This window comes from Stegostoma tigrinum, chromosome 1 (genome assembly GCF_030684315.1).
Source record: "Stegostoma tigrinum isolate sSteTig4 chromosome 1, sSteTig4.hap1, whole genome shotgun sequence".
Taxonomy (NCBI): Eukaryota; Metazoa; Chordata; class Chondrichthyes; order Orectolobiformes; family Stegostomatidae; genus Stegostoma; species Stegostoma tigrinum.
In genome coordinates, this window is record NC_081354.1 from 39,959,934 (window position 1) to 40,248,291 (window position 288,358).

The 288,358-nt window shown below is 41.2% G+C and overlaps 3 protein-coding genes across 17 annotated transcripts in view; 1 reads left to right on the top strand and 2 right to left on the bottom strand.

Moving 5' to 3' along the window:
• gria2b (glutamate receptor, ionotropic, AMPA 2b) overlaps nt 1-26,837 on the bottom strand; it is a 141,647-nt gene extending 114,810 nt beyond the window's left edge. For 2 of the 7 annotated variants that reach the window (XM_048543878.2, XM_048543910.2), the window contains exons 1-2: nt 25,983-26,344; nt 25,509-25,649 (exon numbers count right to left, since the gene is read on the bottom strand). In XM_048543878.2, the coding sequence (XP_048399835.1) occupies nt 25,509-25,649; nt 25,983-26,076 (235 nt within the window). In that variant the 5' untranslated portion in view covers nt 26,077-26,344. Of the gene's footprint in view, nt 1-24,543; nt 24,883-25,508; nt 25,650-25,982; nt 26,347-26,750 lie in introns of those variants that run through there. The other 5 variants (XM_059644847.1, XR_007248841.2, XM_048543869.2 and 2 more) reach the window with 5 other exon arrangements.
• Nucleotides 26,838-48,763: 21,926 nt separating this feature from the next.
• glrbb (glycine receptor, beta b) lies at nt 48,764-225,227 on the bottom strand. 9 transcript variants are annotated; one of them, XM_059644883.1, is made up of 10 exons: nt 224,680-224,824; nt 224,114-224,177; nt 223,543-223,640; nt 182,124-182,230; nt 143,993-144,222; nt 143,804-143,886; nt 139,833-139,973; nt 134,953-135,105; nt 104,947-105,263; nt 48,764-49,626 (listed from the first exon to the last, which is right to left on the bottom strand). In XM_059644883.1, exons 3-10 carry the CDS (start codon nt 223,574-223,576, stop codon nt 49,330-49,332), a joined length of 1,362 nt encoding a protein of 453 aa, XP_059500866.1. In that variant the 5' UTR covers nt 223,577-223,640; nt 224,114-224,177; nt 224,680-224,824; the 3' UTR covers nt 48,764-49,329. The 9 variants fall into 9 exon arrangements, with proteins under 9 accessions (XP_059500866.1, XP_059500843.1, XP_059500847.1 ...); XM_059644860.1 differs by lacking the exon at nt 224,680-224,824 and adding an exon at nt 224,926-225,227 and having other exon boundaries at nt 48,765-49,626; XM_059644864.1 differs by lacking the exon at nt 224,680-224,824 and adding an exon at nt 224,926-225,227 and having other exon boundaries at nt 48,765-49,626; nt 224,114-224,264.
• Nucleotides 225,228-248,248: 23,021 nt separating this feature from the next.
• Nucleotides 248,249-288,358, top strand: part of pdgfc (platelet derived growth factor c) — a 386,544-nt gene continuing 346,434 nt past the window's right edge. Inside the window, exon 1 of the mRNA XM_048534929.2 lies at nt 248,249-248,999. Coding sequence (XP_048390886.1) covers nt 248,891-248,999 — 109 coding nt within the window. The 5' untranslated portion in view covers nt 248,249-248,890. The remainder of the gene's footprint in view (nt 249,000-288,358) is intronic.

Here is a 288,358-nt window from a genome sequence, read left to right on the forward strand (position 1 = left end):
CTAACAATTAACTTCCTGTCTTCAGAGTCGCAGTACTCCTATTTTCTTCAATTAGCTTTGCCTTATCTTTTGTTTTGATGTTCACCTAGGGCACATCAGTGTTTTGGGTTATAATACAGTTTACTGGTACGGTTTTCAGACAGAAAAACTTTACTTTTGTAATCTGTGGAATTACAGTCAGAAACCTAATCACTTCAATATAATTTATTCCTTAAACTCTTCATCTGCCACCACATCAGATTACTTCAGAAAACGTTTAGACACATATAGTTATATGTTAGAACAGATTTTGGAAAATTAATAGAAAGCATTTTGTTCTTTCTTCAAAGACAGAAAAATGCTTATGATGTTAACACTTGTTTGTAGGTTTTATTCTGCATCAATAAAAATTTCATGTAATTTTCCTCAGAGAAAACATTTCATCAACCAGATTACATGAATTTGGCCAAAATGTAATAGTTTTACTTCCAGTTTCCAAAATTAACAATGCATTTAATCTCTCTATACAAAATAATAATTGAGCAATTTAGAAAAGTTGACAGAGTATTTGAAGGTGATGATAATGGAGGCTTTGACCACAATCTGCAATACTCCTTCATTAAAATAGTGATGCCAGAGGAAGGAAAAATTGCCCCGTTCAAAAAAGAGGAGCACAATATATTGCAAGTTAGTCAGCCTAACATCAGTGGTGGTGAAACCAATAAAGTACAGAGAATTGTTACTTAGAAAACATTGGCAATACATGAATTGAACCTGGATGAAAAAGTTGTGCTCTATTTTCATAACATGCTGCAAGTACTCTTTGATGGAGAGGTCAAGTACTCCTTGGGCAACATTGCTTGGATTGGGAATTTGGGGGAGAGTTCGGAATGGGGGAGCGGGGTGGGGGGTGGGGGACGGAAAGAGAGAGAGAGAGAGAGAGAGAGAGGGAGAGAGAGGGAGAGAGAGAGAGAGAGAGAGAGGTGTGGAGGGGGGAGGACAAGGAAGGTGTTTATTCCAGAGAGGATTGTGTGTTAAAGATGATTAAGTCCCTTGGAATTGTTAAACCTATGAAAGACCTGATAATACCTGGCAACATTTTTTTAAAATGTGTTTTAAAAGACTTTTTATGATTAAGAATGCTTTTTTGAATAGAATGTAGTCTGAACAACTTTAGGTAAATAGTATGCAGCATTTTGTGAAGGCAGTGCTGGCGATAACTGTGCAGGGATTTGAGGTATCTATGTTTCAGATGCATGCAGGAGGATGGGCATCACAAATGCTCTTTAGACCATGATTAGTCCAAAGTTTGAGGTCTTGGACTGCAAACACACTATTCTTCAGGCATCTGAAGGCTGTGCAGGCACATTGAAGTCAACAACATCTGGTCACAACAAAAGGAAGTTCCTGAGATATGGGACGTGACTCACATTGTCCAGGGCTCACCTTGGATTTTGGCATTTGGAGAACAGTGCTGTGTGGCAGAACTGGACTGACAGAGCATTCATGGATAATTACTATGAGGCCCACTTCTCTCATACACATTTTTGAATACATTGATGATGGTTTGTAGCTCAGCTGCTGATATGCACACACTCTGACATTGTCTGCATACTGCAATATGATGAAAGATGTCTAGGCGATCATGGATCTACTGCTTGTTCTCAATGCTGCTTTGGTGTTTTCTGTTCAAGAGGCCATGCATATCCAGCCTAATGTCAGCTATCATGGTTTGTACAATGGAGTTGGCACTGTGGGCACTCTGTGCCTCTGGCACACTGGTCATCGCCAAGTTGGCTGTGAGCTGCCCACCTGAGTAGTTCTAAATAGGAGACAAATGCTGTTGTTAGGGCTAAAGGGATCAAAGTGTACATGGCGAAAGTGAGAACAGGGTACTGAATTAGGTGATCAGCCATGATCATACTGAATGGTGAAGCAGGCTTGAAGGGCCAAATGGCCCACTCCTGTTCTATTTTCTACGTCAGTGTGGTTATTGCTTGTGAGAGTTAGCGTCTCATGCTGAATGAGAAGAATATGGAGAATTGCTCCAGTATGAAAGTTGAACTGCTGGCTTTGAAGTGGGCTATTTCCCAAAGGTTCAATGGCAATTTACTCCATGATAGCAACCCACTCAGCTGTTTTCAAACATCTGCCAAGCTGAGAGCAACACAGACCAGATGAGCCACTGACTCAAGTAGTTTCTGTTCCAGATCCAGTACAGGTCACGCAAAATTAGTGCAAATGCTGATGCCCCTCGACAGAAGACTAACCACAAGAATAAAACACCACTGCCTGTTTGGAGAGGTCTGTAGTAGATGCTATGTCCATACCTATGTCAAATGCAACATTCTGAACTTGAATTTCCATGACGTTCAGGATATGATTCAATATAGTGTCACTGGTGCAGTTATGAGTGAGTCCAGACCCAGAGAGGTAACCCCAGGCATGATTTCATCGTTGGTACATATCTCTTAAAAGAAGGCATAGTCAGCTTCAGCTGATTGGCACATACATCAGGAAAGAGCAAGACTACTGGAAGGCCCAACATCCACCAATGGCGCCAACTGAAAAGGGAGTCCAAACAGAACAGAAACTGTGGAGGTGCTGGGAGAGGATCAGACAGAAAGATAGAATTCTTTGTCGGCTGGCTCATGTCAAAGCGACAGTCTTGAAATGACCGTCTTTCCCAGCAGCCTCAATTTTCATTTTTTGATTGCAGTTCATGATCATGCAAGATCCCAGGTGATAGAGAAGACAAATGCACTGACCAGAGAATGGTGGTCCTGGTCCAGGATGCAATTGAGAGAGATATACTTTGACCAAAGCAGAGAAGCAACCTCACGCCAGGGTGGGATCATCAAGGGACTTCTAAAAGTCCTTGCAATGGATTTTTTCCATCCTTGACCAGTAAATGGACTGAGCACATTCTTGTTCTCGTGGATGTTTTCAGCAACTTCACTCAGGCCATTCCCACCTGTGACTAAAAGGCCTCAGCAGTAGTGAGCACATTAGAACGTGAAAAGTTTATTTATGAGGGTGTTCCATGTTAGACTCACAGTGATCAGAACTACAACAGCAAGATCCTACAGGAGATTTGCAAGGTGTCATCGTGGTATTCAACGTTTTTAAGAAAAAGATTATGTTTTGAATTTAAGTGCAACCCATAATCTGCCCTCAAGATAATCTGGAATAAACAGTTTATTTTAGTCCTATACAAACCTGAAACCAAGTAGATATAATTATTCATTTTGTCCTGTGTTCACTAAATCTTGCTGTAACACATGTGACTGCAAATTATCTGCCATATTATCTTTCTAGAAATGTGGGTGCTGGATTGAGATTGCTAATCATATAGAGTCCATCAAATGGCTGAGAGCTGAGTGTGATATTTGGAAATGATATCTTCAATTGGGAGAATGCTGTCTTGCTGTGATATGTAGAATCAAAATAAGATTTCACTTTATGATAGGACAATAGGAGTATATGATAGACAGACCAATTGCATACTAATTGGAGTTTAATTCAGGCAAATGCAAGGTGATGCATTTTGGTAGATCAAATTAACATGTGAATTATCCTGTAAATAGTAGAACTCTTAGGAACACTAACATCCAGACAGATCTGAGCATGCAGGTCCACAGTTCCGCCAAAGTGGCAACCGAGATGGCCAAAGTGATTAAGATGACATATGGCATGCTTGCTTTCATCAGCTGGGGCATGGAGTACAACAGTTGGCAAACCACACTGCAACTATATAAAACCCTTGTTAGGCTGCATTTGGAGTATTGTGTGCAGTTTTGATTGCCAATTGCTGGAAGGATGTGGAAGCTTTGGAGAGAGTGCAGAGAAGGCTCACCAGAATGTTACCTGGTCTCGAGGGCATTGGCTATGAGGAAAGATTAAAAAGACCAGATTGTTTTCACTGGGAAGACAGCAACTGAGAGGTGACCTGAAAGAGGTCGACAAAATTATGAGAGGCATAGATAGGGTGGATAGTCAGAGGCTTTTTCCCACAGTTGAAGTTTCAATTACAATGGGACACAGGTTCACAGTGAGAAGGCAAAAGTTTAAGGGAGATGTGCAAGGAAAGTTTTTCACGCAGAGAGTCATGGGAGCTTGAAATGCACTGCCAGAAGAGGTGATGAAAGTGGGCACCATTGGTGACATTTAAGAAAAATCTGGATAGTTACATGAATAGGGAGGGAATAGAGGGATATGGGCTGAATAAGGGCAGAAGGTTTGTTTTTTAGCTTTGTCAGGGCATGATTATCAGCACAGGCTTGGAGGGCCAAAGGGCCTATTCCTGTGCTGTACGTGTCTTTTGCCCTTTTTGTTCTAATACTCTGGCTACAGTTGAGGCCTTTTGGTCAGAGGTGGGAATGGCCTGAGTGAACTTCATGAAGACGTCCTTGAGAACAAGAACAGTTCGGTCCAGTTCCTCCTGGGGTCAACAACTGAAAAACCCATTGCAAGGACTTTTTGGGTTTATGAGTATCCAAAAATCATTGCCCCTTGCTCTGACTTTCAGTTCAATATTATTTTGCATTGTAATTATCTCCATTTCAATTTCAGTGCTTTTTAAATCAAACATGCAATGGAATTTGATAGGCAACCCACCAGTGTCTACATAAAGGAATGGATTTGAGACATCTCATCTAATTCTTGAAATTACTTTTGAAGTCCTCTAATTTGCTCAGGTGTTTAATAAAGTTTCTGATGGAACCATTTTTCTCTGTCCTCAATTTTTTCTAGGTTTTATTTTCTCCAGACTCAGGAAGTGCTGCAGCACTTATATTTTCATTGGGAACTCCAAGTTTCAATTGGAATGTATTTATAACACTGACTATATGTGCTAAGTCTCTGTCCTTACAACCAGTTCACAGTTCAGCTTGTTCAGTTTTGACATTTGTCCGTAACGAACCCAACACTGATCAACTGTGCATTGTTTGACAGCTCATTACATACTTCATTCCTTAACTTAAGAAAAATGACGATTGTCAAACATCAGATTTAAAATCTTTGTATGATCTTTCCTTGTCTTAACTATCTCATATCACTATAGATGATCAGTTCACCATAGGCAGCACTGAATTCATCAAATCTGGATTTAATCGAGCACTGCTGAAGGGCTCCTGCTTGAACCAAGTTTACAATCTTAACAGTAACTTGCATTTCTTGAGAAAAGTCCATAATTTAACTCACTAATGCATGCTGATGGAGTATACAGTGATAATTGACAAAAGAGGACAAATTAGAATAACTTTTGCAAAATCCTATAAAACTCGCATTCAATCCAAGTATGGCTGGTGCACCATCAGTTGTAATGGAAACTCGTTTCTTGATTGGAATGATTTTTTTCAAACACATAGGGCGGCACAGTGGCTCAGTGGTTAGCACTGCAGCCTCACAGCACCAGGGACACGGGTTCGATTCCCACCTCGGGTGACTGTCTGTGTGGAGTTTACATGTTCTCCCTGTGTCTGCGTGGGTTTCCTTCGGGTGCTCTGGTTTCCTCCCACAGTCCAAAGATGTGCAGGCTAGGTGGATTGGCCATGCTAAATTGCCCGTAGTGTTCAGGGGTGCATGCATCATAGGGGGATGGGTCTGGGTGGGATGCTTCAAGGGGCAGTGTGGTCTTGTTAGGCAGAAGGGCCAGTTTCCACACTGTAGGGAATCTAATCTAAAAAATACCTTTTGAAATTTATTGTAGATCGTATCACCCCATTCTCCTCTCTTTCAGGAAAGAGGAAGGCAGACCCTTCTTAGTTGTTATATTCTGAAAGCACAAGCTTAAAATATCAGTGGGCTGTATTGATCATGTCAACTGATTAACTGAACTGCAGTGAGATGTATTTAGATTAGATTCCCTACAGTGTGGAAACAGGCCCTTTGGCCCAACAAGTCCACACTGCCCCTAGAAGCATGCCACGCAGGCCCATCACCCAATAACCCACACACCCCTGAACACTACAGGCAATTTAGAATGGCTGATCCACCTAGCCTGCACATCTTTGGACTGTGGAAGGAAACCAGAGCACCCAGAGGAAACCCACGCAGACACGGGGAGAATGTGCAAACTCCACACAGACAGTTACCTGAGGCTGGAATCGAACCCGAGTCCCTGGTGCTGTGAGGCTGCAGTGCTAACCACTGAGCCACTGTGCCGCCCTTTATAGTCCTTCAACTCTTACTATAGTTACTGAAAGATGTCTTTGGACAAGGATTCCACTCATGGTCCCTATCCCTGTATAATGAGCAAGGAACAGAGGGATACAAACCATGTCAGGCTGATGGGATTAGTTTTGAATGGCATCATGGTCACATAGACAGGTGGGCCCAACAGCCTGTTCATATGATGTGATGTTTCATGTGTATCTTACTACTGAGAAAGAGCCAAGTAACTTGATCTGGATTGTCATTATTATTTCTTCATGGTTGTTAAATTTTTCGAATGAAGAGTCGCTACTTCTTTAATTATTTTTCAATCTGTGAATGATTTATTGGTCTTGTCAGAAGAAGGCAAAAGCAAAATGATACTTCAGACTCAACTTTGGTTGCTGGTTTAGCAAAAGAAATGGCAGTTGATCTTTCAAATGGCCTTCAGCTCATCATATTTCCTTGTCTGAAACATACTGTTCAAAAGAAAACTACCTTTGAATTTACTGTCCATCGCAAGGAGCAGATAAATAATGACTAGTTATCTGGGTCAATATGAACGGTCAAAAAGATAACTTCACCACTTGATTTCTTTTATATTATTTGACTGGTTGTAGGCAATTGTTGGTTCAGTCAGAATTTAATGCCCGTCCATAATTACCTTTGCGAAGGTAAGTGCTTTTTGAGCTATTACAATCCATGTGGTGTAGATAGGTTCATAATGCTATGAGAATGAAAGTTCCAGGATCTAACCACTGAAGCTGAAGGAAAAAAAATAATGAACAGAAAACTCACAGGCAGCGTACTTATGTTTTCTTATGTAAGCTGATGGTATGGTTCACAACCATTGACACAGAAAATTACCTACACTCAGTTATTGCTAATATTGATTAAAAAGCAGAATTAATCAAGACTTGACATGGGCTCCTTTCTGTTCCTCAAATAGTGCCACAAGACCTTTTGTGCCTATACCTCAGGAGAAGAATAAGGTCTCAGTTTGACACTTCAAGTCAAAATGTCATCCTCATAATATAGAACTTATTTTGTTTTATGCAGAAGATCAGGCTATAATTTGCGTCCAAGTCAGATAGGGATTAGAGGTAAGATTACCTCAGAGGTGAGCATGTTAGCAACTATCAGGAAAAGGACAAAGTCTCACCAGAGAGGAATGTATAGGTTGAATACTAATATTTTTGACAAATCGTGCAAATTCCAGACAACCTTTCCTCTCTTACTTTTCCTACTAACTTTTTCCTCTTTTCTGCGTAGTCCCTGTGCGATTGTGTCAATGCTACAGGTAATGCAATATCATACAGCATGCATTTACTCTTTTTTATAATGTCATTAATAGAATTGCTGAGCTATCACCTTATTGCAAGCCATCATTAAAATGTTCCAATATATAACATCAGACTATCAATAAACATTCCATTTTCAGTTGCAAGGAAAGCAAAGGCGATTTCCATTTTTAAAAAAATATGAGAAACATGTCCTATAAATATACAGTTGATCCTTTGATCTCAGCATCACACTACAGGGTCACATATGTCATTTGTCAATGCTAATATACTTTCCACATTGCCATATGCTCTAATTTGGTTAAGTAGCCCTATATGTGGTACCTTATCAAACGCCTTTTGCAAATACAATTTTATTACATCAATTGGTTCCCCTTTACCTATCCTGTTTGCTACCTCCTCAAAAAATTAAAATAAAATTGTCAAGCATGATATTCTCTCATGAAACCATGCTAATGCTGCTTGATTATATGTTCCTACATGTTCTGTTATTTCACCTTTTACAATAAACTCAACAATAAACAATAAATTATAATAACATTTCTCTAAAATATGCTAAGCTGGCCTTGACTTAACTGTGTCTTGTCTCTTCTCTTTTTGAATAAAGATGTTTCATTGGTAGTTTTCCAATCCTCTCAGACTTCTACAGAATCTGAAAATTCCTGAAAGATTTCCACCACTGCATCCACTTCTCCATAGCCACTTGCTTTAATATTCGAGGATGCCACCAACAGAGCTTGTTGGCCTTTAACCCCAATAGTTTCCCTAGTACATTTCTTCAGTTTGGTTACTGTATTTATTTCCCCTTCCCCTTTTGCCCCTTAATTATTTAGAATTTTTACAATGCACTTAGCATTTTCTACTATGAAGGCTGATGCGAAGTATTCATTCAACTTCTCAGCCATTGGTAAATTAATAAGGTGCCTACATAAATGATTAGGAAGTGTAGATGGCAACAAGATTAGTAGTCTGGGAGGATGAGGTTAATGACAGTCATTGAATGAATACAGTGCATACAATACTGAACACTGTTATCCGTCGGGGTTCAACAGCAGAATTAATGTGAGTTTTGATCCTCAAAGTGTAAGGTTGCAGAGCGATGACAATGGCACTTTCCCCAACAATGCACATACATTCACTAACCTTCTTTCTGCACTTCTGATCATCCTTCGTCATCTGGGGTACAATATGAACCCATGCTGCAATCTGTGTCCAGATTGGCTGTGTCCAATGGTGTGGATTCCTGTGGTATTTTAAGAGGAAAAGCGACTGTCGTACTCTCCACCAACCTGTCCTCCAACACGTTCAAGTCTCTATTTTTTTCTCAACAACCTGTTTAGGGATATTATTTCTCACCTGTGGAGCAGGCCATATTTGAACACACTACCACTGTGCCAAACTAGATTGTCTTTCTTCATTACTGAAGCTCAAAAACCACAGTTTGAGGAGTAGTTCCTGGCTTGCAGCATCTGAAACAGTTTACAGTTATACTTTAAATATGGCTCCTGAGCCACTTACATTGGAAACTTTATTACAAACCTGTCCAAAAGCTAGATTATATAATTAATGAGCAATGGTTTGGGCACCATGAAACTCAACTCACAAACACATTTTAACTGCAAACACTAAAATTCCACCTAATGCGTTATTTCCAGTTTTAACAAACTTTTTCAGGAAAAAATAAGCCCATAAAAAATAATTTTACATCTTGGATAGACATCGATGTCACTGGCAAAATTGTCAATAATAATTCCTCATCTTCAGTCCCAGCTGATGAAATTGCTTCCATGTAGGATGTACCTTCTAATGAAATAAGTTGCATAATTTTTGGCTACACACACACACACACTCGCACACACAGGAATAGGGTATTCATACACATACAACAGATGAAAGGTGCAAATAGATTAGCTTTCACTGTTGTTGCAAGGCTACAGCACAATCCATGGTAAATTTCAATTATTTACTTCCACACAATATGAACTATCATTAGACATAGAATTGACAGATTCAGTATTATGATTGTATGATGTAGTGCACAATGCATTATTAGGATGCTGAAGCTTTAGTGCCAATTTGCAACAAATGGGTCAAACCAAGAAGGGCTACTTTATAACTCATTTGCAGGATAAGGTTTTTAATGGAACGGCCAGCACTTACTCTCAATCCCTAACCACCCCTGTGAAGGTAGTGGTTCTGAGACAGCTTCTTCATCTCTGCAATTCGTGTGGTGTAGGTACTGCCATTGCTCTTTTAGGGAGGGAATTCCTGTATGTTAAACCAGTAAAAATTAAGGAAATATTCATATATTCCCAAGTTAGAATGTTGTGCAACCTAATTAGTGAAAGGTAATCTTCTCTGTAAAGTTTTTTAGATCGCGTTTCAGGCCAATTCAATAGCGATCACTGAAGCAGAAAACAAGAAAACATTGTATTTCTTAATTTTAAAAGATGTCTAAGCATCTCTCTGGAAGTAAAGCACAACAGGCTGAACGTATATATAGGTATTTTTGGTTTCTATGTTTCAAACCATTTTGATAAGCCTCAACTTCCTGAATTCCAGAGTGTTTCACTAGTGTTGATACTCTGTAGTTTCCTTGGAATCAGAGAACCTTTTCAACAGATTCTTTTCCGTACCTTCTTGTAATCCTCACCTTTACAAAGACAGAGAATAATGTCACCCAAGATCTAGCTTGTTATTAAAGACCTTAATGATATTAATGGTATTGAAAAAGACTGAGCTAGAATATCAGGACTTCCAACATCCCTGATCAGGAAATCTTTGGCAGCTGATTTGTTAAGTGAAACCAAACATATGGGCTCAGCCTTTGGTTGAAGTTGGACACGCAGAAACTTAGAACAAAAGCTTGGTTTCTTTGGTTGCTTTACAAAGAGAATGTAAAGTCTTCATTGCACTTCAGGGCAGACAGAGAAATGACTTCAGCATAAGTCATAATTCCCATTTTACCCAAAGGTACCTGGGAACTTGCTATTCAAAGATCAATAAAGGAACCATTTGTTGACCACATGAAACTAGTGAACTTTAATAGGTATCAGGAAAGTTCTTTTTGCCAGTTACCCCTAAATTTGTATTATAAATTATGGAATTACTGTGTGTATATTAGCTTCAATAAGTGTCCATTACTTTGCTTACATTCTCTGAATTAGCTGAGATATGAATTTATTAATATTCCCCACAATAGTGACAAATCTGCAAAAAAATTTAAAATGTCTTGAATATTGAGATAAAATGCAATTCAGTTTCATGTCCACAATGCTGTTAATTATTTACTCCTCATAAGAAGTGTGTTAAAGGAAGGTTATATAAGACTTATTTTGAAAGGAGTTTAGTTGTTCATATTAGAAAATTCTAGGTGTTACTACTCCTGGAACATTAAAATCAGGTTCATTACGAATGCAGAAATAGGTTAGGAAGAGAAGTTACAATGTCAGTGTTGTTTGTTTCACTTCTATGTGAATAGAATCAAATGACTACCTGTTCACACATCACATATTGAAACCAAGCCCAAATTTAAGATGTGCAGAAAAGGAGGTTTGTAAAACTATCATTAATTTAGGATCTTTTCACTAATAATGGTATATCTCATACTTCCCTTGATTAGTTAAATCCAGTTTACCTGTTCAGAAAGCTTGTGCATTTATGTAATTTAAAGTTTATATTTTAAGAAGTGATGATAAATTTCTCTCCACAAAGAGGTTGATAAATATGACAGTCCTGTATTCACTTGGGTGCTCCAATATCAGACATGACTGTAAACAGCAATAAATCAAACATGTCACATCAAAGCAAAACATTTTTAAATGTATTTTTATTAATTACTGAATAATGTGAATTAATTTGTTAATAAAAGGTTAATTGACTGTAGCATTATCTTTTAGTTGTTCTTTGGTTTCTTGTACTCTAAAACTCTCTTTTTCAACACCTCCCCACAAGTAATACCTAAGAAAAATAACCATTTGTCAAGTAATAAAGTACTGAAAATGTTTGACAATAGTTTTTTTATTGGTTCACTGACTGGATTTTGCAGCTAATGTCCAGTTGATGTTATAAACGAAGGAGTGTAAAACAGCAGGTTATATTTCTATGAAGTCTTCCTCCTGCTCATTTATTGTAACTTCAGCAGAAAATCCATAAAAATTCTAGAAAACTGGTACCCCATTTACTCCATTGGACCAGAATTTGCCAAACCAATAATGTTGAGTTTAATGCCACTTCTCGTAACTAGTATGTAAGTCATCTAGCAATTAGAGATGAAGAGGAGATGCCATGTATTTCCTCAATTGCCACATACTTCTAAATCATCTATACCACTTTACCATTAACCTCTTAAAAGCAGCAATTCTCCTACAATTTCCAAGTTGGACTGCTTCTAACACCCTTAGTGATCAAAATTTGTGTTCTTACAATATCAATTTACCCCTCCAGCTCAAAAAGGGAACAAATGAATCTAGCTAATTGCTAATTTATCCTATTTGTCCTCTTAATCTAATCATTTTCCCAATTTTATTTTTCTTTATGTGCTTGATTTGACTTTAATTCATCACATTTCTATCTGACTGTCCTTATTACGCAATCTTTAAATTTATCTGATTTAATAAATCTGACTTATTAAGGAAATACACAGTCCATCCTGACATTCTTCAAGGTGTCAGATGGTACATTACTTCACTGTTTGATTAAAGAAGGGTAGAACTTCATGCAGCACCTTTCATGTCCAACATTCCAAAATGCTTTACAGTCATTAAGTACCTTTGAAGTACAGTTGTTACATTATTAGCCCCTACTTTAGACAATTTGAGGCAGAAGGATTTCAGCTGAAATGCTGGGGTGAAGGCATAACTACAAAGTTGGGTACATAGCTCAAGGAAATCTGGATCTTATTTCTGGGTTTTCAGAGGCTCTTCTCAAAAGCAAGAGAGACAATTCTGCATATCTCTCCATGAGTAGATTGCAGAAAAATATGTATTACCTCAACTGTGTTGCTGCCTAGCAAAGTTGATCCCACCCAACGATTATTCTACAAAATGCTTTTTATTTTCAAAAATAACAATATGTTTTATTCATGAAAAATTTCATAGTCATGAGAGCAGTTCGGTTCCGTGCAGTCTTTGCATGTGGAATTTGACTTTCCCAATGGTTCCAACAATCAAACCCAAGGTATTTCCTACTTTTGCAAGATACTATTCTATAGAAATTGAATTTTCACTTTGGATCATCAGAAGAATGGTTTCTAAATCCCGAACCTGCCTGGAGGAGAAGCTGTCACTGCCCAGTGAGTTTTAGTGTTAACTCTGTAATCGGCATGTAGATATGTTTCCTTTCCTATTATACATGACTAGAGGCCTAGACAAAGGACTCCCAGCTTGAAAGGGGCAGGTGGCTACAATAAATGGTAAATAACTGAGTGGGCTATTTAATATTGAAATATCCTCTCACCAACTTTTTAAAAAGTTTCAATAGAAATCAATAAAAGTGCCTAGGTCACCATGATCATTGGAGGTTGTACAGGGAATGCGTGGCAGCATCCTTCAACAAAATGAAATATGGCTTCACTCTCAGGTAGACTGACAGGAAGGGCAAAAAATTTCCAAAGAACTGCGGCTGCTGGAAATCAGAAATGAAAACACAAATCACTGGAAAACCTCAGCAGTTTTAGTGGCATCTGTGTAGAGGAAGCAGAGTTAACATTTTGGGCCAGTGACTGTTCTTCAGAATTGAGTTTAGCTTGGAAAGTATGCTGAAAATGGGGTGGGGATAAGGGGTTACAGGAAAAGATAGGTGGAGATAGAGCACAGAGGGAAAGAAGAACAGTTGGGTAGACAAAGGAATGGGAAGAGGTTAGCCTGTGGAATCAATAGCTGCTAATGGGGAATATCAGTAACTGACAGTGGGTTGTTCATGGTAGCAGGCCAAGTGATGACAAGGTCTGTTGTATGGACGTTGGGTAAGGACATGGGAGAAGGTGTTCAGGCCCTAAAAGTATTGAGCTTGATATTGGGTCCTAAAGGCTGCAGGGTCCCCTTTAGTTTCTGTCTCTGACAGATCTGTTTGGAGTACTGCACCCCTGGCCTGTTGGGTTTCCACCTCCATGTAGTTAAAATGTAGTGCTCCCAATCATGTTGGGAAACTGGCAGATGACTGGAAAATCCCAGTTGGTCAGGTGTCAGTGAGACTAATTGATGTGCGGCAGCAGTCAGCCTAGCTGGGCTTCAATCTCACTGACACTAAACTGGTTAATACTGGAAACAATCTTGGGGCTATGGCATGCCAGCCACTGCCTGTTTTTTCTGTGCCCTGTCTTCCTCCCTTCCCAACCTCACCAGAGCATAAACATTTTGCCCATTGATGTCTACTGTGACTTTCTTAAAACATACAAGTCATAAAAATTCCTTTGACAACACCTTCCTTCTTTAACAGGACTTCCCTGTTTTCATTCAGGGCCAATCAGAAAGTTTTACTAAGCAAATACCAGGGTGTTTCAATGTTATATTTCATTACAAGAAGATAATTAGAATTTTTGGTCATAATTACTCTATTGATTTAACTAGTAATGGTGAATTTTCTCTCTTTCTTAATCAGGAAAATCAACCCTAGATATTTATATCATGACTGAACCACTTTCAACATTCTCTCACCAAGACATCATTGTCTACCGGTTTCTGTGTCTGTGTCTCTGATGAATTCAATCCTACTTCACTACCAAGAGTAAAATCCTATTCATGGTAAGATGCTGATTAAGAATATACACAAGCTGCATTTGATATGATCCAATCAAATAAAGTTTGCCAGCTATTTCTAAAGCAGAAAATATTTGACAGCTAGACCACATTCTACAGGCTAATCTTTGGTTCTGATTTATTTACAGATTATGGTTCCTTAAAGCAAAAAAATTTAACACAATAACTTTATGTAAGAACTGTTCCCAGAGGAATTACATCTGTTTTAATGTTAATTTCTTATATTCAACTGAAAACCATTCAAAAAATGTGGTTTTCCTGAGTTCTCAGAAATATTATAAGTTAATTAGTTTGGCATACAGTGATTGTTGTGATGGCAAGTCCAGCCAGAAATGAGCTAAAAACAACTGCAATTACATGAATGGCTGTATTTTAAAAAAGGTTCATCAGTTGAGGACAGAATTTTGACAAGGGCTTTTGAAGGGTCTTGCCCTCAGCTGGATAACAGTAAGCAGCTAATTTACTGACACAGCCAGAGAGATCTCTTACAGTGCTGCACTTTCTCAAAATGGCACTAAATTAGATGCACAAATCTGGAATCAGTGCTCCAAACTTTAACTTAATGATTCCAGCAACAGTGCACAATTAACTATTCCAAGTTAACACAGTGGCCACAGAACTCACTAAAACTGCAATCAACGACCACAGTTCTCATGAGGATCCTTCTACTCATTTCCTGCTACTTTGGTGAAAGGTGAAACAGTACTATTAGGTCAGAGTAAAAGGCATTTACATTATATTTAATCCAGGGGCTTCCCCAAATGGGGGTGATTCCAAGTGTAGATCATAAGCTGAAATATTGGGGTCACAAGCTTCTGGGGCAGTAATGACCATCATTGAGGTCTGACTGGTTTATAAGAGCCGAACTCCCACTCTAATAGTCAATGCTTTCCTCATCCTGACATGTTCGCAGTTTCCACTTAGAAGTCACAAGTTTTCAAGCCTGAAAACTGGGTCTCAGTGGGAAACAGCTTGGAATGTGCGATATAATCATACTGGAAGCAGAGATCACACAATTACTGCTTATGAAATTTGTGCAACATTCCCATGACTCTCTCACCAAAATTACAGTGATCAATCTGGAAAACATCCAAGGAAATCTACCTTCTTTATTTTAAGAGAACTTGAAGGAAAACAATTCAAGAGAAAAAAGATATAAATTATAGAAGATGACTTTAATTTTTAATGCAAACTTCAGAAAAAATGTCATAGACAAAGATGCATGGTTACTGGAGAAATAGGCAATTATGAATCTGGTTGCTGTTAAGCTTTCTCCAAGGCATTCACGGTGCATGAATTTTCATTACTTCACACTTGGATATTTTCTGTTATGAAGAATGTTTTCAGATTAAAGAATATTAAAAATATGAATCTGGAAAGTGGAATACTTTCTCATTCAAGCACCAAGTATCAGAGGTCTGAGGTGCAATAGTCCATATGTCTAGACAAGGAGGCCTAGGTTCAAGACCCACTTGCTCTGGAGGTGTGAAATAACTTCACTGAAAAGATTGGTATAAATACCCAGCACCCAGTAACAAGCTCTCTGGGCCGTCAGAATACGATTAGATGCAGTATAATCCCGTTCCAAGCTGCTGCAATAATGTGTCTCAAATGCAACCTTAAAGAAACACATTGTGGTGGTGACATTTTTTTCATTTGTTACAGTAAGGGAGTGAATTTCTGGAGGAGTCGCCCCTTAATTTACAATAACTTCAGTAGAAGTGCCACAAACCTTATCAAAAGTGTAATGGTGGTTTACTGCATGGTTTTCCAGGATGTTCTACTTTTGTGGGAGATGATCAGGAGAATGTCTGAAGGAAATTTACCTTCTTTCGTCGCTGGGCTATTAATCCAGAGACCCAGGTAATGTTCTTTAGGTTCTGTAGTCTCTTTCAGTGAGATTATTGATTTATTACTATAAGAAGTTGCCAAGAGCAATCTCCAGCTGGAATTATACTAAGACCTGCAATCTAATTTGACATAGGATGTTTATAGCAACACAGTCTCCCGTGTTTTGTGATACAATGCAACGTACCTTCTCTATGGCGTTAGTTCTTGAGTAAAAAATGATGTCAGGGTGCAGAAGACATTTTAAAGAAAGGTTTTGTACATACATTTAGAGAAAGTAAATGAGGTATAGGAAATGTTTTCAGTAAATGGACAACTGCAAAGGCAATTAGACGTGATGGCTTTCTCGACTGCATCTTCCACACTGGGATCAATAATTCATAAAACGGATTTTTGTGTTACCGTTTAGGACATGTCCAAGTTTATTATTGCAAATGTCCACTATCAACAGGCGTTTTCATTTTCTTTTAGAATTATTACACTTATTATATGAGAGCAGATAACATATTTGATAATTCAAGGTAAATATTCTCTACAATAAATAATGATCAGCAAATAATGACAATCAAGTTATAACAATGATTCCAAAATAGATTACACTTTCTCACACTGATTTTTAAAAACTCATTCATGGGATGCAGGCTCATCAAACTAGGTTATCAATTATAGGTCATCTTTAATATCCTGGTGTGAGCTGCCTTCCTGAACCTTTTCAATCCATGAGATCTACACAATGAAGCTGGGTAGGGAGTTCCAGAATTTCAACTAATGACAATGAAAGAATAGTAAAGGAACACAAAGTTTCTTGCGTGCCCATGCATCTGCTATCCTTGCCTCTGCAGAGGGCAGAGGTAAAGTGTTTAGGAGATTTATTTTTCCTTTATTCATTCACTAGATGAGGGTGTCATTGCCTGTCCCTATTTGCCTAGAGGGTAGTTAAGAGTCAACTACATTGCTGTGGGTCTGGAGTCATGTATAGGCCAGACCAGGTAAGGATGACAATTCCTTCCCTAGAAGACATTAGTTAACCGGATGGGTTTTTTTTTGGATTCACGGTCATCATTAGATTCTTAATTCCAGGTATTTATTGAATTCCAACTTCACCATTTGCCATGGCAGGATTGAACCCGGATCCCCAGAACATTACCTGGGTCTCTGGATTAACAGTCCAGCAATAATACCACTAGGCCAACGCCTCCCCCATGTTGAAGAGTAAGTAATGGCAAAAAGACAAAGTTTAAAGCTTTTTATCTGAATGCACACAGCATTTGTAATTCGAGGAGTTAATGATACAAGCAGAAATAAATTCAGGTGACTGAATAGCAATTACACAGATGGGGTTGCTAAGTGACCAAGACTGGGACCTCAATGTTCAACTGTATTCAATGTTGCAGAAAAATAGGTAAAAAGGTGAGTAGCTTTGTTAATATAGAAAGGTGTTGGTGGGTCACGGATAGTGATGTAGGTGCAATAGATCTTGGTGTGGAATCAGTTTAGGTGGAAATAAGAAGAGCAAGGCAAAGAGGTCATGGGTGGGAGTCATCTACTGGATCCCACAGAGTTGCCTCATTGTGGATAAAATATATATGAAAAAATAATGGAGGCGATCAAGAAAGGCACTAAAATCGTCAGGGGTGATTTCACTCAGCTTATTGATAAATTAAATCAGTAAGGGTAGGATGGATGCTGGTGTTGTAGAATGCATCAGGAACTTTCTTTTAAGAGCAGTATGTTACAGAATCTTTCCAGGAGCAGTCTATTTTAGACCTTGTGATGTGTGATAAGGTAGGATTAATATGAAATATTGTAGTTAAGACTCCTCTCGTTGGAACTAATCACAAGTAGTAAAATTTCAAAATCAGTTTACAGGTGAGGAGCTCAGGTCTTACACTAGTATCATCAACTTAAATAAGGACAATTACAGAGATATGTATGGGATCCATCAAGGATACAAATAGGAAATTGATAAAAGACAACAAGGAAATGGCAGATAATTTGAATCAATATTTTACATTGGTTTTTATGGTGGAAGACATTAAACATCCCAAAAATAACTGATAAACAAGGTGTGCATAGGTGGAAAGAGCTTGTAATAGTACTCTCTATTTGACAAAGAGAGCTAAGGTATTTGACAAATTAGGGATTAAAGATTAAAGACAGAAAGTCACCAGACCCGATGACCTGCATCCAAGGCTTTTAAAGGAAATGTCTCCAGAGATAGTGAAGGCATTGGTTGAAATATTCCAAAATTTATTGGATTCCTGTCACTAATGTGACATCTCTGTTCAAGAAAGGAGGCAGACAGAAAGCAAGAAATGATGGGCCAGTCATCTGGCATTGAGAAATGCTAGAACCCATTACTGAGGAAGAAATAACAGGACATTTAGAAAGGCTTAGCACAATCAAATAGAGTCAACATGATTTTCTGAAAGGGAAATCATGCTTGACAAACTTGCTCGAGTTCTTGGAGGAAATAATAAACCAAGGTTATAAAGAGGGCGAGTAGATTTAGTGAGTTGAATTTCCAAAGACATTTAATAAGGTGGCACCTAACAGATTACTGCATGAGACAGGAGCTCACAGTATTGGCAGCGATGTGCTAGCATGGACTGAGGATTCAATATTTATGATAGAGGGAATCAGGTGCTGATTAAGCAGGCTGCTTTGTCCAAGATGTTGTCGACATACTTGAATGTTGTTGAAGCTGCAATTTTCCAGGCAAGTACAGGGTATTTCATCACACCCCTGACTTGAGCCAAGTGGATGCTAGATGTTAGTTTAGGGAGTCAGGAGGTGAGTTACTCGCTTTAAAATTCCTGGACTCTGACCTACACTTGTCGCTACATTTGTTATTGGCTGGTGCAGTTCAAGTTCTAAGTAATACTAAACCCCAGGGTGCTGATTGTTTAGGATACAGCTATTGTAATGATATTCTATGCCAAGGGAAGAGGTTAAATTCTCTCTTACTGGAGATGGTCACTGCCTGACACTTCTGTGGCATGCATGTTATTTCCTATGCAAAAGCCCAAGTCTGAATGTTGTCCAATATTGCTGCATGAAGGTGCCGACTGGTTCAGTAAATGAGGAGTTGTAAACAGTATTGTACAGTATGCAATCCTCAGCAAACATCCCCACTTTTGACCTTATGCTGAGGGGAGGTTACTGATAAAGCTACTTTTGATTTTTGGCCATATGATATTTCACTGATGTGCAATCCTACAGGGACATCCTAGGGCTGAGATAATTAGCCTTCAAAAACCACAACCATATTTATTTGTTCCAGGTATAACTCCAACTAATGTAGAGATTCCCCAAATCCCATTGACTTTAGTTTTGCTAGGGCTGTTTGATGGTAGTTCCAGTCATTTACTGCCTTGATGTTAAAAACAGTCTCTCTTGTCTTACTTCTTCAACTGAGTACCAACGGCATTCAGTCATGATTGACCTGAATTCTCAGTCCTATTGAATGTAAATTTAGCCAGATCAGGCTTAGATAGCACTGTTATACTGGACATGCTAGGCCACTTTTTTTAATTCATGGTGTTAATATAGACTTGACTGGGGGAGGGAAGAAGCAAAGAGAATAATGCAACAAAATCTGAGAGAGAAACACATAGACTACATAGAACATAACAGCACAGTTCAGGCCCTTCGGCCCTCGATGTTGTGCCGACCCGTCATACCAATCTCAAGCCCATCTAACCTACACTATTCCATGTATGTCCATATGCTTGTCCAATGATGACTTAAATGTACCCAAAGTTGGCGAATCTAGTACCGTTGCAGGCAAAGCGTTCCATTCCCTTACTACTCTGAGTAAAGAAACTACCTCTGACATCTGTCCTATATCTTTCACCTCTCAATTTAAAGCTATGCCCCCTCTTGCTCGCCGTCACCATCCCAGGAAAAAGGCTCTCCCTAGCCACCCTATCTAACCCTCTGATTATTTTATATGTTTCAATTAAGTCACCTCTCAACCTTCTTCTCTCTAATGAAAACAGCCTCAAGTCCCTCAGCCTTTCCTCTAAGACCTTCCCTCCATACCAGGCAACATCCTAGTAAATCTCCTCTGCACCCTTTCCAAAGCTTCCACATCCTTCTTATAATGCGGTGACCAGAACTGTACACAATACTCCAAGTGCGGCCACACCAGAGTTTTGTGCAGCTTCACCATAACCTCTTGGTTCTGGAACTCGATCGCTCCATTAATAAAAGCTAAAACACTGTATGCCTTCTTAACAGCCCTGTCAACCTGGGTGGCAATTTTCAAGGATCTGTGTACATGGACACCGAGATCTCTCCGCTCATCTACATTACTAAGAATCTTACCATTAGCCCTGTACTTTGCCTTCTGGTTACTCCTACCAAAGTGCATCACCTCACACTTGTCTGCATTAAACTCCATTTGCCACCTCTCAGCCCAGCTCTGCAGCTTATCTATGTCTCTCTGCAACCTACAGCATCTTTTGTCACTATCCACAACTCCACCGGCCTTAGTGTCGTCTGCAAATTTACTAAACCATCCTTCTATGCCCTCATCCAGGTCATTTATAAAAATGACAAACAGCAGTGGACTCAACACCAACCCTTGCGGTACACCACTAGTAACTGGTCTCCAGGATGAACATTTCCCATTAACCACCACCCTCTGTCTTCTTTCAGCAAGACAATTTCTGATGCAAACTGCTATATCTCCCACAATTCCATTCCTCTGCATTTTGTACACTAGCCTATTGTGGGGAACCTTATCGAACGCCTTGCTGAAATCCATATACACCACATCAACCGGTTTACTCTCATCTACCTGTTTGGTCACCTTTTCAAAGAACTCAATAAGGTTTGTGAGGCATGACCTTCCTTTCACAAAACCGTGCTGACTATCCCTAATCAATTTATTCTTTTCTAGATGATTATAAATCCTATCTTATATAACCTTTTCCAACACTTTACCAACAACTGAGGTAAGGCTCACTGGTCTATAATTATCAGGGTTGTCTCTACTCCCCTTCTTGAACAGGGGAACCACATTTGCTATCCTCCAGTCATCTGGCACTATTCCTGTAGACAATGATGAGTTAAAGATCAATGCCAAAGGCTATTGAACAATTGTGTCATTGGAGATGTAGGAAGTTCACCCATTGCACTGAATACTTGCTCCCAGTTCTTTTGGTGGCTTGATTTTCCTTGCATCATTCTCAAATATAATTTAAAATTGTTCATGATTGAAATTGTTCATGACTGTTCATTGTTTTTATGAATTTCCCTCACTTAATATATTAACCATCACATCCCACAAATGGTCTGTAACAAAGTTAAAACTTGACGATGACTAATAAAATGATTGGTGCACTCTGTTCTGATGAATGACCTGATATTACCAAGTTGCTGTTGGTCTATGACTTCTCTTGTACATCATTGATAAAGAGCAGCTAAGTTTGTTCTGATAGATCAACAAGTTTATTCAACAGTAGTGAAACTATTCAGGCCAGGCAAATGCCTAATTTAATCAAAATTCAATGATGAATTGGTTGATCCACTTGGGATAGTGGTGAAAATGCTATATGAGGCCTCAAAGTTCCAAGGTTCAGAGCAGTAACTAGTTTGTATCCTGAGTTCTTCATGTCGGCCAGCAGCCTCGACTGAGAGCGTGCTTGCTTGGTAACAGTTTAGAGCTCAATGAGCTCACTTGCAACAGATACTCAGCACCCAGCAGCTCCTTTTCAGTGGAACAAAGTTAAGAGATTATGCCAGACCTGCTGAACTTCTCCAGCACTTTCTGTTTTTATTTCAGTCTCCAATATCCACAGCGCGTTACTTTTATTAATAGAAATTCTGGATTTGTCCAACGCTCATTTTAATGGCAAATGCTTTCTTTTATTCGTTCATGGAATATGGATATGTAGGGTGGTCTGGCATTTATTGCCCATCTCCAGTTGTCCAGAATGTAGTTAAGAGTCAACCACATTGCTGTAAGTTTGGAGTCACATGTAGACAAGTCCAGGCAAGGCCAGCAGTTGGATTTTCATGATAACCAGCAATGGTTTCACGGTCAACGACAATGCCTAATTCCAGGTCTTTGTTGAATTCAAATTCCACCATCCATCATGTCAGAACTTGAACCCAGGTCCCCCAATCAGGCAGGCAGAGCAGACTTGATGGGCTGAATGGTCGAATAAGGCTATGCTATTTTACAGTCTTATGATCATTATCCTGATCTCTGAATTAATAGTCAAGGCTCACTAGCCATTATTTAGTCAATTTCATTTTTTTAAATAGGATGTGGGTATTACGGGCAAGGGCAGCATTTGTTGTCTATCCCTTGTTGCCTTTGAATTGAGTTACTGGCTAGGCTATTTCAAAGCGCAGTCACGTTGCTGTGGGTCTGGTACGGATGGCAGATTTACTTCCCTAAAGGACATCAAGGACAAGATGCTATTGTCAATGTCACAATTACTAGCCTTTACTTATGAACATTCAAATTCAGCAACTACGATGGTGCGATTTGAATCCAAATCCTCTCGCACTCCGCCACCATATTCCATTTCCCCCATCCCTGTTCATCAGGGCAGTGGCTGGCATTCAAACCGAGTGCTTATTTTCTCGTCTAAATGATCTATAGACGTTCACACATTTCGTTGTAATCCGTAGTACATATAACATATAATGGTGAGCACAATTAGAAGACATAATTATCATTAGTCTATTTCGCTTCAACAACTGATATGATCTAATAGAGTTGACAGAGAGGAAATCATCGAAGGAAATCTGCTGGCTCAAATCGACATTAATCAGGAAAATGTTAAATCTATTCGTATTTGGGTATGACTAGAAAATGTAACGCTGAATAGTCAGTAAATCCATCAATTTGAATAGAATAGAAAGCGAGTAGTGCCCGGGTAAGACAGTGAAGTGTACCAATTTTAAAATACTGTGCATCCCGGACCTAATCATCTACATATATTAGCAAATCTAACGTTAAGATAAAACTTCACATTGAATGCGCCAATACCGAATTTGAGCTGAGAACTATTGTCCGACCTATTGCAGGAACCGGGAGTTCCTGGCATTTAGGGTAGGGTGGAACAGAGGAAGATATAAGGACGCGGGACGTAAACGTCATTACAGTTTTGTTGGGCAGAATGGCCTTTTTCTATTCTGAGACCTTATGTCACTTGTCTCCCCCGGCGGTAAAAGAGCAGACTGCGCCCTTTCTAGCTTAAGTACTGAGCGAAAAAAAACGCTGGCCCAACCACGCATTATTGCTTAAATTCTCTGAGTTAAGGACAGATTATTTCTCCATGTAAAAGGCTAGGACTATCTATTCTGCAATCGAATCTGGTGAATGCATTTAGATTTTGCGCCGAGCTGCCAGTTAGATTCACCCACCGGGATCAGCCATTTTATGGAAGTGGATCTCTGGCAGCTCGCAGCCAGGGACGGCTCGGATGGATCTTGTGAACAGCGAAGCACAGAGGTCAGATCTCCGCCTAGCCATGAAATGTCACAATATCCTTTATCTCACGCAGTCTGACACCTGATCAGCGGCACGTCTGTGATTAATCAATATATCAGGTTCGTAAAGACAGGTTGGAAGGCAACAAAAGGTCCTCTAATATATAGCATGAATTGAATTGTCAGAGAGCGGCAGGATTAGTGAGGGTTTTTTTTATCTTAAGTTCTGTCTCCATCTCCTTTTTGAGATAACCATGACGTACATAGGACGCTGTGCTGAAGAGAGAGGAAGGCGTCGAGCTGCACGGACAAACTGGATGTGTCGCATCAATAGTCATAAGCCCCTTGAACACACATACACCATGTCATTTTAGTCGACAGCAGTGGGCACAGAGATCTGTCGAGATTTTTTATTCTAATGTGCGAAATTGGCCAACACCTCCGCAGATCTAACAAGAATTCTTCTCAGGAGGAGATACTTTCGAAAAAAAGAGGAGCGCTTGGCTGTCTTAGAATTTCATTTCCAACTGTAACCTCGCCCCCAAGTGATTTTTCTTTGCAACTGCCACCAGAGTTATTACACTCATTTCCACTTCTCCCTTCACATCTAGCCGAGTCACAATTTCAAGAAGGAAGGCGGGCATATATTGAAAACAAGCATTAGCACCACAAACCATCGATTTCAGAAACCCCATTTGTAAAACAAAAAAGCCTTGGGTCATATCATGCGTTCTGGAGCAAATTGGCTCAACTAAAAAGTGCCTTTTGGAATCCCATTGTTCAAATTCCCAGCACGACGCTGTTGCTGAGCTTTGATTTTTAACTCGATCCTAGATGTTATTTCTTACATATACGAAGTCAGTTTAGCTTCTGCAGCAGAGGCAAACATCGAATCTAGTCGGTCATTAGCAGCCGGCAGCCTTTGAAGAAATTGCACACGTACACAAAAAAAAGCTAACACCGAACAACGAACCAGCACAAAGCAAGTTCAAATGTACATTTGGGACATGACTTGAGTTGCACTGGTAAAAAAAAACAGTTGATTTTAGTACCTGGTGTGGGGTCTTCTCCCCAGTAACTCAAGAGCTGCATATAGACCTCATTTCCTAATGGGGTGTGATCATTTGATGCGGTGGATCGTAGTTGCTCCCCACCCCCACCATTTTCAGCAATCTATAACGCAGATGGGCTCTGCTTTATAGAGTTGTCTGAACCAGCGTTACACGTTCTTTCGGGAGCACACTATCAACTCTTCCCATTCCAGGGCCAAAAAAGAAACATAACTGCAAGCTGCAAACAAAAGAGATCCGCTCTGTAAGCAATGTTAGCTCGGTCACCAGCTGAATTGAGCTGAAGTCTCCGTCTCCCTTGAACAGTACTTGACACAGTGGGCTAAATGTTGGTTATACCACTGCAGTGGTGTGACGTCAGCTGGAGATCACTTACTTTATGATGGGATCTCATCTTGTGACTTAATGTAATAAATAATAGTTAAATAATAATTCAATAATAAATGGATTCAATATTGAGGGGAGGGTGATTATTAAGGTACCGAGATTGGTTTCAAGCTTGAGTTGATCGTTAAATCATCCCCGACATAAGAATCCAATGGCACTCGGCCGCTTGTTGGTTATCCCACTCATTCTCTCAGTAGCGATGTGAGTCATATATCTGATTGAGTGCTGGACATCACTGCTTATCCTGCTTCCAAACAGGGAATCAACTGCTACTAAATGTGTATGCGGGATACGTTTCAGTTCACTTCAGAGAGATACCCAGTTACTGAAATGAGTATGGCTTTTCTAATGCGACCTTTAACGCTCACTACAGTTTACTTTCCCGGACATACACGACAAAACAGCCTGACACACAGACAACAGCACCTCCAGCCAGACCCAAAGTTCAGCCAGAGCAATATTCAAACGAAAAACGAGAGGTTAGCTTTCCCTTATCATGCTCAGGGATACGAGCATTCTAATACATCTAAGTGTCCGCCTCAGTCACAAAGACTACTTACATGCATTAGTAATGGCGAAGCTGTTTGCCACCTCCAAATTATCAACATGGGGCGTCAGCCTCAATTCATGGGAATTATGCTGAAAAATTCCTAAACGAAACGCACTGTATTCCTGATCTGCGCCTCTTGGGAATAACCCTCCTGGAATAGAGAAACACCAACGGGTTTAATCCGATTTATTCACAATTCATTGAAGGAAGTTTATCCAAGTGGTAATATATTCGTTATCAAAAACAAAATTAGGTAATTTTAATGCATTCAAATTGAATCTACGGACGCTGAAATATTGAGAGATTAAAAATCTCGATCAAGCGTTTTCTACCAAAGCCAGTGATGGAAGGCATTATTACAGAGAATACTGAAGGCGAGTACGATCGATACTGCAAGTCTTTTTCACAGCAGGTTCCGGGGGGGGGGGGGGGGCAGATTTTATGGTTTCTGATAATTACAGTTATTCTGCTCAAGGAAACTCACCTATTTGTACGCTGGTGGGAGAAGAGGCACCAAAAGCCAGTCCGCAAACCCAAGAAGCTAGGAAGACCGATATATGCTGCATAATTTTTTGCATTGCCGAAAAAAAACTGCAAGCTCGGTATAGTCCTTCCCTCTTAGGATTAGTCGTGAGGCTCAGATGCCTTGCATAACGCTGTTATACGAGAGAAAGGGGAAAAAAGAAAGAGGAAAATAATAAGCAGTTCGTTGGCGAACGCTGTCTCTCCCGACTGAAAAGGCGATATAGCAGGAGCACGAAGAAGATGTGGGAAGCAGTTTTAGCACTGCGCTTTACCCAGCATCACCTCTCAATACAGCCACGCTGCCAGAGACCTGTCTTGATTCTTAATAAATCCGAACGCACGAACATAACCGATCGGTGACCGAACACATGTGCATTGCTCCCTACCAATCCATAGCACTTCATTCAGATTCATCAGGCGTCCATATTTTTCAGAATGCTTTGGCTTGCTCTGTTTATTTTAATATTGTCACAGTATTTCCAGATATTAACGCCACTATTACAATGATTCAACTTAACGTGCAAAGTGTGAGAATGGAAAAAAGAGAACCAAATATCCCTTAGTATGCCCGTGTTATTCATGCTTCTGTCGACAATTTTGACAATTTCGTTTATAACCCTCCTTTAATAACCATAACATATTTTAGTAATCTTCCGTTTTAATAAATCCACTAAGAATCTTATTAATTATGCATGATGTTGTTGCTACAGCGCTGTTTTACTCATACCTCATTCCTTACAGCCAACGTGAAACAATCGTGAGAAAACGCCAGTTACACACAAACAAAAATTGTCATCCGTTAGCGAGGACCAGCATCACAGCAACGTGGTTAATGTTTGCCTGTTGTGACTGTTCAATATTGTCATGTTTGTTGAATTGGTTACAGCATTGAGTAATTAATGTTTAAATTCATAATCGATATTTATCATTGGAACAAGCAAAGTTTGAACCAATAGAGGTAATTTCTGTTGCCGGATCATTAAGTGTTGTTGGGGTGGATTCAATCAAGTACAAAAACAGAAATTGCTGAAGAAACTCATATAGAAACTGTATAGAGAAAACAAAGTTAACACTGCCAGGCCTACTGAGTTTCCCCAGCAATTTCTGGTTTTTGTTTCAGATTACCAGCATCCAACAGTTCTTTGTTTTATTTTAGAATTCAGTTTGGTCTTGGCTATATTCTGACCATATTTTATCCAAGTTTGGCTCTTGGTCATAAGGAACCCTGCAATGTAGACATTGTAGAATATGATGTCTGGACGAAAAGAGAAAGACACCTGAACTGACCAAACATTCAATAATTTCATGATCGAAGATATCTGCTTATTTTCGGTCAATTATAAGTCTAATTTCAACTCAAATTCAAATCAGATAGAGGAGGGCGCGGCATAACGGAGGCGATTTATGGAAAGTACCACTCAGGAAAATGACTAACATCTTATATATATTTTAAGTTGCAATGTCAATGGCACCAGAGGTATTTATTTTGGAGTGAAATGGGCTAATATGTTAACCAACACAACAGAGATAACACACATTGATTCTTCCTAACGTGTGAACTCAAGCAGTGATAATTACCTGTGGGTGCCGTCAAATTATATGTGTTATTTTAAACATTTACTTATAAAATAAATATAGCAACGTGATTGAGCCCTTCCTTTTCCTTCGAGCACGATGACTACCTTAATTATGAATTGGAGTTAAATATAATCAGTATGAGATCATTGGAACATTTCTTTTTTCATAGAAGACTGCTGCCTGAACAAGGGAAAATGAGCTTGGATGGAAGTAATTGTTCATAAACAGCTTTCATCTTTCGACATAAGAGTAATAGATTTAGAATATATCCGTTTGCCTATTATTTCCGCGACTTGTAGCCAAATCATTGACTGAATGGGATAAGTCACCTGGGTAGACTAACACTAATATCGTGGCCGATATATTACTGGTTCAATACAAACACCGTACATCTTGTTTTTGCAGTTGTAACGCATCGTATGATTTTAAACGTGTCAGGGTGAAAGATAAAACCAGGAGAGGGCTCAGACAGACGCGGCACAGGCTGAACAGAGCCAGGAACAAAAACAGAAGTTGCTGGAAAAGCTCAGCAGGTCTGACAGCTTCTGTGAAGAAAAAAAAATCAGAGTTAACGTTTGGGGTCCAATGACACTTCCTCAGAACTAATCGGGCCAAGTTTTCTTTCAGACAAATAGCTGTTTCCATCTATAAATGATGTCAGTGCCCAGCGGTCCAAATAGCCGATCACGTGTGTGTTCGGTTTGCGTTTAAAATGGTCATTCGTCTTAAGTTTAAAGGGCTAATTAACACGACGCATTAGTCCCTGCTAACTATGTTTTATAGAGCTTGGTCAATGAAATAATGACAAATATAGGTGAAAAATTCAGAGGTATTAAATATAAAAATGCCTCTAATCTGTCAGTGAACATGGAAATCTATCAACAGATGTCAAGGTTAGAGATAACAAGGTGTAGAGCTGGATGAACACAGCAGGCCAAGCAGCATCCGAGGAGCAGGAAGGCTGACATATCAGGCCTAGAACCTTCTTCAGGAATGGGGGAAGGGAACGGGGTTCTGAAATAAATAGACAGAGGGGGGAAGCGGATAGAAGATGGATAGAGGAGGAAGCGGATAGAAAATAAGTGGAGAGGAGACAGACAGCCCAAGGGGGCATGATGAGGTTAGAAGGTAGGAGATGGGGGTGGGGCTTGAGGTGGGAGGAGGGGATAGGTCAGCGGATGGACAGGTTAGGGAGGCAGGGAGGAGCTGTTCTGGTTTTGGGATGCAGTAGGGGGAGGGGAGATTTTGAAGCGTGTGAAGTCCATATTGATACCATTGGGCTGCAGGGTTCCCAAGCGGAATATGAGTTGCTGTTCCTGCAACCTTTGGGTAGCATTGTTGTAGTACTGCAGGAGGCCCAGGATGGACATGTCATCTGAGATATGGGAGGGAGAGTTGAAACGGCTCGCGACTGGGAGGTGCAGTTGTTTAGTCGAGCATAGGCATTCAGCAAAGTGGTCCCCAAGCCTCCGCTTGGTTTCCCCGATGTAGAGAAGGCCACAAAGGGGACAGTGGATGCAGTATGCCACATTAGCAGATGTGCAGGTGAACATCTGCTTGATGTGGAAAGTCTTCTTGGGGCCTGGGATGGGGGTGAGGGGGGAGGTGTAGGGGCAGGTGTAGCACTTCCTGCGGTTGCAGGGAAATGTGCCGGGTGTGGTGGGGCTTGAGGGGAGTATGGAGCGGACAAGGGAGTCCCAGAGAGAGTGGTCCCTCCAAAAGCAGATAAGGGTGGGGAGGGAAAAATGTCTTTGGTAGTGGGATCAGATTGCAGATGGCGGAAGTGTCGGAGGATGATGCGTTGGATCCAAAGGTTGGCGGGGTGGTATGTGAGGATGAGGAGGATTCTGTTTTGGTTGTTATTGAGGGTAGGGGGTGTGAGGGATGAGTTGCAGGAAATGCGGGAGACACGGTCGAGGGTGCTGTTGACCACTGAGGTGGGGGGGTGGGTGGTGTGGGGAGTTGCGGTCCTTGAAAAATGAGGACATCTGAGATGTACAGGAGTGACCTACTTCATCTTGGGAGCAGATGCGGCAGAGGCGAAGGAGTTGGGAATAGGGCATGGCATTTTTGCAGGAAGTTGTGTGGGAGGAGGTGTATTCTTGGAGCTGTGGGTGTCAGTGGGCTTGAAATGAATATCTGTTTTAGGTGGTCGCCAGAGATGGAGACAGCGAGGTCCAGGAAGGAGAGAGAGGTATTAGAGGTGGTCCAGGTGAACCCAAGGTTGGGGTGGAAGGTGTTGGTGAAATGGACGAACTGTTCGAGCTCCTCGTGGGAGCATGAGGCAGGGCGCCAATACAGTCATCAATGTAACGGAGGAAGAGGTGGGGTTTAGGGCCAGTGTAGGTACGGAAGAGGGATTGTTCCACATAACCTACAAAGAGGCAGGCATAGCTGGGCCCATTCGGGTACCCATGGCCACCCTCTTTGACTGTAGGAAGTGGGAGAAATTGAAAGAGAAGTTGTTGAGGGTGAGGATGAGTTTGGCTAAGCAAGATGTCAAGGTTATTTTGGTTGTTGAGATATCGGTTCCTGATCTATCAGTATATTTTACAATAATGACTGATAACTAATTGAATAACAGATTTGCTCAACAATTTCACTCTTTATAATTTGAATGTTTGTTACTTCATTCACTCCAGAAAACTTTCCCCTGCACACTAACTTCTACATACCAGACTATCACCCCACCCCGAATAGCCCCGATGTGATTACTGTTCCTAACCTACTGATGTCCACCTACCACTCCATCCATCTGTCATTCTACCCACCGTTGACCCCATCCATCTGCCACTCTACCAATGTGACGCCCTACTCAACTACCGACTCCTCCACCTGCCCCCTGCCACCCTATTCAATTACCACCTACTTTGTCTATTACCCAAATCAGTTGCCTTATCCACCTGCTATCCCAACTGCAGTGCCATCTACCTAAAGTCTCATCTACCTACTACCTAACTAACTGCCATCATACTTACCAACTGTCCTATCACCTGCACTACTAACACGGAGCACCCTATCCATCTGCCATCATACCTACTTACCATCCTACCCACCTGCCATCTCATCCACTCATTACCTTACTCATCTGCCACGCTTCACATTTGCCACATTTATCAACTTACCTCACACCTACCCAGCATACCACCATAACTATTCCCTATTTCGTCCACTTACTCACTTCATCCATTTACATGCATTGACTCATCCATTCAACCAATCATTATCACTAACACTAGTGTAACATGATAGAATGATAGAACTGTGCATTGGATGCAGTGCTGCATATTTCTGGAGATGCTGGTCCTGAAGTCACAAAGACATGAAGACCTACAGCACAGATAAAGGCCTTTTGGTCTGTCTGGTCTGTTATGTCACTTTGGGTGGCATGGTTTGCACTGCTGCCTCACAATGCCAGGGACCCAGGTTTGGCTGCCTGTATGGAGTTTGCACATTCTCCCCATGTCTCCATGGGTTTCTTTCAGGTGCTCTGGTTCCCTCCCCCAGTCCAAAGATGTGTAGGTTGGGTGGATTGGCCATGCTAAATTGCCTGCAGTGTTCAGGGACGTGCTGATTAGGTGGGTTAAAGCAAAATGGGTCTGGATGGGATGCTGTAAGCGTTGGTGTGCATTTGTTGGGCCAAAGGGCCTGTTTCCACACTGTAGGGATTCTATGGTCCATCAAGGTCCAGGCCAGACAAAAACAACCATCAAACTATTCTAATCCCATTAACCAGCACTTGTCCCATATCCTTACATACCTCGGCAGTGCAAGTGCAATTCTAAATATTTCTTAAATGTTATGAGGGCTTCTGCCTTTCTAACCCTTACTGGCAGTGAGTTCCACAATCCCACCACCATCTGGGTGAAAAGGATCTTCCTCACATCTTCTCTAAACTACCGCCTCCACCCCCAACCCCCCACCTTCAATCTATGCACTCGGGTCATTAATCCCATCATCAGCTGTAAAAGTTCATTCCTGTCTAGCATATCTATGCCCCTAATATTTTTATTACATCTCGATCATATCCCACCTCAACATCGTCTGCTCTAAGGAAAGCAATCCCAGTTTGTCCAGTCTCTCTTCATAACAGAAACTTTCTAGCCCAGGCAACACTCTGGTAAATCTACTCTTTACCATCTCCAGTGCTATCACATCCCTCTTATAATGTGGATTCCAGAACTGCATACAATACTCTTGTTATGCTCTAACAAATATTTAATACAGTTTCAGCATAATCTCCCTGATCTTAAACTCTATGCCTTAATTAATAAAGGCCACCATGCCATATGTCTTCTTAATCACTTTGTTCATTTGTCATGATACCTTAAGGGATCAATGTACAAGCATGTCAAGGTCCCTCAGTGCTTTCCAGGGTCCTACCATTCATCATTCCCTTGCTTTGATTGTCCTACCCAAGCACATCACTTTATATTTATCTGGATTGAATTTCAGTTGCCCCTCATTTGTCCATCTAACCAACCCACCTCTGTCCTCTTGTAGTCTATGGCAATCCTCCTCACTACTTGGCAATGCACCAATTTTTTTGTGCCATCTGCAAACTTACTGATCAATCCTCCCATATTCAAGTCTAAATTATTTATAGAAACCACCAGTACCAAGACTCAATAAAAATTGTAGAGCAGTATCAGGACACAAAAAAGTTTGAGCTGAGTGGCAATTTGACAATGATTGCTGCTTTGTGGGAGATCCCAGAAAGTGTCTAGTTACTTGGCTGCTGGAAACTCTCTGGCTTTACTCTGCTTCAAGAAGTACAGCTAGTTTTCCTCAGTACTGATTCTATCCCAGTAGGTGAAGATGGTCAAGAGCATTAAGTTCCTAGGGATGATGATCATCAACAATCTGTTCTGGTCCACCCGTGTTGACGTTGGTCAAGAAAGCACAACAATGCCTCAACTTCCTCAAGAGGCTAAGGAAATTTGATATGAATGTAAAGACTCTTACCAATTTTTACAGCTGCACCGTAGAAAGCATCCTATCTGGATGCGTCATGGCTTGCTATGGAAATTGCTCTGTCCAGGACTATAGAAAATTGTGAACACTGCCCAGTCCATCACACAAGCCAACCTGCCATCCATTGACTCCTGCTACCTGAGGAAGGCAGCCAAAATAATCAAAGACCCCTCCCACCCCAATTATAATCTCTTCCAACCTCTTCCATCAGGCAGAAGATACAAGGGCTTAAACACACGTACCAACAGATTCAAGAACTGCTTCTTCCCCATTTTTGAATTATTAGACTTCAGAATAGTCCACTCAAATGTTAAATTTAATGTTGATCTCACTCTTTGTGCACCTTCACAGCAGCTGTAAATTTGTATTCTTCACTCTTCCCTATTATCCAAATGCACTTTGTATGGTATGAACTGCCTGTACTGCATCCAAAACAACACTTTTCACTGTACCTAGATACATGTGACAATAATGAAACAAAATGAAATCAAATCAAATCAGTGCTAGAGTCATTTACTTGGAAAGTTGAAGAATCTGGATCACTTCAGATCTTTGTGCATTGCGCTGCAGTGATTGGAGGTTGGGCGTTCGTATGTGGGAGATAATTAAGATCTGTCAAGGCAACACAGTGCTCTGTCAGTGCTGCCCACTTCTACCCATATACACCTCCTCATCTTTGCTTTTATATTATTAGAACTTCCTAGCCCTCAGATTGAATATTTGCATCACACAGTCACACTTCTCTTTGGAGGTAACTGTGAAAGAATGGGCAGAATTTGTACTGGATTAGCATTATCTGCCCTGCCCTTCTGTCCATTTGTAAAGATTAGATTCTGGAAATTGCCTCATTCACTCCTGCCAAAACCTGGAAAGGAGCAAAAGTGGAGAGAGAGAATCAATGTTATGAAGCTCCGCTCCATATTCCAGCTCATCTATTCAATTCAAGTTTCAGTGGCAACCTCTCATACAAAGCAATATTGGGAATCAGAATGTTTATTCAATATACTTATATCCATTCAATCTTAGTAAAATTTTCATTTATTCCCAAAGGATACTTCAATGCACCACTTTAACTCAGCCACTAAGCAACATGCTCACATACTGTGGTATTTAATAACTTTCCAGAAGGAGGGGCATGCAAATTAAAATTACTGAGAATATTGGAAACCCCAAGATTTATGTTCTGAAACAGTGATAAAATACCATAAAAACATGTCCACTACTGGTCCAGCACTTTAGCCTCTTTCAGATTCTGTTGTCTTCCACAGTTTAGATCAAACTTGACTAAGATAATAGTTAAAAACAAGTTAATAAAATGTGAGGCTGGATGAACACAGCAGGCCAAGCAGCATCTCAGGAGCACAAAAGCTGACGTTTCGGGCCTAGACCCTTCATCAGAGAGGGGGATGGGGGGAGGGAACTGGAATAAATAGGGAGAGAGGGGGAGGCGGACCGAAGATGGAGAGTAAAGAAGATAGGTGGAGAGGGTGTAGGTGGGGAGGTAGGGAGGGGATAGGTCAGTCCAGGGAAGACGGACAGGTCAAGGAGGTGGGATGAGGTTAGTAGGTAGCTGGGGGTGCGGCTTGGGGTGGGAGGAAGGGATGGGTGAGAGGAAGAACCGGTTAGGGAGGCAGAGACAGGTTGGACTGGTTTTGGGATGCAGTGGGTGGGGGGGAAGAGCTGGGCTGGTTGTGTGGTGCAGTGGGGGGAGGGGATGAACTGGGCTGGTTTAGGGATGCAGTAGGGGAAGGGGAGATTTTGAAACTGGTGAAGTCCACATTGATACCATATGGCTGCAGGGTTCCCAGGCGGAATATGAGTTGCTGTTCCTGCAACCTTCGGGTGGCATCATTGTGGCAGTGCAGGAGGCCCATGATGGACATGTCCTCTAGAGAATGGGAGGGGGAGTGGAAATGGTTTGCGACTGGGAGGTGCAGTTGTTTGTTGCGAACTGAGCGGAGGTGTTCTGCAAAGCGGTCCCCAAGCCTCCGCTTGGTTTCCCCAATGTAGAGGAAGCCGCACCGGGTACAGTGGATGCAGTATACCACATTGGCAGATGTGCAGGTGAACCACTGCTTAATGTGGAATGTCATCTTGGGGCCTGGGATGGGGGTGAGGGAGGAGGTGTGGGGACAAGTGTAGCATTTCCTGCGGTTGCAGGGGAAGGTGCCGGGTGTGGTGGGGTTGGAGGGCAGTGTGGAGCGAACAAGGGAGTCACGGAGAGAGTGATCTCTACGGAAAGCAGACAGGGGAGGGGATGGAAAAATGTCTTGGGTGGTGGGGTCGGATTGTAAATGGCGGAAGTGTCGGAGGATAATGCGTTGTATCCGGAGGTTGGTAGGGTGGTGTGTGAGAACGAGGGGGATCCTCTTGGGGCGGTTGTGGCGGGGGCGGGGTGTGAGGGATGTGTCGCGGGAAATGCGGGAGACGCGGTCAAGGGCGTTCTCGATCACCGTGGGGGGAAAGTTGCGGTCCTTAAAGAACTTGGACATCTGGGATGTGCGGGAGTGGAATGTCTTATCGTGGGAGCAGATGCGGCGGAGGCGGAGGAATTGGGAATAGGGGATGGAATTTTTGCAGGAGAGTGGGTGGGAGGAGGTGTATTCTAGGTAGCTGTGGGAGTTGGTGGGCTTGAAATGGACATCAGTTACAAGCTGGTTGCCTGAGATGGAGACTGAGAGGTCCAGGAAGGTGAGGGATGTGCTGGAGATGGCCCAGGTGAACTGAAGGTTGGGGTGGAAGGTGTTGGTGAAGTGGATGAACTGTTCGAGCTCCTCTGGGGAGCAAGAGGCGGCGCCGATACAGTCATCAATGTACCGGAGGAAGAGGTGGGGTTTGGGGCCTGTGTAGGTGCGGAAGAGGGACTGTTCCACGTAACCTACAAAGAGGCAGGCATAGCTGGGGCCCATGCAGGTGCCCATGGCCACCCCCTTAGTCTGTAGGAAGTGGGAGGAGTCAAAAGAGAAGTTGTTGAGTGTGAGGACGAGTTCAGCTAGGCGGATGAGAGTGTCGGTGGAGGGGGCCTGGTCGGGCCTGCGGGACAGGAAGAAGCGGAGGGCCTTGAGGCCATCTCCATGCGGAATGCAGGTGTATAGGGACTGGACGTCCATGGTGAATATGAGGTGTTGGGGGCCAGGGAATTGGAAGTCCTGGAGGAGGTGGAGGGCGTGGGTGGTGTCACGGACGTAGGTGGGGAGTTCCTGGACCAAAGCGGAGAAAAAGGAGTCCAGATAGGTGGAGATGAGTTCGGTGGGGCAGGAGCAGGCTGAGACGATGGGTCGACCAGGGCAGGCAGGTTTGTGGATTTTGGGAAGGAGATAGAAACGGGCCGTGCGGGGTTGGGGAACAATGAGGTTGGAGGCTGTGGGTGGGAGCTCCCCTGAGGTGATGAGGTCGTGAATGGTGTTGGAGATGATGGTTTGGTGCTCGGGTGTGGGGTCATGATCGAGGAGGCGGTAGGAGGTGGTGTCGGAGAGTTGGCGTTTGGCCTCGGCGATGTAGAGGTCAGTGCGCCATACTACCACTGCGCCACCCTTGTCTGCGGGTTTGATGGTGAGGTTGGGGTTGGAGCGGAGGGAGCGGAGGGCTGCCCGTTCTGCAGGGGAGAGGTTGGAGTGGGTGAGAGGGGTGGAGAGGTTGAGGCGGTTAATGTCTCGACGGCAGTTGGAGATGAAGAGGTCGAGGGAGGGTAGGAGGCCTGGGGGTGGTGTCCAGGAGGAGGACTTGTGTTGGAAGCGGGTGTATCGAGGAGGCGGTAGGAGGTGGTGTTACAATCCTGTTATGATAGGGGCTCTGAGGCAAAGCTAGGAGCCAACTGTCAGGTTTCGGAAGATGTTTTAAGATTTAAGGTAAGTGGAGACACAATGGTAATGTCATTCTGGCCCATTCACAGAACTTGCGCTGTTACAGTTACCCAAACCATCTTCTACTTCATCTGGAGGTTTAAGATTGAGGGACACAATGCACAAAGCTCTGGATAAGTGGGGAGAACGTATCCAACATTACCCTCATTCCGATGGCTACTTTACCATCACTATGTACTGAGGTTCTAGCTCTTCCAGTATTGTGAAGGATCTGATTGGCCTCGTTGCCACAGAATGCTCCAAGTAGTTGGACCATTCTGTATCACCTGTCCTTCATGGAGAAATATGCAAAGAAAAAGTCCTTCGACCACAAGCCCATCAGAAAGTGGTCAGCATGTAGCATCCTCAAGACCCTACAGGAAAAGCACAAGGTGGGTCCTTTTGTGTTGATCCTTGAGCAGGCTATCAAAGTCAGATGAGGTGTCAGAAGACTGGAGGTTGGCTAATGTGGTGCCAGTGTTTTAGAAAGGTGGTAAGGGAAAGCCAGAGAACTATAGACTGGTGAGCCTGACTTTGGTGATAGGCAAGTTGTTGTAGGGAATCTTGAGGGACAGAATTTAAACGTATTTGGAAAGGCAAGAACGGATTAGGGATAGTCAACATGACTTTGCGCGTGAGAAATAGTGCCTCACTAACTTGATTGAGTTTTTTGAAGAAGTAACAAAGAGGATTGGTGAGGGCAGAGCAGAGGTGTGGTTAGTAAGTTTGCAGATGATACCAAAATTGGAGGTGTGGTGGACAGTGAAGAAGGTTACCTGCAAGTACAATGGGACCTTGATCAGATGTGCCAATGTACCGAGGAGTGGCAGATGGAGTTTAACTTACATAAATGTGAAATGCTGCATTTTGGAAAGGCAAATCGAGGCTGGACTTACATACTTAATGGTAAGATTCTGGGGAGTGTTGCTGATCAAAGAAACATTGGAGTTCAGGTTCATAGTTCCTTGACAGTGGGATCTCAGGTAGACAGGATACTGAGGAAGGCATTTGGTATCAAGGTCCCATTGTACTTGCAGGTAACCTGCTTCACTGTCCACCACACCTCCAATTTTGCTGTCATCTGCAAACTTACTAACCACACCTCCTATGTTCACATCCAAACCATTTATATAAATGATGAAAAGCATTGGACCCAGCAGTGATCCTTGTGGCACACTGCTGGTCACAGGCCTGCGGCCTGAAAGGCTACCCTCCACCACCACCCTCTGACTTCTACCTTTAAGCCAGTTCTGTATCCAAATGGCTAGTTCTCCCCATATTCCATGTGATCTAACCTTCCTAAACAGACTATCACATGGAAACTTTTTGAATTACTAACTGAGTCCATATAGATCATGTCCACCACTCTGCCCTCACCAATCCTCTTTGTTACTTCTTCAAAAAACTCAATCAAGTTAGTGAGGCACTATTTCTCACACACAAAGTCATGTTGACTATCCCTAATCAGTTCTTGCCTTTCCAAATATGTGTAAATTCTGTCCCTCAAGATTCCCTACAACAACTTGCCTATCACCAAAGTCAGGCTCACCAGTCTATAGTTCTCTGGCTTTTCCTCACCACCTTTCTTAAATACTGGCACCACATTAACCAACCTCCAGTCTTCCGATACCCCTTCTGACTTTGATAGCCTGCGCAGGGATCAACCCAAAAGGTTCCACCTTCTGCTTTTCCTGTAGGGTCTTGTGGATGCTACATGCTGACCACTTCCTGATGGGCTTGCGGTTAAAGGACTTTTTCTTTGCACCTGGAGGACCGTCAACTCGGTGAAAGATGCTTTTTAGTCTGCCCGAAACCTGTTGGTCTTCTAGAACAAGGAGTTGACCTCGACTGAGCATTGCAGACTGGCACATTCCAAGGTCCAGGACTACATGCTTAGGGACTTGCTAAAGCTTAGGGCAGCTGATACCAAGGTCAGTAGCAGAAGACCATCATCTAAGGTCTTTCTGCAAAAGTTAAACTGGGGTTCATTCAGTTTCAGAACACCCGGTGCCTCGAATGAATGTAAGTATAATAAGCCATAAGACAGAGGAGTGGAAGTAAGGCCATTCAGTCCATCAAGTCCACTCCACCATTTAATTCATGGCTGATGGGCATTTCAACTCCACTTCCCCGCACTCTCCCCGTAGCCCTTGATTCCTTCTGAGATCAAGAATTTGTCGATCTCTGCCTTGAAGACATCTAACGCCCTGACCTCCACTGCACTCCATGGCAATGAATTCCACAAGCCCACCACTCTCTGGCTGAAGAAATGTCGTCTCATTTCAGTTTTAAATTTACCCCCTCTAATGTTAAGGCTGTGCCCATGGGTCCTAGCCTCCCTGCCTAACGGAAACAACTTCCCAGCGTCCACCCCTTCTAAGCCATACATTATCTTGTAAGTTTCTATTAGATCTCCCCTCAACCTTCTAAACTCTAATGAGTACAATCCCAGGATCCTTAGCCGTTCATCATACGTTAAACCTACCATTCCAGGGATCATCCGTGTGAATCTCCGCTGGACACGCCCCAGGGCTAGTATGTCCTTCCTGAGGTGTGGGGCCCAGGATTGGACACAGTATTCTAAATGGGGCCTAACTAGAGCTTTATAAAGTCTCAGAAGCACATTGCTGCTTTTATATTCCAACCCTTTTGAGATAATCGACAACATTACATTCGCTTTCTTAATCACGGACTCTATCTTATACAAGTAAGAAATACCTTTGGTTTGTTTTGCTGGATAGAGTCAAACTCCAATGTTTGCTCATTTCTCCACAAGCTACTGTACAGAGCACAACTGCTTTAGTCACTATATATACAGATATTTTTATGAATAACTTATATTTTTGAAATAAAAAAAACTAACGCCGTGCTTCTCCTGATTCTCTACACCCACTACACTATGTCACCAAGATCATCTTCAGACTGAAGGTAAAGTACAAACATCTGAGGTGAATCTTACAGAATCCTGAATGATGTAGGTTATGGGGAAAAGTCTGACAGAATCAAGTGAGAAGATGGGGGCCCATTTCTCGACATCAAGAGTAACTCGTTGCAATTTTGAACAGAGTTCCAGGCATTGAAATGGCACTGAGTTGCCAATTAGTGGGGATTATTACTTTAGTCTGATTAGCAACAAATCTCACCTCATTAATATGCAGCTTCCTAATTTACCGCATACTGCAAGGCAATTCCTGGCATGAAAGTCAGAGTGGGTACCTGGTGATTAGCTTGCCGCTTATACCTCCAAGGTATCACATTGGTCACCCAATAATAATGTCTCACGGTATGCTCCAGGACACTAGCCATCTGTACCCACAGATGCTGGCATCCAAAACCTGCATGGCACATTTCTGACCATCATGCTTTTACAGATTAAAGTTTCACCATTGTTTACACTGGCAACAAGCTTTGCAATGCTGTTGGAAGGACTCTTTCCATGCAGGGAATGTGCATTCCAAGGCTAGTTATTTACTCCTGAGTGACTGCAACCATGTTCACAGCATGCTTGTCTTGCTTTTGAGCGCAGTGGAAAAGCCAGATGTTTGTCTTGCTGGCTAACAGTCCTCATTCAAGGGAATGGACATCTTGCCATCCAGTGCATGGCAATGTTAATCTCACACCTGTATCATGCGCACGGGGAGTGGGGTCGTGCACGGTGGCTCAGTCGTTAACAGTGCTGCCTCACAGCACAGGAATCTGGGTTTGTTTCTGGCCTTGGGTGACTTTCTGTGTGGAGTTTGCACATTCTTCGTGTGTGTGTATGGGTTTTTGCCAGGTGCTCTGGTTTCCTCACACAGTCCAAAGGTGTGCAGGTTTTGTGGCTTGGCCATGCTAAAATTGCCCATAGTGTCCAGAGATGTGTAGGCTAGGTGGTTTAGTCTGGATACTGTCAGAGGTTTGGTTGCCACCCCAGGGATGTTTGTATTTAGAGGGCCCAGACATGCTAAATATGTCTTTGCCAGATATAAGTGCAACATCCCAAGCCATGGGTCTTCGATTTTATTTATTTACTGTCACATGTATTTTGTTACAAAATACAGTGAAAAGTGGTGTATAGTGTTGACACAACCAAACGTAGACTATAACTGCAGAAAAATAAAGAAATAAAATTTAATGTTACAGTCTTTCTTGTTAAGCGCTTACTCGTGCCTGGAGTGGCCAGCCATGAGACTCCATGTTGCCTGCTGAAACAAGAGTTGCCACTTTTTGTTGCCATCTTGCCTCCACAGATGCTGCTGCCACTGTGAGTCCTTGCAAAAGAGATCTTCATAAGAGGTGAATATAAAGAAGAAAAAACGCAAGGAAAGAGCAAAAAAAAGGAAAAGCAAAGGTCAGGAGCCCTGTTCTGTCACCATCTTGGGTGCTTAAAAAGGAGTGAGGGTTGTAGGGTCTGTAACCTTTGGAGTCTCTTGAGAAGAGGCTTCTGAGGGGCATGTTTCCACCACTGACTGGGTGTCCTCTGTCATTGTCCTGTTCCTTGTGAGGACATACCACTTGGTGTCAAAGTCAAGTTGGTTCACCCAACTGCCCCCTTGCTATTGTTGCTGACGGCCAATGGCAAGGACAAATAAATGCAGGTATGTGCAATCCTTGAGACCTTGAGACTGCTAGTTTACTGAAAATGGCTCTCTGTGGCAGCCACCATCTAATCCAGAAAGTCCCTGATTGCTGACACCAGCAGAGTCCATTTCCGCTTGGAGTTGAGCAGAAATCTGGTCCCTGGCAAAACTCTGAGTGCCAGCTACCTGGATATTTCCTCCTCAGCCAGCAGCAGAGTCATGACTTATCAACCTAATATCCAGATTCAAATCTAGCTAGAGTTTTCTAGGAGGTGTGTGTCTGAGCTGGTGGAGGGTTCAGGAGGCAATCTTGTCAAAGCATTCTCTAAGACCTCTGACATCTCCTCCACAGAGGTGCTGGAGGACTTTTTTTGTGGTATAACCCACCTGACCACTGAGATAATGGACATTGTGCTTGTACCTGAAGAGAGACAGTGTCACAGTTGACAGCTCTAAGTTGCATACAGTGAATGATACTGACAGTGGGGTTAATGCAAGAGTTGCATTGGAATGAGTAATGGTACTTATTCACTTTGTAGGACATAAATGCCTTGGCATCCCTGCAGGAGTGGTCCTGGTTTTCTGTGAAGGCCAGGATACTCTCCTCATGGTGTTTGAGGACCCTAACGACTGACATTCACAATCTATCCAGGCCCTTTCTGATTTACTCTGGGCTGTTTTCTCCTGGAATGAGATAAAGGGATGGATCGAGTAAGATGAAAGTAGGTGGCAGAGCTGTTTTTAGGGTGGTGCAGGTAGGGATAGGTGTTGAGGTGTCTTGTGCGACTGAGTCCACAGCACCAGAAGGCATGTGCAGTTTGTTGCGTGGAAGATTGGGAAGTGCTAGAATAGATGTGAGGAAGCAAAAAGAAAGTGGTGGCACTTACTGTGGCAGAGTGGAAAAGTTTGTTAACTTTCTTAAGCTCTATTGGGCATTCCTCTGGATGGTGTTGTCTCCATAAGCAGTTCTGGAGGAAAAGGATTTCCCTTTCTTTACACTACTCCTTCAACCAGTAGTTGTCCACAAAGAGTGGTATTAATTTTAGAGTTTGCTATGTCTGGGGTAAATTCTGAAACCACGCAAGTCAGCTTCAGGATGTAAATTCTTATCCGGTGTGCAATTGTGTTTTAAAGATAGTGTGAGTACCATGGATGTCAGTCTATTCCAGGGTAGCTGGTGAATGACAAATTGTTCTGACTATGATAGAAAAATTGGTCTATCATCAGATGGAAAACAGTACATGGGGGCATAGTAGATGATCAATGAAGTGACTTTGGATAATCACTTGAAACCCTCCATGACACTCAATGAGATTAACATTTAGCCAAAATATCAAAATATTCAGCCCTACCTAAACATAGTTATCAGCTGAACTAGTGTGAGTGCATTCAGTCTTTTTCCCAGAATTAGGGAATCAAGGACTAGAGGGCCTCAGTTTAACATAAGAGGGGAAAGGATACATGGGAACCTGAGGGGCAACTGTTTTTTACATATGGTACGCATATGGAATAAGCTGCCAGCAGAAGTGATTGAGGCAGGTACATTAACAACATTTAAAAGGCATTTGGACGAATACGTGGAAAGGCTTAGAAGGATATGGGCTAAGTGCAGGGAAACGGGGTTAGTGTGGATGGACACTTTGGTCAGCATGGAGATAGTAAGAACTGCAAAGCTAGAGCCAGAGTCAATACAGTGTGGGCCTGGTCCTGATGCAGGGTCCCAACCTGAAACGTTGACTCTTCTGCCCCTCTGATGCTGCCCGGCCCACTGTGCGCCTCCAGCTCTACACTGTGTTATCTCTGACTATGCTTCGGCAGTTCTTACTATCTCTATTATGATCACTATAGTTGTAAGAGGAGTAGATGCTCTGTGTGCCAAACATAACAAGCTGCACTCCAGGATTAAATTTACTCTGACACTGAAAAGAAGATTTCCAAGTAAGTTCAATATAAAGAAACAGGCAACTGCTGAGTGATGCAAACAATTCAAGTTCAAACCTGAGGGACAGCTGGGATAAGAAAATTAAAACCAAGTGATGACGCATCTAAGTTCTGGAAGCCAACAATATGGAAATGAAACCACCAATTTTGTACGTACAAAATATTAGATATACAAATATTTATGAACCATGTGTTACATTGAACCAAGACTTTGATTAAGAAGGATAATTATGAAAGCAGGGACTTCTCCAAGCATAATGTTATGAGGCCAGAAAAAGAGGAGCACCACCTTGTAGTATTGGCTGAGCAAACTTTGTGTGGGCATGGCTTTCTGCAACCAAATGCAAACAAGGAGCAATGGTGGCAGCTGCGCTCTGTCTTCCTACTCTGATTCCATGTGGATGCTTTGAGGACTCTTTCATGTCTCTGCTTCACTGGCACTGAATGCAGATAATTATTAACGGGGTCAATGTTTTACTGCTGAACCCTGACTGTCTGTATCAATATTTTCCCCTGCATTACCACCTCCCCTCAAACCCCAAAGTAGAAGTCAAAAGCGTGAACAGGTTCTTTATGATAATACACCCCACATACTTAGCGGTTGTCTCCTCAATGGCTGATAAAACTAAATATTACCAGTTCTGCAGCCAACTATGCTCAGGAACACATTGGCCTGGACCTTGTCTATGCAGAATTTGAAATTGCAAAGCTATTCCACCTAGTGGGAGGCTTGGACAAGCTCTAGAGATTTAGGATAAATAAGGTTTTCGCCATTATTCTGCGCATGCACCTACCACTGAGCTCCAGTACTGTTCAATTTCTTCAATTATTACAGTAGGTGGTTTCTCGAGAGCTGTGTGGAAAGCCAAAGGCTTTCCAGTTTCTTGCTTATATCAAGATTTTACTGGGTATTGTGCATAAACTGACCACAGACATCATTGATACCATGTAGAAATCATGGGCTGGTTCTCCAAGTCTAAAATACAGAAGAACTGTATACCAGACTAATACAAAATATTTACCTTAGTAATTATGTACACTATGTATTGAGGCATATTTCAGCAGGACTTCACTAGAACCTTTTTCCATCAGGTTCCAGTTCCAAGCGACCTAACATCTTCAGACATGACTGATGATATAATCTAGCTATCAGCATATTGTGATTAATTCCATGTCCTTTAATAGCCTTCTCACCTCAAGAAATAATGAAGGTGATCTAATCTCAATTTAATATTGAAAATGAATGCACTTCTAGCACTTTAACTTGAGGGGGCATGAAAAACTGTGAAAATGTAGTTAGTATAGTCTGCAGGAGGAACAGCTGAGGGTATGTTGTCATGTCACAACATCTGCTGGAATATATCCAGCCACAGTTGGCAACCTTAATTTCCTGACTCTGTAATCCGGCTTTGTCTTGCATTTGTCACCTGGAATACAGGTTACCTGTTTCAATGCTGCAACCTTTCCTGAAGTGTTGCCATCTGGCAGGGAACCAAGCCTATCAATCAATTTGAATTCTGTGCTGGAACTTGTTTAAAAACACTACTTTCTTGTAGAGTCAAAACAGTGTTAGTGTGAAGCCAGCATTGAATTTAATTCAGGGATCAAGCACCCAATATTAGGTATGTTTCTAGGTCCTAAATTTCCTGGCATTTCTCATGGAATCAGTTGCCATGGGGTGGGGGAACAGTGGGGAAGTAGATGAAAATACTGCTGGAGCACTAGCTCTTGATGTGTCAATGGGAGACTGGCTCTTTGCATTCCAGTGGATTTTAGTCACCACAAAATGTCACCAGCCAACTCGATAACTCCAGCATGGGCTCAGAACTGGCCTTTTAACTGACAACCTACTTCTGGTGTGTGGGCAGTTGAAACAATACCCATACCAAAATTACTTTGATCAAAATGAGTTGGCAGCAGTTGGGTACATGCTGGTAAACTGGCACATTGCTTTCTGGCACCAATTTTCTGACCTTCCTATCCCAAGTTCTGCCTCCAATGGAATTTGAAAACTCTGTCTTGAGGCTTCAAAAATTAACCAAAGTTAAAATTCCAGCTAACCATATTGTTGTTTTGAAATATTTTCAATAATTCTCAACGACTGAAGACTGCAAACACTCTAGCTTTACTGTAACATAATTACAATTATGAGAAAACTCCCTGGCACTCACTTAAATATAACACTGTGGTCCTGAAGTAATAAAGAGGGAGTGCTTTCTCCATACATTCTTTTCTTTATGGGCTTACACACTCAGAATCACAGATGTTAGTCAAATCCTTCTAAGACATCACATACAGAACTACAGTTCTAGTCAGGCTTTGAAGGGACTTATTTTAACATATCCCAGGATACATAGAACACCAGCACTCCTCCAGTCACCCCACAACTTAGGAATTCCATCCCAGCCGAGATCAGGGTCAGTGTGATAGATTCTTTTCAATGAGTACCCCGCTGAATTTTTGTGATTGCCTTCCTAGTTGTAATTTTATTATAAGTTATGTGCTGCTGTCACTGACAAAGCATTCTCCAGCTGTCAAATTGTTAAAGTCTGCGATCTGGAACCTTAGGAAAGAAATGCAACAAGCTTACATTCCTGGAGAAACATGCTGCCTAAAATAGTCAAAATGTGCTCCCACTCAGGAAAAACAAATGTCAAAATAAACCATGTTTTACATAATAAACTTCAACAATCATAATGTACATTAAATTGTTATGGAAAGCTGTACATTGAATGGAATAATGTTGACTATGGTAACTATTGTGTTGGAAGCTTTGCTGAATAAACGCAAAGGATGGGAGTTGGGGAGGGGAATGATTATATTTGTGCCTCAAAATGACAGCAAATCGTTGAAGTAATTGCTTTATGTGTGTTAACTTTAAGTCCAAGCTGAATTTGACGTCAACTCTAATCTAAATAATGAATCCAAATAACGAGCTGTGTGTGCTGAGGGGATCAGCTAATCAATTGGAATTTGTCCAATAACCAGCCATTTCACAGGTAGGTGGGAACATGTCAAGGACGTCAGTGTACCTTCTGGCTCTACAATGATAAAACTTCTGAAGAACATTTTCAGCAACTTCAAGTGGTTGTTTTAGGAGTTTTGCAAGCCACTGAAGATAAATGAAAGGTAAAATTGTCACAGTCTGAGAGGCCTGTTCTCTTATTAGAAAGATAACTGGTGATGGTTTAATCCGAGGTCACAACAGCTCAGGTGAGAGGTAAGGTTGAGAAGGCATGAATTTCGTAGTGATACCAGATTTCAACCTGCACTGTTTGTATCACTCTGCCCTACAAACCAGCCAAATGAGCTAATCGAACTTCCCCAATTTAGTGTAAGGAGATGGAGTTTATGTCATGTCTTTTATACTTGAATCTGCATCAGTGTTCTGCAACCTACGGCAGTAAAACTATTTTACACCTGTTTCAGACATTAATTGTGTTGTTGAGTATCAACAAGGAGGCTGAGACAGTTTCCACCTGTGGGGTTTCAACTTCTTATTGCTTGTTTGTCAGGCAGGGGTGGATTTGTTGCATTTCTTTTCAGGTAGCAGTCTTTGACAATTTAGCAACTGGAGAATGCTGGCATTGTCAGCAGCACATAACCTTTCTAATAAAGAATAATAATGAGCAATTACAGCAGTTTTATTATTTGTGGCATAAACATATTTTTCTGTGAAAGGCTTGCAACTCAGCTGGAATGCAATTCCCATCACGATCATTCTATGTCGCAGATATTGGATGGCTTTCCTTAATCTGAAAGGATTTAATTAGAAGCAGAAATGAGTCAGTTGTACCCATGGATTGAAAGTCGAGAAGGGGGTTTATATTCCAACTTCTTATTAGTTTAGCAGTTAGAATTGTCCAGGTTACCCATCCTCTGGAACTGTTACAAACTGGCTATTTGAGATTAAAATCTGCTCAACCGAGCAGAAGAGCTGTACATACAAAATATTAGATATACAAATATTTATGAACCATGTGTTACGTTGAACCAAAACTTTGATTAAGAAGGATAATTGTGAAAGCAGGGATAATTGTGAACAGCTGTAAGAAATTGTCAGAGATTTAATTTTTAATGTGCCCATGTAAAGTCCCAACTAACAGGAGTGGAACATCACTGTACTTCTAGTTTAGGAGATGGAATAAAAAGCAGCAGGAAGTTAGAAAGCTTAGTGAAAAAGTGAATCATGATCGTAACACCATCAAAAGATAGTTGGAAAAAAAAATACACTTCTTGCGAGAGATAGTAAGAACTGCTGATGCTGGAGTCAGAGATAACACAGTGTGGAGCTGGAGGAACACAGCAGGCCAGCCAGCATCAGAGGAGCAGGAAAGCTGGCATTTCAGGTCAGGATACCTTGCAAGCTGGCCCGAAACATCAGCTTCCTAGTAATGTCAGCAGATTCTAAAGAAAGGATGACTTGAACTTGTAAAGTGCTCTTCATGACGAGTGGATGGCTCAAACCTTTTACAGCTTATGAATTACCTTTCTAAATTAGTCATTGTTAGTGTAGGAACTACAGCAGCCAGTATGCAAACAGTAAACTTTCACAAACAGTATTTATGGTAATGACCAGTCAATCCATTTTCTATATTGATTGGAAGAAAACTATTGTCTAGGGGTTTCTGATACAGTGTAATGCGAACAGTGTGGTTTCAAATGCCACATTGTCAGGTTAACATGAAGTTCCCAGCTTCAAAAACTTGCCCCTTGCATTGTGAATTTAGCCCAAAAGTCAGCATCAGTTATCTCTCTCTAATGAGAAAGCATTCCTGTGGTTCTCTAGGACTATGGTAACATTATTGTACAATAAATGGTAGGACTGAACTTCCATGGAGATTGTATTATGCTGTTAATTTTTCAATGGCCTTTACAGACTTTCAGAGTCAGCTCAGCTCAGATGTAGTTAACAAATTAATGATCTAGGAGTTGATAACAATAATACATGATCTCATTTTACATATGATTGTGTGCATAAAATATCACAGGCAAATTTGATTACAGTTGCTGACTTCTCATTGCTGATTATATAAAGTTACCAGAATATATTCTCACAATTGCTTGTTTCTGATACGTGAACAAATTCACTAAAAATGGTGAATTCACTGGAAACAAGAAACGAAAACTTTGTTTTAAATGACCTTTATCTTCCCAAAAGGAAAATATGAGTTAACATAAAAGAAATTCCTAGTAAATATTGCTTAAAAGACAGAAATATTAATTTATCATAATCCAATGTTTGAATTGGATTAAAAAAAATTGTGGCGCTTTCCTAGGTAAGAGATATTTTAGAATAGTCAGCACATACAACTATAATGCTAATTCCTTTGAGGAATCGCCCAAGGAATTCAGCACAAAATACAGAATTTAGTTGGTTTTATGAACAGAAAGTATTTATTACATTGATTATATTTACGTATGGTACCTGTATTACTATATCCCATTGATCACCTGTGCCATTGTGCCAATTATACCTGTGACTGGAACTGTACACTATAAATACTTCTCTGTCAACAAATCTAAAACTAGTTCTGTTATTAAACATACTTGAAATATACGTAAATAGATTCTGGCATCATGTAAGAACTAAGAACATTAAAACTAGAATTTGAGATTAAGTTCATTCACGTGACTTCAGTTTAGGTACATCATTCACATAGCTTTGCACTTTCAGAATGGGTATCAGTGAACATCCACCCAACTGACACATGCCCATTTAAATGATCCACTATTAAAACAGAAATGAACACAGATATATAACTGATATATATTTATTTTCACACTAAAACATCTCAATAATACATATACTTGAATAAATTATTTTGGCAATTTAAACATCATATCAAAAATTGATGCAACCGTAATGTTTTATACTTTCTTGTATGAATTAAAAATGAAGATGGTATGAAATAAAGCTCACATTTTTAAAGAAAATACTGAGGTACTTAGTTTTGTTTTAACTTATAATTGTTACAAAAACAATCAAAATGTCTACTGTTTGGAATACATAGAATTTTTAATAATTGCACAATTTATACCTAATTTTTATCTTAGTAACATTAAGCGTGCATAAATAAGTACAAGAATCAGAAAGATTGCAGCACATTTTAAATGACTCATCATAATCCCATAAACATGTTATACTTAGAGCAGTAGAAAGATTGTAATGTAGTTTTAACCTTCATGATCTCCAAAGCAGCTTAGGTGTTGTACAGCTATATACAACATTGTTTGGTTATAGGGTACACATTGTAATTGCATGCTTTCATTCAAATTTGACATAAATGCATCTGGTTATGAATCAATTTTCAATCACAGAGCATTTACAATGAATAGTTATGATTGAGAGACACAGGGAGAAGGTTAAATGATATGTGAAATATTTCAGTGAAAGCTTGCAGTGGAATGATCATAGGTAAGCAGACCAATATATTACATTAAAGAAGAGAAAACAGAATGGAAACACAGCTCTTGCATAGAGGTCAATCCGCTTTGCTTCAGTTGGAATAACAGGTTTTGGAGGTGGAGGCTTCTTGTTATTTTTTAACTGAAGTTTTCCAAGACTGTTGTTGACCTCAATAGGTTTTCCATAGCAATCATAGTTAGACAATTCAAAGTCACGTGGCAAGCTCCCAACAATGCTGAAGTCATTGGATCTCAAGTCAGACTTAGAGGTACAAACTTTTTTGCACCTTGTCTCTGCAACCTAGAAAAACATAAGAGCAGAATTATTATTGTTTAGCATCATGACCACTATTTTAACCATAATCATCTGCATCACAGAATAACTACAATTTAACTCCTGTTTGTTTTAAATTACTGACAGGGAAATTGAACAGTGATGCAGTACATTTGTTAACCAACATGTGGCGCCACAAGATAGCAGACTGCAATGACCAATCTCAGTCAGAATAAGGAATAATCAAATTGATTTTTACATAAACTGCACTGGCCAATTTGACAGCTTCAACCTCTCAAAAACATTTTTGTTCAAGGACAGGGCATAACCTTAAGGCTTAGCTTTTGAAACAGATTGCAAACTATTTTCAAGAAAGTGCTTTAGCAGAAGTAATATTAACTTTAATTACTTTGCTTGCAAAGAGTAATTAATAATAAATAATGGATATTCTTTGCTTTCTTTGGAGATGAAAATATATTAAACAGTGTACTTTAAAAAGCCATTTTAATGTACTGTAGGAAGGCATTGTCCTGAACAATATGCAACTTGCAACATTTATAATAAGAAACCAATCAGAACGTGGCTGTGATTCCAATTTCAAACTTTTAATGATTTAATGCATACACTTTTCATTAATTGAGCTGCACAGGGCAATACTGCATGGTCACAGAGCACCGATGATACAAACAAAAGCACGGTTCAATGAAGTGATGCATCAGATTTTAATGACTGATGAAAGGAAAATGCCAGTGTTCTTTTCTGAATGCAACAGTTCCCGGGGCAATGCTATAAAAGTTGGCCAGGTGCAGGGAAGTAATAGGTCAGTGTTATGCAATCACCACATATGGCAAGCAGTGCTCAAAAATCTGTGCTTAAGAAAGAACATTGTATAAGACTAGTAATGTTAAGTATTAGAACAGGTGCTCTTGAGGCTGTGCAGAGAAAGATCTGTAGCAGATTCTTGAGGACTGTATTTAAAGTTGTATTTCATAAATTTTACAAAGCTGTAGAGATTTGGTATAATTTGTGGAAAAATTGGGACAATGTAACTGAACAGAGAATAGAAGGACTGGAATGAAGACAGAATCGTGTTGACTGTCAGAAAGTATGTTTTCTTCTGACAGAATTGTCTAAGAACTTAAGTGTGACAATGAGTTCATTACAAATACACAACAAAAGGCTTGAGAACTTTGGATGTATGGGTCGCCAGTGTGTGCATGTTATACAGTACAGTAAAAATGGTTTTCTCTCTTGTGTCTTATTATCTTACAGAATCTGTGGTAAATTTCACAATCTTTTTTATGCTTTACCCAAAGTTATTTTTAAAATTTGTGGAAAGCAATTTTATGTTTTATTAGTCTTTCACAAGATATGATGTTGCTGGCTTGGCCAGCATCTATTAACCATGCCTAATTGCCCTGGAGAAAGCGGTGATAAACTACCTTTGATTCCACACTCAGAAGACTGTCTGTGTGCACTTTGTACATTCTCCCCATGTCTGCGTGGGTTTTCTCTGGTTGCTCCAGTTTCCTCCTACAGTCCAAAGATGTGCATGCTAGGTGGATTGGCCACACTAAATTGTCCATTGTGTCCAAAGAATGTGCAAGCTAGCTGGACTATGCATGGGACATGCAGGGTTACAGGGATTGGGTCTGGGTGGGATGTTCTCTGGAGGGATGATGGGCTAATTGGCCTGCTTCTATACTGTAGGGATTCTATGATTCTTCAGTCACAGTTCTTGGGGAGCTGATACGTGTACGGCATTATTAGGAAAGTAGTTCCAGGAATATTGACCCAAAGAGACTGAAGGAATGGTTGTAATAGATACAAGGATTGCAACTTACACGGGGATAGCAAGCCAAGCCAAACACAACCAGCTTCACTGTCACCAGATTTGTAACAGTGAAATTGAAACATACGATGAACTTCAAAATTGCCGAACATTTTTCCTATTCAGACATTACAAATAACAGATCTTGGACACCAAGTTTATAACTTCGTAACTTTACCAGAACACAGATGCACATTAAGGCAATCTAATTATTATTTATAATCTAAGCCCAATCTTCTTTGAATATAAACCTTTATACAACAGACAGACAGATAAGTACAGTTAAGGGATAAATTAAGAAAAGAAAATAAAGGAATTGTTATTTGCCAGTTCAAAAACCATTTTAATGATGAATACCTTGGCATCATGAAATCCCTTGAAGATGGATATTACACACATGTAGGATTGTAAATTTTGTTTGAATTCCAAAATCACGGATTAATGCAAACAATTTCTGCAGATCTCTGGAGTCATTTACTTATGTCTTACAGGTCAGAGTTCTTTTCTCAATTGATAATTGGAGAATAACTAGAGAAAGCCAAATAAAAAAAAACTTTCCATTCTGGCAGCTTCCAAAGAAAAACTGTGTAATTCCTAAAAATCAAGTAGGCGGTAGTTCACTTTTTGTTTTCTCTTTCTTTTCAACATGCCCCATGTTTCACTGGATAGCACGAATTCAACATCCAGCCAACTGAGCATAATAACACCTCAGTACTAAATCAGTATTCTCAATGCAGGTTAATTACTGCTCTATCTTTCCAGGCCAGTTCCCAATCGCAAACATCAGTCTTTTATCCTCTCCCTTTCTTTAAAAAAACAAACTGGTGTTTAAAGTTCAAAGTTGAATTCTCAGCTGCAATTTACAGTTCCATAACAAAACTTTAAAAAAGTTATTCAAAAAAAAACTAATGATAGTGTCAACTGTGAGTCTTGGAGTGGAACTTAGAGGTGATGTTCCCATGCATTTGTTGCCCTTCTCCTAAGTGATTGAGGTCATAAGTTTGTAAGGTGCTTTCAAGAAAGCCTTGGCAAGTTGGTGTAGTTCATCTTGTAGATGGTACTCATTGCCACTCAAACAAGTGCATGTTGAAGGGGGTGGATGTGGTGTTAATCGAAAAGGGTAACTTGTCCTGGATGGTAGCAAATGAAGTAATCCAAGCAAATGGAGTGTATTCCATCATATTCCTGGTTTCTAATTTTTAAATGGATGACTGGTGTTGGAGTCAAGAAATAAGTTACTTTCTACAGAATTTCCATTCTCTGATGTGCATGTTTAGCCACAGTATTGATATGAAACTCCCATTCTCCAGCCAGAAAAAACATCAGTCCACTGTTTCTTTCAGATTTGTATCCCTTGGCTAATTATATATTCCAAGTTATCATCCCTTTAATACCACATTGATTCTATTTTGTAAATAAGTCTGTTATGTAGTACTTTATCAAATGAACATTAAAAATCCACAGAACACTTGCTGCTTATGCTGTGTGGAATGTAAGTAGTCCTGTTTAGAGGCTTCACCAGGTTGACACCTCATCTTCAGATATACCTGGAGGTGCTCCCGGCACTCCCTCTTGCACGCTCCATTGAACCAGGGTTGATCCTGTGACTTGATGGCAATGATTGAGTGAGGATATGCTGGGCATTGAGGTTTCAGATTGTTCTGGAGGACAAATCTGTTACTGTTGATGGCCCAGGTGCCTCACTGATGCCCAGGCTTGAACCATTAGATCTGTTTGAAGTCTTTCCCATTTTGCACAGTGACCATGCTATATAATACAATGTTGGATACTCTCAATGTGATGGTGGGAATTTGTCACCACAAAGACTGCGCAACAGTCACTCTTACTGAAACTGTCATGGACCGATGCATCTGCAGCAGATTGGTAAGGATGATGACAAGTATGCTTTTCCCTCTTGTTACTTCCCTCATCACCTGCTGCAGACCAAGTCTAGTAGCTCTGTCATTTACCCTCAACTCAATCAGTTGTGCTACTGCCAAGCCATTGTTGGTGGTAGACAATGAAAATTCCTGACCAGAGTACATTTTGCATCCTTAGCACCTTCAGTGCTTCCTTTAAGTGTTGTTCAGCATGGAGGAGTACAGATTCAGCAGCGAGTATGTCCTAATCAGTAGGTTTCTTCGTCCATGATTAATCTGAAGCAGTGAGACTTCACGGGGTCCAGAATCAATGTTGAAGACTCCCAGCACTAGTCCTTCCCGACTATATATCGCTCTGCCACCATCTCTATTCAGTCTGTCCTGCAGGCAGGACAAGACATAACCAAAATAATGATGGCTGTGTCTGCTCTCCAAATTTTGGCACTGGCCCCCTAAGATATTAGTGAGGGCAACTTTGCAGCATCAGTAAGATTCCTCTTTTCATTTCTGGTGCCTAGGTTGATGCCAGGTGATCCATCCAGTTTCACTTCTTTGTGGAGATTTCATTGTGATTGATACAACTGAGCGACTTCCTAGGCCACTTCTAGGGCTTTGCTGTAGCTCTGGAGTCACATGTAGGTAGGATGGCAAGTGTTTGTGAGCATGTGAGGGAGAGGGAGAGAGACAGACAGACAGAGAAACAGACAGGAGAGACAGACAGTGAGAGTGAGAATGTGTGTGCATGTGCACTTGCACGAGGGGGAGAGACTGTGTGTTAAGCTCTCTCTCAAACACACACACACACACACACTCTGCACCCTGCAACACCCAACCACCCACACCACCGCCTCCCCCCAACCATGCACACACATACGTGCACATATACACACATACAAATCTATGGATTGAATTTGCATTTGCAGATACATTCTATTTTGTTCAAAAAGCACATAATGTGTAGACAGTAAATGCGGCATTTTACAATGTGCTACTTTGGAAAAACTGGTGTGACTCCAAGTTGATTCACAGCCAGATTCTAAACAAGACTTCACACCTGAAAAGCATTGTCTGACCTGGGATATCACTTCTAGTACTCTGAAGGAACTGATAAAACCTTTGGTTATCTCAGGACAATGAGCTGAAAAAAATTCTGGAATTTGCATATTAATCCTTTCTAACTGATTAAAGATTGAACAGTCATGTTCAACACATTCCCATCAGTTCTATGGCCCTTTGATCTTTTGTTTATAAGTTCCGTGTCTGATGCCACTTCTCTCACTGACACCTGAAGAAACAGCAAGACTCCAAAAGCTTGTGCCTTCAAATAAATCTGCTGGACTATGTGGTGTTGTGTGATTTTTGACCTTATCCACCCCAGTCCAACACCAACAGCTCCACATTACATCTGCATAATGAAGGATCTTGAAGCCGACTATTCAACTCCCCACATCAACCATATCAATAACCTTCACTGCTATGGCCACAAAGTTCAACTATCTGACCTTCATGAACAATTCAGAGACTGATGGGTGTAAACCTTTTTTAAAAATACATACCTTTTTGGACTCATCTCCTATTTGCTTTCTGCATCTATGCGTGCTGCCTTAGTATTTCTTCTTTCACATTGTAATTGCTAACATGAACTTTTTGTTAATTCAACAAAGCCTAGTTAAATTGGCTTTTTTTTAAAGCATTAGCTTATTTGGGTCTGGGAGAAAGTTATCTGCAAGGGAGGGGATCCTTTCTAACTTAAGTGGTTTGATCTAGAACAATTCCGCATTAGAGAACCTGCTCCAGGATTGGTGTTGACTTTACACACCACTAAATCTAAATTTCTCTGAGACGAGTCAGTATTCCTAACACCTCATTTCTGTGTCCTATTGTCTTTACTTGTCCAACTTGATTATTTTAATTAGTACTATAGGCTGTTTTTCTTAATCTTCCAATTGGGACAAATGGTTTATACTTGTCATATCCTGTATTTTTCCTAACTTCAGATGCTAGCTTCAATTGTTTTTATTTTATGGGTTTATGCAGATCAGTTGCAAGACCAGTTTTGATTGAAATGAGCTGCTTTATTTTTATGATCTACAGACTGCAAACAATACATGGCCACTGGGTGGTCTTAGCTTGATTATAATGCAACTAATCGCTCACAAACATTTACGACAAATAACATACTGGAAAACAAATAAGTTGCTGCAGCTTGAATATTTACAATGGATTTTCCTACAGAAATATTGAACAAAAGTATTTATTTGAATACTACAATATCTGCCTTATAGAGTAAAAGTTTGTAAAAAGTTATTCAACACTATACGAGTGCAAAAATACTTTTCTGTTTGTTGTCATTTTTGAGTTCATTTTCATGTAAACATAACTGAAGATTGTAAACATATATTTAGACCAATGCTAAAATATTATGCAGGGGCTTACTTGATTTTGGGCACAATATCATTTAGAACTTTCTCCAAAATGTTTTCCAACTTTTGACCAGCATTTTAGTAAGTTAGATAAAGTGTAATTAAATCTTAAAACTTTTCATTTACAGCTGGTAATCTAATCCTTCTGTGTAAAATATGCATTTTCTAAGAAGCAACCTCTGCAGATTAAAGGTAAATGTCCACACGCTGCACTTTTTCCTGAATTAAACAAAAGCAAAGTGGGCACAAGCTGCTTGACACATTTTCCATGGCAAACCTTAACCAACTTATGCAGCACCATTTTCTCATGAAGTACAAATTGTTGTTCCCATTTTAATCTGGCATTCTTGCATGTATCTTGTTCAGTGCAAGATCAAAACCTCTGACAGCATCAGTGCTTTTTCAACAATACTCAAGTCCTATATTACAAAGCAAAGGTTTAAACTCATTTTATCCAAACACTGAACATGAAGATCTTCTTGCTTGACCATTCTGATGTAAAATCGAGAATGAACCAGCTTTTGAGCAGCAGCACCCAAACTTACTAAAATATACTGAACCACTGCAAAATCATCTTGTTGTTTAGACATTCCTAGAGGAATCTCATCATGGGTACTGGAAATAGAGTGCCATAAAATGCCATCTTGGATACTTGCGAATTACCCCTCAGGGTTTGTGGACTCCATTTGCAAAGGAGAAAAAGGGCTTAAACATTTTAAAGAGTCTTCAAGGGTCCAGCACTAAGGGTTGAACCCGAATCTCTAAAGGGCCTGTTTTTACTCGATATACAGGACCGTCAATGTTTTGCTGGCCATGGGTGAGGAAATACATAGCCAGGGAATCTATCCTTTAGGCAGGCCCAGCTGATGCAAGAGTCTTTGAATGGGAAAGATACAGAGTCTGCCAAAATGAAATCCCGATGAAATTGATGATAACTGCTTTGGGCTGAGTATATCCAGATCCAGTATAACTTTAAGCAGTTTTTTAAAAATCAGATCAACAATGGCAGTGCACGTAAAAGAACCTTGATACTTTCCACCACTCAGTCCTGCAGCAGCAGTGTACATCACCACAAAGTGACGATAGATTGATCTTGTCTCAACTTAGTTACCTGCTCTGGGCTTTGTTGGGAGCTGCCATTCAGAGGTCTCATGTCTCCCTCCATTGTACAGTGCAATAGATAACTGGATGTCAGAGTGTCCAAGCTGGGAGAGTTGGGATTTTGTAACAAAATACCTAAGTCAAGCTCCCTCAAGACACTTGGGAACATGTTTTAAAGTTGATGTTCTCTGCATAGATTTTCCGGTGGTTGGGAAACCCAGCAGCTCTATGAGAGAGCTTATTGTTAATAGGGCTCAGTCAAATATGCTGCATAGATGAGGCAGAGCTTTTCACTGGAAACTCCTAAGATTTGGTTTATCTACACACAGCCAGGTTTTAATTTTACAACGTGTCTTTTGGCTCTGAAAATTGCCAGGAATTGGAAAATTGAACTATGAAAAAACTTTGCCTTTCCAAGAAGCCTTCAAACTGTTTTCTCCAGATTAAAATCTTCCTTTCTCTTTCCCAATTGATGTTCTCTTTTCCTTTTCAGTAGTATGGCACATCTTTCTCCCTCCCCGAGTTGGCAAGCTCCTGCCTTCCAGACTGCTGGGGAATGTTCTCGTAGACCGCCCACTGCAGCTTCCTGAAGTTAGTACTGCCTCCCAGCTGCTGGCCAGATTGTTAGCACTACTGCTTGTCAATTTGTCTGGCTATTAGTCATGAAATGGAACAAAACCTACGAATAAGTATCAATAACTCAGGCAAGACCTCTGAGGCCCAGCTTTGACAAATTCATCAAATGATAATCTTCTCCAAAGCTTTGCCACAAAAATCACAAGTATGATGCACAATCCCTGCTGGATTTTAATACATCCGTTTATTTAAAAGTTAAAATACCATACAACTTTTCTGATCAGAAATTTTCTGTACACTTGAATTTTCTTCTGATCACAGAATTGTTACTAGTACTGAAAACCATTTGGTCCACCATGTCTGTAGTGGCACTCTGATCCTTTTAACTGAATGCTAGTTTCCTGTTTCCTCATAACCTTGCCAACTGATTTTATTTAAATCAACTTTTGATATCTTCTTGAATGCCTCAATTGAACCTGCTTCCATCACATTTCAAGGCAGTGCATACTTGCAGTTCAAAGCATTTTTTCCTCACCTTGCATTTTGCTTCTTTCATAGAACACTAACATTACCTCAACAAAACCAGAATTTGCTGGAAAAGCTCAGCAAATCTGGCAGCATCTGAGAAGAAAAATATCAGAGTTAATGTTTTGTGTCCAGGACCGCTTCCTCAGAACTTTTTGTCCTGATTTACAGCATCTTCAGTTCTTTTGTTTTTTTTACTAAAATTACACCCTCTGGTTCTCAATCTGTCAATGGGTGGGAATAATGAGTTTCTCCCCACCTACTCTTTTCAGATCCCTCATGATTTTGAAAACTTCCATCAAATGTTCTCTTCATCTCCTATGCTCCAAGAAGAACATCCTTTCCTCATAACTGACGTGTATCATCTCTGGAACCATTCTTGTAAGCCTTATGGACTCTCTCCAGTCACTCAGCCTTCCTAGAATCTGGCACCTAGAACTGTGCTCAACTCCAGCTGATATCTAACCAGTGCCCTACATAAATTCATCAACAATCCTTATTCTCAGATTCCCCCCTTAATGAAGCCTAAAACACTGCATACTCCATTAACAGTGGTTGCTACGTGCAACCTGCAACTTTTAATAACTTACACATATGCGCAGTTAGGTCTCTTTGCTACCGCACACTTTTTAGAATACTACCCTTCATTTTATACTTCTCTTATATCATCTCATTCCTTAACATTGATCTTCACGTGCCATCTATCTGCCCACTCCAGCAATTTATCAATTTCTTTAGGCATTCTACACTGTCTTCTTCACAATTTACAACTTGTCCAAGTTTGGTGTCATTCACAAATTTTGAAACTGTCCCCGACATAACAAGGTTTAGATCACCTTTTCAGGAATAGTAAGAATCCCAATACTGACCGCTGGACAGCTCTATTATGAACCTTCTTCCTGCCCCCAAAATAATAATTGATAATTCCTCACTGTTTCCTATCCCTCAGTCAATTTCATATTTATATTGCTACATTTCACATTCACATTTTATGTCATAACTTGTAACTTCCTCACAAATCTGTTGCCTACCACTGTACCAAAGGTCTTTTGGAAATCCAAGTACATCACACCAACATCCATAGCCATGTTACCCGTCTGTTTGTTCAGACGCAATGTCCACGAGCTACCATCTCTTTCAGCTCAAATTACGCACCGCGCGCTTGAAAATCCTCAGGTCCAATGTTTAATGCAGGTGCCTATTCCAGTATCAATTGGCTTAAGTCTCCCAAAATGTAAAAGATCAGGGTAAAGTCACTCTATCAAAATAAGGCTGTTGGATGCCTACGCTAGAAGAGACATATTTCAAACACAAACTTCTCCACAGTATTTCTAAAATATAATACTGAAAAGATGCCATAGTGGCCCATTAATGTTATGCCAAGCTAGGTTTGAAAAAAATGCTCATCCTGGAAGCCTCTGTTTGTGACTGCCTCTCTTACCATGCTATAAATCCTTCACTCTAAACAAGGACCTAAAGAAAACTATTACAAAATCTGAAACTTGTAGATGCTTGAAATCTGAAAATAAATTGAAAACACTGGCTATATTCACGAAGTCAAAGTACCATCTTAAGGTGAAATATGAAGTAAGCGTTTCCAGTCAATAAAGTTTCATCAGATCTTGAAATTTTAGAGATGCAACTAGTTTTAAGCCAGTACAGAGGCATGGGAAATGGAGAAGGAAGGAAGGAATGAAAGGGAACAGCAGTGTTTAAGGTACAAGGCAGAAGTGATGCAGTGATAAAAGGGAAAATGGTGCAAGCTAAATGGGAGTGATAATGAGACAATTAGAAAAACATAAAAAGTAGCAGAAGGCCTTTTAAGCCATTCAACGGCAACTCAGTATCCTGTTCCTGCTTTCTCCCCATACCCCTTGATCCTTTCAGTCCAAAGTATGATGTCCTCGAAAACATTCAATATTTGGCCTCATTGGCCTTTCATAGGCTCACAACTCTCTAGGTGAAAAAGTTTCTCCTCATCTCAGTCTAAATGACTGAGCCCATGCCATTAAATTGTGACTCTGATTCTGGACTCCCTGGTCACCAGGAACATCCTGCCTGCATTCACCCTGTGCAGCCGTGTTAGAATTTTAGATCTGTATGAGACACTACCTCGCACCCAACTCCACCACCTCCGCCAAACCATTCTTCTAAGCTTCTGCGAATATACTCCTTGGCAATCTAGTATCTCCTCATACACCAGTCGTGCCATCTCAGGAATAAATCTAGCAAACCTTTGTTGGACTCCCCCTACAGCCAGAAAATCAGATAAGACCACCAAACTTAATACTACAAATGTTACCTCACCATGGTTTTGTACAATTGCAACAACATCCCTGCCCCTGTACTCAAAGTCTCTTGCTCCAAGTCAGGATGGTGTGTGACATGACAGTGCATTTACATGTGGTGCTATTTCAGTGCATGTGCTGTGAAGGCTGCAAAGTACTGTTTAAGTCACCCGTATGCTCAAAGACTCTTGTGTTAACATGCTTATGCTTTCATCAACCCTTTTTCCTGTGAGCACAATTCTACTCTCCAAGGTTCTTTTTCTTCATTGTGTATGCTTTAGTGATGCCATTTTCCATATTTCTTCCTTTCCCTTCAATTGAAGATTGAAGATTGACCTGCAACATGGTTGGCGGGGCCTTTGACAATGTCTATCTATCCCTGCTTCGTGTGCTATTGCCCTCAACCATTTTCTTTCCTTTCACTCAGAACCATGGTAGGTTCAACTTCACGTGGCTCCACATTCTTTGTATGATCATCCTTTTGTGTCACCTCCAGCAAGATACCACCACTGAATACATGGCCTTTACCATTCATAAAGGGCCATTCCCTCTGGATACTCTGCATCAGCCCTATATACTCCTCAATCATTCCCAGTACTCCTCCCAATTGCTGTAGCCTCTCTTTCCCTTCATGCTCCACCACCTCCTCTACTTCCTTATGTTCCTATTCCTCAATTTCTTTTCTGATAACTGGTGGCAAGGTGTAGGCCTTCATAACAGCCAGATTGTGTACCATGTAGCACACTATCACAGGTTTTAGTATTCACTCTGCTGAGTACTGGAGGATTTCAACAGAGTGACTGATAAGAAGCACTTGATAATGACAATGGTGTGGTCTATAATGCTCCATGTGGCAGCATAGATTCATTTTAGAAGTGGCATGAATTCTAGAAGGGAGTTATAAACTATGACTGAAATTAATAATCCTGTCAATCAGTAGCCAGCATTTCAGCAAGTCAAACACAGATGACACAAAAGGCTGCTAGACAACGGAAGAATGATTTGTGCAAGGATAACGGGCAATCATCTGAATGATGGGTTTGCACACAAGCCGCACAGAATCACATTTGGTTTACGAAAGTGACCAAGCTCCTGCTCAGGATTTTCAATTCTGGTGTCTTGTGTAAAGCCCAGCAGCACATCACTTGAGATTCTGCAAGCGGGTGACTACCTTGCAGACTGTACTTTTAGGGAACCAAAATGACTTTCAAAGAAAAGAACTGACAGGTAGACACCTGGAGGTCCAGATTAACACAGTTTTGAAGAGGAGGGCTATACCCTACCTGGTAGACCGGTAGAGGAAACAGATAATGGCCTGGTTCAGGACAAAAGTTAAATGTCATCGTCTTTACTCCACTACCTCATACTCACTCTAACTTTGCCAATGCACTTAATCCTCATGTTCACGGACTACCAACCAGAATACTACCATAGCATTCTTATTCAATAGTTCTTACCCATCTCATCCTCCATTAAAACTGGCTAAATCCTCTACCTAAATTGGCAACCTGTAAGCAAAGACAAACTGAGTGAGAGCTAAGAACTGAAGCTATTATCTATGGAATGCATCCTAAGTATATGCATGAGATGGCTGTGCAGTCAGGTAGTCAGCAGCAGAACGCTTACGAAACTGATTAAGAGCTACAGTCAAGTATGCTAGGAATTTTGATCAAGCTAGTTTAAACTCTAACCTAAGTTGAACTGCAGCCAGGACATGTTGTGGCCTGCAGTTTCCTGTGTTGACTAAAATAGGGCAAGTGTCATGCTGGTCTTTAGACATATTGGCATCACTACTACCTTCTTTAGAGTAGGAAATATCACTATTTACCGACAGTGTAAACATTTGGGAGTTATTTACCAGTAAACTCTGTTGTCTGGGATCAAACAACATGATCAGGCTATGATCAATTCATTAACTGAGTTCCAGAGAACTTTCTGGAAAGCAGCATATTTTAAGGAATGATGGAATTTTTCTCAGAGAAGAAGAAGCCTCCCTGACCACATTTCAAAAGCATGTTACTTTCAGAGAGAGAACAAAAAATCTTGAGGTGAGACCTACAGAGGGAATAAAGCAAGCCATTTTACTCAAATTGGGGTAGTATGTGATTCAAGTCAAACTTACATAGAGTTAAAGCATGTGTTAGGGTTAAATGTGGATTAAGTGAAGTAATGTAAAGTGAAGTGTGTTGAAGTTAAGTTCGATGAAGTGAGAAGTAAATGTTGCAATGAATGTATGTCTCATATTGAGTATTGGCACTTAAAGATCTAAGTAAAGAAGTATTTGGTTAGGGTTAGGTTTGGTTCCCTGTCTTTTTTCTGTCAGACAAGGGTGAAGAATACCTGGGTAAAATGTCACTCTTTTTTGGGCAACAGCTGTGTGTGCCTACATCTAAAACAATTTAGCAGAAACAGGCAAGTCAACCTGTCTCAGAGTTTTACTGTAAATTCCGAAAGAATTGAAACAGTTTCACAGTTGGTGCTAGATTAGCGATCATAATGGGTTGAGGCTGGCAGTTTATTGATGTTGACTTTAGTGGACAAAGGGTGAAGGAAGATGCTATCCAGGAGCATTCATGTCGTTGAAGAGACATTAAAATCAAGGCCCAGAGAAGCAAGTGACAAGCTGTATGCATTAAGTGACCTTTCTGACTTTCAGTCAAGAATTGTCACTGCCTAGTTTTTTTAGCGGAGATATGAAGAATAGTCAGTTGCATTTAAATATGGCAAACTGGGTATTAATGAGATGTAATTACATGATAATAAGGTAGTCAATGCTCAACGAGATTCTGATCTTGCAGTTGAGACCTTCAGGGGAGAATGGAATTTTTTCTTGACTTTGAGAATCAGGTTTCTTTCATTTTCAACAATTTCCCACATTTCTCATCATTACTCACATCAATCAAAGCACAGGAAAATTCTACTCTACACTTCGGAAACAATTTAATTCGTCTTCAAGCACTTTAAGGTGGTTGTCCAAATTCTACATAAACACATGCCTTTCTCCCACTTTCTTTCTTAGTACCTCTCATTTTTATTTACAATAACGACTGAAAAATTTGTTTAGTTTTGCTAAGTATCAAGTATGCTGAAATACAAAACTCATGTCTTCGCCATTGCTAAAGCTACAACCAAGTATACGAGTTATTTTCTCATGCCCATACTTTCTCCTCAACAACCTGTATAAGACCATCTAAACTCAGATCAAAACTTTCATTTTGAAGTCATTAGGCTGCATACTGAAACTCAATTCTAGGATTTGAATATATACTCTTGAATTGGTAGTCTGAAATTTGCTGAAGATATGCTCCTTCGGAAGAGATATTAAACCAAGCTTCCATTTGCCACTCAGTTGGACAATTACATGCCCATAAAACTTCTATAAATACTTCAGAAGGAAAAGAGTTGCTAAAGTCAGCACCAGTCCCTTCATGTGTGAGATTGGTGAATTAACAATGGCAAATGAGGCATTAGCAGAGGCTTTGAAGAAGCATGTTGGATCCGATTAGTAGAAAATCAAATGGAAATGGGGAGGTGGATGCTTAAAACAGTCACTAAAGCTAGAAAGAAAAAAAGGATTATCATGATGAAGGTTTATAAAATATTGTCATTGTCTAGAAACCTGCATTTAAAGTAAATGCTAATAGGCTTCTGCGAAGCTTTTTATTTTAAGGGCGTCAGAACTCGTTCTCTTTTTTAAAAAAAACAGTGGATGAAAATAACAGTTCTAAGAAATCATGTGACTTAAGCTAAATAACTAGACAACTTACTTGGTCGGATAATTATTGAAGTGTTCACTAAATTTGAGTTTTTATGACCTGTAGAAAGGGATGCCAGTAACAGATTCCGTTCAGAAGAAAATGTTAATTCCAGCAGAGGAGCATTTCAATATTAGCAGTCTCCAGGACACAGCTGGAAGTAAGTTTTAAGCTATAACAGTCCAAGTAGACAGGGCTGAAAAATGCCTCAAAATTTTCATGGAGTTCTCTCAAAGCAAATGAGCCATTTCATGTCTGCGTAGTTCTGGGTTAGACAGGCAGAGTCACATTGAGTCAATGTGTAAAAAGCTACAGAAAGGAAATGTGCATGACCTTATCAGTTTTTTGAGAAATTAGAAAGAGTGAAGATAGGAATGATGATCCACTAGGGCAGATATTGCTACATGAAAGAGATGAGACTTTCTTTTTGCAGCTTATGATAAGATCCTTAATGTTCCATACAGACACATCTACATCCATATTACCAGTGAATTCCTTTATTAATTCATGGGATGAGGGCATTGCTTTGAGGTCGCATTTACTGCCCAAGCCTAATTATGTAGTGGGCAGTTGAGAAGCAACCACATTACTGAAGGTCTGGAGTCACATGTAGGCCAGACCCAGTAAGGATGGCAATTTCCTAAAGGACATTAATGAACCACATGGGTTTTTATTTAATCAACTGGGAATAGATTCATGGTTATCTCTAGATTCTTAATTCCAGACTTATTTTTTATTGAAATAAAGTTCCACCATCTGCTGTCAGGGGATTTGAACCCAGAATGTTATCTTCGTTTCTGGACTAACAGTCCAGTGATAATGCCACTTGATGATCAAGTTGCAAAATTAAAACTGTCAAGCCAAGTTTCACTCTGAGATCTGACCGATCCAATATTATCATGCTAGAAACATAACAATATTAATGGGACTGAAAAACTAGTAAGTGTCTCCAGACCTGATTACCTGGATCATCAAAAGCAACTACTGCAGAGGTAGCAGATGCATAAATGGTTGAATCATTCCAAACATTCCTATATTTTCAAAAGATCCCAGCAAGTTAGAAAACAGCATTTATTGCCTTTGTTCAAGAAAGGAGGGAGAAAAAATGTGGGAAAGTTTATGCCAGTTTGGACTTGTGTCATTTGGAAAATATGAGAGTTTATTAATCATGCAGTCTTAGGAAGTTTAAAAAAAATCATTAGATGATCAGGGAGAACATGGTTTCAAGAAACAGAAATTGTGTTTGACAGATGTCACGAGTAAGGATCGTAAGGGGGAACCAGTAGAATCACCGAATCCTTACAGTGCAGATAGAGGCTATTCGGCCCTTCGAGTCTGCACGGACCCTCCGATCAGCATACCTTCCAGACCCATCTCTGCACTCTATCCACGTAACCCCATATTTACCATGGTTAATCCACCTAGCCTACACATCTCTGGTACAATGGAGCAATTTAGCATAGCCAATTCCCAAAACCTGCTCATCTTCGAACTGTGGGAGGAAACCAGAGCACCCACAGGAAACCCAGACCAACACAGGGAAAGTACACAAACTCCACACATTCACCCGAAGTTGGAGCTGGCTAAAAAACAAGACAGTCAGAATAAATAGATCATTTTCAAGTTGTCAGATGTAGCTAGCTGAGAGCCACAGGGATCAGTGCTGAATCCACAACTATTCTCAATTCATATTGATGAGTTGAATGAAAGAATGAATTATATTCTAATTAAATTTGTTGACATTTTGAAAATATGGAGGAAAAAAGGATGCAAAGAATCTATAAATGGCTATAAACAGGCAAACAAACAAATATTCAGCATATGCAATATAATGTGGGATATGTTGTCCACTTATGTGGGAAAAGAAAAACAGAGTGTCATTTACATAGAGGGATACTGCAGAATGTTGCAGAAAGAAAGACACAAATCATAAAAGATCATGTAGGGATAGCAAGTGGCTAAGAAGGCAAATGAAACGTTGGTCTTTATTGCAAAGATTGCAGAGTATAGAAGTAGGGAAATCTTGCTATAACTGAACTGGGCATGAGTGAGAACATGCATACAGCACTGTGTACAATCCTGATTTCCTTAGGACTGACATGCTTGCTTGAAATCAAGTTTGGAGCAAGTTTACAAAAACAGAAACTGCTGGAGAAACTCAGCAGTTGTGGTAGCATTTGTGGGAACAGAGCAGAGTTATGTTTTGAACCCAGCGACTCTTGATTAGAACTATCCCAGTAGCTAGGAAAATTGAGATAATAAAATGTGAGGCTGGATGAACACAGCAGGCCAAGCAGCATCTCAGGAGCACAAAAGCTGACGTTTCGGGCCTAGACCCTTCATCAGAGAGCACCCCTCTGATGAAGGGTCTAGGCCCGAAACGTCAGCTTTTGTGCTCCTGAGATGCTGCTTGGCCTGCTGTGTTCATCCAGCCTCACATTTTATTATCTTGGATTCTCCAGCATCTGCAGTTCCTATTATCTCTAGCTAGGAAAACCTGGTGTTTTTGCTGAAGCCAAAGTATGGGAGAGGGGCAGATAGATAGGAATGGAGTCCACAGAGACAGAGTGGCAGATGAAAGTGATAGATAATTAAGGAGATAGTGGACAGCAATCAGGACAGGAGTAAAGCTGAATAAGATACAATAAGACCTAAGAGTGAGAAAATGCTTTACCCATTCACACATACTCCTACGCAGATCATCACATTGTACGGCGATAACAAAGTATAGAGCTGGATGAGAGATAATGGGAACTGCAGATGCTGGAGGATCCGAGATAACAAAGTGTGGACCTGGATGAACACAGCAGGCCAAGCAGCACCTTAGGAGCACAAAAGCTGACGTATCAGGCCTAGACCCTTCATCAGAAAAGGGGGAAGGGGAGAGGGTTCTGAAATAAATAGAGGGAGAGGGGAGGCGGACCAAAGATGGATAGAGGAGAGGATAGGGTAGGTGGAGAGAAGAGTATAGGTGGGGAGGTTAGGAGGGGATAGGTCAGTCTGGGGAAGACGGACAGGTCAAGGAGGCAGGATGAGGTTAGTAGGTAGGGAATGGAGGTGCAGCTTAAGGTGGTAGGAGGGGATAGGTGAGAGGAAGAACAGGATAGGGAGGCGGGTTCGAGCTGGGATGGTTTTCGGATGCAGTGGGGGGAGGGGAGATTTTGAAGCTTGTGAAAGCCGCATTGATACCATTGGGCTGCAGGGTTCTCAAACGGAATATGAGTTGCTGTTCCTGCAACTTTCGGGTGGCACTGTTGTGGCACTGCAGGAGGCCCAGGATCGTCATGTCGTCCCAGGAATGGGAGGGGGAGTTCAAATGGTTCGCGACTGGGAGGTGCAGTTGTTTATTGCGAACGAAGCGCAGGCACAGCAGGCCAAGCAGCATCCTAGGAGCACAAAAGCTGACTTTTCAGGCCTAGACCCTTCATCAGAAATGGGGGAGGGGGAGAGGGTTCTGAAATAAATAGGGAGAGAGGGGGATGCAGATCGAAGATGGATCCATCCTGCATTTGGACAGGCAAGGAATGATTAGGGATAGTCAGCATGGTTTTGTGCAAGAGAAATTGCATCTCAAACTTGAATGAAGTTTTTGAGGAAGTAACCAGAAAGACTGATGAAGGTGGAGCAGAAGATGGTGCTTAATTGGACTTAACTACAGCCTTTGATAAGGTACCACACGGTAGGCTGATTAGAAAAGTTAGATCACATAGTATTCAGGATGAGCTTATCAATTAGGTACACAATTGGACTGTACAATAGGAGACAGCGGGTGGAGGGTTGCTGCTCAGACTGGAGGTCTGTGACTGGTGGTGTTCCACAGGTATCGGTACTGGTTCCACTTTTGTTTGTCATTTTATATAAATATAGATGAATATATAGGAGACATGATTAGTAAGTTTATGGATGACACCATAGTTGGTGATGGCCTTGGATTATCTAAGATTATAAAGAGATCTTGATCATTTAGGTTAATGGGCTGAGGAGTGGCAGATGGAGTTCTGTTTCGATAAATGAAGTATTGCATTTTGGTAAAATAAAGAAGGGCTTGACTTATACAATTAATACCAGGGCCCTCGGTAGTGTTGTAGAACAGGGAGACTTAGGGGTTCAGGTATGTCATTCTTTGAAATTTGCATCACAGACAGGGTAGTTAAGAAGATGTTTAAGCATGCTGGCCTTCATTGCTCGGTCCTTTTGAGTATAGGAGCTGGGACGTCATGTTGAGGTTGTACAGGACACTGGTGAGGCCTCTTCTGGAATACAATGAGCAGTTTTGGTTGCCCTGTTATAGGGAGGATATTATTAAATTGGAGAGTGTTCAGAAAAGATTTACCAGGATCTTACTGGGAATGGAGAGTTTGAATCATTCAAATAGGCTGAATGGAATAGGCTGGGGCTCTTCACCGGATCATAGGAGATTGAAGGGTGACATTGTAGAGACTTTAAAAACCATGAGGTGCACAGATAAAGGTCTTTTCCGTAAGGTGGGGCATTGAAAATGAGGCATATTTTTAAGTTGAGAGGAGAAAGATGTTAAAAAGGACATGAGGGGCAACATTTTAAGTAGTGGTTAAAATTAGAGGAGGGGTGGAAGCCGGTACAGTCACAACATTTAAAAGACATTTAGATAAGTACAGAAGGAGGAAATATTTGGAGGGATATGCGCCAAATGTCGGCAGGTGGGACTAGTTTAGTTTGGTCAGCATGGACTATTTGGACCAAAGGTTCTGTTTCCATTAGCTATGACACCAACATAACTTGCTAAAGAAAATTGACAAAAGTAGATGTAGAAAGAAAATTTCCTCACATGGAGCACTCTAGAATGAGAGGTCATTACTTTGGGGGAAAAGGTAGCAGATTTAAAACAGAGATGGGGAGAAATTCCTTCTCCCAAAGGGTTATGAATCAGTGGAATTCACTATCCCAGAGTGTGATGGACGCTGGGATATTGAATACATTTGAGGAGGAGATAAGAGACATTTTTAATCAGTCATGGGTTAAAGGATTAAAGAAAATGGGCAGAAAAGTTGAGTTGAGGCCAAGGTGAAATCAGCTATGATTGTATCAAATGATGAAGCAGGAGGGATTGAATTGCTTATCCCTGTTCCTACTGTTTATGCTCTTATGTAAATGGCCTAGTTCTGCTCCTATTGCATATGAGACCACTCTGAATCAGTTATACAGTCACTGAAGTCAAATAGGTGTCATTTGAAACTCTGCCTCAGCTCTATACCTCCTCACTTCAGTCGCCTTGCAAACAAAAGCTGTGCTCCACAAGACCATTCTTAAAGGCACAAATTGATAGACGTGGATAGATTCCAAGTTTACAATTGTTTGGCAGGGGTTTGTTAGACTGGTCCAGTGATTTCATAACTTTTAAAAATAACACGTTAGATAATTCAAAAGCAAACATGTCTGATAGACAAATAATATTCACTAAATATGGATGAAAACAATGAATGAGGCCAAATGAACATGTTTGTGCCAAATTTGTTACTAAGGACTTTTAACCCTAAACTTGAAAATGAGCTGTTTAAAATATCAAAATTCTTCTTGTCACAAAGGGGTATTGAAACAGTTAAAAGAACTTGCTGACCAGGTATATCTGTGGGATTTACTTATTCAGAGTGAATATGTTTGATGTTAGAATAATGAACAGTACAGAACTGAAACTTGCACTTTGGCCCACCAAGGCTATACCTCGTTCCCCACCACCCCCCGCCGCATCCCAAAACCAGCCCAGCCTGTCTCCGCTTCCCTCACCTGTTCTTCCTCTCACCCATCCCTTCCTCCCACCTCAAGCCGCACCTCCATTTCCTACCTACCACCTCATCCCACCTCCTTGACCTGTCCATCTTCCCTGGACTGACCTATCTCCTCTCTACCTATCTTGTTTTTTCTCCATCTTTGGTCCACCTCCCCCTCTCTCCCTATTTATTCCAGTTCCCTCTCCCCATCCCCCTCTCTGAAGAAGGGTCGAGGCCCGAAACATCAGCTTTTGTGCTCCTGAGATGCTGTATGGCCTGCTGTGTTCATCCAGCTCCACACTTTGTTATCTATACCAACACTTGATGCCTTTCTAAATTAAAAACCTTTAGCCTCTATGCTGTCCTTATCCTTCTGTTCCCTGCCTATTCATATATCTGTCAAGATACCTCTTAAATATTGCTGTTATATCCGCTGCCATCACTTCCTCTGACAGTGCATTCCAGGCACTGACCATGCTCTGTGTTTTAAAAAAAAACTGCTTCTCACATCTCCTTCAAACTTACCCCTTTTTACTTAAACATACATCCCCTAGTAATTGACATTTCTACCCTGGGAAAAAGACTCTGACTATTCATTGTTCTCATAATTTTGTAAATTGCTATTAACTCACCCTTCATCCTTTGACTTTCAAGTGGAAGTTCAAACCAAGTTTATCTAAGCTCTCCTTATATTTAATACATTCCAAACCATGCAATATCCTGGTAAACTATTTCTGTACCCTCTTCAGAGCCTCCACCACCCTCTGGTAGTGTGGCAACCTGATATGTACACAATGATCCAAATGAAGCCAACTAAAGTTCTATACAACAAAGTTGCTGGAAAAGCTCTCAGCAAGTCTGGCAACATTTGTGGAGGAGAAAACAGAGTTACCGTTTCGGGTCCTGTGACCATTCCTCAGAACTGTTCTATAAAGTGCTATACAGCTGCAACATGACTTGCCAATTTTTATACTGCCTGCCCTGACCGATGCAGGCAAGCAAGCCATATACCTTCACATCCACTTTAAACTCTTATATTGCCATTTTCAATAAACTGTGGACCTGGGCACCTAGATCCCTCTATATGTTGATGCTCTTCAGGGTTCTGCATCTACTGTATATTTTTATCTTGCATTAGATCTCCCAAAATGAATAACTACAAATTTGTACAGATTACACTGCATTTACAATTCCTCTACCCAAGTCTCAAGACTATCTCTATCCTGCTGTATCCTCTGTAAATCCACCTCAATACCTGCAGTTCCCCCAACAGAGTGCGATTTCTTAAGATGGTGGCAGGATTTGAACCAACACTCTAGAACATTAACATCAGATTACTAAATCCAGTGGATCACCACTACACCATCACCTTCCCCAAGAAACTTCATAGGGTGAGTCAGGGCTTGTCTGGGACTTCAACACATCCCTTCTTGAATATTACATGTCCTGAAGTAGAAAACCACTAGACCAATGGGTCAAGTAAATTAAGTGGGTTTAGCTGGCAATCTAACATACAATGCAAATTTGCGCTTTGGTTTATCATCACTTTTTAGTACTGTACACATTCATTGCGATAACAAATTTCAGAGCCATACTACAATACTCTTTAATTTAAACTTTCACCCACAGCACTTTGTGAAGTTGGCTCTCTTGATCAGTGATCCAATACTTCTTCTTACTTAATGATATCTGGTTAATACCTTCAAAGAAGGTTGTAAGGATAATCTCAGCAACGATAAACCACATAGTTTGACTTCAGTGATGGAGCATTGGAAGCTGAGGGGTGACCATATAGAAGTTTAGAAAATGATGAGATTTGGATAGGGTAAATAGCCATGATCTCTATCCCAGGGTAGGGAAGTCCAAAACTACAACACAGAGATTTAAGGTGAGAGGGGTAAGATTTTAAAAAAGGACTAAAGGACAACTTTTTCATGCACAGGAGGGTGCAGGTATGGAAGTATGGCCAGATGAAGTGGAGGAGGCTGGAACAATTACGACATTTAGAAGACATCCAGATATAGGAAAGATTTTAGAGGGATATGGGCCAAATGCTGGCAAATAGGACTAGAATAATTTGGGATGTTTGGTCCGCATGAATGATTTGGACCAAACAGTCTGTTTCTGTGCTGTACAACTCTATGACTTTATCTTGGGATGCAGGGAACAATTTAAACTTTGAGGATTATCCATAATTTGGAAACATTGTAAACTGACAGGAAGACAGTGTAGTTAGTGGAGTGGACAAATAGGTGACAAATTAAGTACAAAGCAAAGAAATCAAAGGTGATGCATTTTGGGTGAATAAACATGGAGAGGCGATATAAAACAAGGGCTACAATTCAAAATGGGTGCAGAGGCAGTTGCATGTACATGTGCACAGATCATTGGAGTAAGCTGAATAAACTGAGAGGTAGTCAATAAAGCATATTACATCCTGGGCTTTATTAACAGGACATACAGTATTAAGCAAAGGAGGTAAAACAGTAAGTCCACAATGAATAGAAAGCAATAGGCCATTTGGCCCCTCAAACCTGCTCTGCCATTTAATAGGATCATGGCTGAACTAAAATTCCTAAGGTTAACTTTCCTGGGATTTCTCTGTGGCCTTTGATTCCACTGCTGGTCAAGAATCTATCTCATTCATAAATATACTCAAGGAATTTCTGTGCCCTTAAGAATCCTATGTTTCAATGAGATCGCCTCAAAGAAAAATAAAATTGGGTGGGTTAGTAAGTTTTCAGAAGATACAAAGATCAGTGGAGTTGAGAATAGTGTAGAAGGTTGTCAAAGGATACAGTGGGCTATAGATCAATTGCAGATATAGGCAGAAAAATGGCAGACAGAGTTTAATCTGGGCAGGTATGAGGTGCTGCGCTTTGAGAGTTCAAACATTAAGGAAAAATGTACAGTTAAGGGCAGTACACTGAACAGCACTGATGTACATAGGGATCTTGGGGTTCAAGTCTGTAGCTCCCTGACAATGGCCATGCAAGTAGATAGTGTGGTTAAAAAAAAATACAAAAACAGAAGTTGCTGGAAAAGCTCAGCAGATCTAGCAGTATATGTGAAGAAAAAAATCAGTGTTAAGGTTTTGGATCTGGTGACCCTTCCTCAGAATTGGTAAGGAAGGTGTATTATTATTGATCGGGGAATTGAGTACAACAGTCAGTATGTTATGTTGCAGCTATATAAGACTTTGGTTAAGTCACACTTAGAGTATTGTGTTCAATTCTGGTCACCACATTAGAGGAAATATGTGGACGCTTTGGAGAGGACACAGAAGAGGTTTACCAGGATTCTGTCTAGATTAAGGGGTATGAGCTAGAGAGTCTAGAAAAACTCAAGTTGTTTTCTCTGGAGCAACAGAGGCTGAGGGGAGACTTGATAGAAGTCTATAAAATTATGAGATGCGTAAAGGAGATTGATGGTCAGAATCTTTTTCTCCACAGTTGAAATGTCTAAAATTAGGGGGAGTGCGTTTAAGGTTGGAGGGTTTGAAAATGTGATGGGCAAGATTTTGTTTTACACAGATAGTGGTAGGACTGTGGAACATGCTGCTAGGGATGGTGGTTGAGAGAGATGCAATAGGAGTGTTTAAGAGGCTTTTAGATAAGCACATGAACGTGCAAGGGATGGAGGGACGTGGACCAAGGGCAGGCAGAAAGGATTGGTTTAATTTGGCAAGCTCAGCACAACATCATGGGCTGAAGGGCCTGTTCTGGCACTGTACAGCTGTTTGTTCTATGCCCTTTTAAACTCCAGTGAGTAGAGTCCCAACTTGTTCAGCCTTTGTTCGTAAGACAATCCCTCATTACTAGGAATCACTCTTTTCTCAAGGAGATAATGTTAGATCTCAGATGGGGTATTGTGTTTGGCATGGGTTCCATTCAACAGAAGGATGTGAGCACATCAAAGAGTTCAGAAGAGATGGATGAGAATCTTCAGATATGCAGATAGATTGAAGAAGGTGGAACTATTCTCTTCAGAGAGAAGTCAAAGAAGATAAAGGTTTTCAAAATCATGAGGGGGGCTGGCCTGAGTAGCTAGGGAGAAACTTTTCCCCTCAAAATCACCAAGAATGCGAGGGCAAATATTTAAAGTGACTTGCAAACAATGCAAATGTGAAGGTGAGAAAAATCTTATTCACAGAAGTGGTTTGGATCTAGAATGCACTTCTTGGAAGTGTAGTAGATGCAGTCTATTAAGGCATTGCCTTTTGAAGAATCTTATGTTTCAATGAGAGTACCTCCCATTCAGATTATTTAAATAATAACAATGTGCAAGGGCATAAGGAAAAGGCAGAAGAATGACACCAAGGCACAATGCTCTTTGGAGAGTCAGTGCTAGCACAATGGGTCAATTGGCCTCCTCTTGTGCTGTAACACTTCCATGATAATGAGGTAGAAGACTGGATAATGGTAATATCAATGGACATGTCATCCAGAGAAAGGCTAATGCTCTGAGGAACATTTGTTCAAATCCCAGCATGGCTGTCTGGAATATAAAAGAGACCATTCAGCCCATGAAAGCTATGCTAGCCATTACAAAAAGCAACCGTACTTGCTTCATTTCCCCTGCCATCTTCATTGGCAGTACAGTGGTTAGTACTATAGCCTCAAGATACCAGGGACCTAAGTTTGATTCCAGCTTCTGCATGAAGTTGGCATATTCTCCCTGTGTCTACATGGCTTTCCTCTGAGTATTCCAATTTCTTTCCACAGGCCAAAAGATGTGTGGATCAGGTGGATCAGCCATGCTAAATTGTCCACAGTGCTCAGAGATGTGTAGGCTAGGCTGGATTAACCATGACAAATGCAGGTTATGGGGATAGGGTGAGAGGGCTGGGTCTGGGCGGAATGCTTTTCTGAGGTTCAGTGAAAAATTGGGCCAACTAGCCACTATCTGCACTGTAGGGATTCTGTTATTCTGTGGTACAAAAAAAAAATAACAAAAATGAAAAAAAAAGACAATTAATATGTCAAATTCAATCATGGTTCTGTTTCCTGTTAAATGTAGTCAAGAATGCAATAAAATTATTTGAAGTTTGTAGTTGATGGAGAAGAAATCCTCTGAAAAATTATTGGTGAAACTCAGCAGGTCTGGCAACATCTGTAGGAAAGAAACAGAGTTAACGTGGAGTCCAGTGACTATTTATCACCGGACTCAAAAGATTAATTCTGCTTTCATCCCACAGGTGCTGCCAGACCTGCTGAGTTCTGTCAGCAATTTCTGCTTTCATTTCAAATAGGCTTCTGCAGTTTAAGCAGGCAGATTATCATGACCTTCATAAGGACAATTAAAGGTTGACCTTGCCAGCAACGCCTATATCCGATCCTATATAAGATCCTATGTGGAGGAAAACAAAGTGTGGAGCTGGGCTGGTCTTGTGATGCAGTGGGGGGAGGAGAAGAACTGGGCTGGTTTTGGGATGCAATGGGGGAAGGGGAGATTTTGAAGCTTGTGAAGTCCACATTGATACCATAGGGCTGCAGGGTTCCCAAGCAGAATATGAGTTGCTGTTCCTACATTAGGGAAACCAGGCGGAGGTTTGGGGACCGCTTTGCAGAACACCTCTGCTTGGTTCGCAACAAACAACTGCACCTCCCAGTTGCGAACCATTTCAACTCCCCCTCCCATTCCTCAGACGACATGTCCATCATGGGCCTCCTGCAGTGCCACAGTGATGCTACCCGAAGGTTGCATCACAAAACCAGTCCAGCTCATCCCCTCTCCCCACTGCATCCCAAAACCAGCCCAGCCTGTCTCTGCTTCCCTAACCTGTTCTTCCTCCCACCTCAAACCGCACCTCCATTTCCTACCTACCACCTCATCCCGTCTCCTTGACCTGTCCATCTTCCCTGGACTGACGTATCCCCTCCCTACCTCCTCACCTATACTCTCCTCTCTACCTATCTTGTTTTCTCTCCATCTCCGGTCTGCCTCCCCCTCTCTCCCTATTTATTCCAGTTCCCACTCCCCATCCCCCTGTCTGATGAAGGGTCTAGGCCCGAAACGTCAGCTTTTGTGCTCCTGACATCCTGCTTGGCCTGCTGTGTTATTCCAGCTCCACACTTTGTTATCTTGGATTCTCCAGCATCTGCAGTTCCCATTATTACTCCTATGTGGAGGATATCAGTTTCAGTCCTGCATCCAATACCTTGGCATATGTAGGAGCAATGGTCTATATTTATTATAACAATACCTGCTCCTCACTACTGCTGATCTGATATCAGAGAAACTCAACCGCACTTCATGCCTGCCCTCCCTTGCTTCTGGAAGGGATGTCATGGCTGCTTGGCTCCCCGTGTTATATTCTTTCGCAGCCATTCAGCACTAAGTGCTCGTGGAACTACCTCTACTCAACCTATGCCCCTCTGCCTGCAATCAAAAATCGCATCTAGGTCTTTAACTGATGGTTAAGCATGTCACTTGAAAACTGATATATTGAATGCCACATTCAGGTGGCTAGGCCAGCAGTCATAGGTGCCTCTTCTGAAATATTGGGAGTGGGACACTGCTGGTGAGCTGGCATACCACATTGCCCACTTCCAGTCTTAAGTCCTCCACAGTTAATTCTGGAAACCCTAACAACTGATGAGAAAGAAGGTTTTACAGATGATGGGAAACAAGGCAATCTTGGGAGCCAAGTTGGGGGTACACCATGCCTAATGCTGCTGATATTTTGCCAGTGGCATATGGAGTGCTAAGTAACCCACACAGCCATGTCCAGGTCATTTGCAAACTTCAAATAATCAATTAATGGCATCCATTTTTTTATACTGACCACACCTGCCAACCTATGCCTGGGGTGGGAGGGGCAGGTAGTCTTAAAATTGCACTCCATGAACAATTTTAGGTAGCAGGAACAATGAATACCACTAAAAATTATTTAAATATGTAACAAAAAAAGTCAAATATCCTGATGAATTTTCAGCTGATACTTGTCTCCCTTTGCTTGTCTCCAACAGCCATGATGGCTTGGTTTCCCCATATCTGAAGTGCTTAAGGGCATTTCCTCACTGTTACTGGCATTTTACCTGTGGTTCATGATGTCAATGCCATGTGTTGTAAGTTGTGTGGCGGGTTGTGGAAGCGGCCTTCCTCTTGTTTGGGTGCCTTGTTACCAATGGAAGACGCCAGCAGCACAACACTCCCACCTTTCTCAGTTGCATCCTGTCCTTCTAAACACTTTACTGAACCTGCCAGGCCGGCATCCCAACTTATTGCCTTCTCACCTAGCAGCACTGATGATTGGGGATGGGAGTCACAGCAATACCAGCAGAGGTCTACACTTTGCTGCATTGCTGGGACTAGACAACCACCAACCATCTAATAGGCTGGTTAACATCTCTGGGAGGCAGGGCTTCTTCCCAGATGGGGATGGAAGGCTTACCCTGAACTAGTCAACAGCCAAATCACTATAAAATCAACTCCAAGTGGTTTCAAGCTTGACCTCAATTATATCTGGGGAGTGGGGCTTCCACTTCCATGTAAAATTCAGCCTTGGGATTTGCTCTCAGCAAATCAATTCAAGCTATAGTTTTTAAGTACCATCTGAGCAATAACCACTTTCAGGACAGTGTAGTGGGTGACACTTAAGGTAAGTTTGAGCTGGAAAACCTGGTAGTGCCAATGTGAGGAGAATAGAAATACCAGCTATAAGGGAGGAACGTGAGGGAGAATTGGTATGTGCAGTTGATGGGTCTCAATACAAAAGTAACTTGTTTTAATTGCTTTCACTGAGCATTAGTTGTGGTTGATAATACTGGGTGTACTCTGGAACAATATGCCGCGCTTGGTAGTTCAGCTGGAGCAGTTTATTAGCACTCTTGAGGATTTTAGTCTACCATGGAGTATGTTGTAATCCAGGGACATATATGTTAAAGGCTTTCATGGTATTTGTTGTAAGGGTAGTTTGGGCTTTCTCTACAAAAACCCAGCTAACTGGCAGAGATGTCACAGGTGGAAAACTGCAAATATTGCTCCTGGCTTGAATAAGCAGATGCAGGCAACTGTCTTCTATGTTTTTCTTGATTTCAGTGGAACCATTAGTTGCGCTTTGCAGCAGATAGGTGGTGGGTACTTTCACTGCCTGCAGGGCAGAACACTAGAAGTTAAGTTTAATCAATCTGCCAAAAAGGCTTGAGTCAATCTGCTATCAGCCCTCAAACCAATTACATAGCTCTAAATTGCATAGAAAACTTCAATGCAAATTGAAATTTAAACTCCTAGATTTTCAGGTTAGTACCATACTCTTCTAATACTTGAATTTAATCCATTTCATCCAAAGTTTTGGTGAGCTTAGAAGAGAAGGATCCCAAGCTTTAATAAAATGTTTTAAATGAAATCCGAAAGTCTGTATTCTTGAGAACTTGCATTTTAAACAAACTGCTCTGAATTAGTGTTATTGGCTCATATCATTTTTGATTTCTTAAAAACAGGACTTTTATTAATGTCTTATGTACAGGAATCATATATGATCTGATCATGACGAGAAACTTTGATGACATGCATGCTGGGATGCAGAAGGAATCACTGGAACAGTATGGGCATACTCTGCAGGCATTTAAAAACATTCTAGCCTTGAAACAAAACAGATCATGACCTATTTATTTTCACAAATTGTGCTATAATGATAATTTTTCTGAACTTTGCTCCTTCTCCTGAACTGCAGATGTATCATCCTGCATTCTTCCAATTCTTGCTAAAACTCCACAAGCTTAATTGAAACCTTTTTAAAATATTCCACAAGTTCAGATAAATTTTCAGAGGCTTTACTCTTCAAGCATAGCTGCAAGGAGTAGGCAGAAATCAAAACGACTGACTCAAATTTTCTGAATGTTAATAAATAGTATCAGTATTTTGCATATCAGATTGTGTGCATGTATACATGCTATTTGCTGAGATGCAGTTCTCCACATTTGATGTCCATGTTTAATTTTTCCATCTGTCCTCTAATTCAGACAGACTCTGTGGCACAAGTGGAGTCTCCAAAAAAATCTTGTATTTTAGTTTATTCTCTGACAGAATAGCATGGCTGCTTCATGTCTCCTGCTCCTCTGCAAACTTCAGCCCTCTAAAGCACAGATACTGATGTTCTTGTTCAACATTTACAATCTTAGATGAAGGCCAAGTCACCTAGTATAGGTCATTACTAAGATATTTGCCAATTATATTTGAGATTCCAAGAGCTTCATGTAATGTGGAAGGAATATGAAGCTGGAACATAATAAAGGAGCTGCATTTAAGTATCAATTTCAAGATTATATGGCACAGCTGAAACTGGAAGGTTGTGGTGAGAGGTCAGACATTAGCATCTGTGTGACTTCAGTTTAGGATATGTGGCACAAGTGTTACATCTTGTGATTAGGATTGAAAAAATGTACTAAAATAGCAAACAGTTGATGCCAGAACTCTCAAAATAATTTTAATATGACATCATCACTATATTTAAAGCAGCATTCTTCAGGATATTTAGGAGTAGCTATATGTATATGGGTATAGTATTTTATATATATTGTACACAAACTAAGAATTTGACCTTTATTGAGGTGTAAAAATTGTAAGTAATTTCCATCTCGTAGAAATTCCATTGAAACAGTAACAAGTTATATTCAGCTTTGGACAGCATCATAACTTAACATTCAGCTGAGATAAGAACCAGATTACTTTCTGTTATTAAAAGCAATCATTATCAAACACTAATTTCAGTAGACAGAACACTCCCTCCTTTAAAGGCTCCCATAATGCATTCATTTGATGATATCATCAAACTATCAAAGCAAATGGTTTCTATTGGTTACAGATGTTCAACCATTAATGATAACAGATGGTTGCATATAACTTCTTTCCAAACAGTCTGCAGAATGTGGAGGACTTTTTTTTCTAAAGTCCTTTGTATGCTTTTTTCTTCAGGTTCAAATTCAACCTACTTTAGCATGTTCATAGATCAGAATATATAACTTCCTTGTCAAAATGACACAGGTAAAAGAAAAAGGGAAAAATATACCATGTCTAGATAAGATATTCATTAACAAGAGTGAATACAATAGACACTTGTACTGATACTTTCTGCATTAGAGAAAGATTGAAAGTTAAAGTAGACTCAGCAAATGTTAAAACGAGCATGAGGCCAACATGGGTAATGGTCTGAACAAAGGTTAAAACACTGATACTGTTACTAACCGGATTCATATTACCCAAAGGAAATTAACAGAAAACAGCATGGGCTTTCATAACAGGTAAGCTAAAATATTAATAAGGGATACAAGAGAAGCAAATACTCATTTCCATAATATAATTAAATGATCTGCCTTGAGAAATAGAAACACAAATTATCTAAAGGTACAAAGGATGCTATGATAATGTCATTATATACAATTGAAACATAATCTGAAATATTATGAGGCATGAAGTGCAAGAATACAGCTTCATGAAATATTAACATTAGAAGGAGATGATTCAACTAAAATTCATGCAATTTGATTATAATAATCTTCGAACTTGAAAAATTCTGGTTGTGGGGGAAACTCAGCACAATCTGTGTAATGCTTTTTGATTACCGTTGGAAGTTTTAAACATATGAATGATATGCAGCTGGTTAGACTCTGATTTTTCAAGATGAAATGTTTCTTTTGAAACATTTTTAGATACATATGAAGATTTAAAATGCAGATACTACAAAACAGTCCAATGCACTTCCACAGACATCACTGAGTCACTAAACCGATTCTTCATCTTGCTAGGTCTTTGGTGATTATGAACAGGTTAGTAAAAATAAAGGAGGTACGAATAGGCTTGTTCTTTGTTATATTTACTACCATTTATTGAAACAAGATACAATTTTCATAGCTTCATCAAAACTGGAAATTTCAGACCTTGTTGCTAAAGGACCACTCAATAATTTGTTCCTTCAAATGCAATGTCGATAATAGAAACTGGCACGTGCTACCTTATGTTAGAAAAAAATCGTTTCAGATTGAATAACAGACTTCTTGATATTCAGTACAAAATGAGTTGCAATTATTGAAATCAGTAGTTATTGACAAATATTTAATTATGAAAAACACTGCTTTTCTCACAAGGATCTAAACCTTGTTAATTGGGTAAAATGTTTTTCTATGAATTGTTTTTCCATTTGACCAAGGGTGAGCTTAAGTCCCTGCACAAAAATATTGAAATTGTTAACATAATTTATGCCAAAAAAATCATGCTTTGAACCTTAAAGGATTCTTTCAATTTCCTGTTGCGCATTCAGTACAAGAGAAAGCCGTTCAGCCCCTTGAGTTCAAACTGACTCTCTGCGGAGAAATCCAATCAGCCAGTCCAATTACTATGCTCTTTCCCATTATCCTGCATATTTATTTCCCTCAAGTATAGATTGCATTTCTTTCTGAAATCTTTCATCCTTTCTGCTTTCCCTAACATTAAAAGTCATGGTTCAGATCATTTCAGTTCACTACATTAAAAAAAGTTCTTCCCTCACATATCCCCTTCATGTCTTACCCAAACCCTAATATCTGTGCCACTTGGGCTTTCTACATCAGCTATTTGGGAACTTTTGTTTTTGTCTGACTTATCTTAACTAGTCATAGTCTTGTAAGGAGATCCGATGGACAGCTATGAACTCTGCTCTATGGACAGCAACTCTTGTTTCTCCAACTTAATCTTGGAGCTAAAATCCTTCATCCCTGAAACTATTCTGGTAAATATCCTCTGCAGTCTCTCAAGATTACATGCTTCTTAAACTGTGGTGATCAGAAGTGGATACAATACTCTATTTGTGGCCTAACTAGTGTTTCGTAAGTGGTGGGCATAACTTTGTGTTTGTGCTCATTGGGCTGATTTTTTTTTTCTTTGCGTTGCATTCATGAATTGGGAACTGATCCACAAACCCTACCCAACTAAACCTACAGGTCAGTGCTGCTTTCAAAGTCAGACAGAATGCACAGCAGTGCAGGATGAAGGTCAATGACCTCCTGCATTGCTGAAGGGTAAGTGCCACTAGCTATTCCCTATTACCTCTCACTCACTGTAACTTTGCCCCTGCACTCAAACTTCACCAGCGCTCATTGATCACCAACTTGACTACTGCATACATCAACTCCTCTCAACGACTCTCACCCACCATCATTCTCCACATCCATTCCCGCCCTCTGCCGAGACAACTGGCCAATTCACAAAGGCAGGCTGCCTAAAATTAAGCTCAAAATGAATAAAGCCTTAAAACAAAAAGCTGATGGCCCGAAGATGCATCCTGTGCACGAAATGACCTGGCAGGAGCATACAAGAGAAAGGTGTCCCTGAACTTCAACATGGACTGGAACTGAAGTGAATTCTGAGATGGTCAGAGATCAACCTTGATAATGTGGTGAGGCTGGTCGTTTGCTAACGTTGACTTCCATAAACAAGAGATGAAGAAGGGTGCTGCCCATGGAGCATTCAAAGACATGACAGCTAATGGACCTTAAAAATGGAGACTGGAAAAAGCAAGCAGTGCGCTGCATTCATCAGGTAACTAGTCTGACTTCCAAATCATGAGTTGTCCGAATCTGGTTTCTTGGAAGTGGGTGGTGGGGGCAGAATTGCAAGCCACATAAAAATTAGGATAGTTGTGCTATTACAAAGATGCAATTTCATGGAAATGAGATAGTTATTGCTTATTAGCAAGATTCAGAACTCGCCATTGAAGCTTTTACTCTCAATGTCAACACTGATTTTTTTTGAACATTTTCCTACCTTTCTTGGTATTGCTCAGGCCATTCAAAGACATGGAAAATTCTGCCCTCAGGGTGGACACTTTCCTTCTCTAGAGGTGGCAAGAAAGTTAATTAATTTGGAAAAGTGACCCTGGAGACATACTTACCCTCTTCTTTACCCACCTTAATATCCTACATTGCTGAGGTAGGTCAAGAACCAATTTGTGAAGCCATTGACAGAGATTTTTAGGCCTCTCTGAACAAAAGATTAGTCCAGGAGGACTGGAGCTTTGTAAATGTGACACCATTGTTTAAGAAAGGAGCAAAGGATAATTCAGGAAACCGCAGGCCTCTCAGCTTGACATCAATAGTGTGAAACGGATGCAGAATAGGTAAATATACACGTAGAGAAAAATAAGTTAATATAGACAGTCAATATGGTTTTGTCAAGAGCAGGTCATGTCTGATAAATTTGATTAAGTTCTTTGAGGAGGTAACACAGGCAGTAGATGAGACCAGTGCTGTGGACGTTGTATATTTGAACTTTCAGAAAGCATTTGGTACAATGACACCTGGTAGATTGGTTAGCAAATTAGAAATGTTTGGAATTAATGGGTCCTGTGCAACATGGATTAGAAGTTGGCTAAAAGACAGGAAATAGACATGTATGTACAAATGGGCATTTCTCAGATCAAAAATGAGGTGAAAGTGGTGTTCCCAAGGATCAGTATTGGGAGCCTTTCACGTTCTCACTTATATAAATGATTTTGAGGTGGATGTTGAGGGCAATATCTCTAAATTTTCAGGTGATACTAAGAATAGTGAATTGTGAGCCTGATGCTGTGTGATTTTGAGGGGCATTGACCAGCTGACCAATTGGGGTAATGTATTTTTGTAGAGGTTACAAGGAGAGAGAATACAAGTTTAATGGTACAACTTTGAGGGGAGTACAGGAATAATGAACTTCGAGTTCACGTGCATAGTTCAGTGAAGGTGGCCAGGCAAGTTTGAACTTGTTAAGAAGGCTTATAAATGGGTTCATAAATAGAGGCATAGGGTATAAAAGCAAAGAAGTGGTGCCACACTTCTACCAAATCAATCATCGGTCACCATTTGGAGAATGGTGTTCAGTTCTGGCACCTTATTTAAGGAAGAGTGTTAAAGCCTTGGGGAGAGTATAACAGAGATTTTCTAGAATGATGCTAGGAAGGAGGGACTTTAGATACAAGAAAACATTTTAAGATTGCAACAAAAACAGCTAGGAGTGAGATAAGGAGAAACATTTTTACTCAGTTGTTGGGATTTGGAATGCACTGCCTGGAAAAGTGGTGGAGGTGGATTCCATCTGAGGTTTCAAAAGAGATCTGGATACATATTTGAATTCAGAGGGCTACAGAGATAGGGCTGGATACTGGGACTGGCTGGATAGGTTGTTTGGGAGCCAGTATTGACATGATGGATCAAATGGCCTCTTTCTGAACTGTAAGCTTCTGTGTTTCTATCTGATTACATAAATAAAAAGAGGGAAATTTATATAATTTAATTACCAACACAGAGACCTGGCTGTGGGGTCAATGTAAATCAGAATTGAATATTCAAGGTTATTCTATATTTAGGAGGGATATCCTAAAAAAGGAAATGAGAGTATGGTATCACCTCTAATAAGGGGTGACAACAGTACATTAGAAAGACACCACCTTTGATCAAAGGATCAAGTTGTGGGCTGAATTTTCCCAGCCATTTGGGATTGAATTTCTTTCCCACCATCTGAATAATATCGGCAAAATGAGGATTCTGGGAAAGTCTGATCAAAAAATGAGATACCCAACATTAAGAAAAACAAGTCAGATATTTCCCCTAAGGTTTTAACTGCAGGATCTGAATCATGTTTATAAGCAGCAATTATCTATTTCCATGTATTTGCATCTCATTAATAAACCAACTCTTCTCATTTATATGTAGTTTGCAATTCTACCTCCTGTCCCAACAAAAAGTTGCAACTTAAAAATCAGTGTGTGTGGAATGCAGTTCACTGATTGCTTTTCTGCCTCTATTTGAATATTTCTTCGCCAATATATCCTTGAATGCAACATGGACAGTGTTCTTCGCCTACCTTCGTCCACCAATACTGACATCATTATGTCAGCCTTACCACATTATCAGGGCTGACCTCGGACCAACTCAGAGTCCACTCCAGGCTTTCGGAACTTCACTTCAGAGCTCAGAGACCTTCAATTTGTATGTTTTGGCCCAGTTATTTGCATACAGAAATACAGCCATCTTGCACAGAATGCGTCTTATGGCTCCTAACCAATTTGTAAATGCTCATTCCCTTTGCACTTCTTGCATTTTCTTGGAGGTTGCTAGCCATTGGGGATTGTATTTTTTTTTAAAAACAGAGAGTGTAGGAAAGTTAGTATCTGCAGAGGAAGAGGCTTAGGTGAGAGCTGTTGAGTGGAGATGCTGCACACAATGGTGAGGTTATTAATCCATGTGCATTGGTGTGGATTGCGGGCAGTGACACAGTCAGGCCGAATGTGGGGTTGCAGACAGAAGGAGGTGGCATCCTTACAGATCACTGAAGTACACTGATCTTTTGACTGCACTGCTGCATATTCCATCTGGCCCTGATGAAAGCACTGACCCAGGATAGAGCATAGAACAATACTGTGCAGAACAGGCTCTTTGACCCTCGATGTTGCGCCAACCTGTGAACTAATCTGAGCCCATCCCCCGACACTATCCCATTGTCATCTGTATGCTTATCCAAGGTCTGTTTAAATGCCACTAATGTGGCTGAGTTAACTACATTGGCAGGCAGGGCGTTCCACTGGGTAAACAACCTGCCTCTGACATCTGTCTTAAATCTAACACCCCTCAATTTGTAGCTATGCCCCCTTGTACAAGCTGAAGTCATCATCCTCGGAAAAAGACTCTGACTGTCCACCTTATCTAATCCTCTGATCATCTTGTATGTCTCTAATAAATCCCCTCTTAGCCTCCTTCTCTGCAATGAGAACAGGCCCAGTCCATCAGCCTTTCTTCATAGGGCCTGTGCTCCAGACCAGGCAACATTCTGGTAAATCTCCTCTGCACCTTTTCCAATGCTTCCACATCCTTCCTGTAATGGGGCGACCAGAACTGCACGCAATATTCCAAATGAGGCTGCACAAGCGTTTTGTACAGATGTTATCTGTGTCCAAATTAGCAGTGTTTAGTGTCTTTGCCTCTTGTGGTGGACTGCTAGATGGAAAACAGCTCTTTTAGTGACCATTCTATTCACCAGAACTTGTAAGTTCCTATCAAGAAAGCCAGGTGCCAGCTTCCATGTCAGAGATATCTTATTCTCCTATGAGAACTTTACATGGGTATTTCCTGACTTGCATCTGAAGCGATGTGCAGCTGGCCTTTATGCATACCAGATGCTGTGACAACTGCTGCATGATTGCATGAGAAAGACATCAAAGATGCTGGTCTCATGATTAGTGGGTGGGGAGTGGAAGATAGCATGACAAAAGTCACTGTGAACAATGACGGGACATGAAATTCCTCAAAAGTAACTCTTCATATAGAAATGGGAAAATCTAGCCCCAAAACCTTTCAGTATGGATGGAATTAAGAAAGAACAAGGGGAATCCAACATTAGTAGAAATTGTTCAAAGAACGTTAACTATATTACTAGTTTTGGACAGGCCATAAATCAGGAAATTAGAGAAGCATATGAAACACGTAATCATCTTTAATCGCTTGCTAATGAGTATGGTTGCCCATCTAGGAAATCCCATATCATGAGTTCTGACAATCCTTGTGCAGCTCATGAGCCTGATCCTAGAAACACCTTTCTCAACACATGTTTTGTGGAGGTCAAATTGGTGCTTTATCTTGGGATCACTGGCATTCCTTCCTCGACTTCCTCCTGCTGATGGGTGATCTCAAAGAACTGTATCCCTTTCTACAATACCTCCAAACCAATTTCTTCTGAACAAGGGTCTCCCAGACATTGACACCTATGTTGCATACCTTGAGGAAAGCCTCAACAAAAGCTTTGAAATGCTTCCTTTGTCCTCCCCTCGATTCAGCATCTTCCTCAAGCTAGGCAAAAATGATTAGCTTTGACGCTCAGAATTCAGGCATCCTAAGCATGGGTCTCGTCCAACGAAGTCGATTGAGACGATCATGCTCTTGATACTGGCTGCCTGAAGTACACTGATGTTCGTACAACTGTGCAACTTATGCAAGAAATCCATCCTGAACTGTTTTGATGGTAATTCCCAATGGCCTTGAGTGATATCAATAAATTTTCCAAGTTTTGGAGCCATAAAGAAGAGTCAGAAGGATGACTGTCTCATACCCAAGGATCTTGATATCAGCGTGGATGTCACGGTTATCAAGGAATCTTATCCTGAGGTGTCCAAAGACAGGGCTCACAGATTGGATGTGGTGTTGGATCTCTGCATGGATGTCAGAGTTACACGAGAGGCAGCTCTCCAGTAATGGGGTGGTGTTCCACATTTTGGAGGAGTTCTCCATTGACCTTAATGGAGGGATGGACTGGAACTTGCCGTGGGATGATTTGGTAAAGGGCTTAAATCTTCTTGAGGTTGACGCTAAGACACCAAGTCTTTGCTGTGCTCCCATGAAGTGGACAAGATACAAGGGGAGATTTTCAAACTTGAAGGAGCTGAACCTACATGCCATCTCCATCATCTGTTTCTGAAAATCTGGGACAAAGTAGAAATCTCTGTCAATCTTAGGGATGCAGCCATTGCCACACGGATTATACAGCAATAATGAGTGATTTCAATTTGCATATAGACTGGGTTAACAGAGTCAACACTAATGCTGTGGACACTGAATTCTTAGAGTTTGTACGATTTGAATTTTTGAAACAGTATGTTGAGAAACCAACTAGTGATCAGGCTATTTTGGATTTAGTGTTTCATATTGAGAAAGGGCTAATTAATAACTTGGCCAGAAAAGAACTTTTGGGTCATAGTGAACATAACATGATAGAATTTGATGTGAAGTTTGAATATATTATAGTTAATACTGAAACAAAGGTCTTAAATCTGAACAAAGAAAACTATGAGGGTATGAAAGGCATTAAAGGAATTGATGGCAGACAGGTGTTGCCTTGTATTTAAAGAACCATGACACTGTGTTTATCAGATATACTTTAAGGTACAAACCAAAAAGGAAATGTGAATCAACTTGGATGTTAAAGACTGCATTAGATCAAAGCAAGTAGCTTAAAAGAATACCAGACAATGTGGTAATTTAGGATCCAGCAAAAGTGGGTTAAGGAACTGATAAGGAAATTGAAAACAGAATATGAATGCAAGCTAGTAAGACACAAAGGCAAATGTTAGAAAGTTACACTGACATGTGAAAGGAAAAAAAATTAACAAGGATAAATGTAAGTCCTTCACAGGTGAGGTCAGGAGAATATATAGATGGTTACAGGGAAATCCTTCATGGTAAAAAGATGCATAAAATCTCCCAGAAATATCAGGAAACTAAGGGACTCATGTAACTAAAGAGCTCAGCAAAATTATTTCTGGTAAAGAGGTAGCACTTGAAAAGTACTTGTACAGAGTTGATGAATCTCCTGGACGAGATTAGCCTCACTTCTGTTTGTTGCAGAAAGGATAAATAGAGGTGGCGTAGTGGTAATGTTGCCAGACTGATAACAGAGAGCCACTAATATTTTTTGAATTTGAATTTGAATCCTACTCCTTTAATGTCATTAGTCTGCAGAAATCTACACGTGATGAAATCTGAATTTAATAAAACTCCATAATTGGAAGAAATGTCATAAAAATCTATCCGGGCAGTGATGTCCCTCCTTTGATCTACATGTGGCTGTAAATCCATAGAAATGTGCTTGGTTCTTAACTGCAATCTAAAATGGCTTAGCGAACCAATCAGTTCAAGAGCAAATACTATATCCAAGTAAGAATGAAAAAAATGCAGGGAAAATACTAGTAGTGGTTAAGCATTAGTTAACAATAAGAAGGCAGACAGTAGGAATAATCAAATCATTCTCAGAATGATAGGCTGCTGCTAGTGGGATATGCAGGAGTCAATGCTAGGTCCAAATCTGTTTAAAATCCAGAATGGTTACTCAGTTCTTGAAGGTGAGATGGATCCTGGTCCTCAAGAGGTAGGACAGTATCCTGGCTACAGCAATGGCTTGAGAATTGGTGGTGATGAGGCATCTTTGGCAGAGATGACATTCTGGATCTGATCAGTGGCAGTGGGGGCTGCTTTAGCGCACTTCCTCTTTGGTGTTGCAGCCTCAGAGAATGGTTTGGTGGCTGCAGAGTGCAGCAGTGTCCCATGGTCACTTAGGAAATCAAGAAACTGTATATGGAACAAAAACTGAAATTTGTCCTACCTTTGTATGATTTATTTATTTTCATATAGCACTGACTTATGGTAACATACACATTTTATTGTATTTTCATAAATATACGTAACAATACATTACAATTACTACTTTTCCTGGTGGGCTTTGGAAGCTCAGTCATTGAGAAAGCTCAAAAATTGAAAATCAGGTTTCTGCAGACTAATGGCATTAGGGGATATGGCAGTGACAAGTTGATCAGACACAATCTAGAATGGTAGGTCAGATTCAACGGGCCGCATACAAAATGGAAGCAAATGTGAACCATTCGGCCTCTTAAGCCAACTGCACCATTAATTAAGGTCGTGACTAATATGCTTTCAAATTTCACATTTCCATCTACCGCCAATAACACTTTGATTCCCCCGCTTAACAAGAATCTGTCTGTCCGTCTCAAAAACATCCAATAGCTCTTTCTTTACTACCTTCTGAGATAGAGTTCCAAAGTTGTACAGCCCTCGGAGAGAAAAAATTATCCTCATCTCCATTCTGAAAGAGTGAACCTTAATTTTATAATAGTGTCCCTCATTCTGGACTCACCCACAAGTGAGAACATTCTTGCCACCTCCACCATATCACAACCATTTAGAATCTAATAAGCTTAAATCAAGTCACCCTCACTGTTCTAGATTCCAGTGGAAACAAGCCCATCATGTTGAACCTGTCCTCATTAAACAATCCAGTCTTTGCAGGTATTTATCCAGCAAATTTTCCCTTGACAACAACCTTTAACAACATTTACATTATTCCTTCACGAAAGTCAAAACTGCGTGCAGTATGAGAGACATGGTTTCACCAATGCCCTTTATAATTGAAATACAACATCCTTGCTTACATATTCAATACATCTCATAATAAAAGGTAGCATTCCATTAGCTTCTTCATCAGGTTGTGTCTGTATACTAATATTTTTGTGACTCATGCATTAGAACACCTAAATCCCTCTACATCTCAGAATTCTGCAGTTATTCTCCATTTAAGAAACGTTTGTTTTTCATTCTTCCTACCAAAGTAAACAACTTCACTTGTTCCCAAATTTTACTCCACCTGCCAGATTTTAGCCAATTCACCCAACCTATCCATATCTTTCTGCAACTTTCTTGTATCTTCTTCAAAACATACTTTCCTTCCCGTCTGCTTTTCATCTGCAAATTTAACTACGATGCTAAGTCATTGATGTAAGCTGTAAAAGGTCAAGGACCCAGCCCAGGATCCTGCAGACGTCCACACATCAAATCTTGCCAATCAGACAAAGAACTATCTATGCATACTCTTTTGTTTTTTGCCAGCAAATCAATCTTCCACGCTTGCAGAAATTTTACCCTCTGCACAATAAGCATTTATTTTCCACAATAACCTTTGATGTGGCACCTTACAAAATACATTCTGGAAATTCAAGTTTGGTACATCCATAGAACCCCCTTTATGCATAGTGTATGTTACTCCTTCAAAAATCGACAATCAACTGGGAAAACATGATTTCCCTTTCATTAAATCATACTTCCCCTTTCCAATAACCTCGGGATTTTCTAAGCAGGAAACTTTAATCACTTATCCATTCTAACATATTCCCCATCCCAGACGTCCAGCCAGCTGGACCGTAGGGTGAAGTCAACCTAGACCCAGAGACTTGTTGGGTGTTCAGCTCCATCAATTGGTTCATTACTGCTTCCTCAATATAAGTAATTTCACCAAAGTTCCTCTCTTCCTTCCACTATGATTTACAGCCTTAGCTGGAATGTTATTTGTATCCTCTATACAGAAGAGGGATGCAAATACTCGTTCATTTCATCTGCCATTTCCTTATTATTTAGAGGACCAACACTCACTTTATTTACGCTTTTTTTCTTTTGTAAATACCATTAAAACCTCTTGTTTTCTTTTTTTACGTTTCTAGCTTGTTTCCTCTAATACTCTACATTTTTTCTCCAACCTTTTAATCTTTCCCACCATTCTTTACATTCTGACCAGTTATCTGCCATGTCACTCATCTTTGTACAATTATCTGCACAGTGGCTCAGATTTCTGTCTGCCTACGTGGAGTCTGCATATTCTCCCGGTGTCTGCGTAGTTTTCCTCCAGATGTTCTGGCTTCCACCCACAGTCCAAAGATAGGCAAATGAGGTGGACTGACCATGTTAAATTGCCCACAATGTCCAGCAATGTGCAAGTTAGATGGCTCAGCCAGGGGAAATGCAGGATTATAAGATAGGTCTGTTGGGATACTCTCCGGGGAATCAGTCTGGTCTCAGTGGGCTGAATGGCCTGCTTCCACACTGTGGGGATTCTATGATATGCTTTTTCACCCCATCCTACGTAAAGCAGAGATGTTTGATACTTTTCAATATGTGATGTAGAATCCATATTTGTACCATATTTAATCAGAAATATTGACAGTTTTTGAATGACCAGCAGTAATATTTTGAAGCAAAAGTGATAATCATTCTGCACACAGCTGGCTCTCATAAATTACAGTGATATGAATACCCAACATATAGATTTTGTTTTGACAATGTTGGCAGTGCAGTGTGTGTTATTCAGCAAATCTCCCTGCATTTCCTTGAATAGTACTGTTTGACCTCAGCTTACACAATCTTTCAAAAATGCAGCAAACCCTTAACATGAGTAAATTACAGCCTAATTTACACCATGGAACTGGGAAAGGCGATTTGGATTTTGGAGATGACAAAAGATTCAAGGACTTCAAATGGAAAGTACTCCAGTGAAGCGCAGCTGAGTTCTCAAATTTGGCATTCTCAAATTTAACTCTGAACCTCCCCACTTGGCAGCACAGAGCAGAGTGAGGATTTGAAATGCTAAAAATTTAGACCCTATCTTAAACTTGCCGCATTCCATCTGCCATAACATTTATGGTGATGTACCAGGTCCTAGACAATTGGGTAACTGAAGCCAACTTAAAATTAAGAACTTGCAAACAGCTATTAGCATTTAAATATACATTTAACATTCATACAGGGAGAGTCCTACAGACATCAGCAAATGTATAGGGACTACACGGCGTTGCTGTCACTGAAAGCCATTTCCTCCTTCCGCCCCCTCCCATCTCAAGCTGCAGAAAGATATACTGGGCCCTCTAAATTCACTACGATCTGAGGAATCCCTACAAGCAGCTGTCCCATGACTTTTGGGGATTCCCTAATATCACCCTGATTAAGCACCAAAAAAGAAAATACACCCCAACCATTGTTAGACAAAGCTCATCTTCTATCTCCCAGTGCAGCTCAAGGGAATTTCCCTCAGCCACTGTCTACCATGCCACCATTCCAATGAGTCCCTAGTAGTGGTCTTAATATGCTGACTTTAAAGTTTTCCCTCCTTGTCCCATGTTAGCTGATAATTACAAATGCTTCACTAACTGCAGGTGCTTCCCCTTGTTTTAATGCTGCTGCCACCATGCCTTAAAATCTTCTTCACCTCTCCACACTTACAAATTACCATCACATCTTCTATCTCTCTTTCATGTCCAAGTTCTTGAATCTTTTGTCATCTCCAAAATCCAAATCACCTTTCCCAGAATATGATGATTGAATCCCTTAATCAGGTGGAGACCAGAATACAAACACAACTCTTTGCAATCTCACAATAGTACCCTTTGCCATTATGACAAAGATAAACTTTGGCTGCCAAACCTGATGCATTTCTGTGCCAAGTAAATTATTTTCAATGCTCCGTGCATTTTTCATATGTACACTTTTGTGCACTCTCCACATTAATCATAGAATTGTATCGAAAGAAGCCACTTGACCCACCATGCCTGTACTAGCTCTCAAAAGGAGCTACCATTCTCTAGTCCTACTGCTGTCGCCCCCTAAATTCATCACTTTCAAACATATACCCAGGTCTCATTTGAAATCTTTTACGGAATCCACCTCCATGGCTCTCCCAGGCAGCACATTTCACATCCTAACAACTCTCTGAAGAAGTTTCTCCTCAACTCACTCCTAGCTCTCTCGCTGACAATAGTGCAATTGTGATCCCTAGTAACTGACATACCATCCAGTGGAAATAGAATATCTTTCTTTAGCCTCTCAAAATTAATCATAATTTTGCAAACCTCAATAAGGCTATCTTTTCTGCTCCAAGGAGAATAAACCCAACTTCTCTAATCTTTCCTTGTATCTAAAATCCCACATGCCCAGGCTCATTCTAATAAATTTCCTTTGCACTCTTTCTAGGGCTTTAACATTCTTCTTTAAATAAGATGCCGAGAACCTAACACAGTACTCAAAATATGGTCTGACCAATGATTAATAGAGGTATAGAATCACTGCCTTGCTTTTATACTCTATGCCTCTATTTATAAACCTTAAGGATCCTATAAACTTGCTGAACCACAGTTTCGACTTGTCTGGTCAACTTCAGAGAATCATGCATGCGAATCCAGAGGCCTCTCTGCTCCTGTACCATTGAATTTTATTATCTCTCAATCTTTCCACTACCAAAATGCATTTCTTCACACTTCTCAGCTTGGAATTTCATCTGCCAGGTGTCTATCCATTTAACCAACTTGTCAGTATCCCTCTGAAATCATTCAGCATCATCCTCACAATTAATTATTTTCACTAGTTTAGTATTATCTGTCTGGGCAGCATGCAAAACAATATTTTCACTGTATCACGGTACAAGTACCTGTAATAAATCAAATCCAAAATCTGTAAATTTAGAGATTTTTCCCTCAACACCATCTCAAAACTGTTTATATAAATCAGAAAAAGCAAGGTTCTCAATACCAATCCCTGGAGGACACCACTTTCAAATTGTCTTTAATCTGAAAAGCACCCATCTACCCATACCCTCTGTTTCCTATCTTTTTGAAAACTTCTACTCCACGCTGCTAAGAACCCATTAAGTCCAAATGCTCCTAATTTGCTAATCAACCTGATACGTGGAACCATATAAGAATACTTCTGGTCAGTCCAAATATACAACATCCACAGCACTACCCTCATCTATAATAACCAACATACAGGAACAGAATTAGACCTACGGCCCACTGAGTCTGCTCTTCTATTCGATCATAGCTGATATGTTTTTCAATCTCATTCTCCTGCTTTTTCCCAACAACCCTTGATCCCTTTACTATCGCTGTCTTAAATATGCTCAATGACTTGGCCTCCACAGTACTCTGTGGTAATGAATTCTACAGATTTATGACCCACTGACTTGCAGAAATTCCTCATCTCAATTCTTAGAGGTTGTCCCTTCATTCTGAGGCTGTGGCCTTGGGTTCTGGTTCTCCTAGTAGGGGAAACATTTTCATTACATCCATTCTATCTAGGCCTCTCAGTATGCTGCAAATTTCAAACAGATTTTCCCTCGCCCTACTAAACACTATTGAGTACAGACCCAGAGGCCTCAGGTGCTCCTCATATGACAAGCCCTTCATCCTTGGGATTATTATAAAACTCCTCTGGACACACTCCAAGCAGCACATCCTTCTTTAGATACAGGGCCCAAAATCACTCATTATTAAAAATGTGGTCTGATCCTTAGCACCCCTGTTCCAGTATTCCAGCCCTCTCAAAAAGAATGCTAACATTGCATTTACCTTCCTAACTTGCATTTCAACTGTAAGAGAATCCTGAACTGGGACGCCGAGTCGCTTTGTCTGTCAGATTTCCGAAGCCTGTCCTCATTCAGAAAATAGTTGAAGCCTCTGTTCTTCCTCCCAAAATGCATAACCTCACACTTTTCCACACTGTATTCCATCTGCCATGTCTTTGCTCACTCTTGTAGCCTGACCAAGTCCTTCAGCAGATTCCCTGCCTCCACAAGACTACCTTTCCCTCCACCGATGTGTGTCATCTGCAAACTTATTGATTCCTTTGACTAGTTTCCTAATGTTTTACACGAATAGGTGTGGCTCCAACACTGACCCACGCAAAAATCCAATGGTCACTGGCTGCTACGAAAAGACCCCTTTATTTCTACTCTTCGCCTGCTTTCAATCAAACGGTCCACGATCTATGCCAGTACCTTGTCCCTAACACCACAGGCTTTTGTCTTATTTCAAGGCCTTCTGAAAATTTAAATAGAACACAACCACTGGCACTCCTTTGTCTAACTTGTACATCACCTCAAAGAATTCTAACATATTTCTCAGGTGTGACCTCCCCTTGATGAATCCATGCTGGCTCAGCCTTTTTTTTCCCTCATCCTTGGTAATGGACCGTAAAATATTATCAACGACCAAGATCAGGCTTAGCAGCCTATAGTTTCCTGTCTTCTCCCTCCGTCCCTTCTTAAACAAAGGTGTTACATCAGCCATTTCTAATCCTATGCAATGCTCCCTGACTCCAGTGATCCCTGAAAGATCATCACTAATCTCTATAATCTGCTCAGATATCTCTTCCAGAGTCCTGGGGTGGAGCCCATCCAATCTGGGTAACTCATCTGCCATCAGACCTTTCAGCTTTCCCCGCACTTTCACCTTAGTTTTGGCCACTACACTCACCTCTACTCTCTGACAGTCCTAAAATTCTGGTATGCTGCTAGTGTGAAAACTGATGCAAAGTGATCCATCAGTTCCTCTGCCATTTCTTTGTTCCCCATTACTATTTCTCCAGCCTCATCTTGCAGCGCTCCAAAGTCCACTCTTGTTCCTCTCTTACCTCTTATGTATCTAAAAAAAACTTGCAATCTTCCTTTATATTACTTGCTGGCTCACCCTCGCATTTCATTTTATCCCTCCATATTGCTATTTTGATTATCCTTTGCTGGTTTTTAAAAAGACTTCCTAATCTTTTGGTTTCTCACTATGCTGTTGCTGATTTCCCTTGTTAGCCATGGTTGTCTTTTCCTCCCCTTAGTATATTTCTTCTTCTTTAAGATAAATTTCTGCTGTGCCTTCTGAATTACCCCTAGAAACCCCTGCCATTGCCCTTCCACTGTCTTCCCTAGCAGGTTCCACTAGCTCTGTCACCTTGTCAAAGAACTCAATCAAATTTACCGGACATGGTCTGCCCTTGACAGAGCCATGTTGACTAATTTATTTTTTTCCCCAAGTGTATAGTTACCTTATCCTGTATCATGACCTTCATCAGTTTTCTCACCATTGACTATTAAGCTGACAGGTATGTAATTTCCTGGGTTATCCTTTGCCCTTTTTCCAATCAATAGTGTTACATTTACAATCCTCTAGTCCCTGGGACTAATCCTGCATTCAAAGAGACCTGGAAAATTACTGCCAACAGCTCCACAATTTAGTCCCTTACCACCCAGCAACTTAAGATGCCTTCCATCTGAGGCTGATGGCTTCTCTATCTGGGGGTGCTGCCAACCTTTTGAGCACTTCATCAATGTTTCTTTGTGAATTCAACACACACAGACAGACCACCTTTAATTCAACCTTTTTAACATTATTTTTAATTTTGATCTTACTTGATGTTTGCCCTTGCTTTGTCCGTCTTCTAATTTTGATTACTGGTCTTTTAATTTCTTGAATTACTTTTGCTTCCCTTGAACCCGAGCGCTCTCTTTCCATCCCCTTGTCAAGCTAATTAAGACCACCCAATGACACAAACAATTATCCCTATAAGCATGTTAAACTGTGGGTAATAATCAATTATCGAGTTAATAGTTTACAATTCACATTGAACAAAGGTATCCTCGACTAAGAAAAGCATCTACGAGAAAAGTGGTACATCTGGATTAACTGGATAAGTTCATAATAATACTTGATTAAGAGTTGTTAAATGTTAAAGGCTACAATGTTGTTTAAAAGATAGTAAGGCGGAGGATTGGGTTTTAAAAAAAAATCAGTAACTGCTGATTAAATCACTGATAAAGTGATGGTAAACAGACAGTAAATTTGCAAGAAATGTAAAATCTCTCACAAGCTACGTGGTAAGTAAAAAAGGGAGAGATCACCAAAGCTAAATGCAAGACCCTTAGAGGCAAACACAGCAGAAGTTATACTGGGCAACAAAGAAATGAAAGAGATAGAGTAGAGAAGATGGACAGCCAAGGATTTAATAGGAGTCAAAAAGATCTACAGCACAGAAAATGGCTTTTTAGCCCAATATAGCCAGTCAAAAACTATCACCAAGCTATTCTATTCCTATTTTCCAATCTCCCCTTCTGTGACAACGAACAAACACAAAACTACACAAATTCCATTTACATGCACTTGGTTCACAGTCTGTTACATTCTGGTATTTTAAGTACTCCTCCAAATGCTTCTTGAATGTAGCGAGAGTGCCTGCCCTTCACCACCCTCTCAGGCAGTATGTTTCATATTTCTACCTGAAATACGTGAAAAAAATATTCTTCAGGTCTCCTCTAACTGACTCATTCCTCACTTTAAACTGATGCCCTCTTGCCTCAGATCATGTCTGCTATGGAGGAAGAGATTCTCACAATCTACTTTGTCTATGCCTCTCATAATTTTGTATGCCTCAATCAGATCCTCTATTGGCTCCCCCGCTCTAAGGAAAACAAACCCAGCCTATCCGGTCTCTCCTGAGACTGAGACTTTTCATCCAGGCCACATCTTGATGAAGCTCCTCTGTACCCTCTAAACAGTGTAGGAAGTGGACTTGCACACAGTATTCCATCTGTGGCTTAACTAATGTTTTATGAATTTGTGACTAGATTTCCTTATTCCCCAATTCTACACCCTGGCTAATGAAAGAAAGCATCCAATATACCTTCTTCACCACCATGTCTACCTGTGCTGACACCTTCATGTATTCCCTAAAGGCTTAGCATACATTGTGTATATTATTAAACCTTCTTATTAGATCCCCTAAAACACATCAACTCATACTTATTGGGATTAAATTCCATCTGCCATTGCCCTGGTCAATTTTCCAGCTGATCAATATCAGATTGTAGCCCGAGACCATCCTCCTCACGATCAAAACCACCATTAATTTAGGTATCATCTGCAAACTTACTTAACGCACCTTCTATATGTGCATCCAAGTTGTTAACGTAGCATAACAAATTGCATCAGTCCAACCATCGAATCCTGTGCTACATTGCTGGTCACAGGTTTCCAGTTATTAAAGCAATCCTCCATTATCACCCTTTGTCTCCTATTGGTAAGCCGATTTTGGATCTACTTTGCCAACTTGCCTAGGATTCCATGGGCTGTTACTTTGGGAATAGCTTTCCCTGTGGGACCTTTTTAAAGATCTTACTGAAATCTATGTAAAACACATCAACATCATTACCCTCATCAATATATTTACAAAACACAAATTAGTCAGGGTCTCCTAAGGAATCACGCTGGTTATCCCTGATCTATTCCTGAATTATTCAATGATTGATAATTCTGTCCTTCAGAATTTTTTTCCCAACATTTTCCATACAACTGATTTCAGACCAACAGGTCAAAAACTACCTGGCTTATCCCTGCTGCCCTTGTTGAACATAGGAATTGCATTAGCTACTCTTTGGGTATCTGTCACTTTACCTGCAGCCAGAAAAGTATTTAATATCTCCACTAAGGCTCTGGAAATCTTCTCCTTTCGCTCCCATAAAGGCCCATGATACATCTTGTCAGGCTCTGGGGGTTTATGCACCAATATGCCTACTATAACATCTAATACTCCTCCTTATTAATATTAGCGTGTTCTAGAACCTCACCATCCCAAGTGAAATCTCCAGCTACGTCTTTCTCCTCTGTCAGTACAGATGAGAAGTATTCATTTAAGACCTCAGCCATGTCCGATGGCTCCATGAATGGACTGTCCCTTTGGCTTGTGATAGGTGCCACTCTTTCCATGGTGATTCATATAAAAAGCCAAGGGGCTTTCTGTAATCTCATTTGCCAAATATATTTCATGGTTCCTCTTCGCTCTCCTAATTTCCTTTTAAAGCAACCTCTTAAACTCTCTATACTTTTGAAGGGCCTCCCTGTTTTCCTGTCATATGCTTCCTGCTCTTTCTTTATCAAACTTTCGGTATCCTTTAAAACCCAGGGTTCCCATGACTTGCTGACCTTGAATTCTCACTATGCTGCTTTTAAAATGCTCCCATTTTCCAAATGTAGTCTTGCCTGCAAGTAACTGCTCTCAGTCTATGTTTGCCAGATCCTGTCTACTATTGAACCTAAGATAATAAAATGGGAGGCTGGATGAACACAGCAGGCCAAGCAGCATCTCAGGAGCACAAAAGCTGACGTTTCGGGCCTAGACCCTTCATCAGAGAGGGGGATGGGGTGAGGGTTCTGGAATAAATAGGGAGAGAGGGGGAGGCAGACCGAAGATGGAGAGAAAAGAAGATAGGTGGAGAGAGTATAGGTGGGAGGAAGGGAGGGGATAGGTCAGTCCAGGGAAGACGGACAGGTCAAGGAGGTGGGATGAGGTTAGTAGGTAGATGGGGGTGCGGCTTGGGGTGGGAGGAAGGGATGGGTGAGAGGAAGAACAGGTTAGGGAGGCAGAGACAGTTTGGACTGGTTTTGGGATGCAGTGGGTGGAGGGGAAGAGCTGGGCTGGTTGTGTGGTGCAGTGGGGGGAGGGGACGAACTGGGCTGGTTTAGGGGTGAGGTGGGGGAAGGGGAGATTTTGAAACTGGTGAAGTCCACATTGATACCATTAGGCTGCAGGGTTCCCAGGCGGAATATGAGTTGCTGTTCCTGCAACCTTCAGGTCGCATCATTGTGGCACTGCAGGAGGCCCATGATGGACATGTCATCTAAAGAATGGGAGGGGGAGTGGAAATGGTTTGCGACTGGGAGGTGCAGTTGTTTGTTGCGAACTGAGCGGAGGTGTTCTGCAAAGCGGTCCCCAAGCCTCCGCTTGGTTTCCCCAATGTAGAGGATGCCACACCGGGTACAGTGGATGCAGTATACCACATTGGCAGATGTGCAGGTGAACCTCTGTTTAATGTGAAATGTCATCTTGGGGCCTGGGATAGGGGTGAGGGAGAAGGTGTGGGGGCAAGTGTAGCATTTCCTGCGGTTGCAGGGGAAGGTGCCGGGTGTGGTGGGGTTGGAGGGCAGTGTGGAGCGAACAAGGGAGTCACGGAGAGAGTGGTCTCTCCGGAAAGCAGACAGGGGTGGGGATGGAAAAATGTCTTGGGTGGTGGGGTCGGATTGTAGATGGCGGAAGTGTCGGAGGATGATACGTTGTATCTGGAGGTTGGTGGGGTGGTGTGTGAGAACGAGGGGGATCCTCTTTGGGCGGTTGTGGTGGGGGCGGGGTGTGAGGGATGTGTTGCGGGAAATACGGGAGACGCGGTCAAGGGCGTTCTCGATCACTGTGGGGGGAAGTTGCGGTCCTTGAAGAACTTGGACATCTGGGATGTGCGGGAGTGGAATGTCTTATCGTGGGAGCAGATGCGGCGGAGGCGGAGGAATTGGGAATAGGGGATGGAATTTTTGCAGGAGGGTGGGTGGGAGGAGGTGTATTCTAGGTAGCTGTGGGAGTCGGTGGGCTTGAACTGGGCATCAGTTACAAGCTGGTTGCCTGAGATGGAGACTGAGAGGTCCAGGAAGGTGAGGGATGTGCTGGAGATGGCCCAGGTCAACTGAAGGTTGGGGTGGAAGGTGTTGGTGAAGTGAATGAACTGTTTGAGCTCCTCTGGGGAGCAAGAGGCGGCGCCGATACAGTCATCAATGTACCGGAGGAGCAGGTTGGGTGTGGGGCCTGTGTAGGTGCGGAAGAGGGACTGTTCCACGTAACCTACAAAGAGGCAGGCATAGCTGGGGCCCATGCGGGTGCCCATGGCCACCGCCTTAGTCTGTAGGAAGTGGGAGGAGTCAAAAGAGAAGTTGTTGAGGGTGAGGACGAGTTCGGCTAGGCGGATGAGGGTGTCGGTGGAGGGGGACTGGTCAGGCCTGCGGGACAGGAAGAAGCGGAGGGCCTTGAGGCCATCTGCATGCGGAATGCAGGTGTATATACTCCTCCCACCCCAAGCCACACCCCCTCTACCTCCTAACCTCATCCCACCTCCTTGACCTGTCCGGCTTCCCTGGACTGACCTATCCCCTCCCTACCTCCCCACCTATACTCTCTCCACCTATCTTCTTTTCTCTCCATCTTCGGTCCGCCTCCCCCTCTCTCCCTATTTATTCCAAAACCCTCACCCCATCCCCCTCTCTGATGAAGGGTCTAGGCCCGAAACGTCAGCTTTTGTGCTCCTGAGATGCTGCTTGGCCTGCTGTGTTCATCCAGCCTCACATTTTATTATCTTGGATTCTCCAGCATCTGCAGTTCCCATTATCTCTGATATTATTGGACCTAACTGGACGGCACTGGAAGGGCTGTTGTTTCTTATGAAAGAAAAGTTCAAAAAGCCACAGTTCTTTCCTATGTCAGGATATTACCTTCACACACAGGAATTCCTAGAGACATGGTTCCCCACTTGTACTGTTATCAACATATAGAATTGGACCCCATATAAAAATACGTTAGATCAATATTGGAAAAGACACTACTCACTACAACAGACCAGACAGTATAAATTCCAAGCGGAGTAGAACAACATGACTTCATCAGAGACTCCACTGATGACGTCACCTAGCATGCTGACAAAACGTCTGACTGAGAACAAGCCAGCTTAGTGAGCAAGTCAACAATCTCACCCACAACCCTAGCTACAGATCTTTACCAACACTTATACTATCTACACTGTCCAAGTCCAGTAAGATACTTTGAACACTTCCAGTGTTTTTAAAACAGATTAGGAAATTGGTCATTGGAAAAGGAAGAATACTAACATTTACAGAAAATTATCCTGCACATCCTAAAATCAGGGCCTTGAGCCATCCAACTGATGCTCTTCCCTCCCATCAGTGTGAAAATCTCCATCCAACGGACCAAGGGATGATTGTGTGCCTGAAAACTCACCTCTGATGGCAGCTGATCTCTCATTGTTGAGGTCATTGATAAAATGTAGACATTCAAAACTACTGTTCCAGAGGCCACGGTCATGATGAAAAAGGTGTGGAAAGTGATAATGGAAGCCAGAATTGCTAACTCGTTTCATCACACTGGGTGTAAACAACTGTGCTGACAGAAAAGAGGAGCAAGATGAGTGTCAACCAAATCAAATGAGAATCTTTGTATGTGGCTGTGGGAGTGGCCCAAAACTGCCCCTTGTTCTCTCTGCTGGAGTTCAATTGTAGGGAAAGAACAATATACCCTGCACTATGGATCTGTTAGACAGGCAATCGTAGATGAAAGATCTTTAACTGACGAGCCCAAAGAAATCGATGCTTCTACAGAGTCAGACAAATACCTGCCTGCTTGCCTGTCTGCTTTCCTACCCAAAAAGCCAAAATTTCTCAAGTATGCTCTGGGGTTTTATACTGCAGTGCAAAGACATCTAAAATATGTTTAGTGACATTCATGATATGGTGGGCTATATGACAGTCATCCACAGATAGCATTGAGGTCTTACTGTGGTCTGTTTGAATTTTCAGAAGAAAATCAATAAATTGACATAGGTTATTACACAGGATCCTGTTCACAAGATTAGTAATAATATATTGAGGATTGGTTCATGTACAGAAAACAGAAATAAGTTAGTAATTTTTGGGATGACAGGCTGTAATTAATGAAATATCACAAGAATTGGTATTTGGCCCTCAGCTTTATATACAATTTACATCAATGGATTAAATGAAGGGGACAAATATATTATATCCAAGCTGGTTCGTTGTTGTTCCGCAGACGTTTCATTACCCTACTGGGTAACATCATCAGTGCAGCCTCTGATGAAGTCCCGTTGTGTTTTCCTGCCTTAAAAACCAGGTGACGAAACACAACGGCGTTTCATTGGAGACCAAAGCCAGGTGGGAAAACACAACGGCACTTCATTGGAGGCTGCACTGATCATGTTACCCAGCAGGGTAAGGAAACATCTGTGGAACAACAACGAACCAGCTTGGCTAGCCAACCAACATCAGCATCCACAACCAGAGCTACAAATCTACGCCAAAACCTTAGATAATATATCCAAGTTTGCAAACAATACAATTTGGGTTTAAAAAAAAGCAAACCATGACATGTGTTGAAATAAGTTGTAAAGGGTATTGCCCAAGTAAGACACTGGACAAGAAGGTGGCAAGTGTAACATGATGTAGGGAAGTGTTAAAGTATTCAGATTTGGAGTGCAGATGGCAAGGGTGAATATATTTTACAAGATAGGACACTGTGATATGAAATTCAAAGGGACCTGTGATCCCTTGTATACAAAGCAATTAGGAACACAAATGTCACGTTAGCAGCAGTTGCACAAAGCTGCAATATAAGCTTAAGGAAATCTTTAATAAGGTTGCTGAGTACAATATATACAGTCATCCTTCTAAGGAAAGGTGTACCTGCCTTAGAAACAGTACAACAGAAGTTCACTAATTTATCTCTGAAATGAGCAGACTGTCCAGTGAGAAAAGATTGAGTGAGATAGTGGCGATTCTTTGGAGTTTCGATGAATGAAAGATAATCTAATTAAAAAGTGCTTAAAATTTATAAAAGGTCTGTCAAGAGAGACGCCAAGAGGCTCTTTACCAGGAGTCATAGTCTTATAAGTGATGTGATATTTTTACATCTCCCCTCCAATTTGCAACATGTTGAACTGGGTGCCATGGTGGCACTACATGTCCCACTGCCTACCCAAACAATGGGTATTTTACTTACAATAGGCCAAGTGTCAGACGATCTGCTTGCCCTTTGGCCAATAATGGCCCTTCAGTGGCCACCATCACTAGAATTTTAGATGTAGCAAGAGAGATATGCATTCTGGCAGTTAGATTTTTTTAATGCCACCTGCTCAGGAACCCTATAGACAATGGAGCCCCTTCTGCCCCCATGAGGTCTGGCAATGCCTTTAGGGCAGGGCCATGTTGCCCTGTGTAAAACGCAGCTAAGATTTTCAGAATGGAGGAGGGAGAGAGGTTGCTGCCTGTTTAGGACTGTGGTTAAAATTTCTTCAAAGGATTGTGAATCTTTGCATTTTTCTATCCGACACTGGGCGTTTGCACATGTTCAAAAACAAAATAGATTGATTTTCGGGCACGAATAAACCAAGGGAAGAAATGGAACCGATGTAAATGTTCTGCTGTGATATTCCTGAATTACAGAACAGAGTGGAGGAGCCAGTACCTCACTGCTGTGCTAGTTATTTGTCATTACCTCTGCAGCCAAAATTTCAAACCTCAGTTGATGAATTGCAAATGGAAGAAATGGATAGATATATTAAAGTGCTTAATTTGCAACATATTTGATTTTAAGCCATTGGTTTACTTAATATTAATTTCAGGCCATGTTTTGGGGCAGCACGGTGGCTCAGTGGTTAGCACTGCAGCCTCACAGCACCAGGGACCCGGGTTCGATTCCAGCCTCGGGCAACTGTCTGTGTGGAATTTGCACATTCTCCTGCTGTCTGCGTGGGTTTCCTCCGGGTGGTCCGGTTTCTTCCCACAGTCCAAAGATGTGCAAGCTAGGTGGATAGGCAATGCTAAATTGCCCGTAGTGTTCAGAGGTGTGTGGGTTATAGGGGGATGGTTTGGGTGGGATGCTTCAAGGGGTGGTGTGGACTTGTTGGGCCATAGGGCCTGTTTCCACACTGTAGGGAATCTAATCTAACCTAATCTTTTGTTTACTGATTGGTCCCATTCCTTTTCAACTTTGGCTAGCCTTCCATCGTTCTGATCTAGCAGCCTCACTCACTCAGGGTATATTCTGGAATTGAAATTTGCACCTGAAGTTTGAATATTGATGTCAGCAATTGGAGTTGCTAGCATGAATTATGAAAATTATTCTTTTTCAATTTTAAAACAGAGCTCTACGAATCTGAGCAGGATCAACAAAATTCTACCTACAGTCATTCAATATAAGCCATGTCCTGAAAATTAAGTGTAATCCGTGTTTTTCATACTTATTGGTAGATTGTTTCTGAAATAATTTAACAAAATAAGAACATCATAATATTGCTTTTGTTTGTGAAACTACTGTTGTCCCTTAGGGATTACTAGAAAATTTCCAGGATCGTGTAGATTTGCGAAGCTCCCCAACACAAAAAAGATTTTAATTGTTGCTACGATAATAATGACGTAACAATCCTTTCTCATAACTTTCATAGTTCCAAACAGTGAAGTGGCAGAAGTGAAAGTGAACTATAAGTAAGTCATTCAGTTTCTTACCTGTAATGTGTTAATATGAACAGGAGTACCTGTTCCATTTACAGTATTCTTAGAGGATGGTTTGACCCAATTCCCACATACTTTTCCTTCAGCCTGCTCCTTGGCCTTCAGTTTTTTTTGCATTCGAGCCCTTTCAGCTTCAACTTTTTTTGGGCTGTTCAGCAAAACCTGCACCACAGCATATTCTACAAGGGATGCAAACCCAAACAGGAGGCAAGCAATCAACCAGATGTCCAAAGCTTTCACATAGGAGACCTTGGGCAGCTCTGCAGCAAGAGACATACACTCAGAAGACAAGTTGAGGACTGAGAAGATACCTGTGAGAAATAAACATGCATGTTAACAGTAATATTTAAAAAGTAGTTTTCAATGTAAATACTACATTCATTAAAAACTGAAAGAACTGCAGATGCTATAAATCAGGAACGAAAACAGAAGTTGCTGGAAAAGCTCGGCAAGTCTGGCAGCATCAATGAAGGAAAAAGATTACAGTTAACATTTTGGGTCTAGTGACCCTTCCTCAGGCCTTCATTAAGTTCATTACATTTCAGTAAAATACAGTAGCTGTATTCTCAGAGGACAGCTCTCTCATTAGAGAGGAGGGGTTGACTGATTGGAAGTTTAACTTGAGGATCACCACACCTCTGGCAAGGGGATGAAGTTGAGAACATAGGATCTTTGTGCTGTCCTCAGCTGGCACTGTCAGTGTCACTCTGCATTGCAAATCAGCTGCCCAGCAAACCAACACTGTCATCTTTCAGTACTCACCTTGAACCACATGCAGCAGGAATTCCTGCACATCCCCACCACCCCAAACCGCTCTACTTGGGCTAATGTGTGCTATCGCTCCCCAGCACTTTTCCAGTGCTCCTATCAAATTTACAGCCTCTAAAACAGCTCCAGTTATTCCTTAGTTCATATCATTTATCATCAGCACAGTGACAATTTGGGAAACTTTCTTCAAAGGTTTCACAGCTCAATATTTCCATGACCATTGCCAGCCCCAAAAGAATAAGCTCTGAACTCTATACAAAGATTATGTCTTTCTCATCTAGATTAACACTTGGTCTGAAAGATTTTTCAATTGATTTACAAATGTCAGATATTTAGCTTGGGCCACGAGAATAAAGTTCCGACAGGATTCATCAAAGTTTACCCTTTGTTTTACAAAGCATTCACAATAAGTGTCCTTTTATGTCTAGCTTTATTTAATGTCATTTCTGCAAATCTGCTGTCTACTTGTGTCAGGTGAATGTATTTGTCTGTGATTATTGGGATGGAGATGTAATTCCAAATAATAGCTTAGTTTCTAATTATTGTTTTTTGAACAGGTTTTATTTTAACCTGTTTTTGATATTTTAACGTACATTAAGGAAACCTGTGAAAATATCTTTTATTCTGAATAATAGCTTACAAGGGAATCAATTGACTTAATTAGTAATTACATCAATGCATTTTTATTATTGGTATGAATGTAACTGTAATATAATGGAATAGTGCTTGAATTTCAGCACATTCTTCCTGTTATGGTTTTAATTGTACCCTGAAATTCCTTTTCTTCTTTATCCCATTAAGAAAGGTTTGCACCATTTAGAATGAGGCCTCCTTATTCTTGTAGTATGTACACCTCATACTTACTAATATTGAAGTTCTTTCCCAATTGGAAATTAATTTGCAAGCTTATCAATGATTTATTGTATTTTTTCACATTCTTCCTCTCCATTAATGACACACATCAATTGGCGTCATCGGCAAAGTTTAAAATTGTACCTGATTCTGTCTAAATTATGAACCACAGTGGCCCCAAAATTGGTCTTTGTAGAATACCACTTCCCAACTCTTGTTAGTGTGAGTAACCACCTTTAATCACTATTGAGTTTCTGATTTGTAGCTAGTTTTCTCTTGTCATTCTTTTATTTGTTTCCTCACTCCATAGGTCCTGCTCTTTATCATGAGTCCATCCACTGTGTATTTTTTTGGAAATCCAGATAAAGAAAACGCAATTATGAGCTGAGGTGGTAGCACAGAAACCTCATGCTGCCAGTTGATCAAAACAAAGGTAACATGTAGCACCATATTGCTGACCAGCAGTGTGCTCTTCAGGGGGTCAGGAGTGTGAGTGGCTAACATCTTGCATACTGAGCCTCCATTTCTTAAAGGCTTTCTGTACATTTTTTTTAAAAAATGAAACACATTCATAGAATCATAGAGGTTTACAGCACAGGAAAAGACACTTCGGCTCCTTCAGCCTGTGCAGTCAGAAACAACCATTTAACTATATTAATCCTATTTTCCAACACTTCATCTTGCGCTATTTGGGCTACAAATGGTAGCGAAGCTGTATTAGAAAATTTTTCTTGGAAAGCAGAAGAACAACAAAGGAACAACAGGTCAGAATGAGGGTTATCAAGTTCTCTGATCAGGTACTAGAGGCCTACGTGCTAGAGAGATCAGGTTTTCAGAGGGGGCACGGATAATTTTATGACATATCTTACAAAACTGAGGGCAGATGACCTACAATCATGTCTGATCCTGATAACCTGGCTATAATGACTTAAAATGATGCCATACAATTGGTCAAGGTCAGAGAGTGCTCATTCAATTGCTAACAACTCACTATTCAAGGCACTGCAAGTCTATCACCCAACCAGCAGAAATCAGAACCCATTCAAATCATTCCTCCTTATTCTCACATGCTTACTAATGTTAGCTAGCTTCAAAGTCATCTCTTCTAGCTCCTCCCTCTTCAAGTTATTTAGACTTGGCAGACTCATGCAAATTCTATCCGCTGTCATGCAGATTCAGACTCCTGTCATCGTAGCTGAGGATGTTGATGTTCAAAAAGTACTGGCTGCTACAGTAGTCTGGTACTCTGTTCCATCAGACTAGCAGAATTGTTGAAGTGCCACCCAAGGACTAGTACAGAGTCAAAGAAGCAGGAAATTGCAGTCTTCTTTCAGGATGACAGCATTGTTCTTCCCCCACTATCATTACACCAGACTGCTGCTCCTCACCCGAGAGAATTGTAGTTCAAAGCCAAGCTTTCAAGGTCCAGAGATGCTCAAGAAAATCCTCCAAGGCTATGTGCATTCTCCTCCAGTGAAAGAAAGCAATCTAAACCACATAAGTTGTTACATCATATATATAAACTATATGGTGTAACACTGTGAAGCTGCATGAGGACAGATGAGGCTCCCATGAGATAGTCATAAAGGGAATTCACTACAATTAATTGCAGGCATTTGTCAGGCTGTGTTGGAAGGGTTACTGAATAATGTTGCTCTGGAATATTTTTCAGTGTCTTCTTTTTCAGGATTTTTGCAGACAAGACCGAGATGGCCTATAGCAGAGGATTAGACAGACGTGGAATTGTGCAGCATATAGGCTGTGAGCATGTGATTTATGCAGGGAACTGGAGATTGAGCAGCTGGTCATGAATAGGTCGAGCAAACATAACTACGAGTTTTAGGACCAGGTCATTTTGGCCCTTGAACCTGCTCCATTACTTGAAAGATTGTGGCTGATCTGCTTGTGGCCCTAACTCCATGTTCCTATCTGTCTCTCCCCATCTATGAACCCAACATCTATTCTCTGGTCAACCAAAAATCTGACTAGTGCAGCCTTGAATATATTCACTGACCCTAGTTTCTACAGCTCTCAGAGGTAATGGTTCCAAAGGTACACAACTCAACGAGAAAAACAATTCTTCATTATTTCCAATGAAAGTGGACAACTTCTTGTTTTTAAACTATGTTGCTAATTTAAGGTTCCCACACAAAGGGAAATACCTACTCAACAGTCATTCCAACAAGTGTGTAATTATCAGCTGATTTTGTTTGGCTAATTTGATTATATTTACAGTTGTAGAATAACAGTTAGTATTTGTAAGTTGCTAGCCCCTCATTCATTGTAATGAATCAAAAACTTTGAGGACAGCTCACTGGCACAGGATTAAATAATGTTGTTACAGCCCAAATGCCATGTTATTCTCTGTATGTTCATTTACAAGCAGCACTTTCAATGGCACTACAAATGGTAGCCCTCACGTGTGCTCTACAGCGTACAGTGGCCTCCAGAAATGTCGGTTCTGTCACTCTGGCAAAGTCAAATTTGTGCTCCTTCTGCTTCTTTCTGGTAAAAGAGGACACGAGGAATTCTCTTCAGCTTTCTTTATTCTTTCTGGTATATCCAACCCTCAATATTTAATTACCAATCCTTTTGTTTACGAAGCCATGCTTCAGTAATTCCATCTGGCTCGACAACTAGAGCCTCAATTTGGATTACAATCTCCTTATTTTAGATGTTGTGTATGTAACTGTACAAGCATTTAAGTAAATAACAGCTCCTGCATTCATTTGGTTCTTGACATTAAATTTATACTTGTATTTTATAACCGTATGTGCTCTCTGACTATTTGGTATCCTTGAACCTGCTCTTTGTGTGGCATTCAACATAGAACATTACAGCACAGTACAAGCCCTTCGGCCCTCGATGTTGTGCCGACCTGTCATACTGATCTGAAGCCCATCTAACCTATACTATTCCATGTACGTCCATATGCTTGTCCAATGATGACTTTAAGTACATTTAAGTTGACTCTCGCCTATTCCTGTGATTTTCAGGCATCTTATTTTATTTGAATCCCATCCTATTTTACTGCTGGGAAGTCACAACACCAATCCAATTTATCCTTTCACTGTGATGTTGGTCTCACCCTGGTTCAGGTGGAGCCTATTCCAGTGGTCCTACTCCACTTGTTCCAGGGAATCAAATTCTTCAGCGACCACACCTTCCTCACCTCAATATCCCTGTACTAACCTCATATAGTTCAAGTTGTAGTCCTGTGCTGAGTCTAAGGCAGCTGGTACAAACAGGATAGTTGATGACATCACAGGGAGTGACATCAGCTCTGACAAAATGTGTAGAAAAACTTGTTGCGTAATAGTGTAATGCAGAGATCTCTCTGTGTTCTGAACTTGGAAGTGCGTCGTTCAACAAATAGTTCTAGCTACCAACACATACTTCATCTCCATCTCGAAACATACTTAAACATGGCAGTAGCAGGAAAATTGTTAAAATCTCTCCTTACAACAATGGGAACAGCACCCATCCGTTGCCCAGAACAATTGTGATAAGTTAAAACAAAGGAAAGCAGCAACAGCCATGCTACAACATTAATATGAGATGTGAGAACAATTCGGCCATACAGAAAGATGAGAGGTAAAAGCAGCAGAGTTTAAATAAGGAAATGAAAAAGGTCACAATAATCAGACAGTCTCAGGTGAAGACCGACGAATGACAGAGAAGGAACTGGTGAATACTGCATGAACAGGATTCAGAAGTAAGCAAAATTGAGGTGGCCACACTCCAATGGTAGGCAAGGCTGACAGAATGTGGAGCAGATAGACTTATGGAAACTGGCAAAGGTTGGAGAACACAGTTCCTGGCAGCAAGTAAATTGTTGCAGCAGGCAAACTCTATCAGCAAGCAAAATAAGCATAAATCATGATAATTGGCCCCAAACAGGATGAGACAGAGAAAGATTTTGATAATAGACACAGACTTGACAAGCTGAAGGACCTTTCTCTACAATGTAGACATCTATGAGAAAACCAACTCTTGAAACACTACTGAAAATATGTTCTAGATCAAAATCAACTCACTTGATCAACACTCTACCATGTTAATAAGACATGAAAATAGAATCAGGAGTAAGCCGTTAGTGATCACACAGACATTGGCATAAGTGTTAACAGATCCTTGAAGGAAGCAGCCAAGGTAGATAAGGAAATTAAGAAGGTAAGTCAGCAAATCGCCTTTATTAGACAACACACTGTACATAAGAGTGAGAAGGTTATGATGAAGCTGTATATAATGTTAGTTACGCCTTGGCTGAAGTACTGTGTGCAGTTCTGGTTGCCACGCTATAGACAGGATGTGATTGTACCAGAAAGGACGCAGAAGACATTCACCAGGATGTTGCCTAAGCTGGAATGATTCAACTGCGAAGCCAAACTAAATTCATTTGGGTTTGTCTTGCTTAAATCAGAAAACGTTGAATGGGTATTTGACTGAGACGCATGGACAGGATAGATAGGAAGAAAACTTTCAACTTCATACAGCGATCAGCAACCAGGGTGATAACAAAGTGTGGAGCTGGATGAACTCAGCAAGCCAAGCAGCATCTCAGGAGCACAAAAGCTGACGTTTTGGGCCTAGACCCTTCATCAGAGAGGGGGATAGGGAGAGGGAGCTGGAATAAATAGGGAGAGGGGGGAGACAGACCGAAGATGGAGAGAAAAGAAGATAGGTAGAGAGGAGAGTATAGGTGAGGAAGTAGGGAGGGGATAGGTCAGTCCAGGGAAGATGGACAGGTCAAGGAGGCGGGATGAGGTGGTAGGTAGGAAATGGAGGTGCGGCTTGAGGTGGGAGGAAGGGATGGGTGAGAGGAAGAACAAGTTAGGGAAGCAGAGAAAGGCTGAGCTGGTTTTGGGATGCAGTGGGGGGAGGGGATGAGCTCAACAACTTCTCTTTAGATTCCTCCCACTTCCTACAGACAAAGGGGGTGGCCATGGGTACCCGCATGGGCCCAAGCTATGCCTGCCTCTTTGTCGGTTACGTGGAACAGTCCCTCTTCTGCACCTACACAGGGCCCCAAACCCCACATCTTCCTCCGTTACATTGATGACTGTATTGGCACCGCCTCTTGCTCCCCAGAGGAGCTCGAACAGTTCATCCATTTCACCAACACCTTCCACCCCAACCTTCAGTTCTCCTGGGCCATCTCTAACACATCCCTCACCTTCCTGGACCTCTCAGTCTCCATCTCAGGTAACCAGCTAGGAACTGACGTCCATTTCAAGCCCAGACTCCCACAGCTACCTAGAATACACCTCCTCCCACCCACCCTCCTGCAAAAATTCCATCCCCTATTCCCAAATCCTCCGCCTCCGCCGCATCTGCTCCCAGGATGAGGCATTCCACTCCCACACATCCCAGATGTTCACGTTCTTCAAGGACCGCAACTTTCCCCACGCAGTGGTCGAGAACGCCCTTGACCGCGTCTCCCGCACCACATCCCTCACACCCCGCCCCCGCCACAACCGCCCCCAGAGTATCCCCCTCGTTCTCACATACCACCCCACAAACCTCTGGATACAACGCATCATCCTCCGACACTTCTGCCATCTACAATCCGACCCCACCACCCAAGCCATTTTTCCATCCCCACCCTTGTCTGCCTTCCGGAGAGACCACTCTCTCAGCAACTCCCTTGTCCGCTCCACACTCCCCTCCAACCCCACCACAACCGGTACCTTCCCCTGCAATTGCAGGAAGCGCTGCACTTGCCCCCATTCCTCGTCCCTCACCCCTATCCCAGGCCCCAAGATGACCTTCCATATCAAGCAGATGTTCACCTGCACATCTGCCAATTTGGTATATTGTATCCATTGTACTCGGTGTGGCTTCCTCTACATTGGGGAAACCAAGTGGAGGCTTGGGGATCACTTTGCAGAACACCTCTGCTCGGTTCGCAACAAACAACTGCACCTCCCAGTCGCGAACCATTTTAACTCCCCCTCCCTTTCCTCAGACGACACGTCCATCATGGGCCTCCTGCAGTGCCACAATGATGCCACCCGAAGGTTGCAAGAACAGCAACTCATATTCCGCTTGGGAACCCTGCAGCCCAATGGTTTCAATGTGGACTTCACAAGCTTCAATATCTCCCCTTCCCCCACTACATCCCAAAACCAGCCCAGTTCGTTCCCCTCCCCCCAGTGCATCACAAAACCAGCCCAGCCTGTCTCCGCTTCCCTAACTTGTTCTTCCTCTCACCCATCCCTTCCTCCCACCTCAAGCCGCACCTCCATTTCCTACCTACTACCTCATCCTGCCTCCTTGACCTGTCCATCTTCCTTGGACTGACCTATCCCCTCCCTACCTCCTCACCTATACTCTTCTCTCTACCTATCTTCTTTTCTCTCCATCTTCGGTCCGCCTCCCCCTCTCCAATGAAGGGTCTAGGCCCAAAACGTCAGCTTTTGTGCTCCTGAGATGCTGCTTGGCCTGCTGTGTTCATCCAGCTCCACACTTTGTTATCACTGATACAAGCAACCAGGGTGCACAGGTTTAAGGTAAAGATCAGTTTTTGAAATGATTTGAGGGGGAAAAATTTCACGCAGTGGCTAGTGGCCACATCTGTTAAAATATTTAAGAATATCTGGCCTATGTCTGTCTTGTGTAAGCAGCCTGAGGTGACTGTGATGAACCAATTGAGCCATGGTCCAAGTCGGGTATTGAAAAGATCTTCACTGTCACTCAGTAACATTTTATTAATTTATTTAATGCCCACCCATAAATACGCTGGAGGTGGTGGCCTTCCTGAACTGCTACAATCCATTTGGTACAGGTAGACCCATAATACTGTGAAGGACTTTCAGGACTTTAACCCAACGACAATGAAGGAATGGCACTATATTTCCAAGCAGAGATGTTGCCAGGCTTGAAGGTGAACATGCAGGTGGTGGTATTCCCATATATCTGTTTCTCTAGTCATGAATTTGAATGACGATGACTGAAGATCCTTGATGAGTTCAGATCAGACCTTAGAATTCCTACAGTGTGGAAACAGGCCCTGCACCCAACAAGTCCACACCAACCCTCGGAGCATCCCACCTAGACCCATCACTTTATAACCCACCTAAGCTACACGCCCCTGAACACTATGGATAATTTAGCATGGCCAATCCACCTAGCCTGCACATTTTTTGACTGTGGGAAGAAACTGGAGCACCCAGAGGGGAAACACGCAGACATGGGGAGAACATGCAAACTCCACGGACAGTTGCCTGAGGGTGGAATCGAACCTGGGTCCCCAGCACCATGAGGCTGCAGTGCTAAGCACTGAGCCTCCCCATGCCACCCCATGTTGTATCAGTGCATCTTGTCAATGGTAAACACTGCTGCCGTGTGTTTCAGCAAAACTGGGAGCAAATGTTTCTGTCATAAAATAAGAGTCCTCTGTGTTGGAGTACACCTGTATTTTCTAGGGTTCTGCTATTTAACATATACTCCCTTGCTTTGTTAGTTGTCCCAAATGCATCACCTTATACTTTCAGGATTAAATTCCAGCCCATCTATATCACCATTTAGTCTAAGGTTTTAGTCCTTGTTATTTACCACACTACCAATTTCCATGTCATCTGCAAACTTGATCATATCTCCTACATTCATGTCTAAATTATTGATGTACAAAAAAAACCCAGCAAGGGACACAGCACCAAACCCTGTCGTACACCTCTGAACACAGGCTTTCAGTCACACAAACATACTTTGACCGTCACCCTCTACTATCAATCACTAAGCCAAACTTGGATCCATTTTGCCAAATTGCCCTGTTTCCTATGGGGTCTTAGCTTAACCAGTCAGCCATGCAAGTCCTTACTGATGTCTATGTAGACCATACACCTTCCATGAAAACTTCAAATCAAATTTGTCAGACGTGATCTCCCTGTTACAATGTTATGTTCTCTATCCTCGATTAATCGCTGTCTCTCTAAGTGCAGGTTAATTCTTTCCATCAGACTTTTTTAAATAGCCCCCTGCTACGGATATTAAATGCACGGTAGTTTCCGTGTTTATCTCCACCACCTTTCTCCAATAATGGCTTCAACATTAGTAGTCTTGTAATTGGCACACCTCCTGTGGCCAGAGAGGATTTGAAAATTAATGTCAGAGCCCCTGCAATTTCCTCCTTTCTCCCACAGCAGCCTGGGATACGCCTCATTTAGGTCTGAGATTTATTCACTTTCAAACCCGCTAACATAGCGAATACCACCTCCCGCTCAATGCTAGTTTGTTCAAGTATATCACAGACCCCACTCTGATTTCTAGACTTACATTGTCCTTCTCTAATGTGAATACAAGTAAAAGTACTCAGATAAAACTGAGAACAGAGAACATAGAACATTACAGCGCAGTATAGGCCCTTTGGCCCATGATGTTGCGCTGACCTGTGAAATCAATCTGAAGTCCATCTAACCTACACTATTCCATTATCATCCACATGTTTATCCAATGACCATTTAAATGCCCTTAAAGTTGGTGAGTCTACTACTGTTACAGGCAGGGCATTCCATGCCCTTATTACTCTGAGTAAAGAACCTACCTCTGACATCTGTCCTATATCTATTACCCCTCAATTTAAAGCTATGTCCCCTCATGCTAGCCATCACCATCTGAGGAAAAAGGCTCTCACTGTCCACCCTAACTAATCATCTGATAATCATATATGTCTCTATTAAGTCACCTGTTAACCTTCTTCTCTCTAACGAAAACAGCCTCAAGTCCCTCAGTCTTTCCTCATAAGACCTTCCACCATACCAGGCAAAATCCTGGTAAATTTCCTCTGCATCTTTTCCAAATCTTCCAAATCCTTCTTATAATGTGGCGACCAGAACTGTACGCAATACCCCAAGTGAAGCTGCACCAGAGTTTTGTACAGCTGCAACATGACCTCATGGCTCTGAAACTCAATCCCCCTACCAATAAAACCTATCACATTGCCTTCCTAACAACCCTATCAATCTGGATAGCAACTTTCAGGGGTCTATGCACACGGACACAGAGTTCTGTCTGCTCGTCAACACTACCAAGAATCTTCTCATTAGCCTAGTATTGTGTATTCCTGTTAATCCTTCCAAAGTGAATCACCTCACACTTCTCCGCATTAAACTCCATTTGCCACCTGTCAGCCCAGCTCTGCAGCTTATCAATGTCCCTCTGTAACCTACAACATCCTTCCGCTCTATCCACAACTCCACCGACTTTAGTGTCATCTGCAAATTTACTAACCCATCATTCTATGCCCTCATCCAGGTCATTTACAAAAATGACAAACAGCAGTGACCCCAAAATAGATCCTTGCAGTACACCACTAGTAACTGAACTCCAGGATGAACACTTCCCCACAAACCACCACCCTCTGTCTTCTTACAGCTCCCCAATTTCTGATCCAAACCGCTAAATCACCCTCAATCCCATGTCTCCGTATTTTCTGTAATAGTCTACCATGGGGAACCTTATCAAACGCTTTACTGAAATCCGTATACATCACATTGACCACTTTACCCTCATCCACCTGTTTGGTCACCTTCTCAAAAGAACTCAATAAGGTTTGTGAGGCACGACCTCCCCTTTACAAAACCGTGTTGACTATCCCTAATCAAATTATTCCTTTCTAGATGATTATAAATCCTACCTCTTATAATCTTTCCAACACTTCACCCACAACCGAAGTAAGGCTCACTGATCTACAATTACCAGAGTTGTCTCTACTCCCCTTCCTGATCAAGGGGACAACATTTACTACCCTCCAGTCTTCTGGAACTATTCCTGTAGGCAATGATGACAAAGATCAAAGCTAAAGGCTCTGCAATCTCATCCCTAGCTTCCCAGAGACTCCTAGGATAAATCGCATCCGGCCCAGGGGACTTATCTATTTTCACACCTTCCAGAATTCCTGACACCTCTTCCTTATGAACCAAAATACCATCTAGTCTAATAGCCTGTATCTCAGTATTCTCCTCGACAACACTGTCTTTTTCATGTGTGACTACTGACGAAAAAAAATTCATTTAGCGCCTCTCCTATCTCTTTGGACTCCACGCACAACTTCCCATTACTGTCCTTGACTGGCCCTAATCTTACCCTAGTAATTCTTTTATTCTTGACATACCTATAGAAAGCTTTAGGGTTTTCCTTGATCCTACCTGCCAAAGAATTCTCATGTCCTCTCCTGGCTCTTCTTAGTTCTCTCTTTAGGTCCTTCCTGGCTAACTTGTAACTCTCAAGTGCCCTAACTGAACCTTCACGCCTCATCTTTACATAAACCTCCTTCTTCCTCTTGACAAGAGATTCAACTTCTTTAGTAAACCACGGTTCCCTCGCTTGACCACTTCCTCCCTGCCTGACAGGTGCATACTTATCAAGGACACACAGTAGCTGTTCCTTGAACAAGCTCCACATTTCAATTGTGCTCAGCCCCTGCAGTTTCGTTCCCCATCCTATGCATCCTCAATCTTGTCTAATCGCCTCATAATTGCCTTTCCCCCAGCTATAACTCCTGCCCTGCAGTATATATACCTATCCCTTTCCATTGCTGAAGTAAACATAACCAAATTGTGGTCACTATCACTGAAGTGCTCACCTACCTCCAATTCTAACACCTGGCCTGGTTCATTACCCAGTACCAAATCCAATGTTGCCTCCCCTCTTGTTGGCCTATCTACATACTGTGTCACATTGGACAAAAACTTCATTTGTGTCTTTTCACTCCACGTACATATTGTCACACATATCCCTAATGAGTCTTACTCTTTTCTCAAACTGAAACAAAAAAACTGTTGATGCTGGGAGATCTGAAAATAAAACAGAAATTGCTGGCAAATTCAGCAGTCTGGCAGCATCTTTTGGAAGAAGACAGACTTAACATTTCGAATCTGGTGGCTTTTCATCGGAACTGCAGTTCTCCAGCAATGTTCGTGTTCCTTGTCTTTTCTCAGTTATTCTTGTTGCTAATATTTTTACAAAACAGCTTTGGCTTTTCATTAATGTTATCCGCCAGTGATATTTCATGTTCTCACTCTTCTCTTCTAATTTCTTTTTTGAAGGTACCCCTCGTACTTTCCATTTTTCCTTGAGGGCATTCATTCATTCTTTTGAGCTTTTGGTATCTGCCATAAGCTTCCTTTTATTTCTTGGCCAATCCCACATATTCCTTGATGTCCAGGGCTTTCTGTGCTTGTTAGCCCCGTCCTTGACCTTTATGGTAACCAGGTAGCTCTGTCCTCTCACTATTTATGCTTTTGAATCCATCCAATGCTTTCATGTGAATTTTTCTGCAAGTAGCTACTCTTGGTCCACATTAGCCTGGTCTATATATTTTATTTTTAAAATCAGCCTTCAGAACATTTATTTCCAGTCCAACTTTGGCTTTACATCTTACAGAACTGTGGTCAATTTCACTGAAATACTCCCCCACTGCCACACCTACCACTTGCCTAGTTTTGTTCCCTAAAATTAGGTCCAGCACTGCCCCCTCTCTTGTGAGACTTTCTATTTATGGATTTGAAAAGCTCTCTTGGATATATTTTACAAAATTTGCCTTCTCTAAGCTTTTCACACTGTCTAAGCCAGTCAATATTGGGTAAACTGAAATCCCCTACTATTATTACCCTGTTGTTTTTACACATCCCAGAATTGCCCACACATCTGTCTTTCTTTCTTCTTCTCACTGTTTTGGGGTCTGTAGTATACTTCCAACAAACTGATTGGCTGTTTTAAGCTGCAACCAAATGGCAGAGAGATTAGGAGAGGATAATATTGAGATCCATAAAATTATGAGGGGCATAATTAAGGTCGACAGGAAAAAAAGCTTTTCCCCTTGACAGATGGATCAATGACTGAGGCATAGATTTAAAGCAAGAGGCAGAAAGTTTAGAGGAGATGAGAAGAAAAACTTTTTCACCCAGAGGGTAGTGGGAATCTGGAACTCATTGCCTGTAAGGGTGCTAGAGGCAGAAACTCTCCACAGTCAAGAACTGTTTAGATGTGCACTTGTGAGGCCAAGACACAAAAGGTCTTAGCCAAGTGCTGGTAAACAGGACTTGAATAGTAAGGTGGTGGTTTTTGGCTCAGGCAGACATGATGGGCCAGAGGGCTATTTTCTATGCTGTAGATTTCTATGACTCAGTGGCCTCATTTGCAGAACCTTCTAAACTATCATCCCTCCTTACTGCAGTAACTGAATTCTTACCAATGTTGCAACACCACTTCCTCTTTTACACCCCATTGTTTCACATAAAGATCCAAAACCCCAGAATGCTGAGCGGCCAGCCCTGTCCATCATTTAAATATGTCTCCATAATAACAATGATATCACATCCCCATGTTAATCAATACTCTCAACTTATCTGTGGAATTTGCAAGATGCTATGCATTAAAATAAATGACATCCAACCTTGCTATGCTTCCTTGTGCCTTGGTTATATTTACATTGGCTTCTAAACTGACATGGTCTTTTTGCATTCATGTCTGTGCATCACTCTTGTCTCATCATCCTCAATTCCCAATTTACCTTCAGTCTATATCCCATCCTTCTGACAAATTAGTTTAAACTCCCACCAAATGCAACACCAATTCCCAAACTCCTGCAGGGATATTGCCTTCCAATCTAGTTCAGGTGCAACCTGCCGGGCTTCACAGCTACCAGTTGTTAGATGGTTTGCCAAGTTGACTGGTTTTCATGCAAACCTTTTGTCTCCCTTCTAGGTGACATCGTCAGTGCTGTGTAGCCTCCATTGAAGTGTTGTTGTTCTGTCCCACTCTGAATTTATATGGTCCAGTCTGTCATAGTGGGCAGTCTTGTTCCCAGTTTTGTACTGTAATGGTATATAGATGGGGTCTATTTCAACATGTTTGTTAATTGCATCGGTGGTTGAAAACAAATGGTGATATTTAAAATACCATGCCGCAACTGCAAGAATCACTACATAGGACAGATAGGCAGGAAACTCGCCACCAGGATACACGAATGTTAACTCATAGCAAAAAAGCACAACCACTCTCCGCGTTTTCAATACACTCCGACATAGAAGGACATTGATTTAACTGGGTTGAACTGATAGTACTATTTATCATACTAGGACAAGCAAGACAAAGTCAAGCATAAACATTCCTGGAGGCCTGATTTTCAACCACCAACAGAACAACAGCGCTCCAATGGAGGCTACACAGCACTGACGATATCACCTCGAAAGGAGATGAAATGCTTACATGAAAACCAGTCAGCTCGGTGAATTAACCAACAACTCCAACTGCAAACCAAGCTACAGATCTTAATTAGAAAATTATTCACAGCTCCCAACTTCCCCAGAAATGAATGCAATGACTCAGGAATATTCTACTCCAGCTCTTTGTTCACACGTTCATCTGTTCTATCTACTTATTCCTGTTTCTAACTATGTTGTTGGTCCCAATGTAAACCATAATCCCTGACTTTTCATTGTCACCCTTGAGAATATCCTGCAGCCATTCTGTGACAGACATGCACCTTGCCCCATGGAGGCAATGCACCATCCTGGAGTCACATCTGTCTAAGCCCATCATTATTGAATCTCCCACCAAGACTGCATTTGCTCTTTTTCTGTTCTCACTTTGTATAGCTGGGCTCTGGCTACAGTCTCCAGAGGAACAGTCACTCTCACAATGTTCTAACAAGAAAATCTGTTCTTGAGTAAGATGCCTGACTGATGGTAACTTATTCCCTCTCTGACAGCAGATCCTTAGCTGTAGGTTGACCAAGTCTAAAAACACACTATCCATGTAACTCAGCCTCAGGGAGGTACTGCTGTGTTTCCAGCTGATGTTCAAGCTCCAATTCCAGGTACTCAAGCTGATCAGTCAGGTAGTACTTCCTGCCAGTGTGGTCATCCAGACTGTCAGCTGCATCTAAGACGCCCCATATACTGTAACTCATGGAACAAACCATAAGACATAGGAGTAGCAGTTACGCCATTCAGCCGATCAAGTCTGCTCTGCCTTTCAATCATGGTTGATTAGTTTCTCAACAACTTCTGCCAAATTCTCCCGACTTCTTCCCTTAACTCTTGAGCCCCTTAACAATCAGGAATCAATCTCTGTCTTAAATGTGCGCAAAGACCTAGCCCCCACAGCCTTCTTTGGCAATGAACCCAATAAATTCACTACTCTCTGGATAAAGAAGTTTCTCCTCATCTCTGTTCTAAAGGGTCTCCCCTTTATCTAACCATCAGGTCCTATTCTATCCTGCTAATGGAAACATCTTCCCAACGTCCGTTCAATCCAGGCCTTTCAGTATTTTGTATATTTCAATTAGATACCCCCATCATCCTTCTAAACTCCATCAAGTATAGCCCCTGAGTCCTCACACATTCCTCGAGTTAAGCTTTTCAATCCTGGCATCATTCTCATGAACCTCCTGTGGACTTGCTCCAGGGCCAGTACATCCTTGCCAAGAAATGGGGCAAAAATGTTTTCTCTATTCATCAACAGGATGAGGGCTTCGCTGGCTAGGTAGCATTTACTGCCTACTCCCAATTGCCCAGAGGGCAGTTCTGAGTCAACCACATTGCATGGGTCTGCAGTCACATGTCGGCCAGACAAAGTAAGGATGGTAGTTTCCTTCCCTAAAAGGACATGAGTGAACCAGATGGGTTTTTCTGGAAATCGACAATAGATTCATGGTCACCAATAGATTCTTAATTCCAGATATTTTTATTGAATTCAAATTCCACCTTCTGCCATGGCAAGATTTGAACTTGGGTCCCCAGAATGTTATCTGGGTCTCTGAATTGACAGTCCAGCAATAATATCAGTAGGCCATCACCTCCCAAAATTGCTGACAATATTCTAAATGTGGTCTGACCAGAGGATCATAAACCCTTAGAAGTATAACCTTGTGTTTATATCCTAGTCCTCTTGAAATAAATGCTAACATAGCATGTGCCTTCCTAACTGGTGACTAAACCTGCAAGTGGATCTTAAGAGAATCCTAAACCATGATTCCCAAGTCCCTTTGCACTTTAGATTTCTAAATTTTCTCCCCATCTATAAAATAATCTATACCTCTATTTTACCTATCAAAGTGCATGACCTCACACTTTCCCACATTTATTGCATCTGCCACTTCTTTGCCCACTCTCTTAACCTGTCCAAATCCTTCTGCAGCTTCCCCACCTCCCTAATACTACCTGTCTCTCCACTTATTTTTGTATCATCTGCAGATTTAGTGAGCATGCCCTCAGTTCCTTCATCTAGATCATTAAATGTACAAAGTCAAAAGATATGATCCCTACACTAACCCTCGCGGAAATCCATTAGTTACCATCTGCCATTCCGAGAAGGACCCTTATATCGCCACTCTCTGCTTTCTGCCAGACAGCCAATCTTCTATCCATGCTAGTACCCTGCCTCTAACACCGTGGGCTTTCATCTCACACAGCAGTCTGCTTTGCAGAGCCTTGTCAAAAGCCTTCTGGAAGTCCAAGGAGATAACATCCATTGGCTCTCCTTGGTTGAACCTACTCATTAATTTTTCAAAGAATTCTAATAGATTTATCAGGCATGACCTCCCCTTGATGAAACCATGCTGATTTTGCCCTATTTTACCATGCGCTTCCAGGTATTCAGAAATCTCATCCTTCACAAAGGTCTCCAAAATCTTACCAACAACTGAGGTCAGGCTAATGATCTGTAATTTCCCATCTTATGCCGCACTCCCTCGCAAATCCCAAGGTGGGATGGTACATTAGTAATTTTTCACTCCTTGGGACTGTCCCTGGCTCCAGCAATTCCTGAAAGATCAAAACTGAGGCCTCTAATATCTCTTCAGCTATCTCTTTCAGAGCTCTGGGGTGTAGTCCATCTGGTCCAGGTGGTTTATCAACCTTCAGAACTTTCAGTTTTTCTAGCACCTTCTCCTTGGTGATGGCCACCATACTCACTTCTACCCCCAACTCTCTTGAATTTTTGGGAGGTTACTCATTTCTTCCACTGTGAAGTCTGACACAAAGTACTTTTCAATTCCTCTGCCATTTCTTTGTGCCCCATTACAATTTCTTCAGCGCCATTTTCCAGCAGTCCAATATCAACTTTTTTCTCTCTTTTACCCTTTATATATGTAAAGAAACTCTTGCAATCTTCTTTTATAGTACTGGCTAGTTTACCCTCGTGCTTAATCTTCTCTCTCCTAATTCCTTTTTTAGTTGTCCTCTGTTGGTCTTTGTAGGCTTCCCAATCCCTTGGCTTCACACTGCCCTTCGCCAGGTTATATTCTTTCTCTTTTCCTTTTATGTTATCCATGACTTGCCTCGTCAGCTATTCTTGCCTTGTCCTCCCTTTAGTATGCTTCCTTTTCCTACAGATGAATTTTTGCTGTGTCTCCCAAATTACTCCCAGAAACACCTGCCATTGCTGTTACATTGTTTTTCCTGCCAGGTTCCTCTCCCAGCCAATTCTGGCCAGCTCCTCTCTCATGCCTCTGTAGTTACCTTTATTCAACTGTAATACTGTTATATCTAATTCCAGTTGTCCCTTTCAAATTGCAAAGTAAATTTTATCATATTATGGTCACTGCCTCCTAAAGGGTTCCTTCACCTTAAGCGTCCTTCTCAAGTCTGCCTCATTACACATCACTGAATCCAGAATTGCAAGTTCCCTGGTGGGGTCCACCAGAAGCTGCTCCAAAAAGTCATCTTATATATATATATTCCAGAAACTCCTTTTCTTGTGATCCACTACCAACCTGATTTTTCCAGTCCACTTGCATATTGAAATTCCTCATCCTCACCAAAGATCCGCAGACAGCACCTTCCAAACCCACGACCATTTCCATCTAGAAGAACAAGGGCAGCAGATATCTGGGAACACCACCACCTCCAAGTCACTCACCATCCTGATCTGGAAATATATCACCGTTCCTTCACTCCCACTGGGTCAAAATCCTCAAATTCCCTCCCTAATAGCATTGTGGGTCAACCCACAGCAGGAGGACTGCAGCGGTTCAAGGCGGCAGCTCACGACCGCCTTCTCAAGGGCATCTAGGGATGGGCAAAAAATGCTGGCCAGCCAGCAACACCCACATCCCACAAATGAATTTTAAAAAATGGTCACTGTAACCTTACCTTTCTTACACACTTTTTTTTATCTCCTGGTATATCTTGTGCCCTACATCCTGACTACTGTTTGGAGGCCTGTACCTCACTGCTATTACAGTTTTTTAACCTTTGTAATTTTTCAACTCTCCCACACAATTCTACATCTCCTGACCCTACATTGGTTCTTGCTGTTGATTTAATTCCATTTCTCACTAAAAAGGCAATCCCACCCCTCTGCCCACCTGCCGGCCTTTACAATAGGATGTATATTCTTGGATATTAAGTTTTCCCACAAGACTTGGCTCCACTGCCTTACCTTATTTTAGTCCTTACATTAATCTTATTCTCCTTCCCTTAGACTACATTGGCTTACTTATATTACTTTATTATGTTACCCTCAACTTTACTTATTTCTGGTGCTTTATAAATATACATTTCTAATTTAGAGCAAATTACAGATGGTCACCAACAGTGGTTTGTTACCAGATAATGAACATATAGACTGTGACGTAACTTTCATTCTTTTTTTCCAACAAGAACTGAGTGACGGACATTCTGCTCAAACTGCTTCATCACAATGGTGACCGCAGGACACTCTTCCAGACTACTTCACTGTGATGCTGTTGTCAGTAACTTTTCTCCTATCTTGAGACTTTGAGAAGAGACTGAATTGTTATGTGGCTGACAAAGCCTTATCACACTTCCTATAGTCAAGAAAGGCCTCAAATGGTTAAAAATTAATTCAATTAGTTAGGCAGTGGGATTTACCAGTACCAATTAGAGGAAAATGATATTTCACTGTGCAGTTTCTAGAGTTGGTACAGTTTGTTAACTGACGGGGCTTTGACATACATACAAAGCAGGGGCAGCACGGTGGATCAGTGGTTAGCACTGCAGCCTCACAGCACCAGGGACCTGGGTTCAACTCCAGCCTTGGGCAACTGTCTGTGCGGAGTATGTACGTTCTACCCGTGTCTGCATGGGTTTCCTCCGGGTGTTCCGGTTTCCTCCCACAGTCCAAAGATGTGCAGGCTAGGTAAATCGGCCATGCTAAACAGCCTGTAGTGTTCAGGGATGTGTGGGTTATAGGGGGATGGGTCTGGGTGCGATGCTCCAAGTGGCGGTGTGCGCTTGTTGGGCCAAAGGGCCTATTTCCACACTGTAGGGAATCTAATCTAATCAAATATGCAGCCTTGAACAGAAAAAGGCATAATTGCATTAGGGCTGCCTCTTGTTGAAGCAGTACAAGTGGTTCTCAGTCAATACAAAATGGCTGGGGAGGATCTTTAGCTGAAACAGCAGCCTCCATACTCTAACATTTAAAGTTAAACAATAAGCTAGAGTGAATGTTGTCTTAATAGGAGTAGTATATCCAAGAGAACAAGGTTAAAGATGATAAATAGTCTTGTGAAACTGCATAGAAAAGGGTTCTGTTGAATAGGAGCAAAAACATTTGCTGCTCGTACAGAGTCAATTTGTAAAGAACAACTTTGAGAAATGCTGATAGAAGTCTCCATTTCAGGGTGATCCAGACTTTAGTATCCATTATGAAATAGGAGCAAATGGTCTGACCCATATCAATTAAGACCCCCAGGTAAGTATAGCCATGTGTCATTTATCAAAATGGAGTGTTAAATATGCAGACATTAAGATATTCAACAGCATTCCTGTGGATACTCAGACTAAGGCAGATAGAAGATCCCTAACTATCAGCAGGGTAGTTCTGTATAATTGATGCAGGCATTAAGCCTACAGTGTATTTACACAATATGTATTGTGAACAGCCAAGGACAAGTGATAAAGGGGTCTGGTAAACATTATGAGATCATAGGATGACCTAAAGCTATCCAAAGACTGATCACACTGTCACATGATTAAGCTGATTGGATGTGCACATAATCAATTAATTTATGGTTGATTTGTAACAGCAAATGTGGGTTAAAAACAAAATGTTTTAAATGTCTATGTTTTCCTTTGTTCAGTCGAGAAGTCCCTGGACTAGATTACAAGAACACCCCGTACTCATAGTAACGTGTAAACCTAGCTTGTCCAGTGTCCCCTCACAGTCTCATATCTGAACCTGAACCTGAAGGATAGGTAGTAGGGGCAACACAGTTACAGGCCACGATGAGGTGCATCTCACTTAAGAAGTGAAGACCTCCTGGATTGTTAAACTTAACTAGAAGTAACTACAAGTCACCGACCTGTGAAAGTTGTCATCCACATGTAGGACTTAGCTGAAATGAGGGACTGATGCGACTGACAGTTAAGGGTAAAAGCACAGAGGCCGCATCCAAATCATGCCTTGAGGAAAGGACAGGGATACCTCTAAGAACAGCTTAATCGTAGAAAGGAAACAAACAATAAAAAGATGACCACTTAAGAAAAGGAACCAGACTGGGGACCAGAGGGATCCCTTACATGATTCCCAGCAGGAAAGCAAAAGAAAGTAATTGGTCAAAGGATTAAAACAAACTGGAACCCTATGAATCCTTCTACCACATAAAAAGAATGGTGGGGCAGTTAAAAGACAGGCAAAGAGGGCAAGGCCTTAGTGCTAGTGCTTCAAGCACATGTAAAATTAACAAAACACATAAATCAATTAACAGAGAGACAAAGGATGGCCAAAGTAATAAAAACCAAAAGAATTGAGGACGCTGTGAATCAAAAACAAAAACAAAGTTGCTGGAAAAGCTCAGCAGACCTGGCAGCATCTGTGAAGGAGAAAACAGTTAACGTTTCAGGTCCAGTGACCCTTCCTCAGAACAGAGTAATGCTGGCTTTGCTAGCATTACTGGCCCTAGAATCAATTACAACAGTCCCTCCTCCCCAAGGAACTGATTTGAGCATACTGTGAGAATCACTGGGATATAATCATGGCCAAGGGGATGGTCTTCCGCCATATGTACCGACCCCGCCCATTAAAGTGAAATATATTCTTCCAATCCCAGCTGTATACCAAATACCCAGATTAGCAGGGTTGTTTGCCAGGAGGCCACACCGAGGCATACCACAAACAATCACCTGTCATTCCCGCTATTCCAGCCCAACCTACCCAGGTTTGTCACCAGAGACACGTTAAAGATGAGCAGCCCACTCTAAAGCCTGGACATATTAACTAAATGATCAGGGCTAAAAGTGAGGAAATTGCAGATTTGGTACCAAATGCATAACAGGGACACTGCAAGGTTGTTCCACACAAACACCCCAGAGATATACTGGGCAGGCTTGTCACAACCAACCAAAACAGAGCCTGGTGTGCTGACCTAGCAGCAAGCCCACAAAGCATAAGACTAATCATATCAGGCATTTAAAGCTGATGTTACTAACGCAATGGGACCAATCCCCATATATTGTTTCCTGGTCATGGGCATCTCCCAACAGAAAGGACAGAGCATCACCGACTACAGAAATCAAAAATCTGAAGCCTTCCAAGCCCAGTGTGAGATAACAAATGCTGACAGAAAGAATGACCTCAGCTCTGCTCATCAGGCAACCGTTAAAATGGGACTGGTCACACATAATAATTACGATCATGAACATTGCCCAGTGTGGATAACACACAGTCAATAAAGGCAGCAGCCACAGAGATTGAGATTAGAATCACAGAATTCCTATAGTGTGAAAGTAAGCCACTCAACCCATTGAGTCCACAGTAGCCTCCAAAAAGCATACCACTCAAATCCACCCCACTACCATAACCCTGCGCTTCCCATGGCCAATCCACCTAGCCGGCACATCTCTGGACACTATGGGCAATTCAGCCTAGCTGATCCACCTAACCTGCACATTTTTGGACTGTGGGAAGAACCCAAAGCACTAATAGGAAATCCACAAAGACACAAGGAGAATGTCTGTGTGGAGTCTGCACAGTCGCCCGAAGCTGTAACTGAAGCCTGGCGCAGTGAGGCAGCAGTGCTAACCACTGAACCATTGTGTGTCTATTAAGGTTGAATGAATAATTTCTGCAATTAATGATAAGGAATAGTCACATCATAATTACAGTAGACCAAGACACCATCACGCGGAGGGTACAGCCCCTTTACACGACTTCAGAAAAAGATGTACTGCCTCGCTGCGCCAGACTTCAGTTCCAGCTTCGGGCGACTGTACTAAGTGTAATTATCCAGAGCATGTTTTTGAGGACTGCTGGGATAAAGGAGTCGGAAAGGAAGGACAGGGCCCTGACAGGGAAATGTAGGATAACAAAGTGTGGAGCTGGATGAACACAGCAGGCCAAGCAGCATCTTAGGAGCACAAAAGCTGACGTTTCCGGCCTAGACCCTTCATCAGAAAAGTTTTCTGATGAAGGGTCTAGGCCTGAAGCGTCAGCTTTTGTGCTCCTAAGATGCTGCTTGGCCTGCTGTGTTCATCCAGCTCCACACTTTGTCATCTTGGATTCTCCAGCAGCCGCAGTTCCCATTATCTCAAGGAAATGTAGGAGATAAGATTACTATGAACCTTAGAAGTATGATGAATCGACACTGCTGATTATTATCAAATAGTTATCCAAAAGGCAAGGATACCGACACCAAGCCATGGATAACAATAGGATGCTAGTAGTGCAAAGCATTAATAGACACAGGAGTGTTGGTGTCAGTTACAGATTTAGAACTGTCATTCACTAAATATAAAGTTTGAATACAAGGGTTGGGAGAGCAGGAAACAACAGCATATAAGAGCTATAAGTAATTATTAGAGATCAATGGCTTAATGATCCCCACACATTTCTGGGTGTGCAGGAGCTCTAGGGGTACAGCTGAGAATAGATATTCTCACATTGATGACAGCAGTAGAAGGTCCTAGTCAACAAACAACTACCAAATTACCTTATTCCAGATGTAAGCCAAGAAAGTCCACAAGCACAAAGTATGCCCATTATCAATGTGGATTCTCTGCCTACAGAAGAAAAAGATTTCTCAGGGCAGTGTCTGAGCAAGAATTTCCAGCTCCAAGATACAGGTCACCACCAGGATTAGAGAGATGATCTTTTTATTCATTCATGGAATCAGGGTGTTGCTGGTCCAGCCAGTGTTTATGATTCATCCCAAGTTGCCCTTGAGAAAGTGGTAGACAGCTTCCTTCTTGAACTGCTGCAGTTCATGTGCTGTAGGTAGACCCACAATGCCATTTGGGAGTTCTAAGATTTTGACCCAGTGACAGCAAAGAAATGGTGATATACTATCACATCAGGATTGACAAAGGTTTGGAAGGAAACTTGCAGGTAATGGTACTCCCATATATCTCCTCCCCTTGTCTTTCAATATAGAAGTGGTTATGGGTTTGGAAGGTGCTATCTAAGCAGTTTGGTGATTTCCTGCACCGTACCGTGTTTCAGATTATTGCTACTGAGTGTTGATGGTGGACAGAATGGATGTTTGTGATGTGATACCATTCAAGCAGGCTGCTTTGTTCTGGATGGTGTCAAGCTTCTCCAGTGTTGCTGGATCTGCACTCATCCAAGCAAATAGGGAGGTACTAAACTGCACACTCATTTTTGTGTTGTAGAAGTTAGACACACTTTGGAGAACGAGGTGAGTTACTTAGTGCAGTATTCCTTGCCTCACATTGTCTCTTGTAGCCACAGTATTTATATGGCTATTCCAGTTCCTTGTCAATGGTAACCCCCAAGGTGTTTATTTTGGGGATTAAGCAACCACAATGTCATCGGAGTGTCAAGCGACAACGGTTAGAATGTCTGTTGGAGCTGGTAATTACATGGCATTTGTGTGGTGAGAATGTTATTTGCCACTTTTCATCCCACACCTGGACATTCCACACATCCTGCTGCAGTTGATCGTGGACTACTTGAATGTTTGAGGAACTGTGAACAGTATTGAATATTGTGCAATCATCAGCGAACATCCCCACTTCTGTCCTTATGATGGAGGGAAGACAAAGCAGCTAAAAATATTTGGGCCTAGGACAATACCCTCAGGAATTCCTGCAGTGATATTCTGGGACTGAGATGATGGACCCCTAACAACCACATTCATCTACCTTTGTGCCGCTTGTGTCAGACTCCCACTGGCTTCAGTTTTGTAGGGGTCCTTGATGTCACCTTTGGACAAGTGCAGCCCTTGATGTCAAGGACTATTACACTCACCTCCCTCTGGAATTCAGCCAGAGAGTGGTGAGTCTATGGAATTCACTGCCACAGAAAGCTGTGGAGGCCAGGTCATTGAGTACATTTAAGACTGAGATAGGTAGGTTTTTGATTATCATGGGGATCAAGGGTTACAGGGACAAAGCAGGACAATGGGGTTGAGGAACTTATCAGCCATGATCAAATGGCAGAGCAGACTTGATGGGCTGAATGGCCTAATTTCTGCTCCTATGTCCTATGACAATGTTAACATATAGGAAGAAGATGATTTTCACTTGAAGATCCCAGGAGAAGTACCCTAGATAATAGGATTTCAATACTGTGGAGCTCCTTGTTAATGGACTCAAAGCATGATTAAACTTGATACAGGAAAAGCTGTCAAATGTGAGATAAAACACTAAAGAACTGTGGGTGCTGTAAATCAGAAACAAAAGTAGAAACTGGTGGAAAAGTTTAGCGTTAACGTTCTGAGGAAGGGTCCCCAGATCTGAAATGTCAACTGATTTCTCTTCACAGATGCTGCCCGACCTGCTGAGATTTTCTAGCAATTTATGTTTTTATTCCTGTCAGATGCAATGTATTTGCTGACAACAGGGCTCTTTCAGACTTCCACAGTTTAGACCTATAACCCAGAAGCTGCCTTAGTAAGAGTCTGTGGTTGCAGATTGCAAAACTCCAGCAGAAAGTACAAGAAATTTCACAAACTTACTACGTCCTTCTGAATCAATGTTTATGAAGCAAGGAAGTTGCACAGCAATACAGCTTCGATACTCCCTGGTGGGACAGAAAACCCCACCAGATTCAGACCACTTTCTGGCAGTCCCTGTGAACCATGTTCCACAACAGTAGGCATGAGGTAGTGATCCAGATCATATGATACCTGTTCTTGGAATTGGTGGATAAAACATAAACCAAGTCAGCACTATGCAAAGCAGCCAGCTATAACGAGACTAGAACCTCTTGCTCTTCTTACAAGAGACAGAAGGGAGTTTCTGCCAATATACCACAAACAATGTGACCAACTCTGGACTTGTATAGTTCTTCCATGAGAAAAAGATGATAAGCAGCCAAGATACTACAGGGATGGCACAACTCACTGCAGTCACACGGCTCTTTGACATCCTGAATTATCAAGAATATTCCCACAGAAAATGAGCTTGCCCATGGAGCCACAAGCAATGAGGAACCTCCAGGAAGAGCATTCAACTCCATTCCAGATAGTGACCTGAGTATGCAAGTCCTAGGGGTGCCAGAGCCCAGTGAAACTGAGAAACAAACTGGGATGATGGCAATTTCTGACTCCAATCCAGAGACTCGAGAAGACAATGCGAGTTCATCCATCAGTTCACCAGCAAAGGATGTAACAGAAGCATTCGTAATGGCATCATTGGATCCCACAACAGTGAGTGCTCTACAGATTCATTCTGACAAGAAAGTGGAAAACATTGCAGCCCTAGCGGTGTTGAAAGAAGAGCCACTTCTAACCAAACATGTGAAATAACAGTCACTTTATAGAAGAAATCCTGCCAGATTTGGCCAAATACCAGCTGGGGTAAACACAACAATTAGGTTATCCCATCAGCAAGGGCAGCAATTATCACATTAAAAGGATATAAAATGTAAACATATTAATAATTAGAAAGGCAAAACACTTAGGAACAGGATAAGTATTTTGGGAGAAGTGTCATAAAAGGCAACAGCATAATCTCCCGGCTTTGAACACAATATACATAAATTAATAAACATTTCTGGTTGCCAAGAATTATGCCATATTCTCCTCTTGGCATGATATTCAGAACAGTTAGGGCCTGTTTTCTTTCTTAGTTTATAACTTTTTATGACATTGTAATAAGCCCTCTTTTCTTCATTGCTTCTGTTAGTGTCTTAACATAGGCTCCAAAAATGGAATCTTCCTTAATACATTTCAAAGCCTTCTCCAGTTGCACAAATCTATCCTTTATTTGTGTACAAAGTAAACAACATCTTATTAACTTTAAGTGGCAGCTGTAGGGAATGCTGTCCATTCCTCCAATTATCAAATGCTCAGAAATCAGCTTCTCTATCTGTAAATTACTTATTGGACAAAACCACAATCTCTACCATCTTCTTCTCTAACTTTCTTTAGTTCCCTTTCTCTTCTGAGTCAATCAACAATAACGGAACTTACTCTCATTGGATTCTAAGGATGGTGACACTGGTTATCCTCACCAACATCATTCCCTACAAAAACACACAGATAAATAGCTAAAGCCTATTGTCCACCACATAGATGGAAAACATTGCTCTATTTGAAGCTATAAACCAACATAATTCATTATCTTATATGGCAACAAGGTAAAAAACAGTGGAAAATAAATATATATATTTAGTACATAGATTCACTGTCCTCTCACATTTTTCTTGTAGATAATATTGTCTGAAAATTACGTATCAAAGATTACATAGTTAGTCCTTTGACTAATCACTTGATGACCACAAAAAAGGCAGAGTCTATTTCACAGCAGGCCAAGCAGCATCTCAGGAGCACAAAAGCTTATGTTTCAGGCCTAGACCCTTCATCAGAGAGGGGGATGGGGTGAGGGTTCTGGAATAAATAGGAAGAGAGGGGGAGGTGGACCGAAGATGGAGAGAAAAGAAGATAGGTGGAGAGAGTATAGGTGGGGAGGCAGGGAGGGGATAGGTCAGTCCAGGGAAGACGGACAGGTCAAGGAGGTGGGATGAGGTTAGTAGGTAGATGGGGGTGCGGCTTGGGGTGGGAGGAAGGGATGGGTGAGAAGAAGAACAGGTTAGGAAGGCAGAGACAGATTGGACTGGTTTTGGGATGCAGTGGGTGGAGGGGAAGAGCTGGGCTGGTTGTGTGGTGCAGTGGGGGGAGGGGAACGAACTGGGCTGGTTTAGGGATGCAGTTGGGGAAGGGGAGATTTTGAAACTGGTGAAGTCCACATTGATACCATTAGGCTGCAGGGTTCCCAGGCGGAATTTGAGTTGCTGTTCCTGCAACCATCGGGTGGCATCATTGTGGCACTGCAGGAGGCCCATGATGGACATGTCATCTAAAGAGTGGGAGGGGGAGTGGAAATGGTTTGCGACTGGGAGGTGCAGTTGTTTGTTGCGAACTGAGCGGAGGTGTTCTGCAAAGCGGTCTCCAAGCCTCCGCTTGGTTTCCCCAATGTAGAGGAAGCCACACCGGGTACAGTAGATGCAGTAAAACCACATTGGCAGATGTGCAGGTGAACCTCTGCTTAATGTGGAATGTCATCATGGGGCCTGGGATAGGGGTGAGGGAGGAGGTGTGGGGGCAAGTGTAGCATTTCCTGCGGTTGCAGGGGAAGGTGCCGGGTGTGGTGGGGTTGGAGGGCCGTGTGGAGCGAACAAGGGAGTCACGGAGAGAGTGGTCTCTCCGGAAAGCAGACAGGGGTGGGGATGGAAAAATGTCTTGGGTGGTGAGGTCGGATTGTAGATGGCGGAAGTGTCGGAGGATAATGCATTGTATCCGGAGGTTGGTGGGGTGGTGTGTGAGAACGAGGGGGATCCTCTTTGGGCGGTTGTGGCGGGGGCGGGGTGTGTGGGATGTGTTGCGGGAAATACGGGAGACGCGGTCAAGGGCGTTCTCGATCACTGTGGGGGGAAAGTTGCGGTCTTTGAAGAACTTGGACATCTGGGATGTGTGGGAGTGGAATGTCTTATCGTGGGAGCAGACGCGGCGGAGGCGGAGGAATTGGGAATAGGGGATGGAATTTTTGCAGGAGGGTGGGTGGGAGGAGGTGTATTCTAGGTAGCTGTGGGAGTCGGTGGGCTTGAAATGGACATCAGTTACAAGCTGGTTGCCTGAGATGGAGATTGAGAGGTCCAGGAAGGTGAGGGATGTGCTGGAGATGGCCCAGGTGAACTGAAGGTTGGGGTGGAAGGTGTTGGTGAAGTGGATGAACTGTTCGAGCTCCTCTATCCCAGGCCCCAAGATGACATTCCACATTAAGCAGAGGTTCACCTGCACATCTGCCAATGTGGTATACTGCATCCACTGTACCCGGTGTGGCTCCCTCTACATTGGGGATACCAAGCGGAGGCTTGGAGACCGCTTTGCAGAACACCTCCGCTCAGTTCATAACAAACAACTGCACCTCCCGGTCACTAACCATTTCCACTCCCCCTCCCATTCTTTAGATGTCCATCATGGGCCTCCTGCAGTGCCACAATGATGCCACCCGAAGGTTGCAGAAACAGCAACTCATATTCTGCTTGGGAACCCTGCATCCCAATGGTATCAATGTGGACTTCACCAGCTTCAAAATCTCCCCTTCCCCCACCGCATCCCAAAACCAGCCCAGTTCGTCCCCTCCCCCCACTGCACCACACAACCAGCCCAGCTCTTCCCCCCCACCCACTGCATCCCAAAACCAGTCCAACCTGTCTCTGCCTCCCTAACCTGTTCTTCCTCTCACCCATCCCTTCCTCCCACTCCAAGCCACACCCCCATCTACCTACTAACCTCATCCCACCTCCTTGACCTGTCCGTCTTCCCTGAACTGACCTATCCCCTCCCTACCTCCCCACCTATACTCTCTCCACCTATCTTCTTTTCTCTCCATCTTCGGTCCGCCTCCCCCTCTCTCCCTATTTATTCCAGAACCCTCACCCCATCCCCCTCTCTGATGAAGGGTCTAGGCCCGAAACGTTAGCTTTTGTGCTCCTGAGATGCTGCTTGGCCTGCTGTGTTCATCCAGCCTCACATTTTATTATCTTGGATTCTCCAGCATCTGCAGTTCCCATTATCCCAGAGTCTATTTCATGTATTCAAATACAGATTCTGCTAAAATGCCACTATCTTTCTACTCAAATTTTCTAAATCCTCCAACGATCACTGTCCATGAAAATACAATCACTAGCACTCAGAGTTGGAGAATAAAGGACATATTAATGTAATTCAGCATGTAATTTGGAATTTTTCAATCATAGCAAAAGTCAATTGAGTTTTAATATTTAACTCTTATGATATTAGTTTGTTTTTTTAAATAGTAAACAGTTCATAGAACTGTATACTGTTCTGATTTCACTTTTTTGAAACATCTAACTAATCAAATGCCCATTATGAATTATGTTTTATGATTAAATGTATAACGGCACATTGGTCAGTAACATTTGTGGAAATGAAGAGTTATTTTCTGTAGCAATAGATCATTTATCAGTGCCAATTCAATTTACCTAAAGGTACTCTTGCAGCACTTGCATCAGGGTTTATCCAAAATGACAGCCATGATAAGACAACTATCAGAAGAGTTGGCGCATAAACTCCCATCATGTAATATCCAACTTGTCTTCTTAATGTAAATATCACTTCCACACAGGTGTAATATCCTTTAATAAAAAGGAAGTTAGTTAAGTGATCGAATCTTTTCTGCAGAAAAAAATAAAACATTTAATGGCAATATTACAGTTGGTACATTGAGAGAATGAATTTCAAAAGATAAAAGCATAATTAAATTGATTGCATTTTTATATTTCAAATTTTTTAAAAAGCTAATCAATGTTTTTAATAATATTTAAATATGTCAATGATGGTTACATTCTTCATAAACATTGTGATTATGGTTTACTGTAACAAGAACCAAGAATTCTTCATCTCTTTGGAATTAATGAAATAGCTCTTTCAAAGAACCATCACAGTACCATGGACATTGTGAATCTGCTAATGTGCTTTATCATTCCATTCTATGACACCATAGCATGATAACAATACTGATATGCATCTTTGTTAGTTAAATTGACCGGTAGTTAAAGTGACCAACAATAGTTAGAAAAGGCCATATTTTGTTGCAATAGCTAAAAAAAGAGGGTTACAAATTAGACCTCAATTGTGCCTTTATCTGCACAGAAAACTGAAAGGATGTGAAATTTGGTTACTGATCCTTTACTCCAAGAACACCTCAAGTATAATCATCATATCAGCCTCAGCTAATTTTTAGACCTTGGCTGTGGCTTCTAAGAGAAATTAGACCCCTTATGTGTGTTAATGGCCGTTAAAGAGTCTTTGAGAACACTCAGGTCTGAGTGGAACAACTCCAGTATGTTGTTCTGTTTAGTGTTTATTTTACTTCACATGCAGCACCAAGGCAAGACTTTTAAAAAAAAACATCTTGAGCTCGAGCCTGTGGTGCAGCTGGAACGTTTTCCAACTCCATTGCATTCCCTGAAGTCATTCACAACCTTCAGCCTTCCATTCTACCTCCCCTAGGAGTCCCGTATTGGAGAACACCTTCCGAGCTATCCCAAAAACACCCGCTGAAGGATATCTTCGGTAATCCTTGAACCCGTCAATGAGCTTAAGTGGCCCATTCAAGACACAATCCTTATTATTCTGCAGACCCATCTCCATTTGGGGCTCGGATCATATTTATTTATTCTAATGTGGTCTATCCATTTGTTTACTTCCAACCTCAGATATAAGGACCATGTCTTATCATCTTTGTAAGATGTAGTCTTGACTGTTGGCGTGTTATTAGCTTTTTCACTCTGTCTTGTAGTTACTCCAGACCTGTACGAAGGACTGGTTCAGCCTCAATAACACATTGTGCTCAATTCTGGGCACCACTCTTTAACGAAGGTGTAAAGTATGTAAAGTGTAAAAGAAACACATGAATTGTTCCAGGGATGTGGAAAACTGTTCCTACTTGTGGAAGGTTCAAGAACAGATGGTACAGGTTCAAAGACTTGGAGACAATAGGACTGCAGATGCTGGAAGCCAGCATCTATAGGTGAGAGTCTGGAAAAGTACAGCAGGTCAGACAGCATCTGAAGAGCAGATAAGTCAATATTTCAGGCCAAAACCCTTCATCAACCCTGAAGGGTTTCGAACCAAAAATGTTGATTTACCTGCTCCTCGGACGCTGTCTGACCGCTGCGGCACAGATTCAAGTTCACTGACAAAAAAACCATGAGGAGCAATCTTATCATGCAGTGAATGGTTAGATTTTCAGTTCCAAAGCATGGTATAGATAATGGTATTGGGGATTTGAAAAGAAAAAAGAAATCAGAGGAGAGGCAGAGAAGTGGCACTTAATTATTTGCTCCTTCAGAGGGCTACAAGAGGCACACAGAGCTGAATGGCCTATTTTGGTTCTGCAACCATTCTATGACTCTGCATGATGACGATTCTCGGAAGGTGTTCTCCAATACGGGACTCCTAGGGGAGGTAGAATGGAAGGCTGAAGGTTGTGAATGACTTCAGGGAATGCAATGGAGTTGGAAAACGTTCCAGCTGCACCACAGGCTCGAGCTCAAGATGTTTTTTTTTAAAAAGTCTTGCCTTGGTGCTGCTTGTGAAGTAAAATAAACACTAAACAGAACATACTGGAGTTGTTCCACTCAGACCTGAGTGTTCTCAAAGACTCTTTAACGGGCATTAACACACATAAGGGGTCTAATTTCTCTTAGAAGCCACAGCCAAGGTCTAAAACTTAGCTGAGGCTGATATGATGATTATACTTGAGGTGTTCTTAGAGTAAAGGATCAGTAACCAGATTTCACATCCTTTCAGTTTTCTGTGCAGAAAAAGGCACAATTGAGGTCTAATTTGTAACCCTCTTTTTTTAGCTATTGCAACAAAATATGGCCTTTTCTAACTATTGTTGGTCACTTTAACTACCGGTCAATTTAACTAACAGAGATGCATATCAGTATTGTTATCATGCTATGGTGTCATAGAATGGAATGATAAAGCACATTGTCACCTTAAGCATATAGTAAGGAAATCACCATAATCCCAGAGGACTATAGCGCTCCTGTCTCACTACAGAGACATAACACATGGGGAGTTTAACTTCAGGGTTACCTTCTCAGTTAAGAGGCAAGACTGAGAAGAAGATGGGGCTTCCATGGCAACCTCAGCTGATGCGGAATTGAACCCATGCTGTTGGTGTCCTTCTGCACTTCTACCCACCACTCCAGCCAACTGAATTAATCAAACCTATAAGCAATAAAATGGTAGGTAGCTGTCCATAACAACATTGAAGATGTCTATGGCAATATCATTTGGAAATATGCAAACTAAATAAATAACTGATCATCCTTCATAATATTGTGTGTTGTGAAGTCAGAACAGCAGGTTAGCTCTCTTATTTATGTTCCAGCCACAACTGTTCAAAATACATAATATTTGTCCAGTTATGAGACATTGCCTTTCACAGCCAAGTCTTCTCCTCAGAAGACATTTCCATGAGGAAGGTATGAAGTTCAATAGCCCTGGGAATAGTGCTAAGACCCTTGTTAGTCTACATTAATGATATTGTTTCAAAAATGCCACATAAAATGAACAACTTGGCACTATAATTAATCTGTTCCTCTGTTGCTAGCCAACTGTACTTACTGCTCATTTAATTAATACTAAAATGGAAATCCCAATATTAACAGATTGTGTGGAAAGTGACTTCAGATGCAAACCATCATTTGAGACACTGTGTGAATAGGTTGTCTTTTCTGAATTTGACTATTACTTGGCCCCAGCGCAGTCATTGTAACAATGCACCATTTTGTTTTCGCAGATTGGGATTTTTTTCTTGTATGTGTGCACATTATATTTCAAGATGGGTGGATTTATGTATATATATATTTATATTGTTTAAACCTTTTGCTAATAATTTTTACATCTTTGATGAGCGAGTTTCGGTTGCAATAATCTAGATCTTTATTTGTTACTTAAGGAACTTGCCTGACCTGCTTCTAGTATTGAGCTATATATAAGCAGTCTGATAGTAATATTTCTTCTCCCTTTGTAAATTCAGATTTTGCTGTGGAGGAATGGGACAGGAAAAGGAATCAGTTCATCCCTCAATGTTTAATATTATTTTTTTAAAACCTCAGCAAAATCGGATTCTTCTATAGTCACAGCAGATAAACAGTTAAAGATTTACTGAATTGACAAATATATACTTTTTTGAACAAATACACTTCTGTTATGGTCAAACAAGGAGTGGAAAAAGTGAAGTCACACTCTTACAGTTTAAATAATATACATTTCTCATCACTACTTGTCTTCGTAGTAAGCACGTAAAATGTAGAATCACTTTAGTTCAATTTAACACTATACTTATTATATGCCACTAACCAGTTTCTGCTATTTGTTTATATTCCCTAAAATATTACTTAGATGAAGCACATAAGGATGGAGCAAGAATATCACACTTCTGAACTCATCTGAAGAAATTGTAATTATATTTCTAGTAGCATTTTGGAAAATTAGAACAGAAGGTCCCAGTGGTTTTAGAGAGGAATTTACTGACTGCAGTAAACATTTCTTCATTTGTATTTTGTCAATCATCTAAATATTGAATATTTCTAAAGAATCAAAGTTTTTCGATGCTGTATTGGCTACCACGGCTTGAACAGCATGGTCCGGAAAATCCTATCCAGATGGATATTGGAGCTGGGAGGCTACAGTGTTAAAATGTGAAAAGGCATGTGAACAGAAAAATTCCTTACACTTCTTGACAACGACAAAATAGGCATTCATTTCATCTTTAGCCAGTTTAGTACGAGGATAGAATCTCTCCCTAAAATTGCTGCAGCTTTGAAATGATGTGCCACTATTATCAAAAAAAGAGCTTAGCAGATGTTTATACAATTCCCTAGGCTACTATTTTAATGGAGCCATTAACCTGTTAACTTAAAGGTCTCAAGTAAAATATTAGGCAACGGAATTGGATGCAAACAGTTTTCCCAGCAAGTATTTACACAAGATGAATTCAGGCCTTTGATGAGACCTTTTATGTAAATTTGGACTGTCTGAGGAAAACTGAACATCAAAACTAGCTGAAATTTGATCATAAAGAATGCCTGTTCCAGCTCAGTCTGGATGTGTTCATGTTTCTTTTTAACAATCTGAAAATGTTTAAACTGGCAGCATGTTTCTCTTCTGTTGCAAGTGGATTTTAACTTCAGTTGCTCAGATTGGAAAATATTCTATGTAACATGCTGAAACTAAATTGCGCCTGAAAACAGAGACTTGAGTAATGTAGTCTCTATGCAAAGCATACATCTTCAAGACTGAATGAATTGTAGCATGTAATTCTAATGTGAACAATTCTCACCAGTGCCCTTATAATACTTTGTGCAGTTTCCATACTCAATATCTTCTTGCTTAATATCAAACTGTGGCAATGCAATTTGCTCCATCTGAACAGGGTCTTTAGATTGCCAGATGAATCGAAGGTCATCTGTAGTATAGCCAACTGCAAAAGAAAAAGAAATGAATGTAATTGATGAAGTAGGTGCATCTATTGGAAATCTAATATATCATCAGTAACCAGGATGTTCTTATATAAAATAAAGAGAGATACTGCTGGAAATAGCAAGTTTGGCAGCATCAGTGGAGAGTTGAGTCAAATATATAGCATCTTTAGCACAGTCATATTCGACTCAGGATACTGACTTTACACAGGTGCTGCCAGATCTGCTGACTGTTTCCAGAACCAGCATTAATTTGATTTTATTTACAGTCTTGGTAATCTTGTTGAGAAGAAGGGGAGAAAGAGATTCCTGCTCATATCCTGCCTATGTTGATTTCATGAGCCTATTTCTGGAGTTAATATAAATTTACATAAATAGGTGGGAATCAGGAACGACAGTGCCTCAGGGGCACCTAGATCAGTTCACAGGCTTGCTTAAATATTTTAAATTCTGAATCTTGTCACATGTTGGCAATATATGAGATTTGTTGGATTTCATGGACAGGCTACACAAGGCTTAGTGACATCACAGTGTGGAGCTGGAGGAACACAACAGGCCAGACAGCAGAGGAGCAGGCAAGTTGATGCTTCAGATCAGGATCCTTCTTCAGAAATGGGGAGGGGGGGGAAGGGAACTGGGAAACGAAGACAGAGAGGAGGGGTGAGGCCACTAAGGTAAGTGGGATGGCGATAGGTGAGTGCAGGTAGGGAGTGGTGGGGATTGGTCAGTGGGATGGGTGGGGTGGATAGCTGGGAGACAAGATTGTGCAGGTCAAGGAGGCAGGGATGAGGAGGAGGGTTAGACATTGGAGGAGGCCAGAGGTGGAGAAATTTTAAAACTGGTGAATTCCATGTTTAGGCCATTGGGCAGTAGACTCCCAAGGCAGAATATGAGGTGCTGCTCCTTCAGTTTGTGGGTGGTGTCATTGTGGAGGCTCAGGATGGGCATGTCATCTGTGGGGTGGAGGGAGAGAAAAAGCGTTAAAATGGTTGGTGACCACAAAATATTGTCATTTCTTGCGTACAGAGCGCAGATGTTCTCTGTACGGCTCAGTGAGTTTTCTCACACCACCATCCCAAACTGGCTTCATTGGCAACTTGCCACACTTCCATGGTACTCCTCATGTCTGATGCTAGCTGGATTCGATCAGTCACTGTACTTGGAAGAACTTGCCACTGCCAGGATATTTCAAAATAGACCACCATCACTTTTGTCAATTCCATCCACTGTATACAGTGAGAACTGTGAGCCCATAGCTGCCCTGCGTTAATTAGACAGGAGGAAATTTGCACTCTGCTTTGTGGGCAGGCTATTGGAGGTCCTGGTAAATAGCGTGGCGCATAGCTTGAATGTCCCATTCCCCTGTACCAACGGAGGAAGGCCATCCAATCAGCCCCTAGCAGCATGTTCCAAGGTTTCATGTGGATCACTGCAGGTCTCAGCTGTCTGGAGGAATTTCCAGCAGACCTTTGGAAGAAGATCAGTAATCTTCTCCACTCCACTAGCATTAAGAGGTCACTCTGCTACCCCTCACTCACCCTATTTTTACTACTGTTCCTGCCTACCATAAAGGCGAAGCTCTACATCTTTCATAATTGCTTACAGCATCTGCCCTGACATGCTCTCACTCACTCAGTCCATGGACTAGTAACCCTGTACGATCTCTGCACTGCCTTTTCACTCTGTTGCAGCACCACACCATCTTTCCCTTACCTGCACCAGCACTAACAACTTTGAGGGGAGTACAAGAGCGGAAGGACCCTAGAGTTCACGTGCATGATTCTCTGAAGCTGACTAGGTAAGTTGAAACAGAAGGCCTACAGGATCCCTACCAAATAATTCATCAAACCACATTTGCAGTTCTGGGCACCTTATTTAAGGAAGGATGTTAAAGCCCTAGATCAAGGACAAAGAAGATTTACCAGAATTAAACCTGGAATGACAAATTTTAGATACATGGAAAAATTAGAGAGATTGGATTATTTTCCTTCGAGCAGAGATGATTAGGAAGTTACATGATGATGATTTTAAATGCCTCAATAAGGACACAGTTCCTAGGCTGGTTCTGTAGCAGGTGGTGAGGGAGCCAACAAGAGAGAGAAACATATTTGACTACATTCTTACTAATCTGCCTGCTACAGATCTGACCATGACTGTATTGGTAAGAGTGACCATTGCACAGTCCTTGTGGATGCAAAGGCCCACAACCTCATTGAGAATAATGTCCATCATGTTGTGTGACACTCTTACTGTGGTAAATGTGACAGATTTTGAATATATGAATGAACTCAAAGCTGGGATTCTGTGAGATGCTGTCAGCTGTTAACAGATTTGTACGCCAGCATGATCGGCAACCTCATGATCCGGCATATCCCCTATTCAACCATTACCATCAATTCTAATTCAAAAGGAGAGTGCAAGATAGCATGCCAGGAGAGGCAGCATGCATGCCTAAATTAGACGTTTCTAATTCCTCTTTTGTCGATTACATTAAATCCATGCCCTCTCATTCTACTCTAGACCACTCATGATTGAATACCACCATCAATCCTCCTTTCTACCTTCTCTTCTCCAGGGAGATCTGGACTAACTTCATCTTTGGAACCATTCTTATAATTCTTTTCTCTACTTCCTCCACATCTTTCCTAAAGGGAGGCAGCTTGGACACAATACCCAGTTGAGCCAAATTAGTATTTCACATGGGTTTAACCTCTTTGCTCTCCTGCTCTATGATACTATTAATGAAGCATCAGATACTTTAACTGCTCTCTCATCCTGTCCAGCCACCTTCATTGACTTATACACGCAAACCTCCACGTTCCCCTGCTCCTGAATCCCCTTTGAAATTGTCACTTTATTTAAAATTGTCTCTGCTTTTTTTACCAAAATGAATTACTTCACACTGCTCTGCACTGAATTTCATTTGCTGCTCATTTCACCAGCCTGTCTACATCCTTTTGAAGTGATGTACCATCCTGTTCAAAGTTTAAAATGCTTTTAATTTATACGTCGTCCGCAAATTTTGGAATTATGCCCTTTACATCAAGTTCTACATTTATATATTTGAAAAAGATCAAAGGTCCCAACACCAACCTCTAGAGGCAACAACTGCAAAATTTCCTCCAGTTTGTAAAGCATCTATTAAACAAGCAATACTGTTTCCTTTTACTCAGCCAATTTTGCTTCTACTCTTGTGTAGCATTATATCAACTAACTTTTTCAATGTCTTATGTCCACATCAGCAGCATTGCCATGTTAAATTTATACCTTCTTTGTGCTCGAACTCTCTTTTATTTATTGAATAGAACTCCATACAAAAGGTATAAAACAACAAAACAGAAAATTCTCCCAAATGTCATCCTTTCTTGAAAAAAAAGTAAAATTTGTGGGGTACCTTGCCCTAGTTATTCTTCCCGACGCATCAATCTATGTAATAAATTCTGAAAGCAATGTCAAAGTCAAACCTAATTCAGACCCCATCTGACATCTACCTGCAAATCCTCACTATTGGGGTGACTAAACTGATTAGTATCAGGAACTTGTTGTGATTATGGGCTTTTTTTCCACATGAACATACAGATCATCTAACAGTTATACACCGGTGACCAATAATCTGTTCCAATGAAGATGACCAATGCAATGTTACCACAGTAAGAATAAATATTAACCTTTTTGGCTGAAATGCTCTTTTACCAGAAAGACAAAATTACTTGGTTTTTCAATGAGGCATCACATAAAAAATGTTATGTTAACTAACGAGATGTAAACAACAGCTGTTTGCAAGTCAAAACACCCATACATCTATCTTACAGCAAATGTCTGAGAAACATACAGCTTTCCAGTTGAATCTTGCAGTGTTGTGTATCCATGGGAAACAGCGTCAAGTCAAGTGGGCATGAAAGAGTTATTGACAACCTGAAACATGGAAGAAAATGGAAAACATTATCCAGTTTTATCAGTTATCAATATTAAAAATTTTCAGCAAAGGCTTCTTCTGTAGTAGTTGTAGATTTTCACATACCTCATGCTCAGCAGTACATCACCGTTGCGGAATATAAAGAGAAGGATGTTATCTTGTGTTACATCATGAAAATTTGCATTCTTTTCATTTGCAAAAAACAAATCAGGTTTCCATAAGCATTTAAACATTTTGGGATCCACAGTCAGAGTATCAGAACCTTTAAAATCAGTTGGCAGTTTAAGTCGAGGATCATTCCATTTCTGTCTCAGGAATATATTGACTCTGTAGTCCTATTAGAACAGAAGACTATGAATCAGACCAATTGCATGTGAAAAGAAATACAAAAATAATAGAAAATTTTACAAAATCCGGAAGATTTAAAATCTGAAATGCATGACAGCTTGATCAACATTTGAAAGGATTTCCCTTTGGAATGCTCAGAATTGTTTACTACTCTTATTTACTGTCATGAATGCTGAACTTTGAAAGAAATATATCTTTAACAAAACATAGAAGAGAGAATAATTCAGAATTGGGCTCAATGAAATGCCCACTTGTTTTGGGATCTAGGCTAACTTGGTTAGTTAGATCCGAAATTGGCTGAATGATAAATGGAAGTGTGGGGTTGCAAATGGCTGTGTGTGTGACTGGTTGTCAGTGACCAGTGGTGCACCAGGGGCATTAATGATGGATCCCTTACTGTTTCTGTATGTACCAACAACAGATGAGAACATGGGGGTAATGATAAGTAAGTATGTGGATGACATGAAGGCTGGTTGAATGGTTCATAATGAAGTCAAAGATTTTAGGTTAAAGGAAGATATAGACAGGTTGAGCAGATTGTGGTAGATGGAACTTAACCCTGCTAAGTGTGAGGTGATGCACATTGGAAAAGTAAGATATGAGGAAAATCTCAATGAATGACAGGACATTAGGAAGCTCAGAGGAATTGCTTGTTCACAGATACCTGAAGGCAGCTGGACAGTTAACAAGGAAACGATAAATGCATGAACACTTGCTTTTATCAGTCATGACAAAGACTATAAGAACAAGGAGAGACAAAAAAAAACTGCAGATGCTGAAATCCAAGGACAGTAAACAGGGGGCTGGAAGAACACAGCAGGCCCACGTCCGGAGGAAAGGAACAGTCAACGTTTCAGGTATTACCCTTCTTCAGGACTGGCATAAGAACAGGGAGTTTATATTGGACTGTGCAGAACATTGTTCAGGCCACAGCTGGAATCTTATATGCATTTCTATTTGGAATAGTATGATTGCACAGGAGGGACACAGAGAAAATTCGTTATAATTTTGCCTGGAACGGAGCATTTTATCTATTAAGAAAGGCTGGATAAACTTGGATTAGCAGAGAAGTTTGAGGGGTTACCTGATTAAGATGTGTAAGATGAAGAAGAGATAGGAAGCTGCTGTTCCCCTTAGCTAAATGGTCAATAATGAAACAGCATAATTTTACATTGAAGGGCAGGAGGATTTGAGGATTTCTTCCCTTTCTCCACCCCCCCACAAGAGGACAATGGGAATCTGGAATGTATTGTCTAGGAGGGCAGTACAGGCAAAAAGCCTCAACCTCTTAAAAAGTATTTGGTGAGCACATGAATGTCATTGGCATTGAAGGCCATGGGCTAACTACGAGAAAGTTGGATTAGTGTAGGGTTCCGTGGGCTCATTCTGCATTGTATGAATCAATGAATATGAGGCCGAAATATGTCATTACTTCAAAACATTTCAGAAATCTATACTTATTTCTTAGAAATGTTTGAAAAGGATCTTAAAGTTTGTATCATATGTAAAGGTAATAATTATAATACACCTGGAAGCACTACCAACAAGGAGGCAGTTAAATTGCAGAAGTAACGTGGCAGGCAGATTTATTTTTATTCATTTATGGGATGAAGGCATCACCAGCTGGGCCAGCATTGTTTGCCCATTCCCTAATTGCCCAGAGAGCAGTTAAGAGTCAACGACATTGTTGTGGATCTGGAGTCACAAGTAGGCTAGACTCGGTACGGATGGCAGTTGCAGAGATAGTAGGAACTGCAGATGCTGGAGAATTTGAGATAACAAGGTGTAGAGCTGGATGAATACAGCTGGCGAAGCAGCATCAGAGGAGCAGGAAGGCTGACATTTCATGCCTAGACCCTTCTTCAGAAATGGGGAGGGCAGTTTCCTTCCCTAAAGGGAATTAGTGAACCAGATGGGTTTTTCCAACAATCAGCAATGGTCATCGTTAGACTCTCAATTCCAGATTTTTATTTTACTGAATTCAAATTCTGCCATCTCCTGGGTCTCTGGATAAACAATCCAGTGGTAATAGCACTAGGCTATCACCTGCCCAGAAGTGAGGACGAAACAGGAGAAAGGAGGTAGTCATCAAGCGGAGTTGGTCAGTGGACTCTGAATGACTGGGAAGCATATTTGGGTATGCTGCCGCTCTTTCTTTGAGCAGAATCACCTATTCCATGTGGAAGTAAAGGTACTTCTTGTTGATCCATGCCTGCACAATCAATCAATCTGATCTGACAGCTAAGAAGGCTCCTAAAAAGAAGTGTGCTAATTCGGGGAAGATTGTATTGGCAGAAATTTGTTCACATGAAAAGGTGCTGCCCATGCAGAGCTGGCTGCAAGTCCTCGAAGGGGAGAGACTGGAATTCTGCAAGGAAAAACTGCGTGATTAACACTGAGGCCAGACAGGCAGGACTGCCTACTACTTCTGAGAGATAATCTTGGTTACATTTGTTGTCTAACTTTATAGTTTGTGTCAACTTTGATTTGCTTGTTAATTTCTGTTCTTGTTTTGGCAAGTCTGATTTGTATGATAAAAGATACAAAAAAAAACTTACAAAAATGTTGTGTTTACAGATACCCACAGGGTTGTAACAATGTTAACAGTAATATTTGCATCTATTTCAAAGGCAAGTTTATACAAGAATGGCATCCAGTAATAGCATCAGAGCAGAAAATCTTGAACACTGGATTATGTTCACATTCAATGTTAATCTGTGTCAACTGATAACTCCTATTTTAAGAGTTTTAACCAGAGATTATTTTCTAAAGTGAGCTTTTGCTGTAGTAACATCATTCTTGTTTTTAAGTCAAAGGGGTTTGAATCCTACTCCAGACAGCTTTGTTAAGTGCAAACAAACAAATTTTGCCACTCTGCTTATTAGGAATTGAGCAATAATGTCCTATAAATGAAGGAATGACCATACTGCTCTGATTATGATGGCAGCAAAGTTCACTGGGACCTGTTTTACGGTGGTTCAGTAATCTGGATGTGAGTTTGCTCGCTGAGCTGAAAGGTTCGTTTTCAGACGTTTCGTCACCATTCTAGGTAACATCATCAGTGAGCCTCCGGTGAAGCGCTGGTGTTATGTCCCGCTTTCTATTTGTATGTTTAGGTTTCCTTGGGTTGGTGATGACATTTCCTGTGTTGGTGATGTCATTTCCTGTTCTTTTTCTCAGAGGATGCTAGATAGGCTCCAAATCAATGTGTTTGTTGATGGAGTTCCGGTTGGAATGCCATGCTTCTAGGAATTCTCGTGCGTGTCTCTGTTTGGCTTGTCCTAGGATGGATGTGTTGTCCCAATCAAAGTGGTGTCCTTCCTCATCTGTATGTAAGGATACTAGTGATAGTGGATCATGTCTTTTTGTGGCTAGTTGATGTTCGTGTATCCTGATGGCTAGCTTTCTGCCTGTTTGTCCAATGTGGTATTTGTCACAGGTCTTGCAAGATATTTTGTAAATGGCGTTCGTATTGCTTGTTATCTGTATAGGGTCTTTTAACTTCATTAGTTGCTGTTTTAGTGTGTTGGTGGGTTTGTGGGCTACCGTGATGCCAAGAGGTCTGAGTAGTCTGGCAGTCATTTCCAAAATGTCTTTGATGTAGGGGAGAGTGGTTATGGTTTCTGGGCACGTTTTGTCTGTTTGTTTGGGTTTGTTGCTGCAACAACCCAAACAAACAGACAAAACAGGCCCAGAAACCATAACCACTCTCCCCTACATCAAAGACATTTTGGAAATGACTGCCAGACTACTCAGACCTCTTGGCATCACGGTAGCCCACAAACCCACCAACACACTAAAACAGCAACATATGAAGTTAAAAGACCCTATACAGACAACAAGCAATACGAACGCCATTTACAAAATATCTTGCAAGACCTGTGACAAATACCACATTGGACAAACAGGCAGAAAGCTAGCCACCAGGATACACGAACATCAACTAGCCACAAAAAGACATGATCCACTATCACTAGTATCCTTACATACAGATGAGGAAGGACACCACTTTGATTGGGACAACACATCCATCCTAGGACAAGCCAAACAGAGACACGCACGAGAATTCCTAGAAGCATGGCATTCCAACCGGAACTCCATCAACAAACACATTGATTTGGAGCCTATCTAGCATCCTCTGAGAAAAAGAACAGGAAATGACATCACCAACGCAGGAAATGTCATCACCAACCCAAGGAAACCTAAACATACAAATAGAAAGCGGGACATAACACCAGCGCTTCACCGGAGGCTCACTGATGATGTTACCTAGAATGGTGACGAAACGTCTGAAAACGAACCTTCCAGATCACTGAGCAAACTCACATCCAGAACCTCAACCTGAGCTACAAATCTTCTTAAAACTCGCTGGTTCAGTAATCATTTGGTGAAGTACACAAGTTCTGATCAGTAGCAGATGATGATGCATTTGAAGAAGATCCAAAACGGTGGAAGCTTCATCATTTCTGTGAAGAAGTTTTCCTCCTGGTCCTCAATTTAGCCTTGGTCCACTACTGCCTGAGCACCTGTGTACAAAATACTTGTTGTTATTCCTTAACCTTCCAGCCTAAAGATACTGAAAATGTACTTTTTTCCATTTTCTGTATTTTTAAATGTGAATGGAAATGGGAAAATAATTGCTTTGAATGATAAGGAGTGTTGAAAGATTACAGAAACAAAAACAAACTGCCAAAGAAACTCAGCAGGTCTGGCCACATCTGTAGCAAGATAAGCAGAGTTAACATTTTGACTCCAGTGACCCTTGCTGAAGGACAGTTACACATTTTAAAAGCAAAACAACTTGACACTTATTGACTGTGTATTTTGAATAGCTGATGGTTCAAGGGATGGGGAAAGCCTAGTTACGAGACCAAAGATAAGCTGAGAGACATATCAAAGCAGCATTAAACAAAATGTGACATCTATAAGCCATGGTAAAATTGAAATCAATGGAACTCATGTCAAAATCTCTCATTAGCAGAAATCATTACTAATACAAAAACAAATGCTCTGGTTGTTAGTTGTTGGAGCCCATTCATCTCAGCCCCCCGATCACAGCAGGAATACTTGAGGGAACTGTCCCATGCTCAACCATCTTCAGTTGCTTTATCAATGATACTTCCTCCATCATTATTTGGAGATGATTCCACGGTGTTCACTTTAATTTACAACTCTTCAGATAATTATGCAATTCATGTCTTCATTCAGCAAGGATAACATTCAGGCTTGAATTCATAGGTGGCAAACAACATTCACACCACACGTATTCCAATCAGTAACCATCGCCAACAAGAGGGATTCCAAGTATTTCACCCTTACATTCAATGTTATTGCTATTTAGAATATGAGTAAATATTGTTTTGGATTAGTTACTCAGCAAATTGATTAACCATTCCTCTCTCTTTCTTATTTCCCAGAGCTAAATTAAAATATGTCCTATCAAGAAACAATAATGACAATTAATTGCCTTTTCCAGTTAGTAATCATGTAAAGAGCTGAAATAGCACTGGGGAACTGAAGGCAACTGTTTACTCAGTGGTATCATTATGGAACAGACAGCAGAACATTGCAGAAAGCCAAGTTACCAAGTGACCAGGAGTTGTTTTTCCCCACTTGAGGGAGTTGGGGAGAAGAAAGTAACAATGCAGATTGCCAGCTGCTATTTCCCCTCCAAACATAAAAAGCACCTGGTGCAATAGGAATGGAAAAAAACCAATATGATAAAAAATTGCCACAAAATGTTCAAAATAAAAAAAACCTTCATATGCAGTTAATCCTTTAATGCTGTATTATGCTGCATGCTTTTTTTGATTGTTTTCGTAGAATTGGAAACATAAACAGCTTGTAAGATTGAAGTTGCAAACAAGCTATCATGACACGGTGACCTGTAATCACCCACATAAGCAGTTAAGAAATTTGCATTGTTACTCTGATTTAATAATCATTATGTTGAGGAGAATGCACAAATTAATTTAAATGCTTTAGTGTGCAAGATATGGCAGTAGCAATTCCAAGTCAGGCACTTGTTGACAAGCGATCAAGCACACTTCCTACTTTTGCAGCAGGATCTAAAAACTTGACCAGACAGTACCCCTTTAAAAATGAAAATAGTTAACAGTAAAAACAACAGTCAATTATATAACACCTTAAATTGGTAAAACATCCCAGTAAATCTATAATATATACTTGAGATATAGTACATTCCATTGCATAAGCAATGCGCACAGAACAATACGAATATCTCTCTTATCTGCAACGATTACTGCACTCTTACTTTAAAGATGTTCTCTTGCCTGGCTTCATCATGCAGAAAGATCCCAAAGGATAAATTTTGAGAGTTGGATTCATAAACTTCACAACTGTTTAAAGCTCTTCTCTCTCAGTCAGAAGTTTGTGTATTTTGAGTAACCACCCAACAGTGGTGGCATTCTTTACTAGGTATTGGAATAGGTGGCTAACCTCAAGATAATAGTACTTTCAATACATTAAATCTATGTGACAGTAGGTGAACTGTAAAATGAGCCAGACCAGTTTGTTTAAAAGAAAACAAATATGGCTGATTTAGATGAAAGAGAATTCAAATCTCACCTTGGAGATATAGATGTTATCAGTGCCAGCATAAGATGCAATTGACACTTAACTGAAATCCAAAGTTTATAAAAATAATTTAAACATAAATACAGTTTGTTTCCAGTTGCATTTCCAGTCTCTGAGCATCTGGATTTTTCCAGGGGCCCAGTGAAATTCAGTAGGCAAACCATACAGCTCTGCCATTTAAGTAGTGGATGATGAGGTATCTTGTGTCAAAAATGAATAATTATCACAAAGGAGAAACATTGTGCTAACTAAAAGAAAATTAAACATAATGGTGTACAGAATAAATAAAGGCCAAACTGCTTGCTGCCTCAAATTACTTCAGGTTAACAGACCAAGGAAATGCAAGTGCTCCTCTGACAGAGTTAAATATGGGCTTAAATTAAGAAGTAGGAATAGGTGAGATTTTAGATTCTAGGTTAAAGAGAGTAGTGAGGCTGTGGCATGAATAGTCACCTCCTATGAAATGTACCGAATTCTCTGCAAGCCATCCAGGGGGAAGACGTGACATCATATTGAAGGAACAAATAACTGCAGATGCTGGAATCTGTACCGAAAACAACAAATGCCGGAGATCACGGGGTTGGGTAGCGTCAATGGACAGAGAGAAAGCTCATGTTTAGAGTCCAGATGACTCTTCATCAGACATGATTAAAACACATCTTCAGAGTCATTTAGATCCGAAATATTAGCTTGCTCTCTCTCCATGGATACTGGCTGACCCGCTGTGATCACACTGAAGGAAAGTAGGTCATCAGCTAGTGTACAAAGTGTTATGTTCTGAGGTGGGTTGAGAGTTGGGCAAGTATTCTCCAGAGATTTTTGCTTCTCTCGGTGCTCTTTTGTTTTGTGTTTTTGAACCTTTCCCAGGGTATTATATGGCAATGTAATGACAAGTTTGTTAATGTCAATAAGACAGGCAGCATTGAGATGACAAAACAGGGAACTTTGTAACCAGTGAAAAGTTACAAACTGTGGAGGTCCAAAGAGACTTGACAATCCATATTATAAAAGTATCAAGAACTGAAACTATCAAAAATTAATGGGATAAAAAGGTGTCGAGCTGGATAAACACAGCAGGCCAAGGAACATCAGAGGAGCAGGAAGGCAGACGTTTCGGGCCTAGACACTTCTAAGTGCAAAACATCAGCCTTCCTGCTCAGCCTGCTGTGTTCATCCAGCTCTACACCTTGTTATCTCAGATTCTCCAGCATCTGTAGTTCCTACTATCTCTGAAAAAATTAACGTGACTCTGGACTTCATTTCAAGAGGACTGGAACACAAGAGATAGAACTAATGTTTCAGCTACACAAAAAGATATGGTTCAATCTCTCACGAAACATTTGAGAAGATCTGATCACCGTACCATAGCAAGGTACATTGATTTTGGAGGATGTGTTTTGTAGACTGACTAGAATGATGCATGGAGTCAGAGTAAAGTCATAACAGGAGATTTAACAAACGAATGGTATGTTGCAGAGAGTTTAAAATGTTAAGAAATGATTTCCCTGAAATTTAAAGTAGTAATGGGAACAGATCTGTTAGATTAGAAGAAACTACGTGTCAGTTGGAGAGTCTAGCACCAAGGGAAACAGTTTTAAACAAAAAAGCATATTGGAGCTATGTAGACCAAAATTTGGAAACAGTTCTTCAAACAAAGGCTGGTATTCTCTTAGTTTTATTTAATGCTGGAGCCATTCTTAATTTTAGAAGTGAGGTTGATAGAACTGTAATCCAGAAGTGGTATTGAAGCTAACAGACAAAACTGAGTATATGGATCCCCCTCGTTCTCACACACCATCCCACCAACCTCCGGATACAATGCACCATCCACCGACACTTCCGCCATCTACAACCCGACCCCACCACCCAAGACATTTTTCCATCCCCACCCTTGTCTGCTTTCCGAAGAGAGCACTCTCTCCGTGACTCCCTTGTTCGCTCCACACTGCCCTCCAACTCCACCACACCCAGCACCTTCCCCTGCAACCGCAGGAAATGCTACACTTGCCCCCACACCTCCTCCCTCACCCCTATCCCAGGCCCCAAGATGACTTTCCATATTAAGCAGAGGTTTACCTGCACATCTGCCAATGTGGTATACTGCATCCACTGTACCCGGTGTGGCTTCCTCTACATTGGGGAAACCAAGCAGAGGCTTGGGGACCGCTTTGCAGAACACCTCCGCTCGGTTCGCAATAAACAACTGCACCTCCCAGTCGCAAACCATTTCCACTCCCCCTCACATTCTTTAGATGACATGTCCATCATGGGCCTCCTGCAGTGCCACAATGATGCCACCCGAAGGTTGCAGGAACAGCAACTCATATTCCGCTTGGGAACCCTGCAGCCCAATGCTATCAATGTGGACTTCACCAGCTTCAAAGTCTCCCCTTCCCCCACCGCATTCCAAAACCAGCCCAGCTCTTCCCCTCCACCCACTGCATCCCAAAACCAGTCCAGCCTGTCTCTGCCTCCCTAACCTGTTCTTCGTCTCACCCATCCCTTCCTCCCACCCCAAGCAGCACCTCCATCTCCTACCTACTAACCTCATCCCACCTCCTTGACCTGTCCATCTTCCCTGGACTGACCTATCCCCTCCCTACCTCCCCACCTATACTCTCCTCTCCACCTATCTTCTTTTCTCTCCATCTTCGGTCCGCCTCCCCCTCTCTCCCTATTTATTCCAGAACCCTCACCCCATCCCCCTCTCTGATGAAGGGTCTAGGCCTGAAACGTCAGCTTTTGCGCTCCTGGGATGCTGCTGGGCCTGCTGTGTTCATCCAGCCTCACATTTTATTATCTTGGATTCTCCAGCATCTGCAGTTCCCATTATCACTGAGTATATGGAGTTGGATTACAGGACAACCATGAATTAATGAACAAACTCAGTATGCTAAATGACTGACCCGTATTCCCATTTTTCTGGTTCTTAAAACAAAAAGTATGAAGCTATACAACCTTGATAAAACAATTTGAATTAGTGTCTAGCACCTATGCTGCATTGCTATTTCAATACCTAATTTCTCATTGTCATGTTTACTATCTATTGCTACAATGGTCCTAATCCCCAAGCCACATGATAAGATCTTTTTGCGTTGATAAGTTGTGAAGCATTCAGCAGGCTGCAGACAACTAACTCCTCATTGACTGAGTCATACAATGAATGCACGTGATGTTTCTGGTCGTTCTGGTCTCTGTCCGTGATACCTTCACAAGTGGTAGTTTCCAGTGCACTCACTGTCTAAAGATTTTTAAAAATATAAGTGTGAATGAATTGGAAGAGGACTGTTTACTCATGTTTCTGGGATTCTGTTTGCTGACAATATCCTAACAGCAGATTTCTCCTGTTTCTCAGCTGTGACCCTCAGCTGCAATAAAGGTAAGCTGTGCAGCTCGGATACATCAGCGTGTCAATACTGTCCACTTACCTGGATGATACAATTCCAAAAATCACTCAAGGAGCTCAACACTGTTCAGGAAAAAACAAACATTCAACTTAATCAGTACCCCATTTAACACCTTCAACATTCACTCCCTTCATCATAGATGCACAGAGGCAACAATGTGTATCATCTACAAAACACAATGCAACAATTCATAATGACTCTTTCAACAGCACTTTCCAAACCCATGACCCCTATCATTTGAAGGGCAAAGACAGCAGGTGCACATTATAATGCATGCTGTAAACCTATAGCAAGATCAAGGCTGTACTCAGATGGATCAGCATGAACAGACTTAAGATCAAGTTTATACTCAGGAGGGGAGTGAACATTAACAGGCATTATTGAATATAACGATCAGAATGAACATCTTCTGGAAAGCTAGTGGCTCAGGCTCTAGTTAGATGTGTTCTGATGTCAGTCTGGCACAGCTCTTTATAGACCTACTCAGCTTGCTATTCCTAGTGTGAAAGATGTAGTTAACCCTTTATTCCATGTCATATCTTTGTTTTTAATCTTGATTTTTGCTTTCAGATAGCAGCTGTTCTGATATTCAGATCCAGATCTTTTGTTTTCATGAGCAAAGCATTGTTGGGGTGTCAGGGAGTCTTCTCTGCTGGCTGAGAAGCTGGTAAGATACTTTTGCTGCTTTTTTCAGGAAGCCCTGCCAAGCCATGTGCCAACGAGAAAGTCATGAAGTCAGTCGTGGGCCTTGATCTGGTATCAAAACAATAGAGACAGCTGACTTGCCTAGAGAGAGCTGTTGGCCAATCAGAAGCCATGGATGAGACTTTTCAGATATTGGAGATGAAAAAATTACTTACAATTATCAAGCTTGGAAGCAATGATCTCAGACATGGAAATAATCGAAACCCACTTTTAAATCAAGCAGTTGCTTTTGGCAGAGTAAAGAAGATGGATATTTTGTGACCGTAGAACCAATGACAGAAGAAGTTTAGAAAATACCTAGCTATTACTCCAGCTATTTCTTAAGGAGCACTATCATTCAAGAAGGCAGATTAAAAAGAAACATCAGATGACTAAGGACTCAGAGGACAACTGAACTATTCATTGATGCTGATGATTCAGCACAACAACTACACAACCAAGATCTCAGGTTAAAAATGTATATCTCAAGGATACAATAAGGATTTTAAACTATATTATCATTCTTCTCTGGTGGTAGACCTTTTCTAACTTTCTGCCTGTTTGGATGTTTCATATCATTTTTCACAGGTTTAGCAAATAATGAGATCAATCTTCTCTTCACTCAAGGAAGCCTTATAATTGACTCCATACTGATATAAAGGAAATTAGTTAACTATATTTAATTGCAGACAGCAACCATCTCTTGATAAAAGATCTTAAATCTTTGTTACGGCCAAACAGGAAGGTTGAAAAGACGTAAGTTGATTCATTCCTCCTCACCGGTTTGCGCAAGAATGTCAACAAAAAAAGAAACTAAACATCACTCATTTATTCACTGGAAAACAATTCTGTTATGGGTATACAATTACATCCCATTTTCTCCAGAGGCATGTTATAACAACTGAACAGGTTGATTAAAAATATCTGTACAATAAGGCCAGTGTCCAATTCAGTACAGCAACTCATATTCCACTTAGGAACCCTGCAGCCCAATGGTGTCGATGTGGATTTCACAAGCTTCAAAATCTCCCCTATCCCCATTGCATCCCAAAACCAGCCCAGCTTGTCCCCGCCTCCCTAACCTGTTCTTCCTCTCACCTATCCCCTCCGCCCACCTCAAGCCACACCTCCATTCCCTACCTCCTAACCTCATCCCGCCCCCTTGACCTATCCATCCTTCCTGGACTGACCTATCCCCTCCCTACCTCCCCACCTATACTCACCTCTACAGGCTCCATCCTCACCCCTTTAACTTGTCTGTCTCCTCTCCACCTATCTTCTCCTCTATCCACCTTCAATCCGCCTCCCTCTCTCTCCCTATGTATTTCAGAACCCTCTCCCCTTCCCCCTTTTCTGTTGAAGGGTCTAGGCCTGAAATGTCAGCTTTTGTGCTCCCAAGATGCTGCTTGGCCTGCTGTGTTCATCCAGCTCCATGCTTTGTTATCTCAGATTCTCCAGCATCTGCAGTTCCCACTATCTCTCTCCAATTCAGTACATTTGAAGTCCAAAGTCAATGTCACCTTTTCAAGATGCGTTCCTTTATCATCTAAGCCAGCACAAAACAGCAATAAACCTTAAATCTGCAGATACCAATCTTTTAAGTTCTAAAGATCTGCAATGTTATTTGTTTAATATGCAAAAAATATAAATATTCAAAACTGAAATAAACACTAATCTTTACAATAGAATCAATTGTAAATGAACGACCTAAATTTCAGTTTGACATTCTTTCTTTCTTGGAATTTTTCTACTTTAGAGATGTAGATTTGGGCAACAATTACCACTTTGGGAAGGAATGACTTGAATTGTAATTGTGGTATCTGAAAAGAGAAGAGTCGGCACTGGAGTTCTCTAGGGGTTTTTAAACATTGAAGTATAAAAGCTGTTCAGAAAAGGCGGAGAATTAACCTTTAAATGCAATCCTTGTGGAATGGAAAATAAGAGCATGCAGAACCCTATCATTGTTCTAGGAAGGAAGAGAAGGGGTGAGGGCAGAAGTGTGTCAGATATGGCTGAAGGCCCTGTCAACCATAGTAGGGGGACATCATCAGTTGAGAAAGGGGATCATGTCAGATGCAGCCTGGGGAAAGCAGCAGCATCATAATAGATACGATGGAGATAAAGAAACTGGGTGAATGGAATGGAATTCATGCTGGATGTCAGGTGTGTGGAGATTTGGTTGAGGTAACAAAGGGAATTAAGGAGTTTTTAATAGATATTCATGGACAGGATATTCTCAGGAATGGAAAAAGTAAGGTCAAGGAAGGAAAAAGATGCATCAGGTGAAGAGATGGAATTTAGAAGCAAAAACGATGGGCTTTTCTAATCCTTTGAAAAGAAGATGTCGGAAAGAAGCAGCCTAGATGTATTAGGGAAAAATGTGCGGGTGGTTCCCAAGTAGGACTGAAACAAGGAATGTCCCACATACTCAACAAATACAAGAGTATCAGCTGGGAGCCATGCTGATACCCAGCCACATCTTTGACATGGAGATAATGAGATAAGATCATCAGATATGGGAACAGAATTAGGTCATTCAGCTCTTTGAGGCTAATCTGATATTTCATCATGGTTACATGTTCCTCAATCCCATTTTCCTTCTTTGTCCCAGTGATCTTTGACCCCTTTACTAAGGACCTATCTTTGGTTTGAATACACTCAATGACTTGGCCTCTACAGCCTTGGCAATGAGTTCCAGAGATTCACTGCCCTCTCGCTGGAGAAATTTCTCCTCGTCTCAGTTCTCAACTGAAGATGTTCCTTCAGGCCCTAATCTCTCCCACTAGTAGAATCCTCTTCTCCATTCTAGTGTCAATGAGATTCACCTTCATCCTTCTAAACTTCACTAGATAGAGACCCAGAATCCTCAAACACACCTCGTACGACAAGCCCTTCATTCCCTGGGATCATCCTTGTAAGCCTGCTCTAGACTCCTTCTAAGGACTGCACATCATTCCTGAGATACAGGGCCCAAAACTATATACTTAAATGTTATGAGGGTTTCTGCCTCTACTGGTCTTACAAGCGGTCAATTCTAGATTCCCAATGCCCTTGGGATGAAAAAGCAAATCCTCACATCTCCTCTAAACCGCCTCACTCTTGCCTTAAATCTATGAACCATATCATTGTTCCACCAAGCAGGAATGTTTGTTCCTCTCTCTCCTTATAATTTTCATCATCCCGATCATGTCCGTCCTCAGCAGCATCTGCTCCAACCTAAACAACCTAAATCCATCCAATCTCTCTTCATAACTAAAACTCTCCAGCCCAGGCAACATCCAGATAAATCTCCTTTAGTGTAATCACAGCCCTCCCATGATGTGGATTCTAGAACTGCACACAATGTTCTACCTGTAGATCTAACTTTTTATACACAATAAAATGCCAACTTTCAGTCCGTAAATACAGCCTGGGGCGTCCTATACTGGATAGCAAGTATCAAAGTAGTCAATTAATGGACAAAAAAAACTTAACTACCACAACTACTGAAAATCTAAAACCAAGAAAATAAAACAAAATACTGGATACACTCATCAGGAGGCAGTAAATACCAAAATAACACAAATCTGAGTTTGAATGTTTCCTCAGGATTGAACATTATGGCAAAAATTGCAAGGGTTAGAATGGGTATATGGTCATCTTTAGATCAGCATGGGAAAGAAGGGAAGAAAGGCCCTTTCCCATGTTGCATCATTTCTATGATTATTATTTGCAAAAGATCAAAACATGGATATGAGAGGAGGAAACAAACAACTACTCTATCTATCTACGCTTAACCATTCTGGTCTTATATGGGTCTTTGAATTTTCTCATTGCGCCTCAAAGGCTAAAGAACAACAAGGAGAAATACAACACAGGATCAGGCCCTTTGACCTCCAAGCCTGCACAAACACATTTTGCCCTTCCACATTAAAACTGTCTTCACTTACAGGATCTGATTTGCTCTATTTCCTTCCTATTTATGTATTCATCCAGGTGCTTCTTGAGTGCTGTTATTGTCTCTGTCCCCCTCTGGCAGCAAGTTCCAGGCATTCACTACCCTTAGTGAAAAACGTGCCTTGCACATCTCTTTTAAACTCCACCCCCAACAACTGCACCCCCACCCCTAAGTACCTTTCACCTATGTACCCGAGTAATTGCACCCCCCCCCCCCCACAACCCTCGGAAATAGCCTCATACTTTGCACTCTCTCCATGCCATTCAGTGTCTTATAAACTTCTAACAGTTTGCCCGCTCAACCTCTTGTGTTCCAGTGAAAACAAACCTAGTCTACCCAACGTTTCTTCATAGCTAAAATCCCCTATACAAAGCAACATCCTGGTAAATCTTTTCTGCACCCACTCCAAAGCATCCACATCCTTCTGGGAGTGTGGTGACTAGAACCGTATGCAAATTCCAAGTATGGTCTGACTAAAATCCTATAAAGCTGCAGCATGACTTGCCTATCCTTATAATCTATGCCCCTTCCAATGAAGGAAAGCATGCCTTATGCTCTTTATTTTTAAAAAATCACTTTAATCAACCTGCACTTTCAAGTTCAGTGATCTGTGGACTTGCACACCCAGATCCCTTTGCATATCAATTCTCCTAAGGGTTCTAGCATTCACTGCATAATTTCCACCTGTGCTTGACTTTCCAAAATGCATCACCTCACATTTGTCTGGATTAAACTCCATTTGCCATTTTTATGCGCATGACTTCAATTGATCCAAATCCCGCTGCATCCTCTAATAATACTCCACAATATCCGCACCTCCACCAATCTTTGTATTGTCCACAAACTTAGTAATTGGACCAGCTACATCCTCCAAATCATCTTTATAGACTATGAACAGCGGAGGTCCCAGCACTGATCCCTTTGGAACACCACTAGTCCTAATCCTCCATTCCAAAAAGCATCCTTCCACTGCTACCTTCTATCTCCTATGATTAAGTCAGTTCTGTATCCATCCTGTCAGCTCACTCTGATCCCATGTGACTTCACCTTTTATATCAGTCTGCCATGAGGGACCTTGTTAAAGGCTTTACTGAAGTCCATGTAGACAACATCAACAACTTTTCCCAATCATTTTAGTCACCTCCTCAAAAAAATCCCGATCAAGTCCGTGAGGCACAGCTTCCCCAACACAACAACATGCTCTCTATCATTAATTAGTCTGTTTCCTTTTAAATACATATGGATCTTGTCCCGGAGAAACTTTTCCAATAATTTCCTGACCACTGGCATGAAGGTCGTAAACCTGTAACTTCCTGGATTATCCCTGTTATCCTTCTTAAACAATGGAACTACATTGGCTATTCTGCAGTCCTCAGGGGCCTCATCTGTGGCTACACAGCATACAAAGATGTCTGTCAATGCTCTAGCAAGTTGTTCTCTTTCCTGCCTCAATATTATAGGATAGATCCATCAAGACCCAGGACTTATTTGCCTTAAAAACTTAAGATGCACAGCACCTCTTCCTTTTTAATAGCAACTTGGCTTAGAAATTTGTCACTCCCTTCCCTGAGATCCTCCTCCGCCAATTCCTTCCCTTTGGTGAATACTGACACAAAGTATTTGTTTAGGACCTTTTGTCTCATAACTTTTCACTTTTTCAATTTAATGATCTCTGGTTTCCATTTAGCCATTTTCATGTTTTTTTTTACAAGATCATAGCATTGTTTTCTTTCTTCTTCTTGTTCTCTTCCATTTTAAGTGCTGTTTATACTATTAAGTGGCTCCAGTATTTTCAGTTCCAGATAACTTACAGACTCCTACCAAGGGCTGATAATGAGGCCTCACAAGAAACTCAAAAGGTTACGGCAATAGATATATGGCAGGCTGAACAATGACTGCAAGGAATAGGTGCACAGGTCCAAGAAAACAATCAGTACAGATCCAGCAGGTCTGAGAAAAGGATTTAAATCCAGAACCTAGATAGGTTGAATGGTTTTTTTCCTTATTCATTTTTTTCACAAATTGTTTTGTTGTTACATCATTGTGTTTCTGTCACAGTTTCAGCAACATTAGTATTACTATATCGTGACTTTAACAAATCAACCATTCTGTTAAAGCAGGAATTGGCAAACTATTGTGTACGCTGGGCTGAACTTTGATTCCTAATCTTACTAAAATTAACTGCACAAGAAACAAATTTTGGTCTATTGGTAATAATTCAATTGGATACTTTATTAACAAACTGCTTATTCACATGCTCAAAGATCTGAAAAGCTGTTTTCCATGTTATGATATTATACTTCTTGTCCAACTTGTGCTGTAAGCAAGAACAGTGAACATTATCACATTCAGGGCACACTCAGGTTGTTTATGTTCTATGTATGGTTCTACCTTGCAAGCAGAGGAGATCCATTGGGAGATATTCAATCAGCCACTCAAAATATTTCAAGATTTACTCAAAACAGTTCAAAGGTTACAGGCAATTAAGGAGGAGACAGAGACAGAAGCAAATTTCATGCAGAAAAGAATCGTTTAGGTGGCCTTCTGCAATGTCACATAAAATCATGTTGTGTCATTGATTTCAGTGAGTTCGTTAACAGCAGGCGATGATGACCAGCCCTACGGCACTTAGCAGCTAACTGGATCCAAATTAGAAGCTATTTGCCAGAGTTCGCCAAAGAACTGTTAGGGCAGTTAAGGCACATGAACACCCATGATTTGAGGCATTTTTGCTTGAAGTAGCTGAGGAGTTGGAATTTTTCTAGTGAGTAGATGATGGAGTTCATCAGACGAATCCAGTAAGATACTGTGTCAAGAGACAGGGGTGACGAATTGTGAGATGAGCAGTCACTGAGGCCTTCAGTTAGAGAATGACTTTGGAAGGAGTTCAGAAGTTAGATCTTTCAAAGAGAAGAAATTAAATATCACTTGTAAAGGTTAAGAAAATTTGACGCCCCTCAGTGACGATACATCTAGAGGATTTGCTATGAAATCCATGGAATTGAACATAGTCACTTTTGGTATTTTATGCAATGTTTGATCACAATTTGTTTATTTGCCTAATGTTAAGTATGGGTGTTAGACAGCAAATTGTAGATTATATTACTGTTCTAACTTTATAAAGTTCATTGTTGTTTGTTTAAGACTGTGGAATCTTGTGGAATTATTCTCTTATTAAGTTTCTGGATCTGACGTTTTGTGTACTTTAAAAAGTTACTAGTCCCTGGCCAGATCATATACTTAAAAAAAAACTAGTGGTCTGCTTTGTAATCGTACAATTATATATTGGAAGAGAGAAGTTCAACTTATTATGCTGGTGTAAGTCACTGATTCTCAGAGCTGTACTGCAGTGGAAAACACACAGGATCAATGCTTTGATTTATTGGTACCAAAAATCAATTTTTAGTACCAATAAATAACAAAACTAAAAGTTATGCATTTTTTAAGACATTAGTCCAATCGCTTGGTCTAACTCTTGCGTAAACAGGATACCGATGTTCCTTTTAAAACTACCATTAGGTTTATTGTCACATGTACTTACATGAGTGCGGTGGCAAATTCACAAAATCAACGTGCCATCGTAGGTACAAAAGTACCCAAGTATCTTACGGTTTTCTCCAAACTCCTTGTTTTAAGTATCCCACATATAAGCCAGGGATTTCCTTCATCTTCTCAACATTTAGTGGGTAGCCATACCTCTAAGGGTCCTGCTGTTTGCTAAATGCCATGGCATCAAACCAACAATAGGCAGACACATGCATGCATACAGATGATTACCATGTTGTAATCCTTCCTATGTCCCAACCCACCTCCAAATTTAGCCCCAGGTAACTCATGGCCATTCAGGTGTTTACATGATTACTTTTTGTGAAACATGAGTTCTGAATGCCAGTTCCTATAATTACTGTCAGTAGGGAGGTAATACGATTGAACTAATGAAGTGAATTATCAAATCAGAGGTAATTCATTTAAGTCTTACTATGGAGACTTGATTACAAAATCAAGATTGAAATACCAAAGGTAGTACTGATTGGACAATGTACTGTTGGAGCTGTCATCTTCTAGAAAAGCTGAAAAGCCGAATTCTCTCCAGCCTAATGGCCAATTTTATTCTTCACATAATATCACTTAAAATTATTATTTGGGAATTAAGTCCTCACTATTTATGAGAAAATGCTATGTGCACATTTCCAAAGGGACAACACCACAAAAGTACCTAAGTGGCTGTTTAGTACTTTGCAACCTTAAGGTTTAAGGATTAGAATTCTCTCCATGATTCTGCCAAGAACTAAGTGATATTGTGGATGAAATGGCAGAATGTGCCATGCTAAAACTCATTACTGCCTCTCTGCACTAACTTGTAATTCCTCCTTCATTGGCCACCCCATCGTTGTTCACTTCACAAGTGAGAACCAGTTAACGGCAGGAGCATTGAGTGATTTACGCTCAATTAAAACTTTGTTTTCCTCCCATCTTCCCTGGTAAACATTAATTTCTTGGTCTATCCCATTAAAGATGGATGTAGACACGTGATAATAACAGTTAGGGCCAAAAGTCTTCTAATGGAGAGAGAGGAAACCTAACAAAGGTCCGATTTTCCTTTGTTTCAGGCCAAACGTTTACCACTGGAGTTCTATGATTCCAACATGTCTATGATCCACCCCTCCCACATGATTTGAAGGAAAAATAGGTCCTTCAAACCTGTAACATTAATACAATCATTTATGACATGTTCATTTTCCGTGCTGCTTATTAATATCATTCCAAAAATGTAAGTAAGTCATCATGTTCTAATTTTTACAGAGTTTAAAAGGATACTGAGTCTTCATTAAGCGAGCCTCTACTTCTTAGGTTTTTAAGGAGATCTTACCATAGTTGTTTCATGTATCGAGCCAAAGCTATTAATGAAAATATTTATTTGTACATCAACTGGAATATCTAGAAACAAGAATAATAATAATTAATTTCACTGTTTAAGCACTAAAAACCTACAAGAACATATTTAATTTGGAGAAACAATCAGATCGATTAGCACACAGATGTTTATTTTTCTCCCACTCTAACTCTCCTTTGAAGGCATTTAACTGTTCTATGAATCAGGCCAGTGTTTTTAACCAAACTGATTAATCTAAACAGATATTTTTTACGTAAAGAAATTATTCCAATAACTTTTAAAATTATCCCTTTTACAATTTACCCAAGTCATTTGTTCTTCCTTTTCAGGTGATATGTATTTTTCTGAAACTCAGTATATACTTAAAAACATAAACTCAAATGACTCAATGTATTTTTCTGAAACTTAAGGACCTTCTTGTGGAGCAGTGGTAGAGTTCCTACCCCTGGGCTGGGAGGCCCAGGTTCAAGTCCCCATGTGCTCCAGAGGTATGTAATAATATTTCTGAACAGATTGATTGGGAAAAATAGGTTAAATCAAAAGAAGTATAATTCATTCCCTCTTAAGCACCATCTTTATAATGCTAAAAATGATCACATATTTTCTCATTCATCCACTCTACTGTTTTCAACCTTTTCTGTGCCATTTCTTATACTTCTCTCCTAGAATTTTCATTATCTTTGCTGGGAGACGATTAACTAAACACAGTAATGTGTGCATGGTCTGACCAGTGGAGGACTTTTGCTTAACTTGTGAAGACCTCTCCCATTCTGTTATGGCTCTTTACCCTACCTTTCCTTTAACATCTTCTGGGGACAGCTTTGCTGTATGAGGGACAGAGCAGACTGAATGGCCTATTCCTACTCAAAATTCTAATGTTCACATGTAAATTTATATGTTTAGGCCAACTTCTTCAATTCAACTTCAACAGATTCATCAAGTTGAGACAGCTCTATCAAACAACCCATTCAGAAACTGAATCAAAAGTAATATCTGTGTGTTATTATTTGCTAATATAGTACTAATTGGGAAATTGAGGCAGGAGTGGACGTTAGACCATCAAGAAGTCATTCAAATTTTACGTCACAAATATTCAAAACATTAACTAATTTGGTAACAAAACAATCACGTCTTTCACTTTGATCCAAAATCACAACAGACACTAGGAAGACAGCATTAAATTTTAAAGACTTAATTAAAACTTCTTTCAGAAATGACAACGATTGGGATTTAGGGATTCCTGTGCTACTGTTTGCCATTATGGATGCCCTTAATTAAACCAAAGGACTCAATTCTTCTGAATTGATATGAAAACATAAGGTCAGAGTCAATGTGGTAACAAACATAGATACATTTCTAATTCAACAACTCAAGGGCATTAGACAGAATTGAACAAGGATCGTTACACAGCCAATTTATTAAGACATATGAGTAAATTTCATTGATCAGTATAGCCTAAGAGATACCAGTTTTTGTAACTATGGATAGAATTTATCAAGGTAAAGTCATGTCTTTTAGAAAGAATAAGCCTACCACCAACTTCCTGAAGATTACCCAACAGAGTCACTGAAGGATTGTGTATCTGCATTTCAGATGTGACTGGCAATTTAACTCTTTTCAACCAAATTTGGGAAGCATATTTACATCACTCAGCATAAATTTGATCATAAACTTGACAAAAAAAATGATTTTGGCAAAACCAATCTTTATGGGCACATTTATAGGGCAAGGCCAATTAGCCACATAGTGCTGGTGTCATAGCTAATGGAAACAGACCCTTTGGTCCAACTAGTCCATGCTGACCAAACTAAACTAGTCCCACCTGCCAACATTTGGCGCATATCCCTCCAAACATTTCCTCCTTCTGTACTTATCTAAATGTCTTTTAAATGTTGTGACTGAACCGGCTTCCACCCCTCCTCTAATTTTAACCACTACTTAAAATGTTGCCCCTCATGTCCTTTTTAAAATCTTTCTCCTCTCAACTTAAAAATATGCCTCATTTTCAATGCCCCACCTTACGGAAAAGACCTTTATCTGTGCACCTCATGGTTTTTTAAGTCTCTACAATGTCACCCCTCAATATCCTATGATCCGGTGAAGAGTCCCAGCCTATTCCATTCAGCTTATTTGAATGATTCAAACTCTCCACTCCCAGCAAGATCCTGGTAAATCTTTTCTGAACACTCTCCAATTTAATAATATCCTCCCTATAACAGGGCAACCAAAACTGCTCATTGTATTCCAGAAGAGGCTTCACCAATGTCCTGTACAACCTCAACATGACGTCCCAGCTCCTATACTCAAAAGGACCGAGCAATGAAGGCCAGCATGCTTAAACATCTTCTTAACTACCCTGTCTGTGATGCAAACTTCAAAGAATTACATACCTGAACCCCTAAGTCTCTCTGTTCTACAACACTACCGAGGGCACTGGTATTAATTGCATAAGTCAAGCCCTTCATTATTTTACCGAAATGCAATACTTCATTTATCGAAACAGAACTCCATCTGCCACTCCTCCGCCCATTAACCTAAATGATCAAGATCTCTTTATAATCTTAGATAATCCAAGGCCATCACCAACTATGGTGTCATCCATAAACTTACTAATCATGTCTCCTACATATTCATCTACATTTATATAAAATGACAAACAAAAGTGGACCCAGTGCCGATACCTGTGGAACACCACCAGTCACAGACCTCCAGTCTGAGCAGCAACCCTCCACCCGCTGTCTCCTATTGTACAGTCCAATTGTGTGCCTAATTGATAAGCTCATCCTGAATACTATGTGATCTAACTTTTCTAATCAGCCTACCGTGTGGTATCTTATCAAAGGCTTTAGTTAAGTCCAATTAAGCACCATCTTCTGCTCCACCTTCATCAGTCTTTCTGGTTACTTCCTCAAAAACTTCAATCAAGTTTGAGACGCAATTTCTCTTGCACAAAACCATGCTGACTATCCCTAATCATTCCTTGCCTGTCCAAATGCAGGTGAATCCTTTCTTTCAGAATCACCTCCAACAACCTACCCTTCACCAATGTCAGTACCTGCAGAAGGAAATACAAGGCCTACCTTGGATTGTCCAGAGCCTAAGACAAAACCAGATATTTTGAGACATGTGTAGATGCTGTTGGAAGTTTGCTGCAAATTTTAAACATTCTACTGGCTCCATTCACAAGTTTGTCAAAGAAAGGCAAAATGTTTGCATAACCAAGCAGTGTCAAAGTTCTCTTAACACGTTAAAAGTTGCATTTCTGAAGAAGGGTCCTGACCTGAAACGTCAGCTTTCCTGCCCCTCTGATGCTGCATTCCTCCAGCTCCACACTGTTATCTCTGACTCCAGCATTGGCAGTTCTTACTATCTGTTACCACAATAGCTGTTTCAGCAATACTGAAGTATACTAAGCTGTTTAAAGTGGCTGTTGATGCTGAAGGATTGATGGACAATGAGTCTGCAGTTTGTTTCAGATGTTTCAGGGAGAGATGTAAACTGAAAGAAAAAACTATTTAGCGACTGCACAGACATACACTGAAAAGGAAACTGGCGGCAGTTGTTCCAGCTTGACACTGAGGAAGGAACCATTATATGGTAACGCCTCACTGTGGCTTCGGTGTTTCTAAGGATATTATTAGCTTAAAGGGAATTAAGTGAATTTGAATTTTTTCTGAATCTGTAAATAAATCTTTCCAACATTCTACCTTGTCCAGTGTCTCTATCTAGAGGGACAAACTAATTGAACTCAACAGCATCACAAAGATCAGTGCTGGCACAATTATTGGCAATACAAATTAGTGACTTAGGTGAGGAATCAGATATGATGCCAAACAAAAACTTAATACATAAGGTAAGATAACGCAAGATTAGATAGAGGATTTGCTAACCAACAAAAAGCAGAGAGTTGCAATAAATGGGTCTAACTAGTAACTAGTAGAGTACCATAGGGTTTGGTCCTTGAGCCTCAACTATTCAAAATGTAATTGAATTACTTGGATGTGGAAACAGGAAGTACTGCAGCCAAATTTGGAAATGACATTAAAACTGGTAGAAAATAAGTTGCAATGAAGAAATAAGAAATTACAAATGGCAATGGATTAAAGGTAAATGGGCCAAAATTTAGCAAATGAAGTTTAATGTGGATAAGTATGAGGTTATCCATTTTGGTCGAAAGGACAGCTTGGAGTAGCTGCGACTGGACTCATTGGGGTATAGAAGAATGAGAGGTGACCTTTTTGAAACATACAAAATTCTTAGATGACTTGAAAGGTTAAATGCAGAAAGATTGTTTCTGCTAGTGGGAGATGAGGTCAGGAGAGCATAATCAAGTGGTCATCCATTTAAGACAGAGATGAGGATGAATTTCTACTCTAGAATAGTGTACCTTTACAATTCTTTACCATAGAGGGCTGCAGACACTGTTGTTAAGTTTATTCAAGGCTGAGGCTGACAGATTTTTAATCAGCAAGGGATTATACAAATTAAGGAAAAAAGTTTAGGAATAGAAAATCAGCCATGTTCTCATTGAATGGTGGAGCAGAATAAAGGGACTGAATGGCCTATATATATGTTCCACTGTTTTATGGTCCTAAAGGCAGTCAGGCCGTCAGACTGGATAGCCTGCATCCAAATTTTTTAGAAAGAAAGTTGCTTCAGCGTAAGTGGGGGCATTGGACAAAATATTTCAGAACTCACTGGATTCTGAGGGATCGGAAAACTATTAATGTGACATGGCTGTTCAAGAAGAGGGATACAAGAAGCAGAAACTACACAGCAGTTAGCCTAACATCTAGAATTGGGGTAATTCTAGGATCCATTATGGGGAAAGAAATAGTTCATTTACAAAAACTTAACCCAATAAATGAGTCAACATGGCTTTGTGAAAGGGAAATCATGTTTGGCAAATTTCCTAGAGTCCTTTGAGATTATAACAAGCTGAATTGATAAAGGGGAATTGGTGGGGTGTATTTGGATTTTCAGAAGGTGATAAGGTGCCATGTAAAAAGTTATTGCAGAAGTTATTATTATTATTACTGGGAGTAATATAATCCAATACATGGACTGAGGATTGGTTAACACGCAAGGGATAGAAGGCCGGAATTAATAGATTTTTTAAAAAAACTGTTTTAGCAGACTGCCACAAAGATTGGTCCTGGAGCATCCTTTATTTACTAACTAAATTATGAGGGAGACAGGGGAGGAGTGAAATCTGTTGATGATACAAACATCAGTGGTAAACCATGTTGTGATAAGGATGTAAGTAGGTTGAGTGAGTAGGCACTTGACAGTGGAGTTTGCAACAGGAATACATGTGGTTATATATTCTGTTGGGAAGAATCAATAAGCAGAATATTATTTAAATAGAAACTGCAAAGAAGTGTAGCACAGAGCAGTTTGGATGTTTCAGTGCATAAAGCACAAAAGTAGCATGCAAGTACAGCAAATACGAAGGCAAATTGAATTTTGGCCCTTATTTCTTGGAGATTGGAATTTAAAAACAGTGAAGTCTTCTTACAACTGTTCAGGGTGTTTGTGAGGGTCTGCCTAGAATACTGTGTACAGTACTGGTCCCAATACTTAAGAAAGGATATATAGCCTTTGAACTACTTCCAAAAGAGATTCACTTGACTGATTTCTAGCATGACTGTGGACCCATGAAGAACAGCTGCACAAAATAGGTCTTTATTTATTAGAACATAAGAATGAGGGGGTGATCTCATTAAAATATACAAATTTCTGATTAAAAATGCTGCAGATAATGGAAATCTGGAATGAATACAGAATGCTGGAGAAAATCAGCAGGTCTGACCAATATTGTTGCACTAATTTAAGTTTATGATGCTAATTTTAGGCCAACTCTTCTCCCTTTCAAAATACATTCATAATTCAATCAAACTGTGGTTGCTGATGCCTCAGGGTACCTTTATCCTAAAATCATTAATTAATCCTATCAATTTACATACTACCAAATCTAATATAACTTGCAGTCTGGTTCATTTTAGAATTTGCTCTTCTGAGAAATCATCTCAAAAGCTGTAACTCCCTATCCAGGCTAACAATGATAATCAATTTTTCCAGTTCACAGAATCAAAAGATGTGTTACAGCGCAGAAGGATACCATTTGGTCTGTTGTGTCTGTACCTACATATTAAATGAGCATCATTACAAAGTGCCAACCTTCTGCCTTGAGCATTATTTGTATAAGAATAATCATCCAATCTCCTCCTGAATGTCTCACTTGAACCTGCCTCTACCATACTTCCAGCCAGTGCTTTCCATACCCAGCTACTTACTAAATGTAAAGGTTATTTGTCATGCTATCCTTTCTTCTTTTGCAGATCACTTTAAATCTATACCCTCTTGAACTCATTCCCTTTCCTTTTAGCTAATATATGAATTAAAAATCAACCATGATTATTCCCATCCCTTTATCTGCCCAATGTTTCTTCTTATATGGCTTCTTATATTACTGGTACATGTAGACCATTTCCACTAACACTTTCCCCTTGCTCTAACATACCTCATTTCTAACCAAAAACACAGATTCAAAATCTTGATCTCCTGAATGAAGATATACTCTGTTATACCAATGATGAATAGTGTGGCTCCTTGACCTGTAGCTAGTTTGCTATTCTTATAGTCAGAGTCAAACAGCACAGAAACAATTCTTCAGTCCAATTTGTCCATGCTGACCAGATATCCTAAACTAATCTAGTCCCATTTGCCAGTATTTGGCCTATATCCCTCGAAACCTTTCCTATTCACATACTCATCCAGATGCCTTTTAAATGTTGTATTTGTACCAGTCTCCACCACTTCCTCCAGCAGCTCATTCTATTCTGCATTAAAAATTTGCCCCTTAGGTCCCTTTGAAATATTTCTCCTCTCACTTTAAACTTATGCCTTCTAGTTTTGGACTCTCCTGCCCTCAGAAAAAGACCTTGGCTATTCAGCCTATCCATGCCCCTCATGATTTTATAAACCTCTAAACTTTATCTATAAACTTCAACCTCCAATAGCTCAAACCCTCCAACTCTGGCAACATCCTTGTAAATCTTGCCTGCACCTTTCAAGTTTCACAACTTCTTTGCTATAGCAGGGAGACCAGAATTGAACACATTTTCCAAAAATAACCTAACTAATATCCTGTACAGCTGCAAAGTGACATCCCAACTCCTACACTCAATGCACTGACCAATAGAGGCAAGTGTACCAAACGCCTTCTTCACTATTCTGACTACCTCGGACTCCACTTTCAAAAGGAACTATTAACCCGCACTTAGGTCTCCTTGTTGAGTAACGCTCCCCAGGACCTTACCATTAACTGCACAAGTCCTGCCCTGATTCGTCTAACCAAAATGCAACACTTCACATTTATCCAAATTAAACTCCATCTGCCACTCCTTGGCCCATGACAGTAGACACAGCACTGATCCTTGTGACCCACTGCTGACACTGGTCACATTCTTCTTCAATTCACCTTGCTTATTCCTTACAATTTAATGCTCAAGAGAAGCAAAGAACTGCAGAAGGTGGAAATCAGAAACAAAACCATAAACTGCTCGAAAAACTCACAGATCTTGCCAGACCTACTGAAGAAAGAGCAAAGTTAACCTTTCGGGTCCGGCGACCCTTCTTCAGAAGTATTTATACTTTGGACTTAATACGCAATCTTGTCATCACGTAGCCACATCTCTGTAATGGCCATCAGATCATATTTATTTACTTCAACATGCAGCATGATTTTATTTCCTTTATTTAGATGTACAGCTTTTAGTGTGGCCTTTTTGTTACCTTTCTAATGTCTAGTCTTGACTACTGGAACATTCTTTGATTGTTTTTCCCTCTCTGTCCATTTTGTGACCTTAATTCCCGTTTTCTCCTCTCTGTCCATTTTTTGACCTTAATTCCAATTTTCCCATCGAAATAACTATACAGGAGCCAGGTGTGTCATGAACAAGTCACCCTTTGTTTAGTAGTGCACAGTACACTGGCTGTGGCCAGCCAGTTTGGAGTCAGTCCTTCACTGAGGAGATTCTAATCTCCTGGTTATATTGGTCAGCCAAAGCTTTCCTGATTGGGGTTGTTTACCTGCGCCAATCAAGAAATTCACAGCCAATGAGCTCAACCTGTTCCAATCGTTACATCCCTCCCCGACTAAGTCCAGGAATGTAGGTCTGGTCTTTTGCTTGTAGCTTTCCTTGCACCTCAGGTCTGGTTCCTCTGACTCAGACTCAGGCACAGGTGGCATGTACCAGATTCTCAGAAGAGCCTCCTCCTCTTCTTCTGGTGGCATCGGTATTGAGGCCATACCCATTTGAGACTGTAAGGTTTCCTCAACAGTAAGTGGGGAGTAGGGGCCACCTGCGGTCTCTCGGGCCTTCTAGCTTATCTGAAGGGCCAGATATGTTTTGTTCATGCCCTGTTTGCGAGATAATGGCTTTCAGGCGATCCAGGTGTTTGTTCTGAACCATATCACCTACCTGAACTTTAAGTCATGGGACCTGACCTTGCATCAGCCTTGCCTTGTACCCATACAGGTCCATTTCCGTGAGTCTGGCACCAAACTTCATCTCCAAATTAAATTATATCTCACTTAAAAGAGGCTTTTGGTAGGTGCTGGTGTTTCTGCTGCCGTTTCACACCACCACCACCCCACTTCAGGTATAGAAATAATCAGATTTTACGATTGGGGTGGGGGCTGGGACGCATGGAGCAGTTGAAATAATGTACATAGTCACCCATACAGAGAGAATTTCATGGAAAATAAAGGACTAATTGGAAGTGTCGCACAGTATCATTATTGGAGTGGTAGACTGAGATATCAGGAGAATCGTTGACCCACAGGGATAAATACAGTGTGATATAGGCACTTGCAGAAGGATGGAGAAAGAATCTCTCACTGAGCAGCAGGGACAATTGAGAAATCCTCACGTGATGTGCAGGCTAGGAGGATTGGCCATGCTAAATTGCCCGTAGTGTTCAGGGCTGTGTGGGTTATAGGGAGATGGGTCTGGGTGGGATGCTCCAAGGGGCAGTGTGGACCTGTTGGGCCGAAGGGCCTGTTTCCACACTGTAGGGAATCTAATCTAATCTAATCTTAACCTCGTGTGGAGTCTTCTCCCCATCAGCAACCGTGCTGTTGCATGTGGAGTTGACCTATAACTGAACAGGATCTGGGACAGTTTGGTAACAATTGTGGTTGTAGGCTTCGTTAGCCTACCTTCAACATTTGGACTGCTCTTGCTGCTACAGCATTGGACAACAGATGGTATGGAGCAATCTTCATGGGCGGAATGCCATTTGACTTTAGTAAATATTCGAATTCCCTGTCGGTAAATGACATCCCATTGTCCATGATTGATACTTCCAGGAGTTCTTTATCACAAATGATGCTTGCAGATTCTCAAACATTATCCCTCAGTTTGTGGAAAGAACTTTATGCACGTCCCACCACTTTGAATGGCCATCCAAAATGACCAGGAACATTAAGTCTATGAAAGGACCGACATAGTTGAGATGCAGCCGCACCCATAGTTTACCAAGCCATTCCCATGAATGTCGGGGCGCTGCTAGTAAAAAAAAGTTTATCTTTGTTGGCATTCCGGGCACTGTCCCACCAACACAGCTATGTTGCCATCCCACCCTGGCCACTAGACAGCTTCTTGCCAATATCTTCATTTTGGAAACCTCTGGATTACTGTGGAGGAGTTTGGCCAGTATCTGATGGCAACCTTTATTCAGGACAATCACTCTTGCTCCCCATAGTAATATGCCATCCTCTACGGTGACCTGGTCTTGCCAGGGCCAAAAAGGTTTCAATCCTGGTTGCCATGGCCATTTTGTTTCCTCCATTACCACCAGTTGTTTCAGTTTCACTAGAGCCAGTTCTTTGTGTCCACACTGAGATACTGCCTGCATGGCTAAAAGGGTGTCCAGAAAGGTTAAAACCAATAGATTCTTCCAGGGGAGGCACTGTCTGCCAATGGTAGGTGGTTCAATGACATCCACATTAGCCACTTGGCTTCCTGGTGTTTTAATATGCACTTTTACATGCTGAGAATAAAAGCCCAATGCTAAATTCTACCAGAAGCTATGGGCAGCACCCCGTTGTCTTCCTTCAGCAACTGTAACAGGGTTTGTGATCAGTTACTATAACAAATTCTCACCCATAAAAGGTACTGGTGGAACTGCCTCAAACCAAAGACAACCACTAACACTTCCGTCTGTATCTGGGCATTCTTGCATTTGGCATCAGCCAGAGTCTGTAAAGCATACGCTGTCAGACGTTCCTTTCTGTTGAGCCATTGCTGAACCAACACCACCCCAACACCGCACAGGGAGGCATCTAACGTCAGCACTAGCTCTTGCTTGGGATCGAAATGTTCCAACACCTTAGAATGATGATATCTGCTTTTTTCACTTCCCTAAAGGCTGCTACTTATCTATACAATCATTTCCAAGGCTGACCCTTTTTTGATTAAAAAATGTAAGGGCAGGTGTAAGGGTGTCAAGGTGGGGGCCAAGTTATATATGAATTTTCCATAAACATTTACGAACCCAAGACCTAAGCACTGGTATAAGTGTGGGAGCCAGGGCTCCTTTGATTACCCTCACTTCCTCTTTTAACAGGCGTAACCTGGCTTTGTCAACTTTGTAATCCAAGTAGGTCACCTGGGGCGCATGGAATATATTTTTTCAAAGACATACGCTCTCCTGGGAGAAATGTTTAAGCATTATTTTCCATGTTCTCCAATTTCTCTTCATTGGTCTTTCCTGATATTATTAAGTCACCTAGACAAATGGCACCCTGGAGTAACCCTTGTAAAATATTCTCCATGGTCTGCTGGAAAAAGCTGATAGTATTCCAAATGGCAGTCTTGTATATTGATATAAACCTTTACGGGTATTAATTATAGCATACTTCTGGGGCTCCTCATCCAGTCACAATTGTAGGTAGGCATGTCTCATGTCTAGCTTCATGAAAGGACAGCACCCCCCAACACCCGCCCAACTTTGTGTACAAGTACTCTGTGTGAGGACTGGCATATTTATCCAGCTGTGAGAAGCCATTTACCATTTACTTAAATCCCCAAAAAGGTGAAATGAGCCATCGGGCTTTACAAATGGTACAACCAATGCTGCCCATTCTGCAAAATGCATGGGTTCGATGATTCCTTTGCTCTCCAACCTCCTGATTTCTGCCTCTACTTTTGCCTACAAGGCAAATGACAATGAATAGGCCTTGCAAAAAGCTCGGAATTGTGTCCTAGTCAACATACAAAGTGATTTCGGCCCTTTTGACTGTCCTAAGCCCTTCTTGAAAAACTCCTGGGTGTTTCAATAAAACATTACTGTGGTAGCCATTTTCCAATCAAAAGGTATTGCACCAATCAAGGTGCATCTCTTTCTCAACCAGTTGTGTCCCATTGGAACTGGGCCACCATTTGACAGTACTTTCAATTGGCTCCAATTTGGGTGTCACTAAGCAATGTAATTGTTCCAACCCACATGCAGGGAAACTATCCAAGATGTGCACACTCCTGGGTACCAGCCTACAAGTTTTCCTACTCAAGTCAGGCCTTTTAGTACTCCTTTGCTGTTCCAAGTCCACACACCAGCAGCAACTACAATGGTTTGCCGGCCAACATCCTGAAGAACTGTTTAGCCACTTGGCCGAGGGTCAGCTTTGTTGTGGGGTTCTGCTGTGCATGGCCTAGGGTCCTCTGACTCTGGATGTGCCCTGCATGAAGCTCTGTAATTGCATACATTCAAGCAGTGTTTCCCAAGCTTCGTTGCGCAGGTGAGACAGTGTCCATTCCATTGGGATGCCCTGTGGTTCCCATGCTCCACTTGTCACAATTTCTAATGTGAAGGCAAGCTGCAGTGTCTGTTTGAAGTCCAGCTGGGCCTCAACTAGTAGGTCCTTCCGGATGGTTACATCATTAATCCCATATACCAAACAGTCTCTCAAAATCTCATTCAGTCTTAACCCAAAATCACATGCCTCTGCCAGCTGTCATAACCTCAAAAGGTCCCAATACAAATTCCTCCAGTTCTCTAACAGGCAAATAAAATCAAAATCGTGTCAGGATTTGAGGTGGTTATGGGATCATAATATTCCTTAACAAACTCTGTCAATAGTTGGAAGGTTTCAGTGCCTGGTACGTCTGGGAAAGTTTAACCCCTCAAATCAAAAACACTGCAGGTCCACAGATAGTCAGAAGGATTACTCTTTGGTTTTCATCTGCCCAAATGTCATTTGGCTGGGAAAAAATAATGCATTCTTTCCGCATACTGGGCCCAGTCTTTGACAGCAGGATCAACTGAATCAAACTTCCCAACAGAAGCATGATGCCAGGAATGCTCACCCCAACTCCAAGATAACAGCTGCAAGCAAATGTTCTTTAGCACATCCTGTTTCCTTCCATCGCCCCTGAAATAACTGCACAGAAGCCAGTGACCCATCACCATATCACCCTTTATTTACAAATGCACAGTACACTAGCAGACTCTCATCTGCCGGTTATATTGGTCAGCTGAGGCTTTCCTGATCGGCCCAGGTTAACCAACCCAATCAAGAATCTTGTAGTTAACAAGGTCCATGTGGTTCCAATCACTACACCTAGCTTACCTTATTTCTATTCTTTGATATACCACATCTTTTCACATTGGATCCCTTTCACCAAAAGGTTTACCTTAGAACATTTATTCCACAATATAGATTCTTCTGGCATAACAGGGGAGGAGGTTGTAAAAGAGGAAACAATGTTGTAGTATTGATCAATTTTTACTGCAATAAAAGGGATGATTTCTAAGCTGATTCGTCAATTGAGGTACAATGGTAGGCCTTCAAAACAAAAAAAAGAGAAATCAGACTGAAGGGGACTAGACTCTGGACAGGATATTTATCAGAAAATTAACATCTGAGCAGTGGATGTCATTTGAAAAGGCAACAGTGAAAGTGCAAGATTGACTTATTTCTGTAATTGTGAAGGGTGTGGCAAACGCGTCTAGGGAACTCTGGATGTGAAGTCAGATACACAATTGGATAAGACAAAAAAGGAAGCTTATGGGCCAAAAACAAAATAGAAACCCTAAAGGAGTAGGCAAAGGGCAGCAATTATTTTTAAAAAATTAGGAGAGCAAAGAAGAGACAACAACAAAATAATGGAGTAAAATAAAATACAATCTAAAGGCATTTTAGAAGTAAAATTAGAAGCAAGGGGGCAACCAGGGAAAATAGGCCTAACTAGAAGCCAAAGTGGCAATGCGTGTGGAGGCGGAAGACATAGAAAATATTCATTTAACACATAACCTATTTGAATTTACTACAGAGCAGAACGATATAGGAGAAATCAGGGATTAGCCTGAACAAATCGGCATCAGGAAAGGAGGAGGTATTAGTTCAGTGGGTTTAAAGTTGGATAAATAACCAAGTCCAGATAAGCAGCTGTGAGAGGAAAAGGAAGAGTTTGCAGGGACATTGACACCAACTTTCAAATTCATTCTGGACACTGGAGGGGTGCCAGATGGCTGGAGGACAGTGAGTCTTACATCAGTGGTAGGGAAACTATTTGAAAAATTTTTGAGGAACAGAATTTATCTCCATCTGGAAAGAAGATGTTTAATTTAGGATAGTCAGCATGGCTTAAAAGGGGGAGATTATGTATAAAAAATTGTGCATTTATTTTTAGGTGATGACTTGGTGTAGGGATGAGGGCAATATATTTGATGTAATCTACACAAATGTCAGTGAGGCTTTTGTAAAGGTGTTGTTTGGGAGAGTGGTTCAAAAAGTCAAGCATCCATGGCATTCTGTTTCCAGAGATGTGCTTGGTAACTTGATGCTTGTAATGCTGGTTAATGACTTAGATGCACACATAGGTGGTTTATCAATAAATTTGTAGATGACCCAAAAATTGGTAGTATAATAAACGGCAAGGAATAAACCCTTAGATTAGAAGATACAGACAGGCTAGTCAGTTGGTCATAACAGTGGCAGCTATCCAGAGAACTCTCGGTATCAAGGAACGCACAGGATTGGATAAAGAAAAAAAACTGGGAGCTAATGGTACATATCATGGGCCGAAAACACAATATAAACCAAAAAGGAGTAGAGAAAGTGCAGGGGTTATTTGAAAAAAAAGAGCAAAAAAAAAGGGCATGAAAAAAATCACTGGTGGTTAAGTCACAACAAGTGTGAGTAATGCATTTTTTGGAGCACTAACAAGGCAAGGCAGCACACAATGACTGGTAAGACTCTGGGCTGTACTGAGGATCAGTGCGACCTTGAACATAAATCCCTGAAGGGACATAAATAGGGCGGTTAAGAAGGCCTAAAAAATACTTGTCTTTATTAGTTCTGCACGAACTGGGAAGTTATGCCTGAACTGTATGAGACACTGGTTAAGCCACGGCTAGTGTAGTAGCCTCTTCCAACAATGATCCCCACCTTTCCCAATACTAGTACCAATACACAAAAACTGAACCACACTTATTCTATAAGTCGAGGAGTCACATATTCATCTCAATAATTTTGTGTACCCAATGAAAATTTGGACGGCGTTGACATAATAATCCAGAGATTATACCTTTTGAGGCTCTGTTTTGTAATTTATTGCTTCATTCCTTATTCTCTGTGCAGAACTTATTTTCTACTCTGTTTATGTCATTGGTAGCTACACAGCGATAACCACTGGATCTCTTGTCCCACTACAAGTTCCTTTCTAGTGCAGCAATGTTTTGAACCCTGGCACCAGGCAGGCAACACATCCTTCTAAACTCTCTCTCTTTCTTGAAAAGAACTTTGTCCATGCCCATCACTATATTATCCCTTACCACCTCTGCATTCTTTTTATACTATCACGCCCTCAGCTAATAAGGTGTGCTGAACCAAGATAACATTTTCATCTGCTCCTTCTCCTACAGTGCTTGTTCTCATCTGCACAAGTGAAGCACCTCAAATTTGTCAGAAGGTTGAAACGGCTGATAATTCGGACTACAGTATCTTCTGATCCCTTAGCCACCTTCCTCATGGTCACACCCTAATGTCCCTCAATTTCCAGATGTAGCTAGCTAGCCACTCTAAGTTGTGTGGCTGCCTTCTGAAACAAAGTGTCCTTGAATCTTTGCAAGTCCCAGTTGCATTGCAATGTCTTTAATTTCGCCTCCAATTCAATAGTTGTAAGTTGAAGTTCCTGTAGGCTTTTCTACAGACATATTTCCTTGGACTACTTCCAAGTTCAGAATTTCTTACAGTCTACAACTGTGATACAATGTCCATCTCTTTGAGTTTTGTATGTTAATTAAATTAATGAATTACATTTAGCTAATCAGTCAAGCAATTTTTTTTTAATCAAGACCTTTCTGTATCTGTTAAATGTTAACATACTTAACAATTGGAAGTTATACTAAGCACATACCGCCCAACTAGCTGATATGTCCCTGAATGCCATTCTCATTATTCACTGCTTTTCAACTGTTCGCACTGGATCTCAGCAGATGATGTGGCATACTGCCATACTTCTTTCAATCTTCCCAAATCATATATATTCTTCACCCAAATCACCAAATCCCCAAATCTTGCCAACTTTGCCAGCTGTACTCAATGATGACTGCACTCCATAGGCCATATATTTATATTGATTGTTACTTGAATGTGGCGACTCTGCTCTGCTATTGCTCAAGAGCTAGTTTTAGCCATCTACACTATACTTAATTAACTACACTACAGCTGTTCTGAACAGAGAATTTCCTTGCTTTAAGCTTGACAGCAGCTTTAGAATTTAAATTTGACTTAAACCGCAAATCTTAGTTCAATGCTGAATGTTAGAAGCAACTACCCTAGATTTTAAAGAGAGATTTAAAAATCCCATTTTTCAAAGTCCCAAGACTTCCATTCTGCACCAGCTGAACTCATCATTTAATAAATTTAGTCTAATAGCAGAACTACATCTGGTGCTGGACACTGTGGTTTTAAAAACACAGTCTAGCGAGCATGGTTGAAATGCTGTCAACTGCAGACAGGCAAAGGAATGTGCTGTTTGATTCAGTCCTCGAGTCTTAATGCCTATTCACCAGATAGAAAACAGTGTTGCAATTCAGAGGCCACAATTCTCATTTGTGTGGTAGGCAGAATATCTTTTTGACTTGATTACAGCACTGGGTTAACGAAGAATGCCACTCACGTACTTATTATGAAGCAGCAGCATATGACAGGTAGCTTCACTTGTTGCTCACTTTTGAGATACTTCGTCTTTCCATGAGTACAGAGAGTACCTTTCAGGACCAAAAGTGGCAGCCATAGGCTCTTTCATGAGTTTGCGGGATATACAAGAAGTGATGATCTGATCAGGGTAGCCAAATCATAAAGGACAAGTTTTGATACATCATACCTCTTCATCAAACTTGCATTATTTTCAGATAGCAACAGCTCTTGGAATCATAGAATCTCTTCAGCCCCTGGAGTTCACGCCAACATCCCGAAGACCATCCCCTCCAGACCCAGACACAACCTATCCCAGCATTTTTCTACTTAGAAAGTTTCCAATAAGGTTGATTTTGTAGCATGTTAATGTGTAGGAATTTCAATATGTATACTGACCAGTGAATACAGATTTACCGCATAGCCATAGGCTATAGGTGCAGAAACAGACCATTCAGCTCAGAGTCTGCTCTACCAGTCAGATTATGATTTGATAATTCTCAACTCTATTTTACTATCTTTTCCTCACAGCATATGATTGTCTTACTGACTGAAAATCTATTTATACTATCTTGAATATACTTAATGACCCAGCACAACAGCCCTCTGTGGTAAAGAATTCCACAGATTCACTAATCTCAGAATACAGATTTCTCCTCACCTCTATCTTGAATTTTCAACCCCTAATTCTGAGACTCTCCCACAAGAAACAATCTTTCCATATCTATACTGTCAAGTCCTCATGGAATCTTGTATGTTTCAAGAAGGTCACCTTTCAGTCTTCTATATTGCAATGAGGACAGTCCCTCCATAACCTGCCACACATGAGTAATGTGGTAATATGAATTTCAGTGCCTGTGTGATGCCAGGTACATAAGCCATATGTCTCAACCACTTGCAGGCTATATTAAATAACATGATGTTTTAACTATCCAATGAAAGAATTGTGCCAACTTGCTCAAGGAACCTGTGCTTACAAAGCTCTGTACTTAGTGTGTAGCACCAAACATGATTCTACTATTGGATAATATACACCAAATAAGCCAGACTGTACCAGGAATTAAATATCACACTTGTAGCTTATTTCAATTGTATCTGGAGAAACTACCCATATTCACGCACAGGACCCTAATTTGTATAGGTTACACATCCCGGAATGTGTAGGCAGAAGGAATTTTTATATACATTGCAACTTCCTCATGGAAAATGATAATGGAAACTGTTACAAGCTGGCAGTCTTGTTTCAACTGAGTTTTTACTGACCAGGCTATAAATTGGATGCCTATACAGAGAGCCACATGGTACAGGTCATGTGACTACAACAAGCCAGGAGGCATATTGGTACAGTATTGCATTAATTTCCCAAGCAGAGATTTCCTATCATTGTTGTGGTCCACATGAGATGCCCTGGCCACAGTCTGCCTGCCTGGGGTATAATCAGCAAGCTAAGACTGAAGGTTAACAAATCCTGCTGCATCTCCTTGTAAACATAGTTAAAACAATGAGGACTTTCTTCTCATGCTGAATAGACTGGTATTCCCTTTCAAAGTTTGATTTCTTTTTGCAATCATCAGGACTGAGATGCAAGAGAAGTGCTGACCTCATGTCTCTTTTTTGAAATGATTCAATTCTGTACAAGAAAGCAACTATTTATCTATGTTGCTGCCAATACTAAGCAGATCCCCTTTGTGATTGTAAACTAAGTACATTAAATGACAGATATCCTTATGGAAGTAGAAGCACAATGATATTGGTATCAGTTTAATTTCTTACGTTTGCAGGATATTTATAAATTGTTAGGTTTTCTCAATTCATTCAAATGCCAATTTCTCAAATAGATTCTTGAGCCTCCTGAGAATAAAAATTAACTTGTCCTGTTGATTATGAATCTTTGCTCAATAAATCTCCATTTTAAGGATCCTTATTACTTCCAGTGCACTGGCTTATAAAACGAAACTGGGTAAAAATAAATTTGATATAATAAAACATTTACCAAAATACATTAACACTCAAAGGCTATGAAATAACCCTTAATGTATAATGCATTTACTGCTATGCTAATAAATCTGCACAAGGTACTCTACACAAAATGTACTCATCATTACAATAGCCGAATGGTGAATGTTTGCTGCTGTTCTTACACGTGAAGTGACACAAACCTTTGAAATTTGGCCGTATTCTTGGATCATATGAGACAAGTAATCTGTTGAGAATGTTGCTGGTGGAATTTGCTGGTACTCGTGCAAGATCTTCAGCAGACTGTTCACTGTAACAGACAAAAACTTTGTGAATGTTCAATTTGCTTGGAAGATTATAAGAAATGCAAACAAGAGTAGGCTGTTCATACCCTTGAGCCTGCCCTGCCATTCATTAGGACCATGGCTGATCTAACATTTACTTTCCTGCATTTTCCCATAATCCTTGATTCTCTTACTGTCAAGAATCTATCTCAGCCATAAAAACACACAAGGACTCTACCGTCGCAGCTCTTGGTAGCAAAGGAGCTCCAAAGACTCAGAACTCACCGAAGAAATTCCTCATCTCAGTCTTAGATTGGAACCCCTTTATTCTGAAACCATGCCTCTGGTTCTAGATTCTATGAGGGGAAACGCCCTCACAGAATTTACGCCGTCAAGACCCTTAAGAATCTTCAGTTCTAGTGAGATCACATCTCATTCTTATGAAGTGCAACGAGTAGAGTCCCAACCTGTTTAGACATTGCTCATAGGAAATTCCTCCCTACCAGAGATCATCCTAGTAAACCTTTTCTGAACTGCCTCCAATGAACCACCTTTCCTTAAACAAGGGGACCAAAACTGCGAATAATACTCCAGATGTGGTCTCGCCATTACCTTGTATAGGTGCAGTAAGATTTCCCAGCTCTTACACTCTGACCCATTTGAAATTAGGGCCAACATTCCATTAGCCTTCTTGATTACCTGCTGCACCTTTGTTCTATCCGAGCATTTTGCACACAAGTACCCCAAGTCCCTTGGTGGTGCAGTTTTCTGAAGTTTTTCTCCACTTAAGTAACATCTGATCATTTGTTCTCCCTTCCAAAATAACCAACATCGTATTTTTGCTCACTTACTTATCAATGTCTCTCTTTAAACTGTCTGTACCCCTTTCACAACCTATCTTTCCATCTATTTTTGTGTCGGATGCCAATTTGCCAATCATACATTTACTTCCTTCAAGTCATTAACATATATTGGAAATATTTGCAGTCCTAGCCATAATCCATGGAACCTCAACCTGGTCACTGGTTGTGAACTTAAAGAATCCCTTATCCCCACTTAATATTTCAATTTCCATTCATGCCAATATATTATCTCCAACACAGTGGGTTCTAATCTTATGATCTAGGCATTTGTAAGCCACCTTGTGGAATACCTTCTGGAAGTTCAAGTACAATACATCTGCTGGTTCTCCTCTATTGACTCTGATTGAGACTTCCTCAAAAACCTCCAATAAAATTACTCAGACATAATTTTCCTTTCATGAAGTCATGCCGACTCTGCTTGATTGGATTAATATTTTTCAAATCTTTTGCCATTACTTCCTTAAGAATTGATTCCAATACTTTAGTTCCCTACTTGTGCCTCCCTCCCATTTTGAATATGGGTGTCAGAACAGCAGTTTTCCAGTCGTCCCATACTTCTGCGGAATATTATGATTTTTGGAAGACCATACCCAATGCATCCATGATCTCTATAGCTGCCCCTTTGAAGATCCCAGCTGCAACAGTAAGGCTAGAAGACTTATGTGCCTTTACCCTCATCATTTTGTCCAGTACTATTTCTTCAATGATGGTGACGGTACTTAATTCCTCCCCTTTTTTTTAGTATTAAAGTATCTTTCACTGATATAAAATATTTGTTTCAGTCCTCTGCCATTTCCTTGTTCTGCATAACCATCTCACCAGATTCATTTCCTAACAGGTTTGTATTCACTTTGACCTCTCTTCCTTTTTAGATAGTTAATGAAGCTGTTATGGTCAGTTTTTATGTTCCTCACTAGCTTGCCCTTGGAGTTTAATTTCTCTCTTTTTTTTTAAGTCTTCCTTTGCTGGATTCTGAATTTATTTCAGTCTTTGGAACTATCATTGATTTTTGCCTCTTTCCATGCTTCTTCTTTCAACTTATTACTCTGCTTAATGTTCTTGGTTAGCCACAATTGGTTTATCCCTCTCAAAATATTTCCTCTGTGCCGAGATGTATTTTTGCTGAGAGTCATGAATTACCTCCTTAAAATATCTGCCATTGATTTCTTACAGTCATGTCTGCTAATCTATCCACCCAGTTCACTTTAGCTAGCTCTATCCTCATTTCCTTTTAGCTCCCTTTATTTAAGGTAAGCATAGATCTTTTCAACCCAAGTTTCTCACTCTCAACCTGAGTATTTAATGCTATCATATCATGATCACTACTTCCTGGGGGGAATTTTCTACTCAGAGGTGATTCATTAGGCCTACATCATTACCCATTACCAGATCCAATATGGCCTGCTCAGTGGATGGTTCCGTAACAACTCTTCAACAAGGACATGAGGTTGTAGACACACAGATTCACAACCCTAATTCACCATTGAGGATTCACTTTTTCCAGTGTCTCTCAAGGTGATTATCCCTCTCTCCTACTAAGAAGAGAATATACATAGAGTAACAGAGATAACAAAGTGTGAAGCTGGATGAACGCAGCAGGCCAAGCAGCGTCTCAGAAGCACAGAAGCTGACGTTTCGGGCCTAGATCCTTCATCACCCTCTGATGAAGGGTCTAGGCCCGAAACGTCAGCTTCTGTGCTCCTGAGATGCTGCTTGGCTTGCTGCGTTCATCTAGCTTCACACTTTGTTATCTTGGATTCTCCAGCATCTGCAGTTCCCATTTTCTCTGATCACAACATACACAGAGTGGCTAGCTGCTTCCATTGTTCATTTATTTCTCCACCGTCAGAAGGTGGAACAAAAGGAATGCTTTATCTTTCAAAGGTTGATTGTTTCTGCTTCGTCTAAACATAAAGCTGCCCCACACACACACACACAATCCAATTAGCAACTTTTTGCCTGGACAAAACTGACAATAGACACCTTAGCTCTGTGAGCGTGTGTCCAACATCTTCCCCTACTACTTGAATAAGGCCACCTTGAAAGTACATCAAACCAGGAGCTTCATTAATTCTTTTTGTTTTAAATCCGCACCTTCTTCCACAGTTCCTCGGTTTAAAACAGTACAACAGAAACAAGAAAACAAATGCTGTCTTCATAAAATTAAGGTATAAAATCAAGGCAAAAGTAATAGGAGTGTTCGTACTATGGGCAATGAAGGTCAGTGAATGGCAGAAAGGGACAAGAATAGACCAAAGAATAAGAAACGAGCAATTAATACACATGTATTTAGATAACTGTGCATGTTACGAATGCTAAGTGTAAGTGAATTAATATGATCTGACAACCATTACAGAGACCAGGATACACGATGATAAGAACTGAATCCTAAATATTGGAGAGGTATAAGACATTCAGGAAGAATAGGAAATTCGGTGGAGGTGTAGCACTGTTAATCATTTGTACACTAGTTAGAAATAACCTTCGTTTACGAGATTAGAATGTAGAATTGGTTTGGGTAGAAATGAGCAATTATATGGAATTATATACAAGATAATGAGAGGCATAGATAGAGTTGATAGCCAGAGACTATTTCCCAGGGCAGAAATGGCTAGCACGAGGGGTCATAGTTTTAAGCTGGTTGGTGGAAAGTATCGAGGGGATGTCAGAGGCAGGTTCTTTACGCAGAGAGTTGTGAGAGCATGGAATGCGTTGCCAGCAGCAGTTGTGGAAGCAAGGTCATTGGGGTCATTTAAGAGACTGCTGGACATGTATATGGTCACAGAAATTTGAGGGTGCATACATGAGGATCAATGGTCGGCACAACATTGTGGGCTGAAGGGCCTGTTCTGTGCTGTACTGTTCTATGTTCTATGTTCTATGTTCTATGATGGCTTGTTTCTTTTCTGTCTATCCGACGTATTGTTTGTGGCAGTCACTGCATAGTATTTTGTAAACCATATTGGTTCAGCATGTTGTAGGAATGGGATCTTTAATCCTGTGAGTGCTTGTTGTAGAATGGCTTGTAAGCCCGTAGCCACTCTCCGACAAACACTCACAAGGATTAAAGACTCCATTACAATAACATCAGCGAGCAGCAAAACAACAATGAACTTTTCTTAATGTCGGTACACTCAAACAATGAAGGCCATCAGATTAACTGGGACAATGTAACCATAGTAACCCAAGCCAACCGTAGACAGGCACAGGAATTCCTAGAGGAATGGTTCTCAACCTGTAATGCAATCAACAAACATACAGAAGAGGACCCCATACAGAAACTCATTCACATCAAAACTCGAAATGACATTACTCACCATAATGGACCAGACAGCATAAATTCCAAGCAGAGTAGAACAACATCACTTCATTGGAGGCCTAACTGATGATGTTACCTCGCATGATGATGAAACATCTGAAGGAGAACAAGCCAGCTCGGCGAGCAAGCCAACAACCTCACCCACAACCCGAGCTACAGATCTTTGCCAAACCTTTAAAATAGAAAATGTCTACTCTCTCCTCTTTGTCTAACTTGCTAGTTACCTCCTCAAAGAATTCTAACAAACTTGTCAGGCATGATCTCTCCTTGACAAAGCCATGCTAACTCAGCCATATTTTACCATACGCTTCCAAGTATTCTGCAATTTTATCCTCAATAAAGGACTCTCAAAATTTTACCAATGACCAGAGTCAGGCTTACCAGCCTAGAATTTCCTATCTTCTGCCTCCCTCCCTCCTTCTGTTATATTAGCCAATTGTCAGTCTTCTGGGACCCACCGTGATTCCAGTGCTTCTGGAAAGAATTCAGAATTCTGCGGTGTAGTTCCATCTGGTTGGGATCATTTATCCAGCTTCAGATCTTTCAGCTTTTCCAGCAACTTTTCTTCAGTGATGGCCATTACACTCAGATCCCCAAACTGTGGAATCAGGCCATTCAGCCCATCGAGTCCATACCGATCCTCCAAAGAACATCCCACCCAGACCAATCCCCCTGTCCTATCCCTATAACCCCACATTTCCCATAGCTAATCCACCTAATCTGCACATCCCTGGACACTGTGGTCATTTTAATATAGCCAATCCACCAAACTGGCACTTGCTGGACTGCGAAAAGAAACCGGAGCACCCAGCAGAAATCCATGCACACATGGGGAGAATGTGAAAACCCAACACAGACAGGCACCCAAGACTGGAATCAAACCCAGGACCCTGATGCTGTGAGGCAGCATAGCTAACTACTCAGCCACCGTGCCATCCCTCACCTCTGCTCCTGACTTTTTTCAAGTTCTGGTTAGGTACTGGTGTCTTCAACTGTGAAAACTGTTGCAAAGATTACATCAAACAAAACATCCCATTGACCATTCACAGCCCTTTTACAATCTGCCAATACTTGTAAGCATCAGAAAAGTACATCTACCATTAAACAGGATTCTGCTATTGGAAATCATTTAATGAATAATCTGAACTGTTTTCAGAGTTACACCAGAAGCTAATTTAGTGTCATCAGCTAGGTATAGTTTCATTTGATCAACTTCATTTCCTAGAAGCTGCAAGCATAAATACTTAGAACCCTGTCTTACATGAGCGAAAAGAACATTTAATAAGTTAAGCCTTTTTCAATAAAACGTGCAGTCATGGAGATAACCAGCCACTGCTGCACTCAAAGATAACACCTGGACCAATCAGAATTCAGCTTCCTGGTCTGAGAATCAAGATTAATCGATACCCATTTTAACAAACACACCAAACAAGCTAGAAATTGGGAAAATCAACAAGGAAACCAGAGCGAATACCTAGAGTTCCCACAGTATGGAAGCAGGGTCTTCTGCCCCTCGAGTCCATACAGACCCTCTAACGACCACCGCACCCAGACCCATCCCCCTACCTATCCCTGTAACCCTGCATTTGCTCATGGCTAATCCACCTAGACTGCACATCCCTGGTCACCATGGGCAATTTAGCATGGTTGACCTTCCTACTGTACACATCTTTGGATTGAGGGGGGTGGGGGAGGAGATCGGGCACTCAGAGGAAACCACGCAGACATGGGGAAAATGTGAAAACTCCACACAGCCAGTCACCAGAGGATGGAATCAAAATCGGGTCCCTAGTGCTGCAAGGCAGCAGTAAGCCTCTGCGTTACCTGTACCTGGTGGATTCAACTCGCCGCTTGTTTCAAACAAACTTCATTGTGGCCACTGGGCAACATCTCAGGGCATAATCCATAGGCATGATCACACTTCATCTACTGACACTGGCATCCAGCACCTGCCAACCCACCATGACCATCCTTCCACCTCTGGACACACTGGTAGACTATTCATGTGGCACAGGCTTCCACAGTAAATCATGTCGACAACCATATATTAAGAAGGCTGCAGCAGGGACGCTTTGAATGCTGGGGCAGGAACCCAGCTCAAGATTGGACCAGGCTACAGCTCAGGGCTGCTCACTTGCTCTCTTAACCCCTGCTTATATTGATTCGACCTACATTATCATGTTTCGTCTGTCAGCATATTGATCTTCACTAAGAGCCAAAGGCTTTCATCACTCCAATTTTAACAGGCTGTTGAACATAAATATGTTTATTTTCATGCTAACAAAGTGTGAAGCTGGATGAACACAGCAGGCCAAGCAGCATCTCAGGAGCACAAAAGCTGACGTTTCAGGCCTGGACCCTTCATCTGCGCTCCCGAGATGCTGCTTGGCCTGCTGTGTTCATCCAGCTTCAGACTTTGTTATCTTGGATTCTCCAGCATCTGCAGTTCCCATTATCTCTGATTATTTTCATGCTTGTCAGTTTAGAAAGGTCCTGGATAAGTGACAGCTTGGGATGGTGCTAGATGGGAGGGGTTGGGCCATTGATGAATGGCACATCCAGTTGACAGTCTAACTTGCAGCATTTGACAGCTGCCTGTGTGGCAAACACACTGCACGTTCATTCAACTGAATGGGTATGTCGGAAACTAATGGGGGATAGTTTTCAGTCTAGTCAAAGGTGGAGGGGCATGTTGGTAATAGGGCTGTGGTGCCATGAATAAGGGGCACACTCTAAAGGGCTTTCACATAGTCATCTGCTTTGGATGCTCAGAGTCAGGAGATACATCCCCAAGTCCAGTAGGTAGAATGTTAAGCAGTCAGTCCTGCAGGGACAACACAAGCAGGAGAATTGCACTTTATTATTTGCGAATACAATAGTCTGGTTGGTTTTGTCTTTGTTCTGTTCACTGAAGTTAATCAGAAGGCCGAGTGAATACATGTGATCAGGCAAATAAATTTTAAACATTCCGTGAGCCAGGACAACGTAGCACAGTCTAATGTAACTAAAGACGCAAGGTAAACCATTATATCAATAACAATTTCCTTCAGTGGCAACAAAAGCATAGCAACGTTTTGGTAGTGAGAATTTCCACATGCTGAAAACAAAGTTATCTAAATCATAGAACTGTTTTGACACAGAGGAGGCCATTCAGTCTATCATACCTGCACTGGCTCTACTATCTCTGCCAATCTCCAGCCTTTTCTCCCTATCTCTGCAGACCATTTTTATGCAAATGATCATTCAATGGGTCTCCAGAATGCCTCAAATCGACTCCACCACATTTCCAGGCAGTGCATTCCATTCCCTAACCACTAACGTTGTGAAAAAACAGTTTCTGCTCTCATCACTAGTTTTTTTTTTGCACATCACTTAAATCTATGCCCTCTTTTATTTTTGTTGTAGGGCTGGGAACAGTTTCTTCCTATCTACTCTATCTGGCCTACTCATGATTTCAAAAACCTCTATTAAATCGCTTCCCAATGTTCTTCTATCCAAGGAAAACAAAACCAACTTCTTCAATCTATCCTAAGTGAAGTTTCTTATCCTTGGATCCATTCTTGTGAATCATTACTGTACTCTTCACAATGCGTTCACATCTTTCCTTTTATGTTGTGCCCACGACTGTACACATTACTCCAAATGAGTTCTAACAAGGGTCCTGTATAAGGTCAACATTACCTCCTTGCTCTTGAACTCTATGCCCCTATTAGTAAAGCCAAGAACACTGTATGCAATATTCACTTTTCTTTACACCTGTCCTGCCACCTTCAATGATCTGAGCACATATACGCTCATGTCCTCTCCCCCTGCACTCCCTTTAGAAATGAACCCTCTTTCTAACGTTGTCTTTCAAAGATCTGCCAACCAAAATACATCAGCTCACACTTCACTGCATTGTAACTTATCTGCCAACTATTCACCCACTCTACCAACTTAGTGCCCTTTTGGAGTTCCACACCATCCTCAGGGTTTACAATTCTTCCAAGTTTACGGTCGTCTGCAAACTTTAAAGCTGTCTCCTGTGCAACGAGATACAGGCCATTAATATATATCAATAACATTTCTAATTAAAATTCTGCTGTGCGCACTTCCTGTCACACTTTTCCCACCAACTTGGTGCTATCTCTTGTTGTCATGACCTTGATCACTGACTTTCAACCTTATATCACCTGTACAAACTAAAAACTGACTTAATTTTCATGAATAACATTCATGATCAAAACATCTGTGACATGATGACAGGGAATCTGCACTGCTCTCCGCTTGCTCTAGCATCATATTCACCTCAAGATGCGCAAGTCCAAAGTGCGTAGGTTAAGATGCTGCTTGGCTTGCAGTGTTCATTCAGCTCCACAACTTGTTATCTCAGATTCTCCAGCATCTGCAGTTCCTATAATGTCAGCTTCCATCTGATGACGTCCACAGCACTGCAACACTGCTTCAACTCAAGAGATTAAGAGGCCTGCAGGAGACCAAATCTAGCCCTTGGCAGAAACGAACAGAGACCAGGGAAGTGTAATGTACATTCCTGATAATTCTTTCGGCACCACTAGAATGAGCATCTCTTCTCAAAACACTTCTAGCAGTGACTTTAAGTGAGGATGCCTGTCACAGAATTTAACCCATGGAAAGAACCAGCAGGTGGAGCCTATTAACTATGGAAGGTATAATGCTGTAGTTACCAAGTGGTTCTGAAAATCTAGGATATTATCCTGCTATTACCACCTGCCATAGGCATACTACAAAGGATGTGGAGGTTGATAATCAACCTAATAAAAGCAAAATATTGTCAATGCTAAAAATCTAAATTCAAAACAAATTTTAATGGAGAAAGGTCTGGTAACGCCTGCAAAGAGAAAAGCAGTTTTAATGTTTCAAGTATAATATGATGCTTCTTCAAAACTGATATCAACTTTTTGGGCCATCTCATGAATGCATTTTTGAGGGCCAGCAAGTCCTGGGATGGGCCTTGAACCTGACGCTTCTGGGTCAGAGGCAGAGATTCACCTTACCGCACCACAACATCTTCTACCTACAACGGTGCAATAATGCAAGTGACCATTCCTCAGGTCTGTAAAGATGAGGGGTTCCCACTCAACTTTCCACTATCGTCACTAGGGGACAGTGCTACACTTTCCAAATAAATACTATATATCCCAAGCTGCATGCTCAATTCTCCAAGTGGGTATTGCTCCTGCCATATCTGGTGCAAATATTCAGCATTTAAATTAACCTTAATTTACTTGCCAGTATCTCTCCAGGTGTCTTTTCTCCAAACATATGCTTTTCCAGACATTTCATATCCAGTAAATCTCTATTTCGTCTATAGTTTCTACTTCCATTTGAACTGGGTTTTATAATATAACATGAATGACCACCCAGAAACATTAAATTTGTGATGAGTCCTGTATCACACATTATAACCTAAACATGCACTCATCCAGAAAAGAAATAGCAATTCCAAAATGTCTTTAATTACAGCAGAGGCACTCATTAAGCACACTGGAAGCAAAACGTCCACCATGATGGAATGGGGGGACTGTTTTAACGGTTCACATAAATCCTAAATCTGATATTCTAGATGATGATGATGAATGTATGTACAGTTGTACAGTTTTATTCCTACTGTAAAGGTTGTTCCAGCAAATCTTGTGGCTTGCCAACTCGCTATAATAGAAGAGGGATGGTTCAGGATAAAGGTTTGTCTTCAGAAGCACTAATTCACACTGAATATGTTTTTTTCTGGGAGGAATAAACTTATTTCCTCGTATCTCAATACTGGTAGGTAGTAGAGAAAACTGATTGCCACAAACAATAAATGAACATTGCAATGTGTCTGACATAGGATAGAATTACAAGCTGCCAGGGATCGATAGGTGTAAATGAGCAAAATAAGTTAGCACTAGGGCAACAATTATTAGCATGTTTGGAAGCAACGCACTGACTAAAGTCTTAACTAAAGCACATTGAAATGTTGCAGGAAATTCCCTGGGATACGTGGCTCTGTGATTAATATATTGCTATAGGTCAAATGAGTATAATTTTAACTCTGAGGCAAAAGTTAGTGGAGGTCCCATTGTCCACAGGGTTTTCAGGTAGGCACTGTGACTATTGTAGGAAACAGGGCATAATAGCCTACTCATAGCAAATTTGTGGGCTAAGAGTCAACCAATGGGAAATGAAGCGAATGCATTTCGGCAGGCGTGCCTTCAGTTTCACTGGCCGACTGCAAGGCTCTGAGTGAAGTAGTCACTGCTTGGCAGTGAGGAAAACTGAAATGTGCCTCCATTTTACGGCACGGCCTGCAGAAAAGTTGGGGAAATTCCTTCAACATCACTGTTGGGACCAGGAGATATTCTTTGCTCCTAAGAGGGGCCTATTTCTGTACCATGGAACCTCTGGCAGCAATAACCACCAGCTGGTTGCTAACTTCATGCAGCTGATAATTTTCCCATCCTGTTGCTTGGGAGAATGGCTCATGGTCACTCTTAAATGCTAACAAGTTGGGAAAATAGCCCTTAATGGGGACAATAAGCCTACTTTTCTCTATTCCAATACAACTCCTTAGCATTTTCTTGTTCTCAGTCCTACTCCTTTCCTATTGATAGAGGGCAGTGGTTGTAACCTTCTACCTTTTTGAGTCAAAACAGTATCTAGACAATGAGATAATAAAGTCATGTAACTGTTAATGTATGATATGATGTTCAAAACATTGTGATGAATCATGAAAAAAATCCTTAAATTTAGAAATGACAAGGACTGTGTGATCTATGACAGATGGCCTGGATGATGTCTAAAAAGAGAGATACTGCAAATTAGGAAAAAAAAGTACACAACACCAGGTCTAGTCGAACAGGTTCATTTGAAATCACAAGCTTTTGCAGCACAGCCCTTTCATCAGGGACTGCACTCCAAAATCTTGCACTTTGGAATAAACCTGTTCAACTAGATCCTGATGTAGGGATTCTATGAGTACAAAAAGGGCTTGAGAAAACCTCAGGCTTACAATCCGAGGAGTAGCTCTTATTAAACAAAATGAGAAAATAAAAGAAGACAGAGGAAACTAAAAGAAAAATGGATGGAGCAGACAAGCCCTGGGCTCAGAAGCCCTATTCCACCATCATCTCCAAATGAATATATGTCATGATCAGTAAGACTCAGAGGAAGACCAGGCAGGGTGTGGTTGCTGATCAAAGTGGATCTAGTGGACTGAAGTACATCTGTTTCAATGCAAGAAGTGTAACAGGTAAGGCAGATGAATTTAGAGCTTGGATTAGTATTTGGAACTATGATGTCGTCGCTATTACAGAGACTTGGTTAAGGGAGAGACAGGATTGGCAGCTTAACATTCCAGGGTACAGACGTTTCAGGCAGGATGGGGGGAGGTGGGGGAGTTGCACTACTTGTTAAGGAGGATATCACAGCTGCACTGTGGGAAGACACCTCAGAGGGCTCATACAGCGACTTTTGGCTCTTCATCCTTTCCTTTCAGAATGCTTTCTACCCATTCAGAGACATCCTGGAACCTGGCACCAGGGAGGCAATATACCATCCAGGAGTCTCTTTAAATCCACAGAAGTACCTATCTGTACCCCTAACTATATAGTCCCTTAAAACTACCGCTCTTTGTCCTTCCCTACTTAACAACAAGCTTGCCATGGTGCCACCAGTCAAGCCGTTGCTGCTGCTACCCCCCAATAGGTCATACCCGCCCCCCTCAGACAGTATCCATAATGGTATATTTATTAGAGAGGGGGATGATCACAGGGGATTCCTGGACTGACTGCCTGCCCCTTCTAACAGCCACCAATCTATCTGCCTGCACCTTGCGTGTCACCACTTCTCTAAAATTACTGACTATGACGCTCTCCATCATCTCATGCTCCTAAGTGCATCCAATTGCTGCTCCAACCTATCCATATGGTCTGAGAAGCTGAAATTGGGTACACTACTCGCAGATATAGTCATCCGAGATGCTGGAAGTATCACAGATGCCTTACATCTCACAAATGCAGCACTGAACCGCACTGTTTGATGTTTCTATCACCAATTAAGCTGTTTAAGAAAATTTATTCAACACTTACTCGTACTTATTGCTGCAAATACGCAAGGTAGGTCTTCCCTCATGCACGTTCCCAGGATGCTCTCTGGATCTCTTCCTTTCCCTTGCTTCTAGTCCTCACATTTGTGTGTGCGTGCATTTGTGCACACGCGCGCGTGTGGTCGCATGCCTGTTTTATTTTGTTTTATTATACCTTCTTCACTAACAAAGATAGTAGGAACTGCAAATGCTGGAAAATCTGAGATAATAAGGTGTAGAGTTGGATGAACAGACTGAAGGAGGAGGGTCTAGGCCCGAAAAGTCAGCCTTCCTGCTCCTCTAATGCTGCTTGGCCTGCTATGTTCATCCAGCTCCACACCTTCTTCAGTATCCTGCCAAACTCCAACTTCATTTGCAAGGAACTATGAGTCTGCACTTCAGGTCTCTTTGTTCAGCAACTCTTCCCAGGCCTTCACCATTAAGCATATAAGTCCTGCCCCGAATTGCCTTCCCAAAATGCAGCACCCATTAAACGCCATCTGTCACTTCTCGGCCCGTTAGCCAAACTGATCAACGTCCCTTTGTACTGTGTTAACCTTCTTTGTGGTTTACGACACCACTAATGTTAATGTCATCTGCAAACTTATCAACTGTACCTCTGATGTTCACATCAGAATCATTTATATAAAATGACAAAAAGCAGTGGGCGCAGCACTGATCCTTGTGGCACACCGATGGGTCACAGACCTCTAATCTGAAAGGCAACCCTCCACCACCATCTTCTACCTTTGAGCCAGTTCTGTATCCAAATGGCTAGTTCTCCCAGTCTTCCACCATCGCACCTTGCTAACCAGTCTACTATATAGAATCTTGTCAAAGCCTTAGTGAAGTCTCTATGGATCACGTCCATCACTCTGCCCTCAATTCTCTTTGTAACTTCTTCAAAAAACCGCATCAAGTTGGTAAGACATGATTTCCCACGCAGAAGGTAATGTTGACTATCCCTAATCAGTCCTTCCTTTTCTAAATACATGTAAATCCAGTCCCTCAGGATTCCCTCCAATTACTTGTTCACCACGGATGCCAGGCTCACTGGTCTACAGTTCCCTGGTTTTTCCTCTACATCTTTCTTAAATAGTGGCATGGTAACAAACCTCCAGTCTTCTGGCACCTCATCTGTGGCTACAGATGGTGCAAATATCTCTAGAAGGGACCCAGCATCACTTCCCTAGCTTCCCACAGAGTTCTAAGGTATGCCTGAACAGGTGCTGGGGGCTTATCCACCTTCACGTGTTTTAAAACATCCAACACATCCTCCTCTGTAGCATGGACATTTTTCAAGATGTCGATATTCATTTCCCCAAATTCTCTACCTTTCACATCCTTCTCCACAGTAAAAACCAATGCAAAATATTCATTTAGTATCTCTCCTGCAATTCCACCTATAAGCAGCCTTTCTGATCTTTAAGAGGCCCTATTCTGTCCCGGAGTTTTTTTTTGTCCTTAATGGATTTGTAGAATCACTTTGGATTCTTCTTAACCATATTGGTCGAAGCTATCTCATGTCCTTTTTTGCTCTCCTGATTTTCTTCTTAAGTATACTTCAACTGCCTTTATACTGTTCGAGGGCTTCACTCAATCCCTATTGTCTATGACTGACGTATGTTTCCTTCTTTTTCTAAACCAAAATCTCAATTTCTCTAGTCATCCAGCATTCCCTACACCTACCAACCTTGCCCTTTCACCCTAACAGGTACAAACCAAGAGGTCTATACGATCAATGTAAAAACACACAAGTAATAGAAGCTTAATGCAGGGGCTATATAAATGACTGTTATACTTTATTTACAGTATAAATCACTTAAATATTAGTGCAACTTTGCCTTAAATAAAAGTTACTGACAGCCTTCTCACTCTCGCCCTCAAGTGATCACTCGGGCATTGAGGTAGTTTGCGAAATTTAATGAGACATTGACTTTAAATTGAATCAACTGTTGATATTTTGTCTGGCCATTCGATTGAACAATGCGTATATTTACACTGAGGTACACAAATTAATAACCATTATCATTGGACAGAATCGTACAATAAATTTCACAGTATTTGAGGCACATAATTTTTGTCGGTTTATCAAGACTGCCAGTTCATGAGCTGCTAGTTAAAACAAAGTTAGCTGTATGCACAAATAGAGAGAGAAGTTCTAAGAATCATTATTGGCACTAAACGACTCCACCAATACAAAATTAGGAGGTATTGCTGACAGCGATGAAGGTTATCAAAAATTACACAGAGGGATCTTGATCGGACGGAGAAATGGACTGAGGATTGGTAAATGCAATTCAATTCAGCTAAGTGTGAGATGTTCCATTTTGGAAAGTCAAACCAAGGTAGGATTTGTACAGTAAATGGTAAAGTCCTGAGGAGTGTTGTGGAACAGCGGGGCCTAGGAGTACAAATACATAATTTGTTAAAAGTGGCGTCACAGGTGGACAAGGTATTGAAGAAGACATTTAGCTTGCTGGCCTTCATCAGTCATGGCAGTGGGTATAGGAGTTGGGACGTTATGTTTCAGTTGTTTCTTTCACCGGTGAGGGTGCACTTGGAGTATTATGTATAGTTTTGGTCACCCTGTTATAGGTAAGACATAGTTAAACTGGAAAGTGTGTAAAGATGATTTATCAGGGTGTTGCAAGTACTGGTAGGCCTGAGTTAGAGGGAGAGGTTGGCCAGGATAGGGCTTTATGCCTTGGAACTTAGGGTGATGAGGGGTGACCTTATTGAGGTACATAAAATAATGAGGGGCATATATAGAATGAACGCATATAGTCTTTTTCCCAGGAATGGGGAATTGAAAACTAGATGGCATAGGTTTAAGGTGAGAGGAGATAGATTTAAGAACGATCTGAGGGGCAACTTCTTCCCACAGGGAGTGGTGTGTACACTGGCAGAGAAAGTTGTTGAGGCAAGTCAAAATAGCAACATGTAAAAAACATTTGCAAAGGTATTGGGATGAGAAGAATTTGGAGGGATATGGACCAAATGCAGGCAATTGGAACTAGATGAGAGGGCACCACGGCCAACATGGACCAGTTTGGGCCAAAGAGCCTGTCTCAATCCTATATTTCTCTTGCATTCTATAACCAATGTCCAAATGGTCAACTACAAACAGTTTATACTTCAGACAAGTACAGAGTACTCCAGTAACAACAGGATAAATTAAGTCGTACGCCAAAAATAATCCACTATCAAAAGTGATGGTACCTCATGGTGAGCAGGGCTATACTGCAAAGTTGAGGAAAGGAAGGAATATGTGCAGCTTGCGCAAGAATTTACATCTTACCTCCATCAAATTCATTACATCACGGAACTGGCCAGAAAGGTTGTTGTAAACAATTTAGCAGAAAAGTTTTAAGCAATAAAACCTTCCTTAATGGTAACTTGAGAGTAAGGATCATTATCCAACAAGCTAAGCTAATTTTTGTTAATGTATCAGAACACAACAAACTTGATGACTAAAAATTGTTCTGAAATATCTCCACAGAGGTGGGTATCCCATCACCAAGTCACCCTTTATTTACACATGGAAAATCCTTGACATTGGTACAGCTTGCTCAGAACCAGGTCTCAGATTGTCAGCATGTCTGACACTTCTCATTTTATCTATCAGCCAGTTTTCCCTGATTGGAAGAGATTAATATTTCCCATTAGGGGACTCATTCTACAATGTCTATCTGGTTGACCTCATTACAATCACGACACACTGGCATCACTCTTAGTAAAGCATTAGTAGTACACAACATTTGATTTCCTGAAATGTGTCAGAACACATTTACAAGAAACAACAGAATCAAGTTTTCTAATGAGAGAATAGGGCCAAATACCATGGCCATGTTATTTGATTGTAATTTCCGGGTATGTTCTCACAGCATGAATGTCTAATGCAAAAAGGAAGGGATATTGTGTACTTGGCAAGTATGAAGGATTGCCACTTCAACCATTGCGTCAAGTGGCATGGTGTTGATGTCATTGGCCATTTTAGGCAGGAACTGGCCCTATCTGAACTTACTGCCTGCAGCCTGACTACCTCCATAAAAAAGCTCCTACTGTATTATGTCATACAGCATAGAAACAGACCCTCTGGCTGACCAAAAGCACTAAACACCATTAGTACCATTTATCTGTAATACATTTCGGCCTCCTGGCCCTCCTGAAATGTAACACGGATCACAGTCAGAATACCAGAAACAGTTTTGGTCTCCTTGTCTGAGGAAAGATATGTTGACATTGAGGCAGTCTAGAGAGGTTTCACTTGGTTGATCATCAGTAAGGAGGGATTTTCTTTTCAGGAGAGGTTGAGTCGGTTGGGTCTGTACTCCTTAAAGTTTGAAAGAATGAGAGGAAACCTTATTGAAACACAAGAATTTTAGGGAGTTAAAAGAGTAAATTTAGAAAGGTTGTTTCTCCTTGTGGGGGAATCTACGACCAGAAGACATAATCTCAAAGTAAGGAGTCACTCATTTAAAATCGAGGTGAAGAGCATATTTCTCAGAGGGTGTTGTATCTGTGGAATTCATTCCTGCAGACGCTGAGTTGTTAAAAGCATATGCAATGCTCAGATAAGAGATTTGTAATCATTAAAGGGAATTAAGGGTTATGAATATAAAGGAAGGGAAGTGGAGTTGAAGATTATCAGATCAGCCATAATCTAACTGAATGGCTGAGTGGATTCAATGGGCCGAATGGCCATTTATGTTTTACAGTGATCTATGATTAACGTTGCAATGGATTGAGCTATGGAGTGAACATTTCTAAAATATCTTAAACTCTCAAACAAGGCAATCTGCCAGCTCTGGGATAGGAGCAGCAAGTGGTCAAGAGTTTCAATGGTTCACCGTTCATGAATGCAGAGGGGAGTTCACAGTTAAAACAGAAAAGAGTAAATTGGGTCAGATTCAAAATGAGTCTGGAAGATTTTCCTAGCTTGTGCTAGGCATAGAATGTTTTGTTAGAAATTACCAACAAGATAATGAAAAGAAACACAGAGGGAAGCCCCCAAGAGTTAAGAAACATTCTTATTTGTGTTGGAAGAACTGAATATCTATCAAAGAAGCATTACAAGCTATAACTGTGAATTAGATTTTAAAATTTTTCTGTGTGTTGAAGCATGTGGTTAATAATGTTTGTAGACTGTTTGTTACAGTAAAACTAGCCCCACCTACCTGCTCCTGGCCCATATCCCTCCAAATCTTTCTTATTCACGTACCTATCCAAATGCCTTTTTAACATGTTTATTGTATCCACATCTGCCACTTCCTCAGAAAGTTCATTCCACTTGCAAACCATCCTGTGTGAAGAATGTGCCCTTCGTGTCTTTTGTAAATCTCACTCCTCTCACCTTAAAAATATGACCCCTAGTCTTGAAATCCGCCATCCTAAGGAAAAGACAATTACCATTAACTCTGTCTTTACCCCTCATTATTTTATAAACTTCTATCAGGTTGCCTCTCAAAATCCTATGCTCCACCCTTTCTTTATAACTCAAACCTTCCATACCCAAGAACCCATCATGGTAAATCTCTTCTGAACCCTCTCTAGCTTAATATCTTTCCAATAACTGGGAAACCAGAACTCGACACCTTGTGTACAAGTACTCTCTCTCTTCCCTCTTTGTACTCCCTCTTTGTCAGCGCCTCATAAGCTAGGACCTGTCGACTCTGATCTTGCATAGGTACAGATGGACGCAGTCTTTATTGAAGTTATTGGATCCAAAAATGACAGGACGTTAGCCAAGAGTATCTGAATAGTTAGAGCAGAGGAACAGGCTCTGTTGAAATCACAGGCAAACATAATAGGAGTATTAAGAAAAAGAAGAGACAGAATTTGTAATTCTACAAGACTAATCACATATTTATCTCAAACTATCATAAATTCTCATATTCAATACTTAAAAATCCTAGACTTTGGCTTGAATTTTAAAGTGAGTGGTGTAGCAGCACTATTAGCCACTTACTATGCTGCAAAATGCAAACTTATCTAATTAATCATTGTGAAAGTAGCAACTTCTTGCTGCAATACTTTCCTATGGAGGATTTTATTTCAGGCGAAGGATTGTTTATGAATCCAAATATAAAAGTTGAAGCAATAGGAGAGTATATATATTTCCAGCATAATTTCGTCAGCTTTCTCCAAAGTCATGACTTCTTTGGACTGTATTAGATCTGACAAAGATTCAATAATTCCAATAACTATTCTGTCTCTTACACATTCTGATTTCAAAGCTCCATAGTCGTAATTTCCCACAAACCAGTAAAGGTTATGAAGATTCTTCTAGATGCTGAACTCTTCTGTTAAATCTTAGTCTTTCAAGAATTTTCTTTGCTTTTATACTGAAGAGTTTATCAAAAGCTGTTGGAATTTCTTCAAAAACATTTGTGCCTTCTTTTATATTTTGGCAATTAATAGCAACATCAGCTTCCAGACCAACTGAATATGAAAGTACGTTGATATGTTCAGCTTCGTTTACAGAATTGCTTTCAACTTAATCCTATTTTCCTTCAAAATCTCTAATTCTGGCAGGTCAATATTATTTCTCCTACCATTAATGTAATTTTATTCTTCTTACTTTAAAGAAGCTTAAAATTCTGAATTATGCTTGGTTCTATTCAGCTCAAAAGTTGAATTACTCTGCAACAGATAATGATGATGGCTTTAAAAGTTTCAACCTTGTATTAAATCAACTACTAACGGAATAATAATTCTCTGATCTTAAAGACTTTGACAGCTTTTCAACTTTACCTATTAGCAATATTGAAGTATTTTCTTCTAACTTCACTTTAAATTGTATTATTGTAATGTTGTAGTATTTTCCTTTTGAAGCTTTTAGGGTTTTTTTTCTAATAATATGATACCTCTGTACTACTAGCTGGGGATTTCCCCTCCTTTTCTTCCTCATGCCACATGGTCATTTCCTACCTCCTGCAGCGAGGATAGAGATTTCCAATTTCCTATGGATAAAATGAGTAGTTTTCCACATGTCACAGCCCAGTGCACAATGCACATCCCCTAGTACAATCTTTAAGTTAATCCTCTGTGGGTGCAGCTCTTTCTGCTCAAATGATGGTGTAAATCATGAACGTCCAAACAACATCGTAATCTTTAAATTAGTCACATGTTGTTGTACCATCTATTGGTAGGTTGTAGTTGGGGCAGAATGCTACACAAATCCTCCTTTTTACGCTGAGTTCAAGGTCCTATTCCATTAGCCGTGGTAGAAAATTACCACTAGTGATTCCTACAGGATCACGTCTTACGTAACAAGGTGTAGTTTATTGCATGATAGCAATAGATAATTGTTATATTGATTACTTGGACACAATTACAAAGACCACTAGACACTAGGAATAACACTGCTGTCTTTATCGGGACTAGTACATGCTCAAAGCACATGGTGATGGTGGGCAAATCCACTCCCAAAAGCCTCAAATCGCTCAAGAAAATTCACTCTCTTGGCTAACCAAACAAAACTCATCTCGGTGAATGAATTGAAAGGAAATGGTGAGAACCTACTGCTCCAATTAGAGGCTGGTTTTCTCCTGCATTTGTTGCTGACAATATAAGTGATTCTACCAGCAAGGAAAACAGGAGAGAAACAACCTAGGCTCAAAGGAGCAGTGAAAAATTATGTACATACTAGGGGAGTGAGAGGCCAAGGTACGAGAGCTTACGTATGGGAGGTGGCGGGGGGGTGGATTTTGAAGGGTGTAAACATTGAGGTCTGTTGAATAGGTGATGAACACGAGATTTCAAGTGGAACAGGGAAATATTGAGGCCAACAGAGGATCGGAAAAACACAGAGGTCTCAGAGAGGCTGGATAAGATGGAGATATTTCAAGTGAGCCAGCGGGAGACAGGCCACAAGGTGGGGTGGAAGTAGACTAACAGCTGCAAGAGAAATGGAAAAATGGTGAGGTGACAGTAGTGTGTGAGAAGAGATTGGAAGACCACAAGCAGGATAGGCAAAGATGGCAAGGCCATAACAAGATATAAGAGAGGGAGAGGCTGCAAAGGGTGTGAGAAAGAAAGGGAGGTCTCAAGAGAAAATGGGACAGTGTGGAAGACTGCATGGGTGTGTGGGAGATAAAAAAAAAAGAACTGGAGGCTTCAAGAGGAAGGGGTAGGAAAGAAGTTGTGGCATAAAGGATGTAGAAAGAAAAGGAAAGATAGCAAGGGTCAGCAAGGAGACAGAATCTGCAAGGTGGGGAAGGAAGGGGAATGTGCAAAAAAAAGAGATGAAAGTTTAAAATCTGTAAATAAAGGAATACAAACACAACTAGAAAGTAGGAAATCAATAAAAAGCTTAAGTAATAAATGTGGGATTTCAAGCTTATGGGTACATATGTCCAGCAACTGTATGGGGAAATATTAGTTGTTGATTTTAATTTGATATTGATATTTGAAATGTAGTAAATTGAGCAAAAAAGGTAATAATTGCCTGGTTATAATATTCTAACTTTGTGCATTTATGATGGGAATATATTTGCTGTGGCCTCATCAGACTGGAAGGCTTAGAGTGATGGCTTTTCATGTGTTGAAGTTTGTGAGAGTTATTTTGAAAAAAAAAACTTATGCTCCTGTTGTCTTGTGCCAATTTAAATACTGTAGTATCAAAAAAAAATCAATTTCCTTGTGTACTGTTGCTTTAACTTTACGGGATTGAGAATGATCGAATATATTGATGAATTCAGGGAAAGTTGAAACACTCCTTCACATCGACATAACTGCAGAAGGCAATACTGTGAAGTTATTGCATAGCCTAATTTAAAAGCCTGTGAAAATCAACTAGGAGACTTCCAAGTATAGCTCTCAAGAGAAACTCCAAAAAATTACATATTTTGTGTTGTGATCAAGACCGTATGCGAGCATGCTAATTCTCCAGCCAAAGACTGTCATATTCAGATTGGGTTGGGCTTAGTGGAGCATTAACATTAGCTCTTTCAAAATCATTATTTAATAACATAATGGGAAATAAGGAAATAGTAGCAACATTGAATATCATATATTTTTCCTTCAGAGTAGAAGGCAAAATGTTGCAGGCCAGAAATAGAGGCAAAAAGAGGCAGATAGACAGTGAGAGAATTGGTGTGGCTAAAATCTAACAGATAATGTGGAGAATTAATGAGAAAAGCACAAACAAAAGAAGAAGGGTGGAGAGACATGGATAGAGGAATAGCAGAATGCACAAGGACAGGAGTTTGAAAGGGGGAAATCAGAGAGGGACTCAATGGACAAAAGGTGAGTAAGGGAAAGGAAGAGGGACAGAATGTAACTCAGCAGTAACAAAGCATGCCAAATGATGAGATAGTAGGAACTGCAGATGCTGAAGAATCTGAGATAGCAAAGCGTAGAGCTGGATGAAGAAAGCAGGCCAAGCAGCATCAGAGAAGGGTCTAGGCCTGCAATGTCAGCCTTCCTGCTCCTCTGATGCTGCTTGGCCTGCTATGTTTATACAGCTCTAAACCTTGCTATACAAAATGATGGGTGGGCTTCAAAATTTCTTGCATGGCATGCAGGGTGTATTAGATATAGATCATCAGTAAGCATAATGCACATGTTAAAAATCTGTAGCTCAATATACCAAAATTTCTTCTTTGAGTTCTTGCAATTTGATGAGTTTGCAACAGCTGATTTTCTGCATGCCTTTCTACACAAGACTGAATAATATTTATGACAGATGTTGTGTTGGTTTCAAACAATCAAACTGGTTTTGAACTATCTAATGCTTCATCACAACCCATGGAGAGTGTGTGGTAATCAGGTTTTCGCTTACTTCTCATCCATAAATCAATTTATTTTCTACTAATGCTGGCAGATGTAGTTCCTTTTAATCCAAGTCGTGGCAAATGTATGATCTGTGCGGATTGCCTTGCAGGCCCTTCTCGATTATGAGATTTTGAAGTGTTTAGCAAGTCAAATATCATCCTGTAGTTTGACTAATGCACTATTTATATTCAAAAGTCTTCTCCCTAAAAGTCAAGAAATATCAATTGTTTCTTCAACATCACAACTTAGCTGCATCTGACTCCACCGCAGGACAATTTGTGGTGGTAAGTTAGAGTCTTAAGGTACTGGGCTAGACTTTCATCTTCAGTAATATGGTACTAATTCGCTGGGGTGAATTATTCTTCTGTCCCGATTTTCATTTCATTGAAAGGAAAAATTTGAACAGGAAGAAGTTAATCAGCCCCACAAGCTGAATCCACCATTTAGTTTGATCATATAGTGAATCTTCCAAGCAGCAGCAATGACAAGTGAATTGTCATTGTGCTCATAAATTCCCCCAACACAATGCTGCTACTTTTGGGTTTTCAGATACTTGGCTTTTGCAGAAATGTGCTGTACAGTGTCCCACAAAGAACCTTTTGGGCATGGGCAGAGTTGGGGTAGAGAGAATGTGCTCCCTTTTCATGGCACTCATTACCTTATGATAAGCTTAGAGGAGGAGACTTTGTTTATGAATGGGCAAATGGATGAACAGGTTAGAGGGTGAATGGATGAACAAGTTAGTGTTCTGTACTTTGGAACATTTATTTTCCAAAATTGACAAACCAGTTCCAGTTCTGCTATGGATCCCAATTCCACAGCCTATGTCTATAGGCCATTATCATTGCTTCAGAATGTGTTTGGATTCTATAAACAGTTCTTCATAAATTATTGTTAGTTTTACAAGGCTCCATCCTGGTACCATGGCCTCATAGTGGCCAGTGGGGAGGGTTATAAAATCACAGCACTCTGGTCCAATTTTACTGGATTGACTTCAATGGACAGAAAATGACTGGCAAAATGTATTTCTACCTGTTCAAAGAGGTGATACTAATTATAAAAACAGCACTGCTGAGATCAATCATCAAACATTGTGCCCATTGTAAATAGGGCACAGAAAGGCAGGAAAGGTGATTTCAGGTGTTGGGTCATTGAGCCCTGAAGATTAGCTCAGAAAATCACATTGATTCCTTTTGGGAAACAGATGACTGAGTGAGTATGAAACCTGAGACTTTATAAAATGAAAGAGTTGCTATAGCGAACACATTTAAGGTATTTTCTGCAAACCTAGAAGAAAAAGTTCCAAAGCATAGGTTTAAAAAAACAAGAAAAAATACATTTAAATAGTGTCTTTCACTTATTGAGGCCATCTTTAAATGCTTTATAGTCAATAAAATATTTCACAAATCTAGGCCCTGCTGTAATTTAGAAAATACCAGAGAAACTTTAGACACATCAAGATCTACGCTAACATGGTAATGTTCAGAATATTGGTTTTAGTCGCATGGATTGACAAGTAAATGTTGCCATTAGCCCAGGAATAAATTCCTTGTTCTTCTTCAAAACACTGTTGTGGGATCTTAAGCCCACCTGGAAAAACAGACAGAACCTCAGTTTTGCATTTCATCTGAATGCAAATTTGTTCAACAGAACAGAACTCACCCAGAACTGTGTTGGATTACCAGACCAGATATTTGTGTTAATAATTATTCTAGTTGCAGCCAGATGTTTCCTTATGTTCAATAAATTATCAAAGTCTGTGCCTGTTTACATTAGACAATTACTGTGAAATTTATATATTTTTTAAATGGAGATACAGTCTGACATCCTTCCTACCTTCTGCTGTTGTCCTCTAGCAAGCACACACCAGTACTGTATTTACCTTAACCACCGAATAGATAAGCAGGATAAGCATACCTCATCTTTCAAGGTGACCTAGTATTACAATAATCAGATATTTGTTTTAATAATGACAACATTAAAATTTTAAGTGATCTTTTTACTTTTGCAGTGTAAATTAAGGAACCATTTTCAGTGCTTACTGTCATTACTCTGAAACTGGCTACTTGCTGGGAGATATATGCACATCTATCTCACCGTACAAACCTGGATGTTTCTGTCAATAATTCCCTGATTCCCTTGAGTTTGCTGCTGAAGTTTCCACAGGTTGCAATCAATTAGGAATCACTTAGATGATGAGAAATTCATTTCTTACTTTCATATTAAAAATTCCAAAACAGATGATGTCCTACTAATGAGATTTAGTTGGGTTCCTAACACATGCAAAGTCATTACCTTTGTGTGAAGAATCTCCCTGGGCTCTGAAAATAAAACTTGCATGTAATGTCAATATTTTTTCCATGATAAAATTCCATTGTTTTTAATATAATTCTTTTTAAGGTTTATAACATTATAACATCCACTGTGTATATCCCAATTTTTATTTTTCTATTCATTGATTCACGTCAAAAGGAATAGGATAACAAACACATTTTACTTTCACATTTGCTGTCTATGAGAGGGTAAAAGGGTAAAATAATAACATAGATGGCTAGATGGACTTTGAAGTTGTCTTTGAGGTCAAGAATATGTGTTGCCACTCTGCTTTAGGCAGCAAGATTGGTGCTGTAAATGTTATTTCAATTTTAACTCAACATGCGAACTGGAAAGGCTGTCAATAGGTAGCTCCATGTTTTTAGCAGAGGCCTTCACCCTTGGGCTCTGTCATGTCCAGTACTTACAGGAAGGTAGGGGGCTGGCAGTCTAGTTGAAGTCACTCCATGGTCCTACTAGCGGTTTAGTATGCCTTAAATCTGCTTGTTATTAGCATACTTGTCTGGTTTGTTCTGGGTGCCGATGTGATACCATTTTTGATATACTATTTTATATCTTTATCCATTTCTAGCATCAACAGAATTCTTTAATTCTTTCAGTCATGGTGACCCTGGATCTATGGATTTCAGCCCTAGACCAATACTATGTACCGTTCATCTTTGAGAATATGTTTGCCCTTAGTACCTAACTTGTCCTCCCATTTGCTGTACAAGGTAGGGATCATCCTCTCCTGTACTCGCTTTAACTCAGCATTGCTGCTGTGTGTCTGAACTAGCTCTTCGACCTTGGTTTAGCTCACAGCGACAGTGTCTGTTTGTTCCAAATTAAGGGGCTGCCATGGCTCTTCCTCATGGCCACCCAGCTTAACCAACTCCTATGCCCTTTTGTTCCCAGTTGGAAAGTTTGGTGGGGGGCTCTAAGCATAATGATGCCACATTCGTGACCTTGAGCAGTTTGGAGAATAAATTTAGGCAGGGGTGCAGAAGGTAATAGCTTCCTGTTTGCTGAGACAAGTCTTTTAGCTTGCCACAGTAGCAGGAAGTCAGTTAAACCATTGCAAATATTCACATAGTAGTTTTCTGCTAGAAGTGCTGAGTATCTACATGTTGGCCTCGGTCAGTGGTCCCTGCATCATAGATACCAGTCTTCAGACAACTGCATTCACACCACGTGATATCAAGAAATTGTCAGAGGCATTGGATAATGCAAAGGCTATGTGACCTGACAACATTCTGGCAAAAGTACGAACACATTTGCTCCAAAACTTGCTGCACACCTAGTCATGCTGTTCCAGTACAGCAACAACAATGGAATCTACCCGACAATGTGGAAAATCACCCAACTATGTCTTGTCCACAATAAAGCAGGACAAATCCAACTTAGCCAGTTGCCGCACCATCATTTTACTCTCAATTGTCAGTAAAATAATGGAAGGCGTCATCAATAGTGCTATCAAACAACACCCTGTTCAGCAAAAACCTGCTCAGTGATGCCCGTTTGCATTCCACCAGGGTCACTCAACTCTGGACCACATCACAGCCTTGGTTTAAACATGGGCAAAACAGCTGAATGCCCACTGACATCAAGGCTGCATTTAAAGCAGTGTGGCATCAAGGAACCCAAAGCAAATTGGAATCAATGGGTATTGGGTACCCATCTACAAGGCACAAGTCAGGAGTGTCATGGAATACCCTCCACTTTCCCAGATGGGTACAACTCTAGCACCACGTAAGAAACTTGCTACCATCCAGCACAAAGCAGCCTGCTTGATTGGCACTGAATACACAAGCATCCATTCCTTCCACCACCAATGCGCAGTAGCAGTAGTGTGTACTATCTACAACACGTATTGCAGAAATTCCCAAAGATCCTCAGACAGCCTTATAAACCCATGTCCACTCCCATTTACAAGGACAAAATCAAAATGATAAATGCGAACACCAACACCTGCAAGTTCACTACCAAGCCACTCACCATTGTGACTTGGAAACATATTGTCATTTCTTCAGTGTTGTCGGTCAAAAACATGGAATTCCCTCACTTAAGGAAATATGGGTCAACTTGCATCATGTGGTCTGCAGCAGTTCAAGAAGGCAGCTCACCACTCCCTTCTCAAGGGCAACTTGGGATGGGCAATAACTACTGGCTAGCAAGGGAACCCCGTGTCCTACGAGTGAATTTAAAAAGAAGACATGATTGGATATATGCATTTCATTGAAAGTGGAAGGACATAGAACATAGAACAGTACAGCACAGAACAGGCCCTTCAGCCCACGATGTTGCGCCGACCATTGATCCTCATGTACGCACCCTCAAATTTCTGTGACCATATGCATGTCCAGCAGTCTCTTAAATGTCCCCAGTGACCTTGCTTCCACAACTGCTGCTGGCAATGCATTCCATGCTCTCACAACTCTGTGTAAAGAACCTGTCTCTGACATCCCCTCTATACTTTCCTCCAACCAGCTCAAAACTATGACCCCTCGTGTTAGCCTTTTCTGCCCTGGGAAATAGTCTCTGGCTATCAACTCTATCTATGCCTCCCATAGTGAGAAGATTTCCACACATAGGTTTTTGATAATCTGGATTTCATTGCTCTTATGAAAACTAATCTTGAAACCATTTTTGAACAAGTTTAATCATGACTTGTATGCACCAAAGCCTCACAGGTTCTCATTAGCAACATGGTGTGCAAACCTTCCAATGACCCCAGAAGGTCTGGCAGGACCAGCTGGTGCATTTTGACAATTTTGTGAGAGTGCATGACTTTAAGCAGTTTTTGGACTACATTATTTAATTTCCTCTGTGATAAGTCAGCTTGCCTTAGTGGAATGAGAATATTCCTCAGAGAGTGAAATGAATTGGTATGCCTCTTCTGTTTGTTTGCTGCCTGGATAATTAAGGTTTTTTTGCTACTGCTGAAAACATAGAGCTATCTATTGACAGCCTTTCTAGTTCACATGTTAAGTTAAAATTGAAATAACATTTACAGCCCCGATCTTGCTGCCTAAAGCAGACTAGCAACATATATTCTTGACCTCAAAGACAACCCCCAAATACAATTAGCCATCTATGTTATTATTTTGTCCTTTTATGTTGTTAACTTGAGTCTGGCATACTCCAAGTATATACCCATATATCCAGCAAGAGTGATGATATCAAGGATGCAAGCACCCAATCATATTGCAAAACTCTCATAGACAGCAAATGTGAACGTAAAATGTATTTGTTATCCTATTCCTTTTGACGTGAATCAATGAATAGAAAAATAAAAATTGGGATATACACAGTGGATGTTGTAATGTTATAAACCTTAAAAAGAATTATATTAAAAACAATGTGCAAATTCTTTTATAAAATGAACTGGCTGCAGACAAAGTAGCAATCATCAGAATTGCAAAAGGAAAAAGTGGAACAAGGCATATTTTGATGGGATGGGAAATCTAGTAGACTAATGAGGAAAGGCGGTGGGTGATGGTACATATTTTCAAGCCAGAAACTTGCTTTTCCCCAAATATTCAGGCCCCCACTTTCTGATGGACAAGGACAGCCACGTGCAGCATTTTGTTAGATACAGGGTAAACTGGGTCATACCATGTTAATCAGTTAAAAGCCAATGGAGCTCAAAGCAACAGCCAACAACTCTATGTACTTCCAGGGGAACTGGTGGACCCTAACTTAAGTCCTAATCCAGATCCCAGACCAGTCATTGATCCAGAACCAGTCCAAATTCCTGATCTAGGACTGGCTCTGGACCCTGTCTCATCAGAAACTTCAACCTCAGGAAGTGAACTATAGCTGGCCCCACAAATTCCAGCCAGAATGTCCTTGTCCATCGGAAAGTGGGTTCCTGGCACTGTGAGGCAGCATTGCTAACCACTGAGCCACCGTATCACTCCAATTTGTACTGCACTTCTCCCAGTAACAATCTTTTGGCTGTCTAGCATGCTGTATGATGCTGTGGCCCTGTATGATCAGGATGTTCAGGTTACCGTGGCAGCGGAGGTTTATGAAAATGTTCTATTATGACCATGATGGTTTAGTGGAGTGCCAGGGTTGGGGTGTAATAGAGGGTGTCTATATTTGTATGTGTATCAACCAAGCCCACTTTGAGTGGAAGGCTGCTGGAGGCTCGTTCTTTCACATCTTGGGAGCGTTTGTGAAGGGGTTGTCTCTGTCTCTGACCTAGAATCCCATAAATGATGTTTTGTTGGGCAGACTGTCTCTAACCATCCCTTTTACTTCAGGGCTGCTGCATGCTGAGGCTTTCCTCTTCTGGCTGGAATTTGTGGGGCCAGCTATAGTTCACTTCCTGAGGCTGAAGTTTCTGATGAGACAGGGTCCAGAGCCAGCTAGATCAGGAATTTGGACCGGTTCTGGATCAATGACTGGTCTGGGATCTGGGTTAGGACTTAAGTTAGGGTCCACCAGTTCCCCTGGAAGTACATGGAGTTGTTGGCTGTTGCTTTGAGCTCCATAGGCTTTTAACTGATTAACATGGTATGACCCAGTTTACCCTGTATCTAACAAAATGCTGCACCTGGGCTGTCCTTGTCCATCAGAAAGTGGGGGCCTGAATATTTGGGGAAAAGCAAGTTTCTGGCTTGAAAATATGTAACATCACCCGCTGCCTTTCCTCATTAGTCTACTAGATTTCCCATCCCATCAATTCCACCTTGGGTGACTGTCTGTGTGGAGTTTGCACACTCTCCCCGTGTCTTTGTAAGTTTAATCCAGGTACTCTGGTGTCCTCCCACAGTCCAAAGATGTGCTGGTTAGGTAGACCGGCCGTGCTAAATTGCCCATAATGTTCAGCGATGTGTGGCTTAGGTGGTAGGGGGAACGGGTCTGTGTGGGATGCTCCAAGGATTGGTGTGGACTTGTTGGGCCAAAGGGCCTGTTTCCACACTATAGGGATTCTATGAAAAACTCCGACCAGAAAAATTACAGCAGGTCCAGACAGAATTGGCAAATGCTTGGAATGCTTTCTATTGTTACTCAGCAGGCAGAGAAAATTCGAAAGTATCAGAGAAATCAAAGTGACTAATGTAGGGGATAATTTCAAAACATGCAGATACACCGGTGGATCCATCTCCAATCACACCCAGCTCTGTTGTTTATCCTGTTTACTTTGATCCACTCCACTGTCTTCATGGTTAAATTAATTCACTGGTAGAAGGAACTTATCCAGAAACTAACTGCAGACTCTCTACTCTTCCTGCCAGAAGGAGATCCCAATTTGGCCTGGCTCAAACGCATCTATCATTATGGGTAATATCTTTTCTCAAACACATACAGCTAGATCAAGAGTAAATATTGCCGGAATTTGGGAAGTGTTTGCATGGTGCTTTTAATAAGGAATTTTGCTTCATAAAATCAAGCTGAACCACAAATCGAATTCTGTGTCCTTTTGTCTGCCTCACCAACAACAGCACTTTGATAAAGTGTTTTTAATACATCAACTGGTCAAAGTGTCTAAAGCATGAACAAGTCAGGACACAATTTTGAATTTGTAGACAAACATGAAGGCAATGATTTGTGATAAGGATACTGTAGAACTTAGAAACAACATAGTTTGGTGGAACTGGAGGAGATTTTGCAGATGATGTTCAAAATGGAGAAATGGAAGGTGATTCATTTTGGTCAGAAGATTGAGGAGAAACAATGGAGTGGATATTCCAAGGACTGTCAATCAAAATAAGATTGCTGGAGAGTTTTTTTTAAAATATATATTATTACTGTGCTCCACTTTTCTATACCATGAATTTCCATCTTGGCTCCTTCAGAAATGCTGAAAATTGCTGAAATCAAGTTACCTGTATTGCAGGATAGTTGGGGGCAGTCAAATCATGATCCCTTTTGTATCAGCCATTAACTTGGGTCCGGTGCATTAAATGATTAGCAAAACTTTGACAACTGCAGTCAACAGCTTCACATTTTCTGTCAGCTTTTAGTAATGTGCTAATGTGACCTTTTTCTTCAAGTGGTATTTTTTGGCAGCTTCAATAGGTGTGCAAGTTTTAATGACCGCCACGACTTGCTTCTGAGAAATCAAGATCCTTGCAATTGTCAAATTGATGAATTCTTGTGTTCACTGTAGGGCATCCAAATGGGGAATTCTAATGAGATAGTAAGAACTGCAGATGCTGGAATCAGAGGTGACACAGTGTGGAGCTGAAGGAACACAGCAGGTCAGGCATCATTTAGAGAAGCAGGAAAGTTGATGTTTCGGGTCACGACCTTTCTTCAGAAAATGAAGTCCTCCAGCTCCACAGTGTTATTTACTGGTGAATTCTAATGTCTGCTTTTATGCAAAGCAGATCCTCCAGCAACTTCCATAGCTTAGTCTTTCTGATCTTGCTAAGACAAGAAAAGAGCCACATCCCATTTCCAATGGGTATTATTATTTTACTGGTTTTGCAGTAACCCAGTCTAAAAAAAAACATAGCTTTGTTATTTGTTTAAAAACCCTTCATTTGGCTGGAAGGCCTGTGATCGCTGTAGAGACCGTTACTATTTTTTGTTTTTTTTTCATTTTTTGGTTTGAAACTGTGAGTCGAAGTTAAGAATTGAACTTTGAACAGCAGCTTGTTTTAGAAGAGAAGAGAACAGACATAGGTTTCCTGTTGGGAATTGTCCTAGAAACCAATGCTACATAATTACTGATCTAAGGACACTGTCATCGAGTCAGTCACAAGTTGTTACTATTCTCAGGGCTAGCAACTGGATGGACATTGAATTGGTCAATCAAGGGACAACTGGTACTGGAGTCTAGCTAACCACCAAGAATGTTGATTGAAAACAGAGGGGAGAAAAAAAAGAATTGTTTCTAGCTGAGCTTTAGCAGGAGGCAGTGAGATTTTTAGAGGCTTCAGAACCAAAGCTTTTTTTTCTCTCTCTACTTTCTCTCCAGGTGTCTTGAATGCTGCTGAAAGTGTCTAAACTCACCTCGGACTTCGAAATTCAAGCAAGATGTGCAGCTCTACTTGCCTGTGAACTACCAAGAATTTCATGAAGACCTTGTATCTACCATTCAAAATGGTTGTTGAACTTGCAAATTATAGTTCTTCTATTTTATCCCTTTACAGTGTCTGTCTATGAATTGGGCTTATGAACAAAGAAGATTAGGCTTTAGATCATAAAAATTAATTACATTACCTGTTGTTTATCAGGGTTAAAATTACATGATTAATAACAATTTTTTTTTTGCTGAAGCTATAAACTTGGTGGCCAAGATCTGTTATTCATAAATTCCAGTTAGGAACAATTGGGCAGTTTGGAGGGTAACTGAATGTTTTAATTTCACAGTATTGCAAGTCCAATGATAATGAGAATGATTTGATTTGGCTTACTTTCCATGTGTCATAACATCTCCCATTTCATATTAAAGAGTTTGGTCATCATCTTCCTGATGCCTGCTATACTGTGCAAATAATATTGGTGTGTTGAACGATGGTCTTGCTACTTTATCAGGAGATTCAAAAGTGCAGCTTCTGTGCTTTCTTTCCTGTGCCGTTTATGGCTGAGGCTATTATTCAATTTTTCATATCCTTTGTCTCCCCAGGAATGGCACCTGAGCTTGTCTTGACTGCCCTACCGATTCTTTGGCTCAATTCAGGTCTGACTCACTGTTTGCATGAGCCACCAATTTGGCCAGTCCTCAAATCAAGTTTAGCCAGTGTCACCGTATAGTGGCTTAGTCCCAAAAAGAGTTCCAATTTCAATATATCTTTTGTACTACTTCAAGTCATGACTGAAGCTTTTCTATGGTTTCATGTCTGCATTGTTGCCACTCGGCCTGCTTTTCAGAGTCGGTTACATCCCCTTGTTGCCCATACCAGCAGTGCAGAGTACAGCAAGCTAGGGTCATGTCGGTTGTACCAATGGTCCCAGATGACTTGTACATTGATGTTATGGAATACTTTTCTATTGAAGTCAGCCACATTAAGACATGGCACACTCAATGCAACATCTGTACAGTCTACCATACAGGGAAGCCAGCTGTGCTGCCACTACTGCATGGGCTGCTGGGCTGTTCTACTGGTCTCATCACTGGGATTTAAGATGAAACAGTGTGATCTGGCACAAACTGCATCTGTAACAGCCTTGATACATTTATGGTTCAAAGGTTATGAGATCCACACAAGTCTTTGACGGATCCTTGGAAACAGCCAGTTGTATTAGTGTTTAGTGCAGCTGCCACCTTGACAGCCACCTGGATAACATGGCCACCCATCTCTTTAGGTCACAACTCTTTTCCAGCAGTTGGTGTAGTTTAGTGACAGTGTCCTGGTACAGTCTCCAACACGAACGTAACTTGCTCAGCTTGACGATATAGTATTAAGGATTATGGACTCTAAGTCTCCAATAGCTCCTCCACATCCTAAAAGGAACTTTCAGCTTTGGCCGCTTTGTATCGAGGCTGTCCTGGGTTTGCTGATGTATCCGTTCCTCCTTTTTAAACTCAGTGCCTTCACTGAATTGCAGCAATGGTAACCCCTACTATAGCTAGATCCATTGGCCTGACTTCAAACATGCCAGTGTGGGGAACATCAGAAACAGAAAAAATCCTTAGCAATATGAGCAGTCACCATTCATATTACTCATCAATGACAGTTTAGCATGATTCTTCAAACAGTGGGACATGGAAGAAACTGATAGAGGGCCATGGACTGTCTCTACATTGACTTTTGACTTAGGGACTTTATTCCAATGAATGCAGCATAAGCCATGTTGCACAAATATATTTGCATATTAGGAGTCATAGAGTCATACACCAGTCCAGGTCAAACAATCCCAAACTAAACTATTCCACCTACTTGTTCCTGGCCCATTTCCCTTCAAACGAAGTCCTTTATAATTACCGATGCCTTGCCATCACTCACAAACCCCACCACCCACGAAAGACAGAAATGCATATAAAGGGCACGCTGATGATTACTTCCAGTTCGAACTCCATGCTCTTCTGCAGTCTTATGGGATCTTGGATTGACTTTGTTATTTATGGCCCACAGTCACAACTCTTACGGTCACCTGCAATCGCTTCTACTTCTACTTCAGAAGTAACTATACTCAATCTGCAAAGACCAATGACGTGGTCAAGCTTGCTTATGACCAGGATTTACATTCCACACAACTGGATACTGCACTCATATCACATGCAGGGCGTAATGATTATAAATACATTTAACTTATAATATGAAAGTGACTGGTTAAGGCAATTGCCCTTTGAAGTGCCTTCTATTGCTCACAGGTTTCACAATTATTGTTCCCTCTGCATCTCAGATTCCATTCCTCAGAATTGATTTCCCCAACCGCCTCTCCACCCCAGAAGCCCCAAAAACACCCCCTTGACTTTCAGAGAGCTGACACTCGGGACTGATTGTAGCACACCCCCTTGAACGAGCTGAACGTGCAGTTCTATCTGACATGTGACCAGCAACCTTTCCTCTAAGCTGCCCTGCCACTTGGAGGTCCTTTACACACTAATCAGCATGACGATGCATTAAATTTCATGTTCAGAAGTCACTGCTGCCTACGGATTTCCAAGGTTCACATAGCAGGGGGGAAAAAAAATTAGGGGTTGTATATTTGACCACTCTTGAGTGATGTCTATGCAACTCCTCTACTGACTGGCCACAATTGCTCAGACTGATTGCACAAGCACAAGACTGAACATGGTCCATTCTCCAGACTGCAGTGATATGGATTTCCTGAGCACAGATGACTCAAGTAGCCAACTGATCATATTCAAGCTCCTGGACCAATACGGGATTCTGCCCTTGACGTACTCTGCCAAGAGCCCCTGGCTGAAGGTTGTCTCCCTTAATCTGATTGAGAAGAACTCCCTTTAAGACTTTGAGACTTGGCCATTTGCATGAAGCACACACAGTGTGTTTATGTTGCTGGGATATGGTGCAGATGTAACACTGATGTTTCATGGTAACATACAGCAACATGTTCAATTAGATTATCTACATGGTGGAAACAGGCCCTTTCGCCCAACAAGTCCACACCGTCCCTTGAAGAATCCCACCCAGATCCATCCCCCTATACCCCATACACCCCTGGGCACTACGGGCAATTTAGCATGGCCAATCCACCTAGCCTGCACATCTTTGGACTGTGGGAGAAAACCCACGCTGACACGGGGAGAATGTGCAAACTCCACACAGACAGTCACCCGAGGCGGGAATCGAACCCGGGTCCCTGGTGCTGTGAGGCTGCAGTGCTAACCACTGAGCCACCAGGCCGCCCTTGACTGATCACTACTAACAATCCTACAAGCTATCTGGCTTTTTGTCTACGCTAAAAGGTTAGGTAATGCTAGTACTACGAATGTTTAAGTTCTGACTGAGGGGGCAACACACAAAAAAATCAAGGCAAGGCAGAGATGATGTGAGCACTCAAGTAAGCAAGCACTTTGACAGCAAGTGTAGAACTGTGAGGTGCAACTGGTTGAATCTATGAGTTAGATACCTGTTATGGTGTCCTGCCAGCAGCTTTGCAATGCTAGTATTGATGTGTTCTGAAGTGCAGAATCAGAGTGGAGAACCGTATTGTATGTGGGTCAGAAATGTGACATGATGATGATGCGGAGAGGCTGGTACATGTCTCATGCTAATCTCTATTGATGGAGTATAGAAATAGAATAGGGCTGATCAGTATGTGGCTGAAGAGTTAGTGCAGGTGTGAGGGTTTTAGATTCCTGTATTACTGAGACCATTTCTGGGGAAAGTGAGACTTCTACAAGTGGAGTATTCTGTACCCAAACCAGAATAGGACCGATATTTTTGCAGAGAGTCTGTTAGTGCTGTTGGAAACTATTTAAACTATTTCAGCAGTGAAACAGGACACAGTGTATTAGTTTGATAGTGTCACAGCTTACTTTAGGAAATAAACTGAGGCACTGGAAATTCAGACATATTGAGCTACAAAGGAATAAGATTTGGCTGGATGGTCCCTACTTTAAAGCTAGGAGTAATATAGATTGGCACGTGAAACAGCGATGTTGTTGCCATTGCAGAGACATGATTGAGGGAGGTAAAGGACTGGCAACTCAATATTCCACAGGATAGGATTTTCCACAGGACAGGTGTGGGGGAGAAAGTGGAAACGGTATTTGATTATTAATTAAATAATCAGTTTTTGCAGTAAGGAGGGTTGATATCTTGGAATAGTCATTAAATGAACCTCTGTGGGTAGAGCTCAAGAATATAAAGGGGGCAGTCAGACACAGTTAGCATGTACTATAGAACCCCAGTCAGCACGCAAATGATGGGACAGGTACGTAGTCAATTCACTGTGGTACACAAAAATGATATTAGGGTAATTACATATGATGATTTCAGCTCCCCAACATTAATTGACTATAATCATAGTATCAAGGATTTAAGGGAGGCAGACTTCCTGGACTGTATACAGATGAGCTTTTTACGTCAATAATCTAATAGGTCCCAAAGGGATGGTGCAGTGCTGGCAATGGGGAGGGGGCATTTCAGTGATTGTGACCACAATTCCAAATATTTTAGGTTTTTATATGGAAAGGGAAAGGATAGTCTGAAAAGTAAGGCTTTTGGATTAGACAAAGGTAGATTTTGTTCAGTTAAGGCAAGATCTGATCAACATAGTTTGGAAACAGCTGTTTCAGGGTAAATCTAAGCAGACAGTGAGAGAGGTTTAAAAATGGATTAAGGAAAATACAGGCTCACATATTCTCTTTAGAATGAAATGTAGGAGAAACAAGCCCAGGGAACCCTAGATGTCAAAGGGTATTCAGGATTGGATTAAAAAAAGCTAAAATGTATAACAAGTACAAAGGGAACAAATCAATAGAGGCCTTAGTGAAGAGTAGGAAGTCCAGTTAGAAACTCAAGAAAATCAGGAGAGCAAACAGGGAATGAAAAAGCACTGGTGAGCACGATTAGGGAAAATCCCAATATATTCTATAAGCATATCAATTGGACGAGAATAATCAGGAAAATAATGGGCCCATTAGTGATCAAGGGGGGAATCTGTGTCAAGCCAGAGGACATTGATAGAGTCTTAAATGAATACTTCACATCTGCCTTCGCTCGAAAGCAGGAGGATGTAGGTGCAGAGATAATGAGAACTGCAGATGTTGCAGAATCCAAGGTAAAAGTGGGGAGCTAGATAAACACAGCAGGCCAAGCAGCATCTTAGGGGCACAAAAGCTGATGTTTCGGGCCTAGACCCTTCACTAGGTGAGTTTTTCTAACATTCAACGATGGATTCACGATTATCATTAGACTCTTAATTCCAGATATTTATGGAGTTCAAATTCCACCATCTGCCATGGTGGGATTCAAATCTGGGTCCCCAGAACATTATTTGGATCTCTGGATTAACAGTCCAGCAATAGTACCACTAGTCCATCACTCCCCCCCACCCAACCCCCACCCTATGTCTAAGCCTTAAGGATGTCTCGAAAAACATTAAGGTAAATAACTCACCCAGGCTTGAAGGAATTTATCCCAGAATACAGGAGGCAAGGAAGGGTGTTGCTGGGGCCTTGAAAGAGATCTTTGTATCCTCCTTAGTCATAGCTGAGCGGAGAATAGCCAATATTGTTCCTTTGTCTAAGGAGGACAACAGGAATAAACCAGGAAGTCAAAAGCTAATGAGAGTTACATCTGTCAGAGGGAAATTATTGGTGGTGATTCTCAGGAACAGGATTTACTTGCATTTGTAAAATAAATGAACTTTTTTGGGATAGTTAACATGGTTTCCTGTGGGGGTGGTCTTGTCTCTCAAATTTAGTAGAGATTTTTAAGAAGTGATGAAAATCATTGATGAGGATAGGGTAATCTACATAAACTTCACTAAAGCATTTGACAGGGTCCTTCATGATATGAGGGTCCAGAAGATTAAGTCACATGGGATCCATGGTGAATTGCTAAGTTGATTATTAAATTGGTTTGGTCATGGAAGACAGGGTAGTTGTGGGAGAGTGTTTTTCTGACTGGAGGTCTGTGACCAGTAGATCTGTATAGATCACTGCTGGAATATCTGTTTTTTGCAATATCTATAAATATATATCATATATCATCCCTACAGTGTGGAAACAGGTCCTTCAGCCCAACAAGTCTACACTGACCCTCAGAGAATCCCACCCCAGTCCCATCCCCCTATAATCCACCTAATCTACACATCCCTGTACACTATGGGCAGTTTAGTACGGCCAATCCACCTAGCCTGCACATCTTTGGACTGTGGGAGGAAACCCAGGCAGGCACAATGAGAATGTGCAAACTCCACACAGGCAGTCGCCCGAGGGTGGAATTGAACCCGGGTCCCTGGTGCTGTGAGGCAGCAGTGCTAACTACTGAACCACCATGCTGCCAATAAATGATTTGGATGAAAATATAGGTGGTTATTATTAGTAAGTTTGCAGGTGACATTAAAATTGGTGCAGGTGTGCATACTGAAAAAGATTGTCAAAGGCAGTTAGAAAATTGGGTACAGAAACGGCAGATGGAATTTAATCCGGACAAGTGTTAGGTGGTGCACTTTGGGAGGTCAAACACAAAAAGCAAATATACAGTAAAAGACAGGACCCTTAGGAGCACTGACATACAGAGGAATTTTGGAGTGCAAGTCTCAAACTCCCTGTAAGTGGCAACACAAGTAGACAGGGTGGTAAAGAACGCATACAGCATGCTTCTCTTGATAAGTCAAGGCACTGAGTATAATAGTTGGCAAGTCATGTGATAGCTGTTTAAACTTCAGTTAGGCCACATTTGGAGTATTGTGTGCAGTTCTGGTCACCACACCATAGGACGGATATGAAAGCTTAGGGCTGGGTGCAAAAGAAGTTTACCAAGATGTTGCCTGGATTGGAGTGTATTAGCTACACAGAAAGGTTGGTCAAACCCATTTCTGAAGAAGGGTCTAGGCCCAAAACATCAGCTTTTTTGCTCCTCTGATGCTGCTTGGCCTGCTGTGTTCATCCAGCTCTACACCTTGTTATCTCAGATTGTCCAGCATTGGCAGTTCCTACTATCTCTGGTCGAACTTGGATTGCTTTCACCAGAGGGTCAAAAGCTGAGGGAAAACCTGATAGAAATACATAAAATTATGAAAGGCATGGATAGGGTGGATAGTCAGAATCTTTTTCCCAGGATGGAAATGTCAAATACAAGGCTACACAGGTTTAAAGTGGAGATGTGTGAGGCAATGAGGCTTGTAGGTGGCTGGAATGCACTGCCAGTTGAGGTGACAGAATCAGATACAATAGCAATGTTAAAGTGGCATTTAGACAGACCCATAAACAGGTAGAGAATAGAGGGATAAGAACCACCTGCAGATAGAGGAGATGAGTTTAGAATGGTATCATGGCTGGCATAAATAAGGTAGCCACAGGGCCTGTTCCTGTGCTGTACTGTTCTGTTCTGTTCTATGGTTCTATGTTCAATACCCCAGTCCAGCTCTGAGGGAATGCTGCACTGCCATTTTTGATAGGACATGTAAAACTGAAGCCCACCTGCTTACTTCATGTAAAAACATCCTGTGACACTATCGTGTAGTAAAGCACAGGATTTATCCTTACATATTTGTCCAATATTTACTTCTCAAATAACATCATTAATGCAAACTATTCAACCTTTCCCACATTACTGTTTAGGGAAATTTACTGTATGTAAATTGGTTGCCGTACTTCCTACATGGTAGCAGGGACTACATTTTCAAAATACTACATTGACCACAAAGCTATTTGTGATTTCCAGAGATCTTTGAAGATGCTATTTACTTGCTGTCATGAAATCATGATAGCTCCTTGCCATAATATTTCACTGTCAAAGCAGTATCATTAAGTTTCCTAATACTGCATCTCCACAAATTGAAGTTTCACAGTCAGATAGAAAATACATACAGTATAGCAAAAGAAAGTGCACTTCAGCCCACAATGTTGTGTTGAACATGACACCAAATAAATCTAATCCCTTCTGCCTGCCCTTGGTCCAAATCCCTCCATTGCTTGTATATTCATACACGTATCTAAAAGTCCCTAAATCCCCTTATCGTATCAGCCTCCATCACCAGCCCTTGCAGTGCTTTCCAGACTCCCATGACTGTGTAAAAAAAAACTTGACCCCATATCTCCTTTGAAATTTCACCCGCTCAAATTAAATGCATGTCCCCTAGTATTAGACATTTCAACTCTGGAAGAATAATTCTGACCCTCAATGTTATCTATGCTGCTCATAATTTTATAAACTTCTATCAAGTCTGCCTTCAGCCTCTGCCCTTCAAAGGAAAACAACCCAAGATTTTCTAGATGTGCAGACAGTAGAAATATTATTCTTCAGGTAAACATATTAATGTACATTCTTTGTGTGTACAGGATACATGATAGTAGACCTTAAATACTCATGGTAGGCAAATACTGTATTAATGGAAAGAAACTAATTTTGCTCATAAAATTCTAGACCTAGATTTCTAACTACATCAAATAAGCATACCAAAGTAACCATTGCCAGTGTGGCAAAAGAACAAGATAAGTTTTTAGCAGTGTCTGAAAACTTAGTGGGTTAATTTTCTTAAATGAATTTTTATTCCTAATACTGAACTTCATCTGCCTGGAATGAGAAAGAGGATTTTGGCAATTTGAGTGGGGCCTACAGGATTTTCGCACACTGATAACAATTCACTATATACTGTATTTCCAAAAGGAGTTATGGGCAGGGCCTGTGAACCAAGGGAGGCAAATTTGTAACTGTGCAACTTTTGTTTGAAATGTACAAGTCTGAGCCCAACAGTCTTACTACATGATTCACAAAAAGCTAGCAAACAAGTTCAGCAGATAATAGAGAAGGTAAATGGAATATTGGCCTTCATTTCAAAGGGAATCAAATATGAAAACAGTACATCTTGCTAAAACTATAGAAAGTCCTAGTTAGAGCACAGCTAGAATATTTTGAATAGTTTTGGTCTCCTTATCTAAAGAAAGGTATACTGGTGTTGGAGGCAGCACAAACAATGTTCATGAGATTGATCCCAGGTATGGTGAAATCTTCTTATCAGAAGAGGTGGGCTTGTACGCATTGGACTTTTGAAGAATGAAAGGAGATCTTTTTGAAACAAAGAAGCTTCCTATAGGCCTTGAAAGGGGAGATGTGGAAGGGTTGTTACTTTTTGAGAGACAGACAGTCTGAGACTGCACAATCACAGTTATAAATTGCCCATATAGAACAGTGACAAGGAGGGTTTATTTTCCTCTCAGCAGGTGGTGAATCTGTGGAATTCTTTACTGCAGAGGCTATCAAGTCTGGATAATTAAGAATATTGAGACAGAGATTTTAATCATGAAGGGTTTGTAGGGTTTTGGGATAAAACAGAAAAAGTGAATATAAGGATCCAGATCAGCTAACATATCACTGAATAGCTTACATCACTTCAGCGTTGTATTGTCTTTAGATGGTTCCGACAGATTTGAGTTTGATTAATTGGTAGAATCGCAGCAACAAGGACTGTTTGTTACGACTGTCATAATGGAACATGGTAAAAGAAACACTGGACAGAATAGGGACATGCGCTTCAGACTGTTCAATATACGTGTAAAATGTAACATTCACTTTGGCACAGAGAACTCTGTTCGCTAAAAAGGGTTGTAATCGTATTTTCCTGGCACTCCCATTTCCCTCACTCCTCACTTAAACAAGCTGGCCAATCTCCAAATGACAAGTTGATCTGTTCCCATTGGATTTGATGAAAGTTTTATGCCATTAGCCTCAGCTGTAGTTCTAAAGAAATATCCTGCAGGACGGTTACATGTTTAGAAACTACAACATGGTTCTTCACACTTTTCTAACATTTACAACTGATTTCTAATATCACAGGAAATCACAATTTCTATCTCTAACTGGTGAGCAAAGTGATCTATGCTACACCATAATTTTCAGTTGTCATTCCCTTTTTTTTAAAAGCTTATTCACTCACAGGATGTAGGCATCAGTGGCTGGTTATTGCCCATCCATATTTTCCCTTGGTGAGCTACCTTCTTGAAGTGCTGCAATTTATGTGGTGTAGAAGTGTACCTAAAAATGGCATAGAAGCCTTAGGTTATTTACATCCAAATCTATCTAGTTGTTACTTGAAGTAATACGATGATATTTTACATGGGAATAATTACAGGCCTTTTTCCAAACACACATTCACGTGCATATTTAAAACAGACTTTGAAGAAATGTTGGGAAAACTTTTCTTCTCTCTGTAAAAGAAGTATCTAAACAACCGACACTAATTAAACATGCAACCTTGTTCTGACATATCTATATGACAGAAAATGACTATGAAAATGAAGCTTTTGAGTATCTTTCATCAAAGGTTTTTTTAAGATCGTCATAATTAACAGTAATCATACTCTTGTCATATTATTTGGTAATGCTGTATGATATTTGGAAAAGTTTGATGAGCCTGAAACCACTGGTTATAATTTCTTGGGACGCACCAACTTCCAAAAATCACACATACTAATTATAATAGTGAGATGGCAATGTAGATAACTTACGACGGGCACAGATGTTGCTTCTTCTTGGACTTTCCTTTCTTTGAAGATTTATCACTAGACAAGCCTAGTTCAATCCAAAAGCATAAAGAGATGAGAAGGAAGGTTTTGGTCAGCTCCATTCTTAAATTGATTGGTCCAGCACAGTCTTAATCTGGAAGAAGTCAGCAAATATTAATCCTTCTAAGGAACTCCATTTTGAAAATGGCAAGAACAGACAAACGGAATTCAAATGTGTAGGCGTCAATGTCAGTAGCGTGTGTACATGATTGATGTTCCAACACTGGAGCGCATACTGATCACCAGACACTAATATTTAATTGCTGCCACACGTTCACTGCTCTAATCTCTGCTACCTAGCACCGCATTCATTATTTTAAGCACTATTTCTTTTAATTTGTCAGGTCTCAATGATATTAAAAATTTGTCGGAATATTTGCGATAACATTCTGCTTGAATTTCCCCAAAAAAATCCTTTAGTAATCATAGTATACTTAATATTTGGTATTTTTCGATCCTAAGTACATGCACATAAATAACATTTCATCTCGATGGGGAAAAGAAATTACATTTGTTGTACGGCAGACGGTTCCTACTTTGTTCCCACGGATTCCAGGCGGTCTTGAAAACAAACCTCCAGAAATTGAAGCCGCAACCCGTCACAGGTTGGGGCCACCGCGACCAGCACAATATGAAACAATACAGGGCGATGGCGCCTTATCAGCTCAGACTGCTCAACTGCACATCATTCGGCGCAGCGAGATTTAGAAAGCGCGTCTTTCGTATCAAACAAAAAACTGACGGTTCCTACTCACCGTGAATGTCGGCGCAATGTTTTTTTAAAAGCTGAGATCTTTTCGCCTCCACCAACATGTGCTTGTTTTCCATCAGCGAGATCAGTGCTAGACTTTGATAGCGCTGACAAACCGAGCAAGCTGCTACCTCACTGCCCTGACCTCAATCCTCCCCACCGCATTCTCAATCCGCTGCACCATTAATACATCGGCCACTATTACTTTGTCTAAAATGTATTTTGTGCATGAAACCGTTTCTCAAGATGGAGGAGAAACATATATGCACCTGCTACATGCGCAGTAGTCCCGTTTCTTGGGCAGACTTCAGAGGAAACAGGCAAAAGCTGTTAATTTGAAATCCAGATTCTTGTGAAACAATTCCTTTATTCTTTCGTGTGCTTCTCAAATATTTTAACTAAAATATTATATATTTATTAAGAATGTTGGCAAATGGTGATCAGCGGCACTGTGTTGTTTAATGTTCTTTGGGCTGTTCCACACTATTAATGTTACCTCCTTGATACCAATTCTTGACCCGAAAAATCAACCACTGCAGACAATGTCTACATTACAATATTTTGATATTATGAACTGCAAACCAGGAAATTACTGTTCCTTGAAAATGGGGCTGAGTGTTTCAGCATTTAACTTAGTCAACAGAGAATTTGCTGTTTTGGTAAAAATCATGAAAGCATTGATGCATTCCTTAAGACATCCTACAGAGTTGCCATGGCTTGCAGGCCTACCTTTGTTGTACCTGTAAAGTATCAATTTTATCTTCCATAATATGCTGTTTCTATCCTTCCTGGAGACAAAATGTTTGGGAGGTGAAATCAAGATAACAAAGTTTGGAGCTGGATGAACACAACAGGCCAAGCAGCATCTCAGGAGGACAAAAGCTGACATTTCGGGCCTAGAAAATCAGATGTTTTTGTTCAAATCCTACTCAGACCTTCCAATATCTCAATTTCCAATACATTGATGACTATAATAGTTCAGTTTCTGACTCTTGCTTTGAACTGGAAAATTTTAAACCAACTTTGTTTTGCAATTTTCACTCTTCACACGTTACACCTCTATTTATTTTCTTTCCTTCCTCAATCTGGCAGTCTTGTTTTCTGGAATGAGTGGATCCATGTCTAGTATGGGGACATCTTTGTCCACAACTACCTTGACTACGTTTCCTCACAATGAGCTTCCTATAAATGCTATTCCATTCTCTCAGTTTCTCCAGCTCAATCTCACCTGTTCAGACAATGGCACATTACTTTCATAGAACATGGGTATTGCAGGCAAAGCTACATGTATAGTCCATGACAAATTGCCCTTAAAAAAAACATTGAATTACTGCATGGTGTGGTGATTACAGTGCAGTTAGTTGATGTAATTTAACATTAGCATGATCTGATTTCGAGATTTCTTTTAGGTTATATTATTTCCAAACAACTGCTGCACTTGGGTAACAGAATCATGGGTTTACAGATGCTGTTGAAGATGACTGGGCAAGTTGCTGCAGCACATCTTGTTGCTAGTGGGTGCCAGTTTGGAGTGAGTGAATATTTAAGTCGATTGGATGGTATCCAAATGTTTTTGCAGCTGTAGCTATCCAGGCAAATAGACATATTCCACTATACTCCTGACTTTGGTGTTCTTAATGCCCTCCCAATACTTATCAGACTTGACTTGTAGTCTAGCCTTTTGCAATTTAAGCTTGAGGACTCCCAAATACCTTTGTGCCATAACATTCTGCAGAAAATAATATTCAGCTTGCCTGTTCTTCTTTCCAAAGGGCATAACGTTACGTCTTCCAACATTATGTTATACCTGCCAAGTTTTTGCCCATTTGCGTACTCTCTGCAAACTCTTTGTGCCACCCTCACTGCTTGCCTTCCCACCTAATTTGGTATGATTAGTAAACCTGACTGTAGTACATTCATTTTCTTCATCCATGACTCTGATGTATTTCGTAAAGATTTTGTGACCTTAGCATTGATTCCTATGGCACTTTTCTAGTCGCAGGTTCCCCCCTACCCCTGAAAATGCCCCCTTTATTCCAAACCTGTGGCGCCTATTAGTTAGTCAAACCTCTATCCATACTAATTTACTATTTTCAACATCATGGATTAGTATTAAGTAGCCTAACATCCAACTCCTTATCAAAGCCTTCTAGAAATCCAAATATATGACATCCATTGCCTTCTGTTGGATATTGTGGTTCCTTAAAAATTTATGTTTCTGAGTATTCACTGTGTAACATGATATTTTATTTAATGGTTATTAGAGAAGAACTTTCCAAAATTCTAGAATTGGATAAGAAAGGGAAGAATTACAAGAAACACACAGGTCACTATGTCCAATGTTGTACTTTCAATAAGCCAAATACACCCAATTATCAATGCTTGTTATTTTTAAAAATAAGAACTTATTCTAAGATAAAATGATAAACTAACCCTCTGATGAAGGTGAACAAGGGGAAAATGGTAACCCAATGTCATGAGTAGGTGCCCCAGGGCTAACCGCCAAATGGGTTCAGACAATTGATTTACACAGAGAAAGTAATCTGCCACCATAGAAATATGATAAAACAGTAATTGCTCAGGAACAGAGGATAATTCTTGAAGGAAGCAGTTCTCATCGAGCGATCTTTTTAAGGTTGTCTTCATCAGGCAGATGGAACACAGAGCAAAAGAAATGCAGGAAGACCCAGGGAAAAAGGGTTCCCCAACACCTCAGCTAGAGAACAGGATGCTGTCCCCACCATTTTAGCAAACCAAAACAATAGACAATAGACAGTAGGTGCTGGAGTAGGCCATTCGGCCCTTCGAGCCAGCACCACCATTCATTATGATCATGGCTGATCATCCACAATCAGTATCCTGTTCCTGCCTTAACCCCATAACCCTTGATTCCACTATCTTTAAGAGCTCTATCTATCTCTTTCTTGAAAGTATCCATAGAGTTGGCCTCCACTGCCTCTGGGGCACAGCATTCCATATATCCACCACTCTCTGGGTGAAGAAGTTTTTCCTCAACTCTGTTCTAAATGGCCTACCCCTTATTTTTAAACTGTGTCGTCTGGTTCTGGACTCACGCATCAGTGGAAAGATGCTTCCTGCCTCCAGAGTGTCCAATCCCTTAATAATCTTATACGCCTCAATCAGATAATCTTATACGCCTCAATCAAAACATTCCATGCCAACAGCCTGTTTATTGTCCGGTATTGGTAAACCATGTCCAATTGTCATGTTGTAAATTTTATATATCTAATTAACTAATGTATCATTTCTTAATTACTGCTTCTCAATTAATGATCAGAAAATGGTTAAAAATCATCAACTGTATATTAAGTAACTGTGATCAACACTTCCCTTTATCAATCCTCAGTTACCTTCTCAAAGTATTCTTGTAAATTGTCAGGCATGGTTTTCAATTTGTGAAGCTATGCTAACTCTGCTTGATTACATTATGCATTTCTAAATATTCTGCTATTACATCATTGTAATGGATTCTAACATTTTCCCATTATTAAGCCAACTGACCTAGAGTTACCTGTTTTTGTCTACTTCCTTTTTGAATAAAAGTGTTACTTCAGCTGTTTTCCAATTTTCCACCACTTTCCATAATCTAAGAGTTCTCGGAAAATTACAACCTGTGAATTCACTGTCTTTGGAGCTACTTTTTAAATGTCCTCCAACACATCCCTTCAGGCCCAGTTTACTTTTCAATTTTTAGTCCCATTAGTTTCTAAGGTATTTTATCTCTTGTATTTGTTTCCACTGCCTTTCTCTCTTTTAGTATTTTCAGAATCAGTGCCTTCAGCAATTGGTGTCTTTGTGTTATTGTGTGATGTTTGTGTGGCACAAATATTACTTACAACTTGTCAGACCAAGTAATTGGTAAATTACTTAAAAAGTAACACAGTCATGAAACTGGGCACACCTCCTAGCATCAACCTAGGCAATGAAAGAACAATGGTAAACATAACCCCCGTGAAGCATCAAAGTTCACTTAAATCTCCTATTGACATTGAACAAGAAAAGTTCCAAACTGGCTAGTTACTACCCAATCAGGCTACCCCTGATCATCTATAAAGAAGGGGTCCTCAGCATGCAATCAAGAGGCTTGATCAGCAATAACCTGTTCAGTGCTCAATTTTGCTTCCGTGTGAGCCACTCAGCACCTGACCTCTCTACAGCCTTGATCTTAACATGGAAACAGTTCAATTGCAAAGGTAAGATGAGAAAACTGCCCTGGATATCAAGGCAGCATTTAACCAAGTCTGGCATCAAGGAGCATTCAAACTTGAAGTCAATGGGAATTGTGTAAAAAAAAAACACTGTTTGTTGGAGTCAAAATTAGCACAAAGAAAGATGGTTGCAGTTGTTGGAAGTAAGTTATCTCAGTCTGAGGACATCACTGCAGGAGTTCCTCATGGTAGTGTGTCTTGCTTCATTTCCCCTGTTGTTTTGCATATGAGTAGAAAAGATAGCTTTTGCCTGTCCATTGAACAATGAATCTTTCAATGTTAGTTTGGTATCCTAGTGTTGTATCAGTCTGTCCATGTCAAATCTAGTGTAACCTTACTCCTTCAAAATTTCTGGGCATGCAGGGTGGGATGCAATGCATGCAGCACCAATGTGTTCACTGATTTGTGGAAACTTTGCAGAATGTTTGGCTGTACTTCATGTCCAAGAAAATATCAGAGAATTTCAGACGTGGAAGAGGCTTCTGATTCCAACATTGTTGTTTACTTTAGCAAAGCTTACTCCCTAATCTTGAGCTCCTGTCTTATGCAATATCTTTTTATTGAATGGCATTTTATCAAATGCTTCCTTGAAATACATAACCATTATAACCACCAGTTCCCCTTTATCCGTTCTGCTTGTTATACCCTTGGTTTGGAGGGGATCTTGAAGGTGGTGGTATTCCCATGAATCTGTTGCCCTTGTCCTTCTTGATGGAAGTGGCTGCAGGGTTCCCAAGCGGAATATGAGTTGCTGTTCCTGCAACTTTCGGGTGGCATCATTGTGGCACTGCAGGAGGCCCATGATGGACATGTCATCTAAAGAATGTGAGGGGGATTGGAAATGGTTCGCGACTGGGAGGTGCATTTGTTTATTGCGAACCGAGCGGAGGTGTTCTGAAAAGCGGTCCCCAAGCCTCCGCTTGGTTTCCCCAATGAGAGGAAGCCACACAGGGTACAATGGATACAGTATACCACATTGGCAGATGTGCAGGTGAACCTCTGCTTAATATGGAAAGTCATCTTGGGGCCTGGGATAGGGGTGAGGGAGGTGGTGTGGGGGCAAGTGTAGCACTTCATATGGTTGCAGGGGAAGGTGCTGGGTGTGGTGGGGTTGGAGGGCAGTGTGGAGCAAACAAGGGAGTCACGGAGAGAGTGGTCTCTCCGGAAAGCAGGCAAGGGTGGGGATGGAAAAATGTCTTGGATGGTGGGGTTGGATTGTAGATGGCAGAAGTGTCGATGGATGATGTGTTATGTCCGGAGGTTGGTGGGGTGGTGTGTGAGAACGAGGGGGGATCTTCATTGGGCAGTTGTGGCGGGGGCGGGGTCTGAGGGATGTGTTGCAGGAAATACGGGAGACGCATATATACAAACGTCACCTTACTTCTCCAAAAATCTGCACTGGCTATCTAAACAAATTCACATGGTTCACACCTGCTCCTATGAAGTCCTATTTGAACACTTTTTGTTTCCAGCATAGGCTTCACGAAAGGTAACTGCTGAATTATATGAGCAGCTGCTTCCTGGAAGTGAAGATTTGTAGTTTAGGACCTCTTTATTCCCACCCTCCTCCCTTTGCAGAAATTGTGGAGAGCAAGGTTGAATTGGGACTTAAGGATTTGACTTCTGTGAACTTGCGCATCTTGCACAAATAATGAGCCTTTTCATCTGTGTATAAGTTCAGACCAGTGTCGTTCTGTTTATCTGTACTTCTTCCTACAATTCATTTCACTAATATCTGTATCTTATCTACAAGCGGACATTATATTTGAAATAATACAATAATACGATAATCCATCGAGGTGTTAAACTAGGCAATGATTCTCTTAACACTAATTTTCCAACCAGCAAAAAAAGAGTTGAAAGCATGTGCAATGTTTAGATTGAGTAATTCACACACATAACTGAATGTTAATAATTCATTTGTGGTGGATGGTTTTTGAATCTCACACATTTTTAGATTATTATAATCAGCTGATCTGTAGTACTTTTAGATTCTTCAACCTAATATAAAATACTTTTTTTCTTCACTTGTCCTAACTGGAACTGTCATGATCATCAGCAAAAATTCCAGATGTGAATAATCCCCAGAGGGTTTTCCACATTCAGTTGACCCCAACTGAGCTGCACTGCAATTCGTGCAGCTGGGTCAAGACAAAATTAGTCAATCATAATGAAATGCATTTTGCTACACAGCATGTCTTTGTGGGTAGAATTTTAAAATGCACTTAAGGTCCTGTCTATTATTTCTGTAATTATATGATGCTCTTTCCCATTTTGCATACCATCATTTCTACAATGCATCTCACTCAGTAATAGATTTCCTAATTTAGTGTGGACAGTTTCTGTTTCATCACACTGAAGGCAGTTTCATGTAAAGCTAAAATCTTCAGGAGCTGCTTCATGTTGTCACTTTTAAACACCAAGTTGAACTTAATCTTATTAAGATGTTCATTGATTGCACAATGTTCAACATCACATGTGACTCCTCAGACATTGTATGCCGAAGACTGGACATTACAAAGTGCTAAGTCATCTCACAACTAATGGATCAGATCTAAACTCTACAGTCCTGCCGGATCCAGGCATGAATTATGGTAAACAATTAAAAATTAAGAGTGAGGCTTAATGAATAACACCCTGAATGATGGGAGAAGCGAGCATATCAGTGCAAAGTTGATCTATTTACATTCATCTTCTGCCAGAGGTGCTGAACAGATGATCCATCTCAGTCTCCTTCTGAGGTCCCAGATGCCAGTATTCAACCAATGCAATTTGCTACATGTAATATCAGGTAACAGCTGAAGACACTAGATAGTGCAAAGGCATATCTCAAAGGAATGCTGATAATAATGCTGTCAACTTTAGCTTCAGAACTAGACTCACTCCTGAACTAGCCTCATTCCTAAACAAACTATTTCAAACTGTGGAAAATTGCCCAGGCATGCCCTTTCTACAAAAGACAGGATAAATCCAACCTGACAAATTACTTTTCCATTATCTACCCCCAATCATCAGTAAAGTTTTGGAAGATGTTGTTGACTGTGCTATCAAGCAGCACTTGCAAAATAATTACCTGGTCACTGACACTCAGTTCCACCAGACCCACTCAGCTCCCAATTTCATTTCAATCCAAACATAGACGGAGATAAGATGAGAACAACTTCTCTTGACATCAAAGCGGTATTTGACTAAATGTGGCATCAAGGAACCCAAGCAAAATTGGAGTCAATAGGAATTGGGGCGGGGGGGGAATTCAACAGGTTGGAACCATGCATAGCATAAAAGTTTTCTGAAGAAGGGTCTAGACGCAAAACGTCAGCTTTCCTGCTCCTCTGATGCTGCTTGGCCTGCTATGTTCATCCAGCTCTACACCTTGTTATCTCAGATTCTCCAGCATCAGCAGTTCCTACTATCCCATTTAAAAAAAATAGTTGTTTGTTGGAGGTCAATCATCTCAGGCGCAGGGAATGCTGACCAGAGTAGGCAGAGTAAACTCAAACCAATGGCATGTGGGGAGTTGCCCTGCATTTCTTGAACAAACCTTAGATGATTGTTGAGAGTTTAACACTGTTTTGTAATTCATCACAATGTTTAACATTGATTGTACCATATTAAGGTTTATTTTATGTATTAAACATACTCTTTTTATTCAAAAATATGAAACTTACATTAATTGAATCCTGCAATACAATTCACAAAACCCAGATCTTCAACTGTTAGTGAGTTCACTTATGACCAGTAATGCTGAACGACACTCATACCTTCAGAAATACTGTTCGGGGTGGCAGATCTAATTTCTTAAAGGAGATGAATAAACCAGATTGGTTTTTACAACTGTCAACAATGGTTTCATGGTCACTATTACTGACACTAGCTTTCAATTCCAAATGTAGTAACTCGATTTAAATTCGACTAGCGAATATAACGGAATTTGAGGCCTTTCCTCAAACTTTAGTCTGAGCCTCTGGATTACCAGTTGCTTACGTGACGGCTTGCCCATTGTATTAAGATTGTTCATTTGGACCTCACACACTCATCTGCATTTTTGGTCTAATGTTTTCCTCACATGCACTTTAATTCTCCTTTCTGGTTTAATCCTTTTACATCTTTCAGGATTACGGTTAGCCCCCTTTTACATAAATGGCAGCTGCTTTTGACAGTTACTCTACATTTTCCGCTTGCATTTGTTCTTGACCTGTTTTAATCTGATCTTTTCTACCTAAATTGAACCCCCTTTAGAGACAAAAAAACCTGCAGATTCTGCAATCCAAGGTAGACAAACAGGATGCTGTTCGAACACAACAGATTAGGCAGCATCTGGAGGAAAGGAGCAGTCAACGTTTCTACCGCCAGCCTGCTATGTTCTTCCAGCCTCCAGTTTGTCTAAATTGAACCCCCATTTATTAATTTAAAGTTCTTTTTACACACTATTTATACTTTCCACCGGAATCTTGGTTTCAGGCAAATCCTTCTAATTACAAAATTGATGTCATAAACTCACCATGCAGATCTTTCCTTATTCCAGGTGAAAAAGTCCAGGTTTTTGAGTATTTCCTCCTAACTTTGTATTTTAGTATTAGGAATGAGCTTTATGACATTTGTCTTGACTGTCTTCAGTGCATGAATGTCTTTTTCATTTCATTAATTCAAATTGGGCACAACACTCAAGATGTACTCAAGTTGATCCCTCTACGGGCTGTGAAATTCAGCATTCTGTTACCCTTTTCTTGATCGCTGTTTGCCCTTGTTGGATGGATTCAGAGCATATATTACAAAGAATGAAGATATTGGGCACAACAAGGTGTAGAGCTGGATGAACACAGCAGGCCAGCCAACATCAGAGGAGCAGGAAAGCTAACATTTTCCCTCTGGACCTTTAGTTAGAAATCTTCAGAAAAGATATTGGCAACTATTTTTTTGTTACTATATCTGCATAAAACATCATCGGTGTCCTTTGTGAGATACCTGCCATGATTAAATATAACTAGCTTTTACTGTGGTTCAATGGGTTCCGAGATAGCTAATAATCCACTGTATGATCCACAGACTCTGCCACACATAGACAGTTTATGCTTGAAGGGCCAGGGAGATGAGGTATTTGATAGTTTCTGTGCTTAGTCTAGAAACATAGATTTTAATTATTCTATATTTGGTTATGTGTTTGTTAACTCTTCTCATCTCCATGTGCTGATAGTTAAATCTGGTTATGGTCACTGAGAAAGACATTGTAAAAGTAAGCAGGGAACTTGTGGCTGCTGTAGACATTAAGCGAAGGATTGAGTAAAGTTTCTGTACATGTAGAACCTGGTATGTCAATCTCTGCATATCTCAATGGCATAAAACTAAACAATTTCAACTTCTTTGCAGGGAGATCCATCCGTTCTGTGACATTGATGGATTTCAGCATTCAAGTCCTATTTATTCACTATGATGATCAGTGATCCACAAGATGGTGATATGTGTCTTGGAGCAGCAAGATAATCAAGATTTGAAGTGCTCAACAAGACACATCTATGTGAAATATGGTAATAAGTACTCATGAAAACTCTTTCAAACTAATGATAAAACAATTTGTTTTGCTAAAAATTCCAGGTCAAAGGTGACCCTAGATTTCAGTGTATAATGGTTTTGTGATAATTAGCTTCTATGCAAATTTGGCACAATAAATAACAGATTAGACTGAATATGTTGCAGTTCCATGAATTGGGCAACACTTCTGGAGAATAATAATTTTAATATTGTAAAAAGTGGTAACTGATATAGTCTAAATCAAATTTTACAGATGGCATTACACAAGGCTACTTGGAAATGTACCTTAAAGGTCAGGGCTGCAGACACAACTTCCCCAATCATTTTACATGCAAGGGTTATGGACAAAGAGCCCACTGCAGTTTCATCAACAGGTAACCCACCATGATCTGATACGTTCAAAAATATGACCAAATTGTGGAGCTGCTCATTAATTCACAACACAATGTCCAGCTCAATTAAGGGGAATTGTATATCTCATGCTTAAAGTGGAATTGCTTCACAAAGTTTTCAAGTTCTTGAAGAATAGCCTTCATTAGGTTAACACCTGGGTGAATCTCAGAGATTGAGACTCAGGATGTGTATAGCATCACAGATTCAGAAAGCACCAGGTCATTTTTAGGAATGTTCAGTCAACATTACAGGCATCTCAGTGGTGCTCATCAATGTTGGTGTGAAAGTATCTATTGTGAGTGACAAACTCCTGCAACAGGTACACATCAAGCTTACAAAGACTGAATGTTCCAACTTTGGGAATGATCGCAGTTGCAGCGCACTATAAAACAGTCTTCTCAGACAAACTCCACACAGCCAAAGACTACCATTTGTTGGTGCCTGACTGGACCTGAAGTAAACCTGTTCAACAAGCTTAGCTTTTGGCTTGAAGACCTCCTGCAGCATATATTAACATGACTGATGGCACAGTCTACACATAATAGTTTATTTCCCATTTTTTCTGAACTTGGGAAATTTGGGGGATAGGCCTGCTTTCCATGTTAACACATCAATTCTCCAACTTTGAAAATGTTGAGGTGTTTGCCAAAGCATCACAGGATCTGGAATCAACTGAAGCAGATAGTATCATTATTCAAATCAACTCATCACCATGAATATCAAAATTAGCCATTGAGCAATGCAAAACAGCAAACTTCAGCTATGAATTGGCCTTAAGGTGGAAAAGGAAATTCTAGAGAAACATCCTTATTGTATTATTTCATGACTCTACAGCCTTCACAAAGCTTGAACCTGTCTTCAGACACCAGTTGTAAAAATGACATGTGAAAGCTTCTGTTACATGTGGAGGTGTACTTCAATATCACAGATTGCCTCCTGGACTCAGTCCAACACTTAACGTTGCTCAGAAGATCATTTCATCAATTTCATCAGATCCTGGGGGTATGTTCAACCTGTTCAACATTGTCCATGGAAGGGACAAATCAGAACAGGATCAACGGTCATTACAGGTACTCACTTAACATGTACCATATAATTTGACGCACAACATGGAGAAATACACATTTAAGCTGTCCAAGACTAACTTTCTAAGGAACAGATTGGCAACAGCTTGACTAGAAGCTCCAGATGACAGCATCAAAATCATTTAGGCACTTTCAATATTGCTAATCATAAAGGAGTTGACATTGTTCCTTGATATTATTAACTTTATCAGAAATTTATTCCTAATACATAAAGAATGCACAATATCTTCAAAACATACTTCACTGACATACAAAATGGGAAAATTAATTAACAGGAAACATTATTTGACATGTTAAAGACAAAGGTTGAACCTCCACCAACCCTTAAACATCTCAACCTAAATTTTGGAATATATGTCAAAAGCAAATGCACTTGGATTGGAGCTATGTTCTCAGAATACATTAATGGGAACTTACATGTCACGTCTGTTGTTAGAAACTGAACCTGCTAAGAATGTGAAGCAATAGTCTGAATCCACCTTTGTGAACTTTGGCACTTCTTTTTATTCATTTGTGGGATGTTGGTGTCACTGGCTGGCCAGCATTTATTGTCTGTCCCTAGTTGTCCTTGAACAGGTGGTGCTGAGCTGCCTTCTTGAGCCATTGCATTTCAACTGCTTTTGTTTCACCCACAATGCCTTTGGTGAGGAAATTTCAGGATTTTAAATGAGCAACAGTGAAGAAATGGCAAGATATTTCCAAATCAGGTTGATGATTGGTTTGGAGGGGATCTTAAAGGTGGTGGTATTCCCACGTATCTGCTGCCCTTGTCCTTCTTGATGGAAGTGGACATCAGTTTGCAAGGTGCTGTCTGAGGATCTTTGGTGAATTTCTACAGTACATCTTGTACATAGTACAGACTATTGCTACTTAATGTCAGTGGTGGATGGAGTAGATGCTTGTGGTTGTGGTGCCAATCAAGCAGGCTGCTTTGTCCTGGATGGTTACCCACATTGATCCCAGTTATGCTTGTCTCTTCATGGGGTATGTGAGACATTCTTTGTTCCAGTCCTATTCCAGCCCCTATCTACAACTCTTTTTCCAATGTATTGATGATATCCTGGATGGTGTCAAGCTTCCTGAGTGTTGTTGGAACTTTATTCATCCAGACAAGTGGGGAATATTCTATCACACTCCTGACTTGTGCCTTCTAGATGATGGAAAGGCTTTAGGGAGTCAGGAGATGGTTACTTGCTGCAGTATTCCTAGCCTCTGACCTGCTCTTGTATCCACTGTGCTTCTGGTCAATGCTAACCCCCAGGATTTTGATAGTGGGGTATTCAGTGATGGTAACATTTAAAATATTGGTAATTGTGAATTCTGCAATGGTAATGTCATGTGGCAGTGGTTAGATTGTCTCTAATTGGTGATGATTATAGCTTGGCATTTGTATAGTGCGAATGTTACTTGCCACTTGTCAGCCTAAGTCTGGATATTGTCCAAATATGTTGCATTTGAACATGGCCTGCTTCAGCATCTGAGGAGTCATGAATGGTGCTGAACATTGTGCAATCATCGCCAAACATCCACATTTCTGGTTTATGATGGAAGGAAGGCCATTGATGAAGCAGCTGAAGATGATTGGGCTGAAGACACCACTCTGAGAAACTCCTGCAGAGATGTCCTGGAATGAGATGGCTGAGGTCCAACAACCATGGCTATCTTCATTCATGCCTGGTATGACTCCAACCAGCAGAGTGTTTTCCCCCTTATACCTATTGATTCCAGTATCATTAGGGCTCCTTGATGCCATACTCAGTTGACATTGATTTTAAGAGCTGTCACTCTCACCTCACCTCTGAAATTCAGCTCTTTTGTCCATGTTTCAACCAAGGCTACATTTAGGTAAGGAACTAAGTAGCCCTGGCAGAACCCAAACTGGATGTTGCTGAGCAGGTCCTGCTTGATTGCATTGTTAACAATACTTTCCATCTCTTTACTGATGATCAAGAATAGATTGATGGAGCAGTAATTGGCATCTCCATGCATCTCAATGGTAGAAAGTTCACTTTCTACCATGATCAATGAGTAAACTATGTTGTTACTGACGTGTGTGAATCTACAGATGATCAGATTATCTTCATTAGTACATCTTCAATGTCCAGTATCTTACCTGACCAAGCAACTAAACAGTTGTTTCCTGGCCATACTGCCATCACAGACAGCATTAATGATCGTAAAGTGTAACGTCGCAAATTATGTGATCATGGTGATTTCCCACTAAAATGCAAAACCTGCGATGGAAGAGAAGTTTAAGATAGAATCAGTAAATTAGTCAGTTTGTGGAAACCAAGTGACCTCATGAAATGAATTAAGAACTATTCAGATATTACAGGAATTGTTGTGAATAACTTGCTGAATGATCATCACTAATTCTTCTGTGAAACAAAAGATGTTTTAAGTAAAACTCAAAATTTACATTATACTCCGACTACATTAGATATGAGCAGTTTATAGTAAAGTCATTTGCAGGCATGTTAGCACCATAGACTAACTTAGGTTGCATGCCCTTGGCTGAAACAATTGTGATCAAGTTGTTATTCACAGAACACTAGTAGTTCACCCAAAAGTGTGATGGGAATGTGCACTGCATCTTGTTCACAAAGGACATTTTGGTGTTGTCAAAATAAAACACTTCTACAAAGCTGTCTGATCAGTAATAAACCCCTTCAGACATTATGACACATCTCCAGACAGGATTTGAACCCCAACCTCATGATCCAGAGTTAGAGACACCACTTATGCTCAATGAAAATCTGTTATGCTATATCTTGGCTCTCTATAACTGATTCCATTGCAGAATGTGGCATCAAGGAGTCATAGTGAAATGAAAGACAATGGGAATCAAGAGATAACTCACCACTGGTTGAAGTCATATCTAGTATAAAGGAAGATGATTATTGGAGGTCAATCATCTCAGCTCCAGGACATCACTCCTGAAGGAGAGTCCTTGGCCTAATTGCTTAATCAATGATCTTCTCTCCATCATAAGATCAGAAGTGGGGATGTTTGTTTCAGTGCACAATGTTCAACACCATTCCTGACTTCTTGGTAACTCAAGTAGTCCATGTTAAAATACAAAAGACCTGGACAATAACATTTGTGTCACCCAAGTGCCAGGCAATGATCCATCTTACAGAAAAGAGAAACTCCATCACATTTTAATGTTCAATAGCATTACCATTACTGAATTCACAATTACATATATTTTAAACGTTATCATTGACCAAAACTAATCGGGACCTGCAATATAACTTATATGACGTGCTTACAATAGCAGGTCACAGGCCTATTGTGACGTGCTTACAATAGCAGGTCACAGGCCATGAATGCTTCAGTAAGTAACTCAGGCCCTGCCTCTACACGTTAGGAAAATGAGAGGAGTTAAAAGAGAAGTTGTTGATTCCTCTCATTTTCTTCAGGTAAGAGGGATGGCCATGGTTACCCGCATGGGTCCCAGTTATGCTGTGCCTTCAAGGGGTACGTGAACACTCCTTGTTCCAGTCCTACTCCAGCCCCCACTCTCAACTCTTTCTCCAATGTATTGATGATATCATTGGTGCTGCTTCACTCTCCCGTCTGGAATGGGAAAAGGTTATCGATTTTTGCTTCCAATTTCCACCCTGCCCTCATTTTTACTTGGTCTCTCTCTGACTCCTTCCTTCACTTCCACGATATCTGTTTCCATTTCTGGGGATAGACTGGCCACCAATGTCCACTATAAACCTACTGACTCCCACAGCTACCTCGACTATAAACCCTCACATCCTGATTCCCGTAATGACTCCATCCCATTCTCTCAGCTCCTCCGTCTCCATCACATATGTTCGTATGAGGTCAACTTCGAAACGGGGTCCTCCCAAATGTCCCCATCTTCCTAAACAAGGGTTTCCCAGCACTGTCATCAACAGGGCCCTCAACCGCGTCTGATCATCCGCCGCACTTTAGCCTTCACCCCTTCTCTTCCCTCCTGCAACATCGATAGGGTTCTCCTTGTTCATACCTACCATCCCACCAGCATCCACATCCAGAAGATCATCAGACGCTATTTCTGTTACCTCCAGCAAGATGCCACCACCAGACACATATTCCACTCCTCTCCCTTGTCCGGCTTCCAAAGGGACTGTTCATTCCAAATACCCTGCTCCACTCTTCCTTCATCACAAATCCAAGCCCCCAAAAATCTACCGCACCTTCCCCTGCAACTAGTTAAATTGCAACCCCTGCCCATTTACCTCCTCCCTCCCAATACTGATCCAAGGGCCCAGACATATGTTCCAGGTGAAGCAACACTTCACCTGCACTTCCCAGAATCTAGTCTACCGCACTTGCTGCTCATAACGTGGTCTCCTCTACATTGGTGAAACGAAATATAGACTGGGTGCCCATTTTGCAGAACATCTAAGTTCTGCTCGCAAAAAAGACCGAGTTACCTGTTACCAGCCACTTTAACACACCACCCTGTTCCCTGGCCAACAGCTCTGTCCCTGGCTTGTTACAGTGTTTCAGCAAAGCTCAACACAAGCTGGAAGAATAACACCTCATTTTCTGCTTGGGGACCCTGAAAGCCTTTGGACTCAACATCAAGTTCAATAATTTTAGGACCTAAAATCTCCCATGTCCTACCCCCTACTCCACACACACACACACCAGGCTTTGTTATCACATAGTCTGCCATTGCATACTATCTATTGCTAGTCACTAATAGTCCCCAATAACAACTATACATCCTCCTAGCTAAATCGTTATCACCTCCTTTGTCTATCCAACTGCTCTTCTCTCTCTTTAGGGTCTTTCCTATTATTTATTCCCTAACCCATCCCCCTCCCTATGATCTGGATATAAATCAACACTTTCCCAGCTGCCATCAATTCTGAGAAGGGTCACTGGACCCTAAATGTTAACTCTGATTTTTTTCTTCACAGATGTTACCAGACCCTCTGAGCTTTTACAGCAACTTCTGTTTTTATTATTGATTTACAGTGTCCACAATTCTTTCAGATTTTGTCACTACCAGCCAGAATGACTCGAGGGCAGCTACGTGGGAACACCCACAATTCGCATGCTCCGTCCAAGCCTCTTACCATCCTGACTTTGAAATATATTGCGATTCCTTCATTGTCACTGATTCAAAAACATATTTAATAGCATTTTCATTATACTAAAATGTGAGGCTGGATGAACACAGCAGGCCCAGCAGCATCTCAGGAGCACAAAAGCTGACGTTTTGGGCCTAGACCCTTCATCAGAGAGGGGGATGGGTTGAGGGTTCTGGAATAAATAGGGAGGGGGGGGGGAGGCGGACCGAAGATGGAGAGAAAAGAAGATAGGTAGGGAGGGGATAGGTCAGTCCAGGGAAGACGGACAGGTCAAGGAGGTGGGATGAGGTTAGTAGGTAGGAGATGGAGGTGAGGCTTGGGGTGGGAGGAAGGGATGGGTGAGAGGAAGAACAGGTTAGGGAGGCAGAGACAGGCTGGACTGGTTTTGGGATGCAGTGGGTGGAGGGGAAAAGCTGGGCTGGTTTTGGGATGCGGTGGGGGAAGGGGAGATTTTGAAGCTGGTGAAGTCCACATTGATACCATTGGGATGCAGTGTTCCCAAGCAGAATATGAGTTGCTGTTCCTGCAACCTTCGGGTGGCATCATTGTGGCACTGCAGGAGGCCCATGATGGACATGTCATCTAAAGAATGGGAGGGGGAGTGGAAATGGTTCACCACTGGGAGGTGCAGTTGTTTATCGCGAACCAAGCGGATGTGTTCTGCAAAGCGGTCCCCAAGCCTCTGCTTGGTTTCCCCAATGAGAGGAAGCCACACAGGGTACAATGGATACAGTATACCACATTGGCAGATGTGCAGGTGAACTTCTGCTTAATATGGAAAGTCATCTTGGGGCCTGGGATAGGGGTGAGGGAGGAGGTGTGGGGGCAAGTGTAGCATTTCCTGCGGTTGCAGGGGAAGGTGCTGGGTGTGGTGGGGTTGGAGGGCAGTGTGGGGCGAACAAGGGAGTCGCGGAGAGAGTGGTCTCTCCGGAAAGCAGAGGCTTTGCAGAACACCTCCGCTCGGTTCGCAATAAACAACTGCACCTCCCAGTCGCAAACCATTTCCACTCCCCCTCACATTCTTTAGATGACATGTCCATCATGGGCCTCCCGCAGTGCCACAATGATGCCACCCAAAGGTTGCAGGAACAGCAACTCATATTCTGCTTGGGAACCCTGCATCCCAATGGTATCAATGTGGACTTCACCAGCTTCAAAATCTCCCCTACCCCCACCACATCCCAAAACCAGCCCAGTTTGTCCCCTCCCCCCACTGCACCACACAACCAGCCCAGCTCTTCCCCTCCACCCACTGCATCCCAAAACTAGTCCAGTCTGTCTGTTCTTCCTCTCACCCCTCCCTTCCTCCCACCCCAAGCCACACCTCCACCTCCTACCTACTAACCTCCATCCCACCTCCTTGACCTGTCCGTCTTCCCTGGACTGACCTATGCCCTCCCTACCTCCACACCTCTACTCTCCTCTCCACCTATCTTCTTTTCCCTCCATCTTCGGTCCGCCTCCCACTCTCTCCCTATTTATTCCAGAACCCTCACCCCATCCCCCTCTCTGATGAAGGGTCTAGGCCCGAAACGACAGCTTTTGTGCTCCTGAGATGCTGCTGGGCCTGCTGTGTTCATCCAGCCTCACATTTTATTATCTTGGATTCTCCAGCATCTGCAGTTCCCATTGTCACTAATAGCATTTTGATGGTCTTTTTACATCAAATAGTTCATTTGTAAGCTTACTGCCACAATAAAGGCAACTGGAACGTGCAGTAAAAGCTGGTCCAACTAGCAATGCTCACATCCTCTAAATAAATAGAATCGCAGTGGAGCTCACGGGTCACCAAGGGTGTCAGTCTCAGGATAAAGTCCGAGTGGTTTAGGATTACAATGATGTGGAATTTCTTGTCTCAGAAGGAAGAGAAACTTTGGATTTTCTTTTACCCCAGGCTTTGAGTAGATTCAAGATAGAGGCTGATAGTTTACTTGATGTTAATGACATCTAGAGAAATCGGGCTAGAGTGAAAAAAAGTGTTGGAGTAGATAATCATCCATGATATTGAATATCCATGTTGAGAGCCTGAATGGCTTTCTGTCATTCCTATGTTTCTGAGGTAAACCAGAAACCTATTTTGACAAGTGAACATGTGCAAGGGAACCATGATTTGAACTTGGAGATTGAGTTTGCATCAAACAACCAAATAGCAGCTGTAAACGCACATCAGCTCTGTCAGGACCAAGGTAGATATAGTATTTGCTTGGTACTAGTGCATGTTTCATGAATGACAACACATATTGCAACACTGAGCACTTCTTTAGGAACAAACCAGCATGTTTTAAGGACAGTGACTATGAGGGAACCTTTATTTCTCCAATCAGTAGCCATGATGTTGATCATCCCTATCAAGCTAATTGTACATAACCACAACTTCAAATTCATAGATTTCAGTGCCATAGTCAACGATCTTAATACTTCAAACAGTATTTTGTATTTTGTTGTAAATAGGTGTACAGGATGGCTTAAAATAAGGTCATGTAGTTTTACTTGTTGGAATTATGTTACATTCAATTATCCTGTTATTTGGTGTTTGATTATGGGTGTTTATTAAGTCATTTTTGTCCTATGTGCTGTCATTAAGCTTGAATATGGTTACAGAGGAAGAGAAACTAAAAGTAATTCGGGAGCTTGTGTTTGCTGTAGACATTTGAAAACATTGATTAAAACTCCTGTTTAGACTTCTAAATGATGTTTCATCTCCGTACATCTCTGAGGCATAAAACATTGCAGATGCTCAATTTCACTTCTGTGTGCTCCCAGGAAAGCTTCTCAATGTGTTCAATGCCCAACCTAAATGAACCTTTTTCATTTTGATTGGCCTCAAGCCATTGGACCTGATGTTTGACCTCATCAGGGATGCTTTGAAGATATCACAAAAGCATTGCCACTGTTCCCCTGGGAATTCACTGCTGTGACCAAGCTCTAAGTAGAGCAGTTGCTTTGGGACTTTGGTATCAGGCATGTGAATGACAAGTCCTGTCCATCAGAGCTGGTTTTGAGAATTTAAAACTTTGATGTTGTGTTAAGAGAAGATGCTGCTATTATATTACTAACCACTTGCCAATATGTAGCCCACTTACATAATTTGACCACCATCCATGACATTCTTGCAATCAGGATCCATTGTTTTCTACTATTTGGCTAATTTCTGATATCTCCTACTAGAGAAGGAACAAAACTTGGAAAGTAAGACAAGGCAAGTGACTGAGGTGTTGGGGGAGAACCTGGTGACAAGTGATTATAATTCTCTTAGTTTTAAAATAGTTATGGAAAAGGATAGACTGGATCTAAAAAGTTAAAGTTCTAAATTGGAGTAAGGCCATTTTTTATTATGCAGGATTTTTCAAAAGTTGATTGGGGGAGGTTGTTTGCAGGTAATATGTCAGTTGGAGGCCTTAACAATGAGATAATAAAAGTTCAGTGACAGTATGGCCCTGTTGCTGCACAGGGCAAGGCTGGTAGGTGTAGAAAATATGGAATGGCTAGAAAAATTGAGGCTCTGGCCAAGAAAAATGTTGCATATATCAGGTATAGACAGCTGGGATCAAGGCAATCTCTAGGAATAGGAATATATGAGATAGCTTTAACAAATTGAGTCAAGGGGAATCCAAAGAGATTCTCCAAATATATAAAAGGCAAAAGATTAACTAGGGAAAGAACAGGGCCTCTTAAACACTAACAGGGCCATCTATGTTTGAAAACTATAGGACATGGATGAGATACTAAATGAATATTTTGTGTCAGTGTTTTCTGTGCAGTAGGACATTTAAGCTAGTGAACTTGGGGAAGAACTGGGTGCTCCAGTTTCCTCCCACAGTCCAATGACATGCAAGCTAGGTGAATTGGCCATGCTAAATTGCCCATAGTGTTCAGGGATGTGTAGATTAGGTGGGTTATAGGGAGATGAGTTGGGGTGGGATGATTTGAGTGTTCATGTGGACTTATTGGGCTAAAGGGCTGGTTTTCACACTGTAGTGATTCGATTTAAATCTATGAAATATTGCAGAAGAGAAGGTGCTCAAGGTCATAAGAATGCATAAAGGTAGATAAATCCCAGGACCTGATCAGGTGTGATCCAAAACTTCATGGGAAGCTAGGGAAGAAATTTCTGGGCTCAGTGCTGAAATATTTGTATTACCAACAGCCATGAGTGTAGACCGAAAGGCTGAAAGGTGGCTAATGTGGTGCCATTGTCTATGAAAGGTGGTAAGAAAAAGCTAGGGAACAACACCCAGGTGTGCTTGATGTCAGTGAAGAGGATTCTGAGAATCATGGAATCCCTGAAGTGTGGATGAAAGTCATTCAGCCCACCAAGGACACACCAACACTCTGAAGAGCAACCTACTGGACCTGTAACCTTGCATTTCCAATGGGTAATCCACCTAACCTGCACACCACGGACAATTTAGCATAGCTAATCCATCTGACCTGCACATTTTTGGACTATAGGAGGAAACCAGAGCACCCTGAGAAAGCCCATGCAAGCACAGAAAGAATCTGCAAACTCCATACAGACAATCAGCCGAGGCTAGAATTGAACCCAGATCCCTGGCACTGCGAGGCAGCAATGCTAGCCACTGAGCTACCGTGCCATCCTGAATGACAAGACTTACATGCATTTGAAAAGACAAGGACTGATTTAGGGATAGTCAATCGAGCTCTGAGCATAGGAAATCACATCTCACTAACTTGTTTGAGTTTTTTGAAGAGGTGATAAAGAAAATTAATGAAGACAGAGCAGTAGACACTGTCTAAACGGACTTCAATGAGGCATTCAAAAAGGTTCCGTATGGTAGACTGGTTAGGAAGGTTAGATCACATGGATTCCAGGGAGAGCTCGTCAATTATATATAAAGTTGGCTTGACAGAGGGAGGTGTTAGAGGGTTGTTTCTTGGACCGGAGGCCTGTCACCAGCAATGTGCTGGGATGGGATGGGATGGGCTCCTCCCTCACCCTGACACATCCTCCCTCACCCTACACTTGCCCCCACACATCCACCCTCACCCCCATCCCAGCCCCCAAGATGACTTTCCATATTAAGCAGATGTTCACCTGCACATCTGCCAATGTAGTATACTGCATCCACTGTACCCTGTGTGGCTTCCTTTATGATGGGCAAACCAAGCAGAGGCTTAGGGACCGCTTTGCAGAACACGTCCGCTCGGTTCGCAATAAACAACTGCACCTCTCAGTCGCGAACCATTTTAACTCCCCCGCCCATTCCTTAGACGACATGTCCGTCATGGGACTCCTGCAGTACCACAATGATGCCACCTGAAGGTTGTAGGAACAGCAACTCCTATTCCGCTTGGGAACCCTGCAGCACAACAGTATCAATGTGGACTTCACAAGCTTCAAAATCTCCCCCTTCCCCCACTGCATCACAAAACCAGCCCAGCTCATCCCCTCCCCCCACTGCATCCCAAAACCATCCCAGCTCGTCCATGCCTCCCTAACTTGTTCTTCCTCTCACCTATCCCCTCCTCCCACCTCAAGCCGCACCTCCAATTCCCACCTACTAACCTCAGCCCGCCTCTTTGATCTATCCGTCCTCCCCGGACTGACCTATCTCCTCCCCAACTCTATCCATCTTCGGTCGCCTCCCCCTCTCCAATGAAGGGTCTAGGCCCGAAACGTCAGCTTTTGTGCTCCTGAGACGCTGCTTGGCCTGCTGTGTTCATCCAGCTTCACGCTTTGTTATCTTGGATTCTCCAGCATCTACAGTTCCCATTATCTCTGGGTACACGATTGGGAAAGGTTTCAAGGGATATGGGCCAAATGCTTCCAAAAGTTTAGGATATCTGATAGGTATGGACGAGTTGGACAGAAAGGTCTTTTCTGTGCTGGAGAACTCTGTAACTCTGTGATGTCTTCCAATTACCCGTAATCTACTGAGTTTACAAACCTTTTGGACTCAAATCCATGTAGGACTAATCCGAAACGGTGACGCTTCCCTCTTTCTAAGTGTATTATTTAACTCTTATAGCTATAGATTTTAGTGCAATTTGAGTTTTGGAAGTCAGTTTGCAGTAAAAGTTTTAATAACCTATTGAACAAATAAGAGCTTCTGACAGCGAGCCCTGCAGCCAAGGGCAAGCAACATGAAAAACTGGCCTCAGAGAGGAAACACGCCCCTTAAACTGTTCATGTTTATCTTGAACATTGTATTCTTCGCCTTTCGAATTTTACTTAGGACACCTTTTGTTTTAGCAAAGTAATCATTCAGCAGTTTTTTTTGCCCTTTCCACAGATACTGCCTGACTTCAGGATTTTCACCATTTCGTTTCTTTCTTTTAAATAACATGTTATCCTCTTCTGTTTGCCCTTGACTATTGCCAATCCATTTGCGGTTTTACGATACATATAACGTTTTGCCTAACATGTAGCGCCTATAATTTCTGTGCTTTTAATCTGTATGATTGGAGTTTGAAACGAGCGTCTCTGACGCGCTGGTAAAAAAACTAAATGTTTTGAAAAGTCCGTGATAACCCAAGTCAGGGCAAAATCCGCAGAATATTAACATCCTTATTTCCGGTTGTAAAGCGAGTTGTACAGAAAGTTCCATTTACACTGAGCACCGGGTACGTATTGCGAGTTCAGTCATTTGGTCATCAAACCGATCGGAATTCCCTGCAGAGTCGCAATTGGTATTTATATTTTAGATCAAACCCCTCCCTTCAATCTCGGCAAGGGCAAGCGACACACACACACATATAGAGTTTCTCTGTTATCCTAAAATGGTCGGTAAACAGTCCGAGGGGTTGACCTGCAATGCATACAAGGAGGATTAAAGCTGCTATGTGAATCTGATGTCTGAAGTTTTTTTTGACCCCGGAGAAATTTGCAGCCGACAATGTTATAGCACCTGTCGTGTCGCCAGTTGGCCAGTCAGAGCAGACCCACAGCGAGACTGAACAGAGCAGGCGATGGCCTGGGTGCTGTGGGGGGTGGTGGGAGCGTAAAATGTGTTAAAAACTGTAACCTTTAGTTGCACACGGCAACAGGCAGCACTTGAAAGCTTTTTTTTGTGTTTTTAGCTGACGTCAAGGGAGAAAAAAAAACTTAGATCAGCCCCTTTTCTGTGTTTTGTTTTAAAGGAAGAAAAAGCCACTTGAAAGTACCCGGCAATAATAGAACCCAGCTGTTCGCTGGTAAACTACCTTTTAAAGTAATTTCTCCAAAACGATTGTTCAGGCAGCAAAGTTTTGCGCTGTCAGCGTCAGGAGAAAGCAGAGGAGAAAATAAAGATTATCAATTTCATACGTATAAGTTTTTTTTTCTATTTTAAACAAATGCTCAGAAGTTTATAAAAGTTGACAGGTGTGCGTAAGTCCTTGGCTGCGCCTTTAAAAAAAAACTTTCGGCTCTGGCATAACCGTCTGTCTTTTTTTCCGCATTACATTAAGCCATTGAGTAGATAAGTGCGATCGGGGCACGTTGGAGAGAGAAGGGAGTGCTTTGGATCGGAATGTGGAAGCCACTATGTGATTATCTGGTGGAAATGCTGGCACATCAAGGTCCCTGCCCTCGGCATCCTTCATGGTAGAAGCGACGGCTGCGAGTCAGTGTGAAGAAGCCCGGTGATTGTTTGTCTGCTCTGGCCTGATAGCGTGCAAACATTCCTCCCCAAATGTCCTTGTCATTAGTATTACTGCTAATATCGGCTCTCCACTTCCGCCATCATGGATCGGAAGCCCAAATCAACAAGATCCAGCCATCAAGTAACAAGGAGCAAAACGGTAAGTCTCTCGTTTTCTCCCGTTGATGTGGAAAGGTTGAGTTTGCAACGCCTGGCGTGTTTCCTTCGCTCACTTGCCAGTACTTACAGGTATGAATTTCAATGCGCACAAGCGATAGCAATTAAGAACTTTGGGGATCCTGGCCCTCACAGGGATATTGTTTATTTAGTGGAAAATTTGAATTTGTCCGATGTCAGAACAAACTGTTGCTTCTGGTCCGTCCAGCTCTAAAAACGTGCAGCTTAGTAGTGCTTTAATACATTGCGACTGGCCGGGACGGCTCCGTCTCTCTATCCCTCATACTGCTTTTTTTAAAACAAGTGTCGATCTTAAGTAAGATTGTAAGTTTTCAATCGAGTACTTCTGCAGTCGGGCTGATGTGTTTTTTTTAAACACTGAGACACGCTGCTTGTAAATGCGATGACATCTGGCACCTGCAGGCAGCCAGGGCGCTGATCAAAGAGCACCATTAACAAGGCTGGCCTCACAGCCCGAACAAGTTGGAAGAACCAGTGAAAGCGATCAAAAGAGCATTGACATACAGCCACCGGCCTCACAAAGCCATGGCCATCGCATCTTGAGAGTTATTGAGCGCTCACACAACGTCTCTGTAAGGTTTCTCTTCTGACTGCACAGGAGGAACCATTCGGCCCATCGTGCTCTGCCTTTTCACATTAGGGCTTACTTGGACGCTTTTTTTCCGTACACCGAATCAGCAATAACGTTTAAGCCAATTTGCCTATTGCTGAGTGTCACTCTGACATTGCAAAATCATCCATTAGTCTTTCCTTTCATAAAGCCAAGTAAAGCCCCAGGTATCCGTGTTCTAATTAGATGGAAATTATGGTAAGTATTTTGACTGCAACCTACAAACCTAGTGTTGCTTCTTACCGAAGTAGAGAAGCTGAAGGTGCTTTGCTGTGTTCCACCTTCTTGGCAAAACAAAGATCGGTACGTTAAAAGCCATGATAAACCCACTCTCAATTCCCGTACATTACTACTTAATTATGTAGTTTTGGGACTTGGCAGTTTTAGATTACAACCTAGACTGGCTAATAAAAAAAAGCAAAACATGACGATCCTATGTTTTATTAAAGACGTCCATCCCCTCAATGAGAAAAAAAATAGAATAACTCAGCGCAGACTCGAGCCAAACTAAAGGTTGAGATTACTTTAATGAGTACATAAATATGCCTCCGTGTGACCAGATTTATGGATATGACAAAACTTCCTACATTTTGTATAACAATTTGCAGCTGAGATCACAGGATCACATCAAAAGGATTTCATGCTTTCGAAGCCTAGCATTTGCTTGAAAAGTAAAACCGTGAAAGCATTATTTTATGTCTAAATGCGAGGAACACTGGGTGTTTATGTCTGAGTATGGACCATGCTCAAGAATGGGGAATTTTGTGTGGTATTTCAGCATTGGGTGTGGCTCAGGGAGTTGGCATTGGTCAATGCACGACAGTAGCCCGCAAATGGACAGCTTCAGTTTGAAGCACTGCTGTACCACGGAAACCAAACTGTGTAACTGTAGTAACATATTACAGCAAATATTTTTGAACATTCAGCATTTATTATACATAGACATTGATTAAATAGTATGTGACTATACTGTTGAATGTTTTTGGATTTAATGTGTTCAAACCGCTCATATACTTAAAATATAAAACTCACATACATAGAACGTAGAACGTTACAGCACAGTACAGGCCCTTCAGCGCTTGATGTTGTGCTGATCTGTCATACCGATCTCAAGCCCATCTAACCTACACTATTCCATGTACATCCATATGCTTATCCAATGACGCCTTAAATGTACCCAAAGTTGGCGAATCTACTACCATTGCAGGCAAAGCGTTCCATTCCCTTACTACTCTCTGAGTAAAGAAACTATTTCTGACATCTGTCCTGTATCTTTCACCCCTCAATTTAAAGCTATGCCCCCTCATGGTCGCTGTCACCATCCTAGGAAAAAGGCTGTCCCTATGCACCCTATCTAACCCTCTGATTATTTTGTATGTTTCAATTAAGTCACCTCTCAACCTTCTTCTCTCTAACGAAAGCAGCCTCAAGTCTTTCAGCCTTTCCTCGTAAGACCTTCCCTCCATACCAGGCAACATCCTAATAAATCTCCTCTGCACCCTTTCCAAAGCTTCCACATCCTTCTTATAATGCGGTGACCAGAACTGTACACAGTACTTCAAGAGCGGCTGCACCAGAGTTTTGTACAGCTTCACCATGACCTCTTGGTTCCGGAACTCGATCCCTCTATTAATAAGAGCTAAAACACTGTATGCCTTCTTAACAGCCCTGTCAACCTGGGTGGCAACTTTCAAGGATCTGTGTACATGGACACAGAGATCTCTCTGTGCTTATCTACACGGCTAAGAATCTTACCATTAGCCCTGTACTTTGCCTTCCGGTTACTCCTACCAAAGTGCCTCACCTCACACTTGTCTGCATTAAACTCCATTTGTCACCTCTCAGCCCAGCTCTGCAGCTCATCTATGTCTCTCTGCAACCTACAGCATCCTTCGTCACTATACATATATACACGGGGGCATATTAAATACATATGTTTGAAAGCTGAAATACGACAATAGAAAGCTGAATGGCATAGCAGGGCCAGTCAGCATCTGTAACGAGAAAAGAGAAGAGACAAAACTTTTACTATCTGAAACAAAGAGAATGCTGCAGAGCGACAGCATCTTTGGCAATATCTGTTTAAAGAAAAATGAAGTTATTATTTCGAGACCACTGAACCTTTGTCAGAAACGTTTTGCTGTGTGTCTCCAGCACCCTTTGTCTTTGGTTCCACTTTCCATTATTTGTAGTTCTTTGAGTTTATAATTCTACAATCTATTTGACAAGAAACCAGATACATTTGAAGTTAGTGACATTTTAACACTGTTTCTTTTTATAGAACAGAATTACTTTTGCTTTAGTTAAAAGAAGCATAAGATTTGCATTTACCACGTGGTAACTTTCATGAGCATGGTGTATTTTTTAAAATTCATTTGTTGGGCATAGGCCTTGCCGCTGGGCCAGCACTTATTGTCCTTTCTTAGCTGCCTTTGAGAAGGTGATGGTGAGCTGCCTTCTTAAAACTTCTTGAACATTGCTTTAGTCCACGTGCTGTAGGTTGATCCACAATGCTGTTAGGGAGGAAATTACAAGATTTTTGCCCAGCATCAGTGAAGGGTGTTGGTCAGGTTGGTAAGTGGCTTGGAGAGGAATTTGTAGTTAGTGAGGTTTCCATATATCTGCTGCCCTTGTCCTTCTAGATGGAAGTGATCGTGGGTTTAGAAGGTGTTGTCAAAAGATCTTTGAATTTCTGCAGTGCATCTTGTAAAAGTTACATAGTGCTGTACTGAGCATTGGTAGTGAGGAAACAGATGCTTGAGGATGTGGTGCTAATCAAGTGGACTACTTTGTCCTGGACGGTGTCAAACTTCTTGAGTGCTATTGGAGCTGCATCAAGTCAGGAGTATTTCACCACAATCCTAACTGGTGCCTTGTATATCATGGACAGGCTTTGGGGATTCAGGAGGCGAGTTACTTGCAGAGACTCTTAATCCTAGCCTCTGACTTGTTTGTAGCTACTATGTTTATGTACTGAGCCTAGTTGCATTTCTGGTTAATGGTAACCCCAAGGATGTTGATTGTGGGTGATGGTAACACCATTGAATGTCAAGGGGAGGAGGTTAGATTGCCTGTTATTGGAGATGATAATTGCCTGTTAGTTGTGTGATGCAACTGTTAGTTGCCACTTCTCATCTAAAGCCTGGGTATTGTCCTGGTCTTGATGCATTTGAATATGGACTGCTTAGTTGCAAATTATTGCACCATTGGCGAATATCCCCACTTTGGACCTTATGATGGAGGGAAAGCCATGAATGAAGCAGCTGAAAATGGTTAGGTCTAGGACCCTACCCTGAGGATCTCTTGCAAAGATGTCCTGGAGCTGAGATCCCTGATCTCCAACAACTACAACCATCTTCCAATGTGCCAGGTATGATTCTACTAAAAAGAGAGCTTGGTACCTGAGTTCCATTGATTACAGTTTTGCTAGGGGTCCTTAATGCCTAACTTTGTTGACTGTGGTCTTGATGTCAAGGGCTATCGCTCTCACCTCACCTCTAGGATTTGACTCTTTTGTCCATGTTTGAACCAAAGAGGGCAGGACTTGTAAGGCCTTGGCAGAACCCAAACTAGGCGTTAGTGAGCCAGTGTTGCTGAGCAGTGCTTGATAGCACTGTTGATGACACCTTCCAGCACTCTGCTAATGATCAAGAGTAGACTGATAGGATGTTAATTGACCCAGTTGGATTTGTGCCATTTTCCACATTATTGGGTATATGCCAGTGTTGTAACTGTACTGGAAGAGCTTGGCAAGGTCTGGAGCACAAGTTATCAGTCCTGTTGCTGAAATGTTGTCAGTATCCATATCCTTTGCAATATCCAGTGCCTCCAATTGTTATATAGAATCCCTACAGCTATTTGGCCCATTGAGTCCACATCAACCCTCTGAAGAGCATCCCACTGCCCTGCACAATCCCTGCATTTTCTCACGGCTAATCCACTTTGCATGCACATCCCTGGACACCAAGGGCAATTTTAGCTTGACTAATTCCACCTAACCTGCACATCATTGGACTGTGAGAGGAAACTGGAGCAACTGGTGGAAACCCATGCAGACATGGAAAGAGTCTGCAAACTCCTCACAGACAGTTGCCTAAGAGTGGAATCAAATCTAGGTCCCTGCCATGTGGAGTATATTGAATTGGCTGAAGACTGACACTGGGACCATTGAGGGAGGCCAATTGGATCATCCACTTGGCACTTCTGGTTGAAGATTGCTGCAAATGTTTCAGCCTTTGCACTGATGTATCGGACTGTTGTATTATTGAGGATGGCAATATTTGTGGGGTCTCCTCTGTGTTGTTTAATTGCCCACCACCACTCATGACTGGATGTGGCAAGACTGCAGAGCTTAGATCTCATGTGTTTCTTGTAGAATCACTTAGCTCTGTCTGTCACTTGCTGTTCACTCTGTTTGGCATGCAAGTACTGTTTGGTAGCTTCACCAGGTTGACAACTCATTTTTAGGTGTGCCTGGTTCTGCTCCTTCTATGCCCTTCTGCAGTCTTCATTGAACCAGGATTGATCCTCTGGCTTGATGGTAATGGTTGAGTGCAGGATATGCTGGCCCATAAATTCAAGATTGTACTGGTGTGCCTCATGAGTGCCCACTCTTGAGTTGCTAGATCTGTTCAAAGTCTGTCCCCAAAATGCTTTACAACCATTGAAGCACATCTTTGCTGTGTAATTCCTGTTTGAAATGTAGGAAGCACAAATGTATTTTACTTCTTTATATGTTTTCCAATCATTGTATATGTGATAGAATTGAGTGTTATGATTAACTAAACAACAACGTAAATTTAAATAGCACATTTCATGTAGAGAAGCATCCCAAAGTACTTTTATAAGTATATTATCAGACAAATTTAGTACTGAGCCTTAAAGGGAAGATGGTTAGGAAAGTAAACAGATGAAGACACAGATGTGAATAGCATCATAGAATCATAGAAATGATACAGCACAGCAGGGATTCATTTAGATGCCCTTTCTAATCTGATCTGCTGGTGGCCCATAGCCCTGCAGTTTATAGTTTAAGGTGCAGATCCAGGCATTTTTAAAAGTAGAGTTTCGGGTCCCTGCCTCCAATACCAACTCAGGCAGCATATTCCAGACCTTCACCACTTCTGTGTTTAAAAAAAAACAATTTTTCTCATGTCCCCACTAATCCTTCCACAAGTTAGTTTGAATTTATGACTCATGGTTTTGAATTTTCTCCCAAAAGAAACCGTTTCGTCTTATCAATTTTATCTCTACCTCTCACAATTTTGTACATTTCAATCATGCCATCCCTCAGCCTTCTCTGTCCCAAGGGAAACAACTCCAACCTCTTCAATCTCTTTCATACCGACAATTCACCAGCCTTGGCAACATTCAAGTAAATGTTCTTTGCACCCTCTCCAGGGCAATTACATTTTCCCTATAATGTGAGGACCAGAACTGCGGAAATACTCTAGTTGTGGCCTTGCCAATGTTTTCTAAGGTTCACCATTATATCCCTACTTTTGTATTCTGTAACTCTGCCAATAAAGGACTGCAATTCCATATGCCTTCTTTACAACCTTATCTAACTACACTGCTACCTTTAGGGACATGTGCTCTTGCGTCCCAAGATCTTTCACTTCATCTACCCATCTCCATATATACTTGTCAATTGTGTATTCCTTTTTACCTTTTGACCTCCCTAAATGCATTACCTCACATTTATCAGAGTTGAACTACATCTGCCACTCTCGTACCCACTCCACTAGCACACCTTTGTCATTTCGGAGCTTACAGCTATCCTCTACACTCGCTACTACGTGGCCAATTTTTGTGTCATCTACAAATTTCCCAATTGTTTCCCCCCAAAAAATTCAAGGCCAAATTTGTAATGTGTAATGAGAGAGGGGAAGAAACTAGAAGCACAAGAGGTCAGAATCCTTGGAAGTTAGAGTTGAATAAGTGTAGGGCTGTGGATGATTTTGAACCCATAGTTGAAAGTAATACATGTCTGAGCATTGGTAGATTGGGAACCCATGAAGTCAGTGAGCGCAGTGTTAGCAAGCCATCATTGATATGTTCTCTAACCTCAGCAACCCATAAGCTGCTGAAGCCCTTAACGATGCTTTAGTCATTTCAGATTTGTCTATTCCAATGCTTTCTTGACCAAACTGTCATCTTTTATTCACAATTAACTTGAGCTTATCCAAAACTTTGATTCCTTTAATCTCTAACTTCTGTGTGTCATTATTGTGCTGGAAACTTTCATTAAGCTTTCTTCAAAAATACATTCTTACCCTAATGATCAATTAGTACTTTCTAGCGGTGATTGAAGTAAAACTTCAGCTTGTTCGCATTGGCTAAGGGAACATTTTATCTGTTTTGCTAGATAGCCCACTATCCTCCTGAGACCACCAGATATCAAGAAAACTTCAATACCATGTTATTGAAGTTGACCGATCAGTTCCTTTATTCCCTCCGTTAAACATGGGATTGATCAGTTAGGATCTTGTTCACTTGCTCTCACGAAGGTTGCATTATAGATAGATGCTCTGTTAGAGCCTTCTTAAATGAGACGGCCCCTCCCATTGCATTTCGAGTCGTTTCTGCTACTTCATCACCGACACCACAGAATGTTGCTAGTTCATCAATTCCTTCTTCTTTAATGACTGTACTGCCAACATCAAAACAGACTGCATCAGCACTGCGAAGAACAGCTTTTGTTTTAGCAAGTATAGTCATGTTGCTGTATGGGTTCCACCAGTTCCCTGCAATATCCTCCTCTGTTAGGGAGAAGAATGGAGGCGCTCCTATCTTCTCAATCTGTTCCGGCATCCACAGCAGGCTCTCAATTCAACTTTACCATGATAACTTGTAAATTCGGTTTCTTTGGCCCACTGAATGAGTGGTGTGAATGTACAGACTGTTGCCAGAAAGATTACTTGCAATAAACACATCCATGAGTTGGCTGTTGAGCTATCAACATGTCCTGCGTCCCCAAAAAGGCACGAATCTGCCATCTCTGAATGATGGAACCTATTTTATGATAAGCCATCTGTTAATATTGTCAGTGTTGTGAGGGACCTACAGCTTGTTCACGCTTTCAATATTTCCTCCCTTAAAAGGATGGAACGAGTATCACTTCTAGTAGTTGCTCTCATCTTTTGGATGTGAGTGTCAGTTTAGTAGTTTTTTTGTGACCTTTTGGGTCAGTTGCTGAATAGGAAAGCCACAGACTCAATACGTTAAAAGAAGAAAGGACTTGGATTTGTATTGTGCCTTTCACATCCACATGGCATTCTAAAGTACTTCACAGTTTACAAATTACTTTTAAAATCCTGACCAATTTATGGGTATAGAATATGTTTATCAGCAGAAATAAAATATATTATAAAAACAACATTTTTGACAGTTGCTCTTATTAACTACATACTAAGTAAATGTATTTAAATTTCACTGCTTAAACATACAAAAGGAAATACTATGGCATTAACACAAGTTTTAAGGAGGGAATTGTGAAACCAAACTCCACATTCTGTTCCACTGGGGAAACAGTCTGTATAAATGATCAGATCCATTTGAGCAATTAAAGAATGCAGTAGCATATTAGCAAGAAATAATGCATTTTCTTATACATGCCCTTGAGAATGCTTCAGTCTCCAATATTTCTATCATTTTACACATCTGAAACAACGTTGCAATATATTTGCAAGTCTCCCCATGACTCATGTATTCTGTAATTGAGAAGCCAGACAAGCTAGCTGCTTGTAAATACCTGTGAATGGTTCTGCAACAACTGCAGAGGGTGTATGTAAATAACCCTAAGGGATTTTACCTTTGGCTTTTCCTCTCCTATCTGGGAAAATGTACGGTTTCCATCGATTGCAGTACCTAGGGGAAATTGGAGTTCATAAGCTGCGTGCTTATATTACAGATGTGGGATTTAATGCTTTAACGAAGATCTGTAGCTCGGGTTGCGTTTGGAGTTGTTCGTTTGTTTGCTGAGCTGTCTAATTTTCATGCAAACATTTCGTCTCCCATCTAGGTAACATCAGTGCTGTCTAGCCTCCGCTGAAGCGCTGTTGTTCTGTCCTGCACTGAATTTATATGGTACGATCTGTCATGGTGGGCAGTCTCCTTTTCTGATTTTGTAGCAGTGATATGTAGATGGGGCCTATTTCAACATGTTTGTGTATTGCATCAGTGATTGAAAACCAGGCCTCCAGGAATTCTCATGCTTGACTTGTTTTGCTTGTCCTAGTAATATAAATTTGTCCCAGATAAATTGATGTCCTTCTATGTTGAAGTGTATTGAAATGAGGAAAGTTGGTTGTGCTGTTTTGGTACAAGTTGGTGTTTCTGTATCCTAGTGACAAGGTTCCTGCCCGTCTAACCTATGTAACGTTTTTCGTAGTTGCTGCATGGTATTTTGCATATCAGGTTTGCCCTGCTCATTGTTTTGTATGGGGTCTTTCATCTTTGAAAGTAACTAGCGAAGTGTGGCCGTTAGTTTGTGGGCTGTCCTTATTCCAAGAGGTCGTAGGAGTCTTGTAGTCAGTTTTGATGTGTTTCTAGTATAGGGTAGGGTGGCCAGTGTGTCGGGGCAGTGGGTTTTCAACCACCAATGTGATAAACAAACACGTGGGAATAGTAACTGAAAGAATTGCAGATGCTTTAAATCAGGAACAAGAATAGATGTTGCTGAAAAAGCTCAGCAGGTCTTGCAGCATCTGTGAAGAAAAAAAATCAGAGTTAATGTTTCAGGTCTGGTAACCCTTCCTCAAAACAGGTACAAAACCAGAAACCAGACTTGCCCACCATGACAGAGAAAATTGTTTTTAGTGTGCTTGAGGAGCTGCAGAGAAAATCGTTTTTAAAGAAGGTCCTGACCCGAAACGCCAACTTTCCTGCTCCTCTGATGCTGCCTAGCCTGCTGTGCTCCTCCAGCTCCGCACTGTGTTATCTCTGACTCCAGCATCAGCAATTCTTACTATAGCTGAGTGAGTTATAGCCCTGCTGTGAAGCCTCTTCTAGGGATGCCTACCTTGAAGAAGTTATCCTCCTCACTCCAGAAGGACCTCCAGTGGATCTGTCTCCCACTGCAACCCTCTGGTAATCTCTTTTTGGCCATTTCTGAAGAAGAGCCCCAACCTGAAAAGTAAACTTTCCTGCTCTTCTGATGCTGCCTGCCGTGCTGTGTTTCTCCAGCTCCACATTGTGTTATCTCTGACTCCAGGATCGGCAGTTCTTCCTATCTCTGCCCACCATGACAGACTGGACCATATAAATTCAGAGCGAGACAGAACAACAGTGCTTCAACATAGGCTAGGCAGTGTTGATGTCACCTAGACATGAAGACCAGTCAGCTCATTGAACTAACCAACAACTCCAAAGTGTGGGAACAAAAACAAAGTTTCTGGAAAAGCCCAGCAGATCTGGCAGCATCAGTGAAGCAAAAAAACAGAGCTAACGCTTCGGGTCCAGTGACCCTTCCTCAGAACTGATGGTGGCTGGGAAAACGTTACCATCAGTCCTGAGGAAGGGTCACTGGACCCGAAATATTAACACTGCTTTTTCCTTCACAGATGCTGCCAGACCTGCTGGGCTTTTCCAGAAACTTTGTTTTTGTTCTTGATTTACAGCATCCACTGTTCTTTTGTTTTTTTTTATCCAAAATGAGGGATATTGGTGTACCAATTTAATCTGCAGTACTGCTTGAATTTTACCACAAAGTCAGTACTTCAAACAAAATTCCCAATATTTCAAAATCAACTGTCAATTGCTTTCCAGTGCCACTTTGGGGAATTATGGTGATCATACTTGCAATCTTTAATACAATGAGCAAAAGGGAAGTATTACAACAAATTGATTTTGTGGTGCCCCGAAGTTACTTGGAGTGTAAGATTGGTTGCAGCATCATAAAACAGCAGCTACCCCTCAGTACTGTGCACCAATTTAGACACAACAATGTACCACGTGAGGGAAAGGTGATACCATACCATCAGGACCTTATTGACTATGCCTGGGTACCCTGCTCAAGTTAGAGCTCCACAATTAACTGGTGGTGTTCTCCCAGCAATAGGATTGGGGAATTGGGCATCGACATTTTCTCTGTCACCCTAGTAAGTGAGTGTGGAGATATGCTGGCACAATAATGTGACATTTTTTAATGCTTTATTTCCCCAAAGCTGCAGGGAGATTTCCTACATTTTGAGTACTCCTAAGGTCACCTGCTCCATAGTGTCCACCTTCAAGGGGTTTCCAGAAGCAGCTTCTTAATAGCTGCCTTCAGAAAGTTTGTGACCAACATGGAAGAAGATTAACATGTAGTTGAGCCAGTTCTGGGATATGATCAAACTGGGATGTTCAATCCATATCTCCCGAAAAGAATTGGCCAAAATCAAGTACTAAGAGGAAAATTGTTAGTAAGAAATTTTATCCAACTTTTCAATGGGACTGTGGAAAGGCATAAAAGGGTAATACAGTTTTTCTGATATTTAATCTTCTATTTGGAAGGAATTGTTGTACCACATTTCACATTGATTACTGGCAGTCTTTGGCTCACTGTTCTTGATCATGTTTGCAAATAAAACTTACATCAATGTGCTAGATGTGTCCTGGCAAGTAATTAAGGTAAACAGCTGCAAATGTTCATGGAATACATTACAAAATAGGAATAATTATAAGTTTCGAGAAGCATACCCCGATTCTGCTGTGGCATTCTTATTGCAAAGGTCAATGCCACCAGGCATGGGCACAAGCAAAGATGATACTGAGGATGTTTCATATTTCATCCACAAATTTCCCTATCAAAGGCTGTTGTGAATGATAAACTGGTCCAAAAATCTCAATTTCGTTGTTAAGAATTTGGAAGTTGTGAGTCTGTGACATAGCTGAACCCTGTTCAGAATCCAGTGCACAGCTGAAAATGATGCTGACTGGGCTTTAGGAGGAGAGTGAATGTGCCTATTGTACAACAAAGAAAGCAGATGGGGTATAATAAACCCTCCTATCCCACAGTGTATCATTTAAATTGTGTCAAAGTTAGGAAAAAAGATTGTCAAATGCTTTGTGAAGATCTAAATTAAAACAAGCTTGTCTGAGGCCACTTACAGAAAACCCTTGTGACTGCTAAGCTAATGATGTCATAATCCCCTCACGTATTACGACTGAAAGGAAAATTCCACTCATGTCAGTCCCTTTGGGTAATTGAATGATGTCATTGAGTCTTTTTATTTGGGCTTGTCACATCTGGGATGTCATAATTGGCAACACAATGTACATCAATCTGCTAGAAATGATCTTTTGTGGGTCTGCAATTTGAACGTTTCTTGTTGGTCAAACTTAACTTGAAGACCATTATTGTACTCTTCATAATCACTATTTAATGACAGTCCTAGAAATTAACAGACAATTCATCTTTGAATTTGTAAAAAGATTCCACAAGGTGTCTTTTGTTTGCACACAGAATATGTAAAAAGTTCCAGAATAATTATGTGATTTTTTTGTACTTTTGGTCAGCTTTTGTATTGGTATAAAGGTAACGCACAATCTATGGATTGGGTGGAGAAATCAGGTAAAGATATGCTAATATCATTACATCTAAGTAAACCACTTAGTTGAATGAAAATCCCCACTTCCATCTGATGTATAATGTTGGCTGACAGTAGAGCATGATGCTGCAGCTAAACTTTTCTCCTCTAATGCAAGGAATTATTTAGAAGCAAGAGGATTCATTCGGAAATTGATAGCAGAAAACATTTTGCTTGCCCTTTCAAACGTTTAGATTCACACAGCTCCTGCTTCTGTAAAACTCTCTTTGAAACTTCATCACCTGTTTGTAGCTGGCAAACAAAAGAGGCTGAACTTGTTCCAAATGGCTGGGAGATGTCACACTTTCATGTAGATATCTGAAGGACGAGTTGTTTATGTGTTTTTTTAGGGTTTCTAACATGAAAGGTGAGATCTAGCAGAATTTTTAGTTATTCTTGAAGTGTTAATTGAGTTTATTGCAACCACGACGTCATCTATAGGAGGAAAAACAAAGTAAAAAAACTTGACTAGCTTCTGACCTGGTATAGTACTTATATTCTGCCAGTCCTAGGAATTTGAAGAGTTGTGAAACAAATTTGCAGTTAACGACTGTACCAAGCAACATGATACTACAGGCAGTCACTGCACATAAATATCTTATTAGACGAATGTTCGGTGTATAATATTAGTAGTAATTTTGGAGGGAGAACAGTGCAGCTGGAAATATAGTATTCTGCACTCTCAAGCATGTAAATTATCTAATTGAATGCAATCTTTCCATTTGTGGTAGCTTTAATTAGTATGCTCGTACAGTTTTGCAGAATTTGAGAAACATATAGTCTACTCTGACATTGTAGTGTTATATTGAGCAGATGCCACATTTTTGGAAGTGCAATGACTTGCATGAAACAGAGATTTTTGTCTGTCTATTCAGGCAGAGGTAAACAACTCTGCCAATATTTGAAGATAGGTTTTCTGGTAATCTGGTTGACACTTCTACTCAAGTCAATAAAACTAAAGCAGAATGTGTGATCATTTATTAATGTGATCATTTATCGTGGTAGTTGTGAAACCATGTGTGTAAATTGAATGTCATGCTTGTCTGCAGGTTAATTGTACAAATCCAGATCACATGGGCAACTGTTATGCACTATAGTAAATGATAATCTGATGTCTCTCCGTTTTGTAGAGGTCTGAATGTTGGAGACAAAATAGATCAAAGTCATGACCACTGAAGTATATTACTTTTAGTGTTTGTGCCAGATCTATGGCAATGCAGTATTAAATGGATAAATGTAAAGTTATGCACTTCAGTGTGAAAAACAGAAAGGCAGTCATGCTTAAAGGACAATATATTCGAAAATGTGGATGTACAAAGGGATCTTGGTGTCCTTCTACACTGGTCTGGGTATTCTTGTACACTGCTTAACAAAAGTAAATAGGCAGGTGCAATAATCTATTAGGAAGGTAGTGATATATTAGCCTTCATTGAGTTGAGTTCAGAAGGAGAGATGTCTTACTAAGTAATACAGAAACGTGGTTAGAAGGGTATGGAATGTCCTGTGTGAAATAACTCCACACAGGCTGGCATCCCAGCACAAAGTCACCCTTTATTAACATGTGCACAGTGCTTGACATTGGTCTGACTTCCTCAGGGCCAGCTCTCAAAGTGAACAGAACCTCTAACACTCCTGTTTTATATCTGTCAGCCAGACCTCCCTGAATGGCAGGTTAACAGCCTCAGTCCAGGAACTCATTCTTTGAGAACCCTCTGGCTGACTTCATTACAGTCTCTGGAGAATGTTGTTTTGATCTCCCTATACATGAAAGAATATACTTGCCATAGAGGGAATGAAGTGGAGTTACACTAGGCTGATACTGGGGATAGCAAGATGGTCATAGGATGAGAGATTAGCTTGACTAGGCCTTTATTCACTCGCGTTTGGAATCTTTTGAAACATATGACATTCTAACAAAGCCACTTCAAAGTAGATACAGAGAGGATGGTTCTCCTGACTGGGCATCTGGAACAAGGGCTCACAGCCTCAGGATACAAGGTAGACCATTTAAGACTGAGTTGAGTCGACCCAGAGGGTGGTCAACCTGTGGAATTTGATGCCAGAAGGCTATGGAGGCCAATGTGAGAATATTCAAGAAACATATTGATAAATCTTCGATATTTAAAGACATAACTGGATGTGGATAGAAAGTGGGAAAGTGGCATTGAGATAGAAGGCCATCATGATCCTATTTAGTGGTGGAGAAGACTCAAAAGGTTGAATGGCTTTTTCCTGCTCCTAGTTTTCATTTTCTAATTTTCTATGATCTCTCTGATAGTTATGTTCAGTAACATGCAACTCAGATTTCAATGCATGCCCGATATTCAGTGTTTACTGTTTACAAAACGATAAAAGATACACAATTCTCAAAGTGCTGAAGTTATAACATAAGCCAAGATAAACTAGAGGGTGAGGGTGGAGCAGGATTTTAATACAGCAGTCAAGGAAAATTTTCCCCACAGAATGAAAATCCAACACAACTTCAAGCAACCTGATTTATCAGTACTCATTCATTCATGCTCTGATAAATACAATACTTTTTTTTACTGCTGCCAAAATCATGTTAAATGTGCAACAGTTTATGCGGAGGGAGAAAAATACATTCCAAAATCAGACAGACTTTATTTACTTTTAGTGGTGTTATTGTACAGTAACAGCAAAGTGACTTAAATTCTTTGTGCAGCATGCTATTATCAAGTGCTTTTAAGCATGTGCTGATAGAGGATAATAATAATTAACTTGAAGAGTGTTGCCAGTGGAAAGAAGCTCAATAAAAGAGGTACTGAGTGAAACTGTGTTCAGCACTGGCCAACATCCTCTGTTAGTCTCGTTTAAGACATTATCCAAAAGTTCAAAACCATCGTCAAAACTTTGAGCAAATCAGATTATTTGTGTAAAGATGTTCATAGAATGGAGAAATGTTCAGGGACGGGTATGCTCCACTGGATAGTGACTTCTGTGCTATAAGAGTCCAGTATATGATACAGGAAACCTCAAACTGAGTTTCTGACTGTAATGGACTTCAGATGGCTGTTTTGGAACTTGAAAGCAGAAGGATTTTCTTCCCTAGAAGTCTGAAAAATCAGGTTTATCTGTGAATAAGTAGACAAAGTCTTTGATAAAGTAAGTAATGGCCATGAACATATTTGCCTAAAAAGCAAAGTACTTAGACATGTCATTGTTCTGTACACCTGTTGAAATCAATCTGGCAGGCACTATAAAAGCAGAATTGAAGGAATTTCTTTACAGAGTCAATGAAAGAGCATTTTCTAAAAGAAAGTCACTTACTGTACAGGCTGCTTGGTACTGTGCTATAGGCCTGCACTGAAGCAGCCAAGGGCACTTTTAAAAACACTGTACCTGAAATAGTGCCTTTGTTCTCTCTCAAAGAAGGCATCAGAGACCAATGAACCGTTTCAGCAGTTTCAAAGCATTAATCAAACATGACATGCCAAATTCTATCACTACAGCAGCCCACCCACTACATGGCTGTGGCTCATGGGGTTTCAGGAAGCAAAGGAGTCTAATATTAATAACTTTTTTGAAGCATTTCTCACATAAAGTTGAAATGTTAAACATGAAGCTGGCTTAATATGAGACCAGACGAGAGATTTTAAGAGTCTTCCAAAGCATTACAGTCAGAAACTCAGTTTGAGATTTAGCACCAAACTAGCACTATCACCTGTACATTTTCAAGGGTAAAATACAATTTTGTTTCAGCAGCAACATGATCATTCCATGGTCTTGCTTTAGGGCACCTAAGACAGTCTTTTCATTGTTAGTCCTGACACTTATCTCTTTGCTAAAGCATAGAATTTAAATCAGATGTTTCTTCAAGGACTGAGAGACAAAAAAAGTTTTTTTTGTGTGAAAATGAACATTTAGCTGTATTGGGTGCATACAGATAACAACAACTGGCATTATATAATGCCTTTACTGTAGTGAAATTTCATAAGGTGTAGTACAGGAATGGTTCAAAACAAAGTTTGGCACAATATCTAGGACAGATCGGCAATTTTATTTTATTCTTTCATGGAATGTGAGCGTCGCTAGCTGACCAACATATCGTGCCCATCCCTAGTTGCCCTTGACAAGGTAGTAGTGAGGTGTCTTCCTGAACTGTAGTCCACATGCTGTAGGTAGACCCATAATGCCATTGGGAAGGGAATTCTGGGCATTTTGACCCAGTGACAACAAAGAAACAGTGATATATTTCCAAGCCAAGAGAGTGAGTGGTTTGGAGGGGAACTTGCAAGTGGTGGTATTACCATGTATCTGCTGCCCTTCTCCTTCTAGGTAGAGAATCGTAGATTTGCAAGGTGCTACATAAAGATCTTTGGCAAATTTCCGCAGTGCAGCTTGTAGATAGTATGTGCCACTACGCTACTACTGAGTGTCAGTGGTGGAGGGAGTGTGTGTTGGTGGATGTGGTGGCAATCCAGCAGGTTATTTTATCCTGTATGGTTCTTGAGCGTTGTTGGAGCTGTACTGATCTAGAGAAGTGGGAGGTATTCCATCATACTCCTGATTTGTGTCTTGTAAATGATGGACAGGAGGTGAGTTACTAGCTGCAATATTACTAACTTCTGACCTGTTGTTGTATTCACCATTTTTATGTGGTGAGTCAAGTTGAGTTTCTGGATAATGGTAACCACAGAATGTTGCTCGTTGAGATTTTAGTGATGGTAATGCTATTGATTGTCACGGGCTGGTAGTTGGATTGAGCCTTGGATTGTCATTGCCCGGCATTTGTGTGGTGTAATGTTACTTGCCACAGTCTAGTTTTGGCACTAACCCCCAGATGTTAGTAAGGAAGACTTTACAGGGTTGACGAGGCTGTTTTTGCCATGTCATTTCTGGTACCTAGATCAATGCCAGATGGTCCATCCGTTTCATTCCTTTGTTGAGACTTCATAACAATTGATACAGATGAGTAGCTTGCTTGGCCGTTTCAGACAGCAGTTGAGAGTCACATGTAGACCAGATCAGATGGGTTGGCAGTTTCCTTCTCTGAAGGGCATCAGCGAACCAGATGGGTTTTTCTAACAATTGACGGTGGGTTCATAGTCATTATTAGATTCTTAATTCCAGATGTTTTATTGAATTCAAATTCCAGCATCTGCCATGGTAGGATTTGAACCCAGGTCCCATGTTTCTTAGCTGAGTTTTTTGTTAATTGTCTAACAATGATACCACCAGGCCACCACCTCCCAACCTGGTCAAGGAGTAATGCTTCAAGAGCATCTCAAATGAGGAAAGGGAATCAGGAAGATGGAAAGCGTTCAAATAGAGCTTAGGATTTGACTGCTGAAGGTGCAGCCACCAGTGGTGGAGTGATAAAAATCAGAAAAACTTAAAAGGCCAGAATTGATAAAACGCAGATGTCTAGAAGGGCTGTAGCAAATTATAAGAACATGATGTGAGATGGATTTGAAAACTAGAATGACAACTCCAAAACTGTTTAATCAGGACCAGCATGTGCCAATGAACGTAGGGCTGGTGGGTGAACTGAATTTGGTGTGAATCAGGAGACAGACACCAGAGTTTTATATAACCGCATGCTCACAGAAGATCGAAATTTAGAAGGTGAGTAAGCCAAGGCATTATTATAGACGAGTATAGAGATGACAAAGGCATGGATGATCTGAGATCAGAATGGATTCAGGCATTGTTATGGACACCTGAATAGGTGGATATAAGAACAGCTACTAAAAAAGGAGATTTACAATGCAGTGCCTGTTTATAATGCATTCGTTTGATGCAGTTTGTTCTCATGTAACCTTTCAAATTAACAGCCTTGTTAATTAGCATTGACTTCTGGATGACTTGTCAGTAGTTCAGAGTGTTGTGTCAAGAAGGAAATAAGTAAAGGATTGCATGACATTCTGCCGTAACTTGGTGGAATGGAAAAAATTGAAGTTTCTTCATCCAAACTGTTCTTACAGAAAATCATTCAGAAAAACAGCAGCAAGTGGGAAGTGAGATAACATGGTGTGAAGCTGGATGAACACAGCAGGCCAAGCAGCATCAGAGGAGCAGGAAAGTTTGATGTTTCGGAAGTGGTTCGTTTTACTTATTACATCGACAACACTTAAAATTGTGTATGAGAAATAGTAGTAAGAACTTTAGCACAGGGATCTGATTAATTTGCATGTTCTGGAAGAACAAACTTTTAACTTCTGGCATCACACCTAATTCTGCCCTGCTTACTATTAATAATCCTCAGTACTAACCAAATAGTACGGCATGTAATCCACATGGACGGAAAAAACATGTGGTTCACGTAACTACATGTCACCTTGTGTTTTGAGCACAAATCACTGCAAAGCACAAGTTTCAACAACGTTACTTTGATAAATCTATGGAAACATCAGTAAGCAATACTGAAAGAGGCTTTACTGGCTGCAGAAATTGTCTTTCTTTTGCCTTAATGAGTCTATCAGCAATTTTTAGTGATGCTTTGACAAGACTTCCTCTGGTGTAGACTGTTCATTTAAACACAATACAAGATCTTGTCATATCATTGAGAACTTACCTGACTGACTGCTTTCGTTTAATTACATATTTTTTTAGAAAAGTCATTTCTTTAATTAAACGTAATCACATTTGCCACAGTGAGTGTGATTACACCTGCAGGAGTCAAAACTGGGTCTCATACAGGTGGGAGTTTTGCATTTTACCTTGCCAAAGACCTTACCTTGCCAAATTTGGCACTTGATTATCAAAACACTCTCCTGGCAGAATCTGATCTTTAAATCTCCAGGAACTTGAGCTTATCCAAAGCTCTGTAGCCCATGTCTAAACTTGCATCAAGTACCTTTCACCCACCATAATGGCTCTAGTTGAGCAAAAGTACAGCTTTAAAATTCACACTTTTTTAAGTCAAATCCATCCACGATCTTGCACTGCCTCATCACCATAGTCTTCATCAGCCTTTTAAAAAACCAGAATAAGCTGCACTGTTCCAATTTTGACCCCTTATATATGCCCCACTTTGGTCGCTTCAGCTATTCCAATTGTGCCTTCAGCTGCTGAGATTCGAAGCTCCATAATCCTCTCCCAGAACTTATCTACCTCTCATTCTCTCTGTTTCTTAAAGATGCTCCTTAACCCTTTTTTTATCTTAATTTTCAATCATTTGCACATATGGTTCTGTGTCATTTGTTATTTGTTCCTACGAAGTTGCTTGGGACACTTTAAAATAATAAGGTGCTAGAAAAATTCAAGTTGTTGTTGTCATCGTCCCATAACATGTTTTACTGTAATAAAATAAAGAAATTGCACTAAAAATGTATGAGAGCAATAATTTTCACTTTATGCATTAGTCTTTTTCATTGTGTTTGATTCATCTGGCCTATTCTAATGTTGTACAGTAACATTTGAGATTGCAGTGAGACACCAGTGGCTTCCCCTGATGGAGAAGCATAGAAAAATGGGCACAAACAGAAAAAAGTGGCAAGGACAGGAAGAATATGAAGGATCCCCATTCAGAAACATTGGAGATAACGAAGACCCTGAAGAGAACCTCCTGTGGGATGCTAGAACCTTCAATGCACCCACTCCTGATGAAGAATTTTGGCCCAAAACATTGACTTTGCTGCTCCTTGGATGGTGTCCAACCTCCTGTGCTTTTCAACTTCACATTTATTGACTCTAGCTTGAGGACCCGCAGTCCCTACTGTCTCCATGCACACACAACACCCCAGCTCCAAGCAACTGGGAGCAACGATGCTCTTGACTATGACTCGAGTAGAACAGCTGCACTCCCAGATTTTTAGCCTGATGCCAAACCTGATTTTCCAGCTGCTTCTCTCTTTCAATGACACTCAGATGAGATAGTGCCCTCAGGGGAAACAGGACATCCATCTCTGCCGTGCAAGAGCGCAGCGGTTCAGTGACAGCGCAGCGATGCAGGAGCTTATCCAGCAATGGGAAAAGGCTTAGACCTTGGGACTTTCGGACACTTGGAGCACTTATCTAAATCTAAACATGGGTTTAATGATTTCAAGTAACAACGAACAAAACATTTAAAGCTAATCCATGATGAACAGCTGGTGAACATGGAAGCTCAACTGTTCACCTGGACAAATGTGAGGTGATGCATTTTGGAAGGTCAAATATAGGTAGAAATTATACAGTGAATGGCAGATCCCTTAGGAGTATTGATATGCAGAGGGATCTTTGTGTGCAGGTTCACAAATCACTGAAGGTGGCAGAGCAAGTAGATAAAGTCATAAAGGCTTATGGCATGCTTGTCTTCATTGGAAAGGGCTTTGAATATAAGGATAGACAAGTTAAATTTCAGCTTTACAGAACTTCAGTTAGGCCACACTTGGAATATTGCGTACATTTCTGATCAACACACTACCAGAAGGATGTGGATGCTCTGGAGGGTCTAGGCCTGAACCATCAGCTTTTGTGCTCCTAAAGATGCTGCCTTGGCCTGCTGTGTTCATCCAGCTCCACACTTTGTTATCTCGGATTCTCCAGCATCTGCAGTTCCCATTAGCTCTGATACAAATTTACTGGATGTTACCTGGTATAGGATTTTAGCTATGAAGAAAAGTTGGATAGACTGTTTGTTTTCACTGGAATGCAGGTAGTTGAGAGGTGACCTGATAGAAGTTTAAAAGGTTGTGAATGGCATAGATAGAGTGGGAAGTATGAGGCTTTATCCCAGGATGGAGGGGTCAATTACTAGGGGACACAGATTGAAAGTGTGGTGGGGGGGGGGCTAGTTTTTGAGAGGCACAAGGCAAGTTTTTCCACACAAAGGGTGGTGAGTGCCTGAAATACATTGGCATCGGAGGTGGTGGAAGCAGACACAATAACAGCATTCAAGAAGCACTTGGATGAATACATGAATAGGAAGAGAATAGAGGGATACAGATCCTGTAAGCGAAGACAGTTTTAGTATGGAAGGGCAAAATATGTTGGCCCAGGCTTGGAGTGCCAAAGGGCTTGTTCCTGTGCTGCACTGTTCTTTGCTCACTCTTTATTCAAATCTTGCCCTTGTTTATATTACCAAAATGCAACACTTAGAATTTATTCAAAGCAAACTCCACCTGCTACTCCTTAGCCCATTATTTCAATTGATCAAAATCCTTTTTTAAATTCTTAAATAACATTCACTGTCCACTATATCACCTATTTTAATGTCATCTGCAAACTTACTAATTTCCTAAATTCTCATCCAAATCGTTTATTTCAATTACAAACAACAGTGGACTCAACTCTGATCCCTGCAGAATAGCCCTCTGGTCCAAATAACAACACTCCAACACCACTATCTGTCTCCTACCATCAAGCCAACTTTGTATCTAAATGAGAAGCTCTTCCTGAATCCCTTGTGATCTAACTTTACTAACCAGTCTATTATGGAGAACCTTGTAAAAGGCTTTACTAAAGTCTATGCAGTCAAAGCCTTCTGCTCTGCCTTCATCTGTGTTTTTGGGCACATCCTCAAAAAACTGAATCAAATTTGTGAGATACAGTTTTCGACACACAAAGCCATGCTGACCATCCCTAATCAGTCCTTGCCTCTCCAATTGCATGTAAATTGTATCTCTTCTAATAACCTACCCACCCACTCACTGGCCTATATAGATTAGATTCCCTACAGTGTGGAAACAGGCCCTTCAGCCCAACAAGTCCACACCACCCGTTGAAGCATCCCACCCAGATCCATCCCCCTATAACCCACACACCCCTGAATATTATGGGCAATTCAACATGGCCAATCCACCTAACCTGCACATCTTTGGACTGTGGGAGGAAACCGGAGCACCTGGATGAAATCCACACAGACACGGGAAGAATGTGCAAACTCCACACAGACAGCCGCCTGAGGCAGGAATCGAACCCGGGTCCCTGGCGCTGTGAGGCTGCAGTGCTAACCACTGCGCCACCCCTATAGTTCCTAGGTTTCTCCTTACAGCCTTCCTTAAATAAAGGCACAATTATCTCCCATCCAGTCCTCTGGCACCTCACCTGTGTCTATAATTGATACAAATATCTCTACTAGGGGCCTCACAATTTCTTCCCTGGCTTCCCACAACATCCTGGGGTACACATTATGTTTTTGTGTGCTTTATGTGGTGTTTTCCTAGAAACTTCTCTGACACTAAGCCAACGAGTTGACCAAAACCTGATCATGTTGTTCGATCCCAGCCAATGGAGTTTACTGGGAAACAACTCCCAAAAGTTTATACCAAGTTGTGAACAGCCACATACTGTACTCCATATAACGTAATGATGGTGCCAGCATGTCTAGAGACCAACATGTCACTTGTCTTATTTGGTCAATACAGGAAACTGCAGGTTCTGGTTGCAGTTTTAACCGAGGTCAGAGTTTATCCTAATTTGACCAAGACTTCCAGCATGCTTGATTGTCGCTCTTAACCAGCCTGCTGCTGGTCACCTGACCATAATGGTCAGGGGCAGTGGTGTAAGTCAAAATTTTTCAGGAGGGATTCACCAAGGTGAGGCAGAAACTGTGCCTATGGGAGCACCACTCCATTTCCACTGTAGGCAAAAAGATGGTCTTCAGGTATAAGGTGCTTTCGGTGGCGTAGGTATGGCTCATTCCCCAAGCCTGTGTAACAGCAGTTGCTGGAGCCATCCTCTAAATCACCAAAGGTCAAAGTCGGATAGTGGTTGCAGGATTGCCAAGTCCAAATTTCTGAATCATGAAGAAATAATGTACTCAACATGGGCCATATCCTGATGGCCATCTAAGTTTATGGCTGCATCAAGCTGCTTGGCATGCAAGCATCAAGTATCACTACGTGCTGAGATTCTACCTGTCAGTTTATGGAAGGTTGGCTCTGGCCATGTTATCATGAATCCAGGTAGTTCGGTCAAACCATATCACCAAAGCAAAGTTTGTACAGAAAAATAACTTTGACCATAAATTATCAAGCAGTGGTCAGCATGTAACATACTTAAGGTTCTGCTAATTCTTAAGAAGGTCAAGCTTGCCGCCTGGCTCTATCAACAGACTGTCAAAAGGATTTGGCAGAATGCCTCATCAACAGAACTTTCCAAATAGTGCTAATATGTAGCTTGCCTGGTAGTGAGAAAGCACAACTCATCAGTTCTTCCATGCATGCCTAGATTTTTCTGAACTACTTCATACTGCCCTCTAGATTGCTGCAGTGGTGAAGAGACAGTCACACACATCCTTCTGGATTGTGCCTTTGCAAACTTTTTCAGGAGAGAGCTGTGGTGAGTTTTGTTGAGGTTTGTCCAGAGCAGCTCCTGTGCACTCTGTGGTCTATGGCCTGTTCCCTATGATGTACATTGATACAAATGTTAATTGTACAAGGAAGACCATCAACTGAATGAGAGATGCTTTTTTGTCTGTTTGAAACTTGTTGGTCTTCTTGAACTACGATTTGACCTTGACCAAGTGTTGCAGACTGGAACATTCCAACATCTGAGGTATGCACTAAAGCTTGAGTAGCCTTCATCAGCGTGCAGTGCGCATTTTTGTCCATGGTCTGAGGTCTTACTTCTATGATATACTGGAATCTATTAACTTACAAACTCTCTCAGGAGTTGTAGATATTTTCTAATCAACCTGTTCAGAAATGTTATGATATGCCTTTGGAGCGGGGACTTGAACCAATGCCTCACAGCTGAATGGTAGGGACTCTATCACCGCACCCCAAGATCCCTCCGCATAAGTTGTATTTGAATGTAAGTTGATCTTGTCATATTTAGCCTGATGTCCCAAGTTTTGCATTTGGATTGAGGCACCTAAAAGTGCAAATGCTCAAATTAAAAATGTAATACTTCTAATGTATTTTCTGCAATGTCAAAGACTTTCCACGTGTAAACAACTGGTGATGTGATACCAGCCTGTATGGAATTATTTCAACCCACCTGAACTGTTTGGTGATGTACTTACGGATAATTTATAAATAAAGTGTATTTTTACAAAGAAGAAGTAATAAATCGACACAGATATAGGCCAATCAGCCTATTTCGTCTCTGTTGCCATTTGTGCTCCATACAAAGACTCAATCTATCATATTCAATTTAACCCTATCATCATATCTTTCTTCTTCGTGTGAAAATTAAACATTACCTTAAATCCATCAATACCATTTACATTAACTACTCCTTGAGATATCATATTTCATTTTTTAACAATGCATTGGGTGAAGACTTTGTTACCTGAATTGCCTTTTGGATTTATTCATTCTGTCTGGTTTCACTAATTTCTGATCCATTTCTGAAGAAGGGTCTAGCCTGAAATGTCAGCTTTCCTGCTCCTCTGATGCTGCTGGGCCAGCTGTGTTCATCCAGCTCTGTACCTTGTTATCTCTTTTTATTAAGTTATTTGACTCTGCTCTGCCATTCAATAAGATCATCCCTGATCTGATTGTAGTCACAACTCCACATACCTGCTCAGCCCCACACTGCTACAACTACCAACCCCTCCACCCCTACCCCACTTAATGTAGACTTCCTTATAGATCAGAAATCTGTCTACCTCAGTCTTCAATGTGACAGCTTGTAAGTCATACTGAAATCAGTGATTATGCATGAAGAAACCAATGTGAATTGCACAGAGGCTGGCACCTAAGTAAATGTAAAATGAGTGACAACTAAGAAACCAAGTTGAAAGCTATTCAATGCATGTGTGTTCCTGTACCCAAGGTGACCTGGCAGAAGCATGCATATTGAAGTTACCCCTCAGTGGCAAAGCAGAGTAGAAGAGTTGGTACGTAGTTTAATGGCAGACATGATGTTGTGGTGACGTTACTGGTTTGACAATGCTGTTATGCCTGGACAAAGGGTAGAAGAAAATAGCCAAGGAGCATACAAAGACATTGTGGGAAAGACCAGAGTTGAGTGAAGGCCATGACAAGCAATTGGTTAGCTGCAGCTGTCAGGTATGTACTCTGACTTGATGTCAGGAATTTGTACCATGTAGTGCCTCAGGGAAGAAGCTGAGACTTGGAAATACCTTATAATAAAGCAAGATGGAGAAATAATAAGATGCAATCTCCTGGAAATAAGGTATGACTGCTCAACAGAAAGATTCTCATTTACCATTTAAGGCTAAAGGGGAAAATTGCAGAACTCTTTCTTGATGTGAGATGTTTTTAAATTTTCTTCGTATTTTCCTAGCATTATCACAATCGCTCATGCCACTGCAGCGAATTTCAAAATCTGCCCTGTGAGCTCTTGTGTTGTAATGTTTTATGTGACATCTTGGAATGGCACAGTGGATCTGGGGTTAACACTGATGCCAAACAGCACCAGGAACCCAGGTTTGATCCCAGCTTCGGGCAACTGTCTGCAAGTGAGGTGAATCAGCCAGTGTAGATAACGGGGTTATGTGATACAGTGGGGGGCTGGGTCTGGATGCTCTCGTGGGACGGTGTGGATTCCATGGGCTGAATGGTGCCGATCTCACTGTAGGGATTCTATGATCTTATTGAGTTCTTTTTGGAAATCCAAATACATTACACATACTGATTCCCTTATATCCACTACCCTTAGTCCATCCTCAAAGAACTCTAATAAATTAGTAAATGTAATTTCTATCTCACAAAACAATGTTTACAATGCCAGATGTTTTCTCATTTTCTAGATGTCTTGCTAATATATTGTCAACCATGAATTCGAGAAAATTAGATGAACTGGCCAATGGTTTCCTGCTTTCTATCTCTGTCTTAATTGAGTCATTCACCATTTGGCGTTACACTGTTCGGCTTCTTCATGCATTTCAGTGCTGAATTACTGAACCTGTAAGGTTACACACCTGAGTTCACTTTCCACTATTGTCACAGTATAAAGGGTAGTATTATACTGTATTTAATTTGTTCAGATATGCAATACTATTATCTGTGCCTCTCTGAACTTAGACAGACACTAACTTCTTCAGGGAATCCGAATAATAAATTGTCTTACTTCTACATGAAGTTACAGAAGATGCACTCCACATGAAGACAAATTAAAATAAAATTTTACTGCTTCATTGGTTTGTGGATTTTCTGCTTGGTGTTTACAAATGTAGATATTTCTGCTTCTTGAAGAAGTGAAGAGGGCAGCATTTCTAACTGTCATCTGTCTAGAGTTGGCCAAAATCAGAAGTCACACAACATGAGGTTATAGTCCAACAGGGTTATTTGAAATCAAATGCTTTTGGAGGCTGCTTCTTCATCAAGTCAAGTCCAGAGTTGTGTTGAGCAATCTATTGTTTGTTTGTTTGTTTGTTTGACAGTAAACAGGAAGCACTAAAAAATTAAAATCAGATGTCTCTTCACCATCACTTTTTTGTTACTACTGTCCAACGCATTTTCCAATGCCCTATGTTTCATTGGTTTTTCTGCCAGTGTCGTTTGTTGATCTTGTAGTTTTTAAAATGAAGCCATCACCTGCCAGGAAGTAGAGTAACAGATGCAGGGAGTTCTGGATGTGAGTTTGCTCGCTGAGCTGGAAGGTTCGTTTTCAGACGTTTCGTCACCATTCTAGGTAACATCATCAGTGAGCCTCCGACGAAGCGCTAGTGTTATGTTCCGCTTTCTATTTATCTGGTTGGGTTTCCTTAGGTTGGTGATGTCATTTCCTGTTCTTTTTCTCAGGGGATGCTAGATTGGCTTCAAATCAATGTGTTTGTTGATGGAGTTCCAGTTGGAATGCCATGCTTCTAGGAATTCTCATGCATGTCTCTGATTGGCTTGTCCTAGGATGGATGTGTTGTCCCAGTCAAAGTGGTGTCCTTCCTCATCTGTATGTAAGGATACGAGTGATAGTGGGTCATGTCGTTTTGTGGCTAGTTGATGTTCATATATCCTGGTGGCTAGCTTTCTGCCAGTTTGTCAGATTTGCCAGATGCAGGGAGCTCATGATGCTGCATTTAAATTTTCAGTAATTAAGCAAAGAGCTGCAAAATAATCAGGGATTCAAAATGTCTCTTGACAGAGAATCTGTGTAAGGGTAGTTCAATGTAGTTGAATGATAAGGAGAAGATAGGGGCATACTGGTAATGTCACTGAGCCTTTTAGTCAGAGGTCCAGTGCAAGGCTTTTTGAAAATACATGAAAATTACGCAAAGACAGCTAATAAATCTGGAAGCTAATTTCAGTAATTGTGGGCATAGTTTTTGTAATCCAGCTGTTGGATCCATAAATGGCTAAGTGACAGTAAGCAGAATGTGATGATTGAGGGATGTTTTTCCGACCTGAAAGTCAATGTTCAATGCGGTCCCACAGTTGCCAAATGTTTGGACACCAGTTGTGCGGTTCATATAAATTAATTAGATTTGAATGTAGGAATGCTGTTCAGTAAGTTCACAGGCAGTACAGAAATTGGTGGGGTGATAAATGATGAGCTTGAGACTACTAGAGGATACAGACAAACTAGTCAGATGAACTGATCGAATGCAAATGGAATTCAATCCAGATAAATGTGAAGTGATGGCACTTGAAGAGGACAAACAAGGCAAAGGAATACCTGATGAACAGTAGGATCATGGGAAGCACAGAGAACCAGGGGGACTTTGACATGCATTTTCATTGGTCCCTGAAGGCATTAGTTCTGGTGGATAATGTGGTTAAGAAAGCATATGGTATACTTGTTTATATTAGCCAAGGTATAGAACATAAGAGCAGAGATGTTCTGCTGGAACTGTATCAAACATTGGTTAGCCCACAGCTGGAGTATTGTTTGCAGTTCTGGAATCCACATGATAGGAGAGATGTGGTTGCTCTGAGACAGTGCAGGAGAGATTTACCGGGATGTTGCCTGAGCTGGAAAGTTTCTGTTATGAAGAGAGATTAAACAGACTGAGGTTGTTTTCCATAGAGCAACAGAGTTTGAGAGAGGAAATGATTGAGATTTATAAAATTAGAAGGGGCGTAGATAGGATTGAAAGGAAGAAATATTTCTTATTGATGGGGAGGAGTTTCAATGACCAGGGTCTTGGATTGAAGTTTTGAAGAAATGTGAGGGAAACATTTTCACACAGAGGGTGATTCGAATCCGGGAATCATTGCCTATTAAGGTGATAAAATTTAAAAAAAATTAAATCTGCACTTGCATTGGCCTGACATAGAAGTCCATGGGCCAAGTGGCAGAAAATGGGCCATTAGAATGGTTAGGTGGTCATTTTTGATCAACAAGGACATGATGGGCTGAAGGGTCTTTCTCTGTGCTGTAGATCTCTAAGACACTATATTAAAAATTACTGTGGTTTACTAACATACTTTAGGGAGGAAATTTTGCAATCCTTACCTGGTATGGCCATCGAGGGCAGAAGGGCCTCTTCTGCGCTGTATTGTTCTATGTTCTATGGCCTACATGTGACTCCAGACTTACTGCACCATGGTTGACTCTTAAGTGCCCCTTTTGACAATTTCAATAAATCCACTCCATTCAAAGGCAGTTGTGGATGGGCAAAAAATTCTAGGCTTACGATAACTCCAGGGAATTATTAAAAAAAAAACATGCTGTGGTTAAAACAAAGAGCAAATTTTCATTTCATGGCTTGCTTAATAATCTGATGGGGTGCAGCGCTTCCTCATCAGAAAATCCACTTTATTCCACTTTGTTTCACTTTTTTGGGGGTGATCATTAGCAAGATCAGCATTTATTATGCACACTTAATTTGCATTAGGAAGGTGCTTGTGACCATCCTCATCAGTCGATACAGTGCATGTGCTGTAGATACATAACATTAAGTTAAGCAAAATCCAGGAATCTGGCTCAAATAAAGTGATGGAATCGCAAAATATTTCCAAGTCAGGATGGTGTGGATTGAGAATGAAATTTGCAGTGGCATCTTCTGCACTTAATCTTCAAAATGGTGAAGGTCATAGATTTGGAATTATGTTAAAGAAGGACCTTATTGACTTGATGCAATGCATCTTGTGGATGGTATACAACATTGCCACTGTGCATCTGTGTTGACAGAAGTGAATATTTAAGGTTGTGGATGGGTTGCCAATCAAATAGGCTGCTTTGTCCGAGTTGGAACTTCTTGAATACTATTGGCTTGAGTGTTGTCAGAGCTACACTTATCCTTGCAAATAAGTACAGTAGAGGATATTCTTTCACACTCTGAATTTTCCCTTTTTAGATGGTGAAAAGGCTTTGGGGAGTCAAGAGGTGGGCATTGCTGAGGAATTCCAGCCTCTGACCTGCTACTATAGATACCATTTTCTGTGGCTGGTCTAGTTAAGTTTCTTGCCAATTATGATCTCCAGAATAATTATGGGAATTTAGGTTAATAGCAGGAGGAATTAATTAGATATTATCTTGTTGAAGATGGCCATTACCTGGCACTTTCTGTGGTGTAATTGTTATTTGCTATTTATCAAGTTTGAATAGAACAAAGAACAAAGAAAATTACAGCACAGGGAACAGACACTTTGGCCCTCCAATCCTGCACCGACGTGCTGCCCATCACAACCAAAACCTCCTACCATTCCTACCTTACCTATTCCCATCCAATTCATGTATTTGTCAAGATGCCCTTTAAAAATTGCTGTCTTATCTGCTTCCACTATATCCACCACCAGCAGGTTCCAGGCATCCACCACCCTCTGTGTAAAAACCTGCCTTGCACATCACCTTTTAAACCTTGCCCCTCGCACCTGAAACTTATGCCCCCTAATAACTGCCTCTTCCACCCTGGGAAAAAAGCTTCTGACTGCCATGTCTGTCCATGCCCTTCATAATATTTAGACCTCTATTAAGCCTCCCCACAACCTCTGGCATTCCAATTAGAGCAACCCAAGTTTCTCCAACCGCTCCTCATTGCTAATGTCCTCCATACCTGGCAACATGCTGATAAATCTTTTCTGTACCCTGTCCAAAGCCACCACATCCTTCTGGTAGTGTCGCAACCAGAACTGAACACAATATTCCAAATGCGGCCTAACTAAGGTTCTATAAAGCTGCACCGTTACTTGCCGATTTTTAAACACTATGCCCCGGCCGATGAAGGCGAGCATGCAGTGTGTTGTCCATTCATTGCTATATATGAACCTGCAGTGTCTAAGATGTTGAAAATGGACACTGAAGATTGCACATTGATATTCCAAACTGACATTCTGATGGTGGAAGTAATTGATTAACTGATGATGATTGAGCTGCAAGCACCACCCTGATGAGCTCCTTAACATTACCGTTCACATAGCTGTTCTCTAGAGCTTTGGCAGGACTGTTCATGGTAGGATCACAGAGCTCTCTGTATTACATGCTGCTTATGTTGTTTAGCATGTATTTAGCCCTGTGTTATAGTTCACTATGTTTGTCACTTCATTTTGAAGTATGTTTTGAGCTTTGCCTGTCAAGGATTCCTACACTAATAAAAGCCTAATTAATCCATTGGCTTGACATTTGTGGTAGACTGAGGAAGATATTGGATCATGAGGTTACAGACTATAGTGAAATATAATTCTGCTGCTTTTAGTAGTTAATATTTATGAGCCATAAATGTTGATATATTGCAAACCTTTGAAGCCTCAGAAAAATAGTCCAAAAACAGGGGTGGTTGTGTACATCAACTATGAATGTGAACTGCTGGTGTGGGTGCTCACAATTTTGAAATGTCTTTTGGTGTCCAATGCAAAGATTGGGCTTTTTGAAATGTCTTAAACTCCCGTGTATCTTTACAACACAACCTGAATCACCATTTGATTCGTTCAGTCCCATTATAAGGTGCATGTAAGTAAAACATGCATTTGTGCGGTTAAGAGGTGAGGCTTACTGCAAGTGTGAGTGTAACAGTACATAATTGAAAATAGACATTGAAGTGTCTGCTGAGTAAATGCAAGACTGTGATTTTGGAGCTGGATAAATGAATTATTTTGTACACTGGTTGATTTAGATGCCACGATATACACCAGACTGTACTCTGTCGATCCTATTTAGCAAAGTAATACTTCCATAAAATACAATGGAGGATGCTGTCGTTGTGAAGGTAACTGTTTGTCATCTCAAGAACTGTACAGTGTTCACTTGTACTGATATTATTAAGGCCATATGCTTCTGTTACAGGTAGATTATAAAATTAGGGTCAAAATCCCTTGCAACAGCAGTGTCACTGTACTTATTGCCATGAACTGCAGTGATTCAAGAGGCAGTTTGCCAACACTTTTGATGGCACAATTAAGGACAGGTAATACATGCTAGCCCTGCCAGCAAAGCCTATAATCTGTGAGTGAATAAATTGAAAAATAGATTGGTGAGGAAGCTATAAAGTGGGTTCTTTCCCTCATATTGCTTCTCTTACCACATTTCACAGTGTTAGCCTGGCAGATTTATCTTTTTTGGCTTGGCCTGCTCAATAAGTAATGATGCTACAGACCACTTACGGTAATGACAGCTTGATTCCCCGCATCGTGGCTACCCATGTTACGCTCATTTCTTCTTCCTGTTTGTATTCCACTTGTAGGAGTATTGATTTAACAGCTGGAAATGGTGTTGGGTGATAATCAGCAGGAGGCCCCCTTGTTCGTAATGTCCTGGACATTTTATCAGGCCCAGATTAATGACTCCTAAGGGCACTCAATCCTAATTTTGTGCCAGTGTGCAGTCGTCTCTCCAGATCTGTCTCCTGGTGGGACAGGATAACCGGCCTACAGTACTGGATGATGACTGAAACATTTAGGATTCTGTGAGTTTGATTATATATTACTTGATAGCCTAATGGATCACTTCTGTCAGTTTGGCTCAAGTCCCTAGATGCCCACTGAATTGCCCCTTATTTTTAAACTTTCTTTCCCATACTGGTCTGCAGGTACACAACTTAAGATATTTCCATGATAACACAATGTAAAGCTGGATGAACACAGCAGGCCAAGCAGTGTCAGAGGATCAGGAAAGCTGACTTTTCGCGTCAAGACCCTGCTTCAGAAATGGGGGAGGGGAAGGGGATTCTGAAATAAATAGGGAGAGAGGGGGAGCTGGATAGAAGATGAATAAAGGAGAAGATAGTTGGAGAGGAGCCAGACAGGTCAAAGAGGCGGGGTTGGAGCCAGTAAAGGCGAATGTAGGTGGGGAGTTAGGTAGGGGATAGGTCAAGGGGGCAGGATGAGGTTAGTGGGTAGGAGATGGGAGTGGGGCTTCAGGTGGGAGGAATCGTTAGGGAGGCGGGGACTAGCTGGGCTGGTTTTGGCATGTGGTCGGGGGAGGGGAGATTTTGAAGCTTGTGAAGTCCATATTGATAGCCTTGGGCTTCAGGGTTCCCAAGAGGAATATGAGATGCTGTTTCTGCAGCTTTCAGGTCGCATCATTGTGGCAGTGCAGGATGCCCAGGATGGACATGTCGTAAAAGGAGTGGGAGGGAGATTTGAAATGGTTTGCGTCTGGGAGGTGTAGTTGTTTGTTGCGAACAGACTCTAGGTGTTCCGCAAAGCGGTCCCCAAGCCTCTGCTTGGTTCCCCTGATGTAGCGGAGGCCACAACGGGAACAGCGGATACAGTATACTACATTAACAGATGTGCAGGTGAACACTTGTTTGATGGGGAAGGTCTTCTTAGGGCCTGGGATGGGGATGAGGGGGGAGGTGTTGGCAGATGCAGCACTTGCTCCAGTTGCAGGAAAAAGTACCAGGTGTGATGGGGCTGGAGGGGAGTGTGGAGCGGACAAGTGAGTCAAGGAGTGAGTGGTCCCTCCAGAAAGCAGATAAGGGTGGGGAGGGAAAAATGTCATTTGTAGTGGGATCAGATTGCAGATGGCGGAAGTGTTGGAGAATGATGTGTTGGATTCGGTGGTTGGTGGGGTGGTACCTGAGGATGAGGGGGATTCTGTTTTGGTTGTTATTGTGGGTAGACGGCGTGTGGGATGAGTTGCAGGAAACGTGAGAGACAGTCGAGGGCATTTTTGACCACTGTGGAGAGGAAGTTGCGGTCCTTGATAAACGAGGACATCTGGGATGTCTGGGAGTGGAATGCCTCATCTCGGGAGCAGATAGTGGAGGCGAAGGAATTGGGAATAGGAGATGGCCTTTTTGCAAGAAGGTGGGTGAGAGGAGGTGTATTCGAGGTAGCTGTGGGTGTTGGTAGGCTTAAAATGGATAATAAAATGTGAGGCTGGATGAACACAGCAGGCCAAGCAGCATCTCAGGAGCACAAAAGCTGACGTTTCGGGCCTAGACCCTTCATCAGAGAGGGGGATGGGGAGAGGGAACTGGAATAAATAGGGAGAGAGGGGGAGGTGGACCGAAGATGGAGAGTAAAGAAGATAGGTGGAGAGAGTGTAGGTGGGGAGGTAGGGAGGGGATAGGTCAGTCCAGGGAAGACGGACAGGTCAAGGAGGTGGGATGAGGTTAGTAGGTAGCTGGGGGTGCGGCTTGGGGTGGGAGGAAGGGATGGGTGAGAGGAAGAACCGGTTAGGGAGGCAGAGACAGGTTGGACTGGTTTTGGGATGCAGTTGGTGGGGGGGACGAGCTGGGCTGGTTTTGTGATGCAGTGGGGGGGGGAGGGGAAGAACTGGGCTGGTTTTGGGATGCAGTAGGGGGAAGGGGAGATTTTGAAGCTAGTGAAGTCCACGTTGATACCATTGGGCTGCAGGGTTCCCAAGCGGAATATGAGTTGCTGTTCCTGCAACCTTCGGGTGATATCATTGTGGCACTGCTGGAGGCCCATGATGGACATGTCGTCTGAGGAATGGGAGGGGGAGTTGAAATGGTTCGCGACTGGGATGTACAGTTGTTTCCTCTCACCCACCTTCTTGCAAAAATGCCATCTCCTATTCGCAATTCCTTCGCTTCCACTGTATCTGCTCCCGAGATGAGGCATACCACTCCTGGACATCCCAGATGTCCTCCGACACTTCCGCTATCTACAATCCGACCCCAACACCCAAGCCATTTTTCCGTCCCCACCCTTGCCTACCTTCCGGAGTGATCACTCTCTGTGTGACTCCCTTGTCCGCTCCACACTCCCCTCCAACCCCACCACACCTGCCACCTTCCCCTGCAACCGCAGGAAGAGCTACACTTGCCCCCACACCACCTCCCTCACCCCCATCCCAGGCCCCAGAATGACCTTCTATATCAAACAGATGTTCACCTGCACATCTGGCAATGTGGCATGTTGTGTCCATTGCACCCGGTATGGCTGCCTCTACATTGGGGAAACCAAGCAGAGGCTTGGGGACCGCTTTGCAGAACACCTCCGCTCGGTTCGCAACAAACAACTGCACCTCCCAGTCGTGAACCATTTCAGTTCCCCCTCCCATTCCTCAGACGACATGTCCATCATGGGCCTCCTGCAGTGCCACAATGATGCCACCCGAAGGTTGCAGGAACATCAACTCATATTCTGCTTGGGAACCCTGCAGCCCAATGGTATCAACGTGGACTTCACAAGCTTCAAAATCTCCCCTTCCCCTACTGCATCCCAAAACCAGCCCAGTTCTTTCCCTCCCCCCACTGCATCACAAAACCAGCCCAGCTCGTCCCCTCCACCCTCTGCATCCCAAAACCAGCCCAGCCTGTCTCTGCTTCCTTAACCTGTTCTTTGTCTCACCCATCCCTTCCTCCCACCTCAAGCCACACCTCCATTTCCTACCTACCACCTCATCCCGCCTCCTTGACCTGTCCATCTTCCCTGGACTGAACTATCTCCTCCCTACCTCCCCACCTATACTCTCCTCTCTACCTATCTTGTTTTCTCTCCATCTTCGGTCCGCCTCCCCCTCTCTCCCTATTTACTCCAGTTCCTTCTCCCCATCCCCCTCTCTGATGAAGGGTCTAGGCCTGAAACGTCAGCTTTTGTGCTCCTGAGATGCTGTTTGGCCTGCTGTGTTCATCCAGCTCCACACTTTGTTATCAAGTGGGTTGTATTTGCTTCAGAAGTCATTGACAAAAACATAGGGAAATACAAAGGATATCCTTGTATTTTAGGACTATAAAAATACAAAATATAAAAGCAGAAAATGTTGGAAATACATAGCAGCACCTGAAGAAAGAGAAGCGTGGGTTAGTGTTTTAGGTCATGACTTCTTCTCAGCACTTGGCTGGAATATTTACATCCATCAACAATTTTTAAAAAATGACATATCATAGAACATAGAACTGTATAGCACAGGTACAGGCCCTTCAGCCCCTGATGTTGTGCTGAACATGACGCCAAATGAGATTTATCCCTTCTGTATGCCTTTCCTCTATATCCCTCTATTTTTTGCATATTCATGTGCTTTTCTAAAAGTCCCTTTAATGTCCTTTATTGCATCTACCTCCACCACCTCTACTGGCAGTGTTCCAGCCTCCTACCACTCTCTGTATTTAAAAAAAAACTGCCCCTCACATCTCCTTTGAACTTTCCACCTCTAACTTGCAGTGCATGCCCCCCCCAATATTTGTCATATTAGTTCCTATTTATGCATCTCTTAATTTTATAAACTTCTGTCAAATCTCCATTCAGCCTCCGTTGCTCAAGATAAAATAACCCAAGTTTTTCTAGCCTCTCCTTGTAACTCACACTGCCTAATCCAGGCAGCATACTGGTTAAACACCGTCTGCACCCGCTCCAAAGCTTCCAGATCCTTCCTGTAAAGTAGTGACCAGAATTGAATACAATACTCTTAAGTGAGGCCTAATTGAAGCCTTATAAAGCTGCAGCATGTCATCCTGATTCTTGTTCTCAATTACTTGACCAATAAAGGCAATCATGCCATAGACTTTGTTTACCACGCCATCTACTTGCATGGCTACTTTCAGGGAGTTATAGACTTGAGCTCCAAGATCTTTCTGTGTGTCAATGCTATTCAGAATCCTGTCATTAACTGTATACTTTACCTTAACATTTGATCTCCCAAAGTGCAGCACCTCACAGTTACATGAATTAAACTCCATCTGCCATTTCTGTGCCCACATCTGCATCGGCACTATATTCCTCTATATCCTTTGACAACTTTCTACTTTATCCACAACTCCATTGATCTTTGTATGATATGCAAACTCACTAACCTACTTCTTTCTTGATCTCAAAATGCCCCAGCACATTAGCATGCTCCACACAAATCTCACTATCCTCTATATCCTTTCCCGATGTGAATACCAATGCATGTTAACATACTCCACACTAACCTCACTATCCTCTATAGCCTTTTGCTACGTGAATACCAATGCAAATTACTCAAGATCTCAACCACATGCTGTGCCTCTATGCATAAGTTCTCTCCTTTATCACTGAGTGGTCCTAACTTCTGCCTAGTTATCCTGTTGTTTTTGACGGATGTATAGAATGTCTTGGGATTCTCTCTAACCGTCCTTGCCAGAGTCATTTCATGGTTCCTTCTTACTGTCCTAATTTCTTGCTTGAGTACTTTCTACTTTCCTTATATTTCTCACAGGCCCTGCCAATTTTTGCTTCTTTAAACTTAGATGTAGTTCTGTTTTCCTTTGACTGAATTCACAACCTCCCCCATTATCTAACGGTCCTTTACCTTGCCGTCCTTGTCCTTCCTCCTTACTAGAACATGCTGGCTTGAACTATCCCCAGCGTGTCTTTAAACAGTTCCCACTTGTCAAATGTGGACTTGCCTGATAACAGCTCCTCCCAATTAACCCTCGTTAGCTCCTGCCTAATACTTCCAAAAATTGCCCTCCCCCAGTCTAGTGCCTTCCCGCAAGGTCCTGACTTATCCTTGTTCATAGCTATCTTAAAACTTAAGAAGTTGTGATCACTGTTTCCATGCTCTCCCACTGAAAAGTCAGTGACCTGTAGCCAATATTGGTCAGTAGCTAATACCAGGTCTAGTAAGGCCCCTCCACTAGTTGGACTATCCACTACTGTTTCAAGAAACCCTCTTGGATGCATTTAACAAATTTCTCTTCGTCTAAGCCCCTTATTCTAAGGGAATCCCAGTCAATACTGGGCAAGTTAAAATCACCCACTGTGAAAACTCTGTGTTGCACGTTTCCATAATTTGCCTACGTATTTGTTCCTTAACGTCTCAGTGGCTGTTTGGGGGACCTATAGTGTAATCTGATCAGTTTGACTGCACTCATTTTAGTTTTGAGCTCTACCAATATTGCCTCAATGGATGAGCCCTCCAGCATAACCTCTGTGAGTGCAGATGTAACATTCTCCCCAGTTAGTGATGTAACTCCTCCACATCTTTTACTTTCCTCTCTAACTCATCAAAAACAACCAAACCCTGGAACGTAGATCAGCCAGTCCTGTCCCTTTCTCAGCCAAGTCTCTGTGATGGCCACTAGATCATAGGACCTGGATAAGTTCATAGAACTAAGCTCATCAGCTTTATCTATAATACTTCTTGCATTAAAATAAACTCACTGCAGCCCATTAGTACTATCGTGTTCATTCACCTGTGTCTGCTTGTCCTTTCTTTTTGATTTACTGGTTTAATATCTACCTTTCCTTTAATTTCTCCACTTGTTGACACTAATGAATACTTTCTCGTATTGTGCCAATAGCTGGGTATTTTGTTATATATATTTCACAAAAAAAGAAGAAAGCTCTTAAGCCTGAAGGAAAAGTTGCAAGGTCTTTTGAGATGTCAAACTGGAGTGCTAATCATGATATCCCCCCACCCATTAACCAACAATGCAAACTCATCTGGTATGTACCATGGATAGAACTAAGGGCCCATGCAAAGATAAGTAAAAATGTTCTATTAAATAATGTAAGTTTATGACAGACGGCATTGTATTGAGAAAAACACTCTTTCCCAAAGCATCTTTATTATCTTTAAACTCTTTCACCTTAATATATCTTTTAAAAAGAAAGCATTTAATTGAAGTGCAACGAGCATTGGAGTTCATAGTCTGACACCAAAAAATCTACAACCATTTGTAACTGTCAATAAATCTGAAATTGAAGACATCGCATGGTAAAATGAATTTTTCTGAAAGCAGTCTGAAATATTTAGTAATAGAAATTCTCAGGTGTGTGTCAATACAGTGAGATAGAAAACATTTTTAAATCCAACAGTCTTTGCTCAAATATTAGAGTTTTAAATATATTTACAGCCTTTGACAGGTCCTTTTAGCAGTCTTGGATGTGCTTTGACAGTCCTATTGGGTTTATTTACTTCTTATATAAAAGCATGTCTACCTTTAACAATCCAAAATGGTACCTCACCTCTCCCAAAGAGTGCCTTACATAACCATAAGACAGCTTACTTCTCCTAAAAGTGTGTCAGGACCAAATCCAAAGAACTATATTACTGCTCCAGGGTACCTCAGCTGTCTAGATGAGTTCACAAAGTACATACTAGCTCTTATTGGGTCTTATCTACACTCATAGAGTTTCAGACACTTTCTCATTAGATGCAGAAGTAGAGACAGCTGATAATTTAAATGGCTGCAAAAATACAAGTTGCTGGAAAAACTCAGCAGGTCTGACAGCATCTGTGAAGAAAAAATCAGAGTTAACATTTTGGGTCTAGTGACCTTTCCTAAGAACTGAGGAAAGGTCACTGGACCTGAAACATTAACTATGACTTTTTCTTCACAGATGCTGTGAGACCTGCTGAGCTTTTCCAGCAACGTCTGGTTTTGTTCCTGACATACAGCATCTGCAGTTCTTTCGGTTTTTAATTTAAATAGCCAGCTGCCTCTGTTAGTCTTGCTGTCAGGAATCCTGATTTGACTGCTTTCCTACCCCTGTAAAAGTGGCAACCACCTCTGGATGAAGGGACTGGGGGGAATTCTGGCGAAGTTTGCCGATGATACAAAGATAGGTGGACAGGCAGGTAGTACTGAAGAGGTGGGGAACCTGCAGAAAGATTTAGACAGTTTAGGAGAGTGGTCCAGGAAATGGCTGATGAAATTCAATGTGAGCAAATGTGAGGTTTTGCACTTTGGGAAAAAGAATACAGGCATGGACCATTTTCTAAACAGTGAGAAAATTTGCAAATCAGAAGTGCGAAGGGATCTGGGAGTGTTGGTCCAGGATTCGCTAAAGGTTAACTTGCAGGTAGAGTCTGTAATAAGAAAGCGAATGTAATGTTGTCGTTTATCTCAAGAGGGTTGGAATATAAAAGCAGCGATGTGCTTCTGAGGCTTTATAAGGCTCTAGTTAGGCCCCATTTAGAATACTGTGTCCAATTTTGGGCTCCACACCTCAGGAAGGACATAGTAGCCCTGGAGCATGTCCAGTGGAGATTCACACGAATGATCCCTGAAATGGTAGGTTTAATGTA

Coding starts and splice junctions, on each gene's coding strand:
- glrbb (XM_059644860.1), bottom strand. CDS start 224,998: ATGGAAAACAAGCACATGTTGGTGGAGGCGAAAAGATCTCAGCTTTTA. Junction 224,178..224,925: donor ACATTGCGCCGACATTCACG/GTGAGTAGGAAC, acceptor GGATTGAACTAG/GCTTGTCTAGTGATAAATCT. Junction 143,887..143,992: donor GATGTACTGCTGAGCATGAG/GTATGTGAAAAT, acceptor TCCATGTTTCAG/GTTGTCAATAACTCTTTCAT.